This window comes from Apus apus, chromosome 4 (assembly GCF_020740795.1).
Source record: "Apus apus isolate bApuApu2 chromosome 4, bApuApu2.pri.cur, whole genome shotgun sequence".
NCBI lineage: Eukaryota > Metazoa > Chordata > Aves > Apodiformes > Apodidae > Apus > Apus apus.
The window spans coordinates 14294022-14543142 of record NC_067285.1 but is presented as its reverse complement, the minus strand read 5'-3'; the positions used below and the strand labels follow the sequence as shown (position 1 = coordinate 14543142).

Genomic DNA, 249121 nt, shown 5'->3' with positions numbered 1-249121 from the left:
TTCAGATGTTGGTGTCCTATTCTCTCAACCACATTCAAAACTACACTCAGTGTTAAACATGTTTGCAGTTGGTGCGAAGATGTGAGGGAGGTGCTGGAGGCTCAGTGACAGATGATTAATTTGCCCAGTAACTTTAAAGCCTTTCATATATTAAACACTGAATGATTTGATGCAGTGTACAACCTTCTGCTTAAGCTGGCCGTGGTAAACAGAAATGAAAAGTGGCACATGTAATCTCAGTTTCTGAATAAAGATTGAGAAAATTAGGGAATTATTACCATACCCACTAGAACAAGAACTCCAGTATGGGTATGAAAAGCTGAATGTTTTTGTACACAGACAGCTGACCTTAACCCACAATGACCATAAAATGCTTCTTGCAGAAGACAATGGGAGCACATGAAGCTAGAAAATATTTCTGTGTTTCTTCAAGGTGATAAGAGTTTCCTTTTCAGTTACAAAATGTACATTCACCAAACTGAAAAAGGAGCTGGTAAAGGAAGACATTTTCATGGTGCAAAGCTTGGAGCTAGGCATTGAACATGTGAATTTAAAAAAAAAAAAAAAGATGCAAGAACAACCAAAAACTCAAGTCTCATTTCAGTAGGAAGATGATTGCCAAAGCAGGAGCTGGAGATGTGAAGTCACAAAAGATTATCATTGCTACTAGCACAGTATTTGTCCAAGTTTCAGAAAGACAAAAAAAAAAAAAGGCAAAAATTAATGGAAAAAAGATAAAATAAAAATACATTTAAAGAAAAAAAAAAAAAGAGCACCTGGGATTTTGTTTAAACTACCAGAGAACCATTATGTATTGACATGTGTCTAAGTAATACTGAGCATATACTATTGACCACCTGATTAGGATACTGGAATGAAAAACAGCTGGAGGACTTTAAGAGGTTGTCAGGGGAGAAAACATAATGATAATGGGAGATATTAATTACCACAATACAGACCAGGTAGGTACCTTGTCAAAGAATGATGCAAAGACTGTATTTTTAGCCCTCATAAATGAATAGTTCTTAGAATGACCACTCAGAAGATCCAAGTGGAGGATGAACTCTTGATTTAGTCACAAGTAGTACATATGAGGGAGTTTGAAATGTAATAGTGAACAGTCACTTTGTCATAATGAACATGCTGTGCTCAAATTCAATATTACTGGAGGAGAGGAAGAAGCAACACAGTACACTCCAGTGCAACGTAACTTAAAAGGAAGATGAGCACATTCTCTTTCAAAAGGGAATAAGTATAAAATTCAGGAGAGTAATTAAGAATTCTAAAGTAGCTGATGAAAGGACAAGAAGCTTGCAATGACTTTGAGACCTCATATTTAAAGCTTTAAATATGCTACCATTCAAAATGTGCTAACAAAAATAATATGTCCAAGCATGGCACAGTTAAACAACTGAGCAAAGAAGACATTTAGAAGTACAAACACAGCCCTCAGAAAGTGTAAGTTATGGCCAAAGAAGAAATAGAGAAAATCACAAATTCTGCCAAGTGAAATAGAAACAAAACCAAAAAACCCCAACACATTCACATTTAGGCAAGCCCAAATAGTTTGTGAACAGCAGCTTGCTAAAACCATGAAGATTACTAATAAAAGCACATTTTACACAGTAGGTGAAAGCCTACAGGGATTCAAGTGTCCAGCAACAAGCTTTAAGAGAACAGTCAAGAAAAATGACCTTGACCAGAGGCTACTGTCACCACACACAGTCGGGCACATCCAAACGTGTTTTGCTTGGTACTTGAGTATCCTGCACTGCTTCCCAGGCAGCTGCAGTTTAGTCAGAATGCATATGTGTATAATTTCCACTGAAGTTTGGGTTCAGCCTTGTAATTGCCCCACTTCATGAAGTGTTTTTCCAGCAGGCTGAAGAAAATACTGCTGAAATAATCAGGTGGTGACTGGTGGTTTCATACTGGATGTCAGTCCCTGTTAACTTACAGACATTTTGTTAACAGATTACTCCAAAGTGAATAGTCAAATGGGAAGCACCAGAGCCTGAGGAATTAGCCACTAGTCAAAGCACCACGAGACAGAGGCAAGAAAGACAAAACTAACCCCAGTTTGTGGTTTGAGAGGGGGGTTACTGCTTCACCAACCTTGCTCTCATATGGAGATGTTTAGAGATGTTGATAGAGATGGGGATTAGGAGAGCAGCTGTCCATAGCAGTAAGTGGTGTTGGCTGCTGTCACCTCTTTTCCCAGTTGCTATTGACACTCCAGAGATAATGTCCTGCTCTGACCTATTCCTTTTATCCAGGCCATTAATAGCATTACATTCCCTGGAGTCTGCCACCACCAGCATCTGGAGAACTCTGACTTATTCATTTTCCTTCAGTGGCAGTTACAACCCATAACTATACATCATGCAGGACTCTTCACTCCCACAAGATTGTACAGAGCAGTCTTCTTCACTGGTGAAGAGGGACTGAAGTGAGGTTCAGCTGTCCAGTAGCCAAGCTTCAAAGCCTGTAGAAGCCAAAAAATAGTCTGAACCACTTCCTTAGGAGTTGTACCATGCATGTCCCCAAAGGTTATGATCTTCTGTTATACCCTTAATGTGTAGCCTTTTATTTAGCCATCAGTATTTTGCCTACATGCTAAGGGTAACCCCAGGTCTCGAAAGTTCTGATTCACAGATATTGCCCAGTCTGCACATCTTCATTGCACAGCATCAAAAATGTCCTGTGTGCACTTTACAAGACCTTTGATGGACCACAGACATCTTACTTGTTAGCCTTATCAAGCCATTTGAGTGACACTGTCAGGTATGCCCACTCTTGGTCTGCATGGCTAGAGCTGTTCACTTCCTGCTTTCTAAGCCTGTGTACCATTGATCCAGTGAACAAGTGGTATATGGGAATCCCTCTGCCCTGAGGTACTTGAAGAAGAGCTTATTTATTTAGGGGAAAGTTCCAACTGTCTCTAGGTAACAGAGAAAGTGTATTTTCTTCTGCTTCCCTGCATACATCCTACCTCTAAAAATAAACAATTTAAGGATGCAGTTTCCAATACTCACCAGTTCACCTGGGAACAGAGCTTGTACACAATATTGATATCATACACAGTTTCAAAACCTAGTAACTCACCCATTGACTAAGCCTTCTAGATACATTCAATTAACCTTGCTTAGTTTTTTTCACATGGACTTCTGGGTCTCCCTTGAGGTGTTAAATCAATTTTCAGTTGTCACCTAACCAGAATCTTTGGAGCTTAAACCAGAAACACCATGTCCTTTATTTCCCTCATCCATTCCTGGTACAAGTTCCTCTAAAATTTTGTGACAGCCTGTGGTAGCTGATTTTGTAGCCTTCTCCTTAAGTTCTGCTATTTGCTGTGGTCACATCAGGCAAGCCAGAATTTTGGCAAACTGGCAATATAATGAGCCAGAGGATGGTGCACCCCAGCATGTGCTGGCATGCTCAGTGGGATGCCTGGCACAAGACCACAGAGGTAAGCACATGTGGAAACTGGCTCAGACCACTCAGCTAGCAGGAGGGGAGCAGAAAGTTGTGAAGCACTGTGAGCAAAACAGGTTGTTCTAAGGACACAAAAGGGGGTGACATGGATAAGATATATCTTGAGGAGGTGTGAGAAAGGGTGGTAAAAAAGGGCCCTGCACAGGTATTCTCAGAGATTGGCTAAAGATGCAGCAGATGCAGGCTTGAGTAGAAACTGTGCCACCTCTAGGGCTGCAAGAGGAATAAACAGCAAAAATTGCACAATTATAGGAGTCTTCAATTTCCCAGTGAATGCCAGGCCACAAACAGCATCAGAACAGCTGGGCTCAGGTATCCTCTGACAAGACAGAAAGCAAATGTCCTTATCAGTTCATTGTAACGTAAAACACAACATTATTCCAGATGTGGTTTTAGTGATTGTTGAGGTTGCTCTGTCAGTCAGGCAAGAGCTGCAAGCACTCAGTGTAGGCAGAACCTGCAAGGAAAGGGGTGGAGGGAGAGGAGACATGAGCCAGCTGTGGTCAAAACCCAAAAGTGGGATTTACTGTTTCAGTAAAGGTGATTAGGGGAACACAGGGAGTGATAAGATACTTAATGAAACAGGAAGAGGGTGATAGAAATTATACTTAGATGAGGCTGCCCGTTTCTTAGATTAAGGTGCTCAGTTCAGAGTTAAAGATGATGCACTATGAACCAGGAGGAACTGCTGCTGAAGGTGAAGATGAATCCCAAGGTTGGTAAGGAGATACAGGAGAGACTGTATCAAGATGCATCAAAAACAAGCATGACCAGGCTGTGGGAAGGATATTAACCATGTATCTTGGGAATAAAATTCAGGTTAGAAAATCCATTGGCAATTTCAGAAGAGCCAAGTGCAAGCTTCCAAAATGCAGAGGCAGCACAAGGTTGGGAGGGACTATAAATGCTGAAGGAAGTAGTTCCTCATAGAGGAAGAAGAAGAGGACCTTGAGCTTGGTCAAGGGATGGGGAAAGTAGGATGAAACATAATAGCAGAAAGGGCAAACTGAAATACTTGAGGACCACCAGGAAGGACATCTGCTATAAACTGATGAAATGGAGGCACTGAAGGAATAAAAAGACCTTACTGCACTGAAGGATGAATATGAAGCAGCAGTGTGAAGCTGCTGTGAAAAAGGAATGGCATGATGCTGGGATGCATCAGACTAGTTATTTTTAGCAGAAACAGAAACATTATTGCTGTTACACAAGGCATCGTGAGGCTTCTTCCAGAATTCCTTGTGGCTCTGCATCCAGGAAGGATAAATCACCACTGCACAGAGAAAAAATATTTGGATGCTGAGACAAACAAGCACCAGATGATGAAGATCTGCTAGAAGAGTTTGGCTTGTTCTGGTCAGACAGAGACTAAGAGGAGACAAATCTATTTCTGAAGAACCACTGAAAGAAAATTGTAAATAAAAAAATGTTAAGAAAATCTTTAGAAATTCTTTAAGGCATACTACAGTGGCACAAAATAATGAATAAGTTTAGATGGTGAATTGGAGAGTTTCTAACACTACCAGAAGTGAAGTTCTAGACCACCCTTCCAAGAAGGGTAATGGAGCAGAGAAACACAGATCAATTTAAATTACAGTTTTATCAAACTCTCTCCATAAACTTCTAAATGGAGATGCTCTGGAGATGAGCAGTTCAGCCTGAGACACAGCTCTTGGCTGGCCAAGGAGTCAGCAGAGCTAAGTTTGCTTCGAGAAGGTGCTGCTTCAAACCCAGGCTTCCAGGTTTCTGCTGGTCACTGTGAAGATGAAGAATAAACAATATTCCCCCTTAATTCACTTCTAAAGGTTCTCCTTCTTACGAAGCACTTAAGACAAGCTTTGCACTTCATGCATTGGTGCTCCCAGCATTACAGTCCCAGAGGTCTGCTCACACATTAGGCTTAATGCTATTGCCAGATTAGGGTCAGGAGGGAATTTTCCTGGACTGGTAGAAGAATTGTGATTGCATTTTTTGTGTGGTTTGGAGATTTTGGGGTAAATTTTTGTGTGTGTGTGCTTCTCCAAGTTCACGTCTATTCCCTAGATCCTATGTAATTTTTTTCATAAATTCTCTGCCATCATCAGGCTGCAGACCTGATGTTCCCTTAATCTCTTTGCTTGCTTCCTGTGGCATGTTATAGCTGCAGCTTTTTTGCTGAGAGAATTCAAGGAACATTTGCAGTGCCTGGTTGGTATGGTGAATGGAGCAAGTGTCTGGTTGAGAGGCAACCACAGAACATTCACTGCATCTTTACTCACAACTACAGGACACTTGACAACAAGGTGACCCTGGAGGACAGTTCTGATGTGAACACAAGTGCACAGGATGACTGCAAAAGCAGCTGTAAGAGGGAACATGGGAATTAACCCAGGCTCTCAGCTGTACAAGCACAGATTTAAAGCACGCACAACTGCTGGCTGGCCTCCAGGGCTTGCTTGCAGGCAGGCAGGGATTTGGGACAATGGATGTATAAAAGAGCAGAGTGAGGAAGCCCCAAACCTGCAGGCTCTCCGTGGTGTAGAGGGACAAGCATCTGACTCAGCTGTCAGGGACTCCTCTGACCCAGGATTTCCAGTGATCCCAGCACCAAACTCCCATGGCCCCTCTCTGCAGGTACCGTAAGGTGGGTACCCCTGTGAAGCTGCCAGTGCAGGAGGCCCAGGCCATGACACAGCAACAGCCTCTGCTTTGGGTCAGGATCTCTGAGCTGACCCACCCTGAATCTCAAGGGCTGGCGGTCCCAAAGAGGGGGTCGGGTGCAAACAGCAAGGAGCATTGTAGAGCCAGGTTAGTGCCTGGCACCTCTCCCCATGGCCGTCCCTGTCAGCTTTCAGGATGAGCATGTCAAACATATTATGTTGGATCTGAAGTGTAGAAGGTGCTGCCATCTGACTTTTCTGTTAGCTCTCTGCCTTTTTCCACATGGTGTCCAAACAATCTTTTGCAAAGAGAAAAAAAATTATTCCTGTGTATTTGCAACAACTCAACTGAAGCACTTGTGGTCCCTGAGACCAACACCAACCCCAGGTCACATCAGGTCACCCAATTACTGCAATTCCCCTTGCTCTAGTGAGAACGTTATACCATGTCACCAAGATCACAGCCACTCCAGACCCAGGCACAAGCCCCTCATCTTCCAAGTTTTACCCATGATGAAGGGCCACTCTGGATGTCCTTTTAGCTGCTTTCTAGCTTGCAGATCATGTTCAGGACATACTGATGCAAGAAAGAATGTGGAGGGAAAGGGAGAAGGAAGGCATGAAATCAGCATCAGTCCCTTGGAAGTTTGTTCCAGCAGAAGGGCACAACAGCAGGGCCTAGTGCATGGTTAGGGACAACCACAAAAAAGTGGAGTCTGCAGCAGGAGCAGAAGGGGAAAGGTTGAAAGTGCAACAGAGAGAAAACCCCAGCTCTGCTTAGTGACCTGCTGCGTAGTCCCCGGCCATGGGCTGCTGCAGCTCAGAGCAGAGCCTCTCGGGCAGGCAGCAAAGGATGCTGAAGGATGCTGTGACTTGTAGGAAGAAAGTTGGCTGTCCTACATGCACTGTGTGCCTTGGGTGAAGTGGATTTGCTTCCAGGAGACTCCCCTCAGGAGATGGGCTCCCTACAAAGCCCCAGCTCTGGCAAGGGAAACCCCCATGGGTACTGGTGACGCCAGCACATCAAAGGCTGTGCATGAGCTGCAACCCAGCCTCTTCCAAAGGCCACCTGCAAGCCAAGGGGGACTGTTCTGGGCCAGCCACACAGTCACCAGCAGGACTTACCTACTGGTGTGCACAGAAGAGTCAAGGCATGGCTCTGCCATGGGAGCTTCAGGTCCAAACTCCTAAAAGGGGCTGTCTGCAGTGCAACAGGCTGATCCAGCTAACATGGGGGAGGCACACATAGCTGCCATCCGTCAAGCCAGAGGCCAGCCACACAGGCAACAACTCCATCAAGAGCCAAAGACGGGCACATCCCACCTGTGTTAGAGCTCATCCATGCTGTCCTGCCAGGACTCACCTCTGCAGCTGCAGGTCTGAGTGAGAAATGTGCTCCAAGTGCTGCTCCTCACTGCTGTCCCTTGATCCTCTCCAGACAGCTCCCACCACACTTTCAGAGCTGGCTGTGCACTGCTTCCCACTCTCCTGCTTCCTCTTTGCAACGGCGCCTTTGCCGCCGGCTGGGCGGCAGGAAAACACCTTTCTGCAACTCTCACACCCTCCACAGCAGACCTTAAATCAATAACCCCAGAACACAGGGCCAGGTTATTGCTAACGGAAACCATTAAACTGTAATGTGGGGGGATAAAGTCAGCCTCTAACACTTGAAAGATTTATAGGGCACAACAGCAGGGTGTTAATTCTTTGGCAACACAAACGCGTTCACACTCCCTGCCTTCCCTCACCCACAGAAACAAGGAGAGGGGACCATGTGCAGCCCAGCCCCAGGAACACAAGGACACAGCTGCGCTGGTGCTGTAGTCAACACACAAATATTTGGGGTGACACCACACTCACAGAGCTGCCCAAATGCACACACCTCAGGTCCATGGGGTAGCACATCCCTGGGGGTCCCAGGGGTTGTTCTGCCAGGGGACGTCCTCCACACCCACCTTCAGCTTCCCTGTGAAATTCCCAGCTCCCACCTGCCTCCACAGCTGCAGCAGAAGTTCAAGGAAAGGCTGTGAAGAAACTTTGAGACTAGCTAAAGCAGCTGGAGAAGGCAACCCAGCCTCTGGGCTCACAAGTCCTTCTTCAGACCTGAACCAGTCTACAGCTTGCAGGTGTTTTTGCAGCTGGTTGAACAGGTGCTCTTCCTTTTAACTCTCTTGCTTGGATCCACACACCCCCAGCATTGCTGTGGCAGCTCAGAGAGCAGGGATATGCTTGTCAGCGCAGCAATCAGCCCAGCTGCCCTGGGCTGGAGAGGGGCTGCATGTGTGCAGCAGCAAAAGGAGATCCAGAAAGGGTCACTTGCATCTTCTCCCCATATTGCTGCTGGGCACCAGCTTTCATACCCTCCTGCCCAGCCCATATCCCTGGGAAGAGCTGCATTACTGATTAACAGCCCCCTGCCCACCTACCCCACCACATCCCACTCACACCTTTGCCTGCAGCCACCTCCTTGGACCCTCCCTTGTGCAAAGTCCAGGGCCAGGCAGGAGAGGACAGGATCGGAGCTCACCCTGGGGGCTCACCCTGCTGGCAGCCTCACTGCACCCACATACCTGGGTCTCCAACAAGCAAGGGGTCTGGAGAGGACTTTGAACAGCCCCCTCCAACCCTAGGCACTGTGAGGAACCTTGGGAGGATCCAGCCCCTGCCCACCCCTTCCCTCCATGCTCCCCCAGCTCTGCAGTGCCCAGCTGGGTGGCTGCAGGATCCCCCACCCCAGCACATGCTGAGAGGAGGCCCAACCAGGCACCACCACACCCTGTCTGAGCCTGTTGCAGTCCCAAAGCTGGGGTGCTTGACACCATCTTGGGGTTTCCAGCCAGCACTGCTAGTTCAGCCTCACTACAATGCTGAGGATTCCTGGGATTGTCCCAGCCCAGGAAACATTCCAGCCCAGGAATAGCCTGCAGTGGGGAATTTCTCTGGCTGCTGGCACAGGGCAGGGTGCAAGGCCCTGGCACTGCTGGCTCAATGAGAGGTCCAGGCAGCAGGACCAACCATGCTTCCTTGGGCACTGCCTGGGATCACCCTTCTCTGCCACAAGCCCCTGCACATGGCAGGGCCTGCATCCCTTCCCCATCACTAAACGTCGTTCCTCTGCCAAGCACCATCCCGCTGTGCTCTGCCTGCTGCAGATGCCTGTGACCTCTCTGCAGTCACACCAACACCTCTCCCTGGGGGACACCCAAAAATAATATGTTTTTCTCTCCTTCTGGTGAGCTGAAGCAAAACCAACCAGCAGGCTCAAAGGGGACAGGCAGAAGCCGCGGCTGCACACGCTGCCCCCAGAGCAGGGAGACCCCTCCCTGCGTTCCTGGCGGGGCCCAAAGCCCCCGCCCGCCAGCCCGCAGCAGGGAGCGGCAGTGGAGGATCTTGCACTGCCCCTCCGTGGCCATCACGGGAGGTGCAGATGGCCCCAGGTCCTCTGTCCCGCAGAAGCCGAGAAACGGTCAGAGGGTCCGCACTGCCTGTCCTCAAAGGGGCTTTCACCCCGTGCTAGCGATTTGGGGGCTGCTACACACCCCTCAGAGTGGGTCAGTGACCCCACTCCTGCACCCACTCCCCGACCTGCTCTATCTTTCATGGGGCCAAACAGAAGCACGAAGCCCCTGAGAGGCACAGCCCAAGCCCGTGTGAAGGAGGAGACAAGGCAGTGCTGCTGTTTGGGCATCCACATTTATTACACGGCCTGGGCAAGCCTGGGGCTGCCACTCGCCTGGGCCCCTCCGGTCGAAGGCAATTGACCCGTCCTCCTTAAATACTGGTTATAAAACAAATTTCTTTTTTTCCTTTTTCTTTTTCTTAAAAACCCCATCTCTCTCTCTCTCTCTCTCTCTCTCCATACTTTTTTGTCTTTTGTATTTTGAGTATAAAAGTGGGGGCGGGCGCTCCGCCTCACCTGCTGCTACCTCCGCAGGCTGCGCTGTGCCTGCCGCAGCAGCGTGTCGAAGTCCAGGGAGTCAAACTTGCTTTTGACAGGGGCTGGGTCGAAATCTTCTCGGTTTGAGTCTGGAAGACAGGAGGAGAGGCTGCCTTGAGCCATAGGGTCACCAGCACAGTTCTGGCCATCCCTGCAGCAACTTCCCATCTCACTTCACGTATCAAATTCCAGACCCAGAGCTGGGCTGACGGAGGACTGGACCTCGCCTCTATCACAGTGCTGGAGGGGCAGGGAGGTCCTGTTCAACCTGCCCTCGGGGCAAGACTATCCCTGGAAGAGGCCCAGCCCAGCCAAGCCTGACTGACCCCAAGGATGGGGACCCCCTCACCTCTGGGAAGGAGAGTGGATCAAGGTTGCATTTCCCCGCACCCCCAGCTTGGGGGCTGCACAACTCACCCAAGTCAGCATAGTTCCTCCTGCAGAACTGCCGGCGGCCGCCAAAGCACAGGTCGAAGGGCTGCTCGTCCGGGCGCCGCAGCTTGTGCCCGCTCTCGATGGCAGCAAAGGCTTCCTCGGCATAGCGGTAGGTGACAAAGCCATAGTTGTCCCTGGAACCAGAGAAGGCGAAGAAGGATGGAGATCAGCAGCAACACAGTGCTTGTCCTTCCCTTGGTCTGCACTGTCCCCAGGAGGAACGGGAAAAGAGGAGCTATCCCTGGGAAGGGGCTGCCTCATGCCCCTGCAGCTCTTACCCCTCAGAGCGGAAGTGCAGGGTGCACTCCTCGATGTCCCCGAACACAGAGAAGCGATGCCGCAGCTCCGACCGTGTCATCCTGCTGGGGATCTTGCCAATGAACACAACTCGCCGCTCCTCCTGTGGGCATGGATGCACCATCCATGAGATGGGAATGGGGGCACTCAGCACCTCCAAGCCACCCTGGTGAGCAAGACCTCTAGCACAAAGCACCCTCTGGGCATCACCACCCATCCATCACACCATGCCCAGCCCAGAGCCTCCCAGCAATGCTGCCTGCCAGGCTTCCAGAAGCAATGGAGGAGCTGCAGAGCCCCAAATCTCCAGCCCCAGCTTCCCAGCTCTCCACCACTCACTATTGCACGTTCCTTCTGGAGGATCCTCTGCCTTTGGTAGTGGTCCTGTGCATCATAACTGTATCTGGTGGGGCAGAAACCAGACACATGAGCTACAGGGTCATGGCGGGTGCCAGGAGAGAGTGAACCCAGATACAACGGAGATACTGAAAGAGTAGATCCATCCCTGTCTGGGACCCAGGAGCCCAGGAGATGAGTCCAGGGAGCTCACATCCCTGCAGGGTGGCCATACTCACCTTCTCCGCCTGTTACTCCTCCTGCAGGGTGAGGGGGAGCGGGATCGGGACTGGCTACAGGATGTGGACCTGGATGAGTAGGAGGATGTTGATGATGAGGATGAAGACCTGCCCCGGGACCTGCCACATGATCCACAGCTGGAGCGGGAGGAGGAGCTGCGGGAACATCTTGAGCGGTACCTGGAGAATGGAGAGACATAGCTCAGTGCCCAGCCCTCCTCATAACCAGCCCCACAAGGCTCCAGAGAAGAAAAAACCTCCATCTTCCCCATAGAACCCAGAACTCCACTTGGACAGGACCCATCCCCAGGGTGAGCTGGGCTATGGAAACCTCTGCCTGAGTCTGTTTGTCAGTAATGACACTACAGAGATGTTGCTCCACGTGGCTCCAAACACCACAGCAAAACAGGAGCAGGCTCACACCAGACACAGCCTCTGAAGAACAAGACATAGTCATGGGGCTGGGGCTGCTGTGCTGAGCGCCACATTGTGCACAGGATGACACTGGAGCCATGACATCTGCCATGTACTCAACAGCCCTGTGAATGGAGACCGAACAGGCCTCCAAACACACTGAGTGCTGTGGCATGTCCTGGGACAGGGCTGGGCTTCTGTGCCAACATCCTCCTGCCCACAAGAGCTTCTCTGGCAGGGTCAGGCAAAGCTTAAGGGCAGCTGGACTGAAAGGCCTCTGGGATCAAGCTGTGCTGCCTCCAGCCAGCAGCAGGGTCCCTCTCTAAACATGCTGCCCACAGGTGGTCTGCACCATAGGTCCCAAGCAGGAAGTGCTGCCTGGCACTGCCAGATATTCTCCGGAAGGACAGCAGGTCAGGATGGCACAGTCTGTGGAGATGTTTCCCAGCACAGGGCTAACTGCACTTGCTGAAACCCAAGCCAGACAGGGCAAGTGCCTGAGCTGCACATCCCTGGGATATGGCACTATGTAAGTGTCCGTTCCAGCTCCAGCCTCCACCCCTATGAGCCACCGATAGGAGTGGCCTTGATTGGACAAGTCCCTTATGCCTGGTGACCTGGGATGTCTCCAGAATTGGCTGAACACCCAGGGAAGGGTAGATGAGGGATCCCTAGTCATCTCCAGTGCCTCCCACCCCAGCTGAGACAGGCTATGCTTGGCTCAGGTGCACAAGGAATCCAAAAGAAAGGCAACCCACAGAGACCAAGCTGCCCCACTTTCCTACGCAGCCACCTCCATGAGGAGCACAGGGAATCCCTGAGGCAGCCAAGCTAGACAGGTTTTCCTCTGCTTGCCTCCAGCAGCTCCCTCAAGGGCTCCACTGTGGCTCCTCTCATTCCTACATCTCGGGCTGCACCAGCAGCCAGAAAAAGCATCCAAAGGCCAAGGTGCAGCCAAAGACTTGTACCACGGTGTTTCAAGAGGAACAGAAGCCTGGCTCAGCGGTGGCTTTGTAGGCACACCTGTGCAGACGTGGGATCCTGCAAGACACCCACTGACAGGCTATCACAGCAGTTCCCTCAGTCTGTGCGAGCCAGTCACCTCCTCAGAAGGACCCCAAGGACAAAAAGATCAAATACAAACATCAATTAGATCCATAAAAACCTGCCTGGCCATCCTTGCAAAAGACTGGCCACCAGACAATGGCCCACAGAGCAAGCAGACAGATATTCCAACACTCACCTTCGCCACCGCTTGGGCGGCGGGGAGAATGACCGGGACCGGGATCGGGAGGATGAGGATGACGATGAAGATGAGGACTCACTAGCTCCATCTGAACTGGAGCTGAAAGAGCGGCTGGCACGACTCCGGCCAGCCCTCCAGCTGCTGGCAGACGGGCTGGGTGAGTCCTGAGGTCTCCGATAGCAGCGCAGGGACCTCTTGGCAGCAGCACTGCTGGGCTGGGTGCTGGGGGTCTGCATCTCCTTGTCCCGGCAGGGAGATGCAGCTGGAGACAGGAGCACCGAGGTGGGGGGGCTGCTGCAGTCAGCAGCAGACTTGCTGGGGACACTAGTCCGATAATCCAGGGGGGCTACGCAGGCTGAAGCCAGGGGCTCTTGGCTGGGCCCCACGGTGGTGGTGGGGGCTTGCGGGGTGGGCTCGGGCTGCTCCAGCGTCCGTTTGGTTAAGGAGGAGATGGGTTTGATAGTGATGTCCCGGTGGTGTTTGACGTTCCAGCGGGAGCCACCCTCGGTGGGGGGCTGTGTGCTGGGGCTGCCATTGCTCTCCGGTTGTGCCACACCTGGGATGCAGTAGTCATGGTCTCCAGAGCAGACATGGCTGGGGGCTGAGACCACAGGGGCCGATGCCAGGCACTTTCCCTGGAGCTTGCTTGCAGGCAGCAGCTTGGCTTTTGTCAGCTTGGTTGTCTTCTGGGGCCCTTCTGGGGGCACAGACCTGGGTGACTTGGCCTTGGCCAGCAGAAAGACAGCAGGCAATGGCTTCCAGAGCTGGTGGGGGGGAGTCGCTGGGGGAGTGAGGCCTGTGGGAGCACCAGAGGTCTTTCAAGAGCAGCCCCTCCCTGCAACCCACCCAGCCAGGGCTCTCCACCCTGCCCACCTCTCCTCAAGCCCTGGAGTCTCCCCCAGTTCCACGACAGTCACTGCCCAGACACAGGCATTACCTGCCACATTGGCCAGCTCAGAGGCCTGCAGGCTGTCCAGAGGCTTCCTGTCCTGCTGGGTCTCGGGCCTAAGAAGGGGAAAGCTTTGTCAAACACAGCAGCCAAAGCCCAGTACCCACTCCTGGGGCACCTGCCCAAGCTGCCCCCCCAGCCCAGACAGGGGGAAGAGAGATCTGGGAGAGCTGCAAGGATGGAGCTTGCACTGCCAGGTCATGCCCTTCACTGCTTCCCTAATTTTTCCTTCTCGGTGCCAACTCTGGCCCCCAGTCCAATGAGGGGCTCAGCTCCTCCTAGGCCTGTGGATGAAGCTCCTGGCACAGTCTGGACCCTGCTAGAACAGAGAGCTCACCCATGCCCCCACTGAAGGCAGGGCCCAGCCTTTTGCCAGGCTCCACAGTGGACCACTGGCTGTGAAGGTCTCAGTACTCACCCAGAGCTCACCACAGGCCGTCTGTCCTCAGGGGGCTGCACAGGAGCCTCCTCCTTCTTGCCTGAAATGAGAGTAAGTGGGTGAGGTAGGGAAAGGCTGGGGCTGGAGGGGCAGGGGACAGACCTAGCAGATCTGGACAGACACAGAGCACACCAGGGAGAGGTTTCACGATGCTCAAGAACTTGAAGAAAGCTGCTGCAAGTTCCCCCTCTTTCCCAGGCTTTTCACCACCCCCTTTGCTACCTCAGGGACCCCTGAAAACACTTTCACAGGCCAGGAAAGAGATGGAGACAGAGGAACACCCAGGACAAGACACACAGTCAGGGTAACACCAGCCTGTAGGCAGCAGCATCCTAGCTCCCCCACTCCCACCCCACTGCAGGGAGAATGGGCAGCCTGGGAAGGCCAATGTAGCACGAAGGGAGCCCCGTGGGGACAGCCCTGCACCCTGCAACCGCACCTTCAGACTTCTCAAACTGCTCCAGCAGGCTGGACAGGTCAGTGGCTTCGATCCCTGGGCCAGGGAGAGAGCACAGCAAGTCAGGTCAGCCAAAATCCCCACAGCACCACAGGGATGCACCCCAGCCCCATCCTCCCTCTGCATCAGCCTCCCCGGGTGATGGGCCAAGTGCAGAGCAGTCTCCTGCAGTGAAGACAGGAGCACCCAGCTCTGCCGCTCCAGGAGGACCAGTTTGGGCACAGCCAGCTCAGACCATCCACTGGAGGCAACATCTGGCAGAGTGCTGGGAAGAGACTGCAAGCCTGCAGGTGCAACTTTGCCACCCTTGTCCCCAGAAGTGCCAGAAACCAGTCCCACTACCCACGGCCACCAGCAGCACTACAGCCTCCCCAGATGGTGATGCCCACCCAGTGACCCATAGCCCCCCTGCTCACCAATCTCACTGATGAAGGCTTGCACGATGTCCTTGCTGCTGTCGCTGGGCTGCGCTGGGCTGAGGAGTGGCTGGTGCCTCCATAGCCGTGTGACAGGTGCCTTGGTGGACAGGCTGCTCTCTCGGCCTGCTTTTGGTGGTGGTGGCACAGCCTGGGAGATGGATTTCTGGGTGGGTAGCTCTGGCCCAACAGCTGGCCTAGGCTCCAGCAGGGCTTTCTCCTCTGCCTCCTTGCTCGGCCCTGCGGACTCCTCAATGGGGTGGGTATCAGGGGACTCCCCAGCAGGGCCAGCCGCAGGGGACACCTCTGCAGGGCAACAAATGGCAGCTGGGGGAGTCTTTGGGAGCTGGGTAGGGGCTACACCTGAGGGCTCCTCCAGAGGCTGGGTGGGGGCAACCTGGGGGCCTGCTATGTGCTGAGCTGGTGCTGCAGGAGGGACCCTGCTGGGCTGGGCAGCAGCAGCTGATGGGGCTGCCATGGGCTGGGCAGTGGCCAGAGGGGCCTTAGGGAGGGAGCTCTCCCCAGCCAGCCGTGCTTGCCTCCTGGGGTCCGACACCCTGCTGCTGCTGGTTGCTTGCCTGGCTGGGCCACCTGCAGCCCCCATCTCACTGGTCAGGGCAGTGGGTGGCTGGATGTGGAAGGCTGGTGGCTCCGAGCAGCTGAGTACTGGGGCAGCAGGAGGCTGCCCGTGCAGGAGGGCTGTGCTGGGGTGGCCACCAGCTGGGAAGGCGGCAGCACCCTGCAGCCCTGCTCCAGGGTCCCCGTACCCCAGGGGAGGCACTGGTGGTGGCACAGGGATTCTGGGCCAGTATGATGGTGGTGCCCACCCCACAGGGGCATATGGAGCCCCTGGGCCAAATGAAGGCGGGGGAGGCACGGCTGGTGGGGGCCAAGCCACGGCTGGAGGCGGGAGGCCAGGCACCACATGAAAAGTACTGGGGGAGCAAGTGCTGGGTGGCGGGGGCAAACCATGGCAGCCCACGGGCTGCGGGCTGAAGCAGGGCCAGGAAGGCACTGGTGGGTAAAGGGCATAAGCACCAGCAGAGGCTGGTGGCATCCCGGTGGGGGCTGCCCCAGCGGCTGGGGGCATGTTTGGCATGACAAAAGGCATTGGTGTTGACAGGGGTGGTGGAGCCATGGCAGGTGGCACGGCTGCGGCAGGTGGCAGAGCTGAAGCCAGAGCAGCAGGAGCTTTGCCAGCAAAAGTGACAGAAGCAGGGCTGGCTGGTTTCTCCGGGCTCTTCTGAGCGCTGGTTGCTTCGGTGGCAGGGCGCATGGGTGACACCAGACAGGGGATCTCTGCCAGCTCTGTTGGAGGCTCAGGGATGCTGGGCCACTTGCTGGCTGCTTGCTTCTCTCCATCCTTCGCACCGCTTGGGCTGGGCTGGCGGTGCAGCATGCGGATGCGGTATTCCCGAAGGCTCAGGGCCTTGGGCTTGGCTTCCTTGGGCAGGCTCTTGCTTGGCTCTACTGCTGGTAGGCTCTGGGGGGATTCCAGCCCCACGCCTTGCTCTGGGAGTGAAGAGGTGGCTTCCAAGACCCTGCTGCCCTGTCTGGCAGCCAACTGTGCATCCCCTTTGCCCTCAGCCAGGTCCACTGGGCCAGGAGAGTCTGCTGCTGCCAGCTCCTCTGCATTCAGTGCAGTCTTCTCTGGAGGCACCACAGACTCAGCCTTCTCCAGAGCCGCACTCACAGTTTCTGGCACTGGCTCCTTCTGCGGTTCCTGCTGCACTTTCTCAGACAGGGAGACCCCCGCCATGCTCCGATGCCTGCGTGGGGGCAGTGGTGCTTGCTCAGCACACAGCTCCATCTTCCCCTCCTTCCGGGCTTGCTCCAGCTGCCGTGCCAAGAAGTCTGAGACCTGGACAGAGGGACGTGTTGCCCGCCGCTGACTGTTGAGTGGCTGGCCTGGGGGTTGTCCAGAGCCAGCTGAGCGAGGGCAGTGGGCCACACAGTCCCTGCCTGGCCTGGCCTGCTTGCTTTGGTCCTCCTCTGCTTTCTTTTTCCGACTCTTCCTTGCTCTCTCTCGGCCGCGTCCTTTCTTGGAGCCCTCGCGTTTGCCACCCGCTGGGGCCTCTGTACTGCGTCGGGATCTGCTGTTGGGTCTCCATGCTCCAGGCACCGCTGTCTTCGGTCGGGATGCAGTCTTCAGGGTAGTGCTGGAGGACTCCTTCCCAGGTAGCTTCTCCCCCTTCTCCTCCTCCACCCCATTTTCCTGGGCTGAAGCTCCTGGCATCTCCTCTTGATCCACTGGGACTGCCTCCCCGGTACCCTCCTCTGCTCCCAGGAGCTGTGACTCCAGATGAGGGAAGCTGGGGGCCAGTGGCTGCAGAACTACGGGGATCTCCATGCTCTCCCCCTCACCAGGCACAATTTCTAGTAAGACAGGACCACTCAGGAGCTCCTTGGCCACTGGCTCGGTCTCGGGGTCCAGGCACACAGTGAAGGTGGGCAGACAGTACGGGTGCATGGACTTCACCAGCTCACTCAGGGACACATCACCTGTGTTGATGATGCAGGGGTCTTCACAATCCTCCAGCACTGTCCTGGCCCCACTCATGCAATACTCCCCAGTCTGCATGCTGCTGTCTAGCTCAGGACTCAAGGCAGCCTCCTCCTCCTCTTCTTCCCCATCACTGCGCTGCGGCAGGGGCTGCTCTCGGGCCCAGTGCCGGCCCAGCTTCCTCTCTACCCTCGGGGTGCTGCAGACTTGCTTCTTTGACAGTGCCAGGTCTTCAAGGCTATGAGAAGCACGGTCCCAAACCAGCTCTGTGTCAGTCTAGGAATGGGAACCAGAGCAAGTGTCAGCTCCTGGGTTTTCACCAGAGACCCCCAGGCACACGCTGGAGCTGCTGCAACTCTGCAGCAAAGCCCACAATCAGTTGAAAATCTGGAACATGTTTGACCCTCCCAGTAAGACACAACAGAGCTGGAAACCCACCAGCTCCATGGGGGCACCCACAGCATCCTTAGTCCCAGAACACCCACCAGCCAGGGCAGCCCCTGCTCCCACTGCCGCCAATGCCCTGCACAAGCATCACTTCTGGGTTAGGATGCCTGTGCCAGGCAGGCAGGGTGGCCGAGGGGCAGCAGCAAGACACAGTTACCCCATCACCACCCTGATGACACTCCCTCAGCTTCCCCTGCTCACCTTCCCAACCACAGAGACACTGCTGCTGCTCAGAGGCCTGAGAGCCTTGGACTGCTCAAGGGCAGGGCTCTCGCACTCCAGCGACGGACGGGACAAGCTAAGAAACTTCTGAAACTGGAGAGATAGAGAGAGGATGAGGCACAGGCAGGTTTCTGCAGCCAGAGGGACAGCCACCCCCAGCCCTGCAGCTGCCAACAACAACCAGTCTCAGCCCTATTTCACCCATGGCACATGGGTCTGAGAAGAAGGGGACAAATTGCTCCCCAGAGCCTCCTACACATCTCTGTCTCTACTCCAAAACTCAAGGTGAAGACACAGCCCTCCAAGCCAACACTGGAGTCCCAGGGGTGTGGTTCAGCCCTTCTGTCACACTGCTGGTCATGGGAACCATCCCAAGGTGCTGGGGACCAGGGTCCTACCACTTCAGGGCACCTCAGTGCTAGGATGTGGCAGAGCTCTGCCTGAACATCTTCCCACCTGTTTTGGGGTCGGGCTGGCTCTGCCCCAGAACTTACCGAGGGATTCTCCCGCTCCCGAGGCGAGGTTAGCAGCTCCATATCCATGATGGTGTCGAAGGGAGACAGGGTCTCATCATCCGTGCTGTCCAGGATCTCTGTGATGGCAGTCAGCAAGGACAGCTCATTCTGTGCGTCCAGGCAGGCCTTGCTCTGCTGCAAGGGTAGGGGTGGTCTCAGAGGGGGTTGGGGCACAGCCACGGGGGATGCTGCTGCCACTCCCGCCACAGCTGGAGCCAAGCCAGCCACCACTTCCCATGCCCACCTCACTCAGAGAGAGGTCCTCAATGATGGAGATCACAGAGGAGTCGAGATAGTTCTGCATCGTCCCCAGGACCTCTTCAGCTTCCAAGATGGTTTGTGCATCCAGTGACGTTAAGCTCAGGTTATCCTCCTCGAGGGAAAAGCACTGTCAAGGAGCACGGGGAGCCAGGTAAGCACTTTGCGAAGCAGCACTACCTGCACTATCTCCTCTGCAGCACACGTGGGCTCCCAAAAGCCTGTGCTGCAAACAGTGGCCAAGGTCACTGCTGCACCCCCAAACATGCAGGGGGGGCAGGCGGGACATCACCACGCTGCTGGTTGGAAGATGCCACAGGGGACCTTCTCGCCTTGCTTTCTGGGAGAGGTTTGGGCCAGTCCACCCCACTGCACAAGGCCCCGTGCCACTTTCAGCCCAAGAACCTTCTGACCACCAAGGATGCTGCCACACTGAAAACTCCCACTCAATTTGCTCCGCAGCTGTAGGATTGGGAAAGATGAATCAATAAATTCCCAGCAATTCCCAGGCTCTGCCAGACACCATGCACTGCTTGTGCTGGACAGGGAGGGGACAGCAGGCTCCCTCCACCCCAAGGACTGTCACGCGCTCCTCTGACTTCAGTTGTCGGCAGTTCAGATAAGCCCAAAAAACATTACGAAATTCATAACAAAAGCATGGGAGTCAGCAACAGGGATGCAGCCAGTGGCCACTGCCAGGGCCCTATCCTGACACCTCTGCTGCAGGCTACAAGAGGACATGGGCTGTGCTCGTGATCTGGGATCAAACTGGCTTTGCTGCTGTTCTCCCTTCAAATTCCCAGCCCCACATCCTTTCCAGACCCCCAGTCAGCTCCAGGGATGTTTGGGTACCACCTGACAAGTTCAGAAAGGTGTTTGCACTACACTCTACTGTGCCATGCAACCCAGTGCTGCAGGGCAGCCAGGAAAAACAAGATGCCAGACAAGGGCAGGGACTGCAGCCCCTGGCTGAGCAGAGCCACCAGACACGCAGCCTCTGCTAGAAGCAGAGCAGCAGCACAGGCGTGTCGCCGGCACAAGACAGGATGTGAATTCCTGTTTGCAGATGGACTTAGGCAGAGATAATGCAGGCAGGGAAGATAAGGGCACCAAGGACGTAGCCCTGGGAGAGCACATCTCCTTCCCAAAGCTGATGGGGAGCACACAGCAACACATTCTCCTCCCACAGCAGCATGGGGGAAATTTGTCTGGACTGTGGGGGACATGCATCTGATGCTGCTCACCTGCGTTTCTCACAGGTGCGCAGCTTACACAAGCCTGAGCCCAAGCAAGACAAAATGCCTCCTCCCCCATACAAGACCTGCCTGAAATTTGAAATCTGAAGAGTTGAGACCCCAACATCAAGTGCAAAAAATCTTGATCAGTGCATACACGTCTCATCTGCCGTCCGTTCCATTTGGGACACACCAAAGGGAGAGCAGGCATTTCACTAAATAGTTGTTTCCTAAAATGTGGCAGCACCAAAGCCATGTGCCCTAACCCTAGGGGCTTTTCAGAGACTTGCCCTCATCAGACACGGCAGGCACCTCTAGCCACAGCACAGCCAGCAACAAGCCCTGTGCAACCCTGCAGCACAGGCATCCCAGGACCAGGCTGGACATCAAAGCCAGGACCCCCACAGCAATGCCCCGCAGCCAGCTGGCCCAAATCCCCCCAGCCTGTCACTGTGTGCTGACATGGCAGCACCAAAGAGCAGGAGGCTGCAGTGCCCTTGGGCTTGGCAAGCAGCTTGGCAGCCTGGGCACACTCTCCTAGGGCTCTCCATCCAGAAGCAGAGTCCACTGGTGACGCTGGGGCACTGCTCCACCCTGCCATGCCGACCAGGCTACCGAGCAGTTTTACCACTCAGCATCCCCAGCCCCCTCCTTCGGCCAGCGCTGGCTGCCGGTCAGAGCCCGGTGCAGAGCCCAGCAGCCGTCTAGACTGTCGCGATTCCCAGCCAATCCTCCTGGAGATACAGGGAGAAGCAGGAAAACACATCCAGGCTCACACACCCAGCACCAGCATGCAGCCCTGAGTCAGCAGTGTCGGCTGGAGAAGCCAGCGGGAGGGATCTCATGGAACATCAGCAACTCAGGGACACAGAGGCTGGGTCACCCCTTGCTGGATGATGGAACCAGAGTCCAGGGGATGCTCTCACCCATCTTGCTACACGCCTGACTTTCCCCAAAGGCAGCAGCTAATTAGAAGCTTGCAGCCATGACCCATGCTGGACATTTGGAGGGAGGGAAAGAAAATCCTCCCACAAAAATGGCCTCTTCCTGCAGCTCCTGCTCACAGCCCGGGAGGGAGGGAGGGCAGCCGGGTGATCTTCCAAGTCCTCCTCCAATCCTTTGACTCAGCGCCTTGCAACAAGGAGTCCCACAGTGAGTCACCAGTGAATGAGGGTGCATTCCCCCAGGACTCCCTTTGATCTACCTGGGGCCGGGCACCTCCTTCAGCCCTGGCCGCTTGTGCAGGGGTATGAACCAGCTCAGCCTGCTCCCACATCCCTGCTCACCCTCCTTCTGGCCAGAGACCCGTGTTCCCCCCAGCTCAGGGGGGAAGCAAGGAAGCCCACGGCCCCAGAGCGAGCTTCAGACACATGGGAAGCTGGGATCTGAGGCAATAGCCAACAGAGATGGCCTGAGCATGGCCACCAGCTCCTGTAGCACCCAACCGGAGCCGGGGATGCTGTGCTCGCTGCTGTGGTCCTGAGGCCCCTGCCTGTCCAAGTTGCCGGCCGGGTGACACGTGTGCTCGGCGTGTCGTGCCGGGGCTACGCCCCAAGCAGAGGGCGGCCATCCTCTCCACGGCGCTCCGGCTGGGCTCCAGCTCCGGGCAGAGGGCCAGGGCAGCTCGCACCTGGCCAAAGCTGTCGCCGTGGGCATGGGGCTGCTGCCCGTGGCATGGGCCTGGGAATCTGGGGGCCCCAGCCGGTTGGTACGGCTCTAGCAGAGGATGCTCCGTGCAATCCTTAGCTGCCTTTGAGAAGCGTCAAGTGGGAACACACCTCTCCTCCCCAAAAGCAGATCGCTCCACCTGGGTCAAAGAGCGGCAAGAAGTGCCTGGTGTCCCCCTGCCCGGGCGCGGGGGTCTCTCCCGCAGTCCCCCCCCGGGCCAGGCAGGAGCACCCTGGGAGGGGCAGAAACGTGGGATTCCCCGAAATCCCAACCAACACACAGTGCAGGTGCCCTCGAGTCCCGTCCAGGGGTGCTGCACCCCTCGCACCCCGTCCTGACAGCAGCGCACCCGCACCCAGCACCGGCAGGGTCGCCGGGACCTGGCGACACCGCCGGTAGCAGCACCGCGCACCAGACCCGCCCGGGAGCGGGAGACGCTTGTCCCGGGCTAAACCCCCGTTTCCCCCGGGGAAAAGCCCCCGCTGAAGCTCGGGGAAGCTCCCCCGCCCGGGAGCACGCGCGTCCTTGCTCCACCCGGAGCCATGGCCACCGAAACCGGCCGGTGCCGGTGCCCCAAACCGCCCCCTCCGCTGCAGGTGGCGGAGGGCGGCGCCGGGATGGAGGGGCCGCAGCGGGCTGGGGGGACACCCAGCCGGCGCCCCCGTGGCCGCCGCTCCCCAGGGACTGGGTGTCATCTTCCGCGGGGGACACCGAGACCCCCGTCCCGGCCGGTCCTGGGGCCGTACCGCGGCACTCCCGCCCCGGGGACTCCCCGCGCCGGTGCTGCCGGCACCCGACCCCGGCGGCAGAGCACCGTGCACGCCGCTCCGCCCGCGGGAGGGGCGCCCCCAGCACGGACAGCGGCCCCCCGTCCGCCGCCGGCGCGGCAGGCCCGCTCCCGCACACGTGGTGCTGCTGCCGCCGCCGCGGGAGCCGCCCCGGCCTCCACGTGTCACAGCGCGGCCCGCCGCACCGCGCCGCCGCCTACCTGCAGGGGGCTGCCGGCGCGGAGGGGCGGCTCGCGCAGGGCCCCGCCGCCCGCTAGCCCTCGCGGAGCGGTCCTGGCAGCGGCGCCGCCAACCCCGGCCCCGGCCGCGGCGGGCACCGCTCCGCCCCGCAGCGCCGCCATCTTGGCGCCTCCGCTCCCAGCGCGGCCACTACCGGGCACGCCACGTGACCGCCGCCCGCCCCGCACTACAGCTCCCGGCGGCCCCCGCGCCGCCCCGCCCCGCCCCGCGCGGGGCAGGCTGGGAGCGCACCCCTTCGCCGCCGGCGGCGCCGCACGCGGCGGGCGCCAGCCCGGGGAGAGCCTGTCAGCGGGGGGCGGGCGGCCATCTTGAGGGCGGGCAGGCCCTTGGGCTTCGCCGCCATCTTTGCAGCGGGCGAAGGAGCGGAGGCCGGGCCCCGCCCTGCGGCGCGCGGTGGGCGGGGCGGCGCGGGCGTCTCTGGCGGGAAGCGCCCGGCGGGGGCGGGGCGGCCCCGCGTTTTCCCGCGGCGGCGGCGGGACCCGCCCCTGCCGGCTCGGCTCACACGTGGGCGGGGCGGGCCACCGTGTGCCCCGGGGACGGAGCCCGGGCCCCCTGCCTGCCGGCCGCGGCGGTGCCTGGTGGAGCCGAACCCGGCGGGGGCCCTGGGGGCGACACGCGAGGGGGGAAAGGCGGGATGGGCACCGTGAGCTGCCCCGCGAACACCGGGCGCGGCCCTGGGGCAGCACCGGCTACCACGCGGCTCTGCGGAGCTGGCAGGCGGAGCACATCGCCGGGAGGACGTGAGGCATGGGAGGAAATGAAACCGGGCTGGTTTGACGCCGCTGCGGGTCAGCGCGGTTCCCCCCGGAGGAGCAGGGAGCGCTGATGTGTCTGGCCACGCACTTGTGCTTGTTCAGTAAGCCCAGAGTCCTTTTGGGTGCTGTCACCTCCCGTGTCTCGTCCTCCGGCTCCCAGACAGCAGGTCTTGTGGGATGCAGGGATGTGCTAACAGAAGTACAAGCACAGCCCGGACGTGGTGGTGGAAGCTCAGTAGTGCAAGATTCTCCCAGCAGGAGCTAATTGTTCCAGCTTTTCTGTCGCCCTCCGGGGCACAGACCCGCCCAGACCTGATTCCCTCGGGGATCTAGAGGACAGAGCTTTTTTATTCAGCCTTGTGTGCCTGTCCCCTGACCCTGGGGCATGTGAGACACGTGGAGCCTCATCCTGCTGCTCTCCTTCCTTCCACCGCTGCCACGAGGGAATTACGTCTTAGATCACTTGTCCCATGTCATCTCCTGCCTTGCAGGAGCTGCTCCTCCCTAGCAACAAACAGGCTTTGGTCTACTAGAGCTGCTCCTTTCCTGCTCCTCCTCTAACAAGCCTGCAGCACCTTCCAAGCCTTTCACCGACCCTCTTGTCTGCCCAAAATGTTAGCCTGGCAGCTGTGTCCTCATCCAGGGCCACGGACCCACGTGTGAGTACCGGAGGCACCTGCTGGGTTGTGCACTTGTGTTGGTGAGAGGGGGGTGGGGTGAGCCCACCCCAGGGGGTGCCAGGCGTGGGAGGTTGTGTTGGTTGTAACAACAAGCTCCTAAGGCCGGTGCTTGCCCCTGGCACTGCAGAGGAAGCAGGGAAGCCTAAGGAAGCACTTCAGGTTCCATCTGCAGTCCAGGAGAGGCTGCCTTTCTTAAACACACTGCTTCTCCTGAGCTCAACACGTGTAAAGTGTGAAACAAGTAATTTTGGAAAAGCCCGTGTCTCCACCAGCCCAAGGAGAAGCTGGCCGTGACCCATCACCCAAGGACCAGCCGACAGATGTGGGGCAGTGTTGGACTTGGAGACCCACAGCTTTCCTCCCCCTGCTTTGAACCCTTTCCCTCTCTGTCTTTTCTCTGGGGCACATCCAGGGCATGCAGTGACCTGCCTAATCACTCCATCCCTGCGTTTGGCAAGATTCTGCAGCACTGCAAGGCTGATCCCCCACAGAGCATGTCTGGCCTGATGTAAGCCCTGCATGTAGGACCACATCCCCTTCGCATGGGGTCCCTGGGAGGCAACCAGAGGAAAAATCACGTGCAGGTACCTCCCTCCCCCAGTACGACCCACAGCAGGGGGGCTCACACTGGGGCAGCTCCAGGCATTCCTGCTGCTTTACAAGGAAAAACAAACAACAGGCAGAAAGGAAAATGCGCATACTGTGTCCCAGCCCGCAGCTCCCTCCTTTCAAACGCAGGCACAGTGTCCCTGGCCATGGTGGAGCTGCCCAGTGCCACCCAGGCTCAGCCTTGCAGTACCCACAGTACACAGCTTGCTCAGGGGTAAGGGGAGCAGACACCAAAGGAGAGCTCAAACCTACGCGATGCTTGCAGTAGAGTGCAGAGGAATGTGAATCCCACCTGGGCAGGAGGTGGGCTGATGTTGGCCGTTCAGTGGGGACAGGGGACCCAGGCTCCCTCAGGCAGTGTGCTCTGCCCGGGCTGCTGCTCCCATCGCGAGGCTGGGGCCGGGTGGTTGCAGGGCGGCTGAGGGACGGCACCTGCCCTCGCAGAGGGGGCCCTGCAGCCAGGGTGTTGCTTCACCTGGGTGCACTGGGGAGGTTGTGGAAAGCTGGGCCCTGCCAGCAGCAGACATGCAGGATCCTGCAGAGCTGTGCATCCCTGGAGCTCACAGGAGCTCACGGGGCATGTCGTCCGCATGTCCGCAGGGAGGCCCTGGAGGGATGCGGCCGTACCGCTGCGTGGCACGGGGTGCAGCAGGGACACAAGCAGCTCCCCTGCCTCCTGCCTGGCACGGCCCCTGCCATCTCGCCACAAGGTGCAGCAAACCCCAGCACGACCTCCCTGCCTGTGCAACACGCTGCTGCGAGCCCTCTTCCTTCCTGTCCCCAAGCTCTGTGGCTGCCTGGCGCCTTCCCTCCTGCGCCCTGGCTGGGGGGCTGCCAGGGTCCCGAGCAGCCCTGCACAGAGCAGACACGGCCTCCTGGGATCTGTACCCCAGCCAGGTGCCACTGGGCTCCAGGCTCGAACGGATCGATCGACCTGCAACCCTGGGCAGGGGTGGCCGAACACTGGTCCCTCCTCCACCTTCGGGGCTGGGCAGCTGGGGAGGAAGGCTGCCGGGAGCCGCAGCCCGGGGCCTCTGCGGGGCCCTGGGGAGAGGCGCCGAGCTCCCCCGGGCCGCAGCGAGCCCTGCGGAGAGAGGCTCAGCCCCCGCCTCCTCCCCGCGGAGGACAAGTCCCTGGAGGTTACGCAGCCCGCGGCACCAGGAGCCTCTGCCCACGGGTGTTTTGGGAGCTGGGGTCCCCGCACGACGGCGGCAGACCCCGGGGGTCAAGCGCCAAGGCCCGGGCGCCCTCTCAGGGCCGAGGGGCCCTCGCTCCCCCGCCCTGCCCTCACGGCCCCCCAGGCGCAGCGGGAGGGCACGGCGGGCCCTGACATGGCGCCCACCCGCCCGCGGCCAAACGCGGGGAACGAAGCGGGGCGCGCGCTCACGCGCCGCGGCGGGCGGGGTGGGCGCGCACGCACGCACGCAGGACGCACGCGCCCGCGGGCCGGGGGGGGGTGTAAGGAGCGGGGGGGGGGGGGTCGTCCCGCGCACGCGCAGAGGCGCGCCCGCCCGCCGCCGGCGCAGCCGCCCCCGCCGCCGCTCCGCCGCCGCGGCCCACGCCCCACCCGCCGCCGCCGCCGCCGCCGCCGCCGCTGGTCTACGGCGCGCCCGCCCGCCCCTGGCCGTGGCCGTGCCCACGCCCGCGCGGGGCTGCCCGCCGCCCTCCGCGCCGGAGCCCGCGGCGCGCCGCCCATGCGAGACCCCCGCGGCCCGGGCAGCGCGCAGCGACTCCCGGCCGCGCCAGGCATGTGAAGATGTCAGTGGGCTGTGCATGCCCTGGTGAGTGCCGCGGCGGCGGGGGGCCGGGGGCGGGGGGCTGCCCGCGGGCCTGGGGTCCCCGCGTCATTGGGGCTGGGGACCGGTTCTGGGGTGGGGGCCCCAGTGGTGCGGGGGCAGGGGTTCCCACGGCGTTGGCGCTGGGGTCTGGTTGTGGGTCTAGGTCCCCAAAGCGTGGGAGCTGTCGACTGGCTATGGGAGTATGTCCCCGCTGCATTGATCCTGTTGTCCAGCTATGGGGCTGTATCCCACTGCATTGGTGCTGGCTATGGGGCTGAGACCCCATAGCGTGGGGTGCTGGGTCTAGCCGTGGTGGTAGGGTCCCCATTGCGTGGCTGCTGAGAGCTGACTGGGGTCCCTTTGGCATTGGTGGTAGGAGTCTGGTTATGGGACTGAGTTCCTGAGGCTTGACTGTTGGGAGCTGGCTACAGGGTTGGGATCCCTGTGGCATTGGTGTTGGGGTCTGATTATGGGGCTGGGTCCCCGTGGCATGGCTGTTGGGAGCCAGCTGTGGGGCTGGGGTCCCCATGGCATTGGTGCTGCAGGTTATCTATGGGACTCTGTCCTCACAGCAGGGTTGACTACAGGGCTGGGATCTCCTCAAAGTGGATGCTGCAGTTTGGCTGTGGGGCTGGAGTCTCCATAGCATTGGTGCTGAGGTCCAGCTATGGATCAGGGGTCAGCAAAGTGCAGAGATTGGAAACCCAGCCCCATGGTGTTGCCATTGGGTCCAGCCATGGATTATGGGGTCCCCGTGGTATGGCTACGCCAGAATCCCCAGTGCATGGGTGCTGGTGCCTAGCTGTGGGGCTGGCACCCCACAGCATGGGTGCTGCGGTCCCCATGGCGTGGATGCTGAGGTCTTCTCACAGGACTGGTGCCCCATGGCATGGATGCTGGTGCCAGCCCTGGGACTGGCATCTCACAGGCGGAGTTTCACAGGGGTGCTGGGCAGGACCTTGGGTGGCACTGCGAGGGGTGACCCCAAAGCAGGCCTTGTGGCTGGAGCGGTAGCTCTGTGTAGTGGCCCTGCTTCCCAGGTGGGTGTGGGGCACAAGGTCTCTGGAAGGGCTTGGTGGTACAGCTGCTGGATGTGGGTGCTTGATGCCCACTCCTCACAGCCTCTGTGGGATGGCTGCTGGGGGTTCCTTCCCCATCCCAGCCCCTGAAGGCTGGTGGGGCAGTGCTGCAAGGATACCCCCAGTGAGTGTGACAAGTTGGCAAGTTCTCAGCATTCGGTAGGGTGTTCCGTAGGGATGTTTATTGGGCTGCTCTGGGTCGGGGGCAGGCTTGGGGCAGCTGGTGTGTCTGCATTGCCCACTGCTGGGTGTGGGATGTTGCTGTGCCAGAAGCAAGTCAGGGCAGGGGTCCCAGAGGGCCAACAGAGTCTGCTCCAGCACTGGGTCCCAGTGGAAGAAGGAGGGAGCCCTGCTCAGGGACACATGGGGGATGGGAGTCCTGGGGATAGGTTCTGCCATTTCTCTGGGCAGCTGGTACTTGGGGACCCTGCAAGGTCCCTGCAAGGGGACAGCAGGGCTCCTCAGCCCAGCTCCCAGGGACAGCTTTTCAGTGCCCTGTGTTCTTTGAGGAAGCCCTGCCCTGGGGTGCTGTGGGAGACAGCAGGACACTGTGACAGCACATGGTTCCTGTGCATCCCCTGGGGGGGTTGCAGCTGTATCCCTGGGTAGGAAAGGGGGGTGCCTCTGCTTGGCAGCCCCCCGCTCCTGTGCTGCCAGCACCTCTCCACCGTGTTTCCATGAAGGCAGGCGGCCCCTTCCCCCATCCTCCTCCTTCATCTCCCACTGGAAGCTGCCAGAGCGCTGCTTCCTCAAGCAGAAAGTCACGTGAACCTCCCTGCGAGCCAGGCCGAGCAGCCACAGCACCCGCCCCACCAAGGCACCCCGCACCGGGGGCCTCGCCCCCCCCCCCCCCCCCCAACAACTAGCCTTGGCGGGGGTCCCGCCTCAGTGGGGGCGAAGGCAGAGCGGCAGCTAACGGCAGGGCCCCAGAGTGTCCCCTCAGGAAGCTGGCCCGGTGCCACCGGGAATGTCATCGCCATGTTGGTGGGCGCAAAGAGGGGGGCTCTCCTTCCTCGGTGTGCTGGTGGGGGGCTGTGGGGTCACCCTGTGGCTGGCAGCATCCCTGTGGGTGGCTTTGTGTCATGTCGTTGTATGTTCCCCCTCCCCCCCCAGCTGCTGCTGCTCACCCACAGTGGGGAGGACACGCGGGTGCAGGCAGTGTGCGTGCACACGCATGTGTGCCCCTTGTCACTCCCCCCGCTCCCCCGCCGGGGCTGGGTGGCACATTCAGAGTCTGCGCCCCCCTCCCCCCCTCCCCTCCCTGGACTGTTTATCGGAATATAGAAAAAACAAGCTCTGCTGCTGGCCTCCCGCCAGCCAGAAACATTTAATGAGCCGCTCTGCCCAGGCTGCTCTTCGGGGCTGCGTTAACTTGGAGGAGTTTCCAGCCTGAGAGCTGCTGCCGGGGGGTGGTCTCAGCTACCTCTCTTCAAAATTGTGCCATCCTGGGGGGTGTGACACGCTCCCTGCCATCCCTGGGGACATATGCTACCCTGCTGCAGCTCCTCTTGCATCCCCATGGGGATGTTTGCCCTGCTCCTTGCTCCTCTCTGCCAGAGGTTTGGGGCATGGGGGGCTGCTTAGCTGAGAACTGCCCTAGGCCTTGTGCCTGAAGATGGTGGGAAGCTGCTGGCATCAGTGGAGGGCTGGGGAGGGGGTGACTTTAGCCCCCAGCTCAGAAATGGAGGTGTGAGCAGGGAGAGCATGCCAGGCTCTGAGTAGAGCTGGCAAAAGCCAGGACAGCAGCTGCCTGGTGCTGCCATCCACTCAGAGCAGGACTAGCCACTCAGCTCAGCCCTTCGCACCAGGCAGGTCTTGGCATCCAGACCCCAGCGGGGTCCTGACCCCTGGGGGCCACCGCTCTCCCAGCATGCATCATGCTTTCTTTTTTAATTATTATTGTAATTATTTTTCCACGTGTAGTGATGATATTGGTGCAGAGAGGGGTAGGAGAGGAGTGGAGCTGCCCTCCATCCCGGTGGGGCTGGCTCTGGCTTCACGGTATGGAAACGATGTTCCCAAGGTCAGCACCCTCCCTGGGACGCCTTGCAGGGCGCCTGCCCTCTGGCAGGAGGGAGAACTTCCCAACCCACGTGCTTCAGGTCCTGGGATGGACATGCCCAGCCAGGGGACAGCCCATTGCCATTTCCCTCCCTTCTGCCGAGCTGGCGCCATGCGTCCCCCGCCGTCACAAGGCCAAGCTGTGCCACGTGCCTCCTGCGACAGATGCGCTGGGAGAGGGACGGCGGGGAGCGGGCTGAGCACTGCAGCGGGGGGGTTGGCAGCCCACGTGCCTGGGCTCTGGCTCCAAAACACCCCCTGGCACTGCCCAGCACCTTAGGGTGCTGGGGGAAGGGAGGTGTGGGGGTTCCAAGGCCTCCTCCTGCATGGCTGCACTCTTGTCCAGGCTTTCTTCTTGTTGCCAGCAGTGCTTGGACAGAAGATGCTGGTTGCCTTGTCCTCCTCCTTGGAGCAAATCGCCTGCCCGGTAGATGCCACATGGGCTGTGTTGCCTGGAATGCTCCAGCAAATGCAGGATGGGGTCGTGGCTACCCAGTGCTTGGCAAGGCAGTTCCTTGGGATTTTGGGTGCTGGCGTGAGGGTGGACACATGGCGGCACTCCTTGAGGCCAGTGCAAGCTTGACCTGCTGCTGGCTCGGCTTTGCTGGTAAAACGTGGATGGGTTAGTGGCATACCAGCAGGCTCAGTGCTGGGTGTCTGTGACTTGTTTTGAGTTTACTCCAGAAATGGTGTTGTCTTTTCAACACAAAGCTGCTGTGCAAACTGCTCCCTTGGGGAGTGGGTAGGTGCCAGCCAGCAGGATGGCCCCCCAGGACAGGGAGGTGTCCCTGCCATCTTGGAGCGCTTGTGGCCAGCAATGCACTAGCTGGGTGGCTGCATGCCCCCAGGCAGGGCAGGATCAGCATCAGCCCAGACATCCCCTGCCCATCCCCTGCATTTTTAATTCACCCAATTCATGCCACCCTCTCCTCAACTCTCTGCTGTGGGGTTCCCCAGCCACATGTGTGTTGCTTGTACACAGAAGGCGTGGGGCTGCATGGAGTGCAGGGAGCACACGTGCTCGTGTGTGATGGCTGCTGGTGCATCCTAGGATGCACTGCACTGCTGGCACAGCTGGTGAGAGCCGCTGGCACAGATGGTGAGAGCCCCCGGCTCTCTGTGGGGTGACACAGGTCCAGTGGGTCTGCCATTGTGCAAGGTGTGGGTCCACCCCTGCTTTACCCTCTGCCTTGGGAGCAGTGGCTGTTGGGGCTGTGTGCACCCTCCTTGGGGCGGTGGTGTGTGTGGGCAGGATGGGGCTGGGTGACCGTTATCAGCCTGCCTGCAGGCTGAGGCTGTGGTTTCCTGCCAGTGCCAGGGGATAGGGTGCTCGGGAGCTGGTGGGGCTGCTGGGCCTCACCTGGAGTGAGGGTGATGGCAGCCACCTGTCCTGGGGGGCTGCTGGGCAGGGATGGAGTGGCTGCAGCAGAGGTGATGCTGGTGGGTTTTGGGAGGTTCACTGCAGTGTGCTCATGGGGTGCACCAGTGTGGGGTGTCCTGCTTGGGCAGGGGTGCCAGTGGGCACCAGGAGGAATGGGACCCCGCAGAGCTGTCGTACCAGCTCCCCATCACCCTTCGCTCCCTTCCCTCCAAGGCAGGTCACTGATGGGGCTGAACGTTATACCGGAGTGTAATCTCCCCTGTCACAGGCACCAGCCCTTGTCCAGCCACAACCCCACCCTGCCCTCGGGGCAGCTGATAACACTCAGCCTGCACCCCGGTGTGGCCCCTTTCTCAGGGCCGGGAGGTGCAGCTCCTGTGCCCCCCTTTGCAGGGTTTCACTCTGTCCCTGGCTTTTTGTGACCAGCATGCAGGTCCCAGAGGTCCCCCTGCACCAGGGTGACAGTACCTGCCCCCTGGGATGGCCTTGCAGTGTGAGGGCGGGAGGGGCCTTGCTTTCTGCAGGAGCAGCAGCCCTGGCCCCCCTCCTACGCGCCAAGGGACTGGTACTGGGAGCACAGCCAGGTTTCTGCAGCGCAGCCCAGGTGGAGCTGCCACTTGAGCCAGGCAGGGATGCCCGCCATGCCAGGGACGGTGCTGAGCAAGTGCTGGCAGGGTGTCAGCCCCCCACAGGGTATCAGTCCCCCGCAGTTTGTGCAACCCCCCACAGCGGGGCAGCTCTTGCAGCAGCTGGTTCCTCTGACCTCTGCTCTGCCACATGTACCCTCCTCGGGCCAGGCCGTGCAGAGCGCCGGGGGCTCCCCTCGAAGGCAGGGGCTGCAGGCAGCTGCCTGTCCTCCCTGCCCTGCACGGTGGTGGTGGGGTGAGTGCTCCCTCCCACTTCGGCTCCTGCCTCCTTGACGACGAGAGCAGACAGCAGCACGCCAGCATGCAGCTCCGCCGGGCACAGGGCAGGCCTGGGCACCCCAGCCTGCCTGCACCGACCAGCCCGAGGTCAGCTCGGGGCAGCTGCGGGCAGGGACAGGCAGGAGCAAAGCAGCCAGAGCTCTCTCCCTGCCGGGGATGGTGGTGCTGGTGCTGCTGGAGGAGCCCAGCAGTGGGGCTGGGGTCAGGAGTGGGGATGCCGCCAGAGCACGGGGATCAACAAGCTGCCAAAACTCCTTGTGGAGCATTTCCCTGCTGAGGTCAGGGAGATGCCATAACACTTCTCCCAGCTTGGCAGCCCCTGCCAAATCCTCTGGGCAGCAACTGCATGCCGAGACGTCCTGCCTGCTCCAAACGTGTGTGTGACCGGAGGCTTGGACTGTTGGTGAGGTCCCCCTGAAACCCCAGGCTGCCCCCAAACATGGTGTATGGGGCTGGGTGTCTTCTCCCAGTGGGCGCTGGACCCTGAGCCAGGGGAACAGCCTTCCCTGTTCCACGGTGGCCATGTCCCTGCTTGGCCTAGCTGGTGGGGAGGTGGTGGCCACTAACAGGAAGGACATGCATGTTAGCAACGAAAACACGGCAGCAAGAGGAAGCAGAAGTGATGCATTATTGATGGAGCTATTTGATGCTGCTATATTTGGAGAGATGCTCCAGAGTGCTGTGCTGGGGCTGGCAGGGGGGTGGGCTCTGCTGGTGGAGACTTCCTTGCTTCAAGTCAACCACATGTGGCTGTGGCCCCGGGAGATGTCCCTTGCCTTTTCCCAGAGAGCTTCTATCATGGGGGAGTGTGGTGTCATGTGCGTACCAGTGAGGATGCCAGCCCTGTGCTTATCCCTGGGCAGTTGGGGGTTTGGTGGGTGGCAGTTCCCAGCCATGCAGATCTCTGTGGCAGTGCCGGGGATCCTGTGGCACAGGAGGCAGAAGTGGGGGAATGGAGAGGGAGCAGCAGGCCAGGGACTGAGGTGCTCTCCCAGCTCGGGTGCAAATCCTTAGAGCTGTTGAGGGCTGTATCTTGGTTTCCCTTTTAAGCAGCTGTGCCTGCCCCTTTGGGAGATGAAGGTCTTCTCTGGGTGGATAGCAGGCAGGCACAGGATGCTAAGGCTGTGCTGGATGTCACCCCCTCCCCACCATGAGATCCCAGACCAAGCCAGGCTGCTTTGGGGACCAGCCCCAAGCCAGGAAAAGGGCTGTAAAACGAACCATTCTTGTAACATGAGAGAATCCACCTGGAGCCTTTGGAGGAGCCTTAAAAGCCTGCGGCTCTGGCAGGCTGGCCCCAGGCTGCTGCCAGAGGGGCCAGGGCTTGCTGCTGCGGGTGGCCATGCTGGGGACAAGCTCTTGCAGGACACACATTGCAATGTCTCAAGGACAGCACGGGAACACTGCAGGGCATTTCTCTGGTGCTGGTGCCACGGGGAAACCCCTTGCCAGCAGGACTTGCCAAAGCCTGCCTGCGGACTGCGCCTTCCTCTCAGAGCCTATGGCCAGCATGGCAGCACTGCAGCCAACCCATCGTGCCAGAGCAAGGCATGATGTGAGAATGAACACCCTGTATGGACCCTTAGTACTTTGGGGTCCTGCACCCCTCTGTAATCTTTCTCCACCTTCTCTTGTTTTGGAGGAGGTGCGCACTGATGGCTGCTCATTCACTCCTTTTGTACTCCAATCTTCTTCTCTGACCCCTGTGGGATGTTCGAGATGTAACCTCGTAACTTCCTGCCCTGCCCTGGCAGCTGGCTTTTCCCCCGTCCCCTGGATGTTCCTCCTGCCTCTGGGTGTCTGGAAACACTTCTGGTTTTGAAGGGTTAATCCCTGGAGCCCCCAGGATCTGCATGACTCACCGTTGAGTTTCCAGCCTCCCCCAGGCCTCTCTCCTGGGGAGAAATGGAGCCATGCCTTCTCCAGCTGAAAAAGGGGGCCCCAGATCCACCCTTGGTCTGGGCATGCCTAGCTTTAAGGAGGAGAGAAGCCCCTCCCTTGAGAAACAGGGAAGCAATGCATATTTTTATTTGAAAGGTGGGAGGACTGGAGAGGGGGAAGGCTGTTGTCTTGCTGAAAGTGGGGCTCTGGGGTGCGTGCTGTGCTGCACAGCTGCAGGCTGCGTCTGTGTACGTGTGAGCAATGGTGCCTCAGTCTTGCCGTGATTTAGACAAGTCCTGGAGATTTGGAGGTGCCACACCAGTCCATGCCCCTGTGCAGTCTGTGCTGTTTGCAGCACTAGCTGCTGCTGCTGATTATTATTATTATTATTAATGTAAGTGTACATCCATGTCCCTGCTCTATGCCTGTGCCTGCTGGGGTCCTGACTGGGTGTCCATGCAAACATGCACTGCCTCTGCTGCCCTGCTCACCTGGGATCCCTCACGCACACTCTGTGGGCACACGAAGCCCCAGCCACAGTGTTCAGAGTCACCCAGGCATCCCCTGACTGCCACAGTCTCCACTGGGCTCTTCCCATCTACCTCTCCAGGATGCATCCCTGTGCTCTCTCCTGCTTTTGAAGCGTGGCTGGTTCCCTGGCTGAGACCAGAACTGGGTGTTGGAGCAGGACTGGGCTTTTGGGAGCGTGGGTGGATGTGTGGACCTTGCTAAAGGAGAGTGGAGGCTCGGTTGCAAGGGATGCAGTGCCCCATCACAAAAACATGAGGAGCTGGAATTGCCCTCTGCTCCCCCTGAGTGTGAGTGCAAGCACATCATGAGGAAGGGGCTGCCCCCACCACCGTCACCACCACACACGCTTCCCAGCTGCATCCCAGGCCTTCTGCTCTCCATCCAGCATCTATTTAATTATTAACTCGGCTATAACCATAAACAGCTGGGGCTGCTGCAGCCACGTGGACCAGTCCAGCGCTGTCGTCAGAGCCGAGCAGGGACACGTGAGCAGTCCCGAAGGGCTGCTGAGCCCTAGGATAAATTGCTTGGGGCATGTTTGGCACGGATGTGCCAGGCTGTGCCACCTGGGGAGCAGTGGGGGCTCCTCTCTGATCCCCCTGGCCATGGCACTGGTGCTGGGAATTGCTGGTACAAGGGCAAAACACCCCTTTTTGCAGTATTTTGCACTATTTGGCACTGTTCAGTGCTGATGGTTGGCTGTGCCTCGTGCATCCTTGAGCCCTGGAGTGGGAACGGGGAGTGGGTGGGCTGTATTTAGTGGCCCATCTTGACCCAGGCTGTGCCATGCTGCAGCCGTCACCGGTGTTAGGCAGGTGCAGCCCCATCTCACCTGGTGCCACGCAGATGCCACAGGCTTGGCAGGGGGACAGGCAGCGATGGGGTCACAGGTCAGAGCACTCGCAACATCACCCCTGCCCAGTTCCTACAGCACCAACAGCATGGGTACCTGTGTGTGCCTTTTGCAGAGTGTGCCTTTACCAAGGTTTTGGGGTCTACTGTGAGTTTTTCTCTCTGTTTATCTGCATTTTACAAAGAGTTTTGCTTTGTTTATCCATATGACCCTGGAAAGTGCAGCTCACTGCAGGTTAGATTGCAAGGGGAAGGGGAAATTAGGCATGATGGTGTGATGGGGAGCAGGGTGGGGATGGAGCCTCACTCAGTCAAGGGGTGTGGAGGACAAAAACAGAGGATGCTGCCAGCTTGGGAAGCAAGGGGATGCTCCCAGTCCTTACGTGAAGGGCTTTGGAGATGCATGGGCATGGAGAGGAGGATGCCGGCCATACTTAGGGGCTGACGTTTTGCACTCACCATGTGTGCACTGTTGGGGGGACAAGTGTGCTTGGCAGGACCTGACCTGTCGTGCCTGTGTTACCCCGCGGCTGCTGTTTCGGGGAGGGGACAAGGTGTGGGCCCATCCGTGTGAGCAAGGGTGTCTGGGAAGGTGTGCGTGCCCCAGGTGTCGGTGCATACCCAGCCAGGGGTGTGCTGGGAGGCGTCTGGGAGGACGTGCAAGCGCATGCCAGCCCATCAGCATGCACGCCGGCCTGCATGTGCAAGGCAAGATGCACCAAAGCCTGCGTGTGTGTGTGCCTGTGACAGCCCCACGTGCCAAGCCTGGCTCTCCCACCCGCAGCCAGGTGCTGTTGGGGCTCAGGGTGGGACCCAGGCTGGACTCTGGGGTCCTGGCTTATGTCCCTGCCGCTCACAGGCTCGCCAGCTGGGTTGGGAGCATAGGTCTGTGCTGGTCTGATTTGCCAAGGCAGAGAGCTGGAGGTTGCAAGGGGCAGGTGTGGGACAAGGGGAGGGAATGGAAAAAATGTGGTTTTTTGGTGACTGAAATTTTTGCGATGGAAGTTTCTTATGAAAATAGACGTTTTTATAAAAACTCCTAATTGGAAGAGGTTGGAGTTTAGTCAAGTAAAGGAGACCTTTTGGATCTGCTGGCAGTGGCAAACCAGCACATTTTATTTTTAATACTCCCAAACAAAACGGTTGCGATGTTCTCCCTCACCAGAAGCTGGGGGAAACAAGTTCCAGAGAGAAAAATCCTGAAAAACTTAAAAGAAACCCCAAACCAAACTAGGGGAAAAGTGTCTTTTTATTGAAACTTTCGCAGGGGGGAGGAAACCTTTTCCCGGCCGGTGCCGAGTTCCTCAGCAGGACCCGGCTCCCGCATCCTCCATGCCGGGGGAGAGCCGGTACGGGGGCGGGGGGGAAGCTCTCCGGGGACCCTCTTTTTAGCTCCGTGAGCACCCCTGGCAGCGAGGGGCCTGAGTTGGGAGGGGGGAAGGCCGGGGGGGGTGTCGGTGAGGGGGAGCGGTCTCCTCTGCCGCCGCAGCCATTGTGGTCCCGGCCGCGGCGCAGACAAAGGAAGCGCCCCCGCCCCGCCCCGCGCCCCGCCCGCCCCGCCCCGCCCCCGCGGCGGCCCAGCGCCCGCCCGCCCGCCGCCCGCGCCGCCGCCGGACCCCCGCCCGCCGCCGCCGCCGTGAGTCACCCCGCCCCCCCCCCCCCCCCCCCCTCCCGCACCGTCGCCCCCATACCCTCCCCGCGGAAGTTTCCCGCTCTCGGTTTACCTCCCCCCCCCCGCCTCCCCGTCCTTACGGTGGTGGCCCCCGCTCGGGCGGCGGAGGAGAGCGCCGGGGTCCCGCCCGCGCCGCCCCCCCGCGCCTGCGAAGTTGTGCGCGACCGCGCCGCCGCTCCCCGCCCGGCCCCCCCCGTGCGGCCCGGGATCCCCGTGGCAGCCCCCGGCCTGCCTGCCCCTTCGGCTCCCCCCGCCCCTTCTCTCCCGGCTCGGCTCCATCCCTGTCCCCAGCTCCCCTCTCTCTCCCCGGCTCCCCTCTCCATCCCTACCTAGCTCCCCCGTCCTTCTCACCCTCACCTCCCCTGTGCGTTCCTGGCCCCCCCAGCTTGTTTCTTCCCTTGCCTGTTTCCCCCATCTCTGCCTGTCCCCCCAGCTTCCTTCTCCCTACCGAATTCCCCCGTCCTTCTCTCCCCAGCTCCCCTGTGCATTCCTCGCCCCCAGCTTGTTCCCTCCCCACCAGCTCCTTTGCCTGTCCCCCACTTCCTGCCTGTCCCCCCAGCTCCCTTTTCCATCCCCCAGGTGCTGGCTTTCGGAGAGGCATCCCCAGCCCTGCGAGGTGCTGCCAGCAGCCCCCATGCCCCACCGTGCCCTGCTCCATCCCAGCCCGCAGCTCCCTTTGTTCTTCCCCTGGCTCCTTCCTCTGCCCAAGCCCCCTGACAGCTGCCCCACACCCTCCTGGTCCCTCCGTGTCTGCTGTCACAGGGGCCATGGAGCTGGTGCCTGGCTCTGAGGGGTGCACACCCACCTTTCCTCCCTGCCTCCTGCAACTTCATCCTTGCCCACGGCTCACAAGGTCCCACCAGCCTCCCGTGAGTGCTGTGGAGGCAATGAAAGGTCCAAGGGGTGCAAGTGCACCAGGGCCATGCACCTTCTTGAAGGAGCTGCCCCACCAGGGTGTCTGGGCTCAGGGGTCCATGGTCGCAGGGGGCTGATCCTCCCTGCAAACGAAGCACCGTCTCGGCCCAGGGCAGCTGGAGCAGGGGCCAGGCTGGGGGGGGTCAGGATGGGTTGGGGAAACTCAGTGCTGCAGCTCTGGCTCGGGAATCGACATGTGTATCAGGGCTGTGGAGGGGTGTCTTATCCATGGAGGTGTTCCCCTGAAGCCCCACCGGGAGAGTGTGCTGCCCTGATCTCGGGCAGCTGGCCAGGCTCTGACCTCTAGCGGTCCCTGCCAGCCTGCCTGCCCGGGATGGGCGATAAGATAAGCACCCTGGGGCAGCACCGCTGGGGCTTCCTTGGCTCGGGCAGCTCCTGATCCCCTCGCTGCAGCCCTGGCTGGCAGGGGCCAGGCACCACAGCAGGAACCTGGGGAGCAGTTGCCGGCTTTTTGCCTAGGCTGGTGCCGAAGTGGAAACCCGAATGAGAGGCAGCAGCCAGTCCCTGGGTGACATGTAAGCAAAGGGCTCGGAGGCTGAGGGGTCCTGTGGGGAGTTGCCTTCTGGGGCATGGAGCACTGCACCTACCCCCCATTGCAACCCCCTGCTGCTTCCTTCTCACCAGAAGGATCTGAACCATCTCGTGGCAGGCATGGGAGCAAACATCCTTTCCTGGGGTCGTCCTAGCTTGTTCTCCCAGTGCTTTTGATTGCACCTTGTTTTGGCAGTTTTGCAGCAACTCCTCCAGTGCTGTTCAGGTATTGGCTTTTACTGCTTCTGTTTTAAGTCCAGGCAAGTGTGGATGTCCTTATTCCTTCTTTAAGGCCTCAGGTTTTGGAGTGTTCTCGTCATGGGAGAATTGTGGTTTTCACTGAAGAACCAAATGTGGTCTCTGCCTTCTGATTTTATAGAAATCGAGGTCTGTGATCCGAGCACACCTTAAACACTGGCAAGAGAAGCGCTGAGCGGAACAACATGCAAGTTGTGTTGTTTCAGAAAGGGAAAGAAAAGTTGTGATATGAGGAGGGATAGGCTGGTGTTGGAGAGTTTGGCGATACTGGGTTTTCGCCAGTCATTTGGTGGGGAATTTCCCCCTTACCCACAGCAGGTCACAGTCCATGTAAAATAGGAAGAGGCCAGTGAAAAGCTGCAGAAGTTCATTTTCAAGCAAAGGTGCCCCAAGCTGGGAACCTGGAGACTCTTTTAGCTTCTTTCTGGAGGGCAGCCCCAAGCCTCCCCAGCCCCTTGAGATGCAGGAGTGGAGGGCAAGGTGGACCAGCCCAGTGCCAAGGCTCCTTCCCTGTCTGGTGGCTGGCAGGGCAGCAGCAGCGCTTGTCCCCAAGTGGTCTCTCCCAGCGTGTCTACCTTCTGCCTGCTTCCAGCTCTGCACCAGCATGAGTTTGAGGTCTCTGTAAAATCTATGAACCCCAGGTTCTGTGTGGTGGCAGAGCAGCCACAGCGCTTCCCCTGGTCCTCTCATTTGGAAACCTCCCATCCTCCGAGTGACCTGGGGATGGAATGCTCCTGCAGTTGTTCGCACAGTGTATGTTTGTGGGTTGCAGTGCTTGTCATGATGAGTTTTGCTGCCCCACTGGTTGCTGTTTGGAACAGACTCATGTTGTGACCAGGGATGCCCAGGTGAGAGGGTTTCCTTGGACCTGTGCTGTGATGGTGGGGATGTTTACTACAGCGCTGTGCTGCTAGGGCTGGGTTGCTTGAGCTTGGGAAGCATCAGGCAGGTGTGCCTGGCCAGGACCTGTCCCTTTGCTCCTGGGGTTTTGGCCTCATCCTGCACTGGTTGTCCAAAGCCCTGACACCAGACACCATGTGCTGCCAGAGCAGCAGCACAGTGCGAGTCCAGAAACTGCATTTGCTTTGTCCCCAGTGGTGCCAGTGGTCCTTCACTCAGCCGTTCCTGCATCTTTCCGTCTTTTAAACCAAGTCCTAAGAGAGACAGCTTCAGCCTGAGCCAGGGGGACAGGGGCTTGCCCTGACAGCTCGAAGAAATAATGCAGCTTTGCAAGCTGCAGTGAGCAGGTTCCCACCATGCTTGCACCGACCCTCCCCCAGCATCCTGCTGGAGGAGACGGAAACGCTGCACCCCAGCGTCGAGGTTTGCCTCCTGGGCACTCGCCACCCCGGTGGGGGCAGATGGAAGGCGCCAGCTCGCACCACATCCTCACAGCAGGAGTTATCCAGCTTTTTTTCCCCCCATCCCCTGGAGCGGGCAGCTGGATGGCTGCCAAAGCTGCGGGGCTCCTCCTAGGATGCAACATGGAGTGAGGCGGCTGTTGGGGGCTGCCGTCTCCAGAGACTACGCGTCCCAGTGTGCAGCACTCGGCACTGTTGGCAGTGGCTGGGAGTGAGGTGGAGCGTTGCATCCCGGGATCGCAGATCTCCATGCGCCACGTGGGGACTGACAGCATCCCATGCTCTGAGGTGGCAGCACTTGGGGTCCTGGGGATCTGAGGAATCAGCCTGGAGATCCCCCTCTGTGGCCAGAGGGGTAGACCTCAGCCTCTCACTGCCAGTTCCCTGCCCTCCAGCTCTCTGGATCAGATCCTGTCCCTGTGTAGGGCTGCACTGAGCGCACCCCCAAAACACCGTGTGGAGCCATGTGTTTTAGCTCCAGCACATGCATGGCAGGTAAGGAGCTGGGAGTAGGAGCAGAGATGCTGGCTGCAGCCTCTGCAGGACCATCACTGTGGCTGGCTATGGCTGTGAATTTTTCCTTACTGCTGCAGAGCCTAAAAAAACCTTTGAAGATGAAAATCCTGGTTTGTCAGGAGGCGTTTTTTCACGGGATGCTGACAAGGGGTTTTTTTCCCAGCCCACACCATGTTGGTTGGTTGGTTGCTGGTGCTGCCCCGGTGTGTGCTGTGGAAGGGATGGGAGCCTAGATGCCACCAGAGCTCCATAGGGTTGCAGGACCCTGGGGTGGAGAGATCTGGGTGACAGGGAAGGTGGCCAAAAATGTGAAAGGTGCATTCCTGAGGCTGAAACTGGCAGCGTTTGATTACGGATCGTCTTTGAGACGGCGAGCTGAAAGGAGTAATTAGGGACAGTGGGATATTTCCCCGAGAGTCACAGGAAATTACTGCCTCGTGGTAGGTTGATAGTAGTGGAGCTGAAACTGGGTTATCTGTGGGATTGCATCTGGGGCTTGCAGCCTTGGATGTGGTTCAATTTTCAGGCTGTTTTGCAATTGGCAGGGCATGCTCTTTTCCCGTTTTCCCTCCCAGAGAAATCCCCATCCACGTGTCTGAATCATCTGAGGGACTGAAGAGGGAAGGGGAGAGTCCTGGTACCTCTAGGGTACCTCGCAGGGCAGTGAGGTCCTTTGGATCACTGCTGAGTACCCAACTCCGCAGGATGCCTTCCTGGGAGGTCTGGGTTGTGGCAGAGTTGAGGCTGCAGCAGTGCTGTGGGCCTCGACCCCCAAATCCATGTTCCAGACGAGCTCTCAACACCCAGTGCTTTTTGGATAGCGCCGCCTTGCCGCTTGCATCAGGTTTGACACTTAGTAATTATTAACTGCAACTAATGATTAATTGTCTAGCTGTCCCAGTGAGTTTGCAGGCCAGTTGGTAGAGAGGAGCACCCGCTGCTCCAGCTGCTTTCTGTACTGCCGCAGGATGCAGCCTGGAGCTGGGGCATGTGTCCCTTTCTGCTCCCTTGCATGCAGGGGACACCGTGTGCAGCCACGTGGAGCAGGCAGGGAGGCAGCTCGTGGTCAAGATAAGCTCCATGGCTGGCTCAGATGTGTGGCTAGAGAAAAGCGAGAGCGTAATCCCTGCACTCAGCAGGGCAGGTGGTGCTGCAGGTTTTGTCTCCGTGCAGGTCAGGGCTGGACCGCATGCTGGCCACGGTCAATCTCTGGATGCTGCTGGGTTCGTGGAATCATCCCATGGTCTCCTACAGCAGCAGTGTCTCTCTTCCCCAGACATCCCGGCCCCCTGGTAGCTTCAGCTGGGTCAGATCTGCGTTTCCAGAGCAAATGGGGTTGCTGCAAATTGAGATTGTCACCAAGTATGTCTTGGGCATGGGCATGCCTTTGTGTGTGCTGTCTGGGGTCCTATCAGTTTAATAACGGCATCAAGGTTTGCAACTGGCCTCACTCCAGCCCCTCTGCTCTGAAGAATAAAAGGTGAAGGCAGGTTTGTGGAGACTGGTCTGTGTGCTTCTGCCAGTCCCAGTTGCTCTGGATACTTGTCTGTGTTTGTCCCTTGGCCCAGCCATCTTCACTGACACCAGGCACCATAGCCAGGCAAAGCCTTGCGAATTACTGAAGATGCTGCCCTGCACCCAGCTCCAGATAGCACCCTCCTGGAGAACACCCTCCCAGCAGCCCTGCTGGCAGGGCAGGGCTGGGAAGATGGATTTCCTGCTGCTATCACAGCTTCCACACCCCAGCGAGGCAGCCCGTAGAAACAATGCCGCTATTTACACTTTGAAGCCTCGTTAGGCAGCCAGGAAGGAGCAGGCAGGGTGCATGCTGGGAGGCAGCAACAGCCTTTAGCCAAGGCTATCCCCTCTTCTTCACCCGGCTGCTGGGAGGAGCAGGATGCTCCTCTGCTGAGCTCTAACCCTGTGGCCTCTTTCAAGCCCCGTTTCTTCATTTATTTTTATCACTTTTTTTTTTTTTTTTTTTTTTTTTTTTTAGCATCTGGAGCTTCTGCCTTGTTGCTGAGCTTTGCTGCTTGCACGGAACGTGCCTGGCCCGAGACAGCTTCTCTCTGGGATGGGGAGCACTGATTCCTGCCGGTGGCTGCAGCTGTAGGAGCAAGAAGCCAGTGCTTCTTCCCCTTTATCCTTGGCAGCTCTTTGCGAGCAAGATGGAGCCAAGGGGAGTGCAAGCACGAACTTTTCTTCCTGCCAGGCACCAGGGAAGGCTCTGTGTGTCCCCTGCCTGGGTAGGCAGCTCCCTGGCCTGGCTGGTCTCAGCTCACGGTGCTCTGTTGTCTCCTGGCTGAGGTGCTGCTGTGCTCTTGGCTCCTTGGGAAACCTACTGTTCCCCAGCTCTGGGGGCTTAATTTAGTTTTTAACCATTCCTGCTCCAGTGAACCCGCCAGGCAGTGCACCAGAAGGGCTTTCCCTGTGGGGCTGGCAGCTCCCAGGCCTGGAAAACAGAGGAGAAGGCAGGCAGAGGGTTGGGCAGCACTGGGCTGCACGTGAGTCACCAGCAGAACAGAGCACCCGCCTTCCCTTCCCCGGGCACTTGCCTGCCTGGAGCTGCTTCTTTGACCAAGCTCTTGTGGCCGTTCTGTGCAGCACCAGCCAGCTCTGTCCTGCCCTGGCTGGGGACCTGGACTTGGCACAGGATGCTGAGCTGGGGCATCCCTCTCTGGGGTTCCCTTCTCCTGTGCTTCCCTGCTAAGGAGGAGCCATGGGGCTGCCCTCCTGGCCATGGGCACCGTGACGTTTGCTGGAACCTGCCCAGGCTGGTAGCTTGTCAGCTGCAGTGTTAGCCTGATTTTTTTTCCTTTCCGACCATGCACATGTTTTTGTGGTGCTCAGTGACAGCCACAGAAAGCCTGTCCTGTCGGCTTGGGATCCACAGGGGCATCGCATGCCCAGCCACCAGATGGCATCCCTGCTTGCACTGAGCCTGCCCAGATCCACCATGCTCCAAGTGGGAGGCAGAGCAGGGGCATGGGGAGACATTGGTTGGGGCCAAGTGCTGGACTTGGTTTGGGAAGGGCCACATCCTGAGGGTCTGGGTCAGTGAGCCCAGCAGGACAGGGCTTGCAGGGAGCTGGGGCAGCATGAATGGGAGAGGTGGTGACAGAGGGATCTTCTAGACCAGCATGACCTTTGTGTGGGTAAAAAAGTTGGTGTTGATGCTGTTGTAAAGTAATTGTGTTGTTTCATGTAAGGCGTATACTGTGAGTGTCTACAGTGAACATGGAATTCGAACAGCCTGTATCAAATCCTAAGGCTATTGTTAGTGAATTCAGTAATGTATTTTATGCTCCATTAAAAAATAACTCCTGGTCAGGATGCAAGCATTGCGGAGGTCCCATAACAGGCTGCTCTCCACTGCTGTAGCTCCTGAGATATGTCACCCAGTGAAGCCCCAAAAGCAAGTTGTGTCTGTATTGACTTGCTTGGGAAGGCCCAGAATGGAAATGGATGTTTGGGGCTGGAGCAGTGGGCTGGCTTGTCTGTTGTCTCACCTGCAGGAGCAAGTAGTTAGGGGAGAGCACAAGAAGCAGAGTGGATGGAGTGTGTACCCCTGGTCTCACCACCCCAGGAGACCTTACTGCACTCTGAGAAGCTAGATGGGGACCAAGGACAGCAAGAAACTTCGGGGGGCTTTTTTCTCCCATTTTCATAGTGAAAAAAAAACAAACTATCAAGAGTATGAGACCTGCTTGATCTGATTTTTTTCATCATGGTGACCAGAAACAAACAGTTCAGGCTTCCTGTCTCCAGCTGCTGCTGTTGGGGCTTAACAAAACAGTTCATTTTCAAGAGAAGACACGTGCTTTTGGGAAGTTTCCTGTGCATCAAGCACACTTTAACACTCATTTAACAGCAACGCAGAAGATATGGAAATGCTGTGTTTCTAGTGCAATTTCAGTGGAATTATAATTTCCATTAGGCACAAGTTGACAGGGATTAAAGCAGAAAGCAAACATTCCCTTGCACCAGCACCGACCTTCCTAGGTAAAAAATTTTTATCTGTGAAAATGTTTGGTAAGAACAAGGAGCTGATGTTGTTGGCAGCTGGATGAGAAATTGTGCCATGGCCCATTTATCCCCACTGTGGGCAGACGGGAGCGAGGAGCAGGAGCAGCAAGCCCCGGGCAGACCAGCTGAGCTGGCTCTAGCCCCACGGGACTGGTGTGTCCTGGTGGGTGCGGGTGAAAGACTGGGTTTGTCTGCCTCAGGGAAACACAGCAAAAAGGCACTCAAGCCCCAAGAAGACAAGAATCGAGGAGTGAAATGGAGATTTCTCTTGTTGCAAGTTGGATATAATGCCTGGGAGGTGACTCCCTCTATTTTTTACCAGCCCTTGCTTGCTTGGCTATGTCTGCGATCCCTGCAACTGTGGGCTTGTGGTCCCGAGCAGCTTGGCAGTGGTGTTGATGCTTCTGTGTTGGCTGACAGGTCACAGTGAGTGGACATCTTGGGTCCCAGTGCTAGTGGCACTGCTTTCCTTAACCCTGATGCTTTTTACTGCCCTCTTGCATCCATCGCAGCTGGGTGACTGCTCCCATCCTGTCCCTGTGCCCTACCCTGCAGCCTGCCCATGGTAGTGGGCAGTGCCTGGCACCTTCCAGACACTTCCCTCCACCGCTGGGCTCACTCTCTGCAGCTCTGGGCAGCAATGCTGGTGACTCCTGGGCACCGGGAAGCGCCTGGCCTGGGGCTGCAGGCGGGTAGTGGGGATCCCGCCTTGGCCCTGGCGTGGCTGGCCGCCCAGCACGGCCGGCTTTGGGTCCCCTGCCTGTGGCAGGGCGGGGGGAGACGTGCCCGTGTGTGGTGAGGCCGGCTGAGCCGGTGGAGCCGGAGCTGCCTGGCAGCTCGCCCGCCGCTGCGCCCCATCCAGGTCAGCCTGTCTGCCCGGCTGCTCACCGGGGGGGAGCCACATGCCTCGGCAGCGCCCGGGCCCAGCGTGCCGGGTCCTGCCAGCCGTGGGGCGTGCCGGGGCTCCCGTGGGGCTCAGGGCGGGGTGCTGGCAGCTGCTGCTCCTGGGAACCTGCTCCAATGGTGGGACGGGGCCAGCAAGCATGGGAGCCCCCGGCATCCCCTTGGGAGTCCAGTGGGGGCTGGCTGTGCCGGTGTGGCTGGATCTGGCAGACATCCCTGTCTCACATCGGCAGGTCTGTGGGGGTCTCCAGGGTGCTTTCAGGGATGTGTGCTGGCTTGTACATTGCAGGCTCCATCGCACCCCCCATTGCACCCCGTGGCCCTCCGTGGGCTCCTTGTCCTTCACCCCAGTGCTGCAGGGGACAGCGAGGCTTTGGGGTGGTTTGATCAGGGCTGGGAGCTGGTGTGTGGGATCTCTCCGTCCACCTGGAGCCGGGTGGCCGCTGGCCTGCTTGAGCAGCAGATGGTGGCTGCCTGGGGACCCGCCATCCATCCCTCTGGGCGATTATTCACCCGTCGCCATGGCGATAGAAAGGTCAGCAAAAAGATCCTGTGTGATTCCCGGGTCGAGTCGGTGGGATTAGAAGTGTTGCAGGAGGGAGGGCTGGGGGGAGCAGCCAGCTCCCAGTCAGCATCCCACCCAGCTCACCAGCTGGAATGTCCCCCTCAGGCACCACTGACAGAGCCCAACCAGCTTAGAACTGGCACACTCTGTGCACCAGTGGGAAATCCCTGGGATGGGAATCAGCCCCTCCAGCTGCTGATACTGAGAGCTCAGCGCTGACCCTGTGGGTCCCATCCTGTACAGGGAAGGCCTGAAGCTGTGTGTGGGTGAAGGGGCTGGGCTGGTATTAGGGGAAGCACAGAAGGGATGGGGCTGTGCTGATGGGGGCTTGGTTTGTCCTGCATCCTTCTCACAGAAGGGTGTCTCCCTGTGGGGTGTCCCTGACTTACCCAAGTTTCCTCTCTCTCTTCAGGCTGTTCCTCTAAGTCATTCAAGCTGTACTCGCCAAAGGAGCCCCCGAACGGCAACGCCTTCCCCCCGTTCCACCCAGGCACCATGCTGGATCGAGATGTGGGGTGAGTCAGGGCTTGGAGAGGAGTCTGTGAGGTTGGGGATCCTCTGCAGTCTGCACCCCAGGGTCCCTCTGTCCTGCTTTGCAGCAGCAGGCATGAGCAGGACTGGGTGGAGAAATGGCAATATTTGGGGTGAAGGGAGCCCCCAGGTCCCCAAGCTCTGTGAGGCCAAGGCCCTGGGCTGACCCAGGATGGAGAGCACTCCTAGCTCCTGCCAAAACAGCCCTTTCTCCAACCTCTGTCCCTGCCTGGCATCAGTCCCAGCTGCAGAGGAGCCAGGCATGTCTCTGGAGAGCTGCAGGCCAGGTAACTGGGAGCAGTGGAGCAGCCATCAGTGTGAAGCAGAGCCCAGTTTTAGGGGTGCATGTCACCCTGTGGGGACATCAGATATTGGCAGCCAGGCTGCAGCCCCCACCATGCATGGGGTTTTGCCTCCAATCAGCCTGACCTCCTGCTGCTAGAGGTGATAAGGGATGGAGATGCCTGCCAGTGCTGACCTGCTTGCATTTCTTTTCCCTCCCAGACCTACTCCCATGTACCCACCAACATACCTGGAGCCTGGAATCGGGTAAGCATGGGGAGCTGACAGGGACTCTGCTAGGAGGGTGGGTTGTGTCTTGGCAGGGCTCACAGGCTGCTGTCCTCAAGGGTTTGTGGGGGGGTTGCTTGGGCTCTACCCAGCCCCAGAGGCACTGTACGTCCCCCACGGCGGGCTTGAGACCCCTCTCCACCCTGTGGCTGCTTCCCCCTCTGACTGCTTGCTCTGCTCTCTGGGCAGGAGGCACACGCCATATGGGAACCAGACAGACTACAGGATATTTGAGCTCAACAAGCGGCTGCAGAACTGGACAGAGGTGGGAAGCTGCAGGAGAGGGACAGAGGTGGGAAGCTGGGGCAGGGGGACACTCTGAAGTGTGTATTTTGGGGATGGGGTCCTTTGTACTGCCAGCCCTTGCGAGCTGCCTTGGCTCTAGGAGGAATCTCCTTGGCAGCGCAGTCCTGCCCTGCTGTGCAGGTCTCTGACCTGGGACAGGGCTCATCATCCCCATCTTGGAGCAGTCAGCTGGGAGCACAGCCCTCCATGGGCTTAGCATGTGGCTGCTAGGCCTGGCAGCCAGCAGCTGGCTGTCTCTCCTCCCCATAACCTGGCATCTCTGCTGTCTCCAGGAATGTGACAATCTGTGGTGGGATGCCTTCACCACGGAGTTCTTCGAGGATGATGCCATGTTAACAATCACTTTCTGCTTGGAGGATGGACCAAAGAGATATAGTGAGTAGCAGCTGGAGCCCTGCTTCCCAGGGCATTGCCTCTCTGACAGGAGATGTGGTGGTTGTGCGGTGTGTGGGGGATGCGGGCAGGGTGTTGGAGCTCAGCTGCCTCCCGCCAGCAGGAGTTGGGAGACCCCCTTCCCATGCAGTCCCAGGGCATGCCTGGGTGAACCATGTTTACTGATACTATCTTCCTCTTTCTCCCGCTGCAGCAATCGGACGGACTCTGATTCCCCGTTACTTCCGCAGCATCTTTGAAGGGGGGGCCACGGAGCTCTACTACGTGCTCAAGCACCCCAAGGAATCCTTCCACAACAACTTTGTCTCTCTGGACTGCGACCAGTGCACCATGGTCACCCAGCACGGCAAGCCCATGTTCACCCAGGTACCAGCAATGCCCCTGCCTTCTGCCCCTTGTGCCTTGGTCCAGTGTGTCTTTGTGAGAGCCAGAGGGACACTGATTTCCATGGCTTGTTGAGTGCCACACTGTAATTCCACATGCCTCATCCAGCCCTGCAGCATCCCCTTTTTGCAGGCATCCCCTGGGTTTTGTGGGTTTGGCTTGTGCCAAGTCTCATGGCAGGCAGGAGCAAGCCTTGGAGGTTGTCCCAGTGTTAAGCAGGGGCTTCCTAGGGAATCTGAGCTGGGGAAAGGGGACAGCAGCCTGTGCCTGACCCTGCTCCCTGCCCAGGTGTGTGTGGAGGGGCGACTCTACCTGGAGTTCATGTTCGACGACATGATGAGGATAAAGACATGGCATTTCAGCATCCGCCAGCATCGAGAACTCATCCCCCGCAGCATCCTTGCCATGCATGTGAGTACAGCTCCAGGAGCTCCCTGGAGCACCAGTGACACAGGGCTGCTGAGCTCTTCTCCCTGCTGCACAGACTGGGGGGACCTCGACCCTGTTGCCCCATTGCAGGCCAGGGCACCAGAGAGTCATCCCCAGCCTGGATGTGGCTGAGCCATTTGTCCCTCTCACTCCTAGGCACAGGATCCTCAGATGCTGGACCAGTTATCCAAGAACATCACCCGCTGTGGGCTTTCAAACTCCACACTCAACTACCTCCGAGTAAGCATGCGAGGAGACGGAGGGACCTCAGGCAGCCACATCATGTCCTCTCAGCTGCCTGACACCTGGTTGCCTTGGGGTGCGGGGCAGGCTCTACAAGAGGGATCTTGCAGATGGGCTGCAGAGACTCCTGGAGCAGGGGGTCTGCCGGAGCCTGCAGGCTCCCAGCATGGCTTGGGTTGGTGCAGTGCAGATGGCTGCCCAACAGGGGGGCTTTTGCTGGAGCATCACAATCTAACCCTGTTTGTCTGCTCCCTGCAGCTCTGTGTAATCCTAGAACCAATGCAGGAGCTCATGTCAAGGCACAAGACCTACAGCCTCAGTCCCCGGGACTGCCTCAAGACTTGCCTTTTCCAGAAGTGGCAGCGGATGGTTGCTCCGCCTGGTAAGCCTCACGCTGCCTGCTCTGCTGCCTGGGGGTCTCCTGGGCTGCCCACTCCTTGGCACAGGCTTCTCCCAACACCAGAGCCTGTGTCTGGCCTCGTCTTGAGAGGCTGGAGTAGCGGATCAGTCAGCTGGCTTCCTTCTCTGCTGGCCTGCCTTCCTGCTGGGGCAGAGCAGGGATGCAGGCAGCCAGTGCTCCCTGCTTGGGACCTGCCAGCCGCTTGAGGAAAGCAAAGCAGGGACGGAAATCTTCCCTGCACTGCAGGGACAGTGAAGCTGTGGAGGGCAGGAGCATGGTGATGCTCCCTCAGGGGGGGTGCAGTCCTTGCAGAGAAGGGGCTGGGGACACCGGCTCCTTCTTCTTGGGACTGACCATGTGTCCCTCTGCCAGCGGAGCCAGCGCGGCAGCAGCCCAGCAAGCGCCGGAAAAGGAAGATGTCAGGGGGCAGCACCATGAGCTCTGGCGGGGGAAACACCAACAACAGCAACAGCAAGAAGAAGAGCCCGGCCAGCACCTTTGCCCTGTCCAGTCAGGTACCTGTAAGCATCCCGTTTCCATTCTCTCTTCCTCCCCTGGGATCGAGGGGAGGGCTCCCTGGCTTCCTGCCCCAGTCCCTGGGAGTGGCTAGGGACAGACCCCCAGGGCCTTCCTGTCCCAGTCCCCCAGCTCTCTCTGGGTAGTCAGGAAAAGGAGAGGGTGTCCCAGCTGCCTTCCCTGGGCTGCTTTGCTCCCCTGCAAGGTGGGGAGGGTGCTGCCCCACACAGTGCCTGAGCCTGAGGTCCTGTGATGAAGATGAGGTGGCCCAGCGGCTGGGGAAAGGGGCAGTGGTACTGGTTGAGGGCAGATCTGGCGGTCCGGGCTCCCCCCACCTCGATTATGTTTCGGGACCGTCTCCCCTTTCAGGATGTGATGGTGGTAGGTGAGCCCACGCTGATGGGGGGGGAGTTTGGGGACGAGGATGAGCGGCTCATCACCCGGCTGGAGAACACGCAGTTTGACGCCGCCAATGGCATCGATGACGAGGACAGCTTCAACAACTCGCCGGCACTGGGGGCCAACAGCCCCTGGAACAGCAAACCGCCCTCCAGCCAGGAGAGCAAGTCAGAGAACCCCACGTCGCAGGCGTCGCAGTAACGGCCCCCCCGCCGCCCCGTGGACTCAGTCCCAACCGATCTACCTGTACATTTGCAACGGAGAGTGACTGGGAAGCGGCGAGGTACCGGGGGTGGATCCGTGCCACGCAGCCAGCGGGATGCACGGCGAGGGGCGTGCGCCAGGCGGGCAGCCCCCAGCCCTCGACCCCCACTGCCTCCCTGCTCCTCCCACGCCTGCCTCCCCACCGGACCCCAGGGCAGGGGTGGGTTTCCGGGGCTGTAGCTTCGTTATTCCCCCCTTCTCCCTCTTCCTCCCTGCTTCTTCCCTGGAGAATTTCTCATCCCTGCCCTGATGTGCCCAGCTCCCACCTGATGAGCAGGGGTAATGAGGAGGGAGGCGTTGGCAGTGGTTGGCACGACCAGGAAGCCAGCAGTGGGCATAAGTGTTGGGGTCTGGCACAGCCCAGAGACCCTCCTCCTCCCCCCTGGGCCCTATGGCTGGGGTTTGCTGGGCAGCCACCTGCAGCAGGGTTGCACATCTGCAGGGGGGACCAGTGATGGAAAGCCTTCCCTGTGCTGCCGGCTCTGCCACGGAGCCTTCTCTGGCTGGGGTTGGATCCTGCTGCTCTGGGATGGTGTCGAGGATTGGGCCCCGGTGCATTTCTCCACTCCCCTGCACCCTCTCCTTCCCCTTGCTCCCCAGGGGTGATGGTGCAGCAAGGCTGTGGGAGGACTCTGTATATAGGAAGTGCGTGGAGGGGGCAGGGGGGCTGAGAGGGGCACAGAGGATCCACCACTCTGCCTGAGCAGCTGGTACCCTCGCTCCCTGCCTGCAGCCCCTGCGTTTCCCCCTGCCCCACGTGAGTCTGCCTGGGGCCCCTTTGCAACCCCTGGCTCCCGGTACCTCCTACTTTTGTCATTTTTTAAGGAAAAAAAAATAATATTATTAAAATTGTAAGTTTAAAAAAAAGAAAGAAAAAAAAATTGGGAAAAGCCTCCCCCAAGCCCCTTTGCCAGTTGCCCCCTCCCCACCCTGAGCCCTCTCACCCTGTCCTGACTTTTGTACAGGCTTCTTCTCTTGGGAGTCTCATTTTATATCCAGTTCGGAGAGCTTCAAACCAAGGAGAGACTTTGCAGACTTCCTTTCTAATCCCTCCAGGGGCTGGGGGGAGCAGCCCCCCGCCTCCCTCCTCAATGTAAATCTTGTGTGCTGTTGTCCCTGCTCCCCCCCCTCGGGTTTGTGTACCTCGTGCTTGTACATTTCCGCGCTGTAGACAGTGTGTACGATACTGTTCTTTCAATGTGTTATCACTAGAGCAGGTGCCTCCATTGATGTTAGGGGAAACGAGAAAAATAATAATTTTGGGGTTTTTTTTGGTTTTAAAAAAAAGAAAAAAAAAAAAACAGAAAAAAAAACACACAAAAAAATCCCTTCCAAGGCTTCTTCCAAGAAGATGGGAGCCGCTAGGGGGAGGGAGTTTGTGCTCACCAGCTCACCCCAGAAGCCTCAGAGGGGGGTTCTGGGGGAACTGGGGGTCAGAGCTGCCTGTGGGCACCTCCCAGCATGGCCCCGAGGTGGGGTTGCAGCAAGTGGTGCTGTGAGGGTGGCTGGGGTGGGGGGACTGCCCTGGTGGGTGAGGGGTGTTTGTGTGTGTGTGCAAGAGTGTGTGTGTGAGAGGCTTGTGTGTTTGTCTGTGTGTGTGTAAGGGAGCCCGGGGCAGGCTGAGCAGCCCTGCTGTTTGGGGAAGAGGGGGTGTGCACCCCATTCTCTCTGCCAGACCCTCTCCCCCACCTTCCTGCCAGGGATCCCACCTTACATGTTCCACTGCCCTGTGGTGCTGGGGGCTGGCCAGTGTCGCTGGGGGTTTTGCCCCCCACTGGGGGTGCTGCCTGCAGCAGGGGTGTTGCCTGCACCCCGCATCTCTCTCACCTGTGGCTGAGACTGCAGGGGGATGGCTGAATCAATGGGGATGAGACACTGTTCCCCTTCCTTCTGCTGTCCCTGGGGTCAGGCAGGGAGACTGAGCCCATTGGCTCAGCCCAGGCCTGATCTCAAGCCGAAAATCACTGGAGAGATGCCTGTGCTGGCTCCTGGGCCCATCCATGGGCAGCCCAGAGGCAGAGGGCTCAGCCCCGTGGACCCCCAGCCACAGGCATGGGGGTCCCCAAGGCCCCTTTGTGGGGGGTGTAGTCTCCCAGGGTGGGAGCCCAGTGTTGCAGGGAGGGGGCTCTGCTTTGCTATTAAGGTACGATTCTTGCCGCTGTGCTGCTGGGCTCTCATGGAGGGTGCAGAGCCCCTTGCTACGCCCCTGCACCCCTCCCCCCCCCCCCCCGGCACACTATAATGCCTTTTTGTTATCTTCCCCCTTCCCCTCCCTCCCCTCCATAGTTTGTGCCATTTATGAGTCATGTATGGTACCAATAAAATGACTTTTCGGTTTGAGGTTGTCACAAGCGCTTATTTCTGAGCATGGGACCCGGGCAATGTGGACAAGGCAGAGGGGGGGTCACCTCGTACCCCCAGTGCCCTGGCAGGGAGTGTGAGCACAGGGCTCGCTGTGCTCCCAGGATGATGCTGGCTTGCCTCGGGCAGCTGGTTCCCAGCCAGGGCCTGGCTGTTTCCCTGCTGCGCCATGGAAAGCAGAAATCCCAGCAAGGACAGGGCACAAGGCTGCTGGGAAACAGCCCTGTCCTCGAGCCAGAGCAAACAAGCAGCTCAGTGCCTGCCCTGACACCAAGGTGATGGGCATGTTCCCTGGGGAGCAGCAGGGGTGGCACTGTGGGAGGAAAGCAGCAGCAGCCAACTGGTGTGCAGGGGTGCTGGGGAGGCAAGGAAGGGGCAGTGATCACCCTCCCCCCAAGAGCAGGAGGCACAGAACCAGCCTTCTCCATGGAAGCTGCCCTGATCTTTTAGGAACTAGGAATCCCCACAGCAGTGCTGGGGACCAGATACTAGTACCCATTTCCCCAGCCAGCTGGTTCCAGATGGTGTTTTGTTGTCTCCACTGGGTGAGGTACTGGGGACAGCCCCCAGCCATGGGGGACCCTGGATTTAAACTATGGGTGCCTCATTGAATGCAACTCCCAGCCTGCAGGGCTGCAGGTAATGCTGGGGTGAGGGCAGGTAACGAAAAAGGGAAAAGGAACATGGGGGAAATGGCATAGGTGCTGCAGGGGAAGGTGAGGTCAGGGTGGGTCTGTCTGAGCAGGGCAGAGCTTGGGTTGACATATACACCAAGGGATGTCACCTTGCCATTCTTCATGATGGAGCTGGGGCTGTGGGGCTGCAGGACACCTGTGCCACGGTGGGAGCTCATGGTTGGGCAGGGGTGGAGCAGGGTGACTCCAGTAAGCCCATGGCATGGTGGCAACCTGGGCTGAGGTGTCAATACCTTCACTCCTGACATGCACTGAACTGTAGCAACCTCAGTGGGATGTCCTGAGCTGAAAGGAAGCAATAGCCTGGAGAAGATCCTCCCATCCCTGAAGGATCCCACAGATGCCCAGCCAGATCCTGCTCACATGCAGCTGTGGGAGCTGGGCATACAATGATTTGGGGGGTGCAGCATGCAGGGCAGCCAGCCCCATTCCATGTGGGGTCCCTGGTGCCCTGCTCCACACTGTGTCCCCTTCCCCAGAAGCTGGCAGAGGGCCCTGAAGCAACACTTTGGAGTTGGGATCCAAGCTGGAAAGCTCAAGGATGCCCATGAAACCTCCAAACCTCCCTCCCCCCAACAGCCCAAGTGCTGTGAGAAACGGTGGTCCCTGCTTTAGTTTCTTTTTGTTTCTTTTTTTTGGAGGAGTATCTGTGTCCTCTGCCACTCTGTCCCAGTGCCAGTGCTGCGCCCCAGGGTCTCACATGGTCCCAGGGCACTGGCCAGGCTTGGAGGAACCACTGAGGCAGGGCTGCCTCCTTCCCATGCCACCTTCTAGCAAGGTCATGGAGAACGGTGACACCTGGGGAAAGTTAATCAGTAACCTGGGAGGTAGCAGGCAACAAGCCATCAGTGCTGGGGGGCTGGGTATAGCTTACCTGGACTCCCCACTGATGCCTGTCTAAAAGCACATGGTGCCCCATGCAGGAATGGGGACCAAGGACCATACTGGGGATACTGGCTATCCTGGGGAGCGAGGCAGGAGCAGGAGAGCACAGCTGAGGGCATGGGGCAAAGCAGGCAGTATGGGGGGGCTCTGGGTAGGGGGGCTGTGGCAGGGTGGGCTGCTGGAGAGGCCAGCACTGGAACTGGCATTGTGGAGATAGAGCTGGGTCTCCACGGGGCAAAGAGGGGGCATCACCTGGGCATTGGGCAGAGGGGCTGGCTACCAGGGTCAGGGGGCTCTCGCAGGTGGGATGGGGCAGGAGCTTTGGTCTTCTCGGGAGGAGATGCAGGATGTTAGGGTGAGATGGAGTAGAGTCTGGGGTCCCCCCAATGCAGAGGTGGGGTGCTGGAGCAGATTGAGGCAGAAGCTCTGGCCCCCCCACTTGTAAGTGCAAGGCGCTGGGGTAGGATGGGGCAGGAGTTGGGGCCCCTCGGGCAGATGCAGGGTGCTAGGGTGGGATGAGGCAGATACAGGGGTTCCTGCGGGGTGAAGGCGGAGTACTGGGGTGGGATGGGATTGGGGCTGTGGTCCTCCCAGGGCAGAGGAGGGTGCCAAGGCGCAGCGGGGCGGATGCTGAGGGTTCCCTCCCGGCGGGGGCGGGGGCTTAGCACGCCCCGGGCAGACCCCGGGGGGCCGGGGCGGAAGAGGCGGCCCCGCCGGGCTTTACCCACCCCTCCCGGGGCCGCCGCGCCGTAAGATCGGTGCGGTGCAGAGCCGAGCTGTGCCGGGAGCTCCCGCCGCCGCCCGCCGGGACGCGACCCCCGGGGCATCCGTCCCGCGCCCACCGGGTGCGTCCGCGGCGCAACCGGGAGCGACCCCCGCTCCGCCCCTGCCTCCTGGAGCCTCCGGCGGGACCCCGGCGGCGGGGCGGGGGTTAAGGCTCGCGGGGCTGGGGCGGGGGTCGGAGCTTGGGGGGCCTGCCCGAGGGACGGGGAGGGGGGATGGAGCCGGGCAGACGCTGGCAGACCTCCAGCCTTGGAGGAAGAATCCTGTCCGGGGGCCCCTGAGGCTGTTCCCCGCTTGGGGGGATCAGGGCGCTTGTGGAAAATGCCGGGTTTGCTGCCATTTGGGAAGGTTTTTATAATGCAGCCTTCTCCAATGCCCCATTTGGGGAGGCTTTTAAAGTGCAAAGCCTGGTTTTGTAGCCAGCGCTGGTTTGTACCGAAGCTGTGGCCGGCCGAGTACACCCCATCCCGAAGGGATGCAGATGGTGCTGGGGTGGAACTGGCAAGATGGCTTGCCCTGGGGATCACCACGGGTCACCCGGCTCCTGGGTCGAAACAGGAGAAAACAAGAAAGGGCGCGGGAGCTCTGCGAGGTTACGAAGAGTTTCTACCCAGTGCTTGGGTTGGGACGGGTTGGTGGTGACCCTGACGCGGGTACAGAGAGGTGGCCCGGGGTGGCCGCGTGCCAGGAGGTGGCCAGGCAGGGTGGGGCCATCCCGGCATCGCTGCCTTCCCCGGCGAGCAGCTGAAACTTAAACAAACCATAAAGCCCGGGCGCTGGCACTGTAGGTCTGGGCCCTGCGTAAGGCGTGGGCGCACAAAGGTGCCAGCAGACAGGGTAAGTGCTTTGTCTCCACCTCATCCCCCACAGCCCCTCTGGTCCTTCACGGGCACCTCCTGCCTGTCTTCCCCACCCTGCTGCTCCCAGGACTCCCCATCCCTCCCCAGTACTCTCCCGCAGCTCTTTCCTTCTGGGCAGGAGCCTGCAGGTGCCTGATTTTTTCTCCCTGCACTTCCTTCTTGGAGGCAGGGCTGGCTCAGTGGCCTTTTGCTCCAATGACGCAGACTGTGTCTAGGTGTCCTCCAGAGCTGCCGTGATGGAGCTGGGGAACATCTCGCAGCCGGTGTATGGCCCTGGTCCCGAGGCACCGGGCAGCAGCACGCCGGGCCTGGTGGGGATGGTGCATGGTTTCCTGCGGCTGGTGCAGCCCAACGACCTGCCCATAGGTGGGTGCACTGCAGTGGGGAAGCTGGTGATGGGGTGGGGGGGGGGCTGGCGATGGGGTGGGGGGCTGCTCGGAGTGGCAGTGTCTCAGTTGAGTGTGAGCTGGAATTCCTCCACTGGTGACTGTCGATCTGACATTTAAATGCTGGGGTACTGGGTTAGGTGGGATTTAGGGCGGGGAATGGAGTGGGGTCCCTGAGGACTGCCAGCTGTGTCCTACCCACGTCCCATCACTACTGTGGGGCAGTCTCAGGTGGGCCCTAGGACAGGCTTTGGTGGTAGTGCCACCTTGCAGAGTCCTGTCCTGTCCTCTCTCCAGGTATCTTCATCTCAGGCCCCAACAAACAGTGCAGAGCAAACCCAGAGCTGCCTGCAAGTTTTCATGGTCCTCGTCTGGCTTGCAGCTTTCTGTGCTTGCATGTGACAAGGTGTGCTTAGGCAAGACCCAGCCTGGGACCACCAAGAGCAGCATGTCCCAGTGCCAGTGCCTGAACAGCAGCCTTGCAGGCACTCCCTGTGCACAAACCTGCTTGCTAGTGCTAGCCCTCCCTCCATTGCCTCCTAGGGAATGTGTTGCTGGCACAGCTCTGCTCTGCTGTGGCTGCAGGTTGGCATGGGTGATGACAAGACACTGCAGCTGCTCATTGTCCCGAGGGCAAGTGCTGCCCTCATAGCTGGTGAGGGAGTTGGCCATTGTGGCTGCTGACACTTGTGCTTCCTCCTTCACTGGGCTCAGCTCGTGCTCACCAGCAACTTGTAGGCAAATATATGGCTGGCAAACAGCTTTGTGGCCTTGTTCATGTTGCACAGATAGTGGGGTGCAATCACATAGCACCATGCTGGCACACCTTGTAATGAGGCCATGGGGCATGGGCAGGGCAAGCCCTGGAGATGTGAGAGGCAGTGCAGTGGCGGGGACTTTGCTCCAGCATCCATCCCAGCTGGGCTGGGCTGCAGAAAGGCAGCCCAAGGGAAGCAGAGGCAGCTGTTGGAGCATCCTTCCACCACCCTGCCCCTGGTGCTCACTGGGATAAGTACCCCCTTGTTTCGTGGACCCCTGAGAGCCTGGGGGCTGGCAGTATTTTTCCTGGGTGCCAAAGGGTTGTGTGACACGATGGCCCAGCTGCTCTGGGCCCTAGCACTGGAGGTGATGCCTGGTGCTAGGAGCACCTCTCTGGTGTTAGCAGCATGTAGGGGCCCCTGGAGAGAAGCCCCAGGATCCATCACCCACTCATGGCTTTCTCTGCTTCTTGTGTCCCAGAACTGATTACAGATTTTGGACAGTCCCAGAGTCAGGATGCTACTGGGGAGCAAGTCCAGAAGGTGAGTGGGCAGCCAGGGCAGAGAGCCAGCAGTCCCAGCCCACCACAGGCTAGATGATGCTGGTGCATGCTGCTTAGAAGCTGAGCCCCAGGTGCTGGGCAGCAGCAAGGGGAGATGTGCAACACTCAGGGGGGATCCATCCTGTCCTGTGAGAGTCTGGACAGGACCCTCAGAGCTGGGGAGCCTTCAGGCGTACCAGTGTTATGCTGCCTCTTATTCTTCCTTTCCCAGCTGCTGCACTACGAACTGGGTTTCCTGGTCTGCATCGCCATTGGGGTCCTCTTCATCATCCTCGTGCCCCTGGTGGGATGCTGCTTCTGCTGCTGCCGCTGCTGCGGCAACTGCGGGGGCCGCATGTACCAGAAGCAGAGCCGGCGGATGAGCTGCCGGCGCAGAACGCTCTGGGCCTCCGTCCTGCTGGTCTCTGCTCTCCTACTGTGAGTGCACTGGCTGGGAGGCTCCGGATGGGACCTGAGGGCGGGTGGAAACACCGGCAGTTGGCGGCTATGCCAGGAAGCTGCCATTGTTCGCAGGAGCAGATCCCAGCACGGAGGGACAAAGGAGAGGAAATGTCAGTGGTGGGGAGCTGGCCCCGGGGGGCTGCATGTTGGGATGGTGCAGACCCTTCCTGACAGTTTCACTGTGGGGAAATGTGGGCATGCTGGGCACTGGGCTCCCCTGTGCCTCAGTTTCCCATGTCCCTCCTCACTGATCTGTTGGCTTGTGTGCAGGGCACTCGTTGGGGTGCTCTGGAAGCAGGGCTGTGGTGTGCTCCAGACCCTGCAGCGTGGGGTCAATGCAGGTGGATTTGGAGGGTCCTGGGCGGGAGCATCAGGACTGAGCTCCCCGTGTGCTGACCCTGCTGCCCTTCCCTTGCAGGGCTGGTGATGTCTGTGCCTTCATCAGCAACACCCGCTTCTCCCAGGCTGTGCATGGCACCTTCCCCAACATCAACAACACCCTGAACAATGCCCAGACCTATGTGACCTCCATTCCCCAGGCACGCATGATCCCCCTGCCCTGACTGGGGTGCCTAATGGGAGGGTAAAGAGCCCCTCTGGGGAAGGGTGACAGTGGAGCTAAAGGCGAGGAAGGGTTTCTGCTCACACTAACACCCCATCTCTATCCCTGCAGCAAATCAATTTTATCATCGACAGCAGCAACGTCCCGCTGGGTCACGCCAACAGCAGCCTCCAGGGTGAGGGTGTGCAGCAGAGCAGGGCTGGAGCATTCCCATGCACCCATGGCGAGCTGCTCTGGCAGGGCTGGGGGTGCTTGGGGAGTTGGGGTGGCTGGGGGTGCTGCATTAGTTTCTGTTGCTGCTCTGCAGATAGTTGCTGACCCTGGAGGCCGCTGTGCAGGGTCTCATGGGGATGTCTAAATGGGGGCTCCTCCAAATTCTCTGTGCTCTGCACCAGCTGTTGCTTTTCCCCATCCAGGCTCCTCTCTGGGGAGGGTGAGGCAGGTGGTGGCAGGGTGGGAGTGTTTACTCTGCCCACTGCCTGGGAGGTGGGTGTGGGATGGGGTTCTGGTGCGGTGTCAGTGCTTTCAGCAGCTCCCCTGCAAGCCCCAGGATATCGAGGGTTCTGTCATTGACACCATCTCTCCCATCTCTGCAGACATTGGGTCCATTCTGGGTGGCATGATCATCTTGGGCATCAGGAGCAGCACGGATGGGACTCTGGGATCCCTCCAGAGCCTCTTGCAAGGTAGTGGCCCCATCCCTGGGGGGCTGTCAGGGCCTCAAAGGGGATTCAGGGGAATGTGGGGGCTGAGAACTGGAGTAAGTGCATAGAATCATAGAACCATTCAGGCTGGAAAAGACTCTTGGGATCTCCGAGTCCAACCATCATCCCTACTCTACAAAGTTCTTCCCTAAACCATATCCACCAACACCACATCCAAACAACCCTTCAACACATCCAGGGATGGTGACTCAACCACCTCCCTGGGAAGCCTATTCCAGTGTCTGATCACTCTGTGAAAATTTTTTTCCTAATGTCCAGTCTAAACCCACCCTGTTGCAGCTTGAAGCCATTCCCTCTTGTTTTATCGCTAGTTACCTGTGAAAAGAGACCAGCACCAACCTCTCTACAATGACCTTTCAGATAGCTGTAGAGACTGATGAGGTCTCCTCTCAACCTCCTCTTCCTCAGACTAAACATTCCCAGCTCCTTCAAGCATTCTTCATAAGAATTATTCTCTAGGCCCTTCACCAGCTTCGTTGCCCTCCTCTGTACTTGCTTCAGCATCTCAATATCTCAACATGTTTGGGTAGGGCTCCAAGGGAGGGGTCCATCTGGTTTCCCAGCCACAGCTTAGGGCAAATGCTGGGACTTTGTGGGGTTGCCCCTATGTTGCATTTTTTGATAGGTCTCTGAGGTTCAGCTGAGTGAGAACAAGCCCCAGTGCACTGGCAGGATGAGGCCCTGAGCCCTCCACTGTCTCCCTAGGGATAGAGATGCTGGCAGATGCCTTTGGCATCATCTCCAGGACTCGTCCACACCTTGAGGAGCTGCAGAGCAACTACAGCCAGCGGCTGGACAGCCTGCGGGGTGGCCTTAACCAGACCCTGCAGCGCTGTGGCAGCCCCTGCAGCAGCGTGTCCCTGGGTGGCCTTGCCTTCAGCACCAACTTCAGCACGGTCAGGAGGCGAGGGACCCCACAGCCCCTTCCCCAGCCCCCTACAGTCCCCTCACCCAGGCTCTTCCCCACAGATCCCTGGTGTGGAGCAGCAGCTGGAGGCCCTGCATGATGTGTCTGGCTCCAACATAGCAGCTGATTTAGAGAAGGTGAGGGGTTCCCCTTGCACACAGGGCTGGGTGCTCATGGTGCTGCTGGGGCTGTGCTGTTAGGGGTGGGCTTGGGAAGAGCTCTGATGGGAGCTAATTGCTGTCATATGGAGGGATGTGCTGCTTGGAGGTCCGCCTTGGCCAGAGCTTACCCTCTGTCCCACCCCTGGGTGCTGGCACAGTCACGGCTGGGTGCTGGGGGGAGCCTGGCTGTCCTGTGCCACTGGGATCTGGGGACAGAGGGGGTGTGCCGCTCAGCCCTGGGCTGTGAGCTGGGACATGAGCTGGACACTGTGCCCCTCTGGATGCAGGTTAACAGCACTCTGAGCACAGCCTATGCCAAGGTGCAAGAGCAGTCCCGGGATGTGGTGACAAGTAAGCAGGGTTTTGTTGCCAAATTCTCTCTCTCCCAGAGCTCCATTCTCTTTTCTCATCCCGTCCCTGCCTGGAGACCTCCCGTGCTTCCACCCCACTGCCTGCAGCCCTGGCTGTCCCCATGTCCCTATGTGCTATCATGCTGATGCCATCCTTGACCAAAGCCACTCCCTTCCCATCCTCTCTGGGTTCCTTGCTACCCCAGGCTTGTCTGCCCCAGACAAACAGGACTCGGGCAGCAGTTCACAGCACCAACCTGTCCCCATCCCCTGCAGAGACCCAGGGCCAGCTGGGATTTATCAGGCAGGAGATCAGGAGCTTGCAGGAGAAGTTGCCACTCCTGGATTTGGAGGAGAATGTTGGAGCCTTTGTGGGCAACACCTCATTGACGCTGGAGGAGTACAGGGAGCCGATCGTTGCCTTGGACAGGCTCAGGTAGGTGAGGGGCTGCTGCTTGCCCTGGCATCCTTGTCCAGAGAGGCTCAGCTTCTCAATCCTCCAGTTGCTGGAACTGGGGGCTTGCTTGGTGATAGGGTTGTGGGTGCAAGGCAGCCAGAGCTGTGCTTCACAGCCATCCATGCCCCTTCTCTGCCAGGGTGCCTGGGAGATTTTTCCTCCCTGTGAAGGCAGCTGATGGAATACCAGGCACTGCCTGGGATGCCAGATCTTGCTGGCTGACTTCTGCCCCTCCTCTTACCCAGGTGGAGTGTGTGTGTCCTCCTGTGCTGCATGGTGCTGCTGGTGGTCCTCTGCAATGTCTTTGGGCTGCTGCTGGGGCCCCTGGGGCTGAAGGAAGATGTGCTGCCCACGCAGCGCAGCAGCCTCTCCAACGCCGGCGGGAACTTCTTCATGGCGTGAGGCTCCCTTGGCTGCTGAGGATGCATGTGGGATGGGTGGGCAGGGCTGGCCTGGGGATTCTCAAGCTCCTTGTCACAGTAAAAGGAAAAATGGCTTCATCCTGGCTCAAACCAGGACATTCCTGAAAAATGAAATTACTGTGGCTTAATGGTCTGCCCTGTGGCAACTCACCATACAGGTGGAAAACAAGGGTACTGGCAAGGTGCTGGTGAGAGGTGTTTGAGCAGAGCCCATTCAGCCCTTGCTGTCAGGGGCCTGGACAGTGTGTGCATGGTCCCATAGCTCTGCGGGTGGGTGGTGGCGGGTGGGCTGGGGGAAGGTGTTCCAGGGTATGAGCCCAAGGGTACAGCCTGGCTGTGCTCGGGGCAGGGAGTGAAGGCAGAGTGAAGATGTGCTTATTGGAGTAGCATTGCTGAATGGGGCACAGGATGTGCAGGCTCTGGGCACTGTGAGCTGGAGTCAATAGTAGCAACAACACCGGGCATAGGGCCTCATGCACCAACTGTGTCTCTGTCCTGACAGAGGGGTTGGCTTCAGCTTCATCTTCTCCTGGCTGCTGATGCTGCTGGTGCTGATCACCTTTGTGCTGGGGGGAAACACCTACGTGGTCATCTGTGAGACCTGGCACAGCCAGAAGCTCTTCCAGGTGAGCTCCCTGTGGGGAGATATCCCTGCTCAGAGCCATTGCCACCTTTCCAAGGGCTATTGCTGGAGTGGAGGCAGCACTGGCCAGTGTAGGATGCTCTTCCTAGGTGTCCTGTGCTGTGTTTAGTTTTTCCATCTCTTCCCTTGCTTTCAGATTCTAGACACCCCAGGCCTGATCCCTGGCTTCAACCTGTCAGAGCTGCTGGGCCAAGAGAGTGGCACAACAAACTTCTCAGAGATGTACAGGTGAGTCCCAGCTCTAGCACTGTATCTTTGAGGAGCGGTACAGTTGCTCAGTGCCCTTTGATGATCCCTGGGATGGGAGCAGCTTGCCCTACCTGCCCTGGCTGCAGGCAGGCACTGGTGCCAGGGAAGGAGTGAGGTGCAAGTTGCCCATGTGGGTGAGGACATGCTCCTAGGAGGGGGTGTCCCTTGCCTGCCCCATTTTCAGCCCCATGTCCTGCTTCTGCAGGCAGTGCCAGCAAGATGCTGCCCTGTGGCAAACACTGCACCTGGACCAGAGTGTGTCCCTGGATGAGCTCCTGAACATCAGCCAGGTAAGCAGGGGGGTGCCAGGGTCTGTGGGGCAGAGCTGGGGCACAGGATTGGTGCTGGGGAGACAGTGACGGGCGAGCACCATGCCCCATCATGGCTCTCCTTGCTCTGGCAGTATACAGGAGAGATCTCCACAGCCTTTGAGAAGATGAACATCACCCTGAGCCCCATCTCCCTGCTCAACGAAACACAGAGAGACTTGCTGCTGAAAGCCAGCCAGCTTGGGCAACCCCCTGACTTCACCCCTACTCTGGAGAAGGTGGGCTGGGTGGCAGCTTGGTGTTGGGATGGGGGTGTCTGGATGTGTGCAGAGGGGATCCACTCTCCCCTTTGCTGCTGTGGGAGTCCCACTGGAGGCTCCATGAGTGCTCCTTGCTATCCATGTCACCCCTTTAGGCAACTAGGCACCTCTTCCACCTGGGAGGCCCTGGCTCTACTCTGTTCCTCAGGGATGGGGTATGGCCCTCTTGTTAACCCTGTGTCCCCAGTCTCATGGCTGTGTCTCTGCCTTTTCCAGCTGGATCAGAATCTGACCCAGGGCAGCCTCCTTGATCTGGCTGCAGAGCTGGAGCAGCTGGCAAACAAAGTGGTGAGAGACCATGTCCCCCTCTGGACCATGGCCAATGTGTCCCCAAAGCCACTGGCTGTGGGAGCTCCTCCACAAACCTGCCTGGGTGCTGAGGGGAGGCAAGGCCCTTCACCCTGTCCCAGCTCTTTTTTCCAGCCCACATCCCCATCAGATGGCTGTGGTGGGGCAGGGACCCTGTGCTTTGGGGCACCACTGACTGCAGCCCTTGCAGGGCACGGACGTGAAAGAGGACCTGAAGCATTATGCTTACCTGCTGAGGGAACTGGACAGGGAGATGCAGATGAGCTTCTCTGGGCCACTGGTGAGTGATGCTGGGGTGGGGAAGGTGCCGGAGGTGCTGGCTTTGGCACCCTCAGAGCTTGGAACATGTTCGTGGGGTCTTGGCTGAGCAGTGAGGTCTGTGCCTTTGACCCCCTTCTCTCCATCCCCAGCAAAGCCTGAAGGAGAACATCCACTCAGTGCAGAGCAGGGCTGCCCAGCTTGAGGTAAGCAGCACTCCTGAGTGCACCCCTTTCCAGGACACTCTGTAAAGCACCTGTGAAGTCCTGCAGTGGAGATGATGGGGGATAACCTGCAGTCTGGGGAGCTGGTGGGTGCCATGGGACTCCCCAAGCATGCACTGCAGGGGCTGCTCGTGGGGCAGAGCAAGGGGGCCCACACCATGGACCCTGCCAGGCTCAGGCTCCTTCTGCCTGAGGTACTCAGGCACTACTAATACATGACTGCTGGGGACACCACAGGTCAGAGATGCTGCTCCCTGGGACAGGGTCGGGGAGATGTGGGGACCCCCACTTCCCCCATCACACTGCTGAGAGCACTTTTCATCCCAGGCACAGACAAAAACTGCGCTGGACAAAGCCAACGAAACCCAGCAGTTCCTGGAGAGGGAGATGGGAAACATCATCAAGAATGTGAGCTTGCCTTGCCCTGCTGCTGGGCCACCTGGTGGGGATGTGACTGGACTCCCACACCAATACTTCCCTCTGCGCAGGGATGCCAAGCAATGTCTGGCTGCTTGTCATGCTTTGTCATCTTCCCTGTGTGTCCACTCCCCTTATGGCACTACAGGCAAGGGGTTGGGATGGTTGGGGACTTGCAGCTCTATTGCTGCTGGGTTGAGGTGGTCTTACAGCCCTGATCCTGACATGGAGCAGACACAAGGCATGGGGAGGGCTGGGGGTGCAGCAACTCCACTCTGCTTTTTCTCCCCAGGAGACATGGGCCTTCCTGAAGGAGCTGCTAGACTTCTTTGAGACCTACGTCTCCTGGGCCAAGAGCAGCGTGAGTTGAGCCTCTTTGGTGGGGTGGAGGGAAGGCAAGGACAGGCTGCAGGGTTTTGGGGACACTGACATGTCCTGCTTCCCACTGTGTTCCCAGCTGACGGAAGATGTGGCACGTTGCAAGCCCATAGCTCAGACCCTGGATAACGTGGAGGCCATCACCTGTGACTACATCCTGGACTCTCTGGTGAGTGGTGCAGTGGTGTGAGAGATGACACATGTGGTGGCAATGTGGTCCCCTTGTCCCCCTCATGCACCAGATAAGGGGTATCCATCTCTGTCCATCTCCCCGGTGGATTGGTGTGGCTAAGAACAAAGGCCAGGCTGTGAGAAGAGCTGGATGAGGGCATCACAGGGGGAGTCTGGTGGAGAAGGGGCTCTCCCAGTCACTTTCTGGGCCCTGATGGCTTTCCCCACACACCCAGAATGCCTTCTGGTTCAGCCTGGGTTGGTGTACCGTGTTCCTGCTGCCCAGCATCATCCTGGCTGTCAGACTCGCCAAGTTTTACCGCCGCATGGACATTGCTGATGTCTACAGGTGAGAAGCCACTGCTCACCTATGACCACACTATGTCTGGGGTTCTCCCTATGCACTGCAAACCACCCCTTCATCTGCCCCGTGGGGCTGATCCTAAAGGAATTCGGGCTTGGGGGGACCAGGGAGGTGGCTTGGGACTTTCAGCCTTTGAGGATGGAGATGTTTTGGAGAAGAGCATGGCTCTGTCAGCTCTGCAACTCCTCCTTGGACAGCTGCAGGTGCATGTGACCCCCCTTAAGAGAAGGGAGCCTGGCTTGCATAGCAGGGCTGCAGCCCACAGCCTGGCTTGGGGGTTCACCACTGGTCTTGCTCAGCTTTGCACTGTTTTTTTTGTGCTGGGGACCCCGAACAGGAGCACAGCTGGATGTGATGCAGAACATGGTGTGGTTGGCATCATTGCCACGAGGGTGCAGTGCTCACTAACACACCCATGGATGCCAGCACCCCAGGGCTGTCCCCCATCCCGCTGGGGCCCTCTGACTGGCAGCACCACCATCAGTGCAGCTGCCAACCCCTGTGGATAGTGAATGGTTTCCAGTTGGGTTTCCAGCTGCTGAGGGCCCCCTGCCCACCACCCCTCTGCTCTGGGGCCCCTGGAAAGCCAGGGTTTGCAGCCCACTGTGGCCCAGCCAGCCTTTCCTGCTTGCCCTACTCCCCCTCACTCCATACCCTGTCTCCCTAGACCTGTGCTGGAGTTGTACATAGTGTGTGTGGAATGTGGCACTGAGCTGGGCTGTGCCCTGTCCATGGTGTGCCCAGGGTCCCTAGCGGTGGCCCTGGCACCTTTCACTTCCCCCTCAGCTGGTGGCTGAGCTGGGGACATGGGTTAAGCTGCCAGGGAAACGGGGGAACTGAAATCATGGCACAGAGGAGCTGTGTGCTCCTGAGCCGCTCTTCCTGCCTGGGGAATGAGCAGTGATGCTCTGGGGGCAGCAAGGTTCTGGGGAGTTGTAGGAACCCATGCGCTGTGTCCAGATCAGGTAGCTGGGATGGAGGGGACCATAGCACCCTATAGCCCCTGTGTCCTCCCTGTGTGCCTTGGGGGAGACCTTGTCCCACCTGGAGATGCTGTACTGTCCCAGGAGGCATCTTCCTGCCCCACTGACACCACCCCCTCTTTATTCCCTCCAGGAATGAAGACTTCGAGATGTAAGTAGCGGTGCGAGGTCCCAGTGTGGGATGGGGGGCAACTCCTGTGGCATGAGAGGGGACAGGACCCAGGGGGAGGGGGGTGAAGTGGAACAGGGCAAGTACAGGCCAAGGAGGGGGCTGGTTTCAGGGGTGGACTGGGAAGGTGGGAGCTGTGCAGCATAGACTATTTTGGGGTTCCTCCATCATCTTCTCACACTCCTAAGTTCGTGGGTACTGCTGCTCCTAGTCTCCCCCAAGCTGGCGGGGTGGGGTCTCTGTACCTTCTTTCCCGTAGGGCTGGATGACAGGCGTGGGATATTTGGCCGTCCCAGCACATCCTGAGCTGTCCCTTCCTCCCATCTGTGGCTGGGGGTGACATAGGTGACCCTGGTTTTGCAGGCCACCCACGTTCAACTTCTACAAACTCCCCCGGCCATCTACGAAGCATTAGTCCCCCCAGCCCACAGCATGGGCACGGAGGAGATCGAGAGGGCTGCTCCACCTGCTGTGTCTTCTGCCTGGGCCCTGAGGAGCCGGTTGGGACCCCTCCAGCTGAAGCCCCCTCCCCAATTCCCATCATGTGATGATGCCCCAGTATGTATGGGAGGGGGATTGCCCCTTGCACTGCCCCAGGTGGGACTTCAACCCCTCACACCAGACCCCGTGGGGTCAGGGCAGCTTGTACCATCCACAGCACTGCAGCCTGTGCTGCTGGTAAATGGGAACCTGCTGAACCAGGCCCCTTGCTTGAAAAATGTGATTCTCGTTTTTACAGGGAGCCTGACTCTTTCCAAGGCTGAGTTTTGCTGTCAAACAATAAATGGGGTGTTTGTGTGCACTGCAGGCATGTGGCTGTGCTCTTCATGTCTGGCTGCAATGGAAGGACGCAGGGGTAGAGGCAGGGAGGGTTCCCCACTGGTGGCACAAGCTGGTGCTGTGCCTGGGACTAGAGTGCCCTGGCTGGGGTCCCCGAGCATGCTCTGCCCACAGCCAGCTCCTGGACTCCTGGTTCAGCACCTGGGTTGATGCAGGACCACTGATCAGCATTGCCAGGGCTGGGTGATGTTCCCCTCACTGGGCAGCCCTTTGCACCTGTGGTTGGGTGGGTGCCAGGCCCTTCCCTGGGAAAAGCTGAACCAAGGGCTCCTGTCCATGAGGTGCCACCCCATGCTGTCCCCAGCACACAAGTACTTCCCTGTGCCCTCCAGCAAGTCTGCTGTCATCTGTGCATTCCAGTTAGTTTATGGGGTGCCTGCAGCTCGCACCTCTCCCCCTTTACTGTGTATGGTGGCATGGGGACTTTCAGTGTCCACCCTTACATATCCCCACACTGCTGCAGGGCATAGATGGGCATGGCCAGAGCTGCACGAACAGATAAGCCAAAGGCAACTTGGTCAGCACCTGTGATGAGGCAAGTGTAGGTATTGCTTTGTGCTTCTCCTTGGTGCATGCACAGGGACCATCCTGGAAGCTGGGTTAGGCATGGGGGACATACGTGAGCAGCTTGACTCATTATTTCCTTTGTTGCAAAGTCCAAGTCTTTCTGGAATGAGCAACATGGCAGAGCTGGCCAGCTCGTCCTCCAGGATGTCCATCTGCTTTATCGCTTTTTCCATTTGCCTTCAGATCTTCTAATCACTATTTTTCCTTCAGGCGTTATCTGAAGCTGCACTGGGCTTACCTCCTGCTATCTCCCCCCAGCACCCATCCTCACCGCAGAGAGCCCCGTGCTTGCCTATCACCCAGCTGAATCTGTCCTGCGTGCTAGCTCAGCCCCTGCTTCCCTCTGGGCTGCCCACCCTTTCTGGTCCTTGAGGCAGGATTTCCTGGCACCCCCTCTGTTTGTGCTGGAAGGCAGGGAGCTCGACCCTCCTTGTTCACTGCATCACCATGGCTATCTGCACCCAAACCCAACCCTGGCAATGAACATCTCCCCCCAAATTACCACACAGCCTTTGCCAAGGCGTGGGGTTTGCTCTCAGCAGGTCCCCATTCAGCACTGCCCAGACAGCATCACAGGCCCTGGAGCTATGGCTCTGAGAGGAGCCTGGGAACATTCTCCTCCTGAGCAGAACTGGAAGGTGGGCAAGAGCAGCATCAGGCATGGCCAGCAGCTGTTTGGGGAAGAGGCAAAGATGGTTCAGTACAAAATATACAGCTGCTGCCACCATCTCTCCTTTCAGTCAGGCTCCCTCTGCTTACATGAGTGGCAGCTGCCAGAATCCACTTCCCTTGTGTGGGAGGGAAACTCGCAGCACCCCACGGCCGCAGCACAAGAGCCACCATAAGATAAGGAAGGTCTCATCAATAGCCAGCCAACCTCTGGAGAACCGTTGCAGCAGTTCCTCTTCCCCTTCGCCAGACTTTTTTCTACCACAGGGACTTTCTGCAGCTGAGCCCTTGTCTGAGGGAGGCCCTGTGCATCTTTAAAGTAGTTTGAGAGGATGCCTCCAACAGCAGTTCTCCCACTGTGTGCCTGGGGCAGCAGGCTCCCACTGTGGGCAGCCTGATGTTCCTTTCTGTCAGTTTTCCAGCTAGAAAAAAGAGATGAGCTGGAGCTCTTGCGGAAAGAAATTCTCCTTTCCTCAACCCTATCTTGGGGCTGGCCACAACTCCCCCAGCAAGAAGCTCCAATGGCCTGTGGGGGTTGCATGTGGCCCCAAACAGCTGCAGAGAGGACAGGAGGGAAGCCCAGGTAGGTCTCCTTGCTCCCAGCAATATATAGGCTTACTTTTGCCAAACCATGCACTGCCTGGCATGGTCACCAGCCTGTCAGTGCAGAGTCCTGCCTCCATGCCTTTGTGGTGGTAAGGGGACACATTGTGGAGAGAATGGGCAGGTTGGGCACAGCTGGATCTCCAAGCCCAGCACCTACCAGCTGTGAGCCATGCTGGGAAGTACCATGGTGAGTTTAGCTTGGCTACTTTACAAGCAAAATGAAGCTGCCCTCCTCCTGGGGGTGTTCCTCCTCGTAACATCCACCACTGCCCCAGCACTGCTATAGGAACCTTTATTTTTAAAACGTCTGTCTTCCACATTTAACCCCACACTCAAGAGGACTAACACAGGTGAATCTCCCCCAGTACATCCCATCCTAGCCAGGCTCTGCCAGCCCAGCAAGGCAAGAGACAGCTTCTTCACACTACAGACTGGATGCAGGAGCAAAGCCATAGCCAGGGTCTCTCTCCTGGAGGAGGAGGCCAAGCAGTGAGCATGGGAGAGAAGCTGGAACCTGGATCTTCCTGCACGACTGCTCTCAAGTTACACTGACTTTGCAAACAGAGGCACAATATGAACCAGACAACCCTGACAAAGCCCCTTTGTGTGCAAAGGGCAAAGGTAGGGGAGATGAGAACAGAGGGCCCGGGTGTCCTGCAGCTTAATCTAAGCTTCCACAAAGGAAAAAGAGGCAGGGCCAGCCCCAAGCTCGCACAGGCTGCTGCCAGCTTCTCAGCTCAGAAGAGAGCTCGGGTACCGTCTGGGATAGAGAGATAAGGGAATTAGGCTGCTCTCTTCAGCTAAGTAGCTGCAATCAGTCACAGCCACAGGATTGATCCCAGAGGAATTGCAGCGAGACAGTGCACACAGTGCTGCAGCTGCCAGCGTGTGTGCTGGGACCCCCAGTGCCATGGAGCTGTGCCACACTGGCATTTAGCATCTGAGCAGCACGACTCTGACCCCACTGCAAGAAACATGCCCAGTTTCTCACAGGCAGACCTTGGAGGCACCACCCAACCCACCGAGCAGAGAACGGGGAAGGAAAGACTGTGTAACCCTGCCCACCACTCTACCACCACCCCTAGAGGACTGGGGAAGTAGAAGTGAAGTTATAAAAGAGCCAAGCAAACCAATATCAAAGTGCTTTGAGCAGGGAGCAATTCTGTAGTCCCATAGTGCAGCCAGTGCTTTCTCTGCAAACGCACCCGGCGTTTGCTCCTCCACTGGAGCACATGCAATTGCACTTGCTAGAAATAGCCAGAAATCCTGTCCTGGCTTCAGATAAGATCACCCAATCCCAGCCACCTAACAGACCATTTTGAGATGCTGCTGCAGGGAGGCTTCAGCAAGAAGCAGGCTTCCGTACTGCCAGGCAGGGCAGAATTTCCTGGGGTGGATGTGGCTTTCCCCTTCTCATGCACCCAAGGTTTGGGATCCTGTTGTGCTTCCCTCCTTCACACAGAGTCACCCTGTACCAGCGTTGAGAGGGAGGAAGTCCTTGCCTTGGGTGGCTGAGGAGCATCACTGGCTGCTGCTTTTGAAGAGGTCTTATGCTCTCGGGGTGGGGTGGGAGGGGGGAAGGTGGGGCTCTGCAAGGCATCTGAGTACATCTCATCCTGGACACAGGGACACTGCACAACCCTTTGAAGCAGCGGCTTAAGCAAGCCTATAGTCAGCTGGTTCCCCTCACTGGAGAAGGGTACTGGGTCCTCCTGGGGGTGAGGGAGGTGCTGCAGGACCATGGTGAGGATGTCTGAGGTGGTGAGCTCAGGAGGGCACAATGGCCACAGCGTGTCCAGGTAAGGGTCCAGCTCCCGGTGCTGGGCAAACTCTGCCAGCAGCGTGGTGAATATCTCCTTGTTAAGCAAGGGGCTGAGCTTGGAGAACTTCCCTGCCACCTCCACCACCCGCTGCCACCGCTTCAGGCGGATGAGAAGGTTCAGAGCTTGCAGCACAGCCTTAGGCCTCTTGCTGCAAAGCAGCAGTTCAAGCTCCATCTCATCATCTGCCTCACTGCGCTTGTTCTTCCTGGCCAGTACCCCCAGGGCTCTCTTGTACAGCGGCACCTGGCCCTCTGGGCCCTCCTTGCTGCTGAATGCCCAAGAGACACTAACATACTGCTGGGTCAGCTCCACAAAACCGGGCAGCCACTTGGGTTTGAATCTCAGGAAGGAGGCACAGATGAGCTCAAAGAGTGGGACCAGGCCATTCTGACCCACCTCTTCCTGCTGTGGCCCACCCAGGACCTTCTTCCATACCTCTGGGGTGGCCCTGGCTACCAAGAGGCCGTCCCCATTCTGCTGCAGCTGCAGGCAGCTCCTTGTGGCCTTCCAGGCCGCCTTGGGGAAGGAGGCAAAGATGGAGTTCAGGTAGGCCAAGTTGTCTTTGTCCAGGTCAGAGTGCAAAATGCGGCTGACCTCCTGCTGCACCAATTCCTCACAGTAGCTTTCCACTTCACTCTCTGGGGCACACACCACACAGGTCTTGAGGAGCTCAAGGCTCTTGTAGCTCTGGAGCTCCAGGCTCATTGTGCTCAACAGCTTGTTGTAAGTGTCTTGGAGGCCTCGGGCTGGCTTCTGCTTCTGGCAGAGGCTGTGCTGCAAGATGGCTGCAAGGGCCACAGGAGCCTGGAACACACCGCCTTTCTTCAACTTCTCTACGGTCAGCTTGGCACTGCTGAGGCTCCTCCTCTGGTAATATCTACAGGCCTCCTCAAACACCATCTCCACTAGGCACGGCTCAGGCCTGCTGCTGCTCTCAGGTTCAGAGAAACTACAGCTGTAGATGCCAGTTTGACTGAGAAGCTGGATGCTGTCCTCCTCTCCCGGGGACTCCAGGAAATGCACCTCTTTCATGCTCAGGATCTTCTTTTCTATGAGCCTTCCACTGTTCTGGTCAACGAGGTACAGGACCCCAGCCAGTACGCAGGCCAGAATGCTGCCAAAGCTCTTCAGCTGGACAGGACTTCCTTGGGACAGAGTCCCCACCTCTAGGTCAAAAATATGCCTCTGTGTCCCATCTGGTTCCATCATGTTCACAGCACCCTTTGTGCTCACCAGCAGCAGACCCCCACTGTTGGACACAGCAGAGGTGTGAATGTCCAGAGGTGCTAAACCTGAGAGAAGACCCACAGAGCCAAGGAGGAGCTTCCTGAAGTCTGACTCACTGCTGGAACGCACCAACTTGCTGTGGACAAAGCCTGCAGAGGGGGCTGTGATGGTAAGCTTTGCCTCCTCAGGGTGCCAGATGAGGAGGAACTTGGAAGTGGTGACAAAGCTGGCAGCAGTAGGCACCAGGAAGACATGCTGGGGGGAGGCCAGGACCTGGTACTCAGGGCTGTTGTGCAGGACTATCCTTACGGTGCCCAGCTGCATGCCTCGCTCCCCTGCCTCCAGAGCCCGGGTGCAAACACAGAACCTAAAGGCACACTTGCTCATGTCTGAGTGGGCATCCAGGGGAGGCCTCTCCTCGCACCACACCAGGCTGGCTCCCTGGCTGCACACGGAGATGATTCGTGCCCGGGCACCCTGGCAGAGCTCCAGCGTCTGCAGCAGCTGCCAGCCCGTGGCCATCACAAAGTGCCAGATCTCAGTCCGGCCATGTTCCCACACAATGGCCAGCACCCAGGAGCCCAAAGTCACAGGGCTCTGCAGGAAGAGCAGTCCCACAAGGGCTGGCTGTGGCGGCTGCCAGTTCCTCTCCAGGTCGGCTCCGCCGATGCTGTGGCGCTGGAAGGCCACCAGCCGGGGCAGCGGGGGCGGCCGGCTCTTCTGCAGGACCAAAAGGTGCTGCCCATCCGGGCTGGACTGGACATGGCTGGGCTCTTCCCCCTGGCACAGCAGCTCCTGCAGCCAGCGGCCTCGGCTGAAGTCACTGAAGTCGGAGACCTGCCGCAGCGTCCCAGCCGGCTTCATCTCGGGGCGCCCGCCCTAGTCACCAAAAGCGTGCACCAGGGCGGGCAGGGGCACGGGGCTCCTGCTGCCACCAAGCGTCCCCCCGGGTCCCCTACTGCGCCCACTTCCCCAGGGCCTCTGGAGACCCTCCGATCCCGCGGGACCCCCCCGGACACCCTGCTCCCCAGGCTCTCAGCCGACCCTCCAGCCCCCAGCACCCTCCGGGCGCCTCCCTCCTCTTGCAGCCGGTTCCACGGGCACCCACCCCCCGACGTACCAGCTCCCCGAACACCCAGGTCCGCCCGGGGGGAAATCCCCGCCGCCCCAGGCACCGGCGAGACCCTCTCCTCCCACCGGGGCCTACCTGCCGCGGCGGCTGCCTGCCGGGGCGCTCCGCCGGGGCCGGGCCGGTGGCTGCGGAGCTCGGCTGGGCTCGGCACGACGCGCCGCTGCGCAATCACGAGGCGGCGGGTTTCCGGGCGGGGCCGCGCCGCGCCGGCCCGGGCCGCCCCTCTCCTACTTCCGTCGCCGGTGCGGGGAGGGCAACGGGGCCGCGGCCCGGGACGGCCCCGGGAGGCCTGGCAGGCGGAGGGGCCATTTTCTACAGGGAGTGCGGGGCTGTGTGTACGTGTGTGTCAGTTTCCTCAGGGAGCGGCAAGCCCCCTGCGGCCCGGGGAGAGACCTCCTCCCCGCTGTCCTTGCCTAAAGCTCCCGCCGGGGGGCCGGCCCCGGGGAACGGGCGGGGGATGAGACCCGCCGCCGACAGCGCCGGGCGCGCCCCGGTACCGGCGGCACTAGGACCGCTCCCGGCGCATGCGCGGCCGGCGGCGCCTGCGCGGCGGGCAGGGAGCGGCCCGCAGGTGAGCGCCGGGGCCGGGGAACCCGCGGGGCCGGGCGCGCCCCCGCCGCCCCTCCGAGCGGCCGGCCCGGCTCTGCGGCAGCAGGCGGGCACCGGGGGCTCCGCCGCGGGTGCTTCCGCGGGGTGGGGGCGGTCTCCGCCGCGAGGGGCCTCGCCCGCCCGCCGCTCGCGGGTCCGGGTGCCCGCAGGCGCGGCGCCGAGGTGCGCTGGGCGGCCGGTGCAGGCGGCAGCTCCCCGGGGGGGCCGGGGGGGCGAAGCGTCCTTTGCCACAGCCGTGTGGGCGGGCCGGTGACCCCGGGCTGTGCCGGGGCCCCTCGCTGCCCCGTGCTGTGCTGTGCTGCGCTGCCGGGGCCTGGCCGCCTCCCGGAGGAGTGCGAGAGGAGCCTGTTGCTCTGCGCCTGCCTGCGGCGCGGCTCTCACCGGTAATAAGGCCTCACCTCCGCGTTGCCGAAGTAAGTGCACCCACGGGTGCCCTGCGGGGCGGGCTGGGGCCGCCCGGCCCTGCGGCTCTGCTGGTGCAGCTGCTCCGGGGCCGCCGCGTCAGGCGGCTGCTGAAGCGGGTTCAAGGCAAGTTTTTCTAGAAAAGTAATGAACTGGACCCGTTCTCGTGTCGTTGATCCGGCTTGCCTCACGGTCCTACGGGCGCTTGCATCGGCAGAGCAACGGGGGGCAGTAAAGGAATGGGAACCCCTTCTGTTTGTTATGCAGAAGGCAGAGGCAGCTGGCGACATCAGCACACTTGCAGCCTCGCTCAAAGCCCTGTTGTGTGTGTGTCGCGGTAAGGAAGTTTGCTCTGAAGCAGAAACTGATCTGAATATGCGAGGAGAGCAAATTTGGGCTGAGCAGGTGGGTGGAATATGCGAAGTAAACAGATAATTCGGGTCATCGTGATATGTGGTGACCGCAGCTCACCAGCTGTTTGAGTTCCAGTAGGAAGTGCGACAAAAAACTTCTAAGAGGAATTTCAGGGTGGGGAAAGGGATATAAGTTTGGTTTTCCCATAATAGTGTAGTTCTCAGCCTGTTTCACTTAGGGCACTTTTTGCTGCGTGCAAAGAGACTCTGCAGGCAGGGTATATCCCACGTAAAAATGTTAAACAGTTATTGCTTAGCATGCACAAAAGAAACAGGCTTTAATGAGCTGCTAGGCTAAGCATTCATCTCCCCATGGCCCCTGCTAACACAGCTACACAGACATCCCTAAGAGAGGAAGGGTCAGCCTGCTGCTCATAGTTGCTGAGCTGCTATATTCTGGTTCCCTGCTGTTGGTTGGGTTTGTGTTGTGGGGTTTGTTTGTTTATTTTAGACCTTATACCTTTTCATGCTTGTGTTTTTCCTCTTGAGTGCTTGTGCTACTGATGGTCCATATCTCAAAAATGTTACCTCTGCAGCTTTGCCTTTCTTATCTTGGTGTGGCTCTGCTGTGCAGCTTCTTAGAACACAGCAGCTTCCTCAGACATTGGAGCCAAGGTCATGCAGCTGCACTGTGTTCAGCATGGGCCTTGGATCCACACTGACAGCTGAAGCTGTGGGAGTAGGGCAGGGGAAGGTTACAGGGAGCTTGTTTTTCTTCAGAAGGAAGGCATCTGAAAAGGTCTCCCAGGTAGCATGAGCTTTTAGGTAGGAGTGTAGAGGCAGTGTGGAATATTTCATTATAAACTGGGTGGGATGGATTCTGAAGGGCTTGAAAAGTGAAAAGCCCAAGAGCCTTTCTGACACAGGAGACCTGGGCATTGTAGCCAGGAATATGGAAAGGAAGCATGATGAAATGAAAAAAAATAAGTTGAAAAAACTGTGTGAACAGATGGAGGTGGAAGTGTGTGATGCTTGTCTAGATGGACTTGACAGGAATAAGCATAACTGGTTGATAGTGTGAAGTTGATGGATGGGGTGTTATTTTAACTGGACAGATAGAAATGAAAGCCAATTATGGGTGAAATGTTAAAATGTAGCTTGGATGTTATTCTTTTATATCATTCCTGAAGCAGATGTAGTGGGAGGAAGTCTGGCTGTATTTGCTGCCTTAGGAAGGTGATTTTCCTGTCTTTCAAGGGGGGAAAAAAAGGTCAGTTGTGCTGTAACTTTGGATTGTACTGTGTGGAAGCACATACACTGCTACTGCTCTGAGCAGGATGGAAGGGTTTACTAGTAAAAATGTGTATGCCAGGACTGTACTGGAGGTTCTGTTGTTTGGTACTTCAGGAAAAAGTAGGATCTGTGTGTGTTTTGTTATCTGCACACCCTCAGAACGTATTTCTCATTTTATGCTGCATGGGGGCACCTGGAAATTCTGCCAGGTGGATTCAAGGCTTGTGTGCTGTGTTACTGTTTCTCTTGTTGGTGAGTTGGGCATCTTGCAGTTGGAAAGGAAGGTACAGTCTGAGCAGTTTTAATTCCAATGGACAATATGCAATTAGGGTTGTAAAGCATGGATGGAACATAAAAGCAGTGTGGATGTGCTAACGCAAACCGTAATTGCCAGTGCCAAGAGCTGGAGGAGAATAAACTGCAAAAGGACTCATAGCAGAAGTTTGCTCATGACGGTTACTAAAGCCTTGACAAAATCTAGCCAAACACATTCCACTTCTCTCTGTTTTAACTAGTAGTGTCTGCCAGGCTGCTGCTGGGTGGTCCCGGGGGTTTTAACACTGGAGCTTGAAGTGGGTCAAGGCACTGCCTGTGCACTGAGATTCATAAACTCTTGGGCTGGGTGCAGGTTGTCTGTTGCTTCCGGTGATGGATGAGGGCTGGAGCCTGGGTTTTATCTGCCAGTTGCTCAGGTCCAGTGCTGACTCTGCAGATTTGTTTCATGTGGATTAAGTGCATCTTTTCCTGGAACTTCTCTGAAGAGTTTAATAACTACTTGGCTTATAACATGTTGGTTTAAAACTACAGGTTAACTTTTAGGCAGGGGTTTATCCTCCTTTCCTGCATTATTGAGATAATTTTTTAAAAACCTTGCTTTAGAATGTGCTAATATACCTGCAAAATACCTTGAAAAGCAATCATGATCACACTGGGTCCCAAGTGCATGCAATTAGTGGTGGAGGCAATTACTAGCCTTGAAATATTTAAACAAGCAAGTACATTCTTAGTAGCAGGAGAAAGTCAAGGGATATTGGATTCTAAAAGCAAAAGTATCTCAGTTCTTATTCAGAGTCTTTTTAAATATTGATGTCCAGGGCTTTGGCATTAACAAATAGAAATCACATAACTTGCACAGCCTTTTTCAGATAGGGAGTAAATCGCATGCCAAGTAAGTCAACATGTGGAAATATAGTCTAATGTAATCTGTTTGGTTTTTTTTTATTAAGTCTAGAAGAATTTTAGTAATTTTTTTGAGGGTTCCACACTTAAAAAAAAAAACAACAACCACACATGAATAAGTGTCTATGTAGAGGTTGTGCATCTGTAAGCTTGAAAACTTTCAAGTTTGTTAGCCTCGGCAATTAAATGCAAAATATAGTGCTTGATGGGCTGCATGCAAGATTACAGAAGTTGCAGGGTTTGGGTCCTGTTGTTGTCATAGTGTGGATGGACATTAGTGTTATACTCTCTACAATGGTATTTTTGCTATTCTAAGATGATCCATGGAATAGTAAGTCTGTACAAGAGCTGAGTGACAATGTGGAGCAACCACAGTTTTCAACGTCCACGAGTCTGAGTATATGTCAGACTGAAAATGTCAGGTTCATTTTTCCTGTGGATGTTCTAATGAAAAACTAACATAGATGTGTTCATCAGAATGTCACATGTTTGGTTGGCATCTCTGCTATGAGTTCTGGAATGACATGGAAAGAAGGTGGATGGTTGGATGTGCTCATCCTGTTCTTCCTGATGGGATCAGCTGATCCCAGGGTTGATGATAGATAAAGCAAGAATCTGCTTGAACTTCTTTCTGCCGTGGCTTTTATCTTCCTGCCTTTGAGCTGCCAAGACTCGTGGTCTGTTGAGGTTTCTTTTAGTTCTAGATGAAGCATCTTGAATCTTCTGCTGCACAGCAAAGTTCTTGCTGTTTTAAAAATCCACATGCTTGTGCTTCTCTGTGCCCTGAGAGGTAGTTCTCCTGTACGGTCAGTGACTGCGGCAGGATTCACTTAGCAGCATGTGTTAATGGGACTGACCTATTGACAGAATAAATTATCTATTTGAACCTAAAATGTGCAAAAAGCATGGATGCTTTTTAAATGTGTTGCATTTAAAAGATAATTGTTAGCTGTATTCAATATTACTTCTATCAGCTGTCATGGCTTCCTGATAATTTGACACCCTACAACTTATTTACAAAGGTTTTGTGCATTTAACCATTGTTTTTGGCAGCTGCCTAGAAGGCCCCCATTAGCAAAATGCAGTTTTCTGGTTTTGTCTGTATGACATCTAGAAAATGTAATTGCATCAAGTGAAAAGAAAAAGCTGTTTGTACACCCTGATCATCATAGGTCATGAAACAAGCACAGCCTAATAATGCATTGGCATGAAAGGGGACTTTTACTTTTCTCCCCTTGCTCCTCCATACACTCATTTGTAGAACAGTAAATTATAAACAACATTATTTAATCCTTGCCTCTAGCAGTCTTCTTTGTGTGTGCTGTGTGCAGCTTTGGTTGAGAGAATATGAATCCCAAGTCCCATTTTGATAGAGACTAGAATTTTCACATGATCATGTGATCCCTCTGATGCTCACCCAGCATCAAGCCTTTGCATCTTGCGGGATTTAGATTTTTCTCTCTTTTCTGGAAATGTAGGAAAAGTGTTAAAATGCAGCTCTCGAAGTCCAGGGACTAAGCAGAGTGTATTGATCCTTCCCCATTCACATACACATTGGATATAAGAACCCTGACCTAGAAGCACTGAGAGTTAGTTTATTAGTTTTGACATTGGGATTCGTTAGCTGTAATTCAATTACAAGTATGCTGATGGATGTGTTTGTATGCTGGGGCTGGCAGCTGCTTTAGGTTGAGAAACTTGCAGTTCTAGTTGGGAAATTGTTTTGTGCAACCTTAGGTAAGATTTCTATTGCTAGGCTAAAAGCAACATCCTTCTTGATTTGGTTTTTAATAGATTTCTCTCTGTTTCCAATTATGTTTCTAATTAGAATGATGTCTTATTTCCCATGACAGTTTAAAAGTAATGCAAAATCTGTAGAAGAGAAGCTATCAGGATGATTGAATAATGTTTTCTTTTTGTTAGACTGAAACCTTTTCCATCTTAATTGGATATATAGAACCAATAGGCTACAGGAATAATTTTGGTGTTTACAGAAGGCTGTGGTGCAGTGGTTGCAAAGCTTTCTTCTGTTACTGCGTCTTGGGGCTGTTTCCATTCTCACTCCAGCATACGCACCAGCCCTTAAGCAGCCATGCTAACACTTTTCCCTTTCTAGTGGGAAGACAGAACACTCTTCCACCATTTTATATAAAAGCTTTTCAGGTGTGAGACCTGCTGCTCTCTGTCCTATCAATCCAGGCAAAGCTCCTTCCCTTCACTTCTGGGATAGGATCATTTGCAGCAGCAGCATTTCTCTGGGCTGAAAGATGTTTTCCTGCCATTTAGAATTGAGATTTATGGCTCAAGGGATGGGTGTCTGAATAACGGACTCTGGGAACCCAAGAGTCCCAGTTGAGACCATAGTTGTAGTTTAAGAGAATCAAAAGCTGTCAGCAGTAGAAAGAATGCAGAAGAGATCTGCAACTGGCATTCAGTATTTGCTGGAGCCTGCTCTTTGAGGGGAAGACAGATCTAAATGTACTGTGATCATGGAAAGGGTTCAGGCAATTTGGGATGGAGACTAACTCCAAAGCTGTCTCCATGGCTGCCAGCTCAGAAAGCACTGGGGTCTTAATGATGACTGTGGTGAACTTACCTCTCTGCATAATTTAGCATGGCTGAGTGCAGCTGCCACAAGAGTCTGCCCATGTTTTTCTGGAGCATGACTCAAGTCAGGCCTCTGCCTGAGGTATATTGCTGCCATGTGTGTAATTACCTTTGGAGGTATGGGAGAAAGGTTGGGAGCTTGGGGATATGAGAAGGGATGGCGTTCTCTTTCTGCTAAGTACATCTACAGTGCAGCAGTGACAGAGGAGGTTAGAACAGTACTGAAGCTGTGGTGCTTGCCAGAAAATGGTGTGATTGCAAATAAATACATATTTGCAAGGTCAGAGTGGTGAAGTGCTTTGTAGCATGTGTGTTGTGACTCTCAGCCCGTGGAATGGACTGTTATAGAAGGTTCAGGACTACAGCCATGGCTGCTACTATTTGTAACAGCTCATTTTGTAATAAGGATACTTCCTTTTTTTTATAGGATAACCATGAAGCATGAGACACCAATTCATTATAGCAAAGCCTGTTTGCATTTCTAGAAAACCCTTTGCTGTCAAATAGGTCAGGAAAAGCATCTGGCTAAAAGAAAAATCCCAGTGGAGCTACTCTCCTGTGTTCCTCCATCCTCCCCAAACTGAACCACATGTGATGCTTTTGAGGCTGGTGTTCTTCTCTGGCTTGATTTGCAGAGCAGCTGGCACAGCTGAGGGATGCCAAGGTGCAGGGGTAGGGATGAGCAAGGCTGGCAGGAGTTCTTCAGGGAGGCTTTGCAGCCAAATGTTTCCTGGAGTTGGATGCTGCCTCTGCGTACAAAAGCAGAATTTGAAGTGCTTTGGTAGGCAGCAAATTAAACAGATAAGACGTTTTCCAACAGTTTTGGAAGCTTTATGTCTTAAGATGTCACTGATGCTTGACCAGCATCAAAAAGGACCGGGTATCCATTTAATGGCAAGTATCACAGTTTGTGCAATGAGATTAAAAAATACATATATTTCTAGATATAAACTGCCTTGGACTGGATCATGAATCAGTTTCTAGCAAAGAAGGTTGAAGAAAATTTATCCATAAGGAGCTTATTCTGAATTTTCCTGTGTCTGGACTTTTGCATCATTCTTTGAAATGGGGTATAGAGCTAGATGGAACCTTTGATCTGATTTCTTATCTAATATCTAGTATTAAAGTGCCTTCTTTCAGCTTGTGAGACAGTTATTATTTCAGTGCAGTGAAAAAGTCTTCCATGGTTGAGGCAGACCAGATTTGCCTTGAAGAAAAGTTGAAGTTTCCTTAGCCTTTTTTTGTCTGTTCTTTCCTTCAGGCTATACAGCATGGCCCAAGCAGAGAAGAAAGGTGGGCTGCTCCGGAAATCTTCAGCCTCCAAGAAGCCATTGAAGGAGAAGGTTGTGTTGATGTATGATGAGATTTTCACGGTAAGGACTTGAGCATCTCTTCTTTCTAAAGCATTGGCTTAACTTTCCTTTTATTTCATAGAATCTTTTTTGGTGGAAAAAAACCTTTATGATATTCAAGTCCAACCATTAACCTAGCATGTTGTCAAGTCCATTGCTAAACCGTGTCCCTAAGTACCAACTCTACACATCTTTTCAGTCTCTTCAGGAAATACCTCCTTTAAATACCTCTTTCTTTGTTTAGTTTGTGTTGAGGGTTCTGCTTGGTGGATTCTTTCCCAAGGTGAGGACTGCACAGTGTAGGCACATCCTTCACACTCTTCTGCTGTCATGCAGAGAATTTGTCTTCTGCTCTGTTCTTTAATGACACCTTGTCCTTTTGTTGCCCAGGACCATTTATGATCTACAGGAAGTTATGGGATTTCAAGTAGTTTTCAAAAATTAATCCAGACAATAAAGAGGCATCCCAGTTGAGAGCTGCTTCTGTTTGTCCTTCTGTTTCTGCAAGTCTGTGTAGACACAATTCTTCACTGTGAGACCACTTGGTCATCCAGTGGGATCATGCTGACTCTGAACTACTCATGATGATTTTCTTTAAATTTTGGTGAGGATTTCTTCTTGTTTGCTCTCACTGCTGTTCCTTTTTCCTTTCAGACAGAAGACCCCAGTAAATGCAACCCTAGGTTTTGGGAGGAGCTGTTTCTCATGAAGGTAACAGGAATTGAGCATTCTTGGATTTGCTGCTGCTATTCTGCTTGTGCAGTGGCAGACTCTCAGTCCAAGAACTTGTGTTTCTATGGTGTCAGTGATTGTGTAACATGTCTGAACTGCTTCTTAACCTGACAGGTCAACTTGGAATATCTAGAAGGCAAGCTGGAGGCTCTGGATGGGGAAGAGTTGATGAAGATAAAAGATAACATCAACTGCTTGTTTCAGCGCTGCATCCAGGCACTGGGTGAGGACCACCCAATCAGAGTGGTCAATGCATTACAGGTACCATGCTGAGACAGGAAATCCTCTCTTTTGCTTCTGATGAAACCATATATTTGCTGCTCATTTCAAACATGTTATGCTCACTTCTTTGTTTCTGAGGAGAAGTGATGTCTACAGAGCAGTTGCTGCTTATTGTCTACGGAGGTTGAAAACATTCTTAGTCTCTTTAGTTTTTGAAGAACAATAGCTTGTTTCAGAATTCAAGAGGACCTGGTGATGCAGGATGAAGTGAATGGCAGTGAGGGGGGGCAAGAGGGGCTTGCTCACTGCAGGCTGTCAGTTTGGGACTCAAGAGTACTCTCAGTAGCATTGTTTTCTACTTTCTCCTGTTCTCCCTTATTTCAGCTTCCCTTTTGAATTTCCTTATGGGTTGGAAATAAAACTCTGGAGTAGTTAGTGTGAAATTTATGGAGGAGACTGTCCCTGCTGGACACTTCCTAATTGGAAGCTGTGAAGAGTTTTCACCTGGAATTAATAGCGATTTTTCTGCAGGTTGCCCCTTAATCAAGCTCTGACATCCTATGTCTTGTGCAGGAAACTCCCCTCCTCAGCCTTAGTGTTTGATGTTATTATTTCACAGACTGATTCTTGCAGTTTTGTGAATACATTTGTCTCAGCTTCTCGCAGCTCTAGGAATACAAGATACGGATTTCAGGATTGGAGAAGTCTCCTGTAGCAGACACTGAACAGACAGTAAGCTGGGAAAAGTTGATTTAAACTTCTGAAACTAACTGCTGCTCACAGGTGAATTTAAGATGGACTCTAAAATGGCAGTGGTTATATTCCTGCTCATGCCTCTCTTAGCAGGCCTGAAAGTTACCTGATGACAAAAGTTGCCATAGACATTTCCCTTTCTTTTTTGGGGCAAGTGAGACATTTCCTGTCCCTAAGTTTTTCATATTGTCTGCTGGAAATCATAGTGTACTGATACCTGTTTGTTGCCAGTGATCTCCAGTAACTCAGTAATCCAGTGCCTGCAACAAGAAATTTGAAAGATTACCTTCAGTAGGAAGCTCTTAGAGCTCCTAAGGTAGTTAGGAAAACTTAAGCTGCCTAATAGCCTTGGAGATTATTTTTGTCTTTTTATTTTTTTTCCTTAAGTAGGCTGTTGTTCAGATGTAGTATATTACAGGGTGGTAACCAAACAGACATTTGTGCTCTCTGTAGCAAAGCATCTACTGTATGGAGAGGAATATTGTGATAAACTGCATTGTATGTTTTGGCATGCTTGAAATAAGAAATTCATCTGGAAAGCCCCAAAGCATGCCTGTCCATATATTAGATGCTGCTTCTGTTTTGCAGTTTCCTGATCAATTTTCCTGCTGTTTTCCAAAGATCATGGTCCTGTCTGGAACAAACTGGGTCTGGAGAAGAAGCAGTAAGATTACCTTTCCTCAGAGTGTGATGAAATGAAAGGTTAAACAATTATATATTTTTTTTGAGTTTTCAGCATCCAGGATCCCCTTATAGAAACAACAGAGGTGGAGAAGAAGTCAGACAAAACATGTGGCTTCCAAGCTGCTCATATTAATTTAAATATCTGTGCTTTTCCAGCGCTATGAGAGGGTCTTAGGGCATGTTTTGCTTTTGAATTGTAGGTGTTGCCTTACATCTTACCCTCTGATTTTTCCCTTTCCAGACTTTGTGTGCATTGATTCGGGGTGTCCATCAGAAGAACAAATCCACTTCTGGGTTTGACATCATCAACATGCTTGTGGGTTTTGATAAGGCAGAGCTATGTATGAAGGTGAGACCCTGGCAATTGCACAGCAGCCATGTTGCAGGGGCAGTGATTTGTAGACAGGTCTGCCTGCCAAGGTGCAGTGTTTGGGCGAAATATTGCTGCCACTTATTAAAAACAACTGTCCCAAAGTTTTCTACCTGCTAGTAGCACAAAAGCACTTGATGTCCCTGTGCTTTTTAGTAATAGAACAGAACACTTTTCCTTCAGTTTCACGCTGTGCAGGCACTATGGTTAAGAGATCTTGAGGCCAGAATAGGCTGTCACAGGCCAATTACTACCTGGTATTGGACCTCATACCTTGTGCTTAATTTTTGGCTAATAGTCATATCCTGTGTTCTCACATTTCCATCAGCACATGTTCCATTTTACATTTTTTTGATGCATTTTACTGTAAAGATGTTGAGTTTTGGGAAATGACAAAGTAATCAGTGATAAAGCTGAATTCCTGTTGTATCTTTCAACTCTCTGCAAAATGTAATAATTTTTCATCTCTCCACAAATAGTTTGGGGAAAATATTAATTGTAACTTGCCTGTCAGAACTACATTTTTCCTTTAAGAATAACTGTATTACCTGTAACTTAGTATTTGGAAAACAGTTATTTACAAACATATGTCAAACAGCTACATAGTATCTATTTTTAATTTTAAGTATTAAATTGGAGGTGTGTTGCTTATAAAAAAATCTCATGGTGCCTATAAGTAAAATGGGATATTGAAGAAAGAAAGCAGTGGCATTACTGTCTTGCAAACAAAAGCTTATATTTGTAGAAGTCAAAATGAGTTTGTGAATAAAATTTATTGTTATATATATAAAAAAATTTCTCATGCATCTAGAGAAAACTCTTGGAAATCATCATGTTAGTTTAATGACTACGTGCCCATTGTCATTAAATGTAGTTAACACAAAATGATGTTGAGAACCAGTAGTGTGAATATGGCCTGTGTAACAGGATTCATGGCTCAGTTACTGATTCTGGAATAACGTGACTTTATATTGGTGCTCTTGTATTTGAAGGTCTCAAAAAGCTTTTTATAGAAAACATTTAAAATAATGATAAATATTGCTTTTTAATAATGCCATTTTTCTTCTTTAGAATCTGATGGAGAGCTTGGACTCACTGCTCTGTGCAGAAGGTTCTGAAAGCCTCAAAAGCTTGTGTCTGAAGTTACTTCTCTGCTTGGTGACGGTAAATAAATACCAGCTGCACTATAACTTAAAGGCTTATATGAGCCACATCTTGAGGGCTGGAACTGTCTCAAAACTTCAGCAGAATGCTGCAGTGTGAAGCATGAGAAGGGAAAGAAATTGTGAATGAGAACAAAGGGCAGCCCAGAATATGCATCATTGCACTGACCGCAGTGCCAATACTGACAGCAGACTGTTTTCACGTCATATGGTAGGTGCCAGCTGGGGCAAAAGGCCACTCATCATCTCTTGGAGACAGTCATCCATGAACTGGAATATTTTGGCTGTGGTAATTCAGTGAGAGGGAGATCTTCTCTGCCCAGTTCACCATGGGAAAGTGCTCAGTAGAGTGTATGTTCCCTGTTTTTTAATTCTGTGTCTCCTGTGTAGCTGCCTGCTTCAGCTGCTGATGCCTGTTGTCATGCAGCTGTGTGAAGTATCAATCTGTAGAGAAAAGGGGTATATGGATCATATTTCTTGCCAGAGAGAGAGGTGGGGAGGCAGGACAGATTTCTTCTACTTCGTGTCTAGCTCTACTGCTGGTCACACCTTGACTTGTTGACTAAGTGTAAGATTCTTGGTAGTAGAACTCTTCTGTTCTCACTGTGTGCCAGAAGCAGCTGCAGCATCAGAGGAGGCTTTGGGTGAGATTTTAAAACTTGTGTTTGTATGCAGGTGACAGATAACATCAGCCAGAACACCATCCTGGAGTATGTGATGATTAACAGCATATTTGAAGCTATTTTACAGGTAAGGATTCTTCCTTCTACTGCAGAGCCTCTTCTTCCATAGTGAGGGCTTTCAGTGATACATCTGCTTTTCAACTTCTTCAGTGCAGCTTCGCTGACTGCCACTGTGTGCTGCTTCCATTCATAGCTCAGTCATAGATTATTTAAAAAAATAATTATTTTATTCTAGCCTGCTGGTTTTGGTCACTACTGAGTATTTAAAGTAGTTTCACTGGAGACATTTGTGCACAGAGAGAAGCTGAACAGATTTCTAGGCTAATTTTACAGAGAATTCCTGTATTGGAGTAAATTTTTCAAAAGGCAGTCTGAATATATTGAGGGTTTTTCTGCTCTTCAATAAATTTTACTTTTTAGAAGTGGAACTGGGCTTGGGGAAACCCAGGAAAACTTGCACAGATAGTGTTGGTGATGTACTGAGATACTGAGAAGTTTATTGGCCGTTTATGCCATGCGTATTCTCTCTGTGATAAAGAAGCATCTCTGTGCAGAATTTGACACTCCCTTGACCTTAAATATCCTCTTTCAGTTAGGGCATAATTTGCTCTTACACAAGTTTCATGGCCATGCATTGAGAGTCCCTGCAAGCCTCCTGAAGCAGGCCTGAACAATGTGATTATTTATTCCAGATCCTGTCCAGCCCACTTAGTCGCAGGGAACATGGTTATGATGCTGTTGTCCTACTTGCCTTACTGGTCAACTACAGGAAGTATGAGGTAGGTATTTTTCTGGATAACAGAAATACCACTTCTCTATTTACACTGGCCTCTGGATTATGAAAGCAATTTACAGTACAGTTTTCAACAACACACACTACAATATTTATCAGGATATCAGGACAGAGCTACAGAAGCTTTGAGGCAGTCATATTATGCTAACTCTGATCTGTCTCTGAGTATGTATAATCAAATGTATATGACATTCATAGAGCTCATTTTATGCAAGCAGTTAAGAAATTACCTAGGTGATTTGCATTTCCTTCATGAAAGTGTTCTGTGGAAGGTCCTTTTGGAAGAGTTACTGTTGTGCCAAACTTGCGTGTTTGCCTGTAACTGTGCACTTATACGTAATCTCTGAAGTAAAATCAGCTGTCAGTCATCTTGGGCTTCAGACTGAATTTGTGATTCAGAGCCTGACTAGCAGGCTGAAAGAGCACAGATCCCCAGAAGAGGTGGTGAAGCTGTGAGCAAAGACTGAACTGAAACATCTCGGCTCATATTTCCAAGATAAGTCTGTCTATCTATGAGAAACTTTGTCTCCCTTTTTCTAGACTGGTTGTGCTGCTTTTTGGTGTCTTCCCATTTTTTTTCTGTTATTCATCACCTTGGAAAAGATCCTCAGCAGAATTACTAGGAGGAGGCAGACTCTGAAACCTACCTGGGTTTGTAGTAGATCTTACTTTAAATTATGAATAGACCTGAAGAATAGGCAAAGACAGGAGCTACACTTAGGTTCAAAGTACTCCCTGTTAATTTCTCATTCATGTGAATGTTGTCAGAATCATGAATTACAGATTCTATGTGGAAATCATGGAACAGGAGCGTGGTGTTTGTTTTCAGTGTGTGGCCATGAGGGAAAACTGCTGGGAATGATGTGGGTAGGGTTACTGATGAGGACAGACTGGAAAGGCCAGAGGTCTCATTGCAACATTCAGGTCAAGGGGTGAAGAGTCCCACCACTGAGCTGTGGATCCCTATAACTATTACCATAGTTTGTCCTTAGTAAGGTAGAGTGCTGTGAGTACATAAGTCCTCTGCTCTCTGTAGAGTGTTGTGTTGGGATTTAGTGCTAGATGTCTTCAAACTGGGCACCCAAAATAAATTATGGTGATGTACAAACCAAGCTGAGGCAGACATGTAGCAAGGGTAGTTTCAGATTGAGTAGTTCATCTGGCAAGCTTGAAAGCAACCTGAAGAGTGATTTTTCTCTGGCAGGTGCCTTAAGTGGAGTAGCTGCTTTGGTTTGCTGTTCTTTGTCTCTTGGAGTCAGTTTGGTGGTTACCTGGCTGTCAGTGTACTGTAGCATACTTTCATGCCTCAGATCCTTTAGAGTTCTCTTTTTAGTTAACTGTACTGCAGTTGATAGGTTCTCTTTTGTTCTGAACTTTGTTGGTTGCTAAATTGTTTCCAGCTGCTTAAGGAAATCTAATTAGGCTGAAAATTTATTAGTTATCTATTATTTTGTGTCTGTCTTTAATGTGAATACCAGTGTGTTTTGCATCAGGATGTTCTTTCATAGTTTCAGGGTGTGAATTTTGTAGTCTCATCTCAAATTCCCTGGTGAATGTGTCCATGTTTTTATTACCAGTGTAGCTGAGATCTTAGATTGCTTGTTAACTTATCTTTTTAGGAGTAGAAATTATTTACATGTCTTTACATGGAATCTTTAAAGGGATGTGTCTGATATGAAACCAAGTAACTTTAAAAAGTTGTTCCAAGTGCATACTTACTCAAGTCTTCAGCTGTATTTTGTTTTGTAATTGTAGTCCTAATTTTGGAGAAAATATTTTTACTTTGATACTATATAAAAGAAATATAGAAGAGTAACTAAATAATTAACTATCAGAAAATGGTGAAGCTAAGTGGACATAAAAGGCTTCCAAACAGAGAAAATGCTGTGAGGAAGAGTATTTGTTTGATCATGTTCTCAGTGTTTTAGGGATGACTTCTAGAATAGCAAGTTAAAACATAAAATCAGGTAGTGACTCTTAAATAGTTAGATTCCTTGATAACATCGAGGTGGAAATTTTTGCCTCATGTTCAACGTGCTAGAATTGTATATTGTGTTTTTTGCTAGGCAGAGGTGAAAGCAGTCAAAATGGAGTTTTTTTTCTCTTTGTGTGCTTGTCTGGCAGCATGTAGTGTATCTGACAGCCCCTCATGTCCAGTGACATGCACTTGCCTCTCCTAGATACAGTCAACTACAGGTGCTGAAGAGCCACTTACCAACACTGAAGGTGCAGAACATTCATTGTTCTTGAGTTGTTTGTTTTGGTTTTTTAAATCTCTCACAACTCAAATTATTTTAAATTAATCTCTATAACAAAAAGAGTGATTATTCAAGCTCCAATTCTCTGGAAGATGGCCTGCCTGCAGAGGAGATGGCCTCATCAGAGCTGGCAGCAGACCTGCTGAATCATCTCTACTGAGTGTTCAGGGAAAAGTCTTGCGAGGGATAATTGAGTGGACTCTGGCCTTTGTGTTACAGATGTGAAGATAAGCACCCAACTAGGGATTATACATGGTTAGCTTATTTTTTCCTACCAAAAAATCTTTTCCCATAGGTTTGTGTTGGAAGTAGAGGTACATTCTGGGGCATGGAGGAGATCTCACTGCCAGACCTATGTGCTTCTCCATATAATGCTCACTTTGTATGGCATGTCTTGCCTGGAGATGGCTTTAAAAATTATTTGGTAATGATCTCCCTGCAGCTTTCACCTTAATTTCTATGAGATTGTTGGCATCTGATGGTAGGTAGTGCATAGGGCACATGTTGAGAATTCTCAGATTCCAGGAGTTTGTGTCTGTACCTTATCACTCACAAGAAGACTGCAATACTGTGGTGTTTATTAGCTGATGGCAGTGATAGGAAAAGGCCTGTGTTCTCTGAGCTGAGGATCGTATTTTTTTGAGTTATTTCTGGAGGCAGGTGGAGGCAAAAACTATTTCTAAGTTTGCATAACCACTTCATTGACGTATTTTGGTTTTCAAAATGCTTATCAACCACTTGTCAAGGCTGTTGCATGTTTCTGCATGTTGTGGAGTGACAAGCATGATTTAGACTTCTGAAACTGTTGTGATTCCCAATGAGAGGGGAACTGAACTCTGAAACTGCAGGATTAGAATAGGGAAGCAGACAGGGAGGGTTGAGGGGATTAGTGGTGCTTGTACAACTTGCACACTGCTGATGTTTGCCGTTGAGGTCCAGACTGATGCTTGTAGGCAGTAACTGGAGCTGTTGGCCCTTAAGGAGGGGCAGGAGCAAACCAAACCCTGTGGACAGCACAAGAAGTGTTCTCACCATGCTGGTATTGACTTACATGCTGAAAAGCACTATAAACTGTCCCATACAGAGTAATATGATGTGTGGATTGCAATGGTTAGTCATCTACCTGCTGCTGAAGGAGTTAGGGAAGCCTAGAGGAGGCATGGAATGTGTCAGTGGAATAGAATACTTCAGACAGGAATGAAATGGACTTTGGCAGATACGGAAATGACAATTGGAAAGATAGAGGGCAGAGATCTGTAGCAAGCTAGGCCAGCTTCATGGCTCTATCAGCGATGCACTGAAGACATCTTGCTGCTAAGAGGCAGGAGACATGGAGCATGCATCTTGAAAAGTCAGGGGCAACAGGAGCATGAAGAGCTGGAGATAATAACAAACCCCCTCTCCTTCCCTTTCTTTGATGGGATGGAGTGTGTGACTAGGTCTCAGGGCAGCCTGGTGGTGTTGGTCAGTGTAGTATTGTGCAGTTTGCTTATTCCCCATGTCTGAGAACTTGGATGACCCTGCCCCCTCTAATCCAGAATAGCCCTGCTACCCCTTGCCTGGAAAAGCCCCAGCACTTTTATTTATTGGTCATGAGTTATAGGCTGACTGCTCTTCTGTGCATGAGCTGTTGTGTGGAGAGTTTCTCCTTGTTGTATAAGGAGAGAAAGAGAATGACTGAAACTGGCAGAACCAAGATATATTTACGAGGATGGATTTTTATATATATTTAATTATGGATTTGGGAAGTTTGCTTTACTGAAACTGACTAAGTCTAATTTCTGGAGGGGAGCATGGTAGTAAAGAGAGGACTATATATTGTTACTCAACAGGAACCTCTACTTCAGCCTCAAGGAAATGGCTTTGCATGCTTCATGCACAGATGGATTCTGTGTGAGTTTTTTTGTCTTTTTCTGAGACAGCAGACAGGGCTGTGTGCTGCTGGAGGCAGGATGACAGACTGGCTGAGAGTTGTTCTAATTAGTTTCTTTCCTTAAACAAAATGAAAGTCTGCTCCTCCTAAAGCACCAAATAATTGTGAGAGTGATGTTTTCTGATAAGACTTAGTTTTAACTTCCTGTTAAACCGTGGGTAAATCTGCTGGATAACTGTGTAACTTATAGGGTTGTATTTGATGCATACGTTGTGTTTTATTTTTCCCATCCACTTTGGACTTAGTACGTAGATGGAGCCTGTTATTCTCTGTCCTGGTTCCAAATCATCTTTGTTAGTTTTGCACTGACACATATAAACCAGGGAAAGCAAATGGACATTGCTAATGTAAAATGCTTCCTAAATTGCTAGGATTTATCTTTATAGATGGAGCGTCTGTGATTTATTTAGCTAAGATAAAGGAATTTAACTTCTCCAGAGACTTTTAGCTCACAGTGGAATAAACTGTTACTGTTGAGCTTTAACCCAGCAGCAGATGAGCCTATAACATTGTCTTGCCTTCCCAGGTCCTCCTTCCTTTAAGCAATCTTGGTGTTGCAGAAGGGAAATATGGAATGCTAATGTTCAGTCCCAGCTTCACTGCTTGTTCCTGCTGAATAACTGTGTATGTGTTGCACATAACAGGCTTGCAGGACAGCTGCTCTGTATTCAAGACTGAAAGATATGCTAGTGGAGGAGCTGAAACTCCTTCTTTTAATGAAATAAGGAGACTTCCTGGGTGAGACAGTAAAGAGAAGGTGTCCCAGACACAGTGGCCTTAGCATGTGCTGTGTCTGCTTTTTCTTTGTTGTGTATTCTGATTTGTGGAACAGGAGAGAGATTCTTGGAGAGATAACAGTGTATAACTGAACTTAAAACCAATTTTCTTTCTTCCTTCTCCCCCCACCCTGAGCAGTCAGTGAATCCTTACATTGTGAAGCTCTCCATCGTAGATGATGAGGCCACACTCAATGTGAGTATTTGACTTGATTCCTCTGCACTATCAGGGATGCTCTTTCACATGTGGTGTTAGTGTGATGAATGCAACCATGCTGTCTGGTAGAAAGAGGGTCTAGGAACAGTGGTACTGTAAAGAACACCAATTTAGTGGGTTTCTGCCCTAATTGCACTCCTGCAATAAGTTAGGCAGCTCATAATTTGGACAGGTTGATCACTAGTTAAATGGTGAAGGTAGTTAAAAAGCTAGTTAGCAAGGAGCATGCTGAAGTTGATCTATTATTTATGAACTACCTGTACACTATTTGCTGTCACAAGATAGTTTATGCCAAAGATCGTCTTGTTTCTAGTGCTGTGTCATCCAATTTTACCAGTCCACAAGTCGGTTCTTGAAGCTGTGGAAGTTTGTACTTGGGTCAAGAGTCCTGCAACATATTTTGGGCTGTAGTCACTGCCTAAGTTTTATATCCAGGCCTGGATAGAAAGTGACAGCACGCTATGCACTGTGTGAGGTCTAGAATGAGAAGCTGTTATTTAAACATAAAGTGAAAAGCAAGCTCCATGCCAACTGAAGGGCAGGAATCATTATTCTGGGTGAATTCAGTTTGGGGATTGGACTCAATGATCTTTGAAAGTCCCTTCCAACACCTATCATTCTTTGATTCTGTGAAATTAGCTTAACAGAAAGGGTGGTTGGTAGCTGTGAAGTGATGAAGGCTGTTTGCAAGAAGTGGAAAGGCTGCTAGTGTTCATGGCCTTTGTTTTGAATTTTTGGATGTCTTTCCTCTGACACCAGCTTCCTTCTGAAATTCTTGCTGCTTTATTGAGGCTTCTTGAGTAAGCTCTGTCTGAAGGTCCAAGGAGAGCAAACATTCTCTGTTGAACTTAGTAATTAGATATTCAACTTTAAATTTTAGTATATTGATTTTTGGAAGTTGTTCTTGTTGTATCATAGCATGTCTTAATAGTTCAAACCACTTCAGGGGAAATTCTTCACAGCATGCTAAGTTATTCTTGGGGAGGGGGCAGCTGCTATGTCTGTTCAGTGTGTGATTTTCTACATTAAGATTTGTAATAATCTATTTTAATATTTTGATTTTTTATTTATTTTTTTTTTCAGGGAATGGGACTTGTAATTGCCCAGGCTTTATCAGAATATAACAGGTAAAACCTAATTGTCTCTTGTTTTTCAATCCATTGTAGTTGCTGTGTATTTCCACAAACTTTTTTTTGTGTTTAAGCACTTATCACCTAACAGCCCTGGAGAGGCAGAGAATAGTCTTATGCTTTGAGGTACTTTGGCCAAGTTGTTTCTGTCATTGCAAGTGTAAATGCATCTGTACCAACTGTGCTGATGAAGGTGAGATTTGCTGTAGGGGAAGGTATCTATGGTATGTTTTTACTGTCAGGGGTTTTACCTCTGCATGAACCTTGTGTAAAATCTTAGTCCAAAGTAAAAAGGTAAATGATTTACTTAGTACTTCTCTGTTAGAAGATTGATTTAGCTGAAACATGATAGAACAACAACAAAAAATGGATCCACGATTATCCACATGCCAGATCTGAGATTATTAGGGGATGTATGCACTTGCAGATGGTGGAAGGCATAACTGCATCTGAAGTAAGAGCCAGAAAGGTAGCAGTAGGAGTAGCATGTTCCCAGCCTTTCTTTCGTAAGCAACAGCAGTGTAAGTTTTCTTAAGAAGAAGGTGCTTCAGAAAGATGTGGAAACCTCCAGCAATTTCACCTGAGCAACTCAAGACTTTTTTGGTTTTTTTTGGCATTAAGATTCTCAAACTAGCCAGAAAAATGTTTTAATTCCTCTGAAGGTCTGATATTATAGATATGCAGATGACTTGCAAGATCAGCAAATAATGTAAATGTATTTAACGGAGTAAATTTTTAGAGTGAAGCAGAAAAACTCTCACCCACCCAATGCCCTTCATTCTGACAAAAGCTGTCTCAGACTACAGTCTGTTTTGCTTGGGTCTTTCCTCCCTAAAAAAAAAAATTTTCTTTCCATGTTGCCTTGTGTGTGATCAGTTTCCTCTTATGAAAGACAATAAATGGCCATGTGACCTTTGCTAGTCCATTTGAAAGGCAAATGAAGCAATTTAGCTAAATCTGAGATGCCCAAACTATTTTAATACCCTCTGCATCTCTCTTAGTGAGTTTTAAAAAAGGGCTTGTGAATGTTGAAGCTTTCTCCATCTGTAGCCTTATAATGTAAGACTGTCCTCATAGGGTTTTAGATAAAATAACTCTAGTTCCATTTCTAACCCTGCAGCTTTGTCCTTATTCCTTTTTGTTCAGACAATACAAAGATAAGGAAGAAGAGCACCAGAGTGGTTTCTTTTCAGCCCTAACTAATATGGTAAGAAAGGAGGCAGTGTTTTTCTATTCTTAACATACATGCCTTTGTGGAAGTTCAGTAGGAGGGTGTTTCCAAAAACTGAGAGCTTGGGATGTGGGTTCTGGAGGTGGAGATGCATTGATCCAAGCCAAACCAAATACAGCGGAAATGTTTGTATTCTGAGGAATGCCTTGTTGTCTGGATGGGAAAGGATGAGATCTCTCTTCTGGTGTTGATAATTGAAATTATTTTTCTTAATATTTTTCATTCTACTTGAGTTTATTTTAAAAATAACAGTTACTTGTTGGACACTTAAACAGCTATTTATTTTTAAATACTAATTGCTGTTGGGATTCAAGATGCAGTAGTTTGTTGTTGTTGTTTTTTTTTTTTTCACTTCTGTGATTTGACAGGTAAAGCATTGGTCAGTGACAGTAGTGCAAAATAAAATGTGTTTGTAGATTGTCGACCCATTTCCCATTCGTATTTGACAAGTATTAGAATATTGTCTACGTGCCTTGGGTGAGAATCCCTCTCCGAGGGCACTTCTGATGTAGTTGAATCTGGGTCTTCTCTCTTGTTTAAATTTCTTTCAACAATTCCTCCAATGCAATATGCTTTCTTTCCATAGGTGGGCAGCATGTTCATAGCAGATGCTGATGAGAAGATCTCAGTCCAGTAAGTACACAGATGTTAATTACCGTGGTGAGTTGCCATTCACTGGATGGTCAGCGTGATCTGCTCCCTCAAGGGATTGTTCTTATGTAGCAAAACTCAATACAAGTTCTCTTGTAACCCACATGGTACCGCAGGGCTGCAAACAGTGGAGTCTCGCTTAAGTGAGGAGGGTGTAGCAGGAGGAGCCATGGCTGTGTTGCTTGTAATGAGATGAATGAAACAACCTGTGGTTTTATGAAGCATTTTTAACATACAAAAGGCATGTTGGAGTTCGGGAGTGATGGTTTGTGCACTCTTGTCCCCAGCAAAATCTTTTCTTAATCAAGGGGGCAGCTGATAAACGTGAGGGTTTGTGGTGTCTGGAAGGAACCTCTGCCCATGAAAGAAAGGACTTTAAAGGAGAAACATTGAGCAATGAGGGAGCCCTTCAGCAGGAAGAGGGACAAAAACTTTACTTGAGCTCTAAAAGCAACTATTTTTATGGGTTGCTTGGTACTACTAATAATCAGAACAACAAGTGGTTTGCAGAGGCAGAGTTTTATATAGTTGAAAATAAATTTTCTTCTTTCAGGTGGGCCATGCTTCTGAAAAACTTTGCTTTTGGGATTCTCATCTGCTGTTAGCCCTTAACTAACTGTTTTTGCCTGTACCCTTTCCACAGAACAAATGAAGCAATCCTTCTGGCCCTCTATGAAGCCGTCCACTTAAACCGGAATTTCATCACAGTTCTGGCACAAGTGAGTGTCAGTGCAATGTTTGCTCATTTATTTGTAGTGGATGTCTTTGAAATTAGAGAGTTGGCATTGGAATTGGTGAAAATATATGGGTTTCAATTGTGTGGTTTTTTTTGTTTTCACACATACACACACACACACATACTTGCCATAGGTGTTGGTGACCATGAAGTCAGAAGCAGGCCAGGGCCTGGGTTTATTATACTTCTAGAAAATGCATCCTGTCTTGCCAGAAAACAAGTCAAGTTTTGAGGCGCAGCTAATGTTGGAATGAGCCATTTTTCCCACTGAATGGGAAGGGCTGCATGGAGTAACTTCTGTGCCATATTGTTACTGTCTTTACGGCAGAATGGAGTGAGTGGACTACTAGAGATGAGATTCCTGCAGCTGTCAAAGCAATGAATATCCTTGTTAAGTTAAGGCTGAGAAAAGGCAGCTGACCTGACTCCAATGAATGAATTTGAATTTGTCTTGTCTGGGAGTGCACAGACTGCATGTTGTTGTCTGTTTGGGTATCCCTCGGTACTAATTAAAATGTGACGACTGTTTCAAGTACTATTTTGTGTTCAGTCTTCCTTGGATAGCCCAACCCCTTTTGCTTGGGAGGCTGCCACCCGAATGTAACACTTCTCTTTGTGCTTTTTATGGTGCAGAAACAGCTATGGCAGCCTTCTGAGAAGCAGTGGGCTGCTTCATGCCTCTGATCACAATTGTCTGGATGGTTTTCTAAACACTGTGTGAGTTTGCAAAGGTGGTTATTGCTGGAGACAGATAACGAGTCTGTCTGATCAGTGATGGTGCTGTGGCTGGCTAGAAGGATAGCCTGTGTGTTAAGGATAGCTGTCAGGTTTAGGCTTTTAGTTTTGATTTATCAATAGTGCTGGTAGTTTGTGAGAAAAATGACATCAGCAAAGCTGTTAACACCTTTCCCCAGTTATTCCAGGTCTTCAGAGTACAGCCCATACATCATAGGCTAGACACTTGGCATGACGGAAGAGACCTTTGTGGACTCCTGACAGTAGTGGTGATGAAAGAGGTCTGATAGGCAGATCTATTGCCCCTGAAAAAAGCATCTGTTCCATGGCTGGTTAATTTGCTGAGGCTTCCTGCCTCTCATTTCCCAGGTTATTAATTCCTATCACTTATGAGAGACTTCTGCTCTTCCAGTTCTGTGTAATACTACCTCAGGCCTTTCGGTCATCAAGATATCCCTGAGGGAAGAGAGACCTCTGGCAGGGAGAAGAGCAGGGCAGGAGAAGAGAAGCTAGAGTAAAAGCTCTTAAATAAAAATAAAATTCTAAACTAGTAATTTGTGAAAGTGATAGCTGAAGTTGCCACTGCTCAGTGGGTTTAATTGAAGTGGAGTTCTGATGCTCTTGGGTGAATTATCTGTAATCCTTCATTTAAGAAAGGGCAAGGTATGGGTTGTACTGTTCCTTGAAAAAGCCTCATAAAAGCTGATGAATGCTTTTGATGAGGGTCTGAGTTGGTGCCCATTGCTAGAGTGCATGAATGACTACCTGCTGCTGTGTGGGCACATAGGAAGAGCAGGGATACAGATGTGTTGATATGTGTCTAAAGTGTGAAAGTTTTTGTATACTTCCCAGCTTGTTGGCCCTCAGTTTTTGCTGGTAGGTGGCACTGTGATCTCTCAACTGATGATTAGCGCTTGGGGGAAAAGAAGGGTGAACACCATAGCAAAATCTATGGAAGCAAACCTCTTTTATGTAAGGTTTTCAATATAACATTATATTTTAAAGTTTAAATTGGTACCAGTAATGATTTAAAATTGTCTTTGAATTGTAGTACTTATGTCTGTGCTTCCCATAAAATACATGTCTTTGTAGTTGCTCACAAAGTAAGATATTCAAAGACAACATGGAGGATATCCACTTGTGAATAATCCTGCAGAGATAATGTCAAATTAGCAGTTCTGTATCCCTTTATTTTGAAATTGTGGTGATATTTTAAGGTGGATAATACATTTATGTAAAACATGCCCTGTGACACGGACACATAAAATATCATGGCAGTTTGCCTGCAGTTTCAACAGTGTGGATAGATCTGGAAGCTTACAAAGAGTAAAGTCAAAGCAGTAATTAGGCAACTATTAGCAAAGATGAAATGGGGAGAGTAACCAACTGATGGAGGCTGAGAAGATCAATAATGATAGTGCTTTGCACTCTTTTCCTGCAGTGCCTGGGCTTTATAGTGAGACGGGAAAGTAATAAATTGCCATCATCTTTGAATATGAGCAGGAGGAGGGTAGGAGTGAGGAGAATTTGCTTTTGGAAAGAGAAATAAAAGGATCTTGGGGGAAGACTTCAAATGCAAACTCTTGGGTTGTTTTGGGGGCAGTTGGAAGCTATCAGCATTGTGGGCTTCTGCATACCTTTTCCCATTTGACACTGGGGAAGAGCATGTTATCTGTCTGCTGGGGACAGCCACCACTTCCTGACATTCTTATGTTTTGTGGAGTAAAGAAATTGATATACAGTTTAACAGTTAGACATCAAAGGTCAGGAAGCATAACCTTGCCTTTGGAGGAGAGGCTGAAGTTTCTGTAGGCTTTATTAGTCATGTCTGTTGTGCAAAATCATGGAACAGTGCAAGTAGGGATCTGTATCCCTATGTGTGCCTAGGGCACTAGTGCCTAGGGCAGCTATTGACCTATGTTTTTCTGGACATTTATGTTTTCTGTTAGAGCCATCCTGAAATGGGGCTGATGACAACACCAACAAGCCCAATTCCAATGACACCCGTAACTCCACTTGGAACCACCCCACCTTCTTCAGATGGTAAGAAATCTACTGATATTCTGGGGAAAAACAGTTAAAAACTGTAAAATAACTAGCGAAGCATTTTCTCAAGATGGTAACTAATGAGGTTTGTCTGGAGCAGATTTGACTCAAATTTGTTTGTTTTGCCTTTTATATTGCTCAATAAAATTATGCTGATATTCCATCTGAAAACATTACTGTCCCAGCATCTGCATGAAGATACCCCCAGCCTGTTAGTTATTCTATGTAGGTTTTTACTTACGAGTATTTTTAGTGTCAAGTTCTTTGCCTAGGATTATTTGTCTTTGGAACAGATTTACAGAGAATTGTGGTAGATTCCTGGTTGTTGTTAACACCCTTGTCCCCAGTTTTGAATTAATTTGGATTTGAATCCAGCCAAGGTGTGGAGGTATTCCTTTCTCTTGTTGCCTTTTTTCTGATAGGCTTTGTAAATGACTGTTTGCCCTGTAATCTTTTTTCTAAATAAGATATTAAGTGTCCATGTAAGTATGCTTTGAAATAATCTAAAATAGAACCCTTTCATTTAAGGTATGGATAGATAGCCTGTTCTAAGAGAAGAAACCAAATGGCTGTTGTCACCTATTTTAATGGCATCCTCTAGATCTGAAGGAGGTGTTTAATGAAGGAACAGAGTCAGTTGGAATAGAGCACAGTTTGGATATATTTCTGGGTAAAAGCAGCTTGGGTTACTCAGTTATATCAGCTATTCAGGTCATTTGATATCCTAGTTAAGGATGATCCTCCTTGTGGATGTATTCTATCTGGTTACTATGGATATCAAAAGCTTAAGTTAAAAAGCCTTCTATGTCCCAATTCTCCTTGTGCATATAACATAAAACGTAGAGGGATGGGCATTCTGTGCTTCTGTTCAACGTGTTCATTGCAAATACATCCTCCCACACACCAGATTATACAACTGACAGAATTCTGTCTTAACTGCATCTACTGCTTGCTCATGCTCTCTCTTTAATTGACCAAAAACCAAAAGCAAAACAAAAACTCTGTCCTGCTTTCAGCAGAGGCAGTGATCTTGTGAAGCTTGAGGCTTCTTGCTGCTTGTAAGTTTACTAAGTTTAAGGAGGGGAGATGATCTTAATGTGCAGCAATTACATCAGGAAGCATTCTTTATTTTTAATTGCTGTCACCTTCCTGATCCCTACTCTGTGATCTCTTTTTTGTTGTTTTTTTTCTCGAGAACTTTGGCTTGGTTTAGTTTTGTGGTGCTTTAGTATTGCTGTTATTTTAAAGGTATGTCAGAATTTTCCTCAATTTCTAAGGTCTTGAAGTTCAGCTGTAAAATTTGCCTGTGGCTGAAAGTTAGCGAGGGACTTTTTGGCTTTGTAACGAAAAGATTGCTTCCTTCTTTTTCTTGCATTAAAAAAAAAATATTTAGTTGAGCTGTTTTCAAGTTGCAGCAACATGTAGAAATCCATCTACGGGTTTCAAGTGCGGTTTTTTATGCTGACTGGGATTAAAAGTGGGTTCATATTCCAGTTTGAAATTGAGGCTGTTAGCCTACAGTGTGAATTAAGACGTTTTAAAGTTTCAAAATTTGTTTAAAAAAATCAAGTTCTGTGATGTGTTCTTCAGAGTGATTTTTTTTTTTAAAATGAGACTTTTGCTAGAATTTGTTGATCCATAATATGTAAATCAAGTGTGCCTGTCACCGTAGTTACCTAAATGTCAGTTTGCTTACTGTTGTTAAATATTCATACACTACGTTCATTGTAACAGCTCCAGAAGGACCCACTGGGGATATAAATAAATTTTTCAGACTTTTAGATAAATCTCTGAGCTATTCATAATATTGGGGGTGAAAAAGCTTCCAGAGTCATTGCACAGACTTTGACAATAGACTGGGCATGTTAGCAACATGTTAGGAGCCCCAGAGCTTCAAGATTGAAGAGACTGAAATAGCTCACACCTGAGGATGTCCAGCCTTTAGAAGCTATTGTAATTATATATAAAACTTAGATATATATATATAATAATATAATTATACATATATAATTATATATAAACCTTCAGAAGCATTTATAATTTCTTTGATATGATTTGAACAGCAGATTTAGATGGATCTATTTGGTCTGTTGTTTCCAAGGGCTACAGTTTTTGTGTTCAGGGTGATTGTATAATCCTAAACTCCATGAGAACCTCCACTGTGTTCTGGGCATCTCATTGCTCAGTTTAAAGCAACCTGCATTTTACTGTTTTGTATCCTCCATCCTTCTGTGCCTGTGCTTGCCCCAGTTCTAGGGGTATATAAGCCTTGCTTGCCTCATTACAGGGTTATGAGATACAAGGATTCTATGATAAGGTTTCAGTTACAAAAGGCATTGCTTGTTAAAGCAGACTTTTCTCTGAATCAAAATACAGTTGCATACAGGACCTTCACTTCTCCTCAGAGCCCCAAACCTAGCCCTCCAAAAATCAAATTAGTAATTCCTCAGTTCTTGCAAGGTCCAGTCTGATCATAAATACCTTTTTCATTCCTCAAGAGTGAGAAAACCTCAAGCATACCTGAGAATAGATGGAAAAGAGGTAATATAGTTCTTAAGATGCATGCCCTAGTGGTCTCCAGATTTGTTTCCAGTGCAAAGGGAGGTCTATCTTAGGCTATCTTTATAGGTTGAGAAGAGACAGAGCCTTCTGGCAATCATAATTCAAACCACCAATGACCTCCTGCATGTGGAAAGCTACAAGATTAAGCTCCTAGGCAGCCATAACAGTTATTGTTATGTCAGGACAGGCACGTAGAGCTGGAAAACATCCCCTTGACTCTGTGAATCTAGTGCCCTGTGCTTGCAGGCATGTCATCATAGAATCCCTTAAATTTATCAAACTCTCTCTTAATTTGTTACCTTTGTTTTCCAATAATTCGTATTGGAAGGCAGTATCAGCATCTTGTTTTTTGGCTAGAAATCTTCAACTTTTCAACCTGCATTTCTTGTCATTTTATACCCATTAGTCATGATGTGTTAACCGTACTTTGGAGCACAGACATCTCTTTTTTTATACATTGGGTTACTTGCCTGTGTATTTTACTGTCTCGTAAGAAGGGCACTGCGTTCCTTTGATTAACCTGCTAGCCTTTCTCTGAACTTTGCTCAAGTTTGAGTTCATCCTCTTTGAACCGTATAATTATGCACAGTGTTTGAGACAAGGTCTCACCTTGTGCAGGGCATTGCTGTGTTTGTCTCTGCTGGAAGTTTATTTCTGGGTATTTTGTAGGACCACACTTTTTAGTGCTTTGTGTTGGTAGCTCATCATCTTGTGATCTCTCAGTGTCACAGTGTTTTGTTTGCAGCTGTTGAGTTCCCAGCTTGCTATGGAAATAAATCCGTAAATTCCTGACCATAGGGCTTTTGTTGCTGAATTTCATCTTGTATTTATTATCTGGTCCTTTTTTTATCCTGTTCCTTATGTACAGTCTGATATTCCTCTCTGTTTACGTATCCCAGCTTTCTGCCATTAACAGGTTAATTAGCAAGCAACTGTTTCTTGTGCTCAAGTCACTCACAAAAAAGAAAATACTCCCTAAACTGACACCTGAGGAATTCAAGTAGCAACTTCTTCCCAAATGAAAAATTTCTCCAATTTTTTCTGCTTTGCCAGATCTTTGATGTACTTTAAATGTCTATACTGGTTCCCACCTACCTGCTGCACTCTTAATTTTTCATTCAGAACTGTATTAAATGGTTTACTGAGGTCCTCCTAGACTAGCTCCATCAGTTCAGGTTTTGGTGGGTTTTTTTTCTTATGTTAAATTATATCAGGCTTATTTGGCAAGATCTGCAGGTAAAGGCATGCTGCGTATTTTCCACTTAGCTCTTTCCCCTGCCCTCTCTTCAGTATTTCTTGGAAAGCCTTTCAGAATGGGAAGACTGAGAATGGCCCTTGTGGACAGCTCAGGATCAGTTACCAGTAAAAATGTGGCTCAGTCACATGATGGAGGTTTGACAGCTCATAAACTCGCTACTTCAGGTGGTACATGGGGAGTGAGCGGGAGGCACACTGTGCAATTAGCTGAGTAATTGAGATAGCTGCTTGTAGAGTCTAAGGCAGATGATGGCCAGTGTTAAGGTGTCAAAAGTACAGCTGATGGTAATAAGCATATCCTAGAGAAATGCCACTGAACTGTGCTGCCGCAGGTATGGAAAGTACGTTTCTGCTCCCTGCTGTGTTGTGATTTCTCTAGCACAAGCTATGATTGCTTCTGCTTCTCTGTTTTTACAAAGCTGCTCTTTCTACCTCTCTTTTCTTCCAATTTGGTCACGCAGCAATTGTTATGTTGCAATCTTCTGTGTTGCTTCTGCAAGAGAGGCTGTTGTTGGGAGGGAAGAATGGAATTGGGGTGGACCTTTTGGAACTGAAAGTCCAATGTTGCTGAAGCTGAGTCTTAGCTGGGCATGTTTCTTTCCAAACTGAGAACGGTATGAATTTTAGTTGTGTTTGTTGTAAGAACTCATTGGCTATCTGTGAGAATATCTTAGCACTCATCAATATTCCCAACACAGGGAGTTTAAAAGAGCAGGCTGATCACCACTGGTGGGGGGGGGGGTGGACAGTGGGAGACAGGTACCACAACCTGTACTTGGAGCAGAAGAAATGTTCTCTGGGGGACTGGTACCAGCCTTCAAAACAAAATCTTGGCTAGGTGGTCATGAAGGAGAATCAGCAAATAAGCTGATTCTATCCCAGATCAGTGAATCTGTGACTTGGCTCTTTGTAGTGTTACGTCTTGTATTTGTGGAGGATAAACATGTCTCATCTGCTTTGTTCCAGTTATAAGCTCTGCAGAGCTGCCTTTGGATGCTGATGTGCAAACTAGCAACCTGCTGATAACCTTCTTGAAGTACAGCTCGATTGTGATGCAGGACACAAAAGGTAAATTCTGTGGATGCAGGTGTGGATGCAGCAAGCAGTGCTTCTTGAAGCCAGGAGGGCAAAAGACCATGTGTAGTGACTCCAGAAATAGGAGTTAACTGGAGTCCCCCTACTGAAATTTAACTTTTTGAGAAAATGAAAGAATTTCTTATTGCAAGATAAGAGTTACAAGTCTAGGAGAGACCTGATGCTGATGGGACAGAAGTCAAATATGAAAATAATGTAATAGTAATAGTACCTATTAACCAAGCCTGTCCCCATACAGGAGGTGTCAGCATATCTCATTCCCAACTGTCTGTCAGAGAGGGAAAGTCAAGTACCAGCAGCCTATATTTTTAACAACATTTAGAAGTTGACACAGGAGGCAAAGCTCAGTATTAGGAAGAAATATTTCCTTTGTCCTTTGGTACTTACTGGTTAAACAGGCAGATCTTTAATTATAAAGAGGACAGCAGTGACTTACGCTGTACTGACAGTAATGTGCTTGACAAGATGTATTTCCGTATTGTGCTTTTTGCTTTTCCTGATAGTTTTGTGGGGTTAATTTCAGCTTGCTGGAGTTGAAGTATTGCTTCATCTCCTGCTCAGGGTACCCACGGGTGCTATTTTGTCCAGTGGTTGTATGGGCATGACCACAGTGTGAACATAACAAATCATTTTTGTACCATATTTAATCCCGTTACCAACTTCTGCTGCTAAGTTAGATATAACAACTGAACAAAAATAGGGAAATAGCTGCAGAGTTATGATTCATTGATTATTGAACTTGAATGCTTGGCACTGTCTGAGAGAAGGCATGAGAATTTCCTTCTATGTGCTATATTGCAATGAAATTGTACTGGGCTGTCTTGTTCTTCTTCAATGTGCAAGCTAGTTGAGGAAAAAGTGGATAATTGAAATTAGGACCAAAAGGAACTTCATGAAAATATCTAGTGCACCCCTCAAATCGAAGGCAGAATCAGGTTTACCTGTATCTTTTCTCAGAGATGCTGCTAACAGGTTGGATAAAGACACTCTGATAATGGATCATTCCAGTGTTTAAGTACCCTTATTATGAGAAAGCTTCACATGCATCTTAAGTTATTTGCTGTGATTTTAATTAATTACCTATTCTCCAAGGTAGATAGTGAGAACGGATTATTCCTTTCTTCTTTGTGACAACCCTTATGTGTTTGAAGTCTGCTTTTATGTTTCCTCTTGCTTTTGTCTTTATGCTAAATCACCTCAATCTTTGCTCAGTCATTTCTTAACTTCTGTACCTATTAGTCACTGTAGTATGGAAAGTCTGCATAGGGCCTCAGGAGCTGCCAAACTGGATTAGTTTCAGATAGAGTGAAATCTGATAGAGAGGTTTCCTTACTAAACAAGCCAGCAAGAGATGGGTTTATTCTGGGATGAGACAGGAGTTGATGTTTATTTCTTTATGTTGGTTCTAGCTTGTATAACACTTGAAATTTCTGTGGCTTATGGACTTAACCTCCTTGCTGCCATGGTAGTTTGTGGCAATGAGCTCCACCGACTGTTTAAAAAATGTGTTCCTTCCAAACTGTTGCTTTTTAATTCTAGCAGTTATATTCCTGTCCTTATATTTTGGTGATAGATGGGTTCTTGCTTGAATTTTTTCTTATGTAAGATCAAGCATGAGACACCAATATAGCAACAAGAGAAGAATGGCTAACTCTAATTTATTCCATGTGTCTTGAGACAGGTGTGAACGCTCAGAAGGGAGGCTGGTTTGTTCTGCATCCAGGACTAGACAGTTGTTTGGTCCTGTCCCAGAGAGCATAATTTAATAGATTGGGTTGCTGGGTCCTCCCCTTGTTTTCTCTCATGTCAGTTGGAGGCTGCTCCCTTGGGACAAAAACTGCGTAGTTTCTTCCCATCTGTAAAATAAAGTTCGTACTGCTACACCTCCCCATAGGAAGGGGTCTGCTTTGTTCCTTTAATGAAGGATGCTGTGGAAGTACAAAGTGTCTGTGAGAATAGTTGCCTGCATAGCTGCCCCATAACTGCTGAAAATGGCATGATGTTCACAACACATTGGCTGAAGGTGGAGTACTTGGTGTGAAACAGGAGCCTTTGCAGCATTGTCCCTGGAGAGAGGAGTGGTGGCAGCACCTACAAAAATATACAGGGAGGCTTAACAACAGAAAAATAACAAGGCTCCAGTGTATTAAAGTTCTTTGAGGCCATTTCTCCTGCTTTGCTGGAGTAGGAAACTTTTAACTTAAACATTTTAGCTGACATAGGAGAAACTTTTAACTCTCCCATTCCAAAATTCTTCTTCATCTTACTTAGTGCTGCAGGATGAAACCAGCACGCTTCAGGGCACATCTTGACAGTAAACATCTGTCCCTCAGCAGCATAGAAAAGAAACAAAAGAGGCATCAAACTAGACAGAACAGCTAGCTAAGCCAGTTTTATCCATGTTTATAGATTACCATATACACATTAGCTAGCAAAGTGTTTGTCAAAGTTACCTGCAAAGATGCAAGGAGTTTGGCTGATGCTGCCACCTAATTTATGTGAAAGTGGTCTGACTGCTTCGAATTTCCCTCTCTTCCAAGTTTAACTGTAAGGCAGATATTTGAGGTGGCATGTTTAGTAGTCTTACGCTTTAGATAAGCTGTTGGAGGTCTCATGAATGTGCAGTTTTAAGCTTCCTCAGATTTAATTATAGGTATGTATGTTTGTGGTGTGGTTTTTTTGTTGGTTTATGTGTGTTTGTAGTTTTGCATGTGTGGTGTGAATGTTTTGGTTTTTAGCACAACGATTTTCAAATGAGCTTGATTGGACAGTGCCTTGAACAATCAGTTTGTAGCTGGCCCTGCTTTGAGCAAGGATTGGAAAAGAAGCTTCTTCCATCCTAAGTTACTCTATGACTGTGTATATCTTGGTTTTTTGGTATTTCAAGGTGAAAATGGAGAGAGAAGAATTTAAAATAATCCAAATAAAATTTGCACTTTTCTGCCTTAGTCCCTCTATTTGTGAGTCTTTCAGCCTTCCAATTGTCATTGAGGGCAAAAGCTGGTTGAAGTTGTAAAGGGAGTAACAAGTTGCAGAACATGATCAGGGCAGACCTCCTTTGGCTAAGTCTTTGCAGACTTCAGTCTTTCATGATTTTGCACAGAGCAAACTGTGATGGCTCAGTATTGGGGTCAAAAATCAGGACTTGGAGCATAATGCTGGGAGTTGTTCTACCACACTGTGCTGTGCCTCTACCAAAGCTTTGCTGCTTATTTCATAACCTGCAGCAAAGATATTTTTCTTCCTATCTTGTCTAAGCAAGGGATAAGAGCATCTCTGTTGTGACGGAAAGACAGGGACCAACCCCAGTATTTATGATGTCTGTGGAAGTAAAATTGAGTGAGACAGAAGTCCCACTGATAGTTACAGTGCTGTTGGAGATTCAAATCGGAAACTTTGTTGTTGGCTCAGGCTGGTGGAAAGTTGGTGTGATTTAGTGGTCAGATTGGAGAGTGAGTACTTAATGAGAGTAGTTGGACTGTTAGATATTGTGGAGGAAGTAGGAATGTAAGGAGAATATCCAAGACTGGGCTCTTCTCTTGCTGCAACAGCTGTCTCCCACTTCAGCATTCCTAGGCTCATGCAGGGCTTGTTTTTTCTTCTTTGCAGATGAGCACCGGCTGCACAGTGGCAAACTCTGCCTGATCATCCTGACATGCATAGCAGAGGTAGGTTTCTTGTGTGACAGTGTTCAGCAGATGGTGTGTTACAGGGCTCTCTCTGCATACACGTCCCCTGCCTCCTGCTGACCAGGCCATGAAGTTCTGCTGTGGTATTGAGTAGCAAGGACCTTAGATACTTAACATTTTGTTAAATAACATGATGCAGTACTTGAAAAATGGATCATCTTATTTGGGTTGGCCAACTCCCAGGGATGAAAAGAGAATGGGGTGAACCTAAGCCTTTTCTCTCTTAGCTGTTGAGTCACCTTGTGGCTTTTAGATGAGCAATATGATAATGGCTTTCAGCTCTGTGCTGTTCATGGTATGCACAGGCAATGCCATATCCCTTCTGCCCAAGAAGGATCCAAGTCTGAAAGAAAGCCACATGGTTGTAGGTCCCTATAAGTGAGACAAATAACAAGTCTAGTAGTAGGGTGAGAAAGCAGTCTCACAGAGCTATGTCAGCAGTCCTGGCTGAATGTGGTCCTGTCTTATGGAAAGAATGTAGTTATGGCTTGACTGATGTCCTTAATGGTGACTGAGTTTGCATGGTGTTTGTATTTTGCTCACATGCAAGTAAAGACTTTTCATTCTTAACAAAGAATAACAAGCAGCAGTGTTGATAGCCAGTGTAAGAATTCTGAAGTAATGTTTCTTCAGGGTGCAGTCTGAAAGCTAATCATGATTCAGATACTTACCATTAAATGCTTTTAGCACTTGAATTCTCTAGGTGGATGCATAGACAATACAATATAAGAAATTCTCTTTCTACATAGCAAAGGCATGTTTTCTTTCTGGTATTAAAAGGAAGGCATATTTATTACCCAACCTGACTGTGCATTATCTGGAGCAATCACTTTGGTTTAGAGCTGATGTTGAAATGAACTTTGCCTAAGGGATGGGACTGTTGATAAACCTACCTGCTAGTACTGCAGTAGCTTCTGGAATGGTGGGTCCATCAAAATGCCAATGTAAACCTTTGTCTACACAGTCAAAGGAACTTGTGTGCTGGAGAACCACCTCACACATTATACAGCACTTGATAAAATCTTCACACTGTGGTGTGTGAAGTCCAGAGTTTGCATGAGCAAAGGAGAAGAATGAACAATGAATTGCTAACTAAACAAGCAGTAGTGCAGACTTTAAAGTGGAACTGGGATCAGGAGGAGTTTACTTCGGCACATGGGTGAGAACAAGAAGAGGTGACAGGTGGCTTTCTATCTTTTAGCTATATATTGGGAGTTTTATAGTGAAACGCATGTGATTTGAGAGGCAAGTGGAAGGTGTTGAGCACTTGTTTGGCTATTCACATCTCCTCCCTTTTCTTTACCTTTTCATTAGGATCAGTATGCTAATGCTTTTCTCCATGATGACAACATGAATTTTCGAGTAAACCTTCACAGGATGGTGAGTCTTTTCCACCAGGTGCCCTGTTTTGTTTTGGGATGAGTGCAGAGAGGATTTAAATCCCTGTATTTTGAAAACTGTGTCATAGACATCTAACGTAGATTGCTAAGACATGTGGAAATACTGTGAGAAGTGCAGTAGTTGGGAAATTATTTTGAAATTGCTCTCAGCATATCTCACTCTTTCAAAGAACAAAGAGATGGTTGCCCTGTCAGTGAATTCAGAGGTCTGTGTAGCTGGGGAAAAGCTGGATACTATGAGGTCTCTGAGGAAATCAGTGACAGAGAGAATGTTCTGCCTTAATCTTCAGCAATCATTAGCCCTCATGTGGTATATTAATAGCCAGCTGGAGTTACACTGAGTGCTCTAATTTGGCTTATGCTTCATCCTTGGGGGGGTGACTTACCTTCAAGGCAGAAAGTATCTTTTTCAGAGCTTTTTCCTATAGGTATTTGTGGAGGAAGTAATCCTTACCTGGCTCATGAAACTCTGTAGTTATGAGTAACTTGAATGTTTACCCTAACTTGATGCATTCTGTCTTTATGGCAGTGGCAAGTTCTACCTGATCTGACCATGAAGCAGCACTTGAAAGTGTCACTAGTCCAGGACAGAAAAAACCCCATCTTTATAGTGAGCATAGCACGAGGATGCTAGTCATTTGCACTTAACAACAAACTTGCCATTCAGTTAGCCTTTCTGGTTTGTTACAATAAAGACCAAGGTTGTTTCATACTGCACATGCCGTTAAGAGTGCAGATCAGACTTCTGGGTCAGGAGCAAATCAGTATATTGACTAAGGGGGAGGAATTACTGTGTAAGTTTTTTTTTTTCCCCCTACTTTTTTCCTTCTCCCCTCCCCTGTGATATATCAGTGCCATCCAGTTACACAGCTAGAAAAACAAAACCCATTGCTAAGCATGCTGAAAACCAGGCATAATTTTGCTCTAACCATGGCCTTTGGCACAAATATAGGTGAGATAGCAGTTAGACAAAAAGACAAAGGATAGCCTGTGCTGATGGTACTATTTGCATTAAAAAAAAGTAACACACAGAATATCACTTGAGGTCTCTGCTAACTGCTTTTCATCTTTGTGTGTTTGAAGCCAATGAGACATCGGAAGAAAGCAGCAGACAAGAACCTGCCATGTCGCCCGCTGGTGTGTGCAGTGCTTGGTGAGTATTGGTAGAGTATGTGTCATCTTGTGGTTCCTGAAGCATCTTTTGCTTCAGGATTTGTGGATTAAGGGGGAGGGATGGGTGAACTTAGAAGGGGGGCAGTTATGTACAAAAAATATTTCCATCAATGGACCATCCATCTTTATACCTGGCTGCCTCACAGAGAAATTAAATCCAAGATTGCTGTTTTGTAGTACGAAATCCTATAGTTTTACAGGAAATTTTGCAGAAGCTTGTTGCCCCCCTTTACCTGAATAAGTAACATTAGGGAGAGCAGCTGCTAAATCAGAGTTTTAGGTGAATTTAGTAACAGTTGGGCACAAGTACTTTCTAGATGATATGATGAGGGCAAACCTACAGAAAGGAAAGGTGTTTGTTGGGGAAAGGTGTTTTCTAGGCCTTTAGCCTTTTCTGAATAAAAACCTAAATAGGAATGTCCGTAGCTAGGGCTAGTTTTGCATGTGGATGTGGAGGCTCATTTTAAGACTTTTCAAAGAGCATATGATTATGTTTTGACACTCACTGCTGTGGATGCCAAAAGCATCAATGAGTGCAGAAATGGATGGAACCTGAATCCCTGAATGACTCTTAAACCTGATGAGATAGAAGCAGTCTCAGATGCCAGCATTTTCAAACAGGTGATTGTTGAAGCCAAGACACAACAGCTGCATGAAGAATCTTTCTAGACTTACCAGTTTTCATGCAGTCTTTCCCTAGGCTGTTTTTAGTCCATTATTGAGTCATTTTTCTGGGCTATTTAGTACCCTAGGAGGTTGTTACCACTGGCATGGGTTAAGCATTTTATGTTGTAGTTGTGTTGGGCAGAGAACACACACACGTTATTAGTGTTCTTTAGCTGAACCATAGTAACTCTTTTAAATTGTATTTCTGTACTCTCTGCCTCTTATCCTTACACTGGGAGCCCTTAAATGTTGGAGACATTCTCCTTTCCCCCTGCCCCTTGCGTGCGTGAGCCTTAAGCAGAAGTTTACTCTGTGTTGAGATCAGACTAAATTTACTTGCTTCAGAATTTATCTTATGGAAAAATAGGTGTGTCTACAATGTCTTCTTTCTAAACATCTAGATTGTGCATTCTGGGAAGAATGGTTTTCCAAAATGTGCTTCTGAATGGAATTTTCTGTCAGTGACAAGGCTTGAAATATGAGAGCAATTCTAAGCATTGGATTTTGTGGTGTATTCTTTATTTGAATAAGAGTGGGGGGAAATCATGCAGAAGCAGTGCCTCAAAGGAAATTACATGACATGCCCTCAGTTTCCAGTAGGTTTGGATTGTGTTTTTTTGTTTGTTTTCATTCCACGTGTAATTCTCTTTAAAACAAAAAAAAGGGAAATTTCTCTAATTTAAGCAGGACTGTTGTCTGGTAGAGAGGTAGGTAAGTGGGGTAGTTTGCCTCTGTCATTGTTGTCTACTAGAAGTTAACTGTAGCTAGTTCAATACTAACTTTATAATTTTCTTTTCTGTCAGATTTGATGGTGGAGTTCATTGTAACACACATGATGAAAGAATTTCCGATGGATCTCTATGTGTAAGTGTCTGTGTGGTAACTTGTGATTTTGTTTGAAGTTTGAATTTGGGTGGAATTCCAGTCATAGAGCAATCTTCTGGCTGAAATAACACTTTGTGGCTGCTGGAGAGCAGGATGGCTTTTCATGAGCTCTTCCAGCAAGTTTTTCTACTTTAGAAATGCTATGTGCCAGAAGATGGAAAGCAAAATGAATTTCCACCTTTCAAACTGATTTACTAATCTACTTGATCAAAAACAAAGAGCTTTTTAGTCTGAAAGGAGTTTCACAGTAACAGTCATTGCAAGAATCCCTGCTTCCAGAAACTGAATCTTGGTCTAAGAAACTGAAAAGACTGTTTTGAAAAACCAAGAACAACTGATATGCCTGTGGAGAGTGGGACTGAGAGATGTTTAAGCTTGAAATAGTCTGCTAGGTAGCGAGGGGTAAAACTTAGCAACAGGGAAGAGGACAGAAGGGAACAGGGCTACACATGAGCACTCCTTGTGTCCCAGGAGACCCCTAGAATGCTTTGTTCTGCTTTAGTCTGGAGGGCTGGAATAGGATTTAGGCAGATCATTGCCTTTGCTCTGACTGTACAGTACTGAATTTCCCCAAGGCTTGAACAGCACTATATTCTGTAGAAGACAGAAAGATACATAGGCTGTTTTCCCTTAAAGGTAACTTTTCAACATGTTCTATTTTGCCCAAATAGCTGCAAATACAGGGTCTTTGCAAGGGTTATACAGTTGAATTGTAAGTTTGTGAAAAATTTTTGAATGACAATTAGAGAATTAGTTGTAGATGGGTGTAGTGCATTGAAATTTCACAAGAAAGGTGTGAAATGTTTGTGCTCAGAAGTAAAGTTACATCTAGAAACCCTGTGAGAGTAGAAGTAATGAGCAGTAGCAACCATCAGTGGGCATCTGTATCCATTCGTTTTGGCACATTTGTGCAGTCCTTTCACTACACTCTTGTCTGGAACCATCTCATAGCAGACACAGTTATTGCAGGCAAAGTGGATGTTCTGAATGCACAAATAGTGTCATACTTCTCTGCAATACATTTTAAAGGTGACAATATGAAGCTGCTCGAGGGAGGGCATATTAATATTTAAAAGAGAAATTGAGGTTGTTTTGACCAAGGCTGTTTTTTTTTTTTTTTTTATTGTTCACTATGTGTATTACGAATCCTCAGCACCAAGCTGAAAAACAGACACTCCACCAAGATGCATAACATAATAACTAAAGCAGTTTTATAACTAACACATTGTGTTAGGAGTCTATAGGCTGGTAGTTGTTGCTTTGGCTCCTTAGGCAGAGGCACCTAGGACTGTTACACCCCTCCTCATCCCTTTTCTTCCATGCTTTGATTTCACCCAGAAAGTTGTATGCTACTGTGAACAACTACAAGGTTTGAATGCTGAGATATGTCTGCAGAGTATTTTGCGTTATAAAGAAACACATTAGCTGTTGCCAGATTCTGTCTGGTCAGTGCCTTTAATAGCTTTTTTGGAGCTTGCATCCAAGGAAATACGAAGGTGGAACTGGGCATTGTCTGGTACCAGTAACATGAGAAAACATCAGGTCTCTCCCCAGAGCGATGGCTGCTCCTGAACTGAAGGCAGCTGTCTGTATCCTAGCTGGTTTGCTTCCTTTTCTTGGTTGAATTTATGAGAATCCAACTTGAAATACAGCACTGAATGTGATGGTCATTATTAATGGTTTTAACTGTATTTGTCTAAAGTTAGTTTCAGTCCTTACCCCATCATAGTATTTTTGGGATCATCTAAATGTCTGAAAAGAACCATGTATGCTTTCTGTATATTATTTCTTAAGACTTTTTAAAGTCTTATTTTGAACTCCTCACCCCATTTTTAATAACTTCAATGCAAATTTATAAAATTTGATTTCTGTGTTTGTCTGATGTGTAGAGTCTTTCAGTAGTGTCTTTGATACTGGTGAGATAATGTGATTCTGAGAAATAAGAATTTGGGGAAAATATTTTTTGTTGTTGTTTTGAAGTCTTCCTTCTGTTTTTTATAAATGTCAGGAACTAAAAATAGCTTTGTCTAACAAATTCAAATTTGTGTATAATTTCTGTCTTGTCTTTAATGATAGCTAGTGCTAGATAATTACTCATTGTATATTTTGTTCTGATGTTATTTTTGAGGAATGTTTGTGCACCTAAGAGTTTGAATGAACACTAGATGCTATATAGACCTACAGGATTTGGAGACTTCGCAAGGATATTAGCTGTTACTGCAAATATACAGGACTACTCAATCCCAGAATTTTTAATTTGGAAAACAGATTCTCTTGCTCTAACATGAAACTTCTTCAAATTTTGTAAAAGTTGTAGAAAACTTTCTACTCTCAATCATATTCCCAAAAGTGATGTTTTCTCAAAGGCTTTATCAATTATTAAACCAATTAGTAAAATTGCATTACAATGTTTTTCCCAATCTAGTTAGAAAAAAACCCATACAATTTAGAAGTAGCTCAGCTACTGCTTTACCATGGATATATACTATGCTTCTAAGATATATACCATAGAGTTTAGTACAGAATATCTAATCTATAAGCCTTTTTGTATGTTGGGGCATTTCGAAGCTTGTAGGTGTATTGATCATTCCAAGGCTCATACTTCATTTATTTAAGGAGACTGGAAAACTTGACAGAAATTTCTCTTTTCAAGTAACTAAACTGCATGCCTTAGTCAAACTAAAAATCCTGCAGTTTGTTTGACCCTGTCATTTCCTTTATCCTCATAATTTGGGCAGAGAAAAAAAAAAGCTCCATCATGTCCAGATTTTACAAAATTTGAGTGCAGTATCTCATACATATGGAGTCTGCAAGTTAAGTAACTCCATTTGCAAAGTTTAATGAGGTCCTCAGGTAAGGGCAGCAAAGCGTAGAAAGTATTAATGAAATATAAACAACAAACTTGCATCTGCAGTTGGTCCAATCACATTGAGCTAAAACTGACAAACAGGCACCTTTCTCTCCTCTCATCTAGTTCTTTCTTGTGCTTGTTGTTTCCCTTGAGGTGTCCAAAAGCATTAGCCCCATCCTCCTCTGATAGTCTTTGAGTTTGTCTATTTCTGTGCTGCTGATTTCAGAGATATTTCCAGGTTCAAGATAGAATTGCTGGGAAATGCCATGTAATTAATGCTTTGCTATCTTTTTCCAGACGGTGCATTCAGATTGTGCACAAGCTGCTGTGCTACCAGAAGAAATGCAGAGTGAGGCTTCATTACACCTGGAGGGAGCTCTGGTCAGGTACTTTGCACAGACAGTCAGATATGAAAAGCCCAGAGAAAGTGGCTGCCTGGTGGTCATGACTACTTGTTCCATTGTTGGAGGGTTAAACAGCAAGCAGCAATTCTGTTAAAGCATCTTTATCTTGTTTCTGGGTTGGTATATGCAAATTACCTATTTTGGAAAGCTGGATCTTTATCATAATGGTAGCTAATTTACTTTCTTACCTGGCTGTGATCACTGTGGCATCCAATTGTTTGTTTTTTTATTTCATTACCTGAGTCCTTCCTTCACCTGATCAGAGAAATGGAGTAATGTTTTATGCAGTACTGTTTCTCTCTCAGATATTTGTGAATAGAAAGGAGGTAGGCTTTTGGGTAAAGGGAAATGAACCTTACTTTTCCTTTTTTACTATAAGAGATGGATACACATAGAGCAGTGTGGCAGCTCCTCCTGAAGAGAGCAACCTAGATGTGTCAGTGAGAAGAGGCTTTTAACTCTAACCTTTGCATTGATGGTAGATAGTCTGGTTCATGCCACTGATATATATATCAGGATAAGTATTATGAGGTTTAACTCATAATCTAGTGGACGTGGCTTTATAGAACTGTTTTTTGATGCGATCGTTGTGAGGGAGGTCTGAGGAAGGGGGTAGCAGAAGGGACATTAAGACCTAAGTGGCTTCTTTCACGGATGTGGTTTGTGCTTCTGTTCTTATCTTGCAAGAAGTGAAGTAGCTCAGCTGGGAAGGTACAGTTAATCCCCTAGCTGTTATGGCTTAAATAAGAGGTTTATGAAAATTGAAAGGAACGTGGCCCTAATTGTGTATTCCCTGTGCTGTGCATGAGACGTAGGATCATCAACTTGGCTGGTGTAATGCAACTCTGATGAGGAGTCAGAGAGGATGACTTCTGAAAAAGGCAGTGATGATTGGTTTTTGAAGCTGTTCTCAATTAACACTGAGTGCTTCCCTTCAGTAGCATTGCACAGCTGAGTGTAGGTACAGAGAAATAAACCAACAATCTGAGTCACTTTCAGTTATTAAATTTTTGCCTTGTGTGACATATGGCTCATTCAGGCTTTCTAAATTATTCCTGTAGAAGGTGAAGTGTGTGCCCCTAATTGAGGGATTAGCAATGTTTTTTGTTGTTGTTGTTTTCTTCGGAAGAGGGTCCCTACAAGCATGGCTGCAGCATAGTGCTGGTTGAGGAGAGAAGTGTGTACAATGTGGGTGTCTATTATGAGTAGGAATTGCATCTGACAGCATGTGTGGTATCTTCTCAGCAGTTACCAGTGAACCAGATCCATTCCTATGTGGCCAGGTCTTTCCTACACACTGGCAGTATGGAAGTCTCAAATATAATGCCTTCTGCTCGAAGGTACCGTTCCACAGCTCAAAAAGCACACTCTTGGGCATCTTTCAATCCTTAACTTTCCTGATTTTGGGGAGAGGGGAAAATCCTTGCTACACAGTGAGATTCAGTATCTTGGGATGTTCTTACTAGCTGTTTCTAATTAGCTGGTGTTTGTACAGTGCTTTGGAAACAGAAAGTGCCTCAGAGGTATTAAGTACTGCACATGCTTCGGAAGCAGAGCCGTAAAGTGAAAAACACTCAGATTGGTCAGGTTTCCGTGAAGAACCCAGAATATCTGTACATTGGATGTAGCTTAAAAGCTCCATGCTTTCTATAGATTTCTGCATGTTTAGAGAGATCCTGTCATGCAGGAGAAAATTGCAGTGAGAATGTTTCAAATTTTTTTCTTATAGGATGTTGAGGTGAACAGGGAGGTGCTTCAGTAGCTGCTAGGTGATCCGTACAGGCTGCAAGGCCCTGGGTTGAATGGTACACGCACCTGTAAAAGGGCACATCCTGGCAGCTCCAGGTGTGTGCTTCTAGAGTGCTGGATCTGTCACATTAAATGCTAATTGCCAACCCTATTTTGAGTTATATTTAATAATTAACTCTTATCTCTGTCAAGGCTGCTCTTTGATTACGCAGAATGCTGCTGCCTTTGATGTGAAAGAATGGCTATTTTTCTGGTCTTGATCTGACAGACCATTTCAAACCAGAGCACAGGGACTTGTGAATTCATTTCTGTGCTTTATGTGAACATATTCCCCTTTGGGCTTTTATTTTGAATTTAAAGAATTAGTCATCACTGCTGGACAAACAGCTTGTAAGGAGCAGCTATTCACTATAAGGTCTGAGATCTTGGGTTGCCCCATCAGGTGTGCTTTACAGAAGGTCTTCAAGCCCACACTTGTCTTCTTGAGTGACAAGGTGTGTGATGACTGAAGCAATGCCCCTGTTGTGCAGAGTGGATAATAGCAGTGGAAGGCCCCCAGCAGAGCTGAGTGGAACAAAGAATCTGGTGGAAATTGATGTAAGGAAGTATTAAAAGAAAGGGGAAGAATTCTGCATGGCACGCAAAAGGAGGAAAGTTGTTTCAGGCAGAAAATAGCATTTGAGAAGACAAAGGGAATACTGTGGGGTAGGTGTGGAGGAACTGAGATAAAGGTTGTAGGTGGAAGCTGTAGCAGTGCATGGAGCCTTCTGTTCACTTGCAGATTCTAATGTTAGCTAGTCTCTAATTAAGGAAAGCCACTTGCGTGATATCTGATGGATAGATGATCTTCCTCTGTGGGTGGTGCTTTGTCGACAGTATAGAAGGCCAGCAACACTTTGAAAAGTTTCTGCATTTCCTTTTGTGTTTTTTTGTGGTTTGTGTTGGGTTTTTTTTGTTTTTTTTTTTAAGTTGTAATGGTTGCAGAGGAAGGCAGTGGAGCCTGGTGTTTGACATTTCTCGGGACACATAACAGGCTGTTCCTGCATACTGTATAGTTCTTTGGATACACCACTGTGTGGCACATGGCTAACATATGATCTTACTTCTGTTGGACTTCATGTTTCTACATGTGAACTTGAGGAAGAGCAATGTTGTTACAGAGTCTTTGGTTGTGACCCAGCCTTAGCTTCCCTGTTGGAGTAATTCTTCATATTAAGTCAAGGAATTAGGACCACAGCACTCAATACAGTATACATTTCTAGCTGTGCTAACCAGATGACCAAGAATGTTTAGCTGACAGAAAATGATGCAGGGGTTTGAGAGCTGGAAGCAGGACTGATAGAAAGGAAAATCTGTAGATGGCAAAAGTAGTACGTGTAAGCTGGCTGTAGCTAAAAGTAGTGTGAAAGTAAGTATCAGATCACTAGTGGAGTTAAATTCTGGATTATCCTAAGAAGAGTGCTGGAGAGGGAAAAGCAATTGTAATTTGTTTAGTCTATGAAAATTATTACTGAGCGCAGTTACTAATAGGTAGACCAGGCATTCAGATCCAGAGATGCCTGTTGATCTTGGTTCTTCTTTAGCAGACCTTTTCAGCAGATTTGCTTCAGTTCAATCATTTGTGGTTAGCATGTGGCTCTTCCAGCTGAGTCCTCAAGATGAGCTTCAGGTTTTTCTTCTGTGACAATCTGGTACTGGTGACAAGCCTGGGAATTTGGCCAAGGTCAGAAACTGTTAGTGGATATGATTGTGTGAACCTGTTTCCTTACAGACATTGCGGTCAATTGGAAATCCATTGGACTGTTATGCCAGGTACCTTATATTTTTTTAAACACTGATTTATTAAGGTACTTTGTAGAGCTGATAAAGAAACATTACTCAGTAACAGCCAGTTTCCTGCTCTCAGAAACAGCATGTTATGTCTAGTGTTTTTCTTCAGTTCTGCTCCTCCTCATGTGAAAATGAGGTTGCTTTTGCTGGTCATAAAGGTGACGTTTGGATTTTAATTGATGAACTCGAAGTTGTTTGTACAGCACCTGAGTGATGGAAGGTGCTATATATGTTGTTGTTGTCAAGCATCATAAGCTATGCCAAAAAGAGTTTTCATGAGTCATTTAAGCTTTTTATGTAGAAAGACCTCATTTCTGCAACTCCTCCCACCTCAAAATTAGTAATGCTTGAGCAATTCACTCTGAGCTTAGGGGAGCAGGTAACTTCTTTACAGTTGCTATGGTTTGCTTTAAGCAAAAGCCCTGTTTAAAGAAACAGACAAGCAATTCTACTATAGACTTATAATAGCAAGAGTAGATAATAAAAATTAAAGATTTTAGGGAAAAGAATTACCTAAAATCTGACCTTCTTACAAACTCACAGTGTGTCTTATGTGGCTTTAAAAATGCTACCAACATTGAAGATCCAACAGTAGTCTTCTGCATGCTTTTGAAGTTGTCATAACAGTTCAGTGGAAGCAGTCATGGTCCAGCTGATGGTTCAGTAAGGTTGCTGTGGTAATTGCTGTGCAATGAAGAGTTCTATAATACAGTAAGGAAGCAATAAATGTTTTCAAGCTTTGGAAGGATTGCAAGCATAAGAGAATGGTCTCTTCAGCACAATATCTTCAAAAGCAACTAATAAAGGTCATGCAGGGATAGGGTAAAATGGAACAGCTTGTGTGTCAAGTGTAAAACACTTTCAGAAAATGAAATCTAGGGTGGGACAGAAGGTCTTTTTGTCTGTTAAATGATTATACTTGAACTTACTGTTTTGGTAAGAAAAATAAGTAATTACGTGAGACTTGACCTTTCAAACATGGTCCAGCAGAAATGCTTTCACTTTGCTGCACTGCTTGTAAACTGTAGAACAAATGCTAGAGTTTTAACACCTTTGTCGGTCAACATAGTATGCCTAATGCAGGTTTTACCTGGTGCTTACCTTCTCCTTTTGCCTTGCCTTTTGATAGTGGGAGGCTGGCCCAACTTCTTAAAGCTGAACATTGGAATCTTCATGTGACTGAGAGCTCACAGCTATGTCCCATATACCATGCTGGGGATTTGAAACCTCATGAGTTGCTTGAGTACAAAGTGATGCTGGCTTTTTAAAGAGAGTGCTGCTTCACCGAGGAATGAGGCTGAAGTGGGAAGAATGGGCTCCTTCTGCAGTTCCCCCAGGAACTTAGGAAGAGGCAAGAACAGTGTCCAAGCTAGTTAAAGGTGAGCTGCTGAGCAACTGGAACAGGAGTGAGAGATCTGAGTTGATGGGGTGGGTAGGTCTTTGGAGCCAGAAGGGGTCTCAACCTGGGAGGATGGAGACCCTAAAAGGAATTGGAAGTGATAGTGAGATGGGAGGAATAGGAGATCAGTATGAGGGACTAGGTAGGATGAGGTCTGGGGTTAGAGACGCTGGGATATATTACCAGATAGAAACTTTGGGTAAGAAATCATTGTGTGATCTGGAAAGGGAGCTATTCAGCATTTTAAATGCTCAGGAATGGGACTAAATATCCTTTTCCTGTTCCCTTAATTGAATGTCTTTGTGGGACCATACTTTGGTTGGGGAAACTAAGGAATGAGAGCTAGTGTCTCATTTAGGAAGCATCTTCTTTTACTTAAATCCTTCTTAGTGTTCTATTACTTAATTCTAGTTACCTTCACTTTATTTTAACACACTTTAGTACCGATGAGAAAGAGTTTGGCTCTGGTTGCTGATAGAGAGAAAAAGAATAATACAAAATTTGTGGCTGTTATTACTTGTATCTTACCTGCTAATATTGGAATGGAAACTCTTCACCAACAGAGCCTTGCTCACATGAGCACAAGGAGAATTTAGTCATTTAAGTGGACAAAAGTTCAGCCTGGCAGGTTTCATCCAGATATGTTGCTCTGTCCTGCAAATTACTTTATTTTAAAAGTTAGCTAGCACTGGATAACTTGATTGTGAATCCCTAACAGTTGGTAGATCATGGTGACCTAGTGAGATGGTGTGATAATTTCTCCTGAGACAGTCCTGTTGATGACGGAAGAGTTACAACCAGAGCTGTTCACAGCCATCTCTTCATCTGCATGGAGGGGTTGCAGCATTCAGAATACAGTGGTGTATTCCTGTCCCCTTTTTGTTTTCAAGAAGCAGCACTTCTGGGTCCCTTACTTTGCTGGTTTTACATGTTCTCAAACAATGTTTCTGCTTTTTCTCCATGTGCTCCTCCTTTTCTGATTTAAAACTCCATGCAGAAATGTGCAACCTTAACTCCCAAGAGTACTATTTAATTAATGGTTTGAACCTGTGCTGTCAGACACAATAGGATTGGGCTCAATGCTTCCCTTTGCTCTAAAGAGGAATGAAGCTTGTGGGTGTGAAGTTGGAAAATTCGGTTTCTCTCATACTGCTTGCTGGATTCCTATCAGGCAGCATTCTATAGCATCAGCACTCAGCATCTCCATTAAGCTTGCAATTTTTACACCTCTGGCTGTGGCTAGATGGGAACAGTGAGTACCAGGGACTGGGACTATATAAAGAAAGTTAAGGGTTGGAAGTGAAGTGGCCTACTCAGTGGATCTTGGGTTATGTGAGCATGTGCTCCAGCCCTCTGGCAAGCTGTTGCTTCTCATTAAGAACACAGGCTGCTTTCATGCTCATAACCTGAGAGTCATGGGGAGAAGAGGGGACAGCTGTAGAGTGCCTAGATGCTGGTGATGGGGAGCTTGCCAGTAGCCAGCTGCTAGGTGCCTCAGAGCTTTGGTGGTCAGGAGCAGGAATCTGGCAGCACCTGTGGTAGCAAGCAGGGAGGCAGTGGTGGCAGCCATTGAGCCAGGTGCACTGTTACAACTATGAGCAGGGTGCTCCCTCCTTCTCAGAGCAGAGAGAAGGAACTGAAGCATGTTGAAGAGAGATGTCGACAGAGCTTTTTTATTGCTTTCCCTGCTCCCTGACAGGGGACTGCAGCAGAAGTGAAAGAGTCTTGTTTTCTAGTGCTTTGGCTGATTTGATGGGAAGCTGCAAGTGCTGTACCCGGGTCAATTGGTTCAGTTGTCCAGGGTTGCTGGAATAGTTTGTGCCTTGGGGCGTTCTGGTGCATTAGTTTGTAATAGCAATGTAGATATTTCTTGGAAACACTTCCTATTCCTACTGCTCTATCTGGAAGCTACCTCTGTTGATTCTTTTCTGTCAGACCCTATCTGTAGATACTAATCTACTGGTGAGTTTGTTGTGATCACTGTTCTGCTGAGCATCTGCCCATGCTGAATATGGCCTGATCTGCTACCTGTTAATACTCAGGTCATCTCAGTATGCTGTATTTGAGCCTTTTGCTTTCCTACTTCTGAATTTCTCTTCAGTTATAGCATCTATAACAGCTGGTTATTCTGTTTTGAGGTCTCTCCTCCTCCTTGTTAACAGCACATGGATATATGGTTATCCTAGCTTGACCCTTGCGACTTCCAGTCTGGAGTAGGAGAGTGGACTGGTCTGTGGTTATGGTATTGTTGTGTTGTGAGAGTCTGCTATTTCAACACTCCACCCTGTAGTTTCCCTCTTGTAAGGGGATTATGCTGAATTTTGGAATCTGGACGTGTGTTATGAGGAAGTGTTGTTTGGACTATTACTTTTAAACAGGCATCTGATATTGACCAGTTAGAAACAGAACACAAAGCGCAGGTGGGCCTTTGGTCTGACTGGTACAGTCAGGGCTGCTCGTTTGTGTACTTATGCTTCCAGTGCTGCTGAAGACAGAATGGACCCGTTCTCTCTTTTATGTTGGAGGAATCTGAAGCACAGACAGACCAAAATGTTGCTTTCTGAGGAATCAAATCCAGTTTCTTCAGTTCCAATCTAGTGCACTGAGACTTACCAGATCTGACTCACCATGTGCTACTGTGAGTGGTATGGACCTTGCCTTGAGAGTATGTGTATTTGAACAGGCTGGCTGTAAGAGGTCCAGAGTGGTTACTGTGCTGCCAAAGCACTCAAAAGCAGAGGATTTATCTGAAGCAAGAAGTATTGCCCAGACGTCATTTCAGCTGCCCTGTAATGATATGTGGGTAGGGATCAAGCTGAGGGGACTGTGAGTTGAAGCACTTAAAGCGGGACACTGAATGTACTGTTGGTACTGTGGTAGCTTTCCACTGGGCCCTGAGATTTGGAGGGTAGAAAATTAGAGGACTTTAGTGTTGAGTACAGGATCCTGTTAATTTACATTACTCTGCAGCTGAGGGGCCCTCATATCTCTCTCTTGCTCCTTTGTTGAGGGCCATTATATGCACCATTAGAAGATTTTTGACCTGTGAGTGCAGCAGATGCAGTGACAGAGGCCTCCATACTGTGATCAACCCATCCACACTCTTATTGATGTGTGTCTTAGGGCTGTTCTCTTCTGCTCTGTTGTGCAATAACACATCAGAGCCTTCTGATGCTCTTGGCAGAGTCTGTGCTACATTCTGACTTGCCCAAGGGATACTACTTTTCCTCTTCCCCTCCTTTTCTCTGCTTAACCTACCTGCAAGCTCCTGTTGCATTACACTTGATCCAAACAGTGAACACTGAGACACTAAATAGAACATAAACTTTTTGTGAATCCCAGATGTGCTGGGGTTGAATATACTTCTGTTTGTGCCAGGTCTTACAAGGAGAGAAGGAAGTCTGCTATGGGAGGAGGAGTAGGGGAAGGAGGGAGTGAAGGCCACCTGTCCATAACAGGAATTAGCTCCTTTCATATAGAAGAGAACATGCTGGCTGCCCACAGCCTTCTTACAGAGGATTGGCTTGAAGAAGGGCAGCAAATACCTAAGCAGGGGTACTGCTGTTCCTCAGCAGACAGGCTGGCCACAAGAGCTGATAAGGGAAAGTGTCCCCAAAAGCAGCTGTGAGGCAGAGAAGCTAAGAGCTTCTTTCAGTTCAGTCATTTCAGTTTAAAAAGCAGGGAAGGTATCTGTAAAAGCTGGTGCTGTCACTTTTCATCCTTTGGCTATAATAATCCTTGGAAGAGAAAATTGCCTAAAAACCACCCTGTATGCTTTACACCACTTTCACGTACAGCCAATCATATGGCTTCATGTCCAGTTTAAGTGGCCACTCAACAGGCTTTTCCACTTGGTTTTGAGGCTGCAAAAGTAGGTGTTCAGGGCCACATTCTCTCCTTGTTGATTTAAGAAGCACAGCCTGTGTGCTCAGCTCAGATCACAAAATGAGGGGCTTGCATGCAAATACTAATGGCTGCTGGTGTAGTTTAGTTACAGCTTCCTGCTTTCTTGCTAGAGAAGTTCTAGTGGCACTATTGCATTGTGCAATTATGGGTGGTTTTATGCTCTCCATAGTGGGTGTATTCTGTCCTGATAAGGGATGATAAAGACAGGTATCTTTAGAAAAAAAATACTCTAGAGGCTGTTGCAAACATTGTGCTTTTTTCAGTTAATGTTGAAATAGGTCTCATGCCTAAACTATCCATCACTGTTAAATCCTCGAGCACAAACTGGGATAATTTGGATGAGCCCAAGCAAGGACCACAGTACTGTCTGCCTGTGCAGCTGAGAGCTTGAACCGCTGCTCTATTGGGAACAAACATGCGTAATTTCCTGGCTAGACTGTGAGGGCAGCCTGCAGATGGGATATGAGAGGAGAACAGTTGATTGCAGCTGGGGAAAAAGTGACACATCTGGCTTGGCTTCAGGTTGTTCAGGAACAGTGGTAGCAGTGCCCTGTGGCTGCTCAGGGGAGGAGGGGCATTCAGCCAGTTGGCCCTTTTCTCTGAAGGCTTTTTTTATATGTGTGTAATTGCCACTGAAAGGCACTGGGCATGTGAAGCTGGATGTAAAAGTTGTTAATCCTGAAAACTCCAGGGCATAGATGTCCTCATTTTCAGCACTAAGTCTGCCTTACAAGCAAACTACAGAGATACAGGTAGCCATAGATTTAAGGGCTCATTTTCCACAGTCTTCCTGTTCCTTAGAGCCACTTGAGCAGAGGCTGGTGCAGAATGGTGTGGAAAAAGATTGGTGGCTCTTAGAGCATCAATGTATTGTATATCTTAATCAGGAGCACTGCAGCTTTTTTTTTTTTTTGTGTGGTTTCCAAACACTTGGATAAATCTGTTTGTGAAGGGCTCACAGTGACTGTAAACCTGATGAATTAGCTTTTTGACCAACTCTGAGCCCAGCACTGTTTCTTCTTCAAGTGAAGCATGTCCCTCTCCTTCCTCCTTAGGGAAGAAATGGCATAGATCAGCTGTGAGTGGGCTATGATGCACTGCAATTCAGGTATAAAAATTGATTTCAAGCAGTGGTAATCTCTTGTCTTTTCTAACTGGAACAGGAAAATTTAATATGAGCAAATTGGTCATTATGGCTGAAACAGATGTAGGAGCTGTTGTTGGGGTAGAACACAGCAGCAGTTCTCCTTCAAGTGTTGTCACCAGTATAGAGCAGTGCAAGTGCTTCAGGGTGGTATCTAAGAAATACTGCAGTGGGCAGTTTTAGGGTACTTGCAGTGGGCAGTTTTAGGGTACTTGTCCTTGTCAGTGAGTGCTTGTCCTCTAGGCAAACAATGGTTACACTACTTCTAAAAATAGTGTCTCCCCACTGTGGGCAGCTTTCATGTTCACCATGTTTTGATGCTCAGTGTCTTCTCGTATGCTGTGTAATCACCTGCTGGCAAAGGCCTTTTCAGCAGGGTTCTGGTGGGAGTGAGAGAGATGATGGGAAGAACAAGAGGCTTCCCACCACTTCTTGTAGGAAATCCAGAGCTCTGCTGCTCTGCTTTCAGAAGGCCTAGCTGCCAGTAGTCGGAACAGCAGCGCCTGATGTGACTGTGTGGACTTGTGTGGCCAGGGAAGAGGTAAAACAATGGTTTTCATTATTAAATAGAGAGTGGCCATAAGCTGCTGTGACAGAGATGCAGGGTAGCTGTCTTCAGTCCAAGGCACTGACTGTGGGAGACTCTACTTTTTTGCTGTAGAGGCTCAGTTACCTTGGCAACCTGTTTTTAGATTGGATCTCTGCTCTGGTGGAGAGCCCATCTGTACCTGCTACTTCTTTGTTTTGAAAAGGCTGTTTTACAGAAGAATATCTGACAGGAATATTTCCAGAGCTGGCTTATTGTGGAATCCAGGCTCTGCTTTTGGTCCCAGGAGTTTCAGTGTGATGACAAGGTGATGATGGTATGGGGAGTTCTGTGGCTGGATTGAAAAGGTATTAATATGTCTGCTTCATGAGGTGTGCTGCTGCTGTGGAAGGGAGAGATGCTAATGCTATTATTAATTCCTGAAATGGAAATCAGCCTGAAAGATAAATCACTTGCGTGTTTGGAGTTTGCAGAGAACTTTGTTCATTCTGGTTTGCAGTACAGCATCAAGCCACCAGCTGGTAGATTAAACTGAATTAGCTTCTGTCTGCCATGAGTATCTACTGCCCTGAGGGCTGTAGGCCCCCCTTTTAGGTGGCTTATATAAATTTGTGATACTCCTGGTGAACTTCTGGTATCAGAAGGTAGTGGTTGCAGGACTGTATTCAGAATGTGACTGTTTTGTTTATTTCTGAATCTTACCAGTCTCTTCACGTCTCTCTTCTTACTGTATGTTTTTTGGTTTGTTTGTTTTACTTTTTGTGAATACTTTGTAAACCTGAAGAGGGGGAAATCTATATTTTGCCCTTCATTCCTGTTCCTGTGCTTTATCTCCTACTGCTTCATAGCCTGTACCTTTGGGATACCTGTTCTGTATTCACTATGGGGGTCTCCCAAACTGGAGTTGGCTTTCTCACAGGTTACATCGTGGTGTGTAACACCTGTGTAGCAGTGGGGGGAAGACCAGATGAACAAAATTAAATTGGAGTAATGCCTGGTGTTACTGTTAGATGCAGCCACCAATTAGTAGTTAAATAAGAACCGTTTTTTAGAAGTCTGTAAAGCGTTTCAGCTGGACTTCGCAGGCCATCTCATTCAGATGTTTTAAGTTTTGAAAGCTGTTGACTTCAGAGCAGCAAGAATCTGTTCTAGACAGGTATCAGATTTCAGTCCTGAGCAGCTACAATGCAGAAGAAACCAGCTTTCTTCTGAGAAATTTTCAAGAACTAGAAAAGATTAAAAAAAATTCCATTTTTTTCAAGTGTACAGAATGCAATTGTTTATAGTAAAGTTTGTTTGATTAAGGTTCTTTTAGTCAAGCTTTTTGTTAATTTCCGCTATCACTAACTGATTTTGGGTGGTTACAGCAGGAGCTTTTGTTGTGTCTTGTTTTTTTTTTTTTAAGACAAGTGTGAACCAGATCTGTAGTCTTTACTGCACAGCCCTAGATAACTGACACAATAAAGCACTGTAACTTTCCTTGTATCAGAGCTACAGAAAAGCTATGCTGTGGCATTTTTATTTTGTTACTTTTTTTTAAACTACCTGTATCAACAAGAGTGACAGTTTGGGGCTGACTACATCATATTGGTGATGCATGAAGCTGAAACGAGACAGTTGGATTCTCCAACCCAAAGCTCACTTCAGGATTTGGCAGACAGAAAAACCTCCCATGAACTTACCTTGAGCTCGACTGGGGAGTCAGTGAAGGAGAATAAATGTTAGACAGTAAAACAGCAGTTAGTCACCTGTTCAGAACAGTATTCTAACCACAAAAAAACCCCACCCCAAAACAAACCCACATGTAAATTGATATATTTCTGAAAGGTGAGCAGCTGACATTTAGGTTAGTTTATACTAGAGAATGAAAATGTTGAGAATGGCTTTGCTTCTAATTTTATTTTAAGAAAATACATATTTTTCTCTTAGCTTTGATCAACTTGTTGAAGTTCCTCATGTCTAATGAGACTGTGTTGCTGGCCAAGCACAACATCTTCACCCTTGCTCTTATGGTGAGTACAGTCAAAGCAAATCCTCTTATTTTAAACAACTCTAATTTTGAATTAATCTTAGGAAAGAATCAAGGCTTCTGACCTGGAGATACCAGAATAAGGCCACAAAGTGGAGGGATATAATTGTGATTGGTTTTAGATGTAAAGAGCAGTGCTTGGACTCATTGGGGAGTCTGCTTATTGAAATGAACAATATGTGAGTAAAGGCTTTGTTTAATTTTATTGATTTGATAATGTTTTTCCTTGTTTTGTGGTCCTTTGTATACAAAATAGAAACCTGTTTTCCTGGCCCCAGATAGGATAGTGTTTAAGCTTCTTGTCTGTACTATAGGAAAATAATGGATAAAGCAATGAAGGAGTGAAATACTGTGTAATGCAACAGGGAGCTAGTTCTTCGAAGGGCATAGTTTGTATGGTTTCTGTTGCAGAATAAATGTTGTGTAAATATTCCTGTTGTATTTCTTTCCACTTCCTTGTATAGGTTGTCAATCTGTTCAACATGTTCATCACTTATGGAGACACTTTTCTCCCCACTCCAAGCAGCTATGATGAGCTGTATTATGAAATCATTAGGATGCATCAGAATTTTGACAACCTTTATTCTATGGGTGAGTACCTCTCCTGACTTGTCAGGACTACTGTTGACTGGAAGTGAGGGTGGTAGTGCAGGGATGATTGTGTCAGATGTTTTCTGTCCACCTGCTACTAATGTGTGTCTTGGTGAGTGGGCATGTGTTGCATACTAGGAGAGGTTTGGTAAATTAATAGTTGAGAGAGGGATAAAATTGGTAAAGGGATAACTTAGTAGTCAGGAAAAAAAATAGGAACAGACCCATCACCTCTCTAGCAGCCACTTACTGTGGTTGGAAATAAAAATGTCTTGGCACAACTGGGTATGTGGTATTTTGTGCATCTTTGTGTGGGTTTGCATCTATTATATCTGACAGCTTCAAGTCAGAAGGCAAGTACATGCTGCAGAACCAGCTAGCACAGAGAAAAGCTCAATGCAAACAAGAATTTGGAAAAGAAATTGAGAAGTTTCTAACAAGAAGCTCGCTGTGCTAGACAAATCACATCTACTACACTTATTGCCAAAACAAACCCAAGAAAACAGCCCTCACAAACATGCTTGCAGTGACAAGTGAATCACTGGACTGAAGAATGTGCCTACTGGCAAAACAGGGAGAAGCTGGCATCCTTCAAAGAGAGAGGCATGCTGGAATGCCACCAAGTGACACCCAGCAGGGAAGAGGAACAAAAGAGATTAAGGAATGCATGGAGACACAATTGGGCAGTGTATACACAAGAGCCTCCTGCCAAGAGTAGCTGCAGCAGCACTGGTGTAGTGCCTGGCTGCTTGAAGCTGTGAAGGAAAGAATATAGCTGTGCTCTTTGTTTGCTTTGTTGTTCAAGGACCTTTCTTCCCTTCACCCCCTGCTCCCTTCTCAGTGTGATCACCCAATTAACAACAGGAGTTAATATGAGCATATAGGGGGAGTTAAAGGGCAGTGGGAGACAGACAGTTGGCCGCAGCTCTTCTGACATGGGAGAGAACCAGGTTCACCTAAATAAAAGTAGCCGAATACTCCCTGCAACTGCAAGCAAAAATGAGCTGCCCTTTTGTACAAACTTCCTACACTTTTCATCCATTATATAAAGGATCTCTTGGCCATTTTTTGTACCTTCTGAGCACATAAGGTTTTTTTTTTTTGCTAACCCATTTCCTACTCCCAGGAATTGCATTTAGTAGGATGAGGTGCTTTTACTAGCCAGTAATTTTTCAAACCTGCTCCCTATGGAAGCTGAAGGAAAGTGGAATGGAAAAGTAATGCACTCAAATACTTAAGTTGGGCTGCAGTAGGCACATCTGACCTGTTGAAACAGTTCCTTTGTCACATGAATGTTTTCCATCCTGCCACATAGAACAAACCCCTTTGAATTAATGTTGTAGTTGCTTGAATGGAAACCCTCTCTGAATACATTACTTCAGATATTCAAGTACAGTATCTACTGTTTGACAAAATAATGTTACTCTAGCTGATGTGTTTTGTTAGGGTTTGTTTTTTTTTTTGTGAGAAGCACTATCTCAAGTTGATGCAAGCCAGTTTAACCAGCTCTCCTGACAGCTTCCCTTTGCTTGTCAATCCATCTCACTGGAACTACAGTAACCCTTCTGTCACCCAACCTTGGGGCATTTGTTAATACAGATGAGAAAGCTACTCTATCCTTTAGTTTTCCTGCTAATGTGGTTGAAACAGAATATCTATGCTGGGAGTGGAGGTGGAATCTAATTTCCTTGTTTTTGTGGTTTGTTGTCCTGAATCTGAACTTTATCCAGATCTTCAGGACTGAAAGCTTCTGTCATGCAATAATAGGCATGAGTATGCAGCCACTGTGCTGATGGATTCACTTGTACAATCCATGTTTCTAGATGATCCTAAATGCAGGTGACATGCTATTCCTTCACTTCTAAGCCAAGGGTCAACCTTGTGCAGTGTAATCTCCAGAAAACCCTGCATACAAATTCTTAGAAAATTCCCTTCTATTCAGACAATATGGAAATTAATCCAAACATTTGCTGCAGGATCTGTTACTGTTTTGGTACTTGCCAGGAGATGTGCAGGTAACTGCCACCATAGAAACGCTACAGAGTCTGACCTAAATAAATATTTTTAGTACTCTGGCAGAAAAGAATTGGATTCCCTAGAAGTTCTTCCTGTTCCAGAATGTTTTCAGATCTACTCCCAAGTCTGTCAGAGACCATCTGTGCAACAGAACAACACCCTCATTCCCACATGGAACGTTTTTCCCCTAGGCTGGTGTCTAATTCCTCTCTGCAATTCCAGACAATAAAGGGAGGTAAAGAATCCATCACTGCTGGGGTGGGTGTAAATGCAGGATGTAGTCCAGCTTAGATAGAACCTTGCATAAATAGGAGCCAAAGGAGGACAGCTGTGAGTGGAATAAAAGGTATCATAGGTCTGGGACATAGCCCTGTTTCTGGTGGAAATGGACTTTAATTTGTGATGATGAGATAAGGCAGGAGGACCAAGGCTTGTCTGTCCCCTCTGCTTCCTGTCCCCTGCCATTAGTTTGTTCTGCTCACTTCTGTGTTCATTACATTTCTTAGATGGGCTTTGAAGGGAACCTCTGCTCTGGATCACAGATTGTCTGAAGATAACTTTTGTTTTGATGTGGTTCCAAGGCTGCTGTCTCACCAAAGCAGATTTATTTTTTAATGTATTGAATTAGAAAATTGTCAGCTCTGTGCCAGCACTGTTATCTGTCTTTTCCTTTCAGTCCTAAGGCTGTCTACCAATGCTGGTCAATGGAAAGAGCCTGCAAGCAAGGTGACCCATGCATTAGTCAATATTAGGTAAGGAGCAGAAGTTAATAATAATCTTAGAGATTCCTGTGTGACTGCATTCTTATTGTGACACTTTCACATTTGTTGTATTGGATTTGGTTTTGAATTTGTTCTTTTTGTTGAGCTAAATTGCTGCTCTAAACAGGGCACACTGGGATAAAGAGAGGATCACCAGGGTTTGATTGTCCTCTCTCTAATAATTCTCTCAGCTCCTCTGCAGACTGAGTGCTTTCAAAGCGTGGCACAAGCTGTAATGAATTAATCCTCACAGCATTCTTGGGAGAAGTTATACAGTAGGAAACAATGCTGTGCTGGCAGAGCAATTGTGGACCTAATGGATTTCTGTTGTGTGATTCTATTGCAATTTTATGAACTTATGAAAGGGACTATAAGACAGCTGTAATAAGCAGATTCAAGACCTCTTTTAACATTGCAAAATTTTTGTGTGTGTTTAAATCTGATTATTTGAGGACATTTCAGTATTCTTTTAAACCTCTTCTTCCTGTTGAAGGGTGGAAGTTATGCTCTACTTGTAAAGCTAAGGAGTATCTAGGGATGCTTTTGTGCTGTATTCCTTCATGACAGCAATTATTTCTTTTCCTGTCTTTGGAATCAGCTAGTACTGACCAAGCTGGGTACTGGACAAGAGGCTTATTGGTCTGATTGGAGAATGGAGGGATGCTGGGAGAGAAAATTTACTGTTTATCTCCAGCGTGTAAAAACCCCCTCTAAGATAGAAGTATTTATACTGAAAACACAGCTGTCCATCACTTCCCTAGTTGCCCCAGATACTTAGTGTTTGTGCAACACCAAGTTACTCAGTACTGCTGCATTGCCAGTACTTGTCATTTTCCTCACTATGGATGAAATTGTGTAGGACACACTCTCTGAGGGCATCTTTCAAGTCAATCTGCATCTTTACGTGTCTATTAACCACCTTAAATGTTCCCTTAGTAAGCCTGTAAGCTTAATAATATAACACACTGTTCCAGAAGATTTATTTTGCTACTATCCTTATTTTTTTTTGTAAGCAGACATAAATGAATGCTTGTGGGCAGATAATGCACTCAGAGTGAAACAGCAGAACGGATAGCTGTTGGCAAATTAATGTCGTTTAATGTGACAGAAAGTGTCTGCCCTGGGAATTCTGTGTATACCCAAGAAGAGAAGTCTAAACTGGGAAGAGATATAAAAAAAAGTGGTCACAGGAGGTTTGTGCTCACCTCTGGTTTATGCAATGAAGGTTTTGCATCAGTTCTTAACAGCTGCTTTTGTAAAGATCAGCATGCAATGGAGACAAGATAAAACCAAAATACTGGCACTGTGATAGCCCTCCCTGGACAGCCTGTATCAGACATGTCCAGTACATGGTGCTATCTGAAACCAGTGAAGCCTCTAACATGTTTCTCTTTGAGGCTTTTGGTAGCTTTCCCCTGCTCCTGCCAGCTGCTCACATATCTTGAAATTTCATGTTGTCTTTCACCAACCTTAGTAGTTTTCATGAGTGACTACTTTTCATTCTGTGAAATTAGAAAAGGTCTAAGTTAGAGATGATTCAAGGCCTGGAGAGGGATTTGAATTCAGAGAAGTTAGTCTGTTTGACTTGTCCCGTTTCCTTTCTCCCTCAAACAATAGAGAGGAGCAGGTATTTTATCTACTGGTTTGTTTTCTTCTCATGGTAAAATTAGTATGTTTGAAGGTTTATTTAATTGAATAGAGTTTGGGGCAGCTGGTTGTTGGAAGTTGGAGAAATCCAGAGGTACTGTGCTTTCATGAAGGTGATTGACAGTGTGATGTTTCAAAGTGGTGACTAGGATTAGATGCCTCTTTTTTTGTGACAACATACTTTAGAAAGTTCCAAAAGATTCATCTGTGTACAGGAAAAATGGATGAAGTGAAGGGTCTGTGATAAAGTAATACTCCATTTTGGCCTCAAGACCGAATTTAGGAGTTTTGAAAGCTGCAGGTCAGGCAACAGAAGGACAGAAGGATAATTCTTTGAGGAATGCCTCAAGCCTTCCAAGGTCTGACATTTCTGCAGTCTGTTTGTAAAGATTATTTTGTCCTGGTCTGTTGGCTGCCGTGCTTCTGCAACAGTGTCTTGTAGGAGGACTGGGGCCACGTGTTTTCTTTTGGTGTTGGACCAGGATTGCAAACTGAAGCCTTGTGCACACACTTGTGGCTCTGTGTTGCAGAGTCACAGAGGTGTTGCAAGGCCAGAATCACCAAGGAGAAAAGGGAGAGAGGGTGCTTCAGAAGAAGAAACCATTTAGGGCTGTTGGCTTGATGGCTCTAATACAGAAACACAGTATGTTCATGAAAGACAATATTATTGTAATATTCATGTATTGATAATTTAACTTGGCTTAGCTCCATGTTGTCTGGACTTCCACTTAGTTTATGTCCCTTTGGTTTCCCCTTAGAGTGGTCTTAGTGTGCTGTTTCTTATTTGGATGCCTTTGTCATGTTTCCCTCAACTTGTTCCATCTTTTTTGAAATTTCTTCTGAGTGATGATTACATGCTTTTGCTGTAATAGTGCAGTGCAAAGTCATGCTTTATATCTTTGTTTCATTACAACAGCTATTTGAAAATAAATAAGCAGCCATTTTCCTTACCCTAAGGCCTTTGGTGGGAAAAATCACAAAAGTAAAAACATCCTTATCTACCTGTATATGGTGGGCTTCTGCAAGTGTCTTAAATCGTAGCGTGCGATCTTCTGTGCATTTCTGCCAGCAGAGTAGTGGGGAGTTTTTTTACAGCTTTTCAAGGCTGCAATGCATTTGAGTTAAAAGAGTAACTGTTGGGGAGACATGTAACAGTCCTGCTTGTACCCCTCAGTGCTGGGTTGGTCAGGTCATCTGATTAATTGCTTTAATACAGAGTCAGGATGAGTAATGCCTAGAGAATCTTCAACATGTTCTGGTTTAAACTTGGCTGAAGAGAGAGATCCCACTTCATGACTCCTATTATGGTATTAACTGTACTTTTTCACTGAACCCTGTTCTCCACTGGGCAGCCTGATTGAGTTTTGTTGTTGCTGATAACCTGATTTTTTCTAGTCCTTACTCCACTAAAAAGAACAGCCACAAATGTTCTTTTTGAGTATTTAGAAATGAGGAGGCTATTCCTACCTTCTCTCCATACCTCTTCTTTTCACAGACAATTCTTAATTTCTGTCCAACCTAAAGAAAATGACAATTTGAAGACGACAGAATAATAACAGCCTTATCTGGCTGAAGTCTTGCATACCATACTGCAATAAATGATCCCTATTGCTGTCCTATCCCATAACAGTGATTATAACTTCCACCTGTGGATTTGTTTCTGTGGTTTGCAAAAATTAATTGAGACATGATGGACTACAAGATAAGCTGCAGCACTGATGGGGTTGAAATAAGAAGACGTAGCAGTTAGTGGTTTGAAAACTCACCTTTTCACCTATGAGGAAATAAGCATATTGTAAGACAAGTAATTTTTTTAAAGCTAACAAGCCTCTTTAAGATAACATTGTGCAGGTTTGCATTTAATGAGAATTTTACTAACGCAGGGTTCAGAGGCGCATGTTCTGATTGCTTATGCAGCAAAGAAGGTGGCAGCTGAATTCTACTGTGTTCCTTTAATAGACTTTCTCCTGATCAGGATTTTTTCAAGGTGAATAAATAGATTAACTCAATGATTAATAGACTGAATTTCCCCATTGTCTGAAATTCAGTCCCATCATAATTTTTAAAGTAATTTTATTTTTTTTGCCGAAACACTTTTAATAAGGAGAGAGTAAGTTTGTAGTATGGAATTAGGTGATAGGGGATTTTTTTTTTTTTTGAAAGGTGTTTAATGTGCTACTGTAGCATACACTGCAGTCCTTGCTTGGGTGCTTTAATACACTCTTCATCTTGAAGCTACTTTCGTTCCACATGAGCCACCCTGTGTGACACTCTTTCTCTGTGCAGGAGGTGCTGCTTCTCCCATGGCTGCTTTTGGGGTCATAAAGGAGAGACTGGAGATTTGTGAGGAGCACTTGAAGCATTGCATGGATGTGTGTAAAATGGTTATTGCTTCTTGCCAGTCTGGGCAGGAGCACCCTGAAGGAACACTTACCATTTTACTTAGATGAAAAAAGGCCAAATTGGGCTGTGCTTGTTTGTCGTAGGATACCTGGCATCCCTGCTCTGAAGCTGTAGCTCACATTAAGTTACCAACACTCCATAGAACTGCACTTATTGAAAACCTTGACAGGGGAGGTGGCTCCACTCAGATGTTTGTTAGAAAGTGGGCAGCTGCAAGCAGTCCACATAGTACCTTCAGCATTGTTCTGCTTTACAGCAAGGAATTTAGCATCTATTCATGGGGAGAGAAGAGCTAAATGCTGCTGACCCAGTCATGTTGTAATGGATGACTGCAGCATTTGTGCAGAATACATGAAGGGGGACCTGCTGATAGATAAATGCTTCTGTACAGAGTGGAGGCCTAGGGATTACAGTCAGCTGAGACTGCATGTATATAAATACATTTATTTTTTTACACACACTTCCCTTTCTGTACAGACTTAAAGGACATACATACATTTCTTGCCAATATGAGTAAGAGAATGAAAAAAGGAGGGGCAAGCTTAAAGCCTGTTAATGAAAATAAATGAAGAAAATTGATGTGCATACATATAAAAATATGGACGTGTGTATATTATATGTATATGCACATCTATGATTGTGTGTATCTAGATATATATGATTATCTGTGTATATATAAATACATACACATACATGTTCACACATATGTATACTTACGAATATATATGTATATAAAACCACAAATATCTTTCCTTGACAGTGAGGCTAATGTCAAGTCATAATTTCCAAGCTGAAGAAACAAGATACTTGCTTGTTTCCCACTCCTCTGAGGTGAGCCAGGAGTGCTGGCTGTAGATGTTCAGCTGTTGCTCCTGCCAGCAGCCTCTGCCACAGCAGCCTTGCACTAGGTCAGCACGTGGTGTTTGGAGCTGCCCAGCTCAGGCGGGCTGGTGCTGAGCAGCAGAAGGTGCTTGGGCACACAGGTTAGCCCGGCCCCGCCTGGAGTTCATTCCCTATCGATTCTCAAACCCGCTTGTGAGGGCTGCCACTGGAATAACAACAATAACAACTCCATTGAGTTGTTCACTGAGGTGTGTTTAATGGTAATGACCTCTGACATGCTGTCACTGCTAATCAGTCTGACTGAGCTCAGATCACAGACTAGTACAAGATAGTCAACAGTTATTTTGTAATGAAAAAAGCAACAAAACCCAAAGAGAAGAAACTCATAAATGTATTTTATTGGTACTTTAAAATTCTAACATAATTTTGCCAAGATGAAGGATCAAATTGTTACTAAATCAGTAAGTGTAAGAAAGCTTTGAAGAAAACTATTTGAAGAATTAGTTAATCAAAATTTTTATATCAGAGCTTTTCCTGTTCCACAGGGACTCTGGTATGGCAGAACAGTTTCTGAAATACCACAGTGGTTCTAGCAGAGCATAGTTATTTAAGAGTTCATCTGCAACCACTGCTTGTTTTTCACTTGACTTTGCAATATTTTGGTAGGGAAAGTTCATTTGCTAGGAGCAACAGATTTTGATGTGAGCAGATTCTGGCATTAGCTGGCACCTGAACAGAGGAAGCAGATGGATTTAAAGGGAAACACCTCACTTTTGGGCCATTGTGACTGGCAATATAAGAAAGAAGCACTCCCATCTCAGGGTGCATTGTTTCATCTTTTCATGGCACTTGGCACATGCTTCCAGCTTTTAAATTAACATTTAGGGTTTTTCATCTAGTAATTTAATTTCTTTTACGTTATCTGATTTCTTCTTGAGACACAGCGATGGTTTTCAGTTATTGCTCTTTATTTACTAGCTGATTCATCTTGGAGTGCTTCTCTTACAGCAGTTTCATTCTGCTATAATTTTCCTTCATTCCTACTCATTCATGCAGTGGCTTAATTAAATGTTGTCTCTGCCACTGGCTCAAATCCAGAGAGCAAATCTGTTAGCTGACTGGCATTGTATGGACCAGTTCCGCTAACACAGCAGTGTGGTCCAGCAAATCAGGTGTATCCCAGGTCACCTTCTTTCTTTTTGCCAGTAATTTCCCTTCCCAGGCAGCAGTGACTGAAATGGACTCTGACAATGTCAAGCCTGTTTTATCTTTAATGAACATTTTTTTACAGAAGATTTTTGGGAGCATTAATTTATTAGAAATTGTTTTCTTTGTGGTGACTTTGGGTTTCGAGAGCTGATGCTGATTTTGATCAAAGCTGTTTGTGTGGCAGAGAAATGCCTCTATCTGAGGTGCCACACCATAATTTGCTTTCTTCAGTGCACTTGAATGCCATGCTGCAGGGATCACTTTCTCTCTAAAGTAAGCAATGCTTTCTGGATTGGGGTGGCAATGAATTTGAAGTGATTTATTCCTAGGATGGCAGCCTTGCTTAACTGGCCTTCTTAATTTCTTTCCAGTGTCTGCAACTGTATTGGCCACTTCCATCTCCTTTCCTTCTTTCATGAAGTAAACAGGTTGGCCTTTGAAGAAGGAACTTGCAAAAGGTTCCACTTCTTTATTTCAGCACTCTGTGAGGATTGTGATAGAGAGAGCCTATTGTTTGGGAGGGAGAATCCTCAAGGAAGAATTGTTTGCTGAGAAGAAAGGAAACTCCCCAGCAGCACAGCCAGCCTTTGGCAGTCTCTTCCTAAGTTCAGCAAGTATCTCAGTTTGTGTGATTCTTGTAAGGGGAGCATCTCACTGCAGAGTTTACTCACTTGAGAACCTCTGCCTTCCTGTTTTGGAGGGTTAGCCAGGATCTGCAGGCAACGTAGCAAAGTTTGCTGAGAAATGTTACATCCATTACTGAAGTTTTGCAGCCCAGATTTCATCCACTCTGTATCAGCTTTAGAAACATATTGTTTGTCACATTAGTTTCTGTGTTTGTGCTAGTGAATTCAGTGTCTAGAGCTTTGGGAGGACAGTCAGTAGAGGATAAAAGTGAAAGATTTTTCAGTGCAATTGTGGTCTTCTCTTTGACTTATGAGGGACTTTGCTTGATCTGAAGAAGTGTGGCAAGAAATTCTTGTTTTGCCGAATACCTTTATCTGCAGCAACATAAAAATAGTGGAGAAGGTATGTTAGCATTGGGAGTGGTTTTGGTTTATTTTAGAGATGGACTTCACATTTGTTGGTCAGCAATTTTTTTTTTTTCTGACTTGTCTGCAGATGTTTTAGTCTTGAATTCCCTTTCTGGGCACAGGCAGGTTATGTATGAGCTCAGTGAGGGGTTAAATCGTGTGATGCAAAGCTAGGTTGCAGTATTGTACAACTCAGGGTTTTTGTTGCAGCACAAAATCCAAAAAGGTCTCCTGTTTACAAGAACAATGTTAATTATTTCTCTAGTACTGTGACTGGCCTGAGTTCAATTCCTAATTGATAGTTTTCAGCCTTAGAGTTGAAATCATTGCTGGTAGCTCTGATGCAGCCAGGAAGCAAGACATGAATAGCCCCTGCAACCAGATTCTCTTGACTCCAAGAACTGGCCCTACTGGAACATGATTGAAGCACAGTTTGAACCAGCTGTTTATAGCTTGTCAAAACTTTGCCCACGCTGTTCTTATTCTTTGGGTAAATATAAGGGTCTCAGATCTCCACTGGTGTCAAATCTAGCCTACAAGATTTGCCTTAATTGAGAGAGAACATTAAGCAGCTTTCTTCATCACCCAAACAATGTAAAAATAATTGTGAACTTAAATAACACCTTTATCCCTTGAAAAAGGATGTGGTATAATGCTATTGTGCTCTTTCTGTTTAAAAGAAATCTGTTGCTCACAGGAGCAGCTGGAATTATTATTCCCTCTGGAAGTCTGTGCTGTGGGATGTGTACTTACAAAAATAAAAGCTTTTCAAAATCCAGTAACATGTATTTCTTATTATCTTATGCTTGTGGGGTCCTAAAATTTGGGCTTATTCTAGAAATGTAAATGCTTTATTCTTCTAATTCTTCCTTTAGGACTAAATTTACAAAGTTACCTGCTCATTAAGTACATCTGCTCATTAAAGTAATGAAGAACCTACCTTATCTTGAACTGAAAGCAAGGATAATACATTGTTAGCATAAATGCAGTCTGTTTGAAGATTGAACCATACTCTGGAGCTCAGTTCCTAGGGAACTGTGAGAAGAGGGCACCTTGTTTGTAGCGATCGTTTCATTAAAGGAAACATGCATCCTGGCTTTCAAAGTTAAGATGCTTGGGTTTTAGAAGCTCTTCCCACTGAAGGCAGAGATGATTGTCTTACCCTTCCAGCACAGGAGCTAGACACATCAGAGCTTCCGGTGGACTGAATTAAATTGGCTGCTGGGGAATCCCAGAACACAACCTTTTGTTGTTACAGTTTTTTAGTCTTTAATTTTTTTCTGACTCTTGTAGATAGAAGAAGAATTCAGAAGATCATGGTGTAGTTCTGAAGTTGCAATTTCTCCCTTAGCTTTGAGGTCAGATTTCTTTTGACTGTCTCAAGGGATGCTAGCAGTGAAGGTTCAGCAGTCAGAAATGCCCCTGTGTTCAGCTGCTTCTCAGCTATCAAAGCCAACCAGATTAAGGTAACTGTGATCTCATGAAGAATTCATCTATGATTGATGTCAGAATCTGATATCTCATGCTGATAAGGATTTAGTTAAAGGATGTTACTCTGGCAAAACTGCCCCAGTGTGCTTCCTCAGCCTGTGCTGCTGTGATCACCTGAAGCAGCTATAAACTGACAGAGTTGCTGAGCAGGAGGATTCATCTCCCATTCATTCTTGCCATCTCTTCCGTGGGGAGCAGCCTAAATTGAGCAGCTGCACGTCAAGGAGGAGCCTGGGGAACAGTTTCAGGATAAAACTGTCTAGGCAGGAAAAAACCCCAATAACTAAAACAGTGTGGTTTTGCCTGGGTCAGTTCTGGAGCCTGGTTCATTGCATACAGAGGTGTGAGTGGTTGTCAGTCTTGTAGAGGATGTGTATACAAGCAGCTTGGCATTAGGGACAACAGAACAGTCTTTCTCAGCAGCATCGACCTGTTACACCAGTTTTAGACTAATATGCTGCAAAGTGATTTTTATGTCCACTGTCATCAGTGGTCACTGGTGTGACTCATGGGAGAGCTCTGAGCACATGTTCTCTTGCTTGTGCTGGTATAGTGTGGGGTGATGTTCACAAATTGTTCTTGCTGTTAAGAGAAATATCAACATAACCATTGCCTGCAGCTTTGGTTGGGCTACTGAGCTTGAGACAATACTGCCATGAGCCCAAAAAGGGAGAAATTGGGTGCTACTCAGCAGGGAGTCTGCAGTGGGAGATTGCTGATGCATTGAACGTTTCTTGCTACACTGGTCTCCTGTTTGATAGGATATAAAAACATGCTTTCAAATGTGGCTTGTTTTGAGGGTGTCCAAAAGTGGAATGGCCTTAAAAGCTCCCTGGCAGTCCTTTTGCCTGACTTTGCTAGAAGACTTTGAAAGCCCAAATGTTTTTTCATGTTGCTTCTTCAGTGATTAATTAGGTCATCACTTTATGTGTTAATTACAGTGACATTTGTCTTCTCATTAGTTGGATTATGGAAAATTTTTGAATCATTGTTGGATGGGAGGTAGTGCAACCTTTATGGTCAAGGGAAAGATGATTTAAGCAGTGCATTTCAATGATGGTTTGGGTACTGTGAAAGTGTGCTTCTATCCACAATAGAAAATCTAGCTGGTAAGTGCTTTGTGGGCAGGATAAATGCCTTTTGTTCTAAACAAACTTGGGATACTGCCCACACTATGGATGAGGAACTTTAAACTGGATCGTTCTTCTGGAAGGCTGTGTGTTGTGTTAATTAATGTAAAGCTCTTGCTGCTGACAGAGGGATGTGAATATGATATACTTTTATATAATGTCCTTCATGGAGTGCCTCAAAAGGCTTAACAGGGATCCTTTAAAGCAGGGCAGTGTACATGAATGAAGGCCAATTGCTTTTACTTATGCTTTTTCAGTATTTATTTAATGTCCTCCTTATAATTTGAAATACTGCTTTGGAATCTGAGCTTGACATTAACTTTTAATGGACACTTGAGATGAGCCTGACTGAGGCAGACACTCCCTTTTGAACTTGGAGAGCAATAGGTCTGACATATGTTCTTAATTCCTTTATTCATTAGAGTTTGAAAGCTGTGCTTGTTTTGAGGCTAGGCCATGTGTGAGATCTTGAGCCTTGTTGAGGGAGCAGGCTGTGCAGTTCTCACTGGATAGCACCTGTTTTCCTTGTTTGGTGACTTGCACCCTCAGCACAAATTTCTGTCAGAAACGAAGAGCCACAAAACTAGGCTGCTGCTCCAAGATCTTCTGTTTGACTGGGAAGTAAGTCAGATTGCAGTAAGGGAGGTTCTTTGCAAATTCTCGTCAATATGAGTGATCTAATACTGGAACAGATTGCTCAAGGAGGTTGTGCTATCTCCATCCTCTGAGTTATTCAGAACTCACCTGGACAAAGCTGTGGGCAAATTGGCCTAACTGGCCCTATACTGGCTATAAAGCTGGACCTCATAACCTCCAAAGGTTCTTCCCAACCCAAGCCATTTGGTTTTTAAAGAGCATTCTCTTCACTGCATGGTCAAATGGTAAAAGAAGCAAGAAAACTTGTTTTCTTTGAATGCACTGTGCTATGTTTTAACTCTGGGTTCAACTGGTAAAGATGCTGAGTAGAGGGCACTTACTTAAATCAGTGGGAGCTTGTGGTGCTTGTCATCTATTTTCTGTCTCTGAAAGGTCAGTAAAGGTTAAAAACTAGAGGACTCACAGTATGTCTTGCTGCAGATTCCTAGTATTGTGTGTTGTCTGTGAATTTATCAACAAGCTGGATCCTGCTGGTGAGATCCAACTATGCACCTCAGTCATTTGTGAGAAGCAGCTTTCTCAGTATGATTAATGCTGTGGTTGATGATGGGGACAGAAAGTGCTTCTTTGAATAATACCTATAATGCATATTCCCCTGCGTGTAAGTTTAAAGGAAGTGTATGGTTATGTGAAATTGAGGGCATTTAACAGGCAGTTAATGACAAGTGAAAATGATAGCTAGGGTAGATTAATTGTTAAATGAATGGTGCCTGCACTTGCTGTCATTTTAATATGAAATCAGTATGATCTTATACAGCAGGAAGGCATCAGGAAACTATACTGTGCACTTAGGTTCAGGTCAAAGGAGTTTTTCTCAAGTGTAGCCATGTTTTTGCTGTGGTGGATTTTTTTTTTCCCCTCTGGAGGACCAAAATCTGCATTTTTATTTATTTCGCTTTTATAAGTTTTACCGCGTGCCTTTTTTGACAGTGTCATAAAGTACTATTTACTCATAATCAGTTTAACATAAGTTTTGTTTTAGCTGTGCTTGGAATTAGACAATACCAGCAGAACTTGGTGTGGAACACAGATAATGGATTTTTATTTTTTTCATTGCACTTTATCTCCTGGACTACTTATTTAATTGTGATTTGGCATGGGGCTACTTTACATTCATGCTTTCAATCTGAGTAGAGCATAAGGGGAGCTATCAGGATGGAAGACAACTGAAAGCAGCCAGGCATAGGTCTCATCCTCTCATTACTCTTAAGAAATCTGTCTTTTGAATTGGTTCTGAGTGGCAGTGGGGTGTGAAGCCACAGTCAGAAGGTGTATTTCTCTAGTAAGCTTTTTTCACACATGGCCCATAGATTCTCTTGAGTGCATTTTGTGTGGTTTCTAGATGAAGTGAAATGTTGCCATGTATCTTTTGGTAAAGTTTAATGGTCCCTGTTAATACTTAGATGCACTGAATGGTTCTTGGGGCCCTTTTTTCAATCTGATAACACTTTTTTTATTTTTTTAATCATTTGCTGCATTTGGAGAGGAATCAATTTGGGCCCAAGGACACCTAAAGGATGTGAGCTTTGATTGCTCTCAGACTGCTAATCTTCATAATCCAAAAAGTGCACTCAAGCAGAAGAATAAGAATGCCCTCTACACAGTAAGACAGAAAAATACTCAATAAAAATCCTTTCATAGGAAGAGAGGAGGCCTTCAAATGCATCTTCTTGAAGGTTAAACTCCTGTGGGGCCAGGTACAGACAAAAGCAAGAAGAATAATGATTTCCTTCCAAAGGATACTTGTGCAGCTTGCCCAATCCAGAAAAGTGAAAACTAGGGGTTAATAATGTAGAGGGAAACACCAGCAAGGTGCAATAGCTTCTGAAGCTAAAGAGAAACTTATAATGTGAACAAATGAGCAGGAAGTGTCATGAATAAATAAAAGTTGGAAGTGAAAGGATTTCTGACATTAAAAGCACTAAGGGTCTGGGACAGTTTTGTGATCCTCTAGAAAAACAACCTAAATTGATCTAGTTCCATTTAAAATTAGTCAGTCAGTGACTGGTCTAGTAACTGAAAATATGAGATGATGGAGAGAGCCAGAGTCCCAGAGTTGCACCAGGAGGAACATGGATAAGAGATGTCTGCTGATGTTATAAGTGAGCAAGGTTTGGTTGTTTTTTAATTCTCTCCACCCCCATCAGTAATGTTATCAGCTCCAGGGCTTTATAGAAATGGGTCAGATCAGGTTGGCCGGTGGATTAGGACATGATTCAAACAGTCTAGTAAATGCCACCGTAGTGTTTTCTGACGTGTGAGACTTGTAAAAAACTTGCAGTTGCTTTTTCTGAGTTATTTCCTTCCTGCATCAATGATTCAGAACCTATTAGTGTTAATAGGCTAGCTGGTTCAGACAGATTGATACCACTCTGTCCTGTCAGTCAGGAATCACTTCTCCACAAAAGGAAGACAGTAAATGTATTCTGTAAAATTCAGGGGCTGGCTAACAAATTGCAGTTTAGAATACATTACAGATGACGAATGTGATCTCCTTAAAAGGAAATCTATTTGTTTGACTTAGTGCTCTTAGGATTAATTGCTTGCCAGATTAAATTGCTCCATAAAATGCATGCTACTTTATTTGATCTCTTCATGATGAGATTAGCTAGGCCATGCTGGTTCTTTGTATGTTAATTACAATGGTATTTTCTACTTCAATTTAATTATTAAATTGTTTAGCACAGCATGTGTTCTCCTAGCCTCAGGAAAACATGCTTGTATGTTGTTTTTTGACCACTGCTTTAAAATCTTACTGCCCTTGTCCCAGATCAGAAATATTCTGTGTTCCCTTTACAGAAGTATTACATGGTGTAGCGGATGCATTCTGAGGCTTCTGTGTTTTCTTTGGTGTGCTGCTGAAACATAGGAGTGGTACTAACCTCACACAGGGTTCACCATGCGACAGCTTAAGGCAAGGAATGAGGAATGTCTAAACTGAAGCCATGGAGGCAAATTTCTAGAGTTGCCACCCAAATGTGAATTCTTCTGGGTACTGGAGCTCACTTTTCTGCTTCTGTTGAAAAATGTAGAGCTCACTGAGTGGCAAGTTGTTTCCTTTTTGTCTCACCTGAAAAATCAATGCTCTAGCACCTCAACCTGCTGAAGTTTCAGGGCAAATTTGGAGGGAAGAGTCATGTGGATTTTCCATGTTCTTGGAGGTTTTCTCTGTACTTGCTGACCATACCCAAGACTTAATATTTTTGAAAACCTACAAAATGGAAACACAAGAAATTTAACAGCACCAGAATTGTGGTAATGGCCTAAAGTTAGTGAAGGATGGCAACAATAAATAATGTAAGGAAATATTAAGAAAAAATTATTTTAAGTTTTCATTATAAAACTTGCCCCAGTCTTTAGGGTTTTAGTTCATTCTCCCTTTGTCAGTCAGGGACTACATGGACAGCTACTCCCCACACACGGACACAAAATAACCCTTATCCTTTTGCAACACTAGGCCTAGGATTTACATATATCCTCATGTTCCCCTAGCAATATTACAGTGGCTCTATTGTTAAGTTGTTGGTTTTCTTAATTTCCTCTTTTTTTACTGTTCATGCTGCTAAACCACTCAAGATGAAATATTTAAAATGCACCAACTAAACTGTTAGTTGTGGTGTTTAAAATAATTCAAGTCTCAGGGTCTAAAGTGGAGCTTCTCACTTATCCAGCCTTAATATCTATTTTTTTATTTGCTTCTCAATGTAATCTTTCTCTTTTCATAAATAGTGTGTTGTCTTCTATTGGGATTGATTCCCAATGACAAGGCAAGTTTTTGTATCAATTAACCTAGTCCCTCATTTGCTTTGTATCCAGAGCTTAGAAAATTCAAAAAGGTATAGTAGAACTAGGAAACTTTCAGAAAGGGGCAGCAGGAGTGACTGAAAGTGTGGATCCAAATGTGTTATGAAGAATATTTATATACATGAGAAATCTTCAGGCTGGAAGAGAGATGGCAGAGACTATAAAAGAATTTGTAAAAAATATTAAATCTTACAGATAAGACGAAGAGGAGCTACAAGAAGATGGTGCATCAGAAGATCAGATAAGCTCAAATCAAGGGGTACTTAGTAAAAACTTAATAAAGCTGTGAAATGCCTAAAGGTGATGTGAATTCAAAGCAATTGTAAAAATTAATGGAAGAAAATTCTATCATGGGTTACTCATAATACAGATAACAATTCTACCTCATGTCATCTTCAACTGCATGTGGTTGGAAGTAAGAGTTCTTTCTGGGGCAATATACTTTTATTCTTGTCTGCTCTTACACTGTTACCTGAGCTCCCACTTCTAAACGCTTTCAAAGCCAGGACACTGAACTGGCCCTTGCTGCCTGACTCAGTATGGCAATTTTTAATGTTTACATAAATTTTATGTCAGCAGCTTCTCAGGAGTAAGCTATTTTGCTCAAAGCCTTTACCAAGGGTAAGGCAACATGCCAGAATTCCTGTCCCACTGCTTTCAGAATCGAAGGATTACGTTTTACTTACAATCACCCATCTCAGTTATAGACGTGGCTTCTTCAGTCTGTCAGTACTTTCAAATTGAGAAGGCTGAAATCCCATGTTAGGTGTCTGTAAGGATTCATTGTTATGTGGAAGAGTCTCTTTAACTACGTTTTTACCTACATCAGCTTTGCCTACAGAAGAGAAGACCTGCCAGCCTTTCTGTGGCTTTCTGCTGCTTTTTGTATGTGCACAAGAAATATTGTCCTTGTTAATTTAGAAGAGGGATGTCTAAGGAAGAAGACTACACTTTCCTAAGAGCTGGGGCTCCTGTCTAGCAGACTTTTGCTCTTTTGTGGGAGTGTCAGAGAAGTGTGTAATGTTCTTGAGCACTGTTGAAGAGCAGACTGATTAACCATGGAAAATTTTTCTTCACTCATAATTTTACTTTAGAATTTAATTGTCTTCAGTGTTCCTTTTTTCTCCAGAAAGAGCTCATAGAGAGCTGTCAGAATCAGTAACTCCTAAATCTCATGAAAGTAAAACCCATGCCAGCTGAGCAAGGCATGGTTTTAATTAAGACTAACAGGATATTTTTGTCTTTTTTTTTTTCCTTTCTTGTTAGCTCTGATTCACATATAACTGTTGGGAAGAAAGGGCTTTGGAAGTTCAATAGCTTATTGTTTGTCAACTGAAGAAGATTGAGTTGGTGGGACCTTTTAAGACTTTATTTAAATAAAATAAAATTTAAAAATGAAAGGCCCTGGTTTTTATTTTTCTTTTTGGTTAAGGGGACAAATCCTTTTATTGGGCCTTTGTAAAGCAAGGAGTTGAACAGGGATGTAACCTGGTTTTTCTCTTGCAGGTTACTGTTCTAAAGGAAGTTCATGTTAGATAATTTATTGTTTGTGCCTTTTTTCCTTCTGGCTACAGCAGATCCCCGTGCACTGCTCTATAAATAGATGTTTAAAAGGTTCTTCTGCCATAATCTCTGGATACAAACTCTGATTTCACTAAATAAAAAAAACCAAACACAACAAACTATCCTCAGTTCTCGGTGCACAAGCTAGATGGGTTAGAAAAGCAAATGGATCAGGGTAAGAGACCTCTGCTGTAAGTGCCTCTGTATGGAGGTGGAGAGGATCTTTCCCTCACTGAGGAACTAAGACTTTGTGGCTCCAGCTGGTTCTCCTGCCCAGGGCTGGTCCTACAGGCCAGTTCTGCCCCCCTATCCCCCTACCCACACTGCCTACGACAAACACCAACACAGCAGAGGCTGAGAGGTGTCTCCTTTGGAGTGCACTGCTGATCTGACCAAGTGCCAAGCTGCCTTTGTCTCCCATCCGTGTCTTCCCCAGTCCATGGTGCCTGTGACAGGGAAAGCCATCTGTTACAGCCTTTTTATGTTGGCTTGGGAAATGAAACGGAGCTATCGTATTGCTTCCAGTCTGATGTTGTGAAGCAGTTTAAGTGATGTATTGCATGCAAAGCTAGCCCTGACTGTTCAGCCAGGTGGAGTGCTCACTGAAAGGTTGAGTGCCAGGGGTGCCTCTTAATTCTTGAATTTCTAAGCAAACATTTCATCTGTGTTACCAGTTATTCAACTGAAAGTTAGCTTGGTGTGGAATGATGCTGCTGTGGAACTGTACTAAGGCCACATCTGCTAAGAGCTTGTATTGATTTGTGTCTTAGTTTATAAAAGCCTTCAATTCTCCTTGTGTAAATGCAATAAATAATGCAGATGTACTAGATGAAATGCACTGTAGGAACATCCCAGAAATAATTTTGGCCTGGGTTGAACTGAGCTAATCTAATAATGATTAAGAGCTTCTCAACAGCTGTGAAGCAAAAAGTATATTGTCTTATTCTAGCTTAATGTATTAGCCAATACACTGGGGTAGGAAGATATGCATTTGAAAGCGGTAATCAACTTTATAAAACAAGAGCTTTAATGTTAAAATACTACAAAACTTTGTCTGAAACTAGTTGTAAATCATATATATACACACGCACAGTGGATGTACAGTAAAATCCAGTCCTGTGTATGTGATTTATCTGCATAATCCTCACATTTGTATGCCTTTTTGTCAGAAGGACTGCAGTGCTTCAGAAGCTGTATGTATATATACTAAATAAATCATTTTGTCTGCTCATAACATAACGGCCTTTTTGTGCCAGCAACATTGCAGAATGCATTTTAGTAGGGGACATTGATGAATAATTTGTCCTTTTGAGATTCCATGGGCTTTAGGACACCAAAATGTGTTTTGGGTTGGACTAGGTCCAGATCTGTATAAGTCCTTGGCAGTCTTGGAGAAAGTGTATGGGCGTTTTGGAGGTGACCTGTTATTAGAAATTTAATTTAATTTTTGCTGTGTTTTACACCAGTTATGTCTAAAGAAAGCAAAAAAAGGATGTGGTATTTGTTAGATTGCTGTTTTCTTTTTTCCTTGTGCCATTAGAAATATCCAGCATATCAAGGCTGTGGAAAGAGGATGAATTTTCTTTGAAGTGCTCTGTGGTCATGGCAGCTTGGGTTCTTCTCTGCACTGGAGAGATCTTCTGAGGGATGGTAGTTCCTCCAGAGGGGAAAGAATGTATTTGTATGCTCATAAATTCCTTCTAATCAATGTTTCCCTGGCAGTTACTTGATGTTAGTCACCACAGTTGCAGAATGAGGGATGTGTTTACATGCTATTAGCATTGTTAATTGAGAGGAAACATGGATGCAGCCTATTTTAAGAGCTGAGTCTTGTCTTCCTGTCACTTTTCTGCACTTGATGGCCCCAAAACTGCTGATGTGATCAAATAGCACATTGCAGACTATAGTTGTAAGACTTTTTGAATTCACTAGTTCTGCTTCAAGTAGCTTTGCATCAAGCACTTTGTCTTGGTTAAATCAGACAAACCATATGAACCAGGTTGCCCATTGGGCATTGAGGGTTTTTAGGAATTTGCAATCATAGACCAGTGTTTATTACCAAAGGAACTCCAGGTGTCCAAGGAGCTTGGAGAGCTTTTGAACATCAGTGCAGGGGGAGACTTCAGAAGTCATTGAGATTGGTGCTGGTCAGACTTGGCTTTAAATATTTCCTGTTCATTCTCCAAGTGTTCTTGGTTCACATGCATACATTATAGCTCATATAAATATACTAACTTGTGACAGTAGAGACAAGAGATATTAAAGAACTTCTGTATGTTAGTTTTATAGCAGAGATTACTGAAGTTGTAGGACATGTGAAACTCAGTGTTTCTTTTGGAGCTAGCCGTGTGCATCAAGAACAATGCTGCAGATTCTAAGAGTAAGTGGTGTGACAAAGCACTTGTCATAGAGCATCCCCAGAAGGCAAGGATGTCGAGAGTGCACTTCCTTAGGTGACAAGTATGAAAATTGTACCATATGGTATAAATTTTTGAGTGATCAGAAAAGACTTGAGAATTTCTGATAAAATTCACAAGTTATTGGAAAACTGGCAGAATGTTAAATCATGAAGTAGATGAGGCAGTATGATCTGAATCACTTTTTCACCTGTCAGGCGGAGCAGTTCATGAAAAAGCAACTGCCAGTTTGCAGAAGGGGGCTGTATCTTGAAAAGCAGTGACTCAAGAAGCGTTGACTGGCAGCTTTACTCTAGGTCTGCTGTGAAATGTTCAGCTAAAAATGTTTATTTTGACCCTTGAAATATTAGCAGGAGCAGGAAAGTGATTTTACGATCAGATATTTTGTCTGTTTCAAGAAGTATATTGAAAAACTGGAGACAGGACAGAGAAGCCTCAGTTATGAGAAGTTAGTAAAAATGCTTTCAAGATTTTAGTATCTCTTGCTTTTTAAAACCAAACTTGAGGTATGTTCTTTGGAGTGTTCAAGCATTTTTGAGAAGACAAAATGCCAAAGCAGAAAAAGGAATGTAAGGCTAGACAATTAATTGAAACTGCAAGTTAGGTACCCAGTTTCTAGTAGGCAATTAACCATTGTAGGAAATGACAGAAGTGATCAGTTTTCTTCCCTTGTTCATATCTGAACAGGATACTGTTGTGAAAGATGCTCTAGCTAGCTGCTGGCATGAGACCATGTAGTGCAAGGATAATGTTGAAAAATGCACCAGCCTGTGACATACAGAAGTTCAGATAAGCCAATCCACTGACTTGTAGTTTCATGAATCATTTAAAGACAGGATCAGATATCTCACTTTGCATATAAAACTTAAGGAATTAACCCAGGTTTCCTGTGCTTCAGACACATATTTTTTGCATTGAGAGAATTATCTTTCTGTACATCAGCCTTAGACCTACTGAAATTTATCCATGCAGCAATTAAACAGAAAGGCTGTCCTGAGATGTAGTTTTAGGAGCTGTTGCTCTTGTAATCACAGGACAGAGGTGAGATTCAAGAAGATGCCAATTAACTGCAAGATTTTAATTTTTCTGCAGTTTGCAGTCACTATGATGGCTATGCTCAAGGAGTGTGGGCCAGGATGGAGGAGTTGTGCTGCAAGATGTATGGAGAAATTGTTCACTAGCTGGACCTCCACCTAAAATTGTCATGTCTGTAATTTGTATTTTCATATGGGAGCAGGGATTTTCCCATTGGGTTTCAGAATGTCACGAGTTTTATACTAAGTTGTAATAAATAGCAAAATAAAGCTAGAGTGCCTCTGAGTCTATTTTTAAAGTCTATTTCTTATATATATATATATATATAAAGTTTTTACTGAATGGATTTTGCTCAGCCTTCTGTGTTTGTTTAGTTAATGTACAGGAGCAGTAAATCATGGAGGGAGTTGTCCTCAAACCCAGAGGAGGGATAAATATGCTGTTGTTTCCAACAGTCTTTTTCTTTTCCAAAGTGCATACATATGGCTTAAGTGTATTGTAGTGTTGGTGTTCTTTAAACACTGATCTTAAGGATGCTTGAGTCTTTTGGTCAGGATGTCAAGACACCCTTTGACACAAGAGATCCTGCTTCAAGGTCTAAAGCTCAGCCTGCCTAAGAGGCCTCCATCTCCATGTCTGCAGGTACAACTGATGCTTTCTATAGCTGCACTTTACAAATAGAGATAGGGCAGGAGTTGAATCTTAATGATGCCCAGGGAAAGTAAACTTTGTCAAATCCTAACTCCTGCTAGAGCTGGGAGAGAACATGACCTTTAGCAGCTAACTGGCTATGATTTCCCTGCAATGGCTAAAAACAGAAGTGATGGTATGATTGATTGTATGTTGAACCATTCAAGGAATAGGAAAGGCAGTCGATACTGGAGGTGGGATCTAAAAGCCCAGAATAGCCTGGTTTTGGAACTTTCATTAGCTGCCCCAGCATGTAACTGCAGAGAATCTATAGAAGCTACAGGTCTGGTTTTGCTCATTTCATACCTCCTCTTACTTCCGCCTGTTGAATAACAGCAGAAGTGTTTTGGGGCAGTAAGTCATTGAGATTTGTTGACGCTCAGGTTTGCCATTGCTATTCAGGAGGTTAAGCACGCTGTTTACTCCTGCTCTCCTGTGCTATTTGGGTTGAGGTTAGGGGTTCTTTGTTTCTCTGCTGGCTCTCCCTGTTCATCACTATGCAGAGTGAAACCTTAGAAGTTGTCTGAATATTAATTTTTCAGGCTTTCTGAAAACTGTAGGAAGTAAAGGTCAGAGAATGTACATTGGCTCCTGTTAAGGCAGAATGGCCAACGTGCTGAGCAATGAGCAGGTGTGCCAGCCTGCAATAATACGTGCCAAACTGGGTCCTGCTGTCAGCACCTCTGGCCTCCTGCCGGGGGCCTGTGGCCACATTTGTCTTGTGGTCGCTTTTTTGTACAGAGCAGTTGTGCATCTCTTCTGAACACAGAGGTGCTGCATCTGAAGGTTTAGAGATCTTGTGTTGAGCTTCATGCTCCGTGGCAAGAGGAGCCCTGCTAGAAAGAGGTGAAGGAGTCCTGAGTGCCTGGTGGTCTGCTGTATGTAAACATGCATGGTGCAACAAAATACTGTGTGCTGGAGCCAGTGGGTTTATTTTAGAGAGAGCCTGGAGAGAGCAGGATTTTAAATTTTCCAGTGGAAGTCTGAAATGAAAGCACTTCACAATATTTGTCAATTTTTGTTTTGAAATATCCTCATCTAGATTTTTTTTTCAACTGTTGGATGTTTTCAACATAAAAATTTTACTTGGTACAATTTTCCCCCCAAGTTTTGTATGTCAAAGTTGGATTGAATCCTAAATTTTGTCCAAAGGAGAAGTATAGATTTTTAATGGAGAGGTTAAAGATCATATGGTTTCATTCAGAATTGAAAAAAAAAAAAAAAGCCAGATTTCTAAATTTTTAAATCCCTTATGGAAAAGGGAAATTAACCTTGGTTCTAATTTTGATAATCTTTCTTGTGGAGTTATCCCAGTGTGGCTGTGACAGAGCTGGCACTGTGAAGCCAAATATGGATCTGCCCTTTAAATAGTGTTTATGTTTCTTTCTGTTTTCCCTTTTTTGTGGTGTTTTTGGGTGGTTTTTTTTGTTTGCTTAGAGAGAGGTTTGTGCAGTTTTCTCTTATTGTTTAATAAGCCCGTTGCCAAGCCTTGGCACTATCAAACTTGATGTCATTGCTCATTAACATCAAATGCCACAGCCCATATCACTTTTTCTGTGTTGCTCAGCTAGCACATGTTGGCTGTTTAAGCAGCAATTAATCCCTTTGATACTGAATGGGTTCAGTAATCATCCAACCTGTTATTTAAAGTAATAATCAAAGTTCTCTAATGACATTTATGGTTTAATTCCTTCAGGAATCTTGAAACAGACAAGGAAATTTTGCCATGCAAGCTAACTCAGGCATCACTGGAGAGCTGGTGGTAACGAATGCTTTTTAAGTGTAGCCAGGAAAATGATGACTTCAGCAAGTGCAGTGTGAGTGAAAGGAAAACAGGGCTTGGTAGGTGAACAGTAAGCAGCCTGATTGCCTTATATTGCACTAACAGGTTTTCTGCTTAAGTTTGACTAGTCTTTTTAGAGCAAGATTTTGCAGTGTTTCATCTGGCAATAAATGCTCTTATCAGTTTGGTTGGAGCAGTGTTTAATCTGGGTTTAATTCTCAGAAATTTCTAAGTGTGTGCCTATCAATAGTAAGTTATTATGCACATGTGCAGAATGAATGCTAGCCAAGGTAATAGAAGCAATGCACATTTTTTTCCACTTTAAATGAGGGGGAATCTGCAGTAGCACTCACAGAAATAGTTATTAGCAGTTTAAAACTTTGTAATAGTGACCTATATGTGTGCTGAATGTCTTTTGTTTTTGTTTTTTTTTTTTTTAAGATATGCCTGTTCCTCCACGTTTCCCAAAATGCTTAAATTGAGCAGCTTTCCCTTAATAGCGTAGGGCAATGCTGGTATCTCAAGCATTAGAAATGAGATGCTGAGATGATATTGCTAATGCTGCTTCACAAGCAATAACAGGAGAAGGATCCTGACCCCTTCAGTGCAGACACAAGTGGTGAGGTGGGGCAGGAATAGGAATCAGCTGCTGCAGCAAGTGGACTAGGAAAGAATTGTCGCCTTTGGTCTTTGAATGGAAGAAATGGAAGGAACAAGTACATAGTCAGCACTGCATTCTTGCCAGTGCAAGTATAATAGTAAAACAGGAATTCAAGATTTCAACAGCCTTGCAATGCTCAGAACACTTTGGTGTTTGCTAGAGCAATTCTGAATCCCAGAGTTTATAGGAATTAACGCAACCAAGCGTGGTGACTTCCTTTTTGGTTAGTTATTTTGGAAATAGGAGGAGCACATTTGGCTCCTTACATCAGGTTTGCTTGTTTTTTTCCTGCATTTTCACTTGATTGTGGGTAACATTTTTTAATGTTTTGGTTGCTGAACTCAAAGTTGTGTGGTCTTCCCCATCTGCTGGGTGTTGACAAACTTTGTCAGTGACAACTAAATACATGGATGCTTTGTGTTTAAAAAACAAAAGAAAGGGAGGTGACAAAACAGTCTGTGTTGCTTAGCTCTGAGGCTGGACCAAGGACTGGAGGGTTTAATTGGGAGTGCTGGTTTAGGAATTGTTGCAACTTAAACTTCACAAAGAAACTAACTTGAACTCCTGTTTTGTATCACATGTAACTGATATAAAAAATATGGCTTTTTTTCACATGATTTTGTAAGAGCCTTGAAAAATACTTTAAAAGCATAAAAGACATATCTGTAACAGAACACTGTAGGAGTTGGGCTTTTTCTTTGGCTTGCTTAGTAGGAAAACATCAGCATTTAATTTTGGAATGTTTGGTGCTCCACTGTTTCTTAGACTGGAGAACCATACTTCACTTTTGAAAGAGAAAATGCGCTTCACTGGCCTTGCCTTCAGTAACTCCCATACAAAGAATGGAGCAGAAAAAAATAAATGTAGGTATAAATTACAAAACCAAAGCTTTGAGGGAGAGGTGAACACGGGTATGATGGTGGGTGAGAGAGGGGAGTGCGGGCATTTGAGAAGAAATTTTTCTCCTCCTCTGTGTGACTTGAGAAAATCTGTCCCCAAACATCTGTCCTTCAATGGCCAATTAAGCTGAATGGGTTTTGTCAACATCTGACTGAAATTTGGTGTGCAAAATAAAAGTAAAGACAGAAAAAAACCCTCAACACTGTAGAAGTAATTCTAAAAACCCTTGGTACAGGCAAATGATTTAAAAGATGCCGCTTATCAGTTGATCTGTGATGAGTTGACCTCCACTTCTCCTTTTGTCCTCACTGTTGTGTGATGAACTACGAGTGTATGGACACAGGCTGGCTCAATGTACAGCATTTTATTCTGCAGGCACAATGGATTTAATATCTACCCACTGTGGGTAACTCAGCTGATAACTTGCTAAACCCCAGTAAATCACTTGCTTCTGATTATACTGAGAGTAGAGATCTCAATAGAGAGTAGATACTTGTGACATCTGCAGATGCTTGGATGGAGTGAGCTTGGTTTTCTGGGAAGCAGGTCTGGTTAAGGGAAATAAACAGGAAAGAAGACCGATACACATGAAATACAGTAAAAGAGTTAGATATCTACGATGAGATGAAGCTCTCCAGTGGTCCATAAACTAGACACCCTGTCTCAGGAAAACAGAAATCTTAATGAACTACAGATACTCCAGCGCCTCAGACATGAAATAAATGTCATAACAAGAGTACCATTTATTCAGCTGCAATGCTGTTTGGCTTACAGCTTTCCTTGGCATTGAAAGCCAATTTCATCTTGCTCTAAATGTGTGTGATGACATCTTTATTGAAGACATGGTATTACTTAGGGTGTGTGAGGGATTGTTATCAGAGGCACAGAATCTTTACAATTGACAAGACCTCTAAGATCACAGAGTCCAACCATTCACTCAGGAGGGAAACAAACAAATAAAGCCACCCCCACACCCCAAACTACCCACCAAACAACACAACACCCACCATGCCCAATAGAGCATGTCCTGAAATGCCACATATGCCTGTTTAATACCTCCAGGGATGGTAACTCCACCACCTTCCATGCTTTAACTCCTGGTCTTGGATTTTGAAAAGCAAGGTGTTGCTTCCATCAAGCATTTCTCAACAAATGTATTTCTCCTTTGCACCTGTGTGATGAGAAATTATTGTGAGGTTTGCAGCACCTTGTATTTTCAGAGGATTGGACTGTAGTGGGTTTTGGTCAGCATCGTAGCTGTTAGTATCTGAAAAGTTAAGACTGTGAACTCTGCTAAGATTCACATGGCTGTACAGGTACAGCTGCAACTGACATTTGGTGTAATTAAGTTAATTAAATATCATTGTGGGACTCAACTTCATTTCCCTTGTGAAGCAAGTTTGACTATAGTTGATTCTTGCTTCGGCAGTGTTCCTTTCCCCCCTCTCTTAGTGTTGTTTAACATCCAACTACTTCATGACTAGATGGTATTGTTCTAATCCTTTACTTGCTCAGTCCAGACAAATGCTGATGTTTCTATGCCTTCCTTTCCCTCTGGAACTTTTGTCACAGGCACAGGTTTTACTGTGAGTCTGTAGAAAGAGGTGGTGTTATGTGACCTATGGAGACTGTGTCTTGCTGCCACAGTCTGCAAACAGCATGTTCAGGTCCTCATACAATACTTGCTGGCTCACACCTGACAAAATGAGGTAATAAGAACCATTTCCACGCACTCTAGATATTACAGGGTCGATGGCAAGTGTTTGCTAAGTTAATTAGAGTAGCAGCCATACTCATTGCCTTTCACAGAGAGCTTTAAAAGGTCCCAGCGGGGTAGTTTATAAACTTTTTAGATTTCACTCTTTGCTTGGTATGTTTGGAATCTGGGGTGTGCAGTCTGTATGGCATTCTGCACTAAATGCACCTTCTAAAAGCATACATTAAGAAACCTAAGGAGGGCTTCTCATTTTAGAAGTTGGATGAAATTTCTAAATTGGTGGAACAGCTGTGGAAGCATTGACATTGTCCCTATAATCCTATATGCTGGCATTACCATCGTCAGCTCTCGCATCTTGATTGTGCTAGACTGAGTTTCAGGTTCAAGTGCCTATCAGCCCAAGCCCACAGGGAAGACACATCTGTGACATTTTTATATTCTGTTAAAAAACACCAGTTCTGTTTGTAGTTGCAGGTGAACAGGTTACCTGCTGTTCTCTGGAATTGAGGTGTGATAGAGAGTTGGCTTTTTAATGCTTTTACTTTGGTAAAAGTAAACTGTCATCATGCTCTCACCACTAGTAGCCAGCTGTTTCAGATCAATAAAATGTGTCACTTGAGCTCACCTAAATTGCATGATTGAAATGAGAAGTTTATTACTGTCAAGTCATAGCTTTGTTGTAGAACAGTTGCTGACAGATCAGCAGAAAAGCAAGAGCACAGGTCAGGTTGGTGCACTGTGCTTTGGTAGATATTTTTACTCCCAATATCTAGGCAATATTTTATACTTTGTCATTCATATCAGTTAAACTAGCAGTGTCATTGGTTATGTATACTTAAGAATTTTGATGCCTGCTTATTGAGAAAATGGAACAGAATTGCATTTAGATGAGTTTCCAGTGATACACTGGCCACATGTATATATGTGAGTGGGTGAATTCCCTGACTTGTAGTGTCCAGTGAGGTTTTGCAACTGTCACAAAGAGTTATATGCATACACATGAGGAATTCCTTAGTTAAGAAGCCAAGTAGAAGGCCTTTTGGTACAAAGGTGGAGGTATTTGGTTTGCTTGGTTTAAAGGTATGGACACAAACGGTAGGAAGAGAAAACTGGCATATCCTGCAAGCCATGGTGTTGTCAGGTCAGTATCCAACAAACAGGGAAGTGGAAAGATGCACTGTGGAGCTTCATGGTGGGTCAGAAAGCACATGCTCTGCTTCTGCCCTTGCAGAATGGGTCTTGGCAAAACAATGCCAAGAGTTGCAAGCAGCTTACTGTAGCAGTGCTGACTTGTATGTTGTTGGTGAGCTGTAAAGCAGAAGCTTTTGACTAAAATATTATCTTGTCTTGGATTCTCCCTTGCAGTTTAGCATTGTGTATGGAAGATGCCTCCCCCTGTGAGTTGTGGACTTTCATCTTAATGTCAGTACTCGTTAAAGTGTAGGAGCAGAAGAAATTCAAAAGACTGGAATTAAACCACAGTAAATGGAAGAATTTAGTGCACCATTCCAGGGGGTTTGCTTGCTTTTATTTGATGCACACAGCTTAGGCATGGTAGGGATGTGTACTTTATAGCAATGCCTCATGGACTTGTGCTAAAATAACCTAAACCCTCTCACCTCCTGCCAGGTGGGGCTGTACATATGGAGTAACTCAATCTAATTGTTGCAGGCACTAAACAGATGGGGTTTTATTGTCTTGAGTGCTGGGAGTGTGTAAGAGAGCAATGCCAGCAGGATCTTTGCCCCATACAGCAGCTTGCTGAGGCACAGCTTGCTGCAGGAAGGCTGGCTTGTGGCTGGCAGTTTTGCACAGGTCTCCAGCAACGATGATTGCGCTGGCATGAACGGGGCACGAGGGTAGGTGGTTTATGTTCATTTTGGTATCTGTTTTATGTGTCATTTATTTGCTGCCTGTGCTTGAGCGGTTTCCAAAATATCACATAGTAAAACATTCTGAGCTTTTTTTCACCTTGTTGTTTTAAAACACTTTCTGAAGGTGATTGTTCTTATTCCCATTCTATAAAGGGAGAAGCTAAGGCACGTGAGAGACAGGGAGTTGCTGTAGCAAGTGGAAGAGAAGCTGGTCACTTAAGCTGGTTCCTGTTCCTGAACAATAACCACCACTGTATCTCAAGTCTCCCTTTAGTAGTAAAGCAGCTTTATAAAGCAGGGTGTGATAAAAAAACAACTATGCCCTTTCCTGCCTGTTCCCAGCCTTTGTTATGGTACTACAAGCTTAGTGCACACTGGAGCATTTCTCCATCTCAGTGGGAGAGTGGACTGTCCACCTTTGCCATGTATCCAGCTTAACTGGATGAAGACAGAGCTGTGCTTACTGCTGCCCAGAGCACTTCCAAGAGCATTCCATTGAGAGAGATGAATGTGTGTAGTGAGTCACCCTTGATTTCCTGTGAAGGGTTAAATACCAGCCAAGTGCTGCTGCTTCCCTGGTCGACTGTAGCAGGATGTAGGAGGAAGTGAGCTTGTGGTGCTGCTTTTATTGTACAAGGAATGTGTGGGTATCTACAAGAGTGTTTTATGCCAGGCACTGCATACTGGACCTGTAAAGTAGGTGCAAAGACCAGGTTCATGCAGTGAATGATGGCTCAGCATTCCTAGCTCTATAATAAGCTTTGCAACCTTTCCTTTTTCCCTTAGCCTACTTTCAGCACCTTCAGAGTGCTTAATTTGACTGCTCAGGACAAGAGGACAGTGTTGTCTTATGGGACTCTGTCAAGCAGGAGAGGATATTAGACAGCTCATCTGCAATAACTTGATGGGGAGAGTTTGAAGGTCAAAGAAAGCGTGCTGAAGAAGTGCTGCCCACCTGAGCATAGTGATTTTGCTTTCCCTGCACTTTGGACCCAGACCAGCTTGGGGTTAAGTTGAGCAGGGTGGTGTTCCTTGCATTGGTGGGTAAACATGGGATGGAAGATGCTAGGAATTAAGGGACTGGTAGCATAGTATGGCTGATGTGTTTTGCTACTTACGTTTGATGTTACAGCTAGTGGCAAATTAAATTGAGGAATCAATTAAATCTTTTCTTTCTGTGCATGCCATATTGGTTTTCACAGGAGCCCTTTCCTGTCAGCGTACTCTGCATCTTCAGAAGTTGTTTTACCCCGAGCTTCTCTGAGGGGCAGCACTGATTATTTCTATTCATCAAGGAGTAACTCTAGGCAGTTTTTAAAGGCTTCATAGAAACAGTTTTTTAAATGTTCCTTGCTGACTGGAGAGCTACTGCAGCCACTGCAGAAGCAATCCCTGTTACTGTGAAGATGGTGATGCAATTCACCTTCTCTCACCATAGCTCAAGGTGACAGCAGCACTAGGATGTTCCCATTTGGGGGAAAAAACCCCCACCTCCTACTAGGGCACACGTGGAGATTCCCTTAATTCTCACCTTCCAGCCCATATATTTTTGAGGGAGAAAGGACTAGTAACGGTCACTTCTGGACTGGCTGATTGTTGCAGCCTCAAAAACAGTCAAAGTATAAACTTTCCATCAGTCAGGGGATACCTGGAGATCAGTTGCTTTTGCTCTGATCATCTCTGTTCTGCAGGCTTTTCACCTCTGCTTTTCTTAATCCTATCTGCTCTTATGACTCCTTTTTCCAGTCTATTTCCTTCAGTATTCTTTTTCTGGGTGTTTGTTTTTTTTTTGTTAGTTGGTTGCTCTGTTTGGTTTTTTTGTGGTTGGTTTTGTTTTGTTTTTGGTTTTTTTTTCCTGTCCTTGATTTATCTCTAACTGAAGTCTTTCATAACACTCAGTAAATAACGGCACTGCTGTATTTTCTGTTCTCACCACAGTTTTCTGAGCTTTCCCTGTTCACTTGCATTTGAGATGATTAGCTCTCTGAGACACAGGCTTTCCACCACTCTATACCATACCTGTTGCAGTGGGACCTGCTTTTACTGTCTAGTAACATGATAAATACAGCTAGTGCAAATAAATTATTAATTGGCACTTAAGTTCCTGAATCAGGGTGGGAGGCTTTATATTTTTCCTTCAATCATTCCCTTCTTCTCAAAGATGTAAATACATGCAATAAATATGCAATAAATGCATAAATACATAAATGCAAGTGCTGAGGTTGTTCATATTGAGGAAAGTACAGGTTCATTTATCTGTCTGCATGGCTTCTGGCATCATGGTGTCTAGCTCTCTGAAGTGCTGCATGAAGATGTGATGGGAGATGTGGGTTTTTCTGGGAGCACTGGCATGGCTAGTGTGTAAATGAATGACTTGGGAGGTCAAGGAAAGGAACAAAGAATGTGGAGATGGTGTTCTGCCTTAGAGCACTAAGAATTAACCTCAAGACAAGACACTGGGAGCCAGTTTTTAAATTCCTGAACCATTGATTTGCCTTCTGCCTGTTCAGCATCCTCCCCCTGTCCAGTGACAGTCTCCCTTCTTGCCAGTTGACTGCTGAACTGTGGATTTCTCAGAGGAGGCACTGTTGCTAAAGTGACCTGTCTCCAGATGTGTCTCAGTCCCTGGAGAATTGTGTCCCAAAGGTGCTCTGAAATGTGTATGACCAAAATACTACAGAGCCCCACTGAGGGACTTTGTAGTGTGGAAGTCTGTAAGCACACACAGTAACAAAGATTGGTTGGGGAACTGCAGAGTTTTGTCTTTCAGTCGACACTTCACCATTTCCTTGCTTTACAAATGCATTGAAGATGCTAGTGCTTCTTGAATACCAAATACAAGGTTGGTTGGGTATTTTTTTGTGGTTGGGTTTTTTTGACTGATCATTATTAAGATCTCAGTAGAGCACGGCTTATCACAAATCTTTTCCAAGCACTTTAACCACTCCCTTCCCCAAAGGGGAGGCTGACATCACAATAACCAGGGCAGTCACAGTGTAAAAATAAAATATTGCCAAGGTTTAGCTGTTACATGCTAGTGCGTGAACTAATGATGGCAAAGTGCTTGTTCTAAATTCCGTGAGGGGGAGACTGTGCTTAAAAGCTCCTGTCCCCTTTTGTCTCCTGGAACAAATGCTGGTGGAATGGCAGCTTTGCAAAGTGAAATTCCAGCTGTTACTCAGTAGCCCAGGAGGCCAGTTGCCTAAAAGTATACTCCAGAGAGAAGATGGATTTTGAGAGATGGAAGAATAGTGGAAGCATATCAGAGTGTCTTACAGAGAAAGTTGCTGCTATTGCACAGCAGCTTGAGCTGGGTAGGGATGGATTTTCTTGTAGCAGATGTGTGAGGAGGAGCTGTGCCACGTGCAGAGCCTGGCCTTGAGTAGCATATGCTGGGCAGTAAGAACCTGACTACACAGAGGCAGGATTGAATCCAAGCTCTTCATACTCCTCTTTCCCAGGCTGCCTGCAAGTTGAGGAAAACAGCTCTGCAGAAAATCAGGTTGAGAAATAATTCTTTGTAGTGAAAGAATTCTCTTAAATTAAATGGCTGAACTTCCTCTAGTCGCTGAGGAGTTATGTATTTGACTTTAGGGAAATGACGAAGGAGACTTGAATTCTTTCTCTTCCCTTAATGTCTGTTGATTCTTACTGCAGTGCCAGCTGGTTGCTGATTTTCCTTTCCCTGGGTGAATCCCAGCTGCAATTGCAGGTGCCGCTCCACTAACTCAGATCTGAGCAGGGACTTGTGAGCAGGAGGCCCATGTTGAAGAGCTTCACAGCAGTGGATACAAATGAATGCTAAATCTGTTCCCTGGTAAATGTTGAGCCCTGTGAATGCAGTGAACCCCTCTGAGCTGCCAAACCTTCTGTCAAGCCAGAAGTTAAGCTATTACAAGTCTGTGTTCCCTTTATCTTTCAATAGCTTGTAGTGTGTCCTGTAGCCAGGACATGAAACATGCAACTTAAAAGCCACAGTGGTTGAGAGGCTGGGTAATGGAAGGTGTGATTGTGACTCACAGTAGCTGCTACTCTAGTCAGGTTGAAATGGGAAGAGTTTGGGCACATCTATCTGCTTGCTTGCCCTCCTCCCGAGGGGTGCAGGCAGCCTGGAAGGGGCTGGGCTGAATTCCCTTTACTGATGTAACTGCCAATGCTGGTGAGACTGCAGAACCCTCCTTGTACCAAGTATGCACTGCTTCTGTAGAAGCAGCCACTGGAGTGACTGCCCCTGTGCATGGACTCCATGTGATGTGTTGATGAGGTGTGTAGCTGGAAATGTTGCAGGAAACCTGCAGATTGTTTGGGTTTGTTGGTGTTTTTTAGTCATCTCTTATTCCCCTCATCCGTGTCCCCCACACTGTTTATCTGTGTGTTTAAAGAGGTAAGGATGCTTCGAGGAGGCTTTTCTTCCCACAAGCTCTGATTTGCACTACTGAATATCACTTATTCCTGGACTCAGGCACAAGCTCTTAGCTGTTATGAGGTCTGGAGAAAGTACTGCAGGGGGAGCTGTGGGGAGGAGGAAACCCGTTGGAGAGCTGCAGAAAGAGCTGGAGTGAAATTTTGAGCTGATAAATATGAGAGTGAAAGCCCTGACTGCTGCTGTGCTGAAATTTGGCCAAGCAAGTGTTCTCCAGGCACTGTCAGTGCACATCTGTGCTGAGCACTGACGAGCTGTTCCCATCATGAGCATTTACCTTGGCAGTGGGTCTCATGAGTAATGTCCCAACTAGACCAGTTGCAAGCCCTATTCCTAGGGAGACTTTACTGTCTTGATATTTGTCTTCTCAGCTGCACCTGACAAGCAGAAGAGAGGCTGAGGAAATACTCCTGCTGCAGTTCAATTTTATTTTTTCCCCCCAATTATTCTACTTTCAGTTTTAGGTTTCTCATACCTGCCTCTAGATTCACCTAGAAGGGAAGGGGGAGTATGTTGGTGTAAACCGTAGGAGAAACGAGACAATAAAGTAGGAGTGATTAGTGTTTCTGGCATGTTTGGGACACTGCCATAACTTACCTCTAATGATCTGAATTGGGGCTGAGGACTGAAGTAATTATGAGAAGAAGTGAAAGTCATGGCGACAGTGATGGATGACTACAAGTAGAAGCCAACTACAACATTTTAAACATAGTGGAGATCCAAAGCAATAAGCCATCAGCTTCAACACATTAGGTAACAAGGTTGGGTAGAGCAAAATGTCAGGTGATAACAATTTTGGAAGGGATGAGAAGGTGCAGTTCCTGGGCAGGATGGGGCAGTGATGGCCAGGTTCAAGGTGCCTCCCCTGGAACACTGATTTGCAGTCTGTTCCCAGCAAGGCAGTGTGCACAGCCCTGTATCTGCTGGGACAGATGCACTGACACATCGGGCAGTGCCTGTGCTTGCAATTCCAGTGAACTTGAGACTGCATCTGCATTGGCCCCTCAGCAGGGAGGGTGCCTGGGGCAGAGCAAGCCCTACAGTGTGGTCAGGGAGGAACTACTTCTTGCAGGACTGTGGATCCATGTGCACTGACTCTGGCTGACAAGGAATTCCTGCTGCATCCCTAAGCTGTTCTGAGACCTCTCAAATTTTTCCCTCCTTTGTTTCAGAGCCATCATCAATCACTTCAACCCGAAGATAGAGTCTTATGCTGCGGTCAATCACATATCACAGCTCTCCGAGGATCAGGTAAGCCAGGCATGCTTTGACTTTTTGCCATATTGACCTCTGGAATATAGGTGGTTAGGAGTACCGTGTGCTCACTGGGACTGATGATGTTGCAGCAACATGAGGAGTGAAGACAGGACTCTGGTGTTCCTTGTTCAGGTGTGGATGAGAGGAAGAGAAATAAGCCTTGCTTTAGCCAAGTTTACAATCATATGCAGACAACTTGGTCCAGAAAATGCAGAAGTCTGGGTACAATGATGAAAATTGTCAGCAAGTGTGGCTGGAGACTTTGAGGATGCTGGCATTTAAAAAAGGGCAGGAAGTTTTTGGCAGCAGGTTTAATTATTGGAGAACTGTTGGGCTCAGCTTGATATTCTGTGAGATCAGGGAATTAGAACTCAGGCAACAGTTGGTAGAAATTTTCTAGGATAATTTAATTAAATTGGTTTAGATTTTGAAAAGAGAAGGGTTTTATTAAAGAAGGTGATAGGGGTTAGACTTTCCTTCCTTAATTTGACTTTGTTTGCTCTCTTCATGTCTTGCTTGTAGTACATAAATGTGTAAATGTGGCTTTTTGAGAACAGGGTACTGTGCATGGTCTCAGGAAGGGAAGACATAATCTATTTCCCAAATAAAATATTTGGGTTGTATGTTAATCGCTCTTGGAGAGGTAACTTACACTGCAGGAGCCTGTGGTGGACAGAATACAGAGCTTCCCTGTGAGCTGGGGGGATCATCCCACCAGTACCTCTGGGCCTTCTGGAGAAGAAATTCTGTACACAGTCAAGGCCAGACCTCATTTGAGTTGTCTTAGATTGCTCTTTCCAGCAGATGGGATCCTGTGCTTGTGTCTGCTAAAAAGTCTTGACAGCATCTTGCTCTGCGATTCATTTCTCTCTCTGGATTATATTTTTGCTCATTACTTGATACCCTTCCATGCTTCCTACTAAGCTTTTCATTTATTGTAATCCTTTAATATGCAACACCCTGAAGTCTCAAGGGGAATGCTGTATTAGTGCAGTGGAAAAAATATGTGGACCCCACTGCTTTTTGTGCTTTTCTTGATATAGCTGGCTAAAAGAACACTGGTTTTAGTGTACCCAGTTTTTCTGTATTGTTCAGCCTCTGAGAATCACTATACTCACAGCTATGCTTTGTGATGGTTCATGTTATCAGTCCTCATTCATTGATGAGACACTGATTGCAGCCACCCAGACCCCTAAAAAAGAAAAGCCTGTAATAGCCCAATTTAAAACTGGGGGCTTGGATGAAGAGGAATTTTGCATAGTGTTTAGTTTAGTCTGAGAAAGAAAATGAGCTTTTCATTGTCAGCTCTGTGTAGTATTCATCCCCCAGCAGTTCAGGCAGGTCAGATTAAATCCTTTCTTCTTTCTGTGTTATTCTTTAAATAAAATCTATAGCAGCAGGCAGATAATGAAATCAGTGCTGATGCATGGAGCATTTTGAGGAAGATAACTAGGAAGCTGAAAGACGGATTTATCTTTTTTCTTTTCTCCTTTCATGCTTTCTCTCAATGTAGCGAGAACATTAAACCAAGCAAGGCAATAATAGGCCCTGGTGAACTGCAGAGAAATAACAGAGATGTCACTGTGGTGAGGGACTCTGTGGTCTCGATGAGCGTGTTGAGTCAGTGCTCTGCAATTTACTTCACAAAGAGGAGAGGGATGGAGACTTCTTGCTTTCACTTTGAATTAGCCAGTGAGCTCAGGTCTGTGTTGGACAGTGGTTTCCCCTCTCTCACAGCTGTCTCACGTTTTAACTACATGAGAGATAATGGAAGGTGGCAGAGATCAGGCCAGGATCTGGCTTTTGTGGGTTAACAGAATGTGTTGTTTTCATTCTGTATTAGCTGTTCAGCATGGGGTAGAAGGGTCAAGATTGCCTTTTGGCTGCTGTAGTGTCTCTTGTTTCTTCCTTCCAGCTGTACCTTTCGTTTTTACCTGTATGTTCACTTAATTGCCCTTTTCTCTACTCTCCATAAATACTTTCTGCACAAAATCCACTCTCTTTTATAGCCCTGTGGTTTTGAAACACACCATATTGAAATATTTAATGCTGACATTTAACTTGTGTGGCTGTGCACAGATAATACGTTTGGGACTGGTCATTCTCTTAGTTATTTCAGTAGTTTCAGGAGACTGATATTTCTTTACTGGGAGCATTTGTTTTAACAATTTTGAGGATCAAAGTTTTCTTTTAATGAAGATTTCCTTCCCAGATACTAGCCTTGTCCAGGTTCTCATATGGCTGCTTATACTCCTTTGTGGTATTGGAGAATCTCCTTGTAATCAGACAGACCTGGCTTTGACATAGCCCTGTATGAAGGAGATTTTCCAGCTGCTTCAAGTTGATTCCAATTCACTTGAACCTAATCAGTTTGCAGACTCTTTCTTGAGCCTTTGTCAAGCTTACTATGCTGCTCCGTGAATATTCTGGCACCCTGCTCATTTGTTAGATTATTTTTTGCTATTATTATTTTTATTTTGTATTTTTAATATCCTTAAAAGTACCTAAGTAATTAGCTGAAAGAGATTTTGCTCTTTTTCTAATCCTATTGAAAACTTTATTACCTTGTTAATCACTAATATCTGTTTTTCACTATTCTAGGTCTGTCATTTCAGTGCTTTCTCCTTTTTTATTTATAAGCATTAATGTTAACATTATTACATGCTGAGGGGATTTGTAGAAAATTATGTATATGGGATTGTTTTAAGGATAAACTGTTAATACCACTGTACATCTTCAGCCCTAAAGATCTCCAGGAACCACAGTTTGAATATCAGATCTGTGCTTATAGGCTGGTATATTTTCAAGACTTCATGGTACTTCTTTGACTGTTGTGGGGTTGTTCCAGTGTTCAGATCAGAAATACTAGGAAAATACCTTCTTCTTTCCATATTCTCTCGAGCAAAGAGTGGGAGATTCTTGGGGGCAAACGAATGCCAGGGATTTGATGATGAGCCACCTCAGTCTATCAACACCCTGTGATCCTTGCCAGTGCCACTCTGTAGAGTCTGCTTGTCAAAGCAAACTCTCAGTCCTTGTTTGTTGCTAGCTATTTTGACCCTGCTATAGTTCTTCCATGGAACAGGAAATGTCTTAGTCAGTTATTGGCATCTTCCCTCATTTGCTTGTTTGTTAAATATGACTTCAGTGTTAGTTTGTGTTTTTGTGGTGTTCTCCCTCTCTAAACTCTTGGCTCCTGCCTGCATGTCCTTTAAGGAACTGAAAGATGCTGCAGTCAAAAAGATAGGATTGGCCATTAACTGCCAATGCAGTTTTAGCTCTTCCATGCGAGTGATTATTCCCATGTCTTCAAAGATGTTTCAGTCCTTTCGGAAGTCAAAGGGCAGAATAGCTTTCTGTGAAATGAATTCATAAGCTTATCTGTACTCTCCAGATGACTGGACTGCCTTGTGCTTAAGATATTGGCAGCAGACTTTCTCTGTGCCATATCTGATATGAGAAGCTCCCAGAGTGTTTTCTGGCAGAAACAGTTGCCAAGAAACAGGGTCAAGGTAGTGGGAAAACAACAGCACAACAGTTACTCTAGAAGGTCAAGTGCAAACAGAAAGACTGGAAACATAGAGCATGAATGATCTGGACTGGGTCTCACATGTGCCTTTTCTGGATGTGAAGGAGCAGCTGTTTGTAAGAAGGTAGCTTTCTGCCTGATAGTGATATAGCATAATTATTCTGGAGAGGCTAAAGAGGGAAACTCAGTACTTTTGGTGACATCTCCTCTGAGCAGGAATGTCTTGTGATACCTTGCATGTCAAGCAAGTCATGTGCCAGTTGGCAAAACTGCTCATTAGGATAATTTTCTCTTTGGCACTTTTTCTTGCTTTGATTTCTGCTCTAAGGGTCTTAAAATGTGCTTTTTCTAACAGAAGCCCTTCATCCCAGCCACAGAAGGGATACTAGGTACCTCTATTTGGAGGTGGCATAATGTTCAGTGTGAAAGACTGTTGTGAACACGTGTGTATCAGTCTGGTAACTGCAGATGAAAAGTGCTGGGAGCCAGAACAGATTGTGATGGAAAAACAGGGCAACTGTATTGCCTTTGAAATTGTGACAAATGAGTGTAATACTTGGGTTGTTCCATATTGTGATACCTTTGTAACTCAGGTAGCTGCAATCCCGTTTGGTCAGGCAATCTCACAAATCCATTTCCCTTTCCTTGAGATAGTACCTCAAACGTTGAATGCTCCTCCCTGCCCCCTAGATTGACATGGCCTTATGTTACCTGGTGGAGCTTTGAGGGACTAACCCAGAGTGCAGCTCAAGGAGGCTCCACCAGAGACTTGCACAGAAAGTCACAGAAGGATGCAGTTGGTTTTAGGTGCCTTGAAATACTCAAATTCTGAGCCATTGGTGTGTCAGTTTATCCAACTTTTTCTCATTTCCATAACTAGCAGCAAAACCCCTGGCAGATACCAAATGCTTTGTTGTTTCTTAGCACTAAGAGTTAAAGGCCTGTTGGCATGTGTTCATATTTAAAATGCTGAGTACCATCAGAGCTACTTCTACAATAAATCCCCCTAATCTCTTACATGAATATAACGTGTTGTGGGAGCTCCATAAAGACTTTCAAATATTTTTGGCATAATGCTACTTCACTTCTGAAAAGCAGTGAGCTTCGGGGTAGAAAGTATCAAGCTTGCTAGTGCCAAGTTGCACCCAGTAGTAGGGATGTGAAACTCCAGCTAATGGGTCACCAAGGCAAAGCCCTAATTTAAAGTCATCATAGCTTTGCAAACAAGGCTGGGATCTATGGTTTCATGGTCTCATTACAGACACCTACTCATGATTAATGGCTTGAAACAGATTTTATTGTTCAAATAGAAGGAGCTCAGCAGCACCAGATGAAATTGGAATCCCAGGTTTAAGAGGATCTATACCAAAAGTATTCTGGAGTTGGCAAATTGCTGGTTTGCCTAGCTGATGAGGGGGGACCACACGTTCCTCTGGTTTAGATATCTTTATTTATTTGATTTACCAGAGAAATATTCTGGAAATTTACAAATGCCTCAGACTGCTTTATGCAGTGTGCCAGACTGAATGGATCTGAAGAGGCTTCAAGGACTGATCAGCTTTCCTGCAAGGTGATTTTAAGCTGGAGGTCAGCTTTGGAGCAGTGACTTTGTGCTGTTTAGTGCCCTTTATCAAGATGCAGAATACAATAAACTGTGTCATCGGAGGAGGGGGACAATGTATGGTAGGCCTTTACAGGGACAAAAGAAGGACTTTGTTTTTTAAAGACACCTACTGCTAGAGAGATGGAACCCTTTTCCTAATTCGGTCCCAGAAACCCCAGTAAGCAATGGGAGAAACCCTTCAATTCCCTTCTTTCAGGCTTGACATAAAGGTGCCCTGGCCCCCTGCCTGTCGCTGCTAGTGGCATTTAGCTGCTCTATGCCTCTTGGATGCAGCATGATCTTAGATGACCTTGACTTCTCCCCTGGAGCAGAGGAGTCTTTCCACCCTTTGCTCATTGCAAATGCTAAGACATGTCTTGTTTCCTACCACTTCTGTGAGCTGTGCTCTTGGGTAGATTAGGGATTGCCTCAAAGTACAAGCTGGTAACAAAGGACGTCCATTACACGTCAAAGCAAGGCTCGAATTCTGTTCTCAGGGCTGTTTTCATATCCTTGTCTGGCTGTTGCTGGTACCACAGGGACTGATAAGGACCTGAGAACTGCTCTAGGGTAGGTGACCACTGAGTGCTGGGAACTTGTTAAGAGCTGTCTTCCAGTGCTGCTGCTGGCTGCATCAGGGTAAAGTCTTCTGGAAATAGGTAGGTTTCTGTGCTGTGGCTACAGAGACAACAGAATTAGGCACACAGATTTAGCTTTGTAATAAGTTTCTAGCCCATTCTGTTGAGGCAGGCTGATGTAGCTCTTGTTCCAATGCTTGTCTTATACCCCTGCTGAATTTGTTTTACAAAACACTTCCCAGGTGCCTGGTAGACTTGTTTTCTATGGGACACTTAGGTAATCTTGGAAAAGGGGCTGTGGGTGGCTAGAGGAAGGGACTGCAGGTTGGGATTTGAACTCCTTCCTATCTTTCACTATGCTGCCTTGAGCAAACCTTGAGCTCTGTGTTCTCCTGCGTGAGAGGGGAGCTGGTGTGGAGCCCTTGTGGAACCAGGGAGTGTTTGAAGGGCTGTGTGATCTGCTGGGGAAGGCTGCTGTGGAAATGGAAAGCAATGTTATGGATTGCCGTGGCTGCTAAGCACTTGTATAGGGCAGGGAAAGCTCCACAGAACAATCAAAACAGTCTGCTTTTATAAAGATTAAATTACAACTTTGCACAGCTACGATTAAAGGAGGAGCTGTCAGCAACTGGCTTGTGCGAATGCACAATTTAATTTGCATTTTGTAAAACTTCAGATTGAGAAGGTTCTTTAATCCCTTGTGAAATGGGAACAATAGATGCTGGCTGTTGCCAGGTGCATAATGCATATAGATACCAAGCAAACTTCTTTCATCACCCTCTGTAAAGCTGGATTTGTAGCACTGTACTTTGTTGCTCTAGTCCTGAGCTCCACCCTAAGCTTCCTTACAGTCTGTCAGCTGTTTGCTTGGGAGCCCTAAAAGCAGACAGGTTGTAGCTTGCTGTGGCAGTTACAGATGGCAAGGTAGCTGTGAGTACCTGTTCTGGAGTCAGATTCTTCTCTCTGCAAAGTCACAGGCTTTGCAGTGACTGCCAGCCATGCTCATTCTGGGGCTTCTTTAGGGTAACACTGCTGCCTTCAGAGACTGCCAGTCATCTGTCTCTCTGGTAGTATCCTTCTGTAACAAATGATGTTTTTCTGCCTTCCTCCTCTGCATCCTCTAGCTGGAGCTGCAGCTGTTTCCCAAAAGTGACAAATTGGGTCATCGCTGTGATTTCAAAGTAGGAAGCAAATTGAGCTTTGCAGTCTCCACTCCTTCCAGAGCAGGAGAGTAAAATGCTGCTGATCCAAAAGGTGCCACACCTGATCAGAGCGCTGCTCAGCTGAAAGATTTTGGGGTTTGGCTCTCTTATCACTTGGCATTTGGATGTTAAGACAGTAAGTTCAGATTTCTTGTCTGCAGTAGGGTGCTCAAAGGCAAATCTTTTAATAGAGGAGAGGGTGGCATCTCTGATGTGTGTCACTCTTCCTATCTTCATTGGAGATCTGAGGCAGGCAGTGGGATTGCTTAGGGAGCTAAGATGGGTCTTTCAAAGATAGCAAGAGAAAGGGGAATGAATGTCTATGGAGAAGGATCTGGGGAAGATGGTTCTGCATCAGCCAAGTGCCAGGGGCTATAAATCAGTTTCACTGCCTTAGAGGGTTCCTGGGTTCCCTCATAGCTCAGCTAAGGCAGAAATAAGCTTCTGGGGAGCAAAGTATTGCTGGCAGCACATGCTGTTTTAGCAGCAGCATCTGCCTTGTAGCTGTCTTTAGTGTACACCTGTGGAAGGATATTAATTCATAGCCCTGTGTTTGCTTTCACCTGAGCATCTGTTTGTAGGAGTTCCTTTCATTTTTGCCCAAACTGTGGATTTATGTTCTCCACCAAAAACTGCTTGGCAGCAAGAATTGCTAACAGGGAGAAGGATATTCCAGCCTGCCAGACAAGAAGCTGATTAATTGGCCTGGACTGTTGTCTGAAAGTGCCTGGGATTACTGAAATAAGCTGATGTGACCCAGAAACCATCACTTGCATCAGTGTTAACTGGTGTGTCACAGTTGCATGAATGTTAGTTTAAACTGGGAACATTTCCTCTTCCTTGAAAACACAGGTTGGTTAGGACGACCTCTGGCAGTAATAGAATAAGTGTGGAAAATCTCCTGATACATCCTTAACATTTAGAGAATGGGGTAGTTTCTTGCATCCTGACATCTAGTAACATTGCTTCCACTAAGCCCCTGCCGTATGCCTTAGCATCCTAGTTGGAAGCTTTGCCACTAAGTCTGTGTGCAGAACCCCACTAATAAAATATTGTACTTAAATCTTATTTATACACAAACCCATCTTGTTTTCACAAGTGTACTTTCCTCAGCAGTTGTAATTCAGCAGATTGCATTTGGTTTTGAGTTGGATGTAAAAACACAGACGGAATGCTGTTGGAATCTGACTCTTGGACTTCTGACTCCTCAGAAAATGCTGAGTTAGGGCCCTATGTAGAAGCTGTAGAGGTGGAGAAGTTCTTGTGAGTGCTTGTCCTCCCACTTGCGATGGCGTGAGCGAGCTCCAATCCCACTAAACTACATCTCTGAGACAGTGACAGCTGCTTGCAGTGAAATGTGATGACAGAGGAGGACACTGTGTCTTTCTAGCAATGAGATTTAGTGGCTGGGAGCTGGTCAGCAAGCTGGTGTGACGTGGCCAGCTAACTGTTCTTGTGGTGCTTTGACTTTGAGAAAGTCTGCATAGTCTTTGGTAGACCAAAGTGGGGTGCCCTGGAGCCTCATGAGCATCTTTAAACCAGTGCAAGGCCAGAAATACAAGTATCATGGTGATACAGTGAGAATTTGTTTCTCTGAGCACCACTGTCATTTCCCCTCAGGCTACATTTCTTCAGAAACATCTGTGAATCAAACAATTGATCTTCTTGTAAGTGAGACACCAGTCTTTTCACTTACACATTGCATTGTCCTGTGCAGCCTTCTCCTGTTTCTGTGAAAATTATGTTCCAAACCCAGCAGGAATCCATCCATAAGGGAATATGGAAGTCACGTAGAGTTTACCTGAGATTTCTCTCGTTCTGCCAGCAGTTCTCATGCCAAGTGTTTAAAGGGTGCTCAGTTGGCTATTGACTGAGTCTCCCTTTCCAGTTCTCTTCTGCACTAGAAATATGTGTACCCCTCTCCAAACCTAGATGCCAGCTTTTGCTTAGCTGTGTCATATTGGTGGTTTGCTGGAGTCGGGCATCTGACCAACTTGCATGAAATGCGAACTGTTACTGTCACCCTGAGGCTTATCAGTGATTTAATGTAACAGGATGTAAGACAGAACATGGATGTAGGTGGAGCTTCATGTGACAGTATCTGCAGGGTTTTATTTTGTATCTTTAATTTCTTAAATAAGGTAGCTGTGAGCTACAGTGTAGGCACCTAAGGCTGCATTTTGTTTGCAAGAAGTACTCTCTGTTAAACATCTTGAAGCCCTAGGACAGGAGCAATCTTCCAGCTGTTGGAAACAGAAGTGTGGATTTTTGAGGAGGCCAAGGTCATCATGGTGGAACTTTGTCTGTTTTGCTTTTTGCATCCAGGCAGTTTTGCTGGGAATTTTCTAACCTGTTGTTAATGCTCCTGAAAAAAACTGGATGGGACCATCTCACTACAGACTCTTAGTTCTCATCTCAGCTATAAAGTGCTTTTCTATTTTAAGTGATGGACCTATTTAATTACCGTACCACCTACAAGTTGCTTTATAGGCATAGAAAGGAAACTTAGGTCTGTTGCTGGGCTAAACTCCCCTTCTCAGAAGAACAAAAAAAGATGCCTTTCCTTTTATGCCTCATTCCAGCCTTATTCACAGACACCTGAGCATGACATGCTTTTTTTCAGGAGATAATATTAACATGATTTGAATTTAATTTCTCCAGCTGATGACAGTTTCACACATCATCCAGTTCTTGCTGAGCTTTCCACCCTCAGTAGTGCCCAGAGGGATGGTATTTGGGACAGCCTGAGTCCTAAAGTGCATCTGTCATTATTTACTGTGTTAATGTTTCGGACTAGGATGCCAGGGCTGGGCAGTTAATGTCACAGAAAACATCTCAGCGTAAGGAAGTTGGACTCTGTACTGGGACCACTGGCCACTTCTGTCCCAAGCACTCATCAGGAAATTGGATGTTTATTTGAACCAGAAACTTGTGGTCTTGTCTCAGATGCATTGTTAGCTTGAGACATAGCCTGGTCCCTCATCCTCACACAGAAACATTTCAGCTGAGTCAAACATAGTTTGAAGATGGAGGCAACTGTTCTGTTGGGAAATGTGCACTGAAGCTGCCATCCTTTTTGTACGGGTGATCATAATGCAGTGTGACCTCAGCTTACTTATTTTAGGGAGAGCTGTTCCTGTGAATAGTTTAGAAAAGGTCAGGTTAAGATGTTTAAAGAAAAATGGTCAGTTGGTTTGATCCTCATGCAAAAATTTCAGAAGTCAAATGTGGAGAGGGGGAGGATTTTATTTTTATAGCATTCCCTTTTGAAAGAAGTCACCTACCTTTATTCTCACAAAAAAAAAGACCTTATTTTCCAGCTCTCAACAAGGTTGTGGTTTAAAAGGTGAATCCAGACTCTGGAGGGTTAATTTTGTCTCCAGTAATCTTACATAGTTGTACCCAAATGCTCACCGACTCTGCAGATTCTTCTCTTTATACTAAGTCAAGAACAGATGCTGCAGAAATATCTACAAAATATTTAAGATCACACCTCTCCTCACTCCCACTTGGCTCTTAGAAAAGGCGGTCAGATCATTCTGATGCTAAATGCCTCTTCCTGTAAGAGTTTTTAATGCCTGCTAGAGTAATGGTGAGTGGCATTTCAGATTGCAGGCTTCTCTTACTCTGCATAGATCCTGCTCTGTTCCTTTCTCTCTGGGTATTAAATTGTTGTTCTGGCACAGTACTTGACTTGAGTTTTTCCCTACCCTTGTTTCTTCTGTAAGAGACTCTGTGCCATCACACTGCTGACAGCACATGCATTTGAGAGGATTTCTTTACATGTGCCTCTTCTGGCATTTTATGATATTCTATCTTTCAACATGTGATAGCAGAATATAAAGTAGGTCACTGTATTTCCTTTCTGCTTTTCTCAGTTCTGCAGCTCTTGTGATCTTTGAGTTCTTTCTGAGTATCAGTGTTGGAGACTCGTGACTGGGAGAGTTGAACAGGCTCCTAAAGCCTCAGTAGTCATCTTGGGATTGGGCCTTAACAGGGCACTGGGGACATCTTTCTTCCTAGCCTTTGTGTGTCTGGGATACCCTGTTAATTAGTGCCCTCGATGTGTTTTAGAGAGATGAGAAGGAAGAACAATGTCAGCTTTCCTAATGCACAACCATCATTTGCTGTTATGATGCATCTTGTGGCAGTTGTCAGCCCTGCCCTCCTGTTTTCTCTCAGTTGATTGTAACTGGCAGTTGTCATCTAGAAGCAGTAAACCAAGTGAACAGCTCTACTTATTACCATTTATAAAAATGTACCAAACAGTCAAAAGTCATTCCTCTAAAAGGCATATGGAAGGAATTGAGTCTTTGCAGTGTCAGGCCAGTTCAAGTTACTGTAGATTTACAGCAAACACCAAAACTTTAAATTACCTAAATTTTTCAAGCTGCAGACTTGCTCTTTTGGGTTTTATTCATACAGCCCAACGGGATAGAAGCATTGAGGTTAAATTATAGCAGAGTTTTCTGAAACTCCCACTTGTTGTGAATGGTTCCCAGAACTGTAAGATCAGAGTCTCTGCAGAATAATGCAGAGATGTGGCTGCTTTCAACTTCTGTCACTTGATTTCTCAGCAAGGCAAATGCAGCATCAAATGATTGTGTTAACCTGGGGTGAGAATGGACCTCTATGGTTTATCTCACCTTAAAGGTGTGTTAGTATGTGATGAAACACACACGAACTCCATATTTTCAAGAGCTTCTCTGAAATGTGAGGCTGTGTTGAAGATGAAGAGAGACTTGGTCCAAAGCTTCCACCCAAGCTGCCTTCCAGTGGTGGTAAATTCCTGAGGGGACTGCTCAACTGATATGCCCAGTTAGGAGAAGTCAATTAGTACTTTAACTAGAGTGTAGTAGTATAATGTACAGTTTCTTGAGAAATTTGCTAAGCAAACATGAAATCCTCATAAAATATAGTCCAAAATTCAGATGTGAGAGTATTATCAAGAGGGCAAGGCAATGGCATTTTGGGAAGAGCAGAGTTTTAAGATTCCTATTAAAACAAAAATAGTTCTGCAAATAAAATTACCAGTTGATGCAGTACAAATTAGTGGTTTTAAAATCTGGAGAAAAAGCAACTGAGTTATTAATCCCTGAACTGAAGCCCTTAAGTCCTTCTAGTGAGTGACTTCTGCTTGTCATCTAATCCCTTTGCATCATGGAAAACACAGACCTGGAGTTATCTGCTGTGTAGTGAGAGGAAATTTAACCAGTGAGCTAAATAAATACATTGATTAATTGGCAACAGAAAGGAGCTGTGCATGCACTGTATCTAATTGCTTTTTTATATTGTTTTCTAACTTCTCCAAAAACACAACTTTGTGGGTTACACATGCAAAAATATGCTAAAAAAACCACCCCACCTCACCAAAAGCTTTGAACCTTCAGGTTCAAATATAATTGTGTGGATTGCCTTGTATTGCTTTGGACAGTTTCTAATAGGGACGTTGTTCAGCCAAGCTGAATTTATGCAGTAGAAATTCAAGCTGAAATTGAACACACCTCAGAATCTTGGAGTAAATAAAATCTCATTTTCTTGCTTGCAGAAAATGTGGACTGTGTAGGCTTTCTTCCTCCTTCTCAGTAATTTTTATTCTACCAGGTCAGAGCTACCTTTTTCTTTTGAGAAATACCAAGTGAGTGGCTTTCCTGAGCTTTATTCAAAAGCCCATCAGAGCTAATAGCTTTGAAAATGTTTGATGTCCAAGAGACAATTTGGAGCACTGAATCCTTGCACAGGGATTTTTAGGCTGTAGAACAATGGTGTCCTCCAAGCACTGTAGAAATTACCCTGGAGATGATATTTCCATTACAGATCCCACAGGTACTTACCTGGGAATATGGCAAAAGAGAAATTTAGAGAGATCAACTCCTTATCCTCAAGAGAGTGGCATTGTCTTTGCCTAAGTCTTCAGTAATGCCTTATGTACAAATGCATCCTATCTGTATAGCCAGCAGTTTCAGTTTAGAGCTGTCACAGCAAAGGGTAAATGCCTTTAGATTCAAAGGACAGACATTGTGGACAAGTAGTTTTCCACCTTGTGGCTCTGCGTACTGATTAGTTCAGCTTGAGGGTTTGATAGCTAAAGGTGCTTTGGAAAAGAAGCATAAGTTTTGTTCTCCTCATCCTGTGGAGGGAATGGGTCCAGTGCCAGCACAAGTCACCTTTTTCTTAAATGTTGGTGACAGGCATGCAGCCAACACAATAATCTTATCTGGCCTATTACCAACAAACCTCCACTTTGTGTCCTGTCCTTCATGCCCCTTCAGCATCTGAATGTCTGTGGCAATAACAATGTCACTCTCATAGAGGCAAGATACATCTTTTCAGTCTCTTCTCAGCCATGTGTTCTGAAGGGACTTGTCCTCTGTGATGTTTTGGACCTGTTGCTGGGAGTTTCTGAATTGTGAGAAAGCTGGTGCTGAAGAGCTGGTAGGTCTGCTGCTTTAAGGATATATACAGAGCAAGTGTTGCAGAGATAAACACTAAGTTCCCAGGTACACAAGCCCTTGCTGTCCTCCAAGTATCTCTGGATTGGCAGGAATCCTTCTTGAAAGACATAGCTATTATTTTGGGTCCTGATGTGTTTCTGTTAGGTGTAAGGAGAAAATTAAACATAGCTGAGTGTCACCAACTTTTGGTGTCACACAGACTTTTTTCTCTGACAAGGGCAGTAATAAGTATCAGACCATTTGACTTCTCAGAAACTTCTGGCTTGTTTTCTGTGTGTGGTCCATGCCCAAGTCTGTGCTCCCTCTCAGATTCACCTTGCTGGCTGTCTGCTGGCCAGTTATCCTGCACATCTCCATTTCAGTCAAGAAGTTTTGCATCTCATCAGGCCTGCCCTTGCTAGTGCTTGTATTGGTCAGTAGCCTCTCTATTTCTGGGTGTTCCACTAGCCATTTAAATGTTCCTTTTGAATTATCTTAGCAGTCAACTTTAAGCAGTTCTGTTTTTCAGGCAAAAGACATTTTCTATGCTGGTCATGAATGCTTCCAAGCATAAATGGTCTCATTCAGTTTCAGCTCTGGGCATTGCCCAGATGGAGTTCAAAAAGAATGACACATTCCAACAGCACAAAAGAGGATAATTAACAAATTAAAATGTTAACGTTTCACTCCTTCAGCATGTCATATCAGAATATTTGTTTCTCTTCTTTCTGCCCTCATCACAGACTTTGTCCTTTCCTTTTCCTCCAGATGTGCACCACAGATTATAGTGGGATCCAAAAGTCTGTTTGGGGCTTGTGAGGAGTCACATAGTTGGTACAGATTTGGTCCCATTGTCTTGGTAGGAATTTAATCAGTGTCATAATTGTTATAAACTTAACTTGCACAGCAGCATTCTCAATATATAGGGGTCCAGTCAGCTCCTTTTCTTCTGAGCTGCTCCTGATGTCAGTACTGCCTCTGGTCATGAGCACCCTCATTGCTTATGTCCCGAATGAAGAGACTTGTGAGTTGCACGTTAGAATGCCTTATTTCTGAAATAAGTGCCTATGGAGGAGGAACTCCAGACTTTGTATTGCAATTTAGGTGACCTGCACTTAGATTGACTTAAACTACTTTTGAAACTGCAGCTTTAGAAGAGACATTTTGCAACTGAAGTTCCCTTTTCACTACATGCTTTTCTGATTATAAGGATTATCCAGCACCTTACAGCTGTCTGTTCCAATTCCAGATTTGCAAAAGCCTTAATAGCTAAAACTTTTTAATATGGGTTGAGTCACACAAACTTCCAAGCACTGCCCACCTTTCCTTATTAGCTAGCTACTTTGCCACACAGCTACTACAGATTTTTCTAGCTATTTGTAGGTACAGCTATTTGTAGCTAACTAATTGACTACAGACCTATTTATATTGGGCTCTGTCTCTAGAAAGAATTTTTGCAGATTGAATTTATAAGTCTTTTACAGTATTTAAGCTGTAGTAAAGTCTTCTAGATATTGCCATGCAGGGAAAAACTCTTGGGAGTCACCATGATAAGCCCAGAAATGTTGGCTCAAGGCTCAGCAGTGGTCAGAAGGGCAAATGGAAAATTAGAAATTATTAGAGAACAAAAATAAAGCAGGAGTACTGTGTTGTCACAGTAAGTCTATGACAACCTGTGTTTTAAATCTTGGATATCGGTTCCAGTGCCTTTATTTCAGAAAAGATATTCTAGAACTACAAGATAGTACAGATAATCAGGTATTTGCTCATCTGATTTCTGGGCTATCCAGACTTCCTGCTTGTATTCAGAAGTTCTGTTTTTCCCTGCTTTGGAATGGACTTGAGTTGATTTTCTGCATGTGGTCAGTTAAGCAGGTGAGTTCTGGGTTTCCTTTGACTTGGCCTTTTCAAGCATCTCCTCAGACCACTGAATTACTGCCTCTTATCCTTCCGTTGTGTGATTAATAGCTGGCCTTCTGTTGTCACTATTTAATTGATTAAATGTAAGTAGGAGCCATGGAACTGATCTTTCTAAGCTCTGTGCCTCCAAATGCATACCATCTTTCCCCAGTCCTAACTGAGTGTTTCTCTGGTATGTCCTGTATTGTTTTGACTTGCATTAGATATACAGCATCTACTTGGTTTGTGGCCGGTTTTTTAGTGTATTCCTTTTAGCTTGGATGCCTTCTTTAATTAAATTTATTCATGTTGTGCAAACCAAATTTAACAAGATTTCTGATCACTTAAAAAAAAAAAAGCCATGAGCCAAGTGGTTAGCATCTACTTTTTCTCAGCACGTGTCAGACCCAGGGCTGTACTAGCAGTATTCGTAGAGGCTGCTTGCTTGTTAGTTACTGTACAAGAAAAAGAAAAAAGAAAAATCAAATGTGTGGCGAGCCCCATGGCTTTTTGGAGTGTCTTTGTTCTCCTTTCCTTTGTCTTGATCATCAAGTCAGGGTCCTGGTGAGGCATGTCTTCTAAGTCAGTGTCTGTAATGATTATATCCTGTAGAAGTCTGTGGTGGCTGTGTGAGCAGCATGAGTTCTCATGGATTCCCTACTGATTCCTGTGAACCTGACCAGGCAACACAGTTCCAGAAACCTCCTGTGGCTGCAAATGTTTGATTAGACCATAACCAGAGTAAGCCTCCCTGTTGTTTTTCCCTTGGGCACAATTAGATTTTTGGTTTCTTCGAACTGAAATAGTCCACTTGCTTCTGTCAGGGTTTGATTGAACAGAAAGGTTTTTGTTGCGTACCCGCTCTTAATCTGTTCCCTAGGCAGCCTTGTTCCTGAGCCAACTGTCTTCTGGGCAAATTTGAATTTCTTTACTAGGAATGGGTTTTCTCTGGTGTACATCAGGTATCCTGTTGTCCCCTCGTTGAGGCAATCTGAATTGAAAGCTGTGTATTTAAGTTTCAACATTTGACCTTTGCGGCCCCTAGAAAGATTTTATGTCCTTTTCTTAAAATCCTCAACTCTTCTTTTTTAGGTTCTTGTGGCTGTCTTTGATTTCTGTGACAGCTTTCGATGTCCTGGTTTCTCAGTTTGACTGAAGCAGCAGCTTATGACTCAAACTCTTTAATCTTGTTTGGGGCACTGAGGTTACTGCTCTTATTTTGGTCAGTTAACTGATGCTGAAGAGCTGCTGCAGCTGGTTGGTTTTTTGGGTTTTTTTTATGTTCAGGGAGACAAGGTCTTCCGTAAATAGAGGCTTGCACCAAAGGTTGCACACAAATCACAGCATTAATTTTCTGGGTGCCAGTTAGCTGCTTAGGCTGAAGGGGTGATATGCACAGTGAGCATAAGGATGTTCTCTTCCTCTTGTCTGATGTTTTGGTGACAGCAGTTGATGTACTGCTGTGCTAGAATGCAGCTGGTAGATAAAAAGCTTCTTCTGGAACAGCCCATCACATTTCAGCACTTAAGTTAATTGTAAGCACAATGGGGAAATAAAAAAATTAACGGTCCAGTCCATAGCTATCTGCAGTGCATTTCAGGCCTTGGCAGAATTGCAAGTGTTCTTACATACCTAGCAATGAGAAATGTTTTCATAAATGCCACCAGCTGGAGATAAGGGTTCACAGCTCCAAAATAGGCTGTAACTTCAAAATAGCAGATCTATCTGTCTCAGGGTTTTATGCTCCTGCCATCATCCTGGCTGCTCCCTGCCTTACAAAATTTCTAACAGGCGAGCTTAGTGGACCTCATCCAGTTTCTGTTGGATTTCCCCATCCAGATATAAAATTCTACTCTTGAGGGTGCTTATTCTATTAACTGGTAATTTTTAAGATTATTTGTTTCAGGATCTTTTACTTCTTTCTCCCTGCCTGGACTTCAGAACTGCCAGCGTTGTGCAGTACATGGATGTTCGTTCTCTTGGCAGAAACCCCCTGAGCCCATTTTCCTCTCTTGAATGACACAGAATTGCCTCCTGTATTTCTTCTCAAGAGCCTCTCTCTGCAATTTGGGGAAGAAAGCCCAGAGCCCCACCGAGAGTGCCAGGTTCTTTGCACCAAGGGGGATACATGCTGACCATCCATGAAATTGGGAAAAGTGCTTTGGTCTTGAGAAAAAACAGTGTGAGGCTAAGTGCATTTTTTTTCTTTGTCCTCCCAACCTAAATGGGTTGAGTCAATTGCATTTAATATGCATGGAAGTGGTTGTGTGTGTAGACATGACTTGTTGAAATTACTCTGTAGAAAAAAGATTCATGGCACAGGTTTTCTGGTGGAGCAAGCAGGCTTTCAGCTCCCTGACTCCTGGAGCTCAGAGGCTGTGATACTTCTAGCATGGGACTCACTAGCCTGAGTGATGGCTGCACAGGGATATCAAGGATTATCAATCACATTAATATCTTATATTTGTCTTTGCCTTTTACAAATTAAATCTCCTGCACGTAGCTGGTCTCTGTGACCATATGTCTGTTGTTACTTGCCTTTGTCTTACTTTTCAGCCTGTCTGCCTCTTAGGTTGAGTCTTCTGAAGGCCAGTTCCATGAGAGCTTGGAATGGACACCGCGTTGTGCATTTACAACTGCTTCTGGGTGGAGCTGGGAGCAGTTCTGGCTTTGGGATGTTTCTGAAAGCTGTGTGATTTCCAGATTGGCTGGGTCAGTGAGTCTTTTCCCACCATTAAATAGATTTAAACACCTTAAGCTTCTAATGGATTGTGTTTCAAAAACATTGCTGGAGCAGATGACTGTTGTCCCAAAAGAGGATGCCATTTCTGCTAGCAGCATTCAGAGAATGACAGTCATTTTCTGAGTGAGCTTGTAAATTATTTCTCTTTAGAGGAGGCACCTGTGGGCAGAGGAGAAAGACTAACTGAACCATCCCACTCCATGGATAGAAACTGTCAACTTTGTAGGCTTGTTCCTTTAAAGATCATAGATGTCTGTGAGATCATTGAACAAACATCTGAGCTACTGTATATCATCTGAGCCTGACAGCATGGCTCTGTGCTGATGTGAGGAAAAGGGGGTGTGAAATGTCCCTCCTTGATGTTTCTAAGTAAAATAATAATCTTCTATGTATGATCAAAACCTTTTGCTTTGTGCTGCTCAGCCTTGTCCATGTGTCCAGCTCCAGGCACTGAACTGGAGACTCTCTTGACTCTCATCAGCTTGTGTTTCTCCACTGTCAGGACTTGGGCATGTGTTCATAGCTCAGTGCCATCCTGGGGCTCATGGACAGCTGTGCCCACCTCTGCAGATCTTTCTCCCCTTTATGACCTGGACAGATCTCTTATGTCTTACTGCCCGGCATTGCTGTTGCATTCTGCATTGTTGTGCTCCTGTTTCATACCTCAGAGGAGAAATTTGCCCTTGGTTGCTTTCACTTAATCTTTTGGGCTAGTTGAGCTTTTTACTATTGGCTTTTCCAGGAGCCACTGTGGATGGCAGCTGCTTCCAGCATGTGTGTGGCACTGGCAGTCTTAGTGGATCCTCTCTCTGAACTTGGCTCCTGCAGACAGTGAAAGAGGAATGGGATAAGGAGATGAGTGCAGCCGGGATCTGGGTAGAGTGTGTTGGGAAATGTGGCAGCTGTGTGTCTATGTTTTTATTTAACTTCTAATTATTTAGTTATGTGCTTTGTCTTTGGTACTTCTGGGGATTAATTCTAGCAAAAACTCCAGCTTGCATCAGCAGCTTTTAAGTTGCTCTGTGAGAAGTGTGATGCTGTTTGGGAAAAAAAAAAAATCGTTTTCCATATTAATTAGAAGATATTACTGTGAAATTTATGTCAATTATCTGACACTTTATTATGGAGAGGCAATAGCTTCTTTGTAGTCCAGGTGGCAGCAGCCTTTTCATTACAATGAGAAATATTGCTATTCGGTTGAATTCACTAGGAAAAACACTTGGGTGCTATGAGTTGCTTGTGGGGATTAGTGGGGGAGGAAAAGGGCAAGATTTGAACTAAAGCTGGAGTAAACAAGCCAGTTTGAAGACTCCAGTGTAAACTGCACATCAGACTTCTACTAGGGAAATCCCAGTGCTTCTTCCTATGGTTCCCATCCTCTGACCTGAGGGGACAGACTGCTGGGTTTGCTCGTGGTATCTTGGGCTTTGCCTAGGTTTCAGAGGTGGGACTGACGTAATTCCCTCTGTGGTATGGAGGCAGTGACAGGGACTCCACCACCTTTTTAGAAAGGATAGAAGGCATGTTTTTCTGTCCCTGGCTGCCATTGGCCTCCATGCTGTGTCCATGCAGTAGCACTGGTGAGAGGTTGGAATTACAGGCCTCACAGACAAGCTGCTCCACCCTCCGGCATGGGACAGAAGCACCCGACTTTTCCATCCTGTGGGGGCTTGCAAGGCCTGATCTGAGCACCTCCCCCCATCCCAGCCTTGTGAACCACGTGGAATTTGTGTGGGCAAATACATTTTAACCTGGGGGTTGTTGAGGTAGTTGTTTTTTGTGTTGTGTTTTTTTTCCTTTTGCTTGATGTGAGATCATTCAGTCAGTTCTTTTCCAACTGCTTCTGTGCTGTGGTACTTAATGACTGTCTTACAGGCATGGAGAGACTTTAGAGAGGTAGTAGTGGTGCTGACTGATTGCATTCTTGTCCTTTCCTGCACTGATTAAAAAGACAGTGTAGAGACCTTGCTTTCTTCTTGCATCTATTTTTCCTTTATTTTTCTGTCACTACCTGTGCATCCCAGAACCTCCTCACCAGCAGGTCCTTTGCTGGGTGCCATAAATTGGTGATGCTCCCTCATTTTATGTTGTAGTAAGGCAGAGACTGCACATGCAGATCATGAAAGATCCTGCAGGTTAAAAAGTTACTAAGCAGTGAAGCGTACTGTGTCTGCCAGATAGATGGGCCCTTCTTCTGCCTGTTGCCTGTTAGATTTCATTGCTGGTGCAGCTCATTCTCTGGCCTTGCTGCTAACAGTGGCTGTGTTCTCCTAGGCGGGATGAGGATTGGAGACTGTGGTTTATAATCCCCTTGTTTCCGAAGGACAGACTCTTCCAGAAGGTCTAGTTTCTCCTGGGGGAGAACTCTAGTTGAGGACCAATCAGCAGGAACAGCCCTTGTGCAATAAGGAAGGAGCCTGTGTGTAGCAAGTGGTGCAGCAAAGTACAGTCTGTTTTGAATGCAGAAAGTTTTGGGGTAGTGGCAATTGATTCTGGGTGAACTAGTTCCAGAGCTTGTGTCCACAAGTCTACTGACCCATCTGTCAGAGGTTGTCCATCCAGTTTTCAAGGGAGCAGTAAGGTGGTGGATGCAGCAAAGGAGCCAAAACCTGTGATAATCTTGTTTCTTTGGGTGCAGCGACATGACGTGTCATGGGTGGGATGTGGCAGAGATCTGAGCCCCACAACAGCCCCTCCACTGGAAGCCTTCCCCCCTGCTATGTTAACCAGAGGGTTGCCTCTGCTCACAGACCTTACTGGGGAAGGAGAATTCTGGGGTGTGAGGGCGAAGCTGAAATCTGAGTGCCACAGAAAGCACTTGCTTTTCAGAGCAGCTCCTGAAAGGTTGTTTTGGGGACACACATGCAGGGGCCTGAATCACTAACATCTCCCCGGAACTTCTGGAAAGCAGTCAGTAAGTGAGTGGTGGGGCAGGGGGTTAATTTAATGGCAAATTATCTTTAAATTATAGTAGTGCAGCTCCATTGACTTCTGGCTTGCTGCAGTAGAGTAAATGCACAAATGTAGCCTCTAGGGCTAATACAGGTAAAAGGAATTCAGCAGCCTTTGCTTTTCTTGTATAGACCATGTCTGAGTTGCTCACTTCAGTCACATGGCTTTTTTAAGACTCTGGTGTCCCTAAGGCAACATACGAAAAGAAATGTAGGTTGTGAGTTTTTCCACTAGGAAGATCCAGTAAAGCATTTTTTTAAAACAATTTGTCCCACATGTTTATTCTTGCAGTCTGAGTAATGTCAGATCAAGCTCCTTGGAAATCTGCAGTCCGTTTTCCTCTGTCCTTGCATGACCCTAGAAGTATGATGTTTTTCCAGCTGCTTGTGAGAATTTTAAAAACTGAATGGCTGTTTAAAATCCAGGTGGAAGAGTCCAGCTAGAAGTCCTCAAATTGTTTTCTCGTCTTCCACAGAGACTTCTAGGAAGACCAGGTTGGACATGACCTTTAAGCAGAAATGCTTTAATCTCAAAATTAAATTCCTCCTTTTTTATCTGATAAAAAGGTGCAGATAAAGATCTCATGTGTTGAATGCAAAAGGGTGTTCTTCCTGCAGTAGTTTTCCTGAGCAGAAGTCAAAGTAGTGTGGGAGAAGGGTGAAGGATGCTAACACGCAATCTTCTGTTACACAAAGGCTGTGAGTTTCTCTCACCTGTGTAGAAAGCTGATGCCTTTCAAACTTTCATGTTAGGTGTGCTTAATACCTTCTACTGCTCTTTAACCTCTCCTCCTAGCAGCTGAATCTTAAAGAATCTTAAACAGTCTCAAGGCTGGCAGGTCCTAATCTCAGTAACAGTTCCTATGCATTATAGGGTATGAAGTGAAATGATCTGTGAGTGGGTTTATCTCGGATCCCACATAGCATTTTTGCTCAGCAGCAGCAGGAAAGGGAAATTATCAGGCAGTGAGGAGAAGCTGTTTATTTTTAACTTACCCTTTCTAAGTTCTATTTCACAATTAAAAGAGATAAGGATTGGAAAACAAAAAAACAAACAAAAAAAACATAGCTAAATGGATAAGCTCAAGTTAACTGCAGAGATGATAAGTGGTGGGTAACACAGTAGAGACTTTGGGGTCTTGTTTCTCCCCTGTCCTCCTCCTAGTGTGTCAAACTGAGGTTTTAGCTGCCTTTCAAAGGTGGCACAGGAGGGCTGATTTAAAGGATATTGCTTACAGAGCTCACTGCTGCCCTTGGAGTTTACTACTCCTCATTATGGTTTGAGGATACCCCTGTTGAGTATCTGAAGAGATCTCTACTCAGGCCTAACACGGAGGAATCCTGATTCTTCACAGAGGTGTGTACTTCTATCCATTGGCTGGCCAGACCTATATGACACTGCACATGGGGGCACAGGGAAGTGAAGAGGGGCCTAGAGGGAAGGCTCCTGGAGAGTGAGGTAGCCCTGGATAAAATGCCTCTACTCTGAGTTACTGCTGGAGAAACATGTTGTGCTCCTCACCTTTCAAACAAGGTTTGTCCCCTGCAGTTTATTAATCTTGGCCAACTTGGCTTCCTTAGATTGACAGGACAATACTCCTCTGATGCAAACTGCTAGATTATTGGTCAGAGTAAGATGCATTATACTATTACTCTCTGTCCCTAGGGGATACTTGCATCCCAGATTAAATTATTCCTGTACCCAGGCTGCTTTCTTTCATCATTGGTCTTGGCTCTGTGATACTTCTTGCAGCTTCTGCACACAGGAACAAGAAGGCCAGACTGAATTTGCAGATGACTGTCTTTGCAGGGGGTTCTTCCTCTCTGCCAGTGGAGCTGACAAACAGCATTAGGGAAGTGAGTCCTGGAGAGGAGGCTGTGTGCTCTTACAGCAACAGGACGCTGACAGGCTGTTCTTAAATAATGCTGCAAAATGCTGATTCCTGCTCCTAGCTTGCCTCTGCAATGCTGGAGAACAGCTGAGCTGCAAAGAGGCTCTGCTGTGTGGCCATCTCACCTGGGAACCCCTTCTGGGACCCTTTATCACCCCCAGTCCTCATTTGGATGATGCCCTGTGGCTTCTGCCACCTCGGGCCCTAGCCTGCTTCTAGGTGTTTGTATGAGTGTCTCTGTGTACTACTGCCACATGCAAAGTTTGGGGAAACAGATTTTGAAGGAAAACTAAGCAAGCCTAGGTTTCCTAAAGGATAGAAGGACACAATTCAGTCCTGTAAAGGGCAGGAGCTGCCAGCTGCCTAAAAGGGAAATTGGAAGTAGTGTTTACATTGTTGGGAGTGCAAGAGAAGTGGGAGGATTCCTTATTGTTCCGGACACTGTTGCCTTAAATCCTCTGCAATGCTTTTCTTAGGAAAAAGATCATGATGCCTTGGGGCAGGGTCTTCTTCCTTTGCACCTTAGACTGTGTAGTCCCCCTGGCTGAAGCTTCTCATGAGTAGAGGCTACTGTAATGCAAATCTCAGGTGTTAACACCCTCTTTAGCTCTTGGATCAAATGGTAACAGCCTAAGAAAGAAGTTCATGTGTTAGAATTGTTTCAAGCGTATGTTTTGCCCAGGAGTGCTGAGCTATATGGTTCCTGGTCAGAAGATCATCTTTACTTACAGTCTCACAAATGCTGTGGGGAATGCATCTGTCCATGCAGTGCTTTGAAGCTAAAAAGCACTGTGAGAGTCCCTCTTGGTGTTACCTAGCTAGGAAAATGAATAGTTAAATAGGACAGAGATGAGTAACTGTGGATTTGCACGTATAGCTTAGTGCTGGGAGCCGAGTAAGGCAGTAATATAAGCTGGAGTGCTTTGGTTGCAGCAAGGGCAGGTAATAAAACTCCTGGACAGGAAGACCTGAATTCATGTCTCCATCTGTTTCCAAAACCAAAGTCTGTACCAGGGTTGATCTTTAGATGCCTGTCAGAAGCTTGTTCCTATTAGGGGAGAAGTGCTGTGCTCTGTGTGGAAGCTGACCTGAGCAGCTGCAGGAGCTGGTGGTTTAGCAGATTGTGAATGGTGATTAGCAAGCCAGGAGGGAGGTGTGTTGGCAAAACTAGCATTGGAAGGACCATGAGGTCAGGCAAACCTGTGTTTGCATGCTGCCTACTGTGTTGCATTTGGGTGTACACATGGTAATTAGCTACTTAATTTAATGAAATCATGTCTGCTTCTCCCAGTGACATAATAGTATTTGGAAAACTGCTGCTGTCATAGATACAGACTCATCCACTGTTCTCATGAGAGGAGAAATTCTGAACATTTGAGGACTGCTCCTTACTGGTGTTAAGAAGACTTTAGTGCCCACCTCTGTGTTGCAAAAAGAGATACCAGAGCTGTGATCTACCATAGTCCTACTCCTCCTGTGCTGAGGCATGTGTGGATGCTGACTCCTCTGCTGTTTTTGGCTGTCTCTGGCAGGTTTTGGAGGTGGTACGATCCAACTACGACACACTGACCCTGAAACTGCAGGATGGACTGGACCAGTATGAGCGCTACTCAGAGCAGCATAAAGAGGCTGCCTTCTTCAAAGAGCTGGTAAACTGCCTTGGTTCTCCAGAATCAACAACACTTTTCCAAAGCCTGTGCTTATGGCCTGGGCAATGACATTTGGAGTATAACTGAGCAGCTGTGTTACTCCATTGGGCTGTCCCCATAGATGGGGCACGAATAGGATCTGGATGGACACTTCATGTCTCAACAGATCTGAAAGCTCCCTAGAGCTCCCAGTCTTGTAATAACATGGCTGTGGAGGAACCACCAGGCTGCTCTGGCCAGCAACTGGTCAGTCAGTCTCTGTGTCTTCTGCCATGGGGATGCACTGTGCTATGTGGTGGTAAATTTGCATGGTGGAGAAGCTGGCTGCTCCCACCTTGGGTTTATCACACAGAACAACCTAACCTTTTTGCTGCTGTTAAGGAGACAACAATGTATGGGACTAAGCAGAATATATGATGCTGGTGCAATACCTGCCTGTTCATTGCTTTCCTCCATCACTCTCAAAATAGGGTTCCAAAGCGAAAAAAGCAAAAGCATTCCCTAGAAACATCTTCTTCTTACAGAGGAGAAGACTAATGGTAGGAAGCCCCACAAAAATCATATAGTGAAGACTAAAGTTAGCCAAAATAATTTGGGTTGGTAGTTATATCCTTCAGCAAGCCAGCTTGTTCACCCTGCTCCAGAGAGCCCTGATGCAACGTTTGCTTGTCCGGCAGCCACATCATCAGGGAGGCAATGTTTTTGTAGTGACTGGTATTTGAGAGGAGCCTGGTTTTCCTCACTTTTGAATTCTTACAGCTTCCACAAAGGGAGAGATGTCTAACTCTGGCAGCTTTCTCCACCAGTCTGAGGGCTGATTGTCCCAGCTCTGTCCTTGCTGACTGATGAGTAATTGATGCCTGCCCACTCTGTCACGAGTCTGCATGAGTTTAGAAATGTTATGCCTCTTTCTGTCTACTGTGCTCCAGAGCAAGCATGCCTGAATTGGTTTTGCTTCCTTTTTTCAGAAAGCTTTTTAATGTTTTTTGGGTCATTCCAGCACTGATGTTGGGTAGGATATGGGCAAAACCACTTGCGCTCACTTTCAGGGTGTTTTTCAGTGCTCATTTGTGCCTGTTTTTGTCTTTCTGGCCTGTTGTTTGCTACCTTATCTGGATACATGCGAAGAAATTTGGCCATAGCCTTCCTGTGACGTGGGCTTTTCCTATTACTGTACCCTGGCAGTAAGGCACATTCATGTTTCTGTTGTCTGTTCTGTCCCAGGGGCTCCTGCCCTCCTCAGCCAGCTTCTCCTTCCCTGTCCTCTTGGCCATGTGATTGATTTGCTTCCTGCATGCCCCACTTTCTACTTGGCCTGGCAGAAGCTCAGGCTGGTCATGCCAATTGATTAAAATTACATTCTCAGTCCTAAGATCATCACAGCAACAAAACACTTCAGCTAAAATAATTTTATTCCTAGCTTGATTTTTTTTTTTTTCCAAAATCCCAATTTTGTATCATTTAAGAATCTGTTTAGCATAACCAGTCCCTTCTCTACTCCCTTCTGAAAACTGTCCACCCAGGTACCCCTGGGACTCTCTCCTTAAGAGCATATGAAAGCCTGAATAATTACTGTCTAAATGTGCTGATTTGACCTAGTTGTGAATCTGTTTAATCCACATTTCTCTAGATGCCCTGAGAATTGGGACCTTATTAAATGTTCTTTACTCACAGCTACAGAAAATCCCCTGCATTCCATTAAGCTGTTCCCTCAACACAGCAGGAAATCAACCTGATACGTTATAATTTGTCTTCAGCAAACCCAGCTGCCCTCCTGTCCTCCACGCTGGTTTTTCCTCTAGGTGCGCAGTAACTGATGGCTTTATTCATTGTTTAAACAACTCCTCAAAAAGGCCCTAATCTGCCCTGTCCTCCCCCTATCCTCTTCAAACCAGGTACTGCTGAGGGTTGCAGGGTTTCATGGAGGGGGCAGATTCAAGTTGCTGCAGTTTCCTTCACGGGCTCTGCCAGAGGAGCAGGGCTGGCAGGGAACTACAGGTTTCCAATGTGGTTTCCAAACTCATGCTGGTCCCATCAGGTCTTCCTGAACAGGATCTGTTTGCAAATAATTTCTTCCAGATTCTACCTGGTTTTCTGATCTCTGTCTGTGTCATTGCAGTAAAGCAAATCCTTCTTGGTAGGGAGTGACATGCAGGAGCTATTTTCCTTGTTATCTGCTTTTTCATCTCTCTGTGCTCTCAATAAGTGGGTGAGCAGAAACTTCCCCAAGCCATTCTCTTGGTTCCTTTATGCTTAGAAATCTTGTTCTCACTCCTTTGACGTGCTTTGCTAATGCACTGCTTCCACTTCTCTGGCTTTGCCTCAGTGCTGTGCTTTTTTGCTAATCCCAAAGAAAAATCTGCTTTCTTCTCCCGTTCCCTTTTCAAAGAAGTTTTCAAAGGCCTGCAATACTGCAGCCACATTGAGGTGGAAGGTGATGTGCAGAGTGTTTTATCAGCTGGGTTTTCTGGCCTGTTGTGCTGCCTTTGAGGGGCTAAAGGAAGGAAGTTAAGAAGTTTTATAACACTTTTTTTTTTTTTTCTTTGAACCCTCAGGGATGTCGTTAGAGATCTGTGCTGCTTTGATAGAATGAATGCTTTGGATGTGAGCTTTTTGACCCTCGCATTGCAGCTGGAGGAATGTGTGGAAAGAGATTCAGCATCTTTCCAAAACATTCACAGCCCTTGTAGTTGGATAGATTTCAGCAGAGTCTCGAAATAGTCTGATTAGGGATTGAGTTCTGCAGGGAAAATTACACTAATTTAACTTTTAATTAGATGTGGTAGTCAATGTAAACCTTCCTCCCATTTTACAAATTTCTCAAGAGCTGCTTGTTGATTGGAAACAACTTTAACTGATGAGTCTTCCTACAAAATAGGAGTGTCTGTACAGTGTAGCACCCATCCAACTATAATGACAAAAAACTAGAACTGAATAATGTTTTCCTCATGTGGTTAATGCCACCACTTCATCCAGCCTTTTCATTTGCTCATTGTTCTCCAGGTGATATCAGCATTTTGTGCATCTCCTGTTTATTCAAAGTCTATGGGTTAATGTGATCCAAGCTCCTAATAGGGAGAAAACAATTTTAAAAGCTTTTCTCGCTGTAGTGTCCTCCAGCATGCTGCATACAGAAGCAAGAGAGGACATGTGCTCTGCTTTTACATCCTTGCAGAAATTTTTAGAGATGTCAGAGTCATCTTGTGTGTTGTTACCATGCCTACTCCTCTCCCAACTTGTGTTAAAGCAGATCTAAGTCTGTCTAGAATGCTCTTGACCAAAGTTTGTGTCTAAGCTCCTCTTGAAACCTGATGCTGTCTGTAAGTGAAAAGAGCTCTACACTGGCCCAGGTGATCTGCTCCACTGCTTCACAAACCAGAAGTTTAAAAGTATTTCCTCTTTTCCAGTGTAAATCTTCTTTACCTTAAATTAAGCCAAGTATTTCTTGCCCCATCCCTGGGGAGCCAGAGAAATATTAGTCACTGTTCTATTCTGACCTAATTTTACATATTGGAGAGTGTTTCCTCTGTTCCTCCTAAACCTTCTCTTCGCAAGCTAAACAGGCTTAGTTCCTTGTGCTCTGCCCCATAGCTACGATTTCTGCCAAGCCCTGTGTTCTCATTGTGTCACTCCAGCCTCCTTTTCTGAGTTTGTGGAGACCGCTGTTGCATCCTTCTTGGACAACTATATATATACATACATACATATATATATACACACACATATATTATATATGTACAAGCTGGGCATCTTCTCCTGCTGGTGCCTGGCCCCTGGCAGCAGTTCCTGAGGCCAGGAGCTCATTTCTGCTTTTTCTTTCTGTCACTGGGATGCACAGAAATGGTACTAGTCAGAAGAAGGATGCTGGCTTACACTGCATGTAGCGTCTGGCCCTTTTCTGCAGGCACTCCCCAGGGCAGAGGACTCTGCATCTGTTGAGCCATGTTCTTCCCCACTGCCAGAACTGGCTGGATCACTGAGGTGGGGAGCCCTCAGCAGGACCAGAACCAAATCCTGTTGGTAGGGCTTCTGCCTGTTGGTAGGGCTTCTGCCTCCTGGCAGGGAGACAGCCCAATGTAAACCAATGTTCTGGAAACGACTTGCAATGATGTTTAAAATAGGCTATAACCTGTGGCTACCTGAAAAGAAACACCACTAACTTGCTCTTCCAGCTCCGTGTTGGATTCTTCATTCTGCTTCTATATAATTCATTCCTTGGTGCTTACAAAAGCACAAAACACTAACCAGGTCAGCAACAACCTTATTATCACAGGCTCCGAGTCTCTGGGAACTATAATCCCGTTGTTTGGATGAGCTTGTGTCAGTTTTGCTTTCTGTCACTGCTGCACAGTCGCTGACACAGATGATGTTTGACTTTGTTTTCTCGTTGCCGAGTGCAGCTGAGACTGAGCCCAGTCTGGGGCCTGCGTGTTCGGCCCGTGAGTCTGCAGGCATGGAGGGGGAAGGGAAACTGCTGCACAACAGGGCTGCCCAGCTCTTCTTTGCAGACTCTACAGGTGACCGGAGGTCTAGGCATCGTTAAGGGATAAAGGTGTCTCTTTTTCAGAGGCAGCTGGTGAGCCAGCTTCAAGTATAAGGCACTCAGCACAGAATACACACAGCTGGCTCTGAACCCATGGTTTTCTGACAGCTTGAGTGACAATTTGTCTTTATAGCACAGTAGCATGGTCTCTGTCCTTTCCTTAACTCTGTATCTTTGGCTTTGCATATGGACAGGACAGAGGCCATAGCAGTGCATGCATCTCTAGGAGAACACTGGCCAGCACTCCAGTTGGCACTGGTAGGAAGTGCTTGTCCAGCTGCAACTGGGAAGTGCTCATTTTCCCCATCACTTTGCCCCAGAGTGGGAAGCACATCATAGCTCATGCAGGCAAACGGAGCATCCTCTCCTATTCCTGTCCCATTTGGAATTTACTCTCCTTGCTGGGACATCACCACAGGCATTCCTATTATTCCAGGAAGCAGCTAATCCTCAGGGGGATTTTTTGCACAGGTGGAGTCTCAGTGAGAGTTGTCTGCAGCAAGTTCTCTGGGGCTATAGCACATGCAAAATGGCTTTGTGCTGAACCTGGAGGTCAGCAGTCTCGAGGCTGCTATGCTCATGGGGAGCCAGGAAGAATCACTTGGCTAAAACATCTTGTTTTGTCTCTGTTAGGTTCGGTCCATCAGCATCAATGTGAGGAAGAACCTTGCTTTCAACACGCTGAGCCAGGAGCTGCTGCTGAAGGAATTCTCTACGATCTCGTGAAGCAGGAACGCAGCCGCTGTGCAGGGCTGACCAGAGATGGGCCTGTCTGGGCAGGGACACTACAAATGTGCAGCCAGTCACCCCTTGCCTTCCATCTGCACAAGGGACTGTATTTCTTCTAGGGGAAGAGCCTTGCTGCTGTGTGTTTGATCCCAAAGGCATGTGTTTCAACAGGACTGGGGCTGAGGAGAGGTGATCAGCATGTTGAGGAGAGGAGGAAGCAATTTTGTAAGGTACCATGGGAGTGGGCAGCCTTTGCCATGACGTAGCAATGGGAGATTCCCTCCACAGCCTCAGGGAAGATGCACTGAAAACCTTTGTAGCAGAGCTGGGCAGAGCTCACAACCAAAATAATAAAATCAGTCCAGCTATGTGAGACCGTTCGGGTTGAGATTGCTTTCCTACACTATGGGGAAGGCGCTCTGATCCCAGGTGAGGGCTGTCTTTTTCCATCAGCCTAGATCAACCTACCCTCCTGCAATGTAGGTCAAATACACTGCCATCCTGCTAGGAGCAGCTTTGGGATATAAAACAGTCTCTCCAAGGAGCAAGCCCTGCACACTGCTGGCTCCTGATGTCAGGAGGTGTCACTTGAACCAAGCCATCAGACTGCTGGAGAAGGAGAGATTTTTTCCTCCAAGGCTGTTGGCTTACAGGGTCCTCTCTGAGCCAATATATGCCAGAATATGGGTCATCAAAGAGAGCACTTTGGAACTGGAGACCAGCTCTTCTTGGGATCACTGTTGCTTCCAGTAGCCCAGCTCACCTTTGCTGTTTCTAATGTTATGGGGACATTTTTAGAGATTCCATTTTCATGGGGCAGAAGACAGGCTGACTCCTTCCCCCCACTCCCCTTATTGCCCGTCAGGGACTGCATTGTGACAATCTTCCTCTTCCTCCCAGGAGTATCTGCCTTGCACATGTTTGCAAGTGCCTGGTGATCTTCAGGATCTAAGAAGTCCCCATTTATTCCTGTATGTGTAGCACACAATTAAAATGCAGCTGAAGAAGTAGTTACTTCACATTTTTACTTGCCCTCCCATCTTCACTAAGCGACTTGCAGCAACAGTCTGCTGAGAACTTCTGAAGGAAGAGCTCTGGGCTGATGCTCTGGGGCACAGGCAGACCTTTCTGCTCCAGAGCCACTGTTCCAGAGGTGCCCAGGCGCAGCAGAACATGTTCCAAGTGTTGCCAAGTGTTCAGGGGCTGCCAACTCAGGAATATGCAGCATAAACACCTGCTCCCTGCTCGTTCATTTTCAGCTCCCAGCAGTGATGTTTAGGATCTGGCCAGTTTTGGTGGACTGAAGTAGAGAAGTTATTTCCATCCCAGATCCATGTGTTGTTTTTTTTATTTCCCCTCTAGAAAACAGGTTTGTATATTGGTTGTTTTTTTTTAAAAAAGTGCCTAGTCGCATTCTTAGCCTCATTAGGTTAGTGTGAGTGCTGTGAATGTCAAGCTCATTCTCCCCCATTTTTAGGCAAGGCTTATTCATGCTAGCATGTGTTAATTGTGTTGATTCATCTTTACCTTACATGAGCATTGGAAATGGAAAGCTGTGTCCTTGGCCACCCACTGGTCACAGCACCTGATGAAGACAGTATATTTTCCTTGGGAGCACCAGCTTCTCCCAGCAGAGATACTTTGCCTCAGCACAGAATTGTCTGACTTTTATCAGCTAAGCCAAACACTTACTTGCTTTCCTGCCATGAAGGTATGTAGAAATGTATACATGTCAGAGGGACAGTGCTTGGGAGAGGAGGCAGGCTCCATAGGACTACTCTGCTTGAGAAGAGCCCAGGACATGTGGAAGGAGGCTGCATCTCCAGTGAAAATTGAGTAAAAATTGTTTGCAGCACTTGGCACTTGTCTGTATGTGTGGAGAACTCTTGCTAGACCATCTCACCTCCATTTTGTCCCCAAGGGGGCTTGAGTTGCTTCCTTGAGGTGCTGCCCCAGCCTTGCTGCTGTCGGAGCATGGAGTCACCCAGCTGTCCTCGTGCCCCCTTTTCTCTGATCCCCCTTAGTCTGAGACTAGATGGAAAGGTGAGAGAGTTTGGGATGAGTCTGCCTCTGCCTTGGCAACCACTGGGATTTTCAGCTTTCCCCTCTGGGCCCAGCTATTGAAGTTCTCATCTTCCCCACGGTGCTCCCTTGCTGGGATGAAGTGAGAAGCCCAGGCTGTGACTGGGAGCAGCTCCTGAGGGCAGCCCTCACCCGAGGCTGAGCTGGGGAGGACTGTGACACACGTCTTCTTGTCACGCTGTCACCCAACCAAGCACTGTAAGTGGATGTACATACAAACCTGGAGCTCAATAAATAGCAGAGCCCTGCCTGGCCAGAGTGTGCAGCATTTGTCCTTCACAGGGGGGAGAGTGGGGTACCTATGAGGGGGGTACTTATGAGGGTGGCTCTGTCACCGTTGGGGGCGCACTGGCTGCAACAGGGCAGTCACTTGACCTTGGGCTCTTCCTGCCTCTGCAGAGGGTGGTAATAGCACTGCTCAGTGGTGCCTCCTCCTTGGTCCAGGCTGCAGGTACCAGCCAGTAGTGAGCAGTCCTCTGCCTCTTATGTGCCCTTGGGGCTACCAGTAAGGAAAACATGGACAAATGGAGAGCCTGTGGATGTTAGTGAGCGATGCAGAGATCTACCTGTGCATGGTATGATGCTGGTGTCAGCAAGCTTTTCACAGCTTCTACTGCAGATTTGCCTCTTTTGTTAAACACCCTACTACTGCATGTGTTTTGAGGCCAGCTTGAACTGAGCAGGAAGTCAGTTAACATTCAGCCTCAGGATGTGGCTGATGGCTCCAAACTTTCCCATGTCTGATCTGAGGAGTTGAGTGCATTTTATTATACCAGTTCATAAGCCCTGTCTATTATTGGAAGAGCTGTTTTTGAGGCTTGGGGTGTGTGGGGAGAAGTCAGATTGCTGCCTTTCAATTAGGCAGCTGCTGCAGGGAGACATATTTTACAAAATAATGACCAAATTCCGGAGCAGAAAAATTGAGTTTGAGCTAAACTTTGAAGGGAGTTATTAAAAATTGATTTGTAAATGCCATGTGATTTTTGGTATCGTCTCTTCTTCCCTAGGTCTTACAGGTCCCATTTTTCATGCAGACTTGGGAGAGAGGCAGCTCCTCAGGAGCTGAGTATCCCCTGCTGGGGCTGTGGGTTGTCAGAGGAGGCACTGTGCCTTGGGCTGGTGGTGGGAGTCAGCTGCTTGTGATGGTTTGGCTGCTCCTTGGAGGTGCCAGGAGCAGGTAGTACCAGACCCCTGAATCTCACATACAGCAGCCAGAGAGCAGGGTGCACCTTTGCCCACCTGCTCTGTTTGGTTTACAAAACCTCTTCATGCCCATACATGGCATGGGGGCCTTATCACTTGAGGGTTGAACTGTCCTCCACGTAAGCCTGTCCTGGTGCCCATTTGGATTTTTTCTCTCTGTGCCTGAAGAATTGCACACTCTTCTGCTCTGGGGTCCTGCCAGTCTGTTGCATGGTGGGTGTCGGGAGAAACCTGCTGTCATGGAGAGAGCCACCTGCTAGACAGCACTTGCACAAGGGATCAAGTCCCAGGGTGTACCACACGCTTTCCTCCTGGGATGGAGCCTGTGTCCTTCCCAGCTTGTCACACGGTGGCTACAGGGAGATGCCATTACCTTGCTCAGTCATGGCTGCTGTGGTGTGTGTGGCCAGCAGTCTGCTGTAAGATTTACAGCTGGCTTTTGGCACTTAGAAGCAGCTCTCTGTCTCGGTGTCAGCACCAGTGCCTCCTGCATATTTGTTCTCTGCTCAGTTTTTTTGTTTGGTACTTGTTGGGATGAGTAGGGACTGCATCCTGTCTCTGCTGAGCAGGGTCGTACTGGACAGAGGTTTGTCCCTGTGTTTGGCTGATGAGCTGTTGCAGTAACCTGAAAGGAAAGGGGTAAATCCCAGGTTTGGGAGCTGCAGATACCCAAAGGGACCAGGATAAGATGGGTTTTACCCCTAGTGAAAACTAATTATTGCCTTTGCTCATGCTTCCAAGAGGAGGGCAGGCACAAAAGTAAATCCTGAAAGAAAGTCTGGGCTGGGAGCCTGGGGAAGGGATGTTGCAAGACCTGTGGGACCTGACCACCTTCCTGGGACTGCCAAGAGTCATTTGTGGTGCTCAGAGCCCTGGTCTTCCCCAGTGCAGCACTGAGTGGGTGAGTGCAGGGGAATACTGATCAAGCAGAAAGGTGACCCCAAATAAATGGAACAGGGAGCACTTGGAGGAGCATCTCTGGATGCTTGCCTCTCCTGTTGTGTTTTTAAAGCATCTTTAGGCCACCCTTGGTAGGTGTTTGGGGGTGCAGATGCTAGAGCTGACCCAGAGTGGCTCTCACCTCTCAGAGTGGTGACTGGCTGCAAAGGGAGATGCTTAGGACAAGGCTCCCCCAGCCTCTGCCCTACAGCTTTCTACACATTACTCAGGAGTAGCAGCTTGTGCACAAACAAGCCTTCCTCTCCTTGCCAGAATGGGGCTTCCCTGCAGCCTCCGGCATCTCAGCATGTCGCAGTGGGCTCAGACAAGTGTAGGGTCCTGGCTGTTGTGGGAGCAGCTGATACAGCAGCTCCACATGTGCTCCCCACTCAGCAGCTGCCAGAGCCCAGGCCCGGCCACGCTCCACGGCCTCTGCTCTTCTGTGCTGTCCCTCCAGGGCTAATTGAATCATGTGGCTGGAAATTGAATCCAATTGAATAGATTAAATGAGCTGGGCTTGCCGCTCACTGCAACGCAGCCCAGTCTTGCTAGGCTGCTGCCAGAGGCTGGGAGCTCCTGGGAGTCCCATGGGGGCACGAAGGGGCTGGGGAGGTTGCAGGGAGATGGACACCCACTGGTCTGGGCTCTTCTCCAGCTCTGCTTTGACAGATGAGCCCTCAGCCACTTCTTGGTGATGTGCAGCCTGGCAGAGTCCCAGGGTACACAGGTCACTCTGCTACAGGCATGCATAGATTGGGTTTTGCCCTTTTTTCTCTATATAGCAATTAGTGACTAATTAGCTGTGGTCCCACTGCTCCAGGGTTCAGCCAGGGTCCTCTCAGCAGTGTACAGGGGTGAGGATGCTCTGATGACCCAGAGCACACCCTGATGGCTGTGCCCTGCTCAGCAGCTCTGAGCCGGTTGCTCCCAGCATGAGGCAAGTGATGCTCCAGCAGCACCCCTCTGTGTCACTGTGGCCCCATGACCTGGTTTCATCCCCTCTGCTGTGGCCATTGCCAGAAACAACGGGACAGGATGGATAACACCGAGCAGTGTGCTGAGACTACAATCACAGGAGGGACATCTGTGGAGATGAGCTCTGGCACGGGATCCTGCCCTGGCAAAGCAGGAGGACGTGTGTCTGCAGCATGGACTCATTCACGACAGAGATGAACACGTTTTCATAGCAGACCCAAGCTGCTGAAAGGGCTCCTGGTGTGGCCTCTAGCATGGTGTAAGTGAAGGCTGAAAACAGTATCTGGTGCCTGTTTAAATAAATGCTGAGCCCACAGACACTGAGCACACAGTTTCCAGATGTCTATAATGCTGGGAGGGTTCATGAGTCTTGGGGCACCTCCTGTGTCTTTGAATGCTTCTCAGCTCTCTAAAACAAGTGCTTCTCTTCACCCAGATTTTTCATTTGTTATGCAAAAGTGACAAAGAAACATTTAGGGTGGGCACAGCCTGCCCAGCAGTGGAGCCATGCCAGGGAGTCCCTCATTGCTGGAGGTATGGTAGAGGCAGGTGATGGGCTTTGAGGATGCAGAGTGGAATGCAGAGTCATTTCACCCTCCTGCACACCCAGATTTCTCCCACCTGCTGATTTCATTTGATAAAGGAGGTTCCCTTTTCTCCTACAGCGTTCCTGCTTGTAAGCCTCACCCAACAGCTTGCAGGCATTTGTTCCTCCTCTAGATTTGCAAGATTTTCAGCAGCTGAAATTCTCCCCAGATCTGGATCTCCCAGTGGCTCCCACCTCCCCGTGTGTCTCTGCAGGGTGGGTTAAAAGAGATGGGAGCAGTCCACCCTTGCATGTGTCCTGGGTGATGCCCCAGCAGGGCATCACCTCTCCAATACCTGCTGGTCTGCTGTAGCTGCTCCGCCAGTACTCAGGATCCCAGGCCTGTAGAGACAAAGGGGTTCCTCTAGGTCTCAAGCCATCTAGATTAATTTCCTCTGTGGATGTAGTAAATATCATGCTTTATTCCTGAGTGAGGCTAGTTGCCCTGCCTGGGATCCCCCCAGTTGCTTGCATGGCCACGAGCATCCCTCCTCTGGGCTGGGGGTTGGGGGTCCCTGGGTGGGGAACAGCCCTGGTGCTGAGCTGCTCATCTCCATTTAAGGATGCTGTTTCCTGGCATTTTTGCAAGGGGTAAAGCTGCCTTTAGGAGCTCCTGTTTTCACCCTCTGCTCCTGGAACCAACCTGTGGGTGCTGTGTCCCATGTCCCAGCCTGAGAGCTGCCCGAGAGCCCTCTCTGACCAGGGAGCAGGGCTGTCCCTCACTGCCGAGTGTAGATCTGATGTCAGAGGCACTACAGCCAAAATAAGATTAATGGCATCTGCTGAGGGCACATCCCGAGGACTGCTATTGATGACTGTGGCTTTAAAATACTGTTAACAGTGGATAAAGCACCATGATTTAGAGCACTTAGCAATTACATCTCTGTTTGAAATTTCCTAAAGATAGGATCAGACTCCCAAGTCCTGCTCTCTGCTTTTCTGATAGAATTAATAAGAATGGAGATACGCAGTTAGACAACACACAGGCTGGTAGGGCAGATTGATGCCTCGTGGTTACCTAATGAAGTGTTAAATTGCATCTTTTCCTGTCCCCCTGCAACAGCCACAACATTCGTGCCTGGGGAAGAGCCCCCCCTGCACCCTTCTATCCCTGCCTGGCTTCGTGGTGGCATGATGCAGACCTCAGCTCTCCTGCCTCCTTTCCAGGCTTTTCTTACTTGTGAGGTTGGGAGCAGTTTGGGATTATCTTGGGCCTCATGTTGAGCCTGGGATTTTCAGCAGGGCTCCTTAGGGAGGTGTGCTCTTGGCAGCAGCTGAGAGCAGGCTGCTGCCCAGAGCCAGGGGGTCCTGTCAGGGAAAGATAACCCAAAGGAATAGGTGTCTTGGAGAGGAACAGGGATGGTTGTGGGTGGGCTCAACTCAGTTCAGCCTGGGTCTGGATGTGGCTGGTGGCAGCTCTGCCTGCAGCAGGACTCTGCTTCCAAGCTTCCAGGTACTGCTGGAGTGTCCCCAAACTTGTCCCCTTCCCCAGTTCAGACAAAGTTGTGTTGACCACACACTGACCCGGGGACAGAGAAGCCACCTGGTCAGTGTGGTCCTGTACACACTTCCTGGCCCTCTAGCCCCTGCACAGAGCAGCATTAATCCCACACAGGTGCCCTTTATCGCAGCGCTGCTGCTGCTGACAGGGTGACAGATGGGCCACTTAGGGAACGCACCTCGCACACGGGCTGATGTGAACAGGTGATTTCCATCACAGCAAGTGCGGATGAGTGCTCCTGGGGACACCCTGCTGCTGGGAGACACACAGCCTGGGCTGCACCTCAGGGTGCAGCACCCCTCATGCCCAAAGCTTGCCTCTCCCCTTGCATTTTCTGCCTGACCCCCTGTTCTCCATCTCTGTCCCGTCAGCTGCTGGCTGTGCCAAGCCCTGGGGCTGGTTTATGTGGCTGTGTTTTTGTCATGGCTCTCTGCTGCTCTCCTAGAGATGAGCTGGTGGACTTGGATGCTTCCACAGGAGCCCTGCCTCCCCCAGGAACCTGGATCCAGCTATCTGCCTGTCTTCCACACTTCCCTGGCCCTGGGCATCAGGGTATGGGCTGCACAGTGAGCTGTGCCCCATTTACTGTGAAGCCTATGCCACTTCTTGGCTAGCTGGGGTATGGTCCTCCCTCCCAGCTACCCCTTGTAACTGGGATCTGGGCTCACAGTAGCCACAGGAGCTCTTCCCATCCTTTGGAAACAGTTAATCAGGCTTTATCTCCAGCAGCACAGACTGCCAGCCCTGCCTGTGTACAGCTCCTGCCCTCCCCAAACCTACTGATTGCTTTTGCAGCAGACATGGCTGTGGCCAGTGGCAGCAGGGCTGTGCAGGGCACGAGATTGTTGATTAAAGTCTTGGATGTCACTCAGGTGATTTCCTCCAGCCTGGCCCAGCCTTTCTGCATCTGCTGCACGTCCTGGTAAGACACGCTGCAAATGATGCTCTCTGCACTCCAGTGTGGCTTTGCTGCCGTGCCCATCCCTCGCTAGACGTGACTATCCAGGCATCTCAGTGACCAGTGCACCTGCAGCTTGGCCCTTGCCTATGTCTGGGCAGGCGAGCACAGACCAGACTTGTTCCTGCAGCAGAAAGGCAGCAGCAGCCATCAGTGGGCTGCTCACACCCCAGCATCTTGCAGACCCCCAGCTCTCAGTGCCCAGAGGAACATTTAGGTGAGGACGTTGCATTTTTCCCCCGCAGAGAAAGGCTCACAGGCTCTGAATGCTGGCAGGATGCCCAGCCCTTGTGTCTGCTAAGGAAAGGAGTGTGACCAGCGAGCAAGCGAGCTGTGTCCCATGTTTTCTACACTACAGGGGGGTGGGCTGTGTCAGCCTGGCCCTGGGGCTGCCCCATCCTGCCCCATGGTACCCACCAACCAACCCAACTTTCCCCTCTCTCCCCAGTGTGGGCAAAGCCTCTTCTGCTTGCCTGCACGAACAGGAGCACTTAGCTGGGATAAAAATAGCCATGTTTGCTTCCCGGTGGACCAGGGATGGCAGAAGGTGAAAACTTTCCCTGTGCAGCTCTGCTGGGCCCACCACATCCACAACAGGACAGACCTGCAGGATGCTAGAGATGGGGACAGTGGCCTTGGGCACCGCTCACACAGCCTTCCTGACCAGGCTGCCTCCACGGGACACTGCTGGTTCCCAGGGGCTGCCAAGAAGATGTGGTCAATGAGACAATGGAGAGGATGTAGGAAAGATGACAAGAAGGGCAAGGAGCAGCAGGACAGACAAGGCCAGTGGCACAGGGTGTCCCTGGGCTGGCTGTCTCTGGCTGAGTGGAAGGGGCATCACCAGGGCTGTCCCAGGAGTTTGTGTCCAACCAGGCTACACACATGGGCTCTGTGACAGTGGCAGGGCCACAGGGAGGACTGGGGGAATGTGTTTAGTTCTCCAAGCATTTCTCCACTGCGTTTTTCCTTGCTAAATGGCTCTTATTTTTAGATCCAGGCAGTTGCTAAGCATCGCTGCCTTGCTAAGGCGGCTTCTTTCATGGCTTGACACCAAAGCACGCTGAAAACACGCTGCTGCGTGAGCATGGCCCTTCCTCCTCACTGCTCTGGATTCCCTTGCTGTTCTGTGGCTCCTGTGGGCCAGGAGGGCTGGGCTGGGTGCAGAGACTGAGATGGGATGGTTTTCTTACTCCCATAGCTCTTGCTCCCTTCTGTCTCTCCGCAGAGTGTGGAGGAGAGGATGGGAAACGCTGGGAGCTGGGCAGCCCCTGAGATGTGCCCAGGACCCTGGCACAGTGCAAACAGGCAGCACATGGGCAGGAGCGTGACAAAAGCCCCTGGCTTTGCCCCTGGTGGGGACTTTTCAGCGCAGTTGGCATCTCCTGGGATGGCATCACGCACAGATGGCAGCAAATAAGCGGGGGCAGCAGTGGGACCTCCAGCCCCCAGTGCCAGATGTACCGGTGGGGCTGTGAGCTCCTCTCCCGGCAGCACCGTGCCGCTGGAAGCCATTCTGAACTGCCTTGCTTCTTCACCCCCTCCCTGGGGCTGCGGGAGACGGGGAAAAAGCGCTGCTAAAGGCTCTAGCCCTGCATGGGCAACTCGTGTTCGGGGGAGCTGCCGGCAGGGGGGACCTGCTCTTGTCCTCGGCTGCAAGCAGGTGGACTTGAGCCGCTTTCCCCACTCCTCTGCACGACCCCTCTGCCTCTGACCGACTTCCCATCCAGCTTCTCCCCGAGGGGTGATGCAGCAGGCGTCCTCGACCGGCCAGGGCCCGGGTCCCCCTTCCTTTCTAGCTCTCGGGGGTCCCAAGGCACAGCCCGGCCTGGGCACCGACACGCAGGGCTTGGGGGGGCCCTCGCTCGCACGCAGCGGGGTGGGAGCCGGTCTGCGCTCCTCCTGCCCCGTGCTGTCTCCATCCGTTCTCCGTCCCTGCGCGGTCCCTGATCCCCGGCGCTCATCCAAACGGCCGGAGACCCCATCTCGGTGCAGCCTGGAGCAGGTCCCTCCCTGCTTTCTCCTCGGAACCCCCCGCCCCCGAGCCGTGCCTCAGTTTCCCCGCAGTGGCGCGGCGCTGAGCGACGGGGCCGGACCGGCGGCTCCCGGGAGGAGGCGGGGAAGGACGGGGGGGAGGGAGGAAGGGAGGGGGCGGCCGTGCCCAGCCCCGGCGGCGGGGGGGAGAGGGGCGGCTGCGCGCTCCTGCCTGCCGTACCGAGCCGTACCGAGCCGAGCTCCCGGCACCGCCGGCCCCTTCCTGCTGCCGCGGTGAGTGCCGCGGGTAGCGGGGCGGGGGGAGGCGGCGGGCCGGGGCCCCCCTGCCCGGCGGCGGAGCCCGTGCGCCCCGTCGCGGTTCCCCCCGCCGCTCCGGCCGGGCGGGAAGATGCGGAGCAAGGGCAGGAAGGAGAGCCTGTCCGACTCCCGCGACCTGGATGGCTCCTACGACCAGCTCACGGGTGAGTGCCGCCCGCCGGGGAAGGTGCAGCAGCCGCTCGGGACCACGGCGCGGGGGCGGCCCCGGGCACCTCGACCCGGCCCCGGGCACCCTGAGCACCCGGCTTCCAGACCCAGCTGAGCCCCGGCCCCCACCCGCCCCGCTTCGCCGCACTCCTTGCCCGGGGAGGAGGGGGAGGGCGGCCGCGACTCCAGCGCTGGAGCAGGGAGACAGTCCCGGGGCCCGGGGATGCTCTGGGAATGGGGTTCGAGTCGGTCCCAGCTGGGCGAGGATGGCACCGAGGCAGATTTGCAGGAAAAAGGCCTCCTCCGGAAGGTTGGGATGCTTTGATGGCTTTTGGCCTCCCCCAAGCTCACCTTCCTCACTGCTGCTCCCAGGCTTCTTGGGCACCAGGGTTTGGTGCTGGGCTTTCTTGGCCATGCCTTGGAGTCCCCACTGCACCCTGGGGTAGCATGGCAGCACCCCGGCAGCAGGGTCCCCTGGGAAAGAAGAGGTTCACCCTGCTCAGCAAACCCCAGCAGTGCCACAGAGCCTGGTGTCTTCTCCACCTGTCACCCGGTGTCCCTCAGAACATCTCCAGTGATGCTTCTGCTCCTGGGATGGGGTGGCTGAGGGCCAGAAAGGTCAAATATGACCCTATTGCATCCCCCTCCATCCTTTGCCCCAGCAGGGAATTGCCTAGCTTCCCACATCCCACCACAACATCCACCCATCCATCACACCTCATGCCCTGCGGTCCAGTAGCAAAGCAGCTGGGCTGGAGCTGGTGACACCCCTCCTTCCCCATGTGCTTTCCACAAATCAGGCCCAATCCTGTCCCCTTTCAGACCCTCTATTGCAGGTGCTGTGAAATGGGCCAGCAGTTCCAGTTCCTGCCTACTGGTGCCCATGATGGAGCTAAACCTGTCCATAGCCAGTGGGCTTGGGTGCCCTTGTGCCTCAGGAACTAGGGTGTGTACACAGGAGGCTTCCCTGGGTCCCAGTGGTGCTTCTCCTGCCACAGTCAGGTGTGGATTTTGGGCTTTGCTCTGAAGTTTTGAGGAGGTGGTGGTAGCAGGGCAGGACCTCTGTTCTGCTTTCCTGGGCAGCCCCACATGTGGGAAATGCCACTTGCTGCCTGCCCAAATGTGCTGCAGGGAAGAAATTTTTGAGCTGTGTCGGAACTTGGAACCCACACACAACTTTTGGTTCCTCTGGTAACTTTAAAATGTCCATATGGATTTAAATCAAACTGAGGTTAAAAATAAATTCCAGTCTCTCTGAGGCTGAGACCTTTTATGCCTGGGCTTACCTCTGAGCCAACCATGGAGCAGGAACCTAGGCAGAGGGGAGCTGTGCTGCTGCCTGCAGGGATGGGCCTGTTGGGGAGTCTCTGCGGAATAAGGCTGGAAATACCTGCCCCATTTCCCAGCACGGAAAATGGAGGCCCCAGAAGGGCGTGTCACTCACTTGCCATCACTGTCAGGTCACTGACTGGCCAGTGCAGAGCCGGTGGTTACACCAGCTGCCCAGGCAGGGAGCTAGTTCCAGTGGCACCAATTTCTCCTATGTTGACTGAACGTAACAAAGTCATCCTTCCCTGTGAAGGGAGAGTTGTTTTCTTCCCAGAAAGAGTGCAGAAATGAGGCAGGCAGGAGGAGAGGGGATGCAGCCTTAGCTCTAGGGAGGGTTTAACAGCTCAAGCTTATGCCTGCTAACCTGACCTGGGCTTTCCCAGTTCCCTGGGGATGTGGTGAGGAGCCAGGACCCTTGTGAGGCCATAGTGAATGCCAGTGTGGCTTGGTCTGTCCCTGTGGGTAGGAGGGTCCCTGCTGACACCCTCTGTTTGGTAGCTCAGCCCTGCTTGGAGACAGCCATGAGCAGTTCAGGGTGTTTCTGCAGCTTTGGGGGCCCCCATCCATCAGGGTGTGTCAGGATCTGAGGGATGTCTTTAATGCAAGAGATATTAACCAAGATATTATTTGATGTCAGGCGATGTGACAGCCCCACAGTAGATCCAACAATTGCTGGTGTGCATGAGGACAGCAGTCTGTCCTGCTGCCTCCCCATCGCTTCCCCAAAACAGTGTTGGGGGTGATGAGACCTCCTCAAGGAGGGTTAGAAATACCTCCTTCCAGAAAAAGGAGAGTGGCTAAGGAGAAGCAGGACCCCCAGCTGTGTGCAGGGTAGAAACATCCCCCACCTTCCCCAGCAGCACGTTGATTTTTAAATGTAAAGAGCTTCTGAAGTGAAAGTGCGGTGGCAAGCCCCCATCCCTACAGCATCTCCAGAGGTGCCTGGCTGCCCCAGTCCTCAGCCAGAGCAGCCGTGTGGGCGTGTGGCACGTGGATGTGTGTGTGAGAGTGCCCGAGTGAGTGAGCGAGTGAGTGAGGGCTGCCGTGTGAACGAGGGGAGCAGCCACTGGCTCCGTGTGCCAGGGGAAGACAGCCCGGCTGTGCTGGGATGAGCTGGGATGGGCTCTGCCTGTGCCCCAGTGCAGTGATGTGGGGTGAGGGCAGCTGGGGTGGCTGCTGAGCCTGGGGCTGGGCACCTACCTGGATGTTTAGGAGATAAATGGTTAGGTTACACCACTAGGAAATTAAACCGGTCTATTTCTGAGGTATTTAGATGACGCTAGTGAGACATAAAAAACATCCATAAATTCCATTATTTCTCCAGCCCTCTAATGGCATGAGTGATTAGTGTGCAAGCAGAGCCCAGAGACAGTGTTGCAGGACTGCTTTGGACATGGCCGTCCATGTGGGAGAAATGGGAGCCCCATGCCACTTTGCCCTGAGGAGCACAGGTACCATGTCCCTGGCCCCAAATCCTGGCAACAGGAGAAGTGAGGGCAGCTTGAAAGCAGCTTCCCCTCCTGTCCACCACTCTTTAGGGGTGTATGGGTGGTGGGGCTGCCCCAGCCCCAGTTGGGGAGCCGGAGCAGGTGACCTGGGGCCCCATCTCACCCCACAGGACAAGCCCAACCCAGTTGTGCTATGTCCTGCAAGCAGGATGGGATGTGCCAGCACTAGGTCAATGCCTGGGCTGTTTGGGGTGGTTCACATCCCCTAGCTGCATTTTGGAAGGATGAGGGGTTCATCTCCAGGGCTGTTGGTTCCCTGAAAGGGAGTAGGAGGCTCACTTTTCACTCCTGCTTTTTCACTCCTGCTTTTTCACTCCTGCTTTTTCACTCCTGCTTTCTCCCTCCTGTTGTCATGTTGCGGATTCTTGGGCAACCACTTTGCTCCACACTGAAGGCAGCTGCAGTGTTTGCAGCAGGTGAGCAATTGCTACAGAGACCACCTGCAGAGCTTTGGGATCCTCCTGCCTCCCAAGGCACAGCTGATGGATGGGGAGTCCCCAACTCTTAGCACTTTCACAGCCCACCCAGTGAGATGAAAACAGCATGTACCAGTGTAGGGGCAGCACAGCCTCTGGCTGAGCTCTTCTTCCTACCTGGAGGGAGGGTGTTTCAGAGGCATCTCTCCCAGCAGCAGTAAGAAACGAGAGATGGGGCCAAGCTGTCTCCCACAAACATTCCAAAGGGAGGACGGTGGTACCAGGCTCCAGTCCATGCCATGGGATAAAGTCAAAGACCTGTGCCCCAGTGATGCATCTGCTGCAGGCAGGTCCTGGGTGATGGGCAGATCTAGGGCAGTGCCAGGGGCTTGCTCTGCTGCTGGCAAACCCGGCAGTTCCATCGTGGCTGCTCGCAGCCCGTGCTCACCTGGGCAGGAGGAAAATCTCTGTGAGCTTGCTGCTGTGTTGGGCTTCCACCTGCAAGAGGGAAAATGTATTGCCCAAGGTGTGGAAGGGGTGTCAGTGCTAGCCTGCCCTGAATAATAGTGTGTGTAGGGGGAAGAGTTGTGATCTGCAGCTGAAGGATGGATTGACAGGGTCAATGGGGTGGCAGTGAGGGCAGGAGGCAGGCAGGGGCTGGGTGCCCTATGTGTGTGGTAGGTTGTGTGCTGTGGCTGTGTGCTGGGCTGGATCCTGGGGAGGGGGACTGGGATACATACTGTGCCTGAGACCATGGCAGTGCCTCACCCAGAGGCAGAACAAAGCTCCTTCTCTTGCCCAGTTGCTTCCTCAAGCAGCACAGGGTGCATGGCCACCTCACTCTGCCCTGCCCACGCTGGTCTGGCAGGACGAGCTGCCCGCATCCCTAGGGCCAGCAGCACTCATGGTTTGTCGCTTTCTAGAAGTAGCCCCCAGAAGGGGTGACATACATCAGTGTCCTTCCTCTGGGGGACATGGGAACCAAACATGCTACGCATCCCCCTGTTCCACTGCTAAACTGCCTCCTCCATGCTGCCACTGCTGCCCCATGCAACTCGCCTCCTCTTGCTGCTTCTGCTACCACTGCCTGCAGCCCGGTGGCTTGGCTGGGCTGGAAGCCAGGCTGACCTTCAAGCCAGGTCCCAAACCTCCCCAGAAGACCCCCAGTTCAGGGTGGGGTATGGTGGGGAAATGGGTCCCAGTCATGCACTAGGGTGGGGGGCTCCTGTGGGGTCCCCTCTGTGCCCAAGCGCCATGCCCTCAACAGATGCTGCACCTTCCTGGGGTGATGGGAGTGTTGCCTGCATCATCTCTGTCTGCTGTCTCCCTCTCTCTGGCATCTGTACCCTTCTGCCTCTTCCCTCTTTGCTGTCCTGGCTTGTCTGCAGCTCTTCAATGCTGATAGATGCCCTCTCAAGGGGTGTTGTGGCCTCTGCTGACTAGAGGTTGAGATCCTGCCAGTGGGGATGCGGGATGCTGCTCTGAGCCCACGCCAGGTCAGAGCTGCATGCAGGGCAGGGGACACCAGGAAAATGCTGCTGGATACCACTGCCCGTGGGTGGATTGGATTTTGCAGGTGGAGAGGCTAGAGCTGAGTTTTTGGCAGCTGCTGCTGCATCCCCACAGGCAGAGGCAGGTTGGAGCCCGCTGGGAATTGGTGGCACAATATTAATTGACAGGAAGTTCATGGGTTTGGTTGGGGAGGTTAAACGGCTGATTTCTGCAGATGCCAATGCATAATTCATGGGTTGTCACAACTTCAGCCATGGTGCACAGCTTCTGCTGCACTGGGCTGGTGATGCACGGGCAGGGAGGGGTTTGCTCTTTCGCCATCTATGTGTCTGGGCATGGAGAGGAGTTTTTGCCCACAGCTGGCTATGTTGCAGCCAAAGAACATGTTCTCAAGACAGTGGTGCTGCTGCTTTCCTCCTTGTGTGGTGTGCTGGGAGCAATTGCCCCCAGAGTCTTGGGAGCTGGGACAGGGGGAGGTTTGGGAGGGTGAGCAAAGCTGGTCCTTGGAGTGGGTTCTGGTTTCCCCCACGACATACCAGGTTTATACATCCTGGCTGAAGCTAAGCCTCATGCACTTGCCTGGCAGCTGGAGCATCAGTGTCACTCCAGCCCTGAATGACGGAAGAGACCCCATTAGTGGAGCTGCTCTCCCCCTCCCTCCCTGGCTCTGCTCATAAATGGTGTTTTCATTAAAAGAAGTGGTTTGGTTTTGTTTAAGCCAAATTGCTGTGCTTGGGAGATGATAAATCCATCTGCTGGCAAATGGCTCTCCTGCCACCAGGATGGATCCCAGCTCTGGGCTTTAATCGTGCTGCAGATGAATGAGCCTCTAGTGGAGTGAATCTCCCTGTTGTGCCTGCTGGGGGGACTGAGCTGGATGGGCTGCCTCCCCGACACCATGGAGAGGGGCTCTTGCTTGGAGTGGTGGTCAAAATCATATGCTAAGGGGTTGTGGAGCCCCAGGACTGGTTATTGCTAGGGAAGTGAACTGCTGGGGCTGGTGCAAGCAGCTTCCCAGGGAGCAAAGTGGGACAGAAGCCCCTTTGCACAGGGCAAGGGCTGAAGGTGGGTGCAGGGGTCCTGTTCAACCCATTGTTAGTGCCAGGGTGCTCTGCCAGCAGCTGGGGCTGGGTGGGTGCCATGCCATGGGGGTGAGCAGCAGGACAGTGCGTTTGTTGGGATGTAGGGGATGGAGGGGCCCTGCTCTGGGTGATGCCCCACTCGAGTGGCTTTGCAAAAGGGATGTGGCAGCAGGGCTGTTCTGGGTAGGAGGATCTTTTTGGGATCCTTCTGTCCTCTGAGCCATAACAATGGCTCAGGCTTTTCTGGCTCTTTAGTAAATTTGCCCTCTGCTTCAAAGGAAAATGAGTGATGCAGCCCCTCAGGAGCAGTGTGAGTAATTGACTTGTTTGGAAGCTGACAGGGATAGAGGGCATAGAGGGAGGGTGGGGTGTCATCTGCATCTGAATTTGGGTCTCTCCAAACACTTCCAGTCTGTTCCAGACAGGGCAACTCACCTGTCACGTCAGGATCCCTCCTGTTCAGGTGGCTGGCACCCCTCCTGACCCCATTGCTGCTGGGGGCTCTGGGGTGCAGAGAGAGGGTTGATGTCCCACCCATGCTGCTCCTGCTCACCTTAGCTGGGGACACTGGGGACCAGGGGACATCAGAGTCTGGAGGCCATACAAGCAGGTGCCCCACCTCTGACAAGGACCACGCTGGAGCAGGCAGAGAATACTCAGAGCCTCAAGGGGCAGTGCTAGGCTGGCAGCATAGATGGATGGCTTTGCCTGTGGCCCCTCTAACAGAGCAGGTCAGAAACAAGAATGGATTGACTAGCTCTGCAGGAGGTCTGGTGGCATGAATCTACTGCCTGAGCTCAGCTGTATGGAGATGGAGGAACTGACCAGGCAGGAAGGGACCCCCCTGAGCTGACCTGCTGTGCACCCATGAGCCACCTCCTGGGGCAGTAATGTTCCTACTGGGAAGTGGCTTGATAGCCTAAAGCAGGGAGAGGTTTCTTGGCAAGATGCTACCATGAGAGACTGGCACAACCCTGTTGCTGAGCTTCTGCGGGGCAGAAAAGGGAACCCTGCTCCAGGCACTGGCTCCAGCAGCAGGGCTGCCCTCTTTTCATCACTGAACCTGTGCACTTGCACATAAAAAAGTGCTTTTTAGGGATGGATCATCAGTGACAGTCTGGCCAGGATCTAAGTCACAGGAAAGAGGGTTTCCATGCTTTTCCCCTTGGCCCGGCTGGGGAAGGTGGAAGGGGAAGGTGCAGCCCTGCAGGATGCAGGGAGGCACTGGCAAACTCACATATCCATGGATCACCCTTAGACATAGCAGGAGCCATGGAAGAGCCATTAGGCTGCTCTCACCTGGTTACTGCAGCCCATCCAGCCACAGCAGGGTGGGAAGAGAGCTGGCCTGCTAGCTAATGAGATTAGACAGGTGAGCCACTGCTCCTGCTCTGTTTGCTTAATTGCTTCTTCCTTGATTGAATTTTTAAAAACTGCATTGCTTACAGAAAGCTCCTGAATGGGTTTAAAGGCAATAATCCACCTGGCCCTCTGTCACTGTAAGGATCCCCCTGTGCTACTTGGCAGTGGGTTGTTGAAGTCCCTGGTGTGTCTCCACGTGTCTCTGGTGTCCCCAGGAAGGCTGCTCTGGTGGGCTGTTGACAGCTCTTGATTTACATCAGAGGAAATACTGATTAATTTTTGGTGGTGTGACTTAGCAAAGCCTCCCGGACATGAGGGAGAAGGGAGAGAGTCTGGTGCCAGGCTCTGTGCTAGATCCAGTGTGACAGGTCCCCTTTGCCCCTGACTGCTGCCCGAAGGCTGTGGCAGGCAGCTGCCCATCCTGCTGTGCTCCAGGGGACATGCTGGAGTCGGGGGGCTCCAGCATTTGGGCACAGCTCCCCCAGATCTAGTTGCACCTGCATGGGATCTTGGCTCCCAGTCTGACCCCAGAGTGGTGGGGGTGGCTGCTGGTGCTGAGTTTTGGGTTTGCAGCACAGATTGGCAAATCAGTTGCAGGGCTTGAGCAGCACAGCGAGGGATGCTGTAATATGCTGTGATTAGGGCTGATCCTGATGTCCCATGGGGACATCTCAGCCCTCTCCTGGGTGGTGGGATATGCCCTTAAGTACCTCATTTTTTCCCCCCTCCGCTTTCCTTCCAGAAGTTGCATCTTCTGAGCCCAGCCGCTGGCTGAGCCTGCACCGCTCTGTCTGGCCCGAGCAAATATCCTCCCACCCTGCCCTGCCTCCCTCCACCGTGCAAAGTGAGTCACTGCCCGGCACTGGGAATCATTCATGTCATTTCCCCCTTTGCCGCAAAGTCATTAATGTGAGTGGAATAATTTGTTGCGTAACGGAGAGGATCAGCAGGAGTGCTGCTCTGGTGAGTGACGCTTGGCCCTGGCTCCCCATCGCCCCGGCCACCACTGCCCTGGGAAAGGGCAGCTTGGTGGGATGGCCAGCTGGGAGCATCCCAGGACTTGCTGGGCTTGTGATTCCACAGCCACATTGTGCTGGCAGTGATGATATGAGCTCCATGAGATGTCTTCCTGAAACTGCTGAGTCCCACCTGGACCCTGGCTGGGAGGGATGAATGTGTTTGTTGTGGCTTTGGTGTCTGATCACTCCTGCACAGCTCTTCTGAAAGAGGCTTGTCCCAACTGCTCCACAGTGACAAGGGCCAGAAGCATCTCCTGCATTGATCAGGGTGTGTGTTGTGGCAGCCTGCGCCCCTGCCATGTCCTTGCCTTGGCCCACCGTGTGCTGCTCCAGCTCCTCTAAGCTTCCCAAACTGTGGGGTCACAAGCGCTTCCTACCAACAGCCAAATCTCTCCTGGCTTCTTGCTTCAGAACCAGGGACCCCAGGAAGCCCCAGCAAGGTGCAGGCTGTGTGGGACTCTTTGTGGCTCCCTTGGGGCCACAGGGCCACTCTGCAACTGCTCACAGCAAGGTCCCAGCAGGCAGCAACAGCTGGTGATAGCAGCCCCATGCATGGGATTCAAACCAGGACTCCCTCCTGGGGACCTCACAGCCTCCCAAGGGGAACGCTGGAGGGGGAACTTGCTGTCCTCATCCAGCCCAGCTCAGGACTGTGTGTGCTGGGAGCCCTTTTGGGACCACATCCATGGGGGCAAAGAAGCCTTCTGTCCTCTTCTTCATCAACTGCAGACCCCAGGGACCCACCTCTGCCCTGGGTCACAGCTCTGGGGCAGCGACATGGGTCCCCAGGGGCCGTGGTGTCTCCCCAGCCCCAAGCCACCCTGCTCCTCCCTCAGCACTGTTTGTTTTCTCAGCCCGCCCTGCTGTAATTACAACCCGCTGTCACTCTCTGATAATACGTTTTACTTTTTATCACTGCTTAATTAAATAACGGTGGGGAAGTGAGGGGCTGGTAACCCCTTGTTTGCCAGCATGCACAGCTCAGTGGTGCTGGGGAGGTCTCTTGGGGCTGGCAGAGAAGCTGGGTGGGGGCAGCTGTGCCCTGGCTCGGGGGCACAGTTGAACATGGGTACGTGTGTGCCCCTGGGAGGGATGAAGTGCTGATTTTGTTGTTCATGGGCACAGCATCTCAGGCACAGACATTGCCAGGCCATCCCTGAGGAAGAACCCTAGATGTGACTGCCGTCACCCTGTCTGTAATTCTCCCCTCAGCTTGGAGCTATGCCCACTGCCAGGCTGGGAGGAGCGTGTTAGCAGGGTGCCTGCTGCCAGACCAGACATCCCCACCCACAATTAATTGGTGCAAATAAGTGTCCCTGGCAGCTGCTGCTGGGTCAGTGATCTCTGACCGAATATCTGCCAGGTGCTCCCCCCATGGGGCCAGATGAATGGGTTCTGTTCCCAGCTTGGCAGACCATCCATCCCCAGTTGTGCTCAGGGTGGTCCTCAGTGTGGTTTCCATCATAGCATCCTCAGGAGCAGGATGTGGCCCTGCTTAAAAAACACACAGGCAGAGGTGATGGCAGCACCCCCCTGGGCACTGTCTGTCCCACTGTGATGGATTGGAGAAAGGTCTGATCTGATGGCATTTCCATCTACCTGAGAAAAGAACTTCACTGAGCTTCAGCAGGGCAGCCTGGCCCAGGCAGGGATTGATGGATGTCCCCAAACTGTTGCCAAGTCCCAGGGTTTGTTTTTGCCTTCAGTGAGGAACCGGGTTTCTTTGCAGATGCAATCCCCTCCCTCTTAGAGCCAAGTCCCCCTGCACCGAGCTTGGTTGTGCGAGTGACATCACAAGCTACACTTCCCTTCGGTCTGGTGGAGGGTGGGGGCAGCTCTTTGCACTGGTGATGAGGTGTACAAGAGGAAAGGCTGAGGTAGACTGGAAAATGTCCTCCATTTGTGGACTGGCCTCCTGAAGCTGTGGGTAATTGTTGGGGGCAACGATCAGTCTGGGGATGGAGAGATTTTGGGGGTGTTCTGGGGCTTCATGACAGGATGCTGTGGGGAGAGGAGCTCCCTGCCTATGTAGGGGTTGTGTGCAAGCAGCGGAGTGTAGGTTGAGCTGTAGGCTCAGGATGCCTCTCCTCCTGATGTGCTGCCTGTCCTCCCTGCCCCTGCCTGTCTTCCTGCCTGCACTGGGTTGGCAGCTCAGGGAGTCGCTTTGCACAGATCAAAGCCTGGAGGCACCTCTCATCTTGGCTTACCTGAGTCCTGCCTGCCCTCCAGCCTGGAGCACAGGGGATCCGGAGGTAATCCTTGCAGATGGGATGCTGCTGGCTTATAGCAGAGCCTCTTGCTTCGTGGGAACCACGGAGAACTGTCCCTTGAGCCCAGGCAGTGATGGTACAAATCTGCTGCTAATTAGACTTGAAAGTCCTCCCGTGAGCTCAGGCGCAGGATTGATATTTGATTATTAACATATTTATTTCTGAGCCTCTCAGCAGGTCTGTCACTGGAAGGCTGTACTCACCCCTTGAGTAATTGCTGGGCACATTTATTCCTATCAAGAGTTCTTGAGGCCTCCAGGGGAGAAGTGGCTTTTCAACTCTGTGTACTTGTTTTGGGGTTGTCTCACCAAGGTGTGTGGAAAAGACATCTTGCTGATGTTTGAGAGGTCCTGAGTGGGAGCATGGTCCTCAGACTCTCCTCTGTGCCTCTCACCAGTCTCTCTCTGAGGTGGGATGCTCCTGACTCTTGTGCCCAGGTGGGAATCCAGGGGGGTCTTCTCCTACCTGCTCCTGGGTCTGTTGATTCCAGGCACCAGGTAGGTAGCAGAGGCAGGGTAAGGACAACCCTGTGGTGTGGAGCTGGTGCTGAGCACTGCAGCCCAACACAAAGCCACCTGCCACAGCACACCCAGGGAGAGCATCCCTCCCTCCAGCAGAGGCAGAAAAACTGCAGTGGAAACGCTGCCTCTGAAACAACCAAGAATAGCTTTCCTGTCCCCAAAATGTCAGTTTAACAAGGCAGTCTCTGGGGGCCCACCTGGGCTGGCAGTGGGCTGAGCGGGTGCCCTGTAGAGATGCCAAGTGGGTGGCCTTGCTGCCCTGTGGGGCAGGGAGTGCTGGGCAGGGGGCCAGAGTGCTGAGCCATCTCTCGGGGAACAAGAAAGGTGCAAGTGGGCTGTGGGTTGTCAGGGGGACAGCACTGACTTTGTGTCACCCTTGTCCTAAGGCCTCCAGGTTCCCCAGCCAGGTTGTCACCTATCCAGGGGTTCCAAGCCAGTGCCAGGGGCTGCTGGCATGGGGACAGCTGAAGAGTTGTGGGTCAGGATGGCAGCTGCATCCGCACTGTCACTTTGTTCTTCTTCCCTGCCTTGTCGCTGCATCTCCCCGTGCAGGGATGATCCAAGCCAGGGAGCTGAGGACAAGAGTTTGTTGCAGCACTGGAGTTATTAATAGCAACAAACACTCTTGGTGCCTTCAATCCAAGTCCATTTTGGGGGAGATTCCTGACGTTTGAAGTATGTTTCCCCTCCCTGGGATCCCTCAGGTGCCTTATTTCCCTCTCCCAGCAGTGCCAGTGCATACAGGAGCCCCTGGATAAGCTGTGATGCTTTAATGGCCTTTCCCATGCCATCAGTGTCTGGCTCGGTGATGGAGGGTGTCCTGCTGCCTGCCCCACAGGCAGCTCCACGCTGCCTGCACATGTGGGAGCTGTGGTTGCATCCCAGCCCGTCCCTGCTGTGTTTCATCCCATCACCATGCCCAGCCAGAGCTGTAGGTGGCTGAGTGAGCACTGATTGCAAGGAAATTAGCTTAGTGCCATCTCCTATTTATTGGAGCCCAACCTGTGTGTGATTGCACAGGGCTTGTTATTTTGTCATCATCATTGTGGCCTGGTGGGGGGCAATGAGTGTGGCAAAGCTGGAGAGGAGTTCACAGGGGGGCCAGGACAGGTGGCAGCCTGCTGGGATGCCAAGGGCCATGTGCTCCCCTAGAGCAGATTTGAAAGCTGGGCTGGCATTGCTTGTGGTCAGGCTGAGATTTTTCCTGGTCTTGGAGTTCAGGAGACCCTTGTGAGACTTGGAGTGGGAACTGGGACAGGCCTGGGGACATGGCATGGTGTGCTGGGGATGGAAACCCCTGCTGGTCCCCATGGGGTGCCATGGGCACAGAGCAGTGTGGGCATCCAAGGGGCAAAAGGATGCCAGTTTAGGTTAAAGAGATGCTGTGGTTGTGTTGTGCCCTGGCATGAGCCTTGTACCCCGGGACAGCAAGGTCCCTGCTGTCAAAGGCTGCGGTCTTTGGAGGTCCTGGGGCTGTGATGCTCTCCTGGGTGCCTCCAGAGTTGCTCTGTTTTGCCACTCCAACAAACTCAGAGAAGACTCCAGATGCTCCAAGCAGGCTGTAGTGTCCTTGCTTACCACTGCTGTCTTGACAAGTCAGTCCTATAATGAGGCTTGGCCTCAGCTCTGGCTCTTTTCCCTTCTCCGTGCCTCAGTTTCCCTGTAGATGCTGGTGCTGGTCTTTACCCTTCCTTTGCAGAGCATGAAGGGTCTTGGGGCGCACCCCAGAAGCCTGGGTGGGGGTCGATGGAGCTTGTCCCCCCCGCCTTGTCTTCTTCTCCCCCCTGCTCAGTACCCTGTGTGTGGGGGTGATGAATTATTCACACCCTGTCGGGGTGGGTGTCTGTGGCCACCTGCATGATGCCAACGGGGCTGACGTGCTGCCAAGCACAGAGAGCTTTTCTGTGTAAATCCCTGAAATATTTAGCAGAACTGACTTAAAAAATACAGCTTGGGAAGAGTTAGTACCCCAGCATAACCTGGAGGGCTGGGGGCCATCGCAGGGGTAATGGGGGTGATGGACACACTGGTGTGGTCCCTAGGGTGGCTCTGGCCCCAGTCTCTGCTCAATACCCACCACCCAAGTTGCTGGTGGAGCTTGTGTCTGTCTGACCACCCATCCATGAATGTTTCTGCTTGTTTCTGCTTGTCTCTGCTGTCAGATGGTGGGGGTGCTCCCATTCTTTCCCTGCATTGCAGGAGTGCTTTGAAGCTCACCCCAGGCTCAGTCTACTGGCTAGAGCATGTCCCAGTCCCCAGCCTGGTGCCACCAGAGCCAGACTGCTGCCCCAGCACCTGCTGCTTGCCAGCTGCTGGTAGGTCAGTGCTGCAGGACTAGTGCACAGCATTGGGCCTGGCTCCTACCCTGGCAGTGCCTTCCCAAGCAGACAGATCACATCACATGCATTTTTTAACAAGATCTATCAGCTGAGAATGAGCTGAGCTGTCGTTGCATGTTTGTGATCAAAAGCAGACATGCCCTGGCAGCCTGGCGCAGGGTGGCCCAGCACACCACCCCTCTCCATCACACAGCTGATTGACCTGGCATTTATTCTGACAGAGCAGGTTGCAGGTGTGTTGCCCCTGCATCCCTGGAGGTACCAGGGTGACCAGCAACCTCCTGCCCAGCGTGGGTGTGGTGACTCCTGACTCAAGCATCTAAGGATGGGGGCAGAACTGGTGCTGCTGTTGGGCTTTGTGCACAGCCCTACACCCCAAAACTGCACCTACTGGGAGTTGGAGTGTGCTGGGTTTGCTGGCAGCCAGTGTGAGGTAGGAAAGGGTTTGTTCTTGTCCTGGAATATATTTTGGGTGAGGTTGCTCCTGTCCCCCTTGCCTCCCTGGCCTGGTGGGGTGGTGGGTGCCTGTGGTGGGCCCATGCAGCAGTGTTGTGCTGTGAATTTCCCTCTGCAAGCACCAGCAGAGCCCCCGGGCTATGCTTGGCTGTGACAGCACATCTCATGTCAGAGCCGCTGCAAATCCTGCCTGCTAATAGCTATGCAAATTACCTCATTAGCTGCCTTATTTGTTTTCTCTGGCATCACATTTTCAGCACTTCCCTGATTTCCAGAGGCTGCTGGTCCGCAGGGCTGGGAGGAGGCAGGAGCGGCAGCGGGACCGCACGCAGGGCTGGCTGTGTTGAGCCTTCCTCTGCCGATGGCAGCAGTGTTTGGCTCCGATGGAGCTACCTGCCCCGGTGTAGTGTGGCTGGGACCAGGGACTTGTGAGTACCGCAGTCCCTGCTGCCAAGATGTCCTCCTCATCCCTTGACGTGCCCTGGCTCTGGGGTGAGTCTTGCTGAGTCCTTCCTCCAGCTAGGAGCCACCCTGTCCCCTTGCAAAGCAGCTGTGGGTTGGGCATTGCTGAGATGTGTATGTTTTCCATCCCCCAGAAAGGGCAACTGCTGGATTTAGGTGCAGAGAAAACTGAGTGTCTGCCCAGTCCCTGTGGTGACCTGAGGCTTGGCACAGGGCTGCAGGGTACCCTGCATCTTTCCCACCCTGATTGTCTTTCCTCGTTAAGGGAAGTTTGCTTCCTTGCCACTCTGATTTCCGTTCCTCATTAATGAAAATGGGTCTCCTTCCCACTCTGATTGCCTTTTCTCCTTGAGTGAGATGCTGGCACATGCTGGCACAGGGGTTTGCCCTCTGCCAACCCCAGGACAACTCTGTTGAGCCCCCAGATACCCTGGTGAGGGTGCCTCTGGCTGGACCCCTGCTCTGGTTCTGTTCCCAGAGCGTGTGGCCTGGCCTGAGACACTTTGAAGCATGGGCACCATCTAGGGCTGTACAGGTGGGAGAAGTCCCCAAGCACCAGCACAGCATGGTGCCCCGTGGGAATGTTCATGTCCCAGGGTGTCCCTGCCCATGCTGGGCACGCATGTGAGCATGTAGCTTCCTGCAAGGATGGCTTTTTCTGGTTGCATTTTCCAGGGGTGTTCAGGTGCCCAGGACACCCCTGGCAGTGGGGCAGGGTTTACACAGGCACCAGAAGACCCATGTACAAGTGCCAGCCCTGAAGACCTTGATCCAGCCAACCCGTGGACTTGTCTGTGCCACGTGGAGCATGCGAGCATTGTGTGTGCTCCCCTCCTTCTGTTTATCTTTTATTTTTCCCCTTCTCTTTGTGGCTGAGCTAATGAATATTTCATGGCCAGGAACCAGCGTGAATTCCCCCGGCTGCTCCCGGCCCCCAGCGCTCCCGCGACGGGTACCAGCCCAGATGTCAGTGGCTTAGGAACGATTTGTCTGCCAAGAAGCCACCTCAGGAGGAGAGGACCTAGGCAGGGAAGGAAGCAGTGGCTCTAGTGTGGACAGCTGTGTCGTGTCCCCCTCCCCGGCGATGCTGCCACTGTCCCTTCAGCCTGCTCGGGAACTCCAGCGGAGTGTGGCTGCTGCCGTGTGTCCCTACACAGCTGCCTTCACGGCTCCCGCGAAACCTTGCCCAAGTGTGCACAGCCTTGCCCCGCTGGCCACGCTTCCCTGCGCGCTCCGACACGACCGCACCTTGTCCCCTCCTGTCCCCCCTGCGCCACCAGCCGCCACGGCCGTCTGAGTGAACCCTGTCCCCGGCTCACCTCCCCGCAGCCCCGCCGCTGCGGCTGAGCTGTGCAGGGGCTCCTCTTAGCGTCAGGCAGCGGCATCGGCACCGGGACGGCACAGCGCCTGGGTCACACCGGGCCGTGGCACCTCACCGGCCTTGCGTGGGCTGCTCTGGGCTCCCGTGCGTCCACGCTGGAGGTGTCTCTGCACAGCCCCAAAACCTGCAGGCAAGTAGCAGGGGTTGGGGTCGGGGAAGAGAGGAGCAATTTTGCTCTGCGGGTTCCCTGAATTTGCCATTTATACCCTACGGCAGGGAGCTGGGTCAGTCCCCAGGACAGGCTTGGCACTGAGAGGTGTGGAGCGGCTGCCAGAGCACCTGGGAGGAGCTGAGCTGGAGACAGAGCTTGGAGCCATGGTCTTCCTCCTTCCCAGTCCTGTGGCTCTAGGAGTGCTGTGTCCCTTTTTGGGCACCCTGGAGAGACAGAGTGGCTCCAAGTATCTGTTAGGGAGAAGATGTCATTTGCCCTTTGAGGCACTGTGGGGCCTGAAGTTCCCCTGGGGCTGGGGCAGGGGCTCAGGAACCGCTGGCCTCCTGACGGGGGGAGCAGGTGTGGGAGAAGCACAGGTGGGACTGGAGGCTGGGGAGGTGCACCCGTGGTGGCTGTGACCCAGATGACAGATTGTCAGCAAGGAGGTACATGTAAGAGTGGGCTTAACAGCCCTCGTTTGTGGCTTGCTTTTGATTTCTGCTGGATTCCTCTTTGTCTTGCCATGGGAGAGGTGGGTTGGTGACTGTGTGGCTTTGCTGCCCTGCTGCAAGGCAAGACATGGTTGCTGGTGCCAGCCTGGGGAGCCTGTGCTCAGAGGAAGCCCTGGAATGGGAACAAGCCATTTACATCTCTTTGCAATCCACAGTCCTTGCAAAATATCTGCTGGGGTTGCTGGGTGCAGGGGGAGGTGACAGTACCCTGTCAGCACATGCGGTCCCCATGAGCTTCTGTTTTGGTAGCAGTGCACGAGGGCCTCTCTGAAGAGCCAAGCCAGCTTGGAAGAGTAATGCTGCTTTGGAAAGCACTGTCTGGTTCTGGATTGTTTGTAGCACCTGTGGATGCTGCCAGCTGAGCCTGGATGTTGTGTGGGTGACATCGGTGCTGGGCTTTCCTCCCCTGCCGTGTCCCTGCAGGTTGGTGTGGGGTGGTCTATGCATGCTGATGGAGGGTATGTGAGCTCCCTTGTCCCATATAGCCATCACGACCAGGATGCACAGGACAGCACTTACATCTCCCACCTGCTTGAGATGTGCTGGGATGGAGCAACCTTCCTGGCTGGGTGGGATCTGGCTCCCAAGGAGCTAGATGGTGGGTTTGAAATGGATCTGTAAACTTGGTTTTCTGTTAGGTCCTGCGGGCTCTGGCACCCTCCTGTGGCTGTTCTGCCATCTTTCCTATGTCCCTTTTGGGATGCTGGAGCTGCCTCGGGCTGAGCAGTACTGGCTGGTCCCTGCAGTGATGCCATGGAGCTGGGTCTCTCTCCCAGCCTGGGGGTGCTCTGTGTTTATAGGATTTGGCTTTGTGTCACACAGCCTACCGGGTCTGCTTGTTGCAAGAAATTGTTCCAGCATGTTTGTGTTGTGAGTCTGAGACAGGAGCAGGGCTCCTGGATACTGTAGATGAGAATGAGGGTCCTAAACCCCTGACCTGTCCATGGAAGGTGGCAGAAGGGGACTGGGCACCACTTTCAGCCCAAATTTCTGAACTTTCAACAGTGAGCAAGAGGTCTGCAGGGGGTATGCTTAGTTGGGTGTTGCATTCCCAGACTGATCCTGCAGTTGTGCCTCTGTGTCCCCTGCACAATATGCCTTGGCTGGCCTGGGCTGTCCCCTTCCTCCTGCCGATGTCCCTTGCTGCCCTTCCCTAGCCCTGGACTTTGTGGGTGTATTCTTGTAGGGTTGCAAACCCCTGCTCTGCTGTGTCATGCCTTGCTGTAGTGTCTCCCCAAACCTGGCTCAGCTCTGCAGTGACCAGTGCAGCATCCCCTGCTGTCTGTATACCCCTTGCCCCAGGGCACTGTCTGCCATGGTATGGGGGCTTTCTGTTGGAGGGCTGCTGCCTTGTGCAGGGGCATAGCCAGTATAACAGAGAGGAAGAGCTTGGTTTGGAGGGGATAGCCCTTCTTTTGGGGATCCAAGGGTGAGGTTACTCCATACCAGCCACTGGGGAGGGGTTCCTGCCCCTTGCCTTGGGGCTTCTTGTTTGAGGCATTAATAGGGACTGGATAGTCTGTTTGTTCCTGGCTGATCACGCCTGCTCCCTGTTTCCCATCCCCGAGGGAGCAGAAGCTATATTTTCCATCAAGTCTCTTTTTTTTTTTTCTTCCCTTCCTCCCCCATTAATAAGAGATGAAGCTTATGAGATAATAGCGCCTGGATGGATGCAGAGCTGACAGATCCTGCTGGTCTGGGGTGTGGATGTGATGTGGAGAGGGAACTGCAGCTGGGAAAATGGGACTTGGGGAAGGGATGTGGTTGCCAGTCTGCACACAGCATTTTTGCACTGGCTTTGCGAGCAGGGAAATCCCACCACTGCCACGCACCAGTCTCTCCTGGCTATGACATACTGTGCAAGCTAGGAAGTCGCTGCCAGGCTGAGCTTTGGGGTGAGCAGCTCTCAGCCTGAGCTGTCTGGGAGTCAGACTCAGCTTCCTCCCATCCTTGCACTGATCCTTGTCTCCTCCCCTCTGTGGAGCCAGTGGGAGTGGGTGGTTGGTGCCCGGGGATGCAGGATGGTGGAAGTGCTGGAGGGCTGATGCTCGGGGATGCAGGATGCTTGCAGTGCCAGAGGGCTGGTGCCTGGGGATGCAGGATGCTTGCAGTGCTGGAGCACTGTTGCCACAGGGATGCACGACACTTGCAGTGCTGGATGGTTGATGTCCAGGGATGCATGACGCTTGCAGCACCAGCTGGCCGGAGCAGACGATTGATGACCAGGGATGCAGGATGCTCACAGTACTTAATAGTGGGAGCAGAGGGCTGACCCTGAAGAATGCAGAATGCTCTCGGTGTCGGCTCCCCTCCGGAAGGGGCATCCTTTTCTGCTCTTGGAGAGAGGCGGCCCTGGGATGCAGCAGTGCCTCATTGGTCAGCGAGACCTGTGGAGTCTGTGGGTTGCCATACCAACCTGCCTTTGGTTCCCGGCCAGCCGGGGCGTGAAGTGCCGGGTCAAGCTGGTGGCAAGGGGCGGATCAGAAGCTGGGGGCAACCCTGGCTTTGCCAGCCAGGGAGGCATCCATCTGCTTCTCCCGGAGAGCTGGCTGGCGCTGCTGGGCTCCCCGGCCCCGAACATCCCTCCCCCCACCACCCTGCTGCTACTCGCTGCCTCTCCCTGCCTCTTCCTGCAACTTTGCTGCACGGAGGGGGCTGGCACGGCACTGGAGGGGGTTCACCCAGGCACCCCACTCCCTCACCGAGCTTGCGATCAGCTTTTGTGTTCCTAAGCCCTGGGAGGGGCATCGCCGCCAGCCCCCTGGCTCCTCTGGATCCGCAGCCAGCCTGCACGGGAGCATCCCGGCACAAAACTTCCTGGCAGGCTGCCTGCCGCCTGGGAGCGGGGCCTGGCGGCTGCCGCGCTGCCAAGCGCTGCCTGTGCCCTCTGCGCCGGGCTGGACCTACTGCCGATGCCCGCAGGCTCACTCCGGGCAGAGAAGGGTCTGTCCTCCCCCGGGCATCGCCTGCTGCTTGGAGGAGCTGGGGGGCTGTTTGCCGGCGGCTGGGTCCCTCCCCAGCGCTGTGAGCTGGAGCCATGAGCCACTGCCAGCAGCGCTGCAAGAGGCAGCTGGGCCGGGTGATCCGCTTCTTCTACCAGTTTCTCACCGGGACCCTCTCCCAAGGTAGGTGCTGCCCTGGGGGGCACAGGGGCTCTGTTCTGCAGGCGTGGGTGGTTGTGTGTGTCTGTCTGATGCACTCTGTGGGTTATTTGGGGAGGGGGGGAAAATGCTGTTTAGGTGCTGAGCAGTGCTGAGCCCCAGGTGGAGGGGTTGCACTGGGCTCTGTGTGGGGCAAAGTTGAAGATGCTCACAGGAGGCAACAAGAGCCCCTGCAGGTTCCCTTTTGACCTGGGATGAGTGGAATGTTTTATTTGGGGTCGAGACTGGTGGGAAGTGAAGTATGAGAAAACTGCTGTGCAAATAAATTGCTGCTGGCCCAACCCTTCCCTGCCATGCTAGGCATCCAATGCCTCTGGGGCTGGGGCTGCACCCTCCATCATCTGGCTGGAGAAGCCCTGGGTGCGCCTGTGGTCTGGGGCAGTGACACACCCTGGTGCCTGCATCCACCTGTGTGCCCCCTGTTTTGCTGTCACAGCTAAGGCAGGACCCACATTCCCCTGCCAGGCCCTGTGCAGCCCAGCCAGCTGGCCAGGAACCCCTCTCCTGGGTGTGAGCCCAGAGCCACCTCCTGACCACGATGGGTACATCTAGGGGAGGTTATCGTGTGCTTTATGCGTGCTGAGGCCCTGACTCCTGTCCCCATCTTCATGTCCCCATGCCTGGGGTAGGTTGTCCTCCCCATAGTCTTGCCCCACCAAGGACCCCAAGCTGCCACCTGGGGCCACGATGGTGCTGGGGAGGGACGTGTCATGCCAGGAGCATGGAGAAAGCCTAGTTGGGCCAGTGTGGCAGCATCACACCTTGGAGTGTGGCTGGGACTTGCCCTGCCTTTGCCAGGGCCCAACCTGCCCAGAAAAAGCCTCCCAGGCTCTGTCCTGTCCTTGCTGAGGGGAGCCTCTGGCTGTCCCCAGTCCATGCTTGTCCATGAAGCCAGAGGGTGTCCTCGCCCCTGGAGATTCTCTTAGTGCCATGCGGGAGGCTGGGACACAGAGTGGTATCTGCCTTGTGAGCCATGCCCTGCTGCTGTGCCACCTCCCTGCCCGCTGGGACCCGAGCTCTGTAACGGAGGGTTGCCTGGCTCCAGGAAACCCTCCCCACGGATGTTTCCTATCACTTCCCAGCCCTGTGGGCCCTTCAGGTCTCCATGCCAGCCCACAACATGGTGACAGGGACAGGGGTGCCAGGGTAAATGTGGGCCTGGTGGAGCAGCATGCCGGGCTCCAGAGGCTGGGTGTGCCTGCAGGCGGTGCTGCATCTGTCCCCACTAGTTGGCTCCACGGGGCACTGGCCAACTAGCCTGGAGTGGAGTGGGCAGAGGATGAGTCAGCTGAGTCCCACCCACCCTGGGTGCAAGGGGCAGAGCTGCAGGTGATGGAGTGGAGTCATGAAAGGGGACATTGGGGTCCTCCAGTCTCCACCACTTGCAATTATGTCCTATAGGTCCTTGTCCTGGTGTCTTGGGCTTTTCATATGGGTACTGTGGGGCTCAGTCAGTAGTGGGTGTCCCACCAGGACCAAGTCTCTGGCCTGGCCATGTGCAGTGGCCCCAAGGGCTTGGCCCCATCAGCCCTTCTGGAGTGTGCAGGGTGGCTGTGTTGCATGGAGCTAGGATGGACGCAGAGGACAGGGCTGGCAGTGCCATCTTCTGCTGCTCACTCATTTCCTCCTGAGCTGTGGGAGAAGACAAACTGTAGGGAAACCCAGAGCCAGGCAGGCCTGTGCCCTCCTTGGGCTTGGAGCTTGGGGCTGGAAGGGGGATGTGGAGCTTGCACAGCCTTGTACGCTCTGCAGGATCCCCTCCTTCCCAGCTGCTGCTCTGCTCCATGTGGCACATGGGTCACGGGGATGCTGTTCTCCCCTCCTCCCTCTCTCCTCCCCCATCAGCCCATTTTGGGGTGCAATGAGCCTCTCTGCCTTCCCTGCAGAGGTCCCACAGAGCTCACCAGAGCCAGGTGGGCCCTAGCATGGGGTGCCCTCCTGGCTGGGTGCCCTGGGGAGATAGCCAAGGACGGGTCACCAATGGGGGGAAAGAGAAATGACTCAATCAATTAACCAGATTAAAACTGTGACTTCACCTCCCAAAAATAGCACTTCGCCAATATTTTAATGTGCTTATTAATAATCTGCTCGCGCTCTGATTAGCAGCGAGGTAATAAGGGATCAGCTGTAACCTAAATTTAACTCTCCCTAATGGATGATGGCCCCAAGAACCAAAAAAACCAGGAGAGGCTCCTATCCATCAGCCTCACTCCCCAGCAGGTCAGCAGTGCCCAAATGACCTGGGCTGCTGCTGGCCACCTGTGCCCAGGGACTGTCACCTCCACTATGTCTCAGCTGGTCCCATGGCACATTTTGGGGGGTAGTCCTTCAGCACTCTGTGGCACCAGGCTACAAGCATCAAAGGGGTAGCCACAGGGGTGCCTCCCCTGCAGGGAAGACCCTGGCTATCGTCAGGGTCTGTGATCGCCTCCTGAAGAGACGAGTCTGGTCCCTTGGCAATGGGTGACTGCCCTGCTCTCTCCCTGTCTTCTCCTGTCCTGCAGCAGAGGACAGTCTCCTGTGCCCAATTTCTGACAGGATGGGGACAGAGAGTAGCCATCTGGCTGCCTGACAGCTCTGGATCTTACCCACTGTGTGCCTGTGGCATGCTGTGTGCACAGAGCTGCTTTCTGGGCAAGAAACCTACCAGACACTTCTATTTGTACACAGCTGGTGGCTGGTGGGGTGGTTAATTTTATCCAGGTAGCAGGGCTGCACTGCTGGCAGTGCTGGAGAGCCAGGGCTGGGGTGACTGGGCAGGGGGACGCTTCATGGCTGTTACTGTCACAGCCCAAAATGGGACAGGCAGCAAAGACTGGGCTGCCCATCCTGGCACAGCTGTGCCTGGGGCAGCATTATAGAGCTTGTCACCCTCCCCAGCGCTGAGCTGTGGGTGCTTGCTGGGGCCACTTTGCCACCTTGTCCTGTGTCTCCTGTGGATAGAGAAGCTGGTATTGGGGGAGAAAGAAGGGAAGGGTCCTAATGCCTGAGTTCTGCACCTCGAAGTGGATACAGCTGGGCTGATGCCATACTCCTCACCCCATGCCTGGGTAGCCATGTCCCCTGGCTGTAGCTGCAGGGCTGGGGATGGGACATCTTTAGGAAGTGTCAGTGTGAAACAATTTGGTCCAGCATCTCCCTCAGCTGTGTGTCCTGTGAGGTGGCCAGTGGGGTCAGGCATGGTCCAGGGATGCAGCTAATCCCTGGGGTTTGAGGTCAGCTGGTGAGCGTGCCCAAATTCACAGGGGCACTGCAAGAGTGCCCCGGTGCTGCAGAGCAGGAAGAAGGCTGGTTGGGTCTGGGTCCTAGCTGAGAAAAGGGGAGGCTGATCCCAGGCATCCCTGGGGAGGTGCTGTTCTGGGGTGCAGGGGATGAGATGCCAGTGCCTTTCTGCCAGAACCAGCCCTCTGGCCCAGCAGGCCTTTATTCAAGGCTCACTGTCTGGAGCAAGGATGGGCACAGTCATCCTAGCAGGCATCCTGGTCTTTGCCAGTCCTGGGCTGCAACATTGCTCACTGGGGAGCCCAGTGTCCAGGACTCCCAACTCCTCCTGGGAGGTGCCAGTAAGGGACTGAGCCTTGAGTGTCCTGAGGTCACCGGTGAGCTCAGAGCAGCCACCAGGCTGTGACTTGTTGGCCCTGTGGCCTGGAGACTCAGCCACATGTGTAGCGAGCCCTGTCTATGCTCTGCCCCCTGCTTCCTTTTCCTGGCTGATGGTGCCACTCTCCCCCCGGGCCAGGAGGGTTATTTTTAACTGTTTGCCATGTGCTGCCTGAGCACAATTAAGGTAATTGGTTTGGGAGCCTGGCTCTCACACGCTGCTCCCAATTACCTGCCTGCCTGCCCGTGCGGCCCCCCGCCTCCCTGCCCGTGGTGGTGGCTCCTCTGTCGGGGGGACTGCTGGGACAGGGCTGCCCCAGATACCAACGGGGCTGGGCCAGGGGCGCAAACGGGCACAGGGGATGGAGCCATGGAGAGGACATCCTTACACAACGACAGCCTGCTCTATGCCTCCCTGATTGCCATTCTCCTCCTCATCTCCTATTGGTTCACTACCCGCTGCTTCAAAATCATCAGTGGCATCGAAGGTACGGGGTTGGGTTCATGGGGACACAGGCTGATGCTGACCCATCCTGTCTCATTCCACAAGGCAAGCGGTGAGGCAAGCTGGGTTCTTGGTATGGGAGAGTGGGATTGGGGAGCCCCCTCTCTGCCTCTCTGGGCCTTCTCTCTCTTCTCCTCAGTCATTTTATTTGTTCCTCCTGGTCCTGGTCCTGCTCTGCTGTGTGCGAGAGCAGCCGGCGGCAGTCACGGTGCTCCAGGGGCACTTGGCTTCGCCGTGCTGCTGGTGTTCGGGTAATACTGCTCCCCTCTGTGGGGTGGGGATTCAGACAGGCTCTTCTGTGGCTCTCGTTCTGGGAAGGGTGCCAGGTGCTGATGCTGGGACCTCAACCTGCATTTTGGGGCTCCTGGTCCCTTTGGGCATGACCTACATCTTTGCACCTCAGCCAGTGTGTTGGGGAGTTCTGAGATGTGGCTGGGGTCCTGGGTTTCCTGGTGAAGGGTCTCTCAAAGCCCCACTGCATTGGGATCTGTGTGTGCAAGGGGCTTTGCAGGGTGAGACCCCCAAGGCAAGGAGCAGGACAGGAGGCGTGGCACTTGTGCCACTTACCTGGGGACGTGCAGGGCCTCTCCTGTCTGGGGCGTGCATTTCTCCATCTATCTGTGTGACCCCTCCCTCAGCCAGGGCCTCATGGTTCCTCCCATGGCATGACCAAATGCTGGCTGGCTGCAGGGTTGAGGAGCCATCTCTGGGAGCTATGCCCTTTGACAGTGCGGGTGACAAAGCCCTGTCCCACTTCTGGTAGGGTGTGTATGTTTTGGATGGTCCTTTGAGCTTCCATTGCAGGTGGCTGTGGCTCTGGCTCCATGGGTAAAGCTCCCTATGTGAGATCACGGGGATTCTCCATCCTTGGGACAGCTCCAGATGGTGGAAGCACCCCTTGGGTGGTTCCTTGACACCCCCAGCCCATCTGGAGTTGCCCTTGGTGGGAGAGGATGTGCTCTGGGCAAGTTTGGGGGTGGTGGGAGCTGGGCTCTGGTGTAGTGTGTAGCACTGGGATATGGGACCAGCACCAAGTGTCTGTGCCAGTTCTGGTGGGATTCTGTGTTTTGCTGGTAGTGAACAGCGGAGGGCTTTTATTAATGGATCCAGTGTGGAAATGAGTAATCCTGACATGGCAGCCAGTTGGTGATCTATTGGTGCTCCACCAGGGAGGCTGGCAGGCATGGGATGGACATGAGGTTTAGGGGAGAGGAGGAGTTGTAACTGGGGCTTACTTAGCAAGAAAAATGGCTTTAAAAATGTGGTTGGAGTCAGTGGGAAACTTCCTCTGATAGTGCAACAGGCCTCTGCTGCCCTGTCCCCGAATGGACTGGCTCAGGGCGGGGCAAAGCCAGGAGCCAGCCAGCTGAAATCCAGGCTCAGTGCCTGAAAACTCTCCTCCTTCCAAGAAAAGGAAATGTCAGGTCTGAAAACTTCCACCCTGAAGGATGTTTCCCCAGGGAGGACTTTCATCTCTCTCCCCAAGCCGCCTCTGATGCATTGCTGGCATCTTCTGCTGGCGTTAGAGCCTTGGGAGTTCACACCAGGCGGGCAGGAGATGCTGAGCCTGAAGGCACGGAGCTGCTAGGTAGCCCGGCCCTGCTGTGACCTTAGACTTAACACCAGTCCTCTCTGTCCCCTGCCAGGGGACAAACCTGCAGCCTACTGTGCTGGGAATGGAGGCTGGAGGGGGTGGTTCTGAGCCTTGGGGGTTGGTGTGGGGCAGCTCTTCTGGAAGCTCATGTCAGCATTAGCCAGTACCTCTGCCTTCCTCTTCCCCCTGTGGGTGTCCCAGGGTGACATTTCTTCACCTGGTGACATATTTCTCCTCTGGCACAAACACAAGAGGGAGGAAAAGGGGCTTTCTGTCCTGGTCCCATCTGCAGAACCCTTTGTGGGGGGCAGGAAGGCGCAAGAGCTGGACACCAGGTCTGCCCCATTGCCTGGGCATGACCATCCCACCTCTGCCTGGGGCAGCCAGCCTTGCTGCTGTGGGGGACAAAGCAGGGTGGGGAGCAGTGGTGACATGGGGGAAGCCCTGCTCCCTGCCTGCCACACCGGTGATAAAGTTGGGTCTGCTTTTGTGTCATGCCCTGTGTGAGATGCATCTACCCAGGGATGGGCAGCACCTGCAGAGTCCCTGGGGAAAGCTGTGCATCCCAAGGGATGCTGAGCTCTGGTGATGGGGCAGGGACCAGCAGATGCCTGGCTCCCTGGTAGTCCCTTTGGCCTGTGACTGAGCAGCCAGGCAAGGGCTGGGATGCTGTTTAAAATAAATAAAAAAAAGAGCATAGGAGCTAAATATAGCCCCTTCGGCTGTGTGTGGATGTGTGCTTGAGGCACACGGACACCTGGGTTTGCCCTCTGCCTCCAGCTGCAGCATGACCTTGGCTGGGTCCTTTGGTCCTGTTTGGTCCCTTGCACTTGTGTCCCCTGCTCTCCTGCCTGTTGCTGCACTGCCTGTGGGTCTGGCAGTGTCTCCAGCATCCTACATTGCAGCCCCTGCTACTGGCCTGTTGCCCCAGTCCCAGTGAGACAGCTGGACCCAAGCCTGCTTGGAAGTGGGGTAGCTGGACATGTTGCCCCAGACCCTCCCCAGGAGAGGATTGTGGGGACTTTGAGGTGCTCAGCCGTGGTGGTCCCCATGGGGCAGGCACACACGTGGGGCACAGAGAACAAGTCTGAGTCATTTCCATCCTGGATGTTTAGCCAGTGCCCAGCATCCTGTCCCCTCCCCATGCCCCCCCACCCCCCCTGGGACAGAGTGCCTTTTAATATCTGCGGCCCGTTTCCCTAGCAACTGCATTAAGCAAATCGATGGAGGTGGTGTCATTGGGATGGGAGGGCATGCCTCCTTCCCTCCCCAGCCCCCCCATCCACACCACCCCCCACGCCTCCCTCCGCTTGGTTTCCCTCTGCTCTTACTCGCAGACACAGCCCTGCTCTGCCTGGGCTCTGAGCTGTTGGCTCCTGGAGCCACCTGCTACAGCCCCTTGCTTGCCCACAGCTGATGATGGGTGCCCCTGAGTAGAGGAGTGACAGCTGATCCCCCCTCAGGGACAGCAGCAGGAGTCCCTGGGGATGTGTGGTCCAGCAGCTGCGGTGCTGGGGTGAGGGGGCTCCAGGACAGCGGTAGGGAGGGAGTGGAGGTCTGGGGGGCCATGAAACACCCCCACCATGAACCTGGAAGGCCTTGAGATGATTGCGGTGCTGGTGGTCTTGGTCCTTTTCATCAAGGTGCTGGAGCAATTTGGTCTCTTCGAGCCTGTGTCCTTGGAAGGTAACGGGTGTGGGTGGTGCTGGCTCCTCTGGGAACATGGGGGCAGCCTGTGGGTCTCCAGAGCTGTCCCCAAGGAGGCTCTGAGTTTGCTGCATCCACAGGAGAGTCCTCGGTCATGGTGTCCATCTGCTTATAGGGGCGAGCAGGGGAGTCCTGATGTGAGGAGCAGTGTGTCCTGTGCAAGGTCCCAGTGGCTGGGCATGTGGGGAGGGGACAGGGAGGGCTGGCGGGGTGTCTGCTGCACGGTCGTGACTTTGTTGTGTGCTGGGATGCCATGGACTGGGACTGTGTGTGAGCATGTGAGTGGGCACCGGGGTGTTTTCCAACACCTCTACAGGAGCGAGGTGTCCCCAAGGTCTGTGGTCATCTCACCCTGAAAAGCACGAATGTGTGCTGTCAGACTCAGCACCAGCCTGCAGAGCAGCCATGCCTGGACAGGATGGGTCCCTGCTGCACTTCCTGCTCCTGGCTCTTCCCAGAGCCACCTCCATGGCCCTTGCAGGGTGGGAAGACACGGGGTGTGCAAGGTGCTAGAGTGGCATGTGTGGGTCACGCTCAGTGGAGCTGAGATCCTCTTGGGAGAATCTGTGTGTGGTGGGAGGGATGTCAGGACTGCTTGGATGGGTGCTCCGTGCACTCCCAGGGGTGATGGGGTTCACCCATCTGAAGGATGTCGCAGCCTGGCCAGCCCCAGGCACTGGGACAAGCACAGGGTGAGGAGGTGACAGGAGTTTGCCTGGTCCACTGGTGCCCTAAGATGTTCCGCTTTGATTTTGCAGCACTAGCTGTTGCACAGACTAGGTGTGGGGGTGAATTCTGACTCTTCTCCATGAATGATGCCAGGGCACTCCTTGGCAGCATCCCTGGGCTGCACCTGCAGGTCGGCTCTGCCTGTGGATGGGGAGGGAGGGGGCTGATAGGGAGATCTCTCCCTCTGACCCTGTGAACCTGTTTGCAGGACAAGAAAGGATGGTGGGTGGAAGCTTTTGTTGCTGCTTAACTGCTTGCTTTGTCCCTGTGCTCCAGCAACAGTGCTCCTAGGTGGATTGTGTTGGGAGAGAAACTGAGGCAGAGACTGAGCATCCTGCCTGTGAGCCCTGGTGAGAGCCACACTGTGCCCAGATTGGACCCCCCTTCCCCAGTTCCGATGGTGATTTGGTGGGTGACTCCCTCAGACCCCGCTTTCCCCTCTTCCCTGTGCTTTTGCTTCCCTGTGCAGCTGTATGAATCTTTGGACCAAAGCTGGTGGCATTGATTGTGGCTGCTCTGCAGCACACTGACTCCCAGCATGGTGGAGACGGGGGAGGCAGAGACCCCCCAGAGCCCAGTAGCAATCCTGCTAAGGGTTGCAGGACAAGGCAGGGGCCACTTCTTGGCTTGTGGTGACTGCTCCTCTCTGGGACCATGCTCCTCCATCCCTTGGGGCACACTCCTTGCCAATCTGCAAGTGACTTTACTCCAGTCTGGGACAGAGCGGGAGGTTAGAGATGTTGTGTCTTGTGTCCAGACTGGTTCCCATTACCCAGCACCCCTCTAGAGGCAACTGGGATGGATGGTGACATGGCTGTCTCCTATGGAGGAGAGGTCTTGCCAACAGTCCTCCCTTGTCCCCAGGAGGACATGGTGTCCCTGTGCAGTGTGCAGAGACGAAGCCTGTCCTGTCCCCCTCCACCTGCATCCTCACACTGGGGAGCTGTGGGTCGCTCCAGCCTGGCTGAAGCTTCACCCCAGCTGTGGTGGTGGAAGAGGGATCCAGGTGCTCCTAATTGACAACAATTTCTCCCATCACCAAAAGGTGCCTGGAGGAAGGGAAACATGTTGCTCAAGGGGCAGAAATAAGCTGAGGTTGAGCAGAGCCCTGAGTGCTGTACGGGGAGTCCTGTGGGTGAGTGACTGGGTGTTGAGATGGGGCTGAGATGCTGTTGCATGGGTCACCCCCCTTTGGCTCAGGAGGCAGCAGGTAGGAGACTTTGCTCTCTGGGGAAGGTCCCAGGCAGTGTCTGGGGTTGGGAAGTGCTGAGTCCCCTCGGAGGGTTGTTTACCAGCCATGCCTGGGCCAGCAGTGACAGCCCAGAGACCGCAGAGAGCCTGAAACCATACACTAATGGCTCAGTTCTGCTAATGGACACGGGTCCCACCACCCACTCCAGAGCCATCGATACTGCCTGCTGCACTTGCCTTGCCCTGTGCAATCCCTGCCTGTCCCCTGCCTGTGGCTGTCCCTCTGCCTAGGCCATGCTGGTGGTATCCTGGGAAAGGTCTGTGCCACCAGTTGTGGGCTGGGGATGGAGCATCTCCAGAGGACACTGGAAAAATGCCTTATCCCTGGGTAAGGGTTTGATGGGAGCATTTGAAATGAGACTCCGTTTGCCCTGGAGGACCACGGAGGAGACAGGGGCAACAGAGGAGAACTCAAAGCTTTGTGGGTTCCCAAACTCAGCTGGATGAGGCCCTGAGCAACCCATCCTCCATTCAGAGCTGGCACTCCTCTGAACCTGAAGGGGAGCAATGGTAGTCTTCTGCACCCCTTGGCCTGTCCCTTTGGCGCTGTCACCCCTCAGATCTTGCGCAGCCAGAGCTGCTGTCTGGAAGCAGCAGAAGAGTATTTCCCATGGGTGTGCTGTGCTCCAGGAGTTCTAGGCGTGATCGATACTGGAGCTGGCGTTGTTTACCAGCTGGTAATCACTGGTGGGCCATGTCACCCCCCCCCTCCACTGTGTGCCACTGTGCCTGTCCCCAGCCCCAAACATCTGTCCTGGTGAAGCTGCATATGCACTGTCAAGCTGCCTGGGGGCTCCCAAACCCCTGACAAGAGCCTGCTTTGTCTAAGTACTCAGGAGGGGGCAGGCAAAAAGAAACACTATTGATTTTGGCTCCTGAAGCGCAGCATCAATAATTCAGCGGAGAGCAATTGGTCCTGGCTGGGAGGAGAAGTAGGCGGGAGGTAAAAGGAGGGAGAGCCGCCCGGGAATGAATATTAGATGAAGCTGCAGATTGCTATCGGATAGGATAACTGGTGTCTGCCCAGGGATGGCAGGGCTGTCCCTGCCTTGGCTGGGTCAGGATCTGTGCATGGGACAGGTAGGATTGACTGTGTTTTGGAGAGCCCTCAATATAGGGTGTGCTGGTACCTGCCTTCCCTGGGGGCTGCTGCTGTTGCCCCAGAGCTGAAGATGCAGAGGTGGAAGCAAGGTTGCGGAGGGTGCCAAACCCCTCCAGAATCTAGGGAGAAAGGGGAGAGAGCAGTAGCCTGCCTGGGTGCCACCAGCACCCCAAAGGATGCCAGGTAGGAGGGTGGTGGCAGGAAGAAGCGTGGCTACCTCCTGGTGCCTGGCTCAGGGTGAGGATCCCTCCGGAGACTATCCCCACAGTGCTGGCAAGAGCAAGGCCCCGCTTTCCTCCTGCTTTCTAGGAACCAGCAGAAGCACAGTGTCTTGGCTGTAGGAGGTATCAGCCCTTTGGGGCACAGTGCCAGGGTTCCCCAGGCTCAGGGTACCATCCAGCTTGGCTGGTCTGACAGACCTGAGAAGCCAAGGCAAGCTGGCTGCACAGGGGGTAGATCGTGGAGCACCAAAATCCAGCCTGAGACAGTTGCGGGTGCTCCAGGTTGAAGTTTGGAGTTTTCTGGGTGGGGGTGCACCAAAGATTTCCCTGTGTGCAGTGGGTTTTACCCTTGCCTTTCCTTTGCCAAGGGCTGGCAGGTTTTTTAGCTGGCTTTAGAGCTGGACGGGGTCTGGTGGCTGAATCGGCAAAGAGCTGCTCCCTCAGAGTGGGTGCTTGCAAAGCAGGAGGGGGAGGGTTGCAGGGCCGAGTTGTATGGTAGCCATGGCCAGGCTCTGAGTTTGGGTCCCAGCACTGTCAGGCATACTGCGGTGGGGCTGCATCCCACCAGCACTGGGGTCTTGAAGAAGGTCTCCTAGGGACCCTACACTCCCTTCTGTAGAGTGTCTTCCACATGCTCCACACCCTGGGACACCAGCCTTGGTCATTTCTGTGGATACAGGGTGGGCTGTGCTGTCTCACCCTGCCTGAAGAGGGTGAAGCTTGGGCAGAAGGGGCTTGCCCCACGGTCCCATTGGCTGTGACCCCATAGCTGGGGCCAGGACAAGGCAGGTCTCCCAGCACTGAGCTCCCCAAAGACTGCAGCACCTGCAGCATGTGCCCTGCTGGCTCTGCCACTGTGGTGTCACATCCTGCTCAGCCCAGCCAGATGTAATTAGCTTGTTGAATCTCTTCTCCCTCCGGCCTCATGTTAATCACTTTTCACACTGCTTTCCTCTCAATTCCCTCTGGCCTGGCTTGCTCTTTCTGTTGCTGATGTACTTGGAGAAGGGAGCAAGGGGACCCAGCTGAACATGGAGCAGGGACCCCACTTTGCTTCATCCTGCCCTGGAGGTGGGCTCTGAGCCAGCAGATGGAAGGGCAGGGAGATCACTCTGCCACGGGGAGATGAGAAAATCACAGGCTGGAGAAAAAGCAATAAAGCTAGAAAGCAAGGAAGCCAGTTGGGACAGCCTTTCTTTGCAGTCCTGCTCTTCTGTTAGAGAGTCCAATGGAAGTTTGGCTTGGAGCCATCCTGAGGCTCTCTAGCACAGGGTTCTGTTGGGCTGTAGGGTGCTGGAGATAGCTCAACAGGGTGTCCTTCAAGTCTCCACTGTGAAGGGCAGGATTAGACCACAGGATTGGACACAGGTTGGAGTAGAGGTGCCCTGACCAGGGCTCTGTGGGTTTGTGGTCCCTGAAGTGCAGGCAGCAGGAGGTCCTTTCCACCCTCCATGCTTGGCTGCAGCATCCCCTCCCAGGGATGCAGGGGAATGTCTCATTCCCCACAGACCGGGGACTTGCACTGGGACTTGCTGGGGCAGAGGGTGGCCACATCAGAAGCAGCTTTTAGGTGAGAGATGTATAGAAAACCAGCTCAGAGACTTCCTAATAATGGCAGCTGCCAGGCTGGGATCTCTGCCCTGCTGCCCACAAGGGAAGGCTTTGGGGAGACCCTACCCTGGCTGGCAGCCCTGCCATGCTGCCCTTCCTCCAGGCAGAGGAGTGGAGCACATTCCCCTCCAGCAACCATGGAAGCTGCCAGCTTTGACTCCTCCAGGTACTGCAGATCCTGCATGTGACTATGACTGACCTGCTGGTGTGGAGAGGTATGGATGTTCCCCCAAAAGGTGAAGAGGGAAGAGATGAGGGTGGCAAGTGTCCATCAAGGTGATCAGTAGGCAAGGGTGAACTCCAAGGCAGGGAGTTCCTCGTGCTGTGCAGTGTGTGCACGCCAGGTTGGGGCACTGCTGGGTGAGCAGGTTTGGTGGTTTGGGATGGGACAGAGGGTCTGTCCTGGGCAGGGCTGGTCCCTGGGTGGCAGCAGTGTCCCAGGAGGCAGTGAGCGGTGAGCTCAAGGGTCCCTGCATGTGGCGCAGCTCGAGGGTTGATGCCACCACGCGCTGGTGTTGGGGTGGGAGTCAGGGGCAGCCAAGCCTCCTCCACACACCCATTTGTGCCAGCTCCGCAGACCTCTGCAGTTTTCAGTGCTGTGAGGTGCCCGTGCCAGGCAGTCTAAGTGCAAGGGTGGGAGCTGACCCCTAAGTCCCTTGGGCAGATGCCTGGGCTTCTTCCTCCCCTGCAGCCTGGGTGCCCCAAGGGATATCAGAAGGTTTTGGGGCGGGAAGAGGGAGGGCCAAGGCAGGTCTCTCCTCCTATACCTTCCCCTCTTCTTCCTTACTTGGTCTGTTGCTGCCAGAGCTGCCTGCTAGGGCTGTGTGTCTTGGGGATGTTGGTTGCTGGGACATGCTGGGACCCGCAGGGGCTGCAAACAGTGGGCATCATCCTGCTGCTCATCTCCAGCCTCAAGCTACTCCATGCCCTGGGCATCATCGACCTGCCCAGGGAATGTGCAATAGGGAAGGGGATGGGGTTGCACCTCCTGTCTCAGGGGCTGCAGGGTGCTTAGGGGAGGTTTAGAAGGATTAGTGTGTTTTGGGGCATTTGGGGAAGCACTAGAGTGTGGGAGGGTGTCTAGGGTGTCTGGTGGCATTAGGGTGTTGGCAGCTGGGGAGGTGAGGGTGTCTAGGGTGTGGGGCTCTTTGGGAGTATTTGGGTGCTTGGGGGGGCTCTGGGCTGCAGGGATATCCAGGATGTTTGGGGTATCTGAGGACTCAGGAATGTGGAATGTTGAGGTGCAAGATGCTAGACAGATGGCATGTCTGAGAGCATTAGAGTGGGGGATATCTGGATCTGGAGGCATTGGGGTGCAGTGATGTGTGGAGTGCTGGTGGACTGGAGCTGTCTGGGGTTGTTGGAGTCTGAGGGCATTGGGATGCAAAGTGCTGGGCTTTGTCAGGTGATGGGGAAGAGGGCTGGGGAGACAAGGGGGAGCTGGATGTGGGGCATGGCATCGTACAGGGGAAAGCTTTCCCCACTGTCTCAGGAATTGGTGGCTATGAGGAGAGCCTGGCTAAAAGAGGCTGGAGGCCTCGGTCCCTTTGCCCTCCCTGTGTGGCTCTGCCAGGACTGGGGAGGATAAGGGCTGCCATGGGTGCTGAGCTCCCTGGATGGGCAGGTGGGTGCTGAGGACAGGGTTGGATGTGGCCAGGCAAGAGGACCCAGAACATGTCAGAGTGAAGGATGCAGGACCTGTTGGTTGTGGCTGGCAAGGGTGGCAGTGCAGAGAGCTGTAGGCTGCTGCTGCCTTGTCTCATTTGGCTGCCTTCCTTGGCTCTCCTAGCTCAGACAGGGACTGCCAACAGACTTTGAGTGCCATTTGGAGTTTGTTTGCCCCCATCCTCTCTGCTTCCTGCCTGGCGCTGGGGATACTGTGAGATGAAGGGGCTGCAGATTGCATCCTAGGCATGCAGATCTTGGAATGAGAGGATGTACAGACAGGATTGATAAGAAGAGCAATTAGTGGTTGAACACAGGGAGGGGAGAAGGGTGCTGTGCTCACGAAGCTCGTTCAAACCCCTGATGTCTGAGCTGCCTGGGATCTGTGTTTGAGGCATGTCCAGGCTTTGTCCCTGTGCTTTACTGGGGAGGCTACAGATGGCATCTGGGTAATGCAGAGCACCAGCTGTCTTAGAGGACACACTGCCTGCAGCTAACAGAAGCTGCTGCTTTGCTGGGGCACTTCTTTGGTAGCTCCTCTGGGACCTTAGATGTACTGGTTCCTGCTGGCAGAGGTGTCCCTGCCATGGAGGTGGTGATGGGGTCATGGCAAGGTGTGTCCCCATGTGTGGGCTTTGCAACAGTGCAATGCACATGGCTGTCCCAGTACCCCAGCCTTACCTGCTCCATTTGGGGATCCTCTGAGCTCCAGTGCTCCTTGACACCTGTATCCCATCCCATTCCCTGCTTTCAACATTTTGTGTGAGATTATTATTCTGCCAGTATCTCCTCTGGGCACAGCCAGGCTGTCTGCAAGCACTGTCGCAGGCTGGCGATGGGAATGGGGACAGCACTGCTGTGAGCTCTGCTCTGCAGCCCCTCCTGGCCCATGCCCTCATCTCCCTTCAGGGCCTGCTTGGCACGGGGTTCACACGGCCGTCATCCCCTCTCTGGCACCAGGAAACATCCCCGTTCTGAGTCTCTGCTATGCCATGAACTGCAGCTTTGCTGCTCCCAGCTCCTGCCCTGATGGCTCTGGGTGTCCAGGCTGAGGCTGCCCCTGTGGGGGCACCCAGGACCCCCAGGACAGGGTCTTTCCATCTGTCCCCTGTTTTGGGAGGTGCCAGCTCTGATTTCATTCCCCTAATAGATGACTGTCTGGCCCTAGCGGCTGCTTGCAGGCACCTTGGCCACTGTCACACTCGGCTCTGTCCCTGCTGACTGATGAGGGTCATTTGCAGAGCTGCTGCTGGCAAGACACATCCTGACCGCCCCACCCCTCCCGGAATGGCTGGGGTAACTCGCTGTCTCATCCTGCTGATAGCCTTCCTGGCAGACCCCAGAGAGCTGTGGTACCTCTGAGAGGAAGGTGGCACTGCCTGACCCTGGGCACTGTGGAGGGAAAGCAGAGCTGGGGGGTGGAAGACCCTGCTCAGAGCTGAGTCCCGCACAGGGATACTTGTGAGCCACAGGTTGTAGGCGCAACTGAGCTCAGCATTGCTGCTTAGATGGACCCAGAGCTGTGGCCTGGCGAGGGGAGCTTGCGGATGTGCCTCTTGTCTCCTGGGAAAAGGTGATGCTCTGGAAGGAGGTGGAGGCTCTTTTACTGAAAAAAGACATCTTCTGTAAACTGCTGACCCCTTTCCTGTGCTCCCATGGGCCTGTCCTGCCCCTGTTTCAGGTCTGTCCCCCTACCCTGGCTGGGGTTCACCTTCCTGCTTCCCAGCCAGGCTATCTAAAAAGGCAGAGGATCCCGTTGTCTACTTGCCTTCCATTGCCCAAAATCTGCTCCTAGGGCAGGGTGCTGGGGCAGATTGTCCCTGGGGCACCAGCTCCTCCTGACCTCCCCACTGACTTCATGTTGCCCCACAGGGTGAAGCAGGGGCTGTGGGAACTGCAAGACCCACACCATGGCTGTGCACTGCTCATATCCTGGAGCAGCGCTGTGCCTGGATGCTGAGCTGGGGATGCTCGGGAGGCTCTCCCCACCATGCGATGCACATCTACCACCCATTCTGATGATGGATTTATTGATGGGTTACTGAGAGTGAGGGGGCAGTTTTGGCACTGCCTGTTGGTTTGTTATTGTGGGTATTTTTCTAGCAGCAGGGTGCTGTGGAAGGGGTGGGTTGGTCTCCTCAGCCAAATGTCACTGAGAGGGCACTGGTTCTGTGGGGAGGCCAAGAGACCTGGTTAGGCCTGGCTCCTGCTTTCTCTCTGGGGAAGATACAGAGCAGCCCAGGCTAGGGTCCTCCCAAGGAAGGGGGATGGCAGCCCAGCAGCATATTTTCTTCTGACATGGTGGCACTGGCTGGATCCAGTCCCCAAGGACATCGGCTGCTGGTGACTCAGTACAAAGTGGTCAACAGCTGTCCTACTGATGGTCACTGCTGGGGTCAGAGATCTACCCACTGTGGGTCCCTTCAGAGACAGTGTTCAGAAACCTCTGAGATTTATTTCAACAGCTAGTGCAGGTTGTGAGGGGTGGGAAATCCCTTCTCCTTTTGTTGCTGGCCAAGGATGGAGTCTTGGTTTGTGTGTGTGTGTGTGTATGTTTCAAAGTTGCTGGGCTATGGAGTGATGCATGGGAAGTGACAAGCTGCTTAACCTGGCAGACCTTCTGCTGCAGATAAAACACTGCCAGCCCTTTCTGTTGGAGTGTTGGGCGGCAGGCACTTGATGGCTCTTGCAGAGGGGTGGTGGGCAGACCACATCTGAAAAAGGAGGTATTGCTGGCAGAGACAAGACTTTGTGCTGTGGACATCCTGTGTGCCCAGCAGGGCAGCACATGGCTGGGCTCTGCTCCCTGTCTTTGGGCAGAGCTGTTTCCCAGCAAGGGGGAGCTCAGTGAGCCCCCAGACTTGCTCATGGTTTCAGTCCTGGGGACAGAAAGGGGCAAGTGTGTCATCCCCAGAGGAGTCTTTGGGTGCACTAAAGCCAGGACAGCAAAACCCCAGCCCTGGTCATCCTTCTCCTGTTGTTGAGCTGCATGTGCTGAATGTGTTCCCTCCACTGCCCCAGGGGCCCCTGGAATTGGGCCCTCTTAGGTTTCCTCATTAAGAAAACGCCCATTTTCTTTTTTTTTTTTTCTTTTTCCTTCTTTATAACAAACTAAAGTGTAGCTTGCACCTGACCTGACCTACTGCACGTGCCTATACCTGCTGCCCCTGTGAGTCCAACCACAGTTTACTCTCTGTTGCATCTCTCTCGCTGTGTGGTTTCCTTCCTGCCCTGCTCCCTCCCCTAGTCCATCACCCTGGCATTGGGTGTTGCTTTGCTCACTCCATCCCTTGCCCCTGAGCGAAGGGGCTACTCCTGCCTCCCAGGTCTGTTCCCACAGCTCAGCTGTGCCAGAGGGACCTGGCCACAGAGCATCCTTGGAAGGCTGAAAGGTGCAATTTCCCCTTCTCTCTGCAAACTCAAGCCCTGGAAAAGTAGTTGGGCCAGAATAATGTTTTCTGCACAACTGATGCCTGCTTCTAGGAAGGAAAAAACCTCTTTCCTCATCTTCTTGCAAACCCCAGAGAAGACAGGAGCCAGGCTGTGCTGTCCTGCCAGGGCCAAGATCCTGGCCCTCACCTGTGCTCAGTCACCCCATTTGTACATCCCTACTCATTTGCATGTCACTGGCACCCTGCTGTGGATGCCAATTCCCTGGGGAGAATTTTGCCCTCTCTGAGTGACACTGTGTGACAATGATCTGGAGCTGTTCTCCATTGTTCCTGAGTGATGGAACTGCCTGTCCCAGCCAGCTGCCTTGGTGTAAGGTCAAAGGGTCTCAAGTTTTACCTGTGGGCACTTGGGGACCCACCTGCCTAGCAGGGGCTGCTGGATGCAGATCCATGTTCTTATCCTGGAGCTGTGTACCACACAACACCATTTCCCCAGTACCTGGGGCTCAGCTCAGCCCCACAAGGCTGACAAAACTGCCAGAGAAGCCCCCTCTGCTAGCCCCCTAGAGAAAAATCCCCAAAACCAGAGCTCAGGACTTGTAGGTGTCATGTCTGCTGCTAGATCCCCAGGGTGCTGGAAACAAATCTGGTGTCAGTGGAGCTCCAAAGGGACTTTGCACCTTTCGTCCCATTGGTGCCCAACACTGCTGCCTGCCTCCCTTTGGGGGTTGGTGCCCAGCTTCACCTTCATCCCTTCCTCTTCCTCCCCTCCCTGCCTGTGGTGTTAGTCCTGTGCTGTTTGCTGGCTTGAGGCACTGTGGGGCCCCGCGGGAAGGGAGGAAGCGGGTCTGCTGCCATGGGGCAGTGCCAGCTGGGAGAGATGGGGCTGAGCAAAGCCATCGGGGTCAGGATGGGGGGAATAGGGGTGGCAAAGGGGTCTGTGCAGTGAGGGGACCTGCTATTGATACAGGGCCCCTTGGAAGCAACGGCTGTGGGTCGGGCTGACATGGGGAGCCCCTCACCCTGCCCCATAGCCTGTCCAAGGCAAAGTCCTGAGCCCCGTTCCCCTTCTGGCTGTCTCAAAGCAGGTTCCTGGGCTCAGATCCTGGTGCCATGCTGGGGTGCATGCCGCAGTCCGGGCTGCATGGCTGGGTTGGGGGGGCATGCTTCGTGCTCCGCCGTCGGGTGCCGGCAGGATCAAACCCGGCCTCTAGCTCTGGGGAGGATGCAAGGTCCCAGCTTGGCCACAGACTGTTTCTTGGGCTCTCTCCTTCCCTGCCTCCCCACATAGCCCCGTGGGGAGGGTTGGGTCCCCAAGGAGCAGGTATTTCGCCTCAAGGCAGAGTCCAGCCCTGCCACCTCCTGGGTCTCTGGGCTGCTGGGTGTCTCCAGCACACCCCAGCATGCTCCAGTGGAGAGTGTAGAGGTGCTGGGTGGGGGTAGCCCTGCAGGGTTCCCCCTTTGCCCTCCCCATCCTTCCCAAAGAGGGAAACTCCAGTGCCGGGTTTGTCCTGGGATGAAGTGGAAAGGCCAAGCAGAGCCTGGGCTGGGCTTTGCCTTCCTGCTCCTCGTACTGCATGTGCTGCCTCTGGCCCCACTTGCCCCATGCTGGGTGCATAAACCTCCTGCCCGCGGGGTCCAGGGGCCGCTTCTCTTTTAACTCTTCTTCTGCTTGGTGACTCCTTCTTTCTTCCAGGCAACCCGCCAGGCCAAACTAAAAAAGCGCTGAAGCAGCGATTCCTCAAACTGCTGCCCTGCTGCCGGCCCAAATCCATCCCCTCGCTCAGCGAAAGCAAGTGCTTCTTCTTGCCTTTGTGTGTGTGTGTCCCTGGCGGTGCTGCTGCCTGCCCTCTGCCGTTGCCCTCCCTTGGGAAGGGGATGCCTTCACCGTTCCCCTGCCCTGGGTCTGGGGCTCTCAAGGATCAGTCCTACCCCAGAGGGGTCCGATCCGATGGGCTCTGCACCCATCTCTGCTCTCGCCTGCTGCCAGGATGATTTTTGCCCTCTCCAGCTCCCCAGAGCCTCTCCCACAGGATGCACAGTGGCAAGATAGGCTTTGGAGCTGACTTCGGGCAGCAGGACCTCCTGGCACTCGTTTAAGTGCTGGGGGGTTGTTGCTCAAAGCTCAAACCTCCAAAGGTTTGGAGATGGAGGTGTGATGGGGGGGTGAAAGGGGCTGAGCAGGGATTGAGCGCCGAGCTGCACAAAGTCCCTTAGTGCCCCTGCACCTGGTGTGCTTGGCCCCTTGGTGAGTCTGATCCCAGCTGATACCCCCTGGGAGAAAAAGTGAGTATGGAGGGGCAGGGACTGATCCACCCCATGAAGGGAGGCACCTGCTGTGGGGCTACAGCCCCTCAGTTGCAGTGGGGTCTGGGGATGCTGGCTGCTGCTGGCAGGGGTTGTGTGGCTTGCCAGAGGGTAGGGAGAAGCCATTGATTAAGGGGGGGCACAGTGAGCAGAATGGGGTCTAAATACAGCCAGGGAGGCATTTGAGTTGGAGTTCTGGGGGTAAGCTCTCCTGCTGGACACAGACCTGCAGGATGTTCAGGGTCTTGGCTCCAGGGAGCAGATGCCTGTCCTGGGGGGAGAAGGGCAGGCAGGGGCCTCTCAGCAGTGGGGGGATTTCACACCCCCTTTCTGACCAGTATGGGCTGTGCCAGAGGCTGAGGATGTTGTTGCTTAGTGTCAGCTGCTGGTCTGCCCCCAGGGTGTCTGAGTATCCCCTGCTGGCATAGACCTATCTCCAGCTGAGTGGGCACCCCAAAAACGTGTCACCCTGGGCAGGTGTGAGAGGATGGAGTGTGCTGCGCAAGGTGCTTCTCCTGTCCCCTGGCATAGCAGGGCAGGATGGTGCTGGCCTCAGCTGCCCTCTCTTCCCCTGGGTTCCTTGCAGACAGCGTTGAGGATGAGTTTGAGCTCTCCACCGTCTGCCACCGCCCTGAGGGGCTGGAGCAGCTCCAGGAGCAGACCAAGTTCACCCGCAAAGAGCTACAGGTCCTGTACCGAGGCTTCAAGAACGTGAGTACCCCTTGACCAGCTTTGCTAGCCTCTGCCTCCAATGTCATGTCCACCTGGTAGAGTGCTTCATACCCAGTGGTGCCTGGGGTTTGCAAAGGCTTTGGGACCTTGTGGTTGAAGTTTATATCAGGCTATGGCCTGATCCTACCTCCAGGGAGCTCAGTGGGGAGGCCTGATCCTGTGCTCCGTCCCTTGGGTGCAGAGAGCCCCCTCTGTGGGTGCCTGGGATGCAGAGTTCCTCCAGTAAGAGGTGCAGCCCACAAAACCAGGGAGGTGCTCCAAGCAGTCTTACCAGCCAACACACCAGGCAGCACAGGGTCAGGGGGTGAGGCAAGGGAGCCCCAGGGATTTAAGGGAGTGCTCAATCCCTCTCTGCAATGTGGAGGTGATGCTGTGGCTTGTCCTGACAGGAGTGCCCGAGTGGCATCGTCAATGAAGAAAACTTCAAGCAGATCTATTCACAGTTCTTCCCACAGGGAGGTGAGTGCCTATCACTGTCCTCATCTCCATGCCCTGCCATGGGTGCCTCCATGGGGCAGGGGGTCACACACAGCACCCTCACACTGTCTGTCTTCCCCCAGACTCCAGCACGTATGCCACCTTCCTCTTCAATGCCTTTGACACCGACCATGATGGCTCTGTCAGCTTCGAGGTGAGCTGTGGCCGAGGAGGGAATGGAAGTGGGGTAAGGAGGGCAAGTCCCTTCAGCTGCTGTTGGCTGGGCTGAGCAGTGTTGCTGTTGCAGATGGATGGAGAGCTTTGCAGGGGCTGGTGGACTTTATTAAATTCCCAGAGGCAGTGGAAAAACAGTGAAAAACCACAAAAAGGGGGCTTTCTGTATTTTCTGACTAGTGTCTTACAGGTACCCAGACTGGCAGGCACAGCCACAGCTGGGTCTTCTTAAGGCTTTGGCCGAACAGCAGGTCCTGATGCATGTAGTCCTTTTGGGTGCTGTGACCCGAGGGACTAGTGTGGGACATATCTGGGGACAAGCGATCCATTTTCCCCAGGCTCTTTTTGATACTTGGCATTCTCCTTACCAGTCTAGCCCTGAGGAACAGCTGCTTTGGAGCTGACTTCCCCCTCTGAGAGAGGGACAAGCAGGGCTGTGCCCTCTGTGTCCATGAAACCCTTCATGACTCTAACTCCCATCTACCTGCCTTGCCTGTCCTTGCAGGACTTTGTGTCTGGGCTGTCCATCATCCTGCGGGGCACCATTGATGATCGCCTGAACTGGGCCTTCAATCTCTATGACCTGAACAAAGATGGCTGCATCACCAAAGAGGTCAGATGGGGGGTTTCAGGCTGGTCTTCAGGGCTAGAGCAGGTCTTCACTTGGTAGGGAAGAGGGCAGGACTTGGGGACATTGGCTGAGCTCTGGAGGAGAGCTGAGAGCATCAATATTTACTGAGCTCAGCTTTACAGACAGGTCTCTCCTGGACCCCTAGCACATATGCATCTCTGGGGTGGAGGATGGATGAGGGGTGTGCTTCTTTGGGCCTCCATCACACATGCAGGCACACAAACAGGCTCACACTGTTCATGGAGCCAGCAGAAGCACACTTGAGCTATTTTTTTGGGAGCATCATGAAAAAGGGGTGGGTTGAGGACTAGGCACAGGCAGAACCCTGTATTGACCCTGCAACCCCACTCCCCTTCCCTTCAGGAAATGCTGGACATCATGAAGTCCATCTATGACATGATGGGCAAATACACATACCCGGCCATGCGGGAGGAAGCGCCCCGGGAGCATGTGGAGAACTTCTTCCAGGTGAGCAGAGCACGTCCTGGGGAAGCAGAGCTCCAGCACAGAGCCAACGACTGCCCAAAACCTGGCATACTACAGGATAAAAAAATCCCACTCTGGGGACGAAGCAGGGCTGTGCTGGAGGCCCTCCTGGTCCCTCCAGGTGCCTGGCAATGGCTGGGGCAGGGGTGTGCTGTGTCCAGACCTGCAGGACCTGGGCAGAGGGTGGGCTGGGCTCTCCCTGGGTCTGGGGTTGTCCCCGTCATACCCCCTGTGCTGTGTTTGTCTGCAGAAAATGGACCGAAACAAGGATGGTGTGGTGACAATTGAGGAGTTTTTAGAGTCCTGCCAGAAGGTAAAGCCACCAGCAGCTCTACTCTGGGGCTGGGCTGTCTCCCTGTACTGTGGTGACCCCTGTTCCTGTTCCCCCATGGCCCTCCTCACAGATAGGCGGTGAAGGTATGGCTCCCAGGGGAAAGGCTAGGGCTCTGCTTTGGGATCTGTGCTGGCATCCCTGTGCAGATGAGAGCTGTGCATCCTGGTAGGGCTTGGAAACTGCCTGTAAACCCTGGGGCTCTGGTGCCATGGGTCAGACCTGCCATCGGTCAGACCTGCCATGAGCAGAAAATCAGGTTTGGGGGAAGCTGTCCAGATTGCTGTTCCATGCCCAACCTGCCCACTTCCCACCTCCTCCCTGCAGGACGAGAACATCATGCGGTCCATGCAGCTCTTTGACAACGTGATTTAGCTCCCGGAACTGCCTCCAGCTGAGCTCTCCTGCCACCAGGCCCAGAACCTGCTTCTCTCTTGACTTTTCCTTTGAGCTTGCCCTCTGCCGGCTGCACAGACACCCCCGCGGGAAGGGGCCTCCCGTCCTGCAGATGCAGTCAGCACCAGGATCTCCCCTCTGGGCCAGCTCCATTTTCCTCGGGGATCCCAAGCAGGTGCTCCTGGATGTTGGAGCATGGGCACGGCTGGCACGGGGCGAGCGTTTGGCCCCGATGGACCTCCCTGCACCTGTTCCTGGCGGGGAAGCTGCAGCCTCGGGCTGCAACAGAGGCTTCCCCCATGCACAGCACCCCGTGCAGCCACGGCTCCCCCACCCCTGGCCCTCCCCAGCCTCTGGAGCCTGCAGCACCAGCTCCAGCCCAAACCCTCCAGCAATGCTGTCTGTCTATAAACTAATAAAGTCTTGCAACAGGCACCAGCACTTCGGCTTCCTCCCCTGCCCTGGCCATGTCCTGCCTTGGGGAGTGTGACCAGCATGTCAGCCAGGAGCTGACAGCCGCTCTCCTTACCCAGCCCCTGGGCTGGTGGGTGGGCAGAAGGGCTGTGCCTGGAGAACGTAGCTGCACAGGGTTCATTGCTGCATGAGGTGTGGGGAGCAGCACCTGACCCCAGAGGGACTGGTTAGACCTAGGAGGGCTCAGTCTGATGTGGAGAGAAGGGATACTGAAGGGACCCCGAGGTGCCTTCTTGTGGCACTGGTCCCCAGGATTGGAGGATGCTGGGCTGGGAGAGTTGCAACCTCAGCCCCTGTCCTTGAGTTCAGGTTGCTGGCACACAGGGGACCTTGGGGACCCACTTTGAGGCTTCAATGGAGAGATACCCTTCCGACTGCTCCCCACGGACACAGCGGCCCAGGTATGGGGACACATGGAAGAGGGAGGTGTGCTGGGCTCTGGCAGCCACCCTGGCCCTTGGGCCTCACAGCCATGCTCCTGACATTGCTGCTGATCTTCCCCAGGTCCATCCCAGGCTACCTGCTGCCCTGGGGAGCAGGGGAGTAAGCGATGTGGCAAGGCAGAGCCCTCTGCTGGGGGCACAGCTGAGCTGGCAGCTCTTTGGGTAGAAAGACAAGGCTAGGGCTGGCCAGGGTCACCTGGGGCAGGGTGGGCTCAGCCCCTTCTCCTGGCATGGCCATGTGAGAGACTCTGCCTGGGACCCCAGGAATGGAGCCAGCACCCTGGGGCTCCCCACATCTTTCTTGCCACCAGCTCCTCAGAGCTGGATGTGTGTGGGCAGGCCTGTGCTGCCTGCATACCCCCCTGAGTTGTAGCTGGGACAGTGATGCCCCCGGGCTGATGACCTCATGCCAACTGCAGAAGCCCCTCTGTGCAATCCCACAGGCATTGGGGATGGATGCAGCCCCCAGCTCTGCTGCTCCAGCCTCTGCATCCTTAGCAGCCAAGGGCAATCGGGGCTGGTCTGAGCTGTTGTGTCTGGGGTCAGTGGGAAAAGGGTGAGCAAGACTGCTACCCATGCTGGGTCAGGCCCCAGATCCAGGCTGAGTCCCTGGTGTCAGAGACATTAGAAGCTCCCACCAGAGCCCCAGGCCAAAGCTATGGGGCTGCTCCCCAGCAGGACTGTCCCTGGCCTGGCCTTTGCAGATGTGATGTGTTTTTTAAGGTTCATTCCACACATTATTCATCTCACAGTCCTGTTCCTGGGTTTGCCGTGAGGCTGAGCAGGCAGGTATCCTGACCTTATCCCTCCCATCTCCTTCTTTCCACTTTCCCTCCTCCCAGGCTCTCTGGGGCATCCACCTTACCCCTCCACATGGAGCAGATGCTGCCTCCTCCCTCACGCTGCAGGTTGCATGGCGTGACCCCCGCCCCAGGGCATGGTGACCCACAACCCGCTTGGCATCTCCAGTCTGTATATTTTGTATTATAACAATAATATGGGTTAAAACCAAACAACAACAAAAACCAACAACAAAAAAACAATAAAATCTAACCACAATCGCTATGCACACCACCGTTATGTCTTTGCATCTGTCAGCCATCTGGGTGGGGGCAGGGGCTGAGGGGCTCTGCAGGGCATTGGCAGCCTTTTTGGGGTGCTGCATGGTGTTCTGCATGGGTGCTATGAGAAATGGCATGGGAGACAGGGTGTGCACTGAACTGGTTAGCATCCCAAACAGCCTGGCCATGACATTGATGATGCTGTAAAGATAGTCTTTTCCCTGCTAAAAGGCTTTAGGCTAGCAGGGTCTTACAACAGGTGTGTCAGGTCTCAGGATTGGGGACTGTCAGGTGTGTTTCAGCTTATCATGATATGCTGCTAGGTGAACCCAAGCTTGGGACCAGGTGGCTTTTGTTTGGATGTGGCATTTAAGGCTGAGGTAACAGGAAGATGGTCAACTACTGCCTTAGAGAGGTAGGTATGGACTAGAAAGGGATTTCCATAGGGATGTGAACTGATGGGCAGCTGCTGGTCCTTGGAAAATTGCAGCCTTGAGAACTGGGGAAAAAATGGCTTGAAGTGGAAATCGCCTTTAAAGAGGAGAAAAGAAGCAGACAAGTAAGAAATCAGCAGAACAACAGGACAGTGGACCTGATGTGGGCCAGTAACACTTTCCAGTGTTATGCAGGATAGTGTCCAGGAACTGAAGGCTCAGTGCATAGAGCTGCCTGGAGACCCAAACATCTTAAAATAATGGGCTCTGGCTATGAGAGGATTTAGTATTGTGGGCCTTGGAAAGCTGCAAGTCTGCTCTTACCAGAGCCTCTGGCTCTCCAGGGACCTTTCCGACCTGCTGGCAATCACCCAGGTGTAAAGGAGTTTGAATGGGCCTGAGTGTGTTTTCCTCTCTACCCCACCCTTTCCAGTATATCCTATTCCTTGTGAGCTCTGCTTGGCTGGTTGCTATTTTGTGTGATACCATCTGCAGGCTTGACATGCCCTCTGGTGGAACAGGGATGCTGTGAGCCATGGATGGGGTTCCTTGTGCCCTCCCCAAGGAAAAGGGCAGGAAAGGGATTCAGGTGACAAGAGGAAAAAAGGTTCACTCA

At 50.2% G+C, this 249121-nt stretch overlaps 6 protein-coding genes across 17 annotated transcripts; 4 read left to right on the top strand and 2 right to left on the bottom strand.

Annotated features, from left to right (window-relative positions):
* Nucleotides 1-9811: 9811 nt before the first annotated feature.
* On the bottom strand, nucleotides 9812-25800 carry PPRC1 (PPARG related coactivator 1). Its single transcript, XM_051616783.1, has 15 exons — nucleotides 25784-25800; nucleotides 23136-23457; nucleotides 19231-19374; nucleotides 18966-19121; nucleotides 18451-18564; nucleotides 15300-18078; nucleotides 14866-14919; nucleotides 14406-14466; nucleotides 13976-14043; nucleotides 13036-13834; nucleotides 11379-11558; nucleotides 11143-11206; nucleotides 10785-10906; nucleotides 10489-10640; nucleotides 9812-10160 (listed from the first exon to the last, which is right to left on the bottom strand). Exons 1-15 carry the CDS (start codon nucleotides 25798-25800, stop codon nucleotides 10057-10059), a joined length of 5136 nt encoding a protein of 1711 aa, XP_051472743.1. The 3' UTR covers nucleotides 9812-10056.
* A 1041-nt stretch (nucleotides 25801-26841) lies between these two features.
* On the top strand, nucleotides 26842-53251 carry LDB1 (LIM domain binding 1). 4 transcript variants are annotated; one of them, XM_051618496.1, is made up of 11 exons: nucleotides 26842-27000; nucleotides 46889-46991; nucleotides 47512-47556; nucleotides 47767-47842; nucleotides 48156-48258; nucleotides 48470-48642; nucleotides 48949-49071; nucleotides 49246-49329; nucleotides 49591-49714; nucleotides 50105-50247; nucleotides 50618-53251. In XM_051618496.1, exons 1-11 carry the CDS (start codon nucleotides 26976-26978, stop codon nucleotides 50846-50848), a joined length of 1230 nt encoding a protein of 409 aa, XP_051474456.1. In that variant the 5' UTR covers nucleotides 26842-26975; the 3' UTR covers nucleotides 50849-53251. The 4 variants fall into 4 exon arrangements, with proteins under 4 accessions (XP_051474456.1, XP_051474455.1, XP_051474457.1 ...); XM_051618495.1 differs by having other exon boundaries at nucleotides 26843-27000; nucleotides 50105-50253; XM_051618497.1 differs by lacking the exon at nucleotides 26842-27000 and adding an exon at nucleotides 37326-37344 and having other exon boundaries at nucleotides 50105-50253.
* Nucleotides 53252-56204: 2953 nt separating this feature from the next.
* On the top strand, nucleotides 56205-67788 carry LOC127384822 (prominin-1-A-like). Its single transcript, XM_051619792.1, has 25 exons — nucleotides 56205-56472; nucleotides 56711-56861; nucleotides 58121-58182; nucleotides 58414-58619; nucleotides 59062-59182; nucleotides 59317-59380; nucleotides 59802-59891; nucleotides 60636-60826; nucleotides 60900-60974; nucleotides 61286-61349; nucleotides 61625-61784; nucleotides 62051-62203; nucleotides 62730-62853; nucleotides 63007-63098; nucleotides 63325-63409; nucleotides 63523-63666; nucleotides 63925-63996; nucleotides 64208-64297; nucleotides 64428-64481; nucleotides 64827-64907; nucleotides 65209-65277; nucleotides 65374-65463; nucleotides 65702-65814; nucleotides 66946-66963; nucleotides 67345-67788. The coding sequence occupies exons 2-25, from the start codon at nucleotides 56732-56734 to the stop codon at nucleotides 67394-67396; spliced, it is 2400 nt and encodes a 799-aa protein (XP_051475752.1). The 5' UTR covers nucleotides 56205-56472; nucleotides 56711-56731; the 3' UTR covers nucleotides 67397-67788.
* A 2153-nt stretch (nucleotides 67789-69941) lies between these two features.
* HPS6 (HPS6 biogenesis of lysosomal organelles complex 2 subunit 3) lies at nucleotides 69942-75146 on the bottom strand. Of its 2 annotated transcripts, none has more exons than XM_051617719.1 (2): nucleotides 74853-75146; nucleotides 69942-73592 (listed from the first exon to the last, which is right to left on the bottom strand). In XM_051617719.1, exons 1-2 carry the CDS (start codon nucleotides 75144-75146, stop codon nucleotides 71118-71120), a joined length of 2769 nt encoding a protein of 922 aa, XP_051473679.1. In that variant the 3' UTR covers nucleotides 69942-71117. The 2 variants fall into 2 exon arrangements, with proteins under 2 accessions (XP_051473679.1, XP_051473680.1); XM_051617720.1 differs by lacking the exon at nucleotides 74853-75146 and adding an exon at nucleotides 73921-74647.
* On the top strand, nucleotides 74107-196057 carry ARMH3 (armadillo like helical domain containing 3). 5 transcript variants are annotated; one of them, XM_051617724.1, is made up of 26 exons: nucleotides 74107-74180; nucleotides 81550-81661; nucleotides 82295-82351; nucleotides 82487-82633; nucleotides 84273-84380; nucleotides 85473-85565; nucleotides 86240-86314; nucleotides 86940-87026; nucleotides 92147-92203; nucleotides 93308-93351; nucleotides 94501-94561; nucleotides 95172-95218; nucleotides 95880-95955; nucleotides 98657-98750; nucleotides 103539-103640; nucleotides 107277-107335; nucleotides 108671-108736; nucleotides 109840-109909; nucleotides 111399-111459; nucleotides 114629-114717; nucleotides 127240-127322; nucleotides 127804-127930; nucleotides 130623-130698; nucleotides 163161-163239; nucleotides 187609-187725; nucleotides 192902-196057. In XM_051617724.1, exons 2-26 carry the CDS (start codon nucleotides 81560-81562, stop codon nucleotides 192992-192994), a joined length of 2070 nt encoding a protein of 689 aa, XP_051473684.1. In that variant the 5' UTR covers nucleotides 74107-74180; nucleotides 81550-81559; the 3' UTR covers nucleotides 192995-196057. The 5 variants fall into 5 exon arrangements, with proteins under 5 accessions (XP_051473684.1, XP_051473681.1, XP_051473683.1 ...); XM_051617721.1 differs by lacking the exon at nucleotides 74107-74180 and adding an exon at nucleotides 74369-74416; XM_051617723.1 differs by lacking the exon at nucleotides 74107-74180 and adding an exon at nucleotides 74763-74837.
* Nucleotides 196058-203603: 7546 nt separating this feature from the next.
* Nucleotides 203604-248079, top strand: KCNIP2 (potassium voltage-gated channel interacting protein 2). 4 transcript variants are annotated; one of them, XM_051619576.1, is made up of 9 exons: nucleotides 203604-203697; nucleotides 242256-242351; nucleotides 243453-243577; nucleotides 243988-244057; nucleotides 244159-244229; nucleotides 244755-244862; nucleotides 245244-245348; nucleotides 245617-245679; nucleotides 246025-248079. In XM_051619576.1, exons 1-9 carry the CDS (start codon nucleotides 203625-203627, stop codon nucleotides 246070-246072), a joined length of 759 nt encoding a protein of 252 aa, XP_051475536.1. In that variant the 5' UTR covers nucleotides 203604-203624; the 3' UTR covers nucleotides 246073-248079. The 4 variants fall into 4 exon arrangements, with proteins under 4 accessions (XP_051475536.1, XP_051475538.1, XP_051475537.1 ...); XM_051619578.1 differs by lacking the exon at nucleotides 242256-242351; XM_051619577.1 differs by lacking the exons at nucleotides 203604-203697; nucleotides 242256-242351 and adding an exon at nucleotides 223013-223146.
* Nucleotides 248080-249121: the final 1042 nt, after the last annotated feature.

Excerpts from the sequence above, each read along its gene's own strand:
- PPRC1 (XM_051616783.1), bottom strand. Across the intron at positions 14,920-15,299 it reads AGCCTTCATCAGTGAGATTG|GGATCGAAGCCACTGACCTG; the intron begins GTGAGCAGGGGG and ends TCCCTGGCCCAG. Across the intron at positions 14,044-14,405 it reads CGGCCTGTGGTGAGCTCTGG|GCCCGAGACCCAGCAGGACA; the intron begins GTGAGTACTGAG and ends TCCCCTTCTTAG.
- LDB1 (XM_051618495.1), top strand. The coding sequence starts at position 26,976 with ATGTCAGTGGGCTGTGCATGCCCTG. Across the intron at positions 49,330-49,590 it reads CCACACTCAACTACCTCCGA|CTCTGTGTAATCCTAGAACC; the intron begins GTAAGCATGCGA and ends TGCTCCCTGCAG. Across the intron at positions 49,715-50,104 it reads GCGGATGGTTGCTCCGCCTG|CGGAGCCAGCGCGGCAGCAG; the intron begins GTAAGCCTCACG and ends TCCCTCTGCCAG.
- LOC127384822 (XM_051619792.1), top strand. The coding sequence starts at position 56,732 with ATGGAGCTGGGGAACATCTCGCAGCCGGTGTATGGCCCTGGTCCCGAG. Across the intron at positions 58,620-59,061 it reads CTGGTCTCTGCTCTCCTACT|GGCTGGTGATGTCTGTGCCT; the intron begins GTGAGTGCACTG and ends CTTCCCTTGCAG. Across the intron at positions 63,667-63,924 it reads TCACCCCTACTCTGGAGAAG|CTGGATCAGAATCTGACCCA; the intron begins GTGGGCTGGGTG and ends TGCCTTTTCCAG.
- ARMH3 (XM_051617721.1), top strand. The coding sequence starts at position 74,370 with ATGCGCGGCCGGCGGCGCCTGCGCGGCGGGCAGGGAGCGGCCCGCAG. Across the intron at positions 86,315-86,939 it reads TATTTGAAGCTATTTTACAG|ATCCTGTCCAGCCCACTTAG; the intron begins GTAAGGATTCTT and ends TATTTATTCCAG. Across the intron at positions 94,562-95,171 it reads TTTCAGCCCTAACTAATATG|GTGGGCAGCATGTTCATAGC; the intron begins GTAAGAAAGGAG and ends TTCTTTCCATAG.
- HPS6 (XM_051617719.1), bottom strand. The coding sequence starts at position 75,146 with ATGTCGCCAGCTGCCTCTGCCTTCTGCATAACAAACAGAAGGGGTTCC. Across the intron at positions 73,593-74,852 it reads CTTACTTCGGCAACGCGGAG|GGCGGGCGCCCCGAGATGAA; the intron begins GTGAGGCCTTAT and ends TTTGGTGACTAG.
- KCNIP2 (XM_051619576.1), top strand. The coding sequence starts at position 203,625 with ATGCGGAGCAAGGGCAGGAAGGAGAGCCTGTCCGACTCCCGCGACCTG. Across the intron at positions 203,698-242,255 it reads CTCCTACGACCAGCTCACGG|GCAACCCGCCAGGCCAAACT; the intron begins GTGAGTGCCGCC and ends TCTTTCTTCCAG. Across the intron at positions 244,863-245,243 it reads ATGGCTGCATCACCAAAGAG|GAAATGCTGGACATCATGAA; the intron begins GTCAGATGGGGG and ends CCTTCCCTTCAG.